Source organism: Panthera tigris, chromosome B4 (assembly GCF_018350195.1).
Source record: "Panthera tigris isolate Pti1 chromosome B4, P.tigris_Pti1_mat1.1, whole genome shotgun sequence".
NCBI lineage: Eukaryota > Metazoa > Chordata > Mammalia > Carnivora > Felidae > Panthera > Panthera tigris.
In genome coordinates this window covers 74,056,838-74,345,195 of record NC_056666.1, presented here as the reverse complement: position 1 = coordinate 74,345,195, position 288,358 = coordinate 74,056,838, and the positions used below count along the sequence as shown (strand labels likewise).

The 288,358-nt window shown below is 43.2% G+C and overlaps 7 protein-coding genes and 1 pseudogene across 29 annotated transcripts; 5 read left to right on the top strand and 3 right to left on the bottom strand.

The window, feature by feature from the left end:
* The first annotated feature begins 36,103 nt into the window (after nt 1–36,103).
* LOC102956879 (olfactory receptor 10AD1-like) lies at nt 36,104–37,138 on the top strand. The gene has a single exon (XM_007073067.3). It carries the CDS (start codon nt 36,110–36,112, stop codon nt 37,064–37,066), a length of 957 nt encoding a protein of 318 aa, XP_007073129.1. The 5' UTR covers nt 36,104–36,109; the 3' UTR covers nt 37,067–37,138.
* Nucleotides 37,139–57,514: 20,376 nt separating this feature from the next.
* On the top strand, nt 57,515–60,511 carry LOC102956590 (olfactory receptor 10AD1). Its single transcript, XM_015539843.2, has 2 exons — nt 57,515–57,629; nt 59,470–60,511. The coding sequence occupies exons 1-2, from the start codon at nt 57,625–57,627 to the stop codon at nt 60,431–60,433; spliced, it is 969 nt and encodes a 322-aa protein (XP_015395329.2). The 5' UTR covers nt 57,515–57,624; the 3' UTR covers nt 60,434–60,511.
* Nucleotides 60,512–76,547: 16,036 nt separating this feature from the next.
* CCDC184 (coiled-coil domain containing 184) lies at nt 76,548–78,881 on the bottom strand. Its single transcript, XM_007072948.3, has one exon. It carries the CDS (start codon nt 78,367–78,369, stop codon nt 77,782–77,784), a length of 588 nt encoding a protein of 195 aa, XP_007073010.1. The 5' UTR covers nt 78,370–78,881; the 3' UTR covers nt 76,548–77,781.
* Nucleotides 78,882–81,777: 2,896 nt separating this feature from the next.
* ASB8 (ankyrin repeat and SOCS box containing 8) lies at nt 81,778–114,157 on the top strand. 10 transcript variants are annotated; one of them, XM_042992184.1, is made up of 4 exons: nt 81,778–81,905; nt 108,759–108,918; nt 110,394–110,498; nt 112,337–114,157. In XM_042992184.1, exons 2-4 carry the CDS (start codon nt 108,790–108,792, stop codon nt 112,967–112,969), a joined length of 867 nt encoding a protein of 288 aa, XP_042848118.1. In that variant the 5' UTR covers nt 81,778–81,905; nt 108,759–108,789; the 3' UTR covers nt 112,970–114,157. The 10 variants fall into 10 exon arrangements, with proteins under 10 accessions (XP_042848118.1, XP_042848117.1, XP_042848123.1 ...); XM_042992183.1 differs by having other exon boundaries at nt 108,755–108,918; XM_042992185.1 differs by having other exon boundaries at nt 81,783–81,867; nt 108,755–108,918.
* Nucleotides 93,470–105,841, bottom strand: LOC122240526 (annotated as a pseudogene).
* Nucleotides 114,158–115,362: 1,205 nt separating the features above from the next.
* On the bottom strand, nt 115,363–160,321 carry PFKM (phosphofructokinase, muscle). Of its 7 annotated transcripts, none has more exons than XM_015539474.2 (25): nt 159,101–159,468; nt 158,214–158,304; nt 157,444–157,566; nt 135,615–135,707; nt 129,367–129,440; nt 128,446–128,523; nt 126,631–126,820; nt 126,254–126,419; nt 125,455–125,499; nt 124,921–125,029; nt 124,713–124,808; nt 124,386–124,478; nt 123,645–123,770; nt 122,427–122,491; nt 121,866–121,935; nt 120,965–121,114; nt 120,474–120,544; nt 120,028–120,115; nt 119,801–119,953; nt 119,150–119,314; nt 118,032–118,093; nt 117,691–117,802; nt 116,305–116,404; nt 116,118–116,223; nt 115,363–115,893 (listed from the first exon to the last, which is right to left on the bottom strand). In XM_015539474.2, exons 2-25 carry the CDS (start codon nt 158,293–158,295, stop codon nt 115,749–115,751), a joined length of 2,562 nt encoding a protein of 853 aa, XP_015394960.1. In that variant the 5' UTR covers nt 158,296–158,304; nt 159,101–159,468; the 3' UTR covers nt 115,363–115,748. The 7 variants fall into 7 exon arrangements, with proteins under 7 accessions (XP_015394960.1, XP_042848110.1, XP_042848111.1 ...); XM_042992176.1 differs by having other exon boundaries at nt 159,111–159,468; XM_042992177.1 differs by having other exon boundaries at nt 159,326–159,468.
* SENP1 (SUMO specific peptidase 1) lies at nt 159,407–236,040 on the top strand. 8 transcript variants are annotated; one of them, XR_006219921.1, is made up of 28 exons: nt 159,407–159,620; nt 163,358–163,405; nt 164,851–164,981; nt 166,927–167,011; nt 167,863–167,904; nt 172,421–172,580; nt 176,696–176,867; nt 183,582–183,685; nt 183,768–184,054; nt 185,559–185,613; nt 189,894–189,932; nt 190,797–190,881; nt 191,117–191,272; nt 192,350–192,481; nt 205,064–205,267; nt 206,096–206,175; nt 207,111–207,195; nt 207,713–207,808; nt 208,753–211,450; nt 214,767–214,894; nt 215,388–215,565; nt 215,839–215,902; nt 220,332–220,468; nt 222,767–222,896; nt 228,870–228,976; nt 229,415–229,961; nt 231,906–231,972; nt 233,348–236,040. XR_006219921.1 is itself a non-coding variant. In XM_042992181.1 (19 exons), the coding sequence occupies exons 1-19, from the start codon at nt 159,407–159,409 to the stop codon at nt 208,813–208,815; spliced, it is 2,238 nt and encodes a 745-aa protein (XP_042848115.1). In that variant the 3' UTR covers nt 208,816–211,589. The 8 variants fall into 8 exon arrangements, 2 of the variants coding, with proteins under 2 accessions (XP_042848115.1, XP_042848116.1); XR_006219923.1 differs by lacking the exons at nt 159,407–159,620; nt 231,906–231,972; nt 233,348–236,040 and adding an exon at nt 159,657–160,256; XR_006219925.1 differs by lacking the exons at nt 159,407–159,620; nt 231,906–231,972; nt 233,348–236,040 and adding an exon at nt 159,658–160,201.
* A 15,620-nt stretch (nt 236,041–251,660) lies between these two features.
* Nucleotides 251,661–282,813, top strand: COL2A1 (collagen type II alpha 1 chain). The gene is given in 55 exon segments (XM_042992175.1): nt 251,661–251,875; nt 256,004–256,210; nt 257,633–257,649; nt 258,084–258,116; nt 258,223–258,255; nt 258,354–258,407; nt 258,573–258,651; nt 258,654–258,673; nt 259,887–259,964; nt 260,610–260,654; nt 260,758–260,811; nt 261,243–261,296; nt 262,062–262,115; nt 262,535–262,588; nt 262,707–262,760; nt 263,058–263,102; nt 263,647–263,700; nt 266,352–266,396; nt 266,835–266,888; nt 268,368–268,466; nt 268,776–268,820; nt 268,914–269,012; nt 269,202–269,255; nt 269,606–269,713; nt 270,108–270,161; nt 270,243–270,341; nt 270,498–270,551; nt 270,988–271,086; nt 271,477–271,530; nt 271,910–271,963; nt 272,300–272,353; nt 272,567–272,620; nt 272,820–272,864; nt 273,049–273,147; nt 273,343–273,450; nt 273,771–273,824; nt 274,064–274,117; nt 274,497–274,550; nt 274,900–274,953; nt 275,251–275,358; nt 275,948–276,001; nt 276,495–276,548; nt 277,287–277,448; nt 277,638–277,745; nt 277,986–278,093; nt 278,421–278,474; nt 278,649–278,756; nt 278,945–278,998; nt 279,156–279,263; nt 279,542–279,595; nt 280,000–280,107; nt 280,461–280,749; nt 281,185–281,372; nt 281,569–281,811; nt 282,271–282,813. Coding segments are annotated over 55 exon segments (4,461 nt in total). The 5' UTR covers nt 251,661–251,790; the 3' UTR covers nt 282,418–282,813.
* Nucleotides 282,814–288,358: the final 5,545 nt, after the last annotated feature.

The following is a 288,358-nucleotide window of genomic DNA, read 5'->3' as shown; positions in this document are numbered from 1 at the left end:
CAACACCAGTGAATGTGGCTGTTCTCCAGTGTCCACTGGGACCTTTGCCTGTGGGGAGGCCACACAGCCTCTACCAAATGTCCTCCCAGCAGGGGAACCACCTCTTCCTGTGTGGCCTGAGGGCCCCTCAGACTTCACTGTCTGCTCCTGGGGATTTGTCCTTCCCACCAGAGCTCTGCCAGTTATTGAGCTGTAGAGTTTCAGACCCTGCACTCCCCTGTTTATAAAGTCTTAATGGAATTTAAACCCCCTACTTTTTCCTTTCTCTCTTTTTTGTTCAGTCCTTTGTGGCTGTTTTCACTCTTTCTCTTTCTTTCCAGCTGCTTTTGGTGGGGGAGTGCTTTTCCTGTACTCACCCCCCGCTGTCTCTGTCCTCTCTCTGCAAGTAAAAACAGCTCCCTACCCTCTGCAGCTTCTGTCTCTCCCAGTTAACCCCTCCACACTGGGTACCTGCCAAGTTCTGTGGCTCAAATTGTGCAGATTGTTGTGTTAATCCTCAAATCAAGATGTACAAGATGGTTTGGTGTTGATCTAGCTGCATTTCAGGGACAATAGAGGCAAAAACAACTTTCATGCTGCTCCACCATCTTGGCCCCTCCCCTCTCATTGGGCAAAATCATCTAACACAAAGCCAATTTTATAATAAAGTGTTGAATATATCATGTAATTTATTGCATACTACACTGAAAGTGAAAAATAATGGTTGTCTGGGTATAGAATGGTTGTAAGTGTATTAGTTGTTTACCCTCATGATTGTATGGGTGACTAGGAGCTGCAGTTCACTGTCACACAAGAGTGTATCTTGCTACATATTGCTAGCCTGGGAAAGGATCAAAATTCAAAGTATGATTTCTAGAGAGACAGAGCATGAGCATGGGAGGGGCAGAGACAGAGAGAGACATGGAATCCAAAGCAGGCTCCAGGCTCCAAGCTGTCAGCAAAGAACCCACGGGCTCGAACTCATGAACCACAAGATTATTATGTGAGCCCAAGTCAGATTCTTAACCAACTGAGCCACCCAGGTGCCCCTTCACACCATTCTTAAGTCAAAAAATCCTAAATTGAACCATTTAAGTCAGGGACCACCTGTAAATATATTTTTCACAAAAACTAAAACAGAAATTGCCAGCTGACCTGCAGAACAAGAACTGTTAAAAGAAGTTCTTTAAGAGGCAGGGGTATAATTCCGGAAAGATACTTGTATCCACAAAAATATGTTTGGAAATTATGAAGAGAAAAGTAAATATACACTTTTTCTGGTTTTTAATTATTTTATAAAATAATTTACTGTCTAAAGCAAAAATAGTAGCAATGTACTATGGGTTTAGAACATATGTAAAATTAAAATACAGGACAATAGCACAAAGAATAGGAAATTGGAATTAGGAGTAGATTGCTATAAGGCATGCATGAAGTGGCATAATACTATTTGAAGGTGGACTGTAAATAACTAAATGTGCCTATTAAAAATCAAAATGTGGGGCATCTGGGTGACTCAGTTGGTTGAGTACAAGACTCTTGAGTTCAGCTCAGGTCATAATCCCAGTGTCATGGAATTGAGCCCCACCTCAGGCTCCACACTGAGCCTGCTTAAGATTCTCTGTCTCTGTCTCTGTCTCTCTTTCTTCCCCTCTCCCCAACTCATGCACTCTCTATCTTTCTCTCAAAAAGGAAACTAAAATAAAAATTATAAGGCAATCACTAAAAAAATTTTGTTGTAAATGATAAGCCAATGGTGAAAATATAGAATTATAAAAAATATTCAATTAATCTATAATGAACAGAAAAAAAGGTAAAAATGTAAAGGTAATTAGTGATATGGTAGGTAGATTTTGATTCAATCATATCATTAATTAGGTGAAAATGGCCCAAATATACCTGTAGAAAGACAGATTGTTGGATGTAAAAGGATATATCATACAAACATTAATCAAAGACAGATGGAATAATATTATAATCAAATAAAGATCAATAAAAGGACAATTCACTAAAAGGACATAATAATCCTAAATGTGTATGTACCTAAGAAGTAGGTTTCAGAATACATAAAGCAAAAATGATAAAACTAGAAGGAGAAAAGGACAAAGAGCTAGAATTGGAGAGATCTCAGTAATCAATTCAACAAGTAGATACTACAAAACATAACAGACCTGAGAGTGAAGCCTGGGAAGATGGCAGAGTAGGATCCTAAACTCATCTCATCCCATGGACACACCTAGATAATAGCCACATCAGTGTAAATAATCCAGAAAATGGACCAAAGACTGGCATAACATACTTTCCACAATTAATTGTAGTGAGGAGACCACAGAAAAAACTGTAAGAAAGCATAGTCCTAGTCAATCAGGAACCAAATTAAATGAGACTACCCACAAATGGGAAGGACACCACAAGAATGGAGAAACGAGAAGAACAAACCCTACACTAGACACCCCAGACATGGGGGCCTGTACTGGGATGACAAGTCCCCATAACATTTGATTTTGAAAAGCAGATGGACTTAACTTCATGAATTTTTACCTTCAGTGGGACTTAACACTGGGAACTTTAAAAATCAGTAGACTTGGGGGCTCCTGTGTAGCTCAGTCAGTTGAGAGTCCAACTATTGAATTTGGCTCCAGTCATGATTCCAGGGTCATGGAATCAAGCCCCACATCAGGCTTCATGCTGAGCATGGGATCCTGCTTGAGATTCTCTCCCTTTCTCTCTCTTTCTCCTCTCTTTACCTCTGCCCCTCTCCCCTGCTCACTTGCTCTCACACTCTCTATGAAAGAAAGAAAGAAAGAAAGAAAAGAAAGAAAGAAAGAAAAAGAAGAAATTATAAAAATCAGGAGACTTGCCTCTGAGAGAGCTGGAAGGCAATAAGAAACAGCCCCCACACTTAATGAGATACAAAAACAAACTACCCCACTGAGATACAGCATAGAAGCAACATTTTGAAAAGCATCTGGGGTATACAGGAAAGACATTTACTTAATTTTTTCAAAACATTCACTAAAGGGGCAGTGATATTTAGGAGACTTCTCCAAGAACAAAAGAGCTGGCAGGCATCATTTCTTTCTCCCATCTCATAGTCTAGATACCCAGTCACCTGTGGGAACCAGCATGAACACCTCATACCCCATTCCCAAGTTCTCCTGTGGATTTGTCCCACTCAACCCACCCCACATGATAGGAGTCCCTCCAAAGTGATGCTTGATATATCTATTCTGCAAGCAGCCCCCACAGTGACCAGAACCACTCCAAAGTGACTCTTGCACTGTGGAGAGGGGAAGATAACCACATACACTGGTTCAAATGCAGCCCCAGCAGTGGGCTAGGGGCAAACATCTGATCTGACTTCCAGCCCTGCCCACCAACAAAAACCTCATAGGAGACAGCACAAATAGAGAGCCCTATGGCTCAGGGTTACTGCAAAAACCAATAGACACACTGGGGCCAGACATCTGGTCTAGCTGCAGGTCCAGGCCACCAATCAAAGTCTCTCAAAGGACAGTGCAAGTAGAGCACCCTGCAGTTCAGTGGGGATGCAATTCTGGTAAATGGGCTGAGGGTAGGCTTCTGGTTTGACCCAACTACAAGCTTTGGGTGGCCCCAGATTGTCCCCTTAATAGTGTAGGGACCAAACACTGCCCACAACAGGCAAAGATGGCCATTACAACTCTGAAGGTGAACTTGGCTCAACCATAACAGTAGGGTGCATGCAACACACATAGGAGACACTCCTGAACTGCCAGGTTCTGGTGAACAGGGAAATTTTGCTACAGGGTACTACAGGACCTCTTCTTCAAAAGGCCTCCACCTTCAAGATCAGAAGACATAGCTGACTTTCCTAGTAGAAACAAACACAGAGAGTTAGAAAAAATGAGAAGACAGAGGAATATGTACCAAATGAAAGTAGAGAACAAAGTCACAGCAAAAGAGCTAGATGAAACAGACATAAGCAATATGCTGGAGAGAATTCAAAATAATAGTCATAAAGATACTGGACTTGAGAAAATGGTGGAAGATCTCAATGAAACCTTCAACAAAAAGATAGAAAATATAAAAAGAACCAATTAGAGGTGAAGAACTCAATAACTGAAGTTACAAATACACTAAGGGAATAAATAGTTGATTAGAGGAAGCAGAAGAATAGATATGCAAGCTGGAAGACAACCAAGCTGAACAGGAAAAAGGAAAAACAATAAAAATGAGAATAGGTTAAGGGAACTCAGTGACATCATCAAATGTAATAGCATTTGCATCATATGGATCCCAGAAGAAGAAGAGAAAGGGGGAAGAGAATTTATTTGAAGAAATAATAGCTGAAAACTTCCTGTATCTGGGGAAGGAAATAAACATACAAATCTAGGAGGCACAGAGAAGCCCTAATAAAGTGAACCAAAGGAGGTCCACACCAAAACACATAATAATTAAAATGGCAGGAAATAGAAATGAGGAGAAAGTTTTAAAAGCAGCCAGAGAAAATAGTTAAGAGTATCTGCTGATTTTTCAGCAGAAACTTTGCATGTCAGAAGGGAGTGGCATGAAATACTCGAAGTTCTGATAGGAAAAAACCTGCAACCAAGAATACTCTATCCAGGAAGGATATCATTCAGAACAGAATGAGAAATCAAGAGTTTCCACGTAAATAAAAGTTAAAGGAATTAAACACCACTGAACCAGCCTTACAAGAAACATTAAAGGCAATTCTTTGAGTGGACAGAAAAGACCACAATTAGGAGTAGGAAAATTAGGAAAGGAAAAAATTTCAGACACATACAAGCATAAAAACGTAGTAGATTAATCCCTTATAAAACTAGTACAGAGGTCGGGGCTCCTGGGTGGCTCAGTTGGTTGAGTGTCTGACGTCAGCTCAGGTCATGATCTCAGTTTGTGAGTTCGAGCCCTGCGTCGGGCTCTGTGCTGACAGCTCAGAGCCTGGAGCCTGCTTCGATTCTGTGTCTCCCTCTCTCTCTGCCCCTCCGCTGCTCACACTCTGTCTCACTCTCTCTCAAAAATAAACATTAAAAATTTTAAAAAAACAGTACAGAGGTTAAAGAACAAAAGCAGTAAAATCATTATATCTATAAATATCAGCCAAGGTTTTCACAAAATAAAAGGATGTAAAGTATGACAAAATATACATTAAACATAAGGAGGGTAAAATTTAGTGCTTTTAGAGTGGATACCTACTTAAGCGAATATCAACCTAATATAGACTGCTATATGCATAGGATGTTATATATAAACCTAATGGTAACCACAAATCAAAAACTGTAATATGTATGCAAAAAATAAAGAGTAAGAAATCCAAGCATATCACTAAAGAAAGCCATCAAACCGTAAGGGAAGAGAACAAGAGAAGAAAGGAACAGAGAACTACAAAAACAACTGTAAAGCAAGTAACAAAATGGCAATAAGTACATACCTATCAATAATTACTTTGAATGTAAATGGAATGAATACTCCAATCAAAAGACATTTGGTGACTGAATGAATAAAAAAGCAAGACCCTTCTATATTCTGCCTACAAGAGACTCATTTCAGATGTAAAGACACATGCAAATTGAAAGTAAAGGGATAGAAAACATTTATTATGCAAATGGAAGCAAAAAGCTGAGGTAGCAATACTTATATTGGACAAAATAGGCTTTAAAGCAGTCTATAACGAGAAACAAAGAAGGATACTATATAATCATAAATGGCACAATCCAACAAGGATAACAATTGTAAATATATATGCACCCAACATGGAAGTACCCAAATACATAAAGCAACTACTAACAAACATAAAGGGAGAAATCAATAGTGATACAATCATAGTGGGGGCTTCAACACCCCACTTCAATAGATAGATAATTCAGACAGAAAATCAACAAAGTTACAGTGGCTTTGAATGATGCATTGGACCAGATGGATCTAACAGATATATTCAGAATATTCCATCTAAAAACAGAATACACATTCTTTCAAGTGCACACAGAATATTGTCCAAAATAGACCATGTGTTAGGCCACAAAACAAGTCTCAACAAATTCAAAAAGATTGAATTTGGTGCCTGGGTGGCTCAGTCGATTAAGCATCCAACTTCAGCTCCGTTCATGATCTCACAGCTTGTGAGTTATAGCACACACAGCTGTGTGTGCCAACAGCTCAGAGCCTGGAGCCTACTTTGGATTCTGTGTCCCTCTCTTGCTCTTCCCCTCCCCCGCTCATTTTCATTCTCTCTCTCTCTCTCAAGAATAAATATTTTTTAAAAAACTAAAAAAAATTAAAAAAAAAAGAAGATTGAGATCATGTCATGCATCTTTTCTGACCACAATAATATGAAACTAGAAATCAACCACAAGAAAAATTTTGAAAAAAAAATACATGCAGGTTAAGCAACATGCTGCTGAACATTGAATGTGTCAGGCAAGAAATCAAAGAGGAAATAAAAAGATTCATGGAGGCGAATGACAATGAAAACACAGTGGTCCAAAATCTTTGGGATGCAGCAAAAGCTGTTCTAAGAGGAGATCCATTTTGAATTATTTTTTTAAAGATGTAAGATCTATACGTAGACTCTGGGCAATAAATAAGGAATTTTAAAGAATTGAAATTATTCAAGTTATGTTATCTGATCATAACAAAATTATATTTTAAACCAATAACAGGGGTGCCTGAGTGGCTCAGTCAATTGAGTGTCTGACTCTTGATTTTGGCTCAGGTCATGATCCCAGGGTTGTGGGATTGAGTCCCGCATCTGGCTCTGTGCTGAGCATGGAGCCCGCTTAAGATTGTCTCTGTCTCTGCCCCTCTCCCCTGCTCACACATGCTCACTCTCTCTCTAAAAAGAAAAAAAGAAAGAGCAGAAATATATCCAGAAAATCCCCAAATATCTAAACATTTTTAAACACAATTCTAGATAATCCCTGAGTTGTAGAAGAGATCACCAGACAGAAACTTTTAAATTGAACAAAAATTTAAAATCAACATATCAAAATTTGTGAGATATAAGCAGTGCTTAATGTGAGTCAAGCGATGCTTTTAGGTAAAGTTATAACAATAAATGTTTATATTAGAAAAGAAGAAAGGTCTAACTTAGTACTCCAAACTTTCATCTTAAGAAACTGGAAAAGATAGGGTGCCTAGGTGGCTTAGTCGGCTAAGTGTCCAACTTCAGCTCAGGTCATGATCTCATGGCCTGTGAGTTCAAGCCTGGCATAGGGAGGGCTCTGTGCTGACAGCTCAGAGCCTGGAGCCTGCTTCAGATTCTGTGTCTCCCTCTCTCTCTGCCCCTCCCCTCCTTGCTCTCTCTCTCTCAAAAATAATAAACATTAAAAAAAATTAACTCAAAAGAAACTGGAAAAGAAGAGAAAATTAAATTCAAAGCAAGCAGAAGAAAGAAAAATAAGGATGATGAAGGAATAATCTAATGAAATTGAAAATAAAAACAGAATAAAATCAATGAAATAAAAACCTGGTTCTTTCAAAATATCAACAAAATTAATAAGTCTCTAGTCAGACAAAGAAAAACAAAGAAGACACAAATTTCCAATATTAGGAATGAAATAGGAAATTTGACTATGGATGCTACAATATTTCCTGCAAAATATGCTACAAAAATTAAAAGGACAATAAAAGGGTTGATTTCTGTGGTATTGAGGATAATTTGATAGTTATCTAGTTCTGTTTGTGGGGCCAGGCAAGTCTAGGGTCCTCCTACTCTGCCACTGTCTTTCTCTCCCACACTACCCAAAGCAATCTACACATTTAATACAATCTCTGTCAAAATGCCAACATCACTTTTCACAGAGCTAGGACAAATATTCTAAAATTTTTATGAAACCACAAGACCATGAATAGCCAAAGCCACCTTGAAAAAGAAAAGCAAAGCTGGCAGTATCAAAATTCCAGACTTCAAGTTATATTACAAAGCTGTAGTAATCAAAACAGTATGGTACTGGTACAAAAATAGACACATAGATCCATGGAACAGAATAGAAAACCCAGAAATGTCAATTAATCTTTGACAAAGCAGGAAAGATTATCCAATGGGAGAAAAAACAGTCTTTTCAACAAATGGTGTTGGGAAAACTGGATAGCAACAAGCAAAAGAATGAAACTGACCACTTTCTTATGCCATACACAAAAATAAATTCAAAATGGATGAAATATCTAAATGTGAAATCTGAAACCATAAAAATTCTAGAAGAGAACACAAGCAGTAACTTTGACATTGACCATAGCATTTATTTCCAGATATGTCTCCTGAGACAAGGGGGAAAAAAAGTAAAAAATAAACTATTGGGACTTGATCAAAATAAAAAGCTTCTGGGGGCACCTGGGTTGCTCAGTCAGTTATGCGTCTGAATTCGGCTCAGGTCAAGGTCTCATGGTTTGTGAGTTCGAGCCCTGCTTTGGGCTCTGTGTTGACAGCCTGGAGCCTGCTTCAGATTCTGTCTCTCTCTCTCTCTCTCTCTCTCTCTCTCTCTCTCTCTCTCTCTCTCTTTTTACCCCTGCCTCTCTCTGTCTCTCTCTCTCAAAAATAAACATTAAATTTCTTTTTAAAAAAAGCTTCTGGACATTGAAGAAAAACAGTTGACAAAACTATAACACAATGTATCAGGATTGGAGAAGATATTTGTAAATGACATATCTGATGAAGGATTAGTATCCAAAATATATAGAGAACTTTAAAAAGTCAACACTCAAAAAATGAATTAAAAAATAAGCAGAAGACATAAATAGACATTTTTCCAAAGAAGACATACAGATGGCTAACAGACACATGAAAAGGTGCTCAACATCACTCATCATCAGGGAAATGCAAATCAAATCACACTGAGATATCACCTCACACCTGTCAGAATGGCTAACATCAAGAACACAAGAAACAACAGGTGTTGGCAAGGATGTGGAGAAGGGGGAACCCTCTTGCACTGTTGGCAAGAATGCAGATTGGTGCAGCCACTCTAAAAAACATTTTGGAATTTTCTCACAAATTAAAAATAGAACTGCTGTATGATCCAGCAAAAGCACTACTATGTATTCACCCAAAGAAAACAAAAATGCTAATTTAAAGGGATACATGCACTCCAATGTTTACAATAGTGAAAATATGGAAACAGCCCAAGCATCCATCGACTGATGAATGGATAAAGAAGAGGTGATTGTATACATATATAGGTGTATATATACATACGCATGTATATATATACATACACACATGTACAATGGAATATTAGCCATAAAAAATAAGGAAATCTTGGCATTTGCAATGACATGGATGAAGCTAGAGAGATAATGCTAAGTGAAATAAGTCAGAGAAAGACAAATACCATATTATTTCACTCATATGTGGAATTTAAGAAACAAAACAAATGAGCAAAGGCAGGAAAAAGAAACCAAGAAACAGACTCCTAGCTATAGAGAACAAACATGGTTACCAGAAGAAAGGTGGGTGAGAGTATGAGTTAAATAGGTGATGGGGATTAAGGAATGCACTTGTGACAAACACCAGGTGTTGTATGGAAGTGCTGAATCACTATATTGTATACCTGAAACTAATATTACACTATATGTTAACTAGCTAATTTAAATAAAAACTTAAACATTTAAATTTAAATTTTAAAAAAGGATAATAAGGAAATATTACAATTTTACGCTCACAAATTCAACTTAAATGAAATAGACAAATCCCTTGGGAAACAGAAACTACCTAATATTACTGAAAAAGAAATCAATAACATGAAGTTATATATATTACATTAATTCATAGCTGAAAATATTCCACCAAAAAAACATGGGGCCTAGAGGTGGTTACTGATGAATTCTACCAAATATTTAAGGGGAAAAATAATGCCAATTCTTCACAAACTCTTCCAGAAAATTGAAAATAAAGGAATTATTTTCAACTTTTTTGAGGCCAGAATATCAAAATGAGACAAAGACTTTACAAAAAAAGAAAACTACAGACCAATACCCCTTGTTAACATAAATGGAAAAATCTTTAAGAAAAAATATTAGCAAATAGAATCCAGCATTATATAATAAAGACAGTACATCACAACTAAAGTTATCCCAGGAATACAGATTGGTTCAACACCCATCAATCAAAAAATTAATGAAATTCACCATGTAATGGATTTTAGAAATAAAACTATATATGGTTTTAACAGATGAGAAAAGGCATTTGACAAAATTCAACACCTATTCACTATAAAACCTCTTAGCAACTATGAGTAGAAGGGAACTTTTCCAAACTGATAAAGAACATCTGAAAATAAAAATTTTTAACCCAAAATGGTGAAAGACTAATTCTTTTCACACTAAGAGTAAGAAAAGTCATAAATAACTGCTATTGCCACTCTTATTCAACATCATACAGAAAGTTCTAGAAAGTGAAATAATACTAAAGAAAAAAGGCATAAAAAGAAAAAAAATAGAGGAGGGAGGGTACAGATTTTGTTAGCTCTACAGATTAGAATGCAATCAATGTAAACTGTGTATTCACAAATGACATGGTTGTTGACAGAAAATCTCAAAGAATCTGCAAAATAAGTGAGTTTAGTAAGATCGATACAAAACAATTGTATCTCTATATACTAGCTATGAATAACTAAGATTGAAACTTAAAAATTTCCTTCTATAATAGCACCAAAAGACATGACATACTAAATTACATATAGGACCTTTATGATAAAAACTATAAAATGCTGAGGAAAGAAGTAAAAGAAAACAAAAATGGAAAGATATATTGTGTTCAGGGGTGCTTGGGTGGCTCAGTCAGTTAAATGTCTGACTTCGGCTCAGGTCATGATCTCCATGGTTTGTGGGTTCAAGTCCTGCATCGGGGTCTGTGCTGACAGCTCAGAGCCTGGAGCCTGCTTCAGATTCTGTGTGTCCCTCTCTCTCTGCCCCTCCCCGGCTTGTGCTCTCTGTCTCACTGTCTCTCTCAAAAATAAAAAATAAAAAAACATTAAAAACTTTTTAAAATATATATATATTGTGTTCAGAATTAGAAACTAAACATTGTTATGATGCCATTTCTCCCAAGATTGATCTATAGATTTAATATAATCTCAAAAAACTAGAAGAATTTTTGTAGAAATCGGAAATCTGTTTCTAAAATGTACATGGAAATGCAAAGGAACTAAAGTATCCAAAACAACTTTGAAAAGAACCCAGCAAGTTATTTTGTGAGTACGGAAAACTGATTCTAAAGTTTACATGGAAAGACAAAAAACACAGAACAGCCAACACAATTTGGATGAGAAGAACAAAGTTGGAGGACTGACAAAACCCAACTTTAAGACTTAATATACATCTATATTAATCAAGACAGTGTACTATTGGCAAAAGACAAATAGATCAATGGAACATGATGGAGATCCACAGAAATATAGTCAATTGATAGTGAAAGGTGCAAAAGCAACTCAATTGAGAAAGGATGGTCTTTTCAAAAAAATGGTAGTGAAAAAACTGGACATACACATCCAAAAAAAAAATCTACATACATATCTTACATCTTTCACAAAAATTAATTCAAAATGGATCATGACCTGAATGAAAAATGCCAAACAATTAAACTCCTAGAAAATAACAGAGGAGAAAACCTATGTGAACTTGGGCTTGACAATGACTTTTTAGATACAACACCAACATTATAATGAATGAAATTAAAAATGATAAATTGGATTTCATTAAAATTAAAAATTTTTGCTATGCAAAACGCAATAGCCAGAGAATGAAACAAGCCACATACAGGGAGAAAATGTTAGCAAAACACGTGTCTGATAAAGACTGGTATTTAAAATATACAAAGAACTCTTAAACCTCAACTGTAAAAAAAATAACCTGATTTTAAAATATAGGCAAAAGATCTGAGCAGATACTTCATCAGAGAAGAGATACAGATGACAAGAAGTAAGCAAATGAAAGATGCTCAATATCATATGTCATTAGGGCACTACAAATTAAAACAATGAGATACCACTACACACCCATTAAAACAGCTAAAATCCAGAACACTGATAACACTAAACGTTGGGAAGATATCGAGCAACAGGAACTCTAAATTCATTGCTAGTGGGAATGCAAAATGATTTGAAAGACAGTATGGCAATTTCTAACAAAACTAAACATACTCTTTATTTTATTTCCAAGATTTTATTTAAATTCAGGTTAGTTAACATACAGTGTAGTATTGGTTACAGGAGTGGAACTTAGCAATTTATTACTTACATATAACACCCAATGCTCATCACAAGTGCCCTCCTTAATGTCCATCACCCATTTACCCCATCCCTTCACTCACCTCCCTTCCAGCAATTCTCAGTTTGTTCCCTGTAGTTGAGAGTTTCTTATGGTTTGCCTCCCTCTGTTTTTATCTTATTTTATTTTTCCTTTCCTTCCCCTATGTTCACCTGTTTTGTTTCTTAGATTCCATATATGAGTGAAATCATAAAGTATTTGTCTTTCTCTGACTTATTTCACTTAGTATAATACACTCTACTTCTGTCTGCATCGTTGCAAATGGCAAAATTTCATTTTTTAAATGGTTGAGTAGCATTCCTTTGTATATATATACCTTATCTTCTTTATGATTCATCAGTCAATGGACATTTGGGCTTTTACCATAATTTTCCTGTTGTTGATAGTGCTGCTATAAATATTGGGGTGCATGTGCCCCTTTGAATCAGTATTTTTGTATCCTTTGGATAAATACCTAGTAGTGCAATTGCTGGATCCTAGGGTAGTTCTATCTTTAACTTTCTGAGGAACCTACACACTATTTTCCAGAGTAGCCGCACCAGTTTGCATTCCCACCAACGGTGTAAGACAGTTCCCCTGTCTCTGCATCCTTGCCAACATCTGTTGTGTCCTGTGCTGTTAATTTTAGCCATTCTGACAGGTGTGAGGTGGCATCTCATTGTGGTTTTGAAATATATTTCCCTGATATAAGACCCAGAGCTAATATCATCCTCAGTGGGGACAAACTGAGAGCTTTTCCCCTAAGGTCGGGAACATGACAGGGATGTCCAACTCTCACCACTGTTGTTCAACATAGTACTGGAAGTCCTAGCCTCAGCAATCAGACAACAAAAAGAAATAAAAGGCATGCAAATTGAAAAGGGAGAAGTCAAAGTTTCACTTCACAGATGACATGATACTCTACATGGAAAACCTGAAAGACTCCACCAAAAAATTACTAGAATTAATGCATGAATTCAGCAAAGTCACAGGATATAAAGTCAACGTGAAGAAATTTGCTGCATGTCTATACACCAATAATGAAGCAGCAGAAAGAGAAACCAAGTAATTGATCCCATTTTCAATTGCATCAAAAAGCATGATACCTAAGATTAAACCTAACAAAAGAGGTAAAAGATCTGTACTCTGAATACTATAGAACATTCATGAAAGAAATTGAAGAAGACACGAAGAAATGGAAAACATTCCATGGTCATGGATTGGAAGAACAAATATTGTTAAAATGTCTATATTGCCTAAACCAATCTACATATTCAATGCAATCCCTATTAAAATAACACCAGCATTTTTCACAGAGCTAGAACAAACAATTCTAAAATTGGTATGGAGCCAGAAAAGACCCCAAATAGCCAAGGTAATGTTGAAAAAGAAAAGCAAAGCGGGAGGCATCACAATTCCAGACTTCCAGCTATATAGCAGAGCTGTAATCATTAAGACAGTATGGTACTGGCACAGAAACAGACACAGAGATCAATGGAACAGAATAGAAAATCCAGAATGGACCCACAACTGTTTGGTCAACTCATCTTTGACAAAGCAGGTAAGAATATCCAATGGAAAAAAATCCATTTATCCAATGGAGAAACAACATTTGTTATTGTTCCACCAACAAATGGTGTTGGGAAAACTGGACAGTGACATGCAGAAGAATGAAACCAGACCACTTTCTTACACCATACACACACAAAAAATCAAAATGGATGAAAGATCTAAATGTGAGACAGGAAACCATTAAAATCCTGGAGAGAACACAGGCAGCAACCTCTTTGACCTCAGCTGTAGCAATTTCTTACTAGATATGTCTCCGGGGGTAGGGGAAACAAAAGCAAAAATGAACTGTTGGGTCTTTATCAAGATAAAAAGCTTCTGCACAGCAAAGGAAACAATCAACAAAACTAAAAGGCAACCTACAGAATGAGAGAAGATATTTGCAGATTACATATCGGATAAATGGCTAATATCCAAAATCTATAAAGAACTTACCTAATTCAACCCCCAAAAACAAATAATCCAGTTAAGAAATGGGCAGAAGACACTTCTCCAAAGAAGGCATACAAATGGCTAACAGCCACATGAAAAAATCCTCAACATCACTCATAAACATACTCTTTCCATATGATCCAGCAATTGCACTCCTTGGTACTTACCCAAATGAGAGGTAAACCGTAGACAAATGTTTATAGCAGCTTTATTCAAAATTGCTGAAACTTAGAAGCAAGATGTCCTTCAACAGGTGACTATGTTAACAAACTGTGGTACATCCATACAATGGAATATTACTCAATGATAAAAATAAATGAACTATCAAGACACAAAAAGACATGGAAGATTCTTAAATGCATATTAGTAAGTGAAATAAGGCAATCTGAAAAGGGTGTGTACTGTATGATTCCAACTATATGATATTCTGGAAAAAGCAAAACTATGGAGACAATTTTTTTTAAAAATCAGTTTTTGTTTGTTTTGCCAAGAGTCCAGGGGGAAAGAGGGAGGCATGAATAGGTGGAACACAGGTGTTTCACAGGATAGTGAAGCTATACTGTATGACACTGTGATGGTAAATACATGCCATTATACATTTTTTAAAACCCATAGAATGTACACACACACAGTGAATCGTAATATAAACAATGGATTTTAGTTAACATATAAATATTGGCTTATCAGTAGTAACAAAATGGACCACACTAATGCAAAGTGTTCATAACAGAGGAAGTTGGGTGGGTGGGGTAAGATCTTGGAGTGTATATAGGTATTATTTGTATTTTATGTTAATTTTTCTGTAAACCTAAAGCTGCTCTTTTTTAAAAAAATTTTTTTAATGTTTATTCATCCTTGAGGGGGGGGGGGACAAGCACAAGTGGGGGAGGGGCAGAGAGAGAGGGAGACAGAATCTGTAGCAGGTTCCAGGCTCTGAGCTGTCAGCCCAGAGCCTGACACAGGGCTCAAACTCACGAACTGTGAGATCATGACCTGAGCCGAAGCCGGACACTTAACCGACTGGCCACCCAGGCGCCTCCTAAAGCTGCTCTTAAAAGCAGAGTCTAGGGGCACCTCAGTGGCTCAGTTGGTTGAGCGACCAACTTTAGCTCAGGTCATGATCTCATGGTTTGTGAGTCTGAGCCCCGCATCAGACTTATTGCTGTCAGTGCAGAGCCTGCTTTGGATCTTCTGCCTTCCTCTGTCTCTGTCCCTCCTCCACTCATGCTTGCTCTCTCTCTCTCTCTCTTTCAAAAATAAATAAACCTTTAAAAAAAATTAATAAAAATTAAAAAAAAAATAAAAGCGGAGTCTATTTGGGGCTCCTGGGTGGCTCAGTTGGTTGAGTATCTGACCCTATATTTTGACTCAAGTCATGATCTCACAGTTGTGAGATCAAGCTCTGATTTGGGCCTTGTGTCAGGCTCAGAGCCTGCTTAAGATTCTCTCTCCCTCTCCCTTTGCCCCTCCTATGCTCATGCATGTGTGGACTCTCTAAATAAATAAATAAATAAATAAATAAATAAATAAACAATAGAGTCAATTAATTTAAAAGAACAACAACAACAAAGTTGGAGGACTCACATAACCTGATTTCAGGATTTACTATAAAGCTGCAATAACAAAGACTATGTGGTGTTGGAAAAAGGATAGACCTATAAATCTGTGGAATGGAATCGATTTTTGAAATAGATCCTTGTATACATGGCCAAATTATTTTCAACAAGGTGCAAAGTTAATTCAATAAAGAAACGATATTTTTAAGAAATGGCACTGAGAAAATTGAACACACATATGCAAAACAAACTTCAACCCATAACATGCACTTCATGAAAAAATTAACTCAAAATGGGTCATAGACCTAAATGTATCATGTAAAATAATCAAACTTCAAGAAGAAAACATAGACAAAAATCCTTATGACCTTGGCTTTGGCAGTTTCCTTAACTATGAAACTAAAAGCATAAACCATAAAAGAAAAAAAATTGACAAATTAGACTTCATCAAAATTTAAAACTTTTGCACTTTGAAAGTTACTATTAAGAGAATGAAAAAAAAAACAAGCACAGACTTGGAGAAAACATTTACAAAGCGCTTATCTGAGATACTATCTGTATCCAAAATACATCAATAATGCTCAAAACTAAATAATAAGAAAACAACCCAACTTTTTAAATGTGCAAAATAATTGATAGATATTTAACCAGAGAAAATATATGGGTGGAAAATAAGCACAAGAAAAATGCTCATCGTTATTAGTCACTATGGAAATGCAAATAAAAATCACAATTTGATCACACTACACATTTATTAGAATTATAGAGTAAAATAAAAATCTTAAAATACCTAGTGCTGACAAATAATGCAAGTAGAACTCTCATATATTTCTCATATATTTCTGGTGGGAATGTAAAATGGTACAACCTCTTGTAAAACAATTTTTCAGTGTCTCATAAATTGAAACACTTAATATACCACCTAGAAATCTCACTCCTAGGTTGCTACTCAGGGGCATTGAAAACTTAACATAGACACAAAAACAGATATTTATACGAGCTTTATTTATAATCACAAAAACTGACATTCTGAGTGGTAATGAATACCTTCAAATGGTAAATGGGTAAACAAACTGTGCTACATCTGTACAGTGAAATACTCAGAAATAAAAAGGAGCAAACTATTGATATGCACAACATGGATGAATCTCAAATACATTATGCTCAATACAGGAAGGCAGACTCAAAAGACTACGTACTATATAATTCAATTTTAATTACATTCTGGAGAGGACAAAACTATAGGTACAGAAAACAGTTCAGTGACTGTTGGGGGTTGATGGAAGAGTTGACTAAATTAACTACATAGGGCCATGAGGGAGTTTTTTGAAATGATAGATGATGGAATCTGGGGACATGTGTCCTGAGTGCAGTGATGATTACATGACTATATGACTATATGACTATATGAATATATATATATATATATATATATATATATATATATATATACATATCAAATATAACTGTACCAAAAAGGGTAAATTTTACTGAATATAAACTATATATCAATATATAAGAAGATTTGGAGAAGGATTTCCATTTCTCAACCACCTTTCCATCCCTTCCCACATACACAACTATAAAATCCTAACAATGATATATAAAATATGTTTTAAATCCTATCAAATTATTGCTGAGCCTTCAAGAAAATAAGGAAAACAGTGGGCAAAAACAGAAAAAACTGAAAATCAGAATGACAGTAACACCATGTTTTGGGGGGAATATTTGAAGATCTCAATACATAAGAGGCTTCAGAAGACTATACTGGAACAAGAGACAAACCCTTGGCTCTACATAATGTAGGAAGTTGGAAATGAAATCATGTCTCAAGCTGTCTCCTCAAAGGCCTACACACTTAGTAAAAGAATGCTCAAGAAAATAATCTTCCCGTTGGCAAAGGAAAGCAACATGGATATCTGTCTATATTAGTTCTGGGGTGGGGGGGAATCTCCCTTGAAAATTTGACCACAAACATTTGCTAATTTACACTTTGTGCATGGTGGAACACAGAATAATAATTCTAAGCCAAATAATTATAAGATGGTTCTGAGTTAGTATCTTTCTGGAGCACTTGACAGAAGCAAACATAAATCCTCTCATAAAATAGACTGCACAGGATTTCCATATGTGAAATCCAGCTAAACATGAACTGATGGTCCAAAATTACAAAGCAACTACTCTGAGCAACAGTTAACAGAAACAAAAAATATCACACTGGACACCTCAGTATTTTCAGATAATGGAATTTTTGGCTTAATAATATAATGTAAGTATGCTTAAGATGTTCAAAGAAATAAAATCTGAGGTTGGAAACATGAGAAAGGAACAAGATACTATCAGTGAAGGCAGATATATTGGAATAAACAAATAAGATATATAAGTCAAAACATTTTTTGAAATAAAAAACTTAGACATTTAAATAGTACCTTACACATAATAGAAGAAATAATTAGAACACTTATTAGCTATGGAACTGAAGAATTACCCAGGGGGCGGCTGGGTGGCTTAGTCGCTTAAGCAACCAACTCTTGATTTCAGCTCAGGCCATGATCTCATAGTTTGTGGGATTGAGCCCTGTGTCTGGCTCTTTGCTGACAGCATGGAGCCTGCTTGAGATTCTCTCTCCCTCTCTCTCTGCTCCTCTCCCACTCTCTCTCTCAAAATAAATAAATATTAAACAAAATTTTGGAAGGACAACAAATCTCAAATAGGATAGATAAAAAAGATAAGGGCATCTTGGTGGCTCAGTCAGTTAAGCATCTGACTCTAGATTTTGGCTCAAGTCATGATCTCACATCGTTTGCTCTGAGCACTGAGTATGAAGCCTGCTTAAAATTCTCTCTCTCCTTCTCCCTCTGACCCTCCCCTGTTACATACTCTCTCTCCCTCTTTCAAAATAATAATAGTAAAAAAAGATAGTGAAATTTCAAAATACCAAACACAAAGAAAAAGTCTTAAGAATAGCCAGAGGGAAAAGATACTATTGACAAAGAAGAGATATTAGGCCAAAGGAAGACTTTAGTTGCAAAAATAGAAACCAAAGTGGCTGCAATCTGGCTAGTCAAGGATAATGATAGCTACCTAAAACTGAATCTCTCCACAAATACTTCAAAAGCAATGTAGGTCAAAAAGAAGAAATAAAATTCAACAAAAGACATGCCTCACCACAATTAGAAGACAGAGGGTGCTACAAACTTCAAACCAGTATAAGTAGAAAAGCGTACACCAAATCCAAGCAGATCTACTCTTCATACTCTCTTGGTAAGCTTTAGAGAGTAAGGGCCATTCAGGAAAAAGGATGGAAGAAAGAAGAGGGGAATGAGTAAAGTGCCTAAGATTTACCTAAAATCACTTCCACAAAAAGAAAGTCTACCCAACATTAGAAAAGACTGAAAAGGAGTTCTGGGGTTCTAGAAAATGTAGTTGGGAGGCCCCACCCTCTTTAAAATGCCTGTAATGGCTGCTTCCTGGAAGGTGGTATCATGTGGAATCTCTTAGCTTCAGTATCTGGTACTCCAGGAAGGGAGTATTTCAAGCCAGATAGAATTACATATTTATTTTCTCATTATCAGCCCTGTAGTCTCTGGCTGAGCTCACAGCAGAGATTGAAATGTTGCTCTTATAGCTTCAGCCCTGTGCAATTGCTAAGCCCAACTGAACAAGGCAAGGAAGGAAATTATAACCTCTCCTCCACTAGGAGAGGTATGCAGAATTAGTCTTGTTGATATGGACCCACTCTTTCCTGTGCTGCTTGTAAATTTTGGGTCTTGTTTGAATTCTCATTCTAAGAAAGCAACTGTAAGAAAAAAGCCTATGAGACAAACAGGAAATTTTGAAGATGACTGGATAACTTATTCAGTTCAGGAACTATCCTGAATAAACATTTTTCCAAAGAAAACTTACTATCCATTTCATTTCCTGGGGTCCTATGTTGGATTACATCTTCCTGAATCCCTTGGGTTGGAGTGTCAGAGTGGTAGGTAGGTAGGTTCTACCTTTGGGGATGAGGGTTCTTTGTCTGGCATAAGGGAGCAGGAACCATGAAGATAACCTGACCCTTAGTTCTTCCAAATAGCAATCTTGGGTGGGGAAAAGATTCTTCCTAGAAAAAAATGAAGCTAACTCAAAAATTCCAGGGCCCTTTGCCAATGGACAGGTCTCCCTGAGGATCCTAGGACTGGTCTAATCTGCTTAAACTCCTGAGACCTGGTCAGACTAAGGCAGACTGAAAGAATAGATTGTTCATCTGTTAGTTTCCTGTCAGTGACCAGTAAGAAGTAGCCTCTACCTAATGTTGAGAGCCTATTGGATATCCTGGTAAACCTGTGAGGGGGTGGGGTGAGAGAGACATCATGGAGAGTACTATAGAGTCAGAGGGAGTAGAGACTCAGGAACTCACACTATAAATGAGCAGCTGGCTTACAACTGAATTCACTGCATCCTCACTCTGGGCCTGATATCAGTACAGCCAATGTCCTCACCTGCAGATGCTGAAGCCCATGGAGAAGGTCAGTGAATATGTTCAATTCTCCCATGCTGAAAGTTGACATCCTCTCTTGGTATCATCAGAGATGAACACTCACTGGCTCCCTCAGCAATCACCTGTGTTCAGATCAGATCACACCAGGGCTCTACACACAATGACCATTGATGACATTACAGATCTTGACTCAGTTTACCTCTGCCTTGCTCTGTTTCTTCTTTAGATGTCTAGCTGTATCTCTGCTTGCCTAACTCTCTCCAGTTAGTTGCTTCTTTCTCTGTGTCCTCCATGTTTCTGTCAGGCTCTGAGTCTTCCCACCTGCCCTTCTGGCTCTGGCTGAGGGGCAGATGACTTGGATGAGCAGTTTGGTCTGGTTTTGAGGTGACCTGTATACAAGGCAGATAGAACCCAGAGCCCAGACTAATTATTCTCAGAGTCACCTGGTTGAAGTGAGAGGATTCTAAACCCCTAGATTGGGGGATTGGTTCCACATCATCCACGGACGTATGCCATTATGCTTATGTGAGCCTTTCAGTCTGTTTCCTATTTGGCTTTTCATCTTTCTGGGGATTTTTTTCTCTCATTTTCTAGCTCTTTCTTCACTATGTCCTTCCCCTCCTTTTCTCTAGATCCCCCCTTTCACCATTTTTCCATCCTCTTTCAGCATGAATTGAAGAAAGGCACCATCCCAGAAGCCAGAAAATTTATTTTGGTTTTAATACTTTATTTATAAGTGGCCTTGATCCACAGAGGTGTGAGGACAGTAAAAGACCACATAATTTAAAAAAAAAAATTTAATTAATGTTTTTTATTTATTTTTGAGAGAAAGAGAGAGAGAGAGAGAGAGAGAGAGACAGAGTGTGAGCAGGGGAAGGGCAGAGAGAGAGGGAGACACAGAATCTGAAGCAGGCTCCAGGTTCCAAGCTGACAGCACAGAGCCCAATGCGGGGCTCGAACTCACACCCCGTGAGATCATGCATGACCTGGGCCAAAGTCGATGCTTAACTGACTGAGCCACCCAGGCGCCCTTAAAAGACCACATAACTAGTCTTGCCTCTATCCCCATCTAGCTACTTGGTAAGTCAGCTTGTTTGTTCTTTCCTGAAACTCCATTTCCCCATCTTAAAGTCCTGTTAGTGGCACTTTTTAAGAGCACAAAATTCCTCACTGGTTGTTGTGAGGAGCAAATGAGAGAATCTAAACCATGGAGAATCACAGAAATGGGAGGGATTGTTGCAATTACATTTTTCACAATCTATTCTTGTTTCCTTTTATTTGTAACTTTCACTTTATTTCCTTATTTGACTTTACACTGTTTTCTGCTCATCTACTTTATTTTCTTCTATCTGCCTCATGATTTATTTTTCTTCCTCCCTTCTCATTTGTGTTTTTCTACCAATCCATTTGCCTGCATAGTTTTCCTGTATATCTGTGCATTTTTCTTTCCTGTACCTTTGAGAAAAGATGGGTTAGGATTCTTAAAGAAGTTTGCAAATATGTTACAAAATAAGGTAAATAACATGAAGATTCAGTTTTTCTCATTTCCTCTAAGATCTACAGAATAAATAAAATTACAAGGAAGTAAGCCAAGGAGCCAGAGATGGGACAGGAGTTTAATCTGCTATCCAAAAGAATTTCCTGATTTGGAAAAGTGATTTTTTTTAAACCATAGTTGCTACCTAGAAATTTTCCATGGCAGTGGATTATTGGTTCAAGGCCTTAAAAGATCTCTTCTGACATATAGGTGCAAATAAGAAAAGGTGGGAGAAAAGTAAAGGAGAAGGTAATGAACATGTACTAAGCAATTACTGTTTGTAGGTCACTTTAAGTGTATTATTTCCATTATCAATTAATCTTTACACTATTTGACAAGCCAGAGATGATATCCCAAAATACTATTAGTAAGTGATTAAAGCTGAGATGTAAGTACTGATTTATCTAATTCCAAACCCTAAGCTTTTTCTACACGTCTACCATATATATGTGAGTTTCACATGTAGATGTTGGATCTCAAAAAGTGATTATTTCACTTCTTAATACCATCTATATAATTGACCAACTAACTCTAGTTCTTTCCAAGACTTTTTCATATGTGACTATCTCATGTCCCTATCTTTGTGTTTCTGGTTATTTTTACAATCAGTACAATTTTTCAAGACAACATAAATGACACATAGTCCACATTAACCATGACTGCTAATACTGCTGAAAAGAGCCAGTCTAATGCTCAGTTTTGCCTTCATCAATCACAAAGTCCTTCGGTATCATTTCCTACAAATCCATCTTGTACAAATAGCCAAACTCTTAATATTTAAGGATTAATCATTCTATGTATGGATTAATTTGTCACCTTTTCATTTTGTTTTCCCTCTACGTTTTAGGGTATTTGGAGTCAGGAGGAGGTTTTGGGAGTTATTTAGGGACTTTTTTCCACAAATTATTTAAATCCCCTTCTAAGAGGAGGGAAATGTCAGGAGGAGGAATGTATTCTTGGCTTTATTTGATTTTTGCTTTGTATATAGCTTAGATTGTTATTCTGGAGGGGAAACTCTGAACAACTATTAAGTATTTTAGCAGAAAGGATAAGTTGATTGAGATCCATCGAGAATTAAGAAAATCAATTGAAATAAAGGTCTCAAATAAGGTTATCTGTGCTGTCTCTCACTCATGTGAATGCCAGAGAAATTTCATTGTAAATAGAGCTTGTTCTTCTGTCTTGCGCATAGTTGTAAAGATCTGTTATGCCAAGCAAGGGCCCTCTCACTGTCAGTCCATCATTAGATGTGAAGTGTAGTTCAGAGTCTCTCAATTTCAGAAATATGGAGACTTTGCAGTGGATCCAAGTATTAGAGGGCAGAGAAAGGGAAAGAAACTACATTTACCTTGGAAAATGTCTAGATAACATAATAGAAAATATTATTGTAATTTAACAAATTTGTTAAGGTTGTCTATCACATAGTAAAGAAAAGTTTCAACATAAATCTCAATTTTTTCTGAGGCTAGGATAACATAAATTGTTCCATAATAGATGTAGGTTAGACATATCCAGGCATTTGATAGCAGTACCCCTTTTAATTACCACTAAAAAAGTCCCAAAAGCTATTTAGTTATTAATTCTACCATAGCCCAAAGAGAGAAAACTAAGTATCCTAAAACCAATTCTCCTGTGAGCCTAATGGTTAATTTTCACAATGATAGGTTAACATTTATTAAATTTGTAACATCTTATATGTAATTAAATGACTTCAGATATTTTCTATTTTTGCATTTGTTTAGGGGTCTGTCTTTATTTTTCTTAATTTTAACATCTAAGGAAATCATCTCAGAGTATGGTCATCTGAGGTCAATATGCCTAAGAATTAAATTTGTTGGACTTTGGTTAATTACACCATGAATCTAACCCTTCTAAATCCTTTGAGAAGTATATTTGTAGACATCTCAAGATTCTTTCAGCCAAAGCCATTCCCACTTTATTTTCATAATTCCAGTGGAATGGAAGCATCATGAGGACAATGATTTTGATCACTTTTTCAAGTGTCTAAAACAGGGCCTGGCCCATAAGAGGCTCTTAATAAATATTGGTTGAGTGAATGAATAAATTAAGTATTAAGTTGAATTATCCCTTTTTAATATTTTCAATAAACTTTAATTACATACATATGTAATTATTAAACTAGTACTACACAATGTTCAGTTTAAGAGGAGTATTTAAACACTAAGAGTAAGAAGATGTAATGGGTAAATGAGAAGTGTGTTATCTTTGGTGTACTTGATAACAGCTAAATCATAGAATAATAACATCACTTTCTACCTTGAAAATGTGTGTAAAGAAATATATAAAAGTAAAGGAATGCTGAGTTTTAAATAAATGGAAAGTAGAGAAAAGCGTTAAACAATAAATATTTTATAGTTCTATCATCTATAAGCAGCCATTCAACATTTTGGTGAACTTCCTTCCAATCTTTTATCAATACAAAGCAAATTTCTTTTTAATTAATGTAGTGAGAATACCAAATATACTGACTTGTATCTTGCTTTTTGTTTTGCTTAAATTTATAATGTAAGTATTTCAACATTATTACACAGAGTTCATAAACATAATTTTAACGACTGCATATTTCTTTAATTTTCAATGATATAACCATTCCTCTACTGTAGCTTTTTTTTTTGCTATTATAAATAGTGATAATTTATAATTTTGTATATAAAGCTTTTTCTCAACTGGTAATTAATTTCTTGGAGTCAGTTTTTAAAATAGTTGAATCTATTCACATTTAGCAAACTTATATAGCACAATGTGCCAGGCACTATTCCAAAAAGTTCACAAGTATTGATTCATTTAATCCTCATAATCCAATAAAGTAGGTACTATCAGTATTATTCTCATCTTAGAAAGGAAGAAACTGAGGCATGTTAATTTAAGTCGCCTCAGTTTACACAGTTGGTAAGTGGAGAAGCCAGGATTTAAATCCAGATGTTTGGACTCCAAGGTCTGTATTTTTAAAGGGACCTTACATTAAAAGGAATTAACATTCTTAAAGTTTTTGGTACCTATTGCCAAACTGCTTTCCAACCAAGAATGGAGCACAATTTCACCAGCACTGATGTTATAATTAAAATTCTTTAATTTATGGATCAGAAATGGTATCTGATTGTTTTAAAACTATTGTTTGATTACTAATAAGTTTGAATGCTTTAGGATGGTTTTTCCACTTCTGAGTTATGAGTTCTTATTCTTTTATTTTTCTCTTTTTTCTCTTTCTCTAGACTTATCATGATGCTTTATTCTTTTTATCTCTTGACATTAGGTGTTTTGGATGGACTTTTTACATAATAAATTTAATATATTGTTGCCCCTTGTATTTGCGTTCTTTTTGAATCAGTTATTTGTTAAAAATACATAAGGTAGTTTTTTGTTGTTGTTGTTGTTGTACCAAAGTTTCCCATTTGATGTAAAAATCTATCAAGTCTATCTTTCTCTTCATGATTTCTTGTATGACTGAGAGAAAGACCTCAAGCACAAATTCCTTAAGTGGTCAAATAGACATTGCAATGGCATGACAATGGCGTGTCTTGGGACTGACCTTCCAGTCCCACTAGCCTGGAACAGAGACCAGCACTAAACTCCAATGAGTTGATGATGAGAACAGGCACAGTGCAGCAAGGCCTTCTGATTGTTCTTCTCTGGGAAGCAGAATCTAGATTTTTATGTGAGGTATTCTTTACAGAAGACTGTAGTTTAATAAAACACATCTCTGTAGGCCAGAGGGGTGTTGATTTATCACCTCTGGTTCAGAAGTTCTCCTTCATTCAAAATTCAATACTATTTTCTTCCAGTTTTCCTGTGAGTTTTTGAAATATATGCAAAATTTTATACAATTGTAATTAGGTTGTGGTGTGAAGTGTCTAGTTGCTTTCTTAAACTAAAGCATTAATTTATATTTCTTTTCTCTTGTCCTCAAGTTTCTCTTTCTCTTTTGGAAAGCAGAAGAATCGATGAAATAATGAAATATTAAATGTTATGATGGTGATTTCTCTAACTGTAAAAGAATAATTGTTACTTTTTTCTGTATGATGGACTTATATTGAATACTCTCATTTCCTGACTAATAGAATATAATATGTTCGTTGGAAATTAAGGCAGAAGGGTCCATATATAAATTAGAATTTAAAACTCCTTGAAATGTTCAAAAGAAAGCTAAATAGAAAGGGAGAAGCACACAAAGTAATGCAACATTTTCAAAGAGGATTAAAATAATATAATCATATATTAAATATTGCAAATTTGGTAAATATGAATTTAAAACAGATTTCAGTTAGTGGGTTACATAATTAGAAAGTGATCAACAAAATTACACTGTTTAAATATTCATTTCCTTGTTCAAAAATCATTAATCAAAAGTTTACTCTATGTTGGAGAACAGGTAGATACTTTTGTTCCACAACTATCACCTTGTAGTTATGTTTTCCCTCACTATTTTGGCCCTGAAGTTGATTCTATGTTAATGAATACAAACATTTAAATTGGAATTATACCAACACCAAATCCATATAAATTCTTGATATGAAATTACTCTTAATAATTCTATTAACCCAAATTAATTCCTTAACCAACTTTCTAGTATAGTACTTAAGATATTTCCAATTTCTGTCAATACTAAATCATTTTCACCCAAACTAATTCCTTTATGTTTAATATACCAACACAGTTCTGTTATCAGCCTTCGTACAAATCAAGTTTACATAATAGCTTCTGCTACCGTGGGTTTTCTTTTGTGGACATATTTTTTCCTCTTCCATTTTCCCAGGTCAAAATTTGTAGATCTAAATCTTAGCATATCCAGTTTTACCTATGTTCAGTTTTATTTTTGTATGGATTATTTCTATCAATTATATTTAGTGTTTATTTCTTAGCTAATCCATTATATAGTTGTTAAATATTTTAGTATTGGTCTCTTCCTGAGAATTGATCTAATTTAATTTAATTCTTCTGATTATTTTGGGGGCCTTGTTTAAACTTGATACAGCACTTGTGGCTCAAAGAGCAAATAGTGTTGCGTCATGACAGATGGTAGCTACACCTGTGATAAACATAGCGCAGCATGTAGAGGTGTTGAATCACTATGTTGTATACCTGAAACTAATGTAACATCGTGTGTCAACTATACTCAAAAAGAAAAAGAGCAAATAATGGAATTTTAAAAAGCTACTTCTAAAAAAATTAAGCTATTTGCAGTAAAAGAAAGCTGGGGGGAATGATAGGCTATTGGGGAAAGCTTTGTTGAGGAGGTGGCATATGATCTGTGTCACAAAAAAATAAGAAAGAATTCACCAGGTGCCAATAGAGGTAAAGGGCATTACACACCAAACAACCAGCATGTGTGAAAGCATGGAGGCAAGTAGGAGTGGAGTGTGTACATAGTAGGCACCAAGTGATGAGTGAATGAACAGATGGGTGGGTTTGTGTACGGTAAATAGTAACTGGAGTGTAGGGTGCATAAAGGGGGTGGAGGAGGTTAAAATGAGAGAATGAAAGGCTAATTGGATATGGAGATGAGTGAGGAAGAAGCAGAAGAGGTCACCCAGTCTCCTACTTAAATGAGTGGATGTGTCATGATGCTGTTAAACAAGAAAGCAAACAGAAGGAAGTGAAGGCTCCAGTCCACTCTTTGCTTTTGGACCATTTTGAGCTGAAACAAGACCCGATGCACTGGAATCTGTCCTATTTCCAAAGACCACCAAAAAGATTTTTTATCACTCCTTAGTCACTATGATGCTTTCAACTCCCTCATTAAAATCAGTAAAGTATTCCTTTTCTCTAATTTTTTTTAATATATGAAATTTATTGTCAAATTGGTTTCCATACAACACCCAGTGCTCATCCCAAAAGGTGCCCTCCTCAATACCCATCACCCACCCTCCCCTCCCTCCCACCCCCCATCAACCCTCAGATTGTTCTCAGTTTTTAACAGTCTCTTATGCTTTGGCTCTCTCCCACTCTAACCTCTTTTTTTTTTTTTTCCTTCCCCTCCCCCATGGGTTTCTGTGAAGTTTCTCAGGATCCACATAAGAGTGAAACCCTATGGTATCTGTCTTTCTCTGTATGGCTTATTTCACTTAGCATCACACTCTCCAGTTCCATCCACGTTGCTACAAAAGGCCATATTTCATTCTTTCTCATTGCCACGTAGTATTCCATTGTGTATATAAACCACAATTTCTTTATCCATTCACCAGTTGATGGACATTTAGGCTCTTTCCATACTGATGCATAGGGGCACTTGTACCCCAATGTTTATAGCAGCACTCCTTTTCTCTAATTTAATACTCTTGTTGCACTTACCTTCATTCCTATAGCTCTGTCTTGTGAGAGGTGGAGAACATTTGGTTGCATATTTGAAGAGGGATATTTCCCAGATTGTTTTTTCTTAACATCTTAAATGTCTCTTTTCAGTGTTCTTCTGATTCAGTCCCCTCCTTAGCATATAATTGTTTGTTTCAGGGATGATCTGATCAGCCCATCAGCCAAAGGCATTATACACATTGAATTTTTAAAAATGCAAAATGTGCTTATTTAGTTCTTATTATACTTTCCTCCGTGTCTCCAATCAATTTTTTCTTTAGTTGTTTCTTTTCTTATTTCTGGAAACTTTAAAGGTAATAAAGAAATAAGGATAGCATGGCATGGTAAAAGGTCTCATGAATATTCAGCTTGATGGAAAAGGTTAATAAATGTATTCAAACTTCAAAGGGACTTTCCCCCCACTCACAATAAGTTGTTCTTTACCATGATTAAATTCAAAGAATGAGGAATGTAACTACAAGGAAAGGAGGGTTATAACATATGTGTGTGTGTGTGTATTCCTGAATAAATGAGGCATTCATTAATGGTATAACCTGAAAGAGGTAGTAACACCTCTGCCTGAGGCACCTTGGTGTGGTGGAAAAGGTATTCTAAGGACTTTAAAGCCGTAGTTTCCCATTGCTTTCATTTAATAGCTATATAATCTTGAGCAAATTACTTTAGCTCTCTGAGCCTCAGTTTCCTGATCTGTAAATGGAGGTAGCATCTACTTCACAGGATTTTTGTAAGAGTTAAATGGGATAATATATGTGAATGTGCTTTTGTAAACTATAAATTACTATAAATGAGTAAAGTTTTATCTGAATAGACATTCATTTGGAATGATTTGAGAGGTTATATATGAGGGATTATGTAAACTTTTAGGGGCACCATCTTTTCCAGAGAGGATTCCAACATCAGATGTTCTTCCTGGGCTAGCTCATCCTCGGAGTCCACGAGAGACTGGTTTTTTTTACCTGTTGCAGTGATCTGGTGACAAAAAGGCCATTTCCACCTCATAGAGTGAGGTAAGACACAATTTCCAAAAGATTGTCCCATTTTATGTATGTATCATAATATATGTAACCAGTGCCTGAGGGGTATTTATTTGTAGAGTGAAGATGAACAGTGGGGTCAAAGTGTTTCCTGTAACATTATTCCCTCCTGATGGGAGAAATTTAGGTAGAAATTCTGGCCTCCCTATAAGTTGAGGCAGAAACATAGAGAGGAGAAATTCACCCCAATCCTAGAAATATCTTCTACAAATAATGATAATTTTGCCCTTTCCTTTTTTCATTCCAGTGGTGTACTAGAGCCAGTTAGTACCAGCTCTCAAGGGTCAATTATTAAATTTTCAGGAATTTTAAGAACTTGTTAAACAGAGCTATTATAAACAAATTATATAAACTTAAAACCAAATAAATTATATTAAAAAACAAAGGTAATACTAAAATTCATCACTTCCTAAGTTTTTTCATTTATATTTTACTAATATCTATGTTCTCAAGGTTATTTACATCTATTGTATCTATATGATTGTAAAAATTATATGATAGTAACCTAAGGTGTATCCATTCCTAAAACATGTTTAGTGGTTTCAATCATTTCTAGCTGGAAATAGGTCATGGTGGGAGGATTTACACTTTGGAAATTGGCAAATGCTATAGATCAGAGCCCCTCCCAGAGCCATCTGTTAAACACTTACCAACACCCCACTCCTTTAATTCATTTGTCATATGTTTTGGCTGGTACTTGTAGGGCATTCAAACCCCTGTAGGTTTGGGGGTAGTTGACAGTGAAGCTTTGGAATCAGACTTCCCAGATTTGAGTCCATGCTTCACTATTTACTGTGTGATGTTGGGCAAATTACTGATCCTTTCTGTGAAGTTAGAAGAAAGATTACCTACCCCATGCATGATTTTGAAGTTAGAGCACTTATTACCTAAAATGCATGTAGAACAAACAATACCTAACACATAATATGCATAATTATTTAAATTTAGATAAATTTTTTATTTCAAGTTTTTATTTAAATTCTAGTTAGTTAACATATATGGTAAAATTGGTTTCAGATGTAGAATTTAGTATTTCATCACTTACATATAACACCCAAGTGCTCATCACAAGTGCCCTTTTTAAATTATGCCATGAAGCCTCTTTCTAGTCCTATTTTACTAAGGATTTTTAAAGTCAGGTATCGCTGCTGAATTTTATCAAATGTTTTTACATCTCATTGACTAGACACTTTTGATCTTTGACATATTAATATGGTGAGTTTTATTAGTAGAATTCTTCATATAAGAAAAAGCTTAAATCCCTGGAATAAATTTCAGTTAGTCATGGTGCACTGTTCTTTGAACACACTAGTGAATTCCATTTGCTAATAATTTGTTTTGCCTATTTCCTTATTAATATAAATTATCTTGGTCAAAATTTTCTTTTGTGTACTTTTTAGGTTTTGGTATCAGTGGTTTTATGACTTTCTAAAAGTAATCAGGAAGCTTTTATTTTTTCTGTTCTTGTAAACAGATTTGGTAGCCTTCAAAAATATCTGATTGCTGCAATATTAGAAAGAACTCACCTAAGGAACTATCAGAGCCTGGCACTATTTTGTCATAGCTCTTTGTCTTCTCTATTTTAATAATTCTCAAATTTGGCTGCACATTGGACTTACTGGGGAACTTTTAAAAATATTGATGACTGAGCCCTCTCAATACATTCTGTTTTAATTGGTCTGATATGCAGCTAGGGCATGGGGACATTTTATTTATTTATTTTAATTCCAGCATCATTAACATACAGCATTACATTAGTTTAAGGTGTATAATATAGTGATTCAAAAATTCTATACATTACTCAGTTCTCATCATGATAGTGTATTCTTAATCTCCTTCACCTAATTCACTCATTCACCCATCTACGTCCTCTCTGGTAACCATCACTTTGTTCTCTATATTAAGAGTCTGCTTTTTTGTTTGTCTCTTTTTTCTTTGTTTTGTTTCTTCAATTCCACATATGAGTGAAACCATAGGTATTTGTCTTTGACTGACTGACTTATTTCACTTAGCATTATACCCTCTAGATCCATCTATGTTGTTGCAAATGGCAATATTTCATTCTTTATATGGCTGAATAATATTAATTGTATATATATGCCACATATATACACATCTATACCACATATTTTTTTAAAGTTTAATTTTAATTCCAGTATAGTTAACATACAGTGTTATATTAGTCTTATGTGTACAATATAGTGATTCAACAACTCTGTACATTACTTGGTGCTCATCATGATAAGTGTGCTCTTTAATCCCCATCACCTAATCCACCCATCCCTCCACCCACCTCCCATCTGGTAACCATCAGTTCATTCTCTATAGTTAAGAGTCTGTTTCCTGTCTTCTCTCTCTCTCTCTCTCTTTCCCTTTGTTCATTTGTTTTGTTTTTAAATTCCATATATGAGTGAAATCATTGGTATTTGTCTTTCTGTGACTTATTTCACTTAGCATAATACATTCTACATCCCTCCACATTGTTGCAAATGGCAAGATTTCATTCTTTTTGATTGCTGAGTAAATATGCCTCTGTGTGTGTGTGTGTGTGTGTGTGTGTGTGTGTATCCCACATCTTCATTTTTTAAATTATTTTTAAAGTTTATTTATTTGAGAGACAAAGAGAGCATGAGTGGGGTAGGAGCAGAGATAGAGGGAGAGAGAGAATCCAAGCAGGCTTTGCACTGTCAGTTCAGAGCCCAATGTGGGGCTTGAACTCACAAACCATGAGATCATGACTTGAGCCAAAATCAAGAGTTGGATGCTCAACCACCTGAGCCACCCAGGTACCCCCACATCTTCTTTATCCATTCATCAGTTGATGGCGATTTGGTCTCTTTCCATAATTTGACTAGTGTTGATAATGCTGCTGTAAACATAGGGGTGCATGTGCCCCTTTGAATCTGTATTTTTGTATCCTTTAGGTAAATACCTAGTAGTGCAATTGCTAGGTCATAAGACAATACTATTTTTAATTTTTTGAAGAGCCTCCATACTATTTCCAGAGTGGTTGCACCAGTTTGCATTCCCACCAATAGTGCAAGAGGGATCCTTTTTCTCCACAACCTTGTCAACACTTGTTACTTCTTGTGTTTTTGATTTTAGCCATTCTGACAGGTGTGAGGTGATATCTCAGTGTGATTTTGAATTGCATTTCCTTGATGATGAATGATGTTGAGCATCTTTTCATGTGTCTGTTGGCCATCTGTATGTCTTCTTTGGAGAAATGTCTGTTCATGTCTTTTGCCATGGGAACATTTAAAAACTCTTCAAGTTGGGGCACCTGGGTAGCTCTGTCAGTTAATCGTCCCAACTCTTGATTTCGGCTCAGGTCATGATCTCACAGTTCGTGAGTTTGAGCCCTGCATCGGGCTCTGAGCTGACAGTGTAGAGCCTGCTTGGGATTCTCTCTCTGCCCCGCCCCCCCACCCCCACCCCGTGCACTCTCTCTCTCAAAAAATAAATAAATAAACTAAAAAACAAAACCAAACCAAAAAACCCCACAAAAATCTTATAAAAACTCAAGTGACTATCATGTGAAGCTAAGGTTTAGAACAACTGCATTTCATTCCTTTCACTCAGAATATTAGCTTATCTTGATTTCTATCTTTTCTTTAATGAGTTTTAGTGATTTATATTTACCTGGAAAATTATCTTTTCCTCCAGTACATATTTCCCCCTCTGGTCTTCCTTAAGTTAATTTTGTTTATCTGCTTCTAACCTCTACATCAATTTTATCTTTTCTTCTTTCGTTTATGTTTATTCCTTTTTGTTAAATAATGAAACTGTTTCAGGCTATTAACTTTCTCTAACAAAAATCTGTGTATAGTACTTATTAATATATGCTACTTTTATTATCAGTACCTTTTAGATAATCTGTAATTACTCTTTGATTTCCTTCTTTGATCTAAGGATTGTTTTCAAAGGGCTTTTTTTCCCTCCATTTTCAAGTAGCTGGGGTTATTTTCATAATCATGTCTAGTTTTATTATTGTCACAGAACCACTTCTGAATTACTTGGCCAATGCTTCTAAAACATCTGCTTGATATTTTTAAAAATTTTCATTATTGAAGTTCATCTGCTTTATATTAATTGAACATGTGTAATGCCAGGCACTTAAAAAAGGAAAAGCAACTGATTAAATGAGTTTAATAAAAAGAAAAAGAAGTGGCACCAGCTGCCCTTCCATCCAGGCAAATTGGTCTCCTAGTTTTGGCCTTGTTGGGAAGGAAGTCCTTGAGAAGGAAGTCCTTGAGACTTGATGCACCAGAATCCCAGATGTGTACTCAGGACTGAGGCCTTCTTCATTGCTTCCCTTACACACCCTTGTTTATCAGAAGCAAGTCTACAGTAAAGTCATTACATTAAGCAGGATCAGCAAACATTTTCTGTAAAGGGCCAAATAGTGAAATATTTTAGGCTTTGTGTGTTGGGTTACTAATATTGCACGAAACATATTTATAATAAAAAGTATTCATTGTTTGTCTGAAGAACACATTTAATGAATCATTTTACATTTTTATTTGCTAAATCCAACAACTGTATTTACAGGCTATCTGGTCTCTGGCAACTACTCAGCCCTGCCATTGTAGTGTGAAAACAATTATAAACAATGCATAAGTAAATGGGAGTGGCTGTGTTCCAATTAAACTTTGTTTATAAAAATAGGCAGTGGCCTATATTTAGCTTGGGGGCCATAATTTGTCCTGCCCTACATTAACCTGGTAGTTTTCAATGTTTAATGTGCATCAGACTCCCATGGAGGTCTTGTATTTTAAATACTGGTTTCTGGACCCCATCCCTGAGTTTGATTCAGTGGCTGAGGTAAGGCCCAACTGTTTGCATTTCTATCAAGTTCTCAGTTAATGCTGCTGGGGGTGATGGTCTTTGGAGCACACTTTGAGTACCACTGCATTATAAGAAATGCCTGTTGCCTTTTTATTCCTAAAATCCACTCAGAGGAACATAGGCCTATTTATTGTTATTTGTTCAAAAATTTCACCAATGTTGTAAGACAAAAAATTTAAGTGCTACAATTTAAATATTCTCAAGGCCAGATCATCCTGATCAGCAATGCTTCCCTAGCACATACGGTACCTTTGGGCTAATTATAAAAAGTCACTCTCTGTCAGGCAAGAACTAGAGGAAAAGGCACCACTTCTCTTGAACTCACACCTCACCAGGGTGCACAGCTTGATAAATTGAGCACAGGCTAGATTACATAGGCTGGATTTCAGCATTCACTCTTCCCTTCAGGAGCCTTTGTGCAGTGCACAAATGGGACAATGCTCCTGCAGCCTTGCTAATCAGAAGAGTGTTATTTACAATTTATTTATCAAAGAAACACATTTGAAATGTAAAATTTCCAGTAAGAGTTTACTAATTTTCTTGAAGTAAAACAAAAACAAAAACCTCAGCAAACAATATTCTCTTTTATCCACTTGGATTTGACAGACTTTTTTCAGCTTTAATGAGGTCTAATTGACAAAATTATAAGATATTTAAAGCATACAATGGGATGATACACAATATTGGTAAGCAAAATCCCATAAACAAGCTGACCAGCCACTGTGCTCTTTTTCTCCCTCAAGAGAAGAAAATAAACACAATTTTAAGAAATCCCCTCTATACAGAAATTTAAGAATATTAATGCCCAGTGTTAGCATAGTGAACATAGTCTGCACTCTTTGGGATCTTTGGAATTCATTTAAGGTTTCTTTGTACTCTAATATAACAACAGTATTTTACAAATGTTTCATGACCTTTCAAAAAGATACATTCCCTGTATGGAGGCAAGAGAGTTTGAAATATATTTGCTTATAAATGTATGCTTTTTTGTTAATATTATGCATATATTATATGGATTCTCTATATTCTCACTTATCCCCTTGATCTAATGACTTAGGATATAGTATAATACCCATTAGGTCAGGGAGAAAGGTCTCATTAATGATTTTATATCCATGGCACTTAGCACAATATGTGAAACATAGTAGACATTCACTTATCAAATGAATAAATTATTTGGGGCTGCAAAATGGGTTGGAATGCAATTGTTCCCAACTGCCCATTCAAACAAAAGATGAATGTTTATCCTTTATACTTTCTCCCTATTGGAATCCTCCAACCTGGAATCAGTGCTGCATTTCTTCCTGAAGCTATACTTCTCACCAACTTAAGTTTTGAAGGCAGGTTCTACTCAGACCTTATGTTGATCTTAAAAGCTTTTAAAATATAAACACACAAAACAAAATGATTGAAAAAGCATAAACTAAAATATTGATGTAGTTTCTCTCTAGGTGGTTGTTTTTATTTACTTAATTTTGCTTTTTTTTTGGTATTTTCTAGATGTTCTATAATGAACAGGCATTGCTTTTGTAGTTAAGAGCAGAAAGAAAATGTGCGATTAGAAATATCACTCATTTTTTTTCTCTGATATTTCTACTCTCTGGTTCAAGTTCTACTTATTGACAGCATACAGAAATAGAAAATTCACTCCTCTAGATGGAGATCCCATTAATATTTAAATGGACGTCTCAGATTTCTTGAGTCTTCTTTAAAGTTTCCTTCAAAGCTTTGTCACGTGGTTCCCAGATCTTTCACCATCTTGTTTGTCTCATGAACATAGCCCCATGGATATGGGTAGTCCCAGTGGATAACCATTTAAAATAGAGGTCCAAGAACTGGATACGATATTTTCAGATGCAGCCTGATTCACACAAGGTACAACAGAATCTCCCTCGGTTCATAATATGGTTCCACTAGTACAGCCTACAATAGCACTAGCATTTTCAGTGCCCATGACAATATTGACTCACATAGAATGTACTAAAATTTCTGTCTTTTTCATTCCTTTGTCCCCTTTGTCTTTATACAACTAGGTAGCATCCACACATAGCTGGCTCACCTGTGCTTTTCCTGTCCTCCCTCCTCAAGCAGGCCGCAGATGGTGGACCTAAGGAATGGGAGCACAGTGACAGAGTTTATCCTCGTGGGCTTCGAGCAGAGCTCCTCTTCCACTCGGGCATTGCTCTTTGCCCTCTTCCTAGCCCTCTACAGCCTTGCCATGGCCATGAATGGCCTCATCATCTTCATCACCTGGACAGACCCCAGACTCAACAGCCCCATGTACTTCTTCCTTGGCCATCTGTCCTTCCTGGATGTCTGCTTCATCACCACCACCATCCCACAGATGCTAATCCACCTGGTGGTCAAGAACCACACTGTCTCCTTTGCCTCCTGCTTGACCCAGATGTACCTGGTTTTTGGTGTAGGTGTGGCCGAGTGCATCCTCTTGGCTTTTATGGCCTATGACCGTTACGTTGCTATCTGCCACCCACTCAGCTATGCACACATCATGAGCCGGCAGGTCTGTGTGAGGCTGGTGAGTACTGCCTGGTTCTTTGGGCTAATCAATGGCATTCTGCTTGATTATATGACATTTCGTGGTCCATTCTGTAGAGACAACCACATAGAAAACTTCTTCTGTGAGGCCCCCATAGTGATTGCCCTCTCTTGTGGAGACCCCCAGTTTAGCCTGAAAATGATCTTTGCCGATGCCATCGTGGTGCTGCTCAGCCCCATGGTGCTCATTGTTATCTCCTACGCCCGCATCCTGGCCTCCATCCTTGGCAGAACCTCCTCCTCAGGTCGGGGGAAGACCTTCTCTACTTGTGCCTCCCATCTGACTGTGGTCATCTTTTTCTATACCTCAGCCATGTTCTCTTACATGAATCCTCGCAGCACACACGGCCCTGACAAAGACAAGCCTTTCTCCCTTCTCTACACCATCATCACCCCCATGTGCAACCCCATCATCTATAGTTTTCGAAACAAGGAAATGAAGGGGGCCATGGTGAGGGCCCTTGGGAGGACCAGCCTGGCCCAGGCAGAATCTATCTAGTGGGAAGACTCCTGGAAGAGAGGTCTCCCCCCGCCCACCCAAGTCTTGACAATTGGGCAACTCTCCAATGCTGAGAGCCTCCAGGAAAGAGCATTCATAGCTTTCTTTCTACTAGCATCAGCCCTGGAAGATCCTGTTGATGTCTAATGCTCATCTGTCTGATTTCACTTCCAGTATAGATTTATCTTTCCAAATTTCTCTTACTGATACATGTTCATGATTGGAGGGGCGAGTAAAATGAAATGGAAAAGTTTATTCCAAATTTGGGGGAAAGGGAGTAAGCTCTTCAAGAGAAAGACAGTAAGAGGATGACCATTCCATTCTTTGGAGCATTTCTTTCTAGGGCAAAGGCAATTAGCAGGAGCCCCAGCTTTGGGAAAAGAACAGACTGAGAGCCATGAGGGAAACAAAGGGATGTATAGAAGTTTGGGAAAAAGCAATGGATGGGAGAAATGTGTTAAGGGGTATGTAATATTATCCCTATATGGTGGCTACAAAATTCTCCAAGAAAGTTCCCAGAAAAAGTAAGAACTGATGAATAGGATTGTATTACTCCTCCAAGGAAACAAGAGGAGGAGCTATATGCCAAATACATGTGAATTATTAATGGAGAGGTGGGAGGGCAGAGGCAAGAACAGGAAGTCTGAGGGGTGCATCCACATCCCCAGATTGTAAACTGGGAGTGGGAGCTATAGAATGAAATCTTGTAGGGTCAGGGAAGCTTCCAGTGACATCTGCATTTTATAAGAATATAAAAAGAGCACTTTAAGTTATTTGTGTATTTGTTCACTTTCGCTGGAAAAATTTTGTGCCCTGCCTGGACGCATGTTTTTCAATTTAAATATTTCCCTTTTGTTCTTGAAGATTTCTTCCTCTCTCTTGTTTTACTTATAATACACTACATTTCCAAGACTCTGCTCACACCTCTATCTCTTTCTTCCCTGCCCCTATTCAGTTACCTAAAGTCTAGAGCAGGAGTTCTCAGCAGGGATAATTACCTCCCCCAGGAGGTATTTGGCAATATCTGAAGACATTTTTTGGTTGTCATAACAGGAGGAGGGTGTGTGCAACTGGCACCTAGTATGTAGGGGTCGGGGGTGCTGCTGAACATCCTACAATACACAGAACAACCCCCATAATAAAGAATTATGCAACCCAAGAAATCAATAATGCTGAGGTTGAGTAACCCTGGTCAGGAGATAAAGTATTAAAAGGACAGAATGAGGAAGATGATGAGAGGAATTGATATGGGAAAAAAAGAGGCAGGAGGAAACCAAGAATTTAGGATGCAGAATTTTGTCTACAAAGACACTTCTGGTTTACCATGGGCAGGATTTCTGCTGGCACTGCCACAGCAACAATCTATATAAGTAGATGTGATAAAACCTGCTCTAAAACCTCTGTGTTTATCCCTATCTGAGTCTACCCTTACTCCTCTACTTATCTCAAATTATAGGACTTTTCCTACTCAATCACATCCTTCTGCCTGCCACTAGCATGGACTCCTACTTAAATTCTGCCCATTTCCTCTGTTACTTCCATTCAAACTTCATCCATCCATCAGTGATCTTTCTCTTGTTCCCACCAATCTCACATTCTTGCCTAGCTCAATCCTATCATTCATTGCCTTTGCTCATTTGCATTATGATTCCTGCAAATGCCATTCAGTGCAACCCGTGAAAACCATGTGCCCTCTAATAGGAATACTTCCTAGAATGTCAACATTTTTCTCATTCACCTTATCAATCTCCCTCTTTCATCAATGTGTATATTTCCCCCACCCATATGCTCCTCTCATATAAAGGATCCACTCTTCCTTTTATGTATGATGGATATTTTCTTTTCCCCTATAGAACTAAATACATACCTTCTCCCTCTTATCTGTGTCCTGGCAGACAGACCTTTGTTTGCTGCCTCAATGGGTTTCGTTGCCTTCTACATCCTGTTGGGCTCAACTAATAAGAGTTACTTAGCAGGATAGAGGAAGTCAGGAGAATTAGTGAGTGAGGCTCTTTATTCTTCTGCTTCTTCCCTGATGTCCCAGAATTACTGTCAGGTGTCCTTCTCCAAAATCTCCCTTTCCTGTTCCCATAAGGTGGTACCTGCTTTCTGCTCTTGAGAGCCTGGGATGCTTCAACATCCCTTTCTGATTCCCCTAATCCTATTCACATCCTGGTAAGCCCCATCATTAGTCCTATTTAAGTATGCCAACCATTTCCTCCCAGAACACTGACTAACAAGTACCAGGCACATATTAGCAACCGTGAATTGAAAATTTTTTCAAAATAGGCCATATACTAGTCAATAAAGCATATCTCAAAACATTTTAGATATGGAATCATACAGATCAAGTTCTCTGACCATGATACAGTTACGTTAGAAATCAGTATCAAAAAGATAACTAGAAGGAAGCCCATATGGTTAGAAATTAAGAAACACAACTCTAATTAACCTACATACCAAAGAATGAAGTATAAGTCTAGTCCAACGTGGAAAGAATAAAAAGCTTGGAAGTTGCTGCTCCCACACTCACCAATAAAAAAGGGTAAACAAACTGAAAGTCACAAGACTTCTTAGATCTATCAGAGAATTGAAGTCACAGAAAAAACCACCACCCCAAAAACTAGGAGACAAGGGAACACAGAAAGTTACAGCTTTCTGGGAGTAGAAGCTGCATCTTGAGCCTGGTCAGAACATTAAAGGAAAATGAACTATTACTAGAGACTGAGCATAGGCTAGCTTCAGAGATAAAAACTACTGAGGTCCTGCCCTCAGAGGAGCTCTCGTAGTTTCATGAGTTTTACTTCCAGCAGCCCCATCGGTTTCTCATGATGAACATCAGGAAATAAACCCCCTGTGCTTCAGCAAGAGGAAGGGAAAAGTTAGCATTTTGAAATAAACCCAGAGAGCACTGTTCTCCCTAACAGCCTGCCCTCAAGGAAAACTATTTTGTGAGAACCTAACAAATCTGGGGGAGGATCCAAGAAAAAAAAGGAAAACTGAGAGGGACCTATGAAGGTTACAGCCCAGGGACAAAGGCTCACTAGGAGACTGAGACCTAATCATAAGACTATGGAATTCTTCCACTCCCCTGTACCTTGCTACCACATCAATAAGGCTGGAGAATTTCAAGGAGTACAGCTGAAAGAGCTGAATCCTCAGACCTTATTTATGAAGGAGTCTCTGGGGAAACAAAAAAACAGCAAATGAGACAAAAACGAGGACACGAGGACATTTTAACCTCTGACACCACAACTACAGCAAACAGTAAACACTGCCTAATGCCTAACACAAAACTTCCCACTAAAGGCCTATTTACCTCAGTTCCTTTTACCCAATACCTCATGTCCAGCTTTCAACAAAAGAATTGATGATAATAAAAATTAGACAATTTTACAAATCCAAAACTTGTAATGAAACTATTTACAATTTTGTGGGATGTACCTAGAGCAATACTTCCTTCTATTAGGAAAAAAAATAAGTGTTAAAAAGTAATAAATTAAGCTACCAACTTAATCACAGAATAATAGATTATGCAAGGAACATAGAAGTAATAAAAATGTATCATATAATTAATTCAAACAAATCTAAAGATTGATTAAATTGATAGAATAAATTAATAATTTCATAACTGGGGTGCCTGGGTGGCTCAGTCGGTTAAGCGTCCGACTTCAGCTCAGGTCACGATCTCGCAGTCCGTGAGTTCGAGCCCCGCGTCGGGCTCTGGGCTGATGGCTCAGAGCCTGGAGCCTGCTTCGGATTCTGTGTCTCCCTCTCTCTCTGCCCCTCCCCCATTCATGCTCTGTCTCTCTCTGTCTCAAAAATAAATAAACGTTAAAAAAAAAAATTAAAAAAAAAAATAATTTCATAACTGTGGCATGACTGATCAAAAATAAACAGACTTAAACAATACTAAGAATTAAAGGGGCACATAACTGCAGACTTTGCAGAATGAATTATAAGAGGCCTTCTGTTTCTGATATTGGTGGACCATGTAATTTGGACCAACTGTCTCACTAAAAACAGCAAAAGCTGGACATATATTTTAAACTATCCACTTGAAGGCACTAAAGCACTAAAAAAGCAGTGAAGAATTTGGGGGCTGACATCCAGGAACATTCAATCTGCATTTAAGCATGTTTAGAAACAACCAATAAAAGGATTAGTAAAGTGAGTGATATGTCATAAAGAAGATGAAAGAAAGAATAGATAGAGCAAATACATATTTGAAGAGAAAATAGCTGAAATTTTTCCAAAACTGGAAAAGACATCAATCTACAGATTAAAGAGGTCCTAAATACATCAAAAATACATTATTTATAAAAAGAAATACACACATGAGCACACCATTATAACTTCTGAAAATGAGAGGCAAAGAGAAAAACTTAACAGCTACCTGAATAAAAAGACAGATTCCCTTCAAAAGAACCACAATTAGATTGACAGCTGTCTTCTTAACAATGAAAGTCAAAATATAAAATTTATTTTATATAAAACTGCATTATGGCAGGCTAGAGAAGGGCTGGAAGTCTAAGATAACACTCCAGCTAGCTGGAAAAGAACATACATCCACATTGTGAACTGCCTGTGGCGGCCATGTGGCAAGGAACTATGGGTAGCCTCTAGGAGTTTATAGCACTGTCTGACTGACACCAGCAAGGAGATAGGTACCTCAGTAGTACAACTGCAAAGAAATGGATTTTGCCGACAAACAGTGAGCTTGGGAGAGGACCCTAAGCCTCAGATGAAATCACAACCTGGTGGCTCCTTAATTTCAGCCTGGTGCAACCCTGAGCAGAATACCCAGCTAACCATACCCAGACTCCTGACCCAAGGAAATTGTAAGATAATAAAATTGTGTTACCTTAAGTCCTTGAATTTGTGGTAATATGCTACGTAGCAATTGAAAACTAACACAAGTTTTTAAAATTCTACTATAATATGGAAAAATTTATGACATTAAATCTGCTTCAATAAATAGAAAAGTTCTAGAAAAGATACTATTTTCCAGAAATGACTAAGGGAGAAATAGAAAACATGCACACATTTGTAATCATACAGTAAATCAGTAGTTTAAGATTATTTCCACAAAATTGAAGATGACATAAAGAAATGGAAAGACTTTCCATGCTCATGGATTGCAAGAAAAAATATTGTTAAAATGTGCATACTACCCAAAGCAATCTACACATTTAATGCAATCCCTATCAAAATACCAACAGCATTTTTCACAGAACTAGAACAAAAAATCATAAAATGTATATGGAACCACAAGAGATCCTGAATAGCCAAAACAATCTTGAAAAAAAAAAACAAATCTGGAGGTATCACAATTCTAGACTTCAAGTTACACTACAAAGCAGTAATAATCAAAACACTGGAACTGGCACAAAACTGGAGACATAGATCAATAGAACAGATAGAAAATCTAGAAATAAACCCATAATTATATGGGCAACTAATCTTTGACAAAGTAGGAACGAATATCCAATGGGGAAAAAACTCTTGAACAAATGGTGTTGGGAAAACTGGACAGCTACATGTAAAAGAATGAAACTGGGCCACTTTTTCCTCACCATACACAAAAATAAATTCAAAATGGATTAAAGATCTAAATGTGAGACCTGAAACCATAAAAATTATGAAGAGAGCACAGACAGTCATTTCTCTGACATCAGCTATAAAAACATTTTTCCAGATATGTTTTCTGAGGCAAGAGAAATAAAAGCAAAAATAAACTATTTGGATTACATCAAAATAAAAAGCTTCTGCACAGTGAAGGAAACAATTGACAAAACTAAAAGGCACCCTACGGAATGGAAGCAGATATATGCAAATGACATAACCAATAAAGGGTTAGTAATAAAATATACAAAGAACTTATAAAACTCAACAACCCCAAAATGAATAATCCAATTAAAAATGGACAGAACACATGAATAAACATTTTTTCCAAGGAAGACATCCCGATGGGCAACAGACACATGAAAAGATGTTCAACATCACTCATCATCAGGGAAATGCAAATCAAAACTACAATGAGATACCACCCCACACCTGTCAGAATGGGTAACATAAAAAACACAAGAAACTGCAGGTATTGGCAAGGATGTGGAGAAAAAGAAACTCTCTTGCACTGTTGGTGGGAATGCAAACTGAAGCCATTATGGAAAACAGTTTGGAGTTTCCCCAAAAAGTTAAAAAAGAGAACTCCCCTACAATCTAGTAATCTCACTACTGGGTATTTACTCAAAAAAGTACAAAAACACTAATTCATAGGGATAATGCATTGTAGGGAGGATAGATGTAGGGATAATACATGTTTATAGTAGCATTATTTACAATAGCCAAATTATGGGAGCATCCCAAGTGTCCATCAATAGATGAATGGATAAAGAAGATGTGATATATACACAATAGAATATTATTCTGCCATAAAAGAATGAAACCTTGCCACTTGCAACAATATGGATGGAGCTAGAGAGGTTAATGCTAAGTGAAATAAGTGAGTCAGTCAGAGAAAGACAAATACCATATGATTTCACCCATAGGTGGAATTTAAGAAACAAAAAATGAGCAAAGATTTAAAAAAAAAAAAAAAGGAGAGGCAGATCAAGAAACAGACTCTTCGCTATAGAGAACAAACTAATGGTTACCAGAGGGGAGGTGGGGAGGGATGGGTAAAATAGGCAATGGGGATTAAGGAGTGCACTTCTCATAATGAGCACTGGGTGATGTATCACTATATGGTACTATACGGTACCATCAGTATATGGTACAACTGAAACTAATATAAAACTGTATGTTAACTACCCTGGAATTTAAAATTAAAAAATGTATTTCTATAATATTTCTATAAATAAAGAACCAGACATAGGATTTTAAAGCAAATACTATCAATCAAGGAAAGTTAATCTAATTTTATATAACTGGAAAAAGAGGAAAACACCTCAACTTTTTATTTTTTTTAATATGAAATTTATTGTCAAACTGGTTTCCATACAACACCCAGTGCTCATCCCAACAGGTGCCCTCCTCAATACCCATCACCCACCCTCCCCTCCCTCCCACCCCCCCCCCCCCCATCAACCCTCAGTTTGTTCTCAGTTTTTAAGAGTCTCTTATGTTTTGGCTCCCTCCCTCTCTAACCTTTTTTTTTTTCCTTCCCCTCCCCCATGGTCTTCTGTTAAGTTTCTCAGGATCCACATAAGAGTGAAAACATATGGTATCTGTCTTTCTCTGTATGACTTATTTCACTTAGCATAACACTCTCCATTTCCATCCATGTTGCTACATAGTATTCTTTCTCATTGCCACGTACTATTCCATTGTGTATATAAACCACAATTTCTTTATCCATTCATCAGTTGATGGACATTTAGGCTCTTTCCATAATTTGGGTCTTGTTGAAAGTGCTGCTATAAACATGGGGGTACAAGTGCCCCTATGCATCAGTACTCCTGTATCCCTTGGGTAAATTCCTAGCAGTGCTACTGCTGGGTCATAGGGTAGGTCTATTTTTAATTTTTTGAGGAACCTCCACAATGTTTTCCAGAGCAGCTGCACCAGTTTGCATTCCCACCAACAGTGCAAGAGGGTTCCCGTTTCTCCACATCCTCGCCAGCATCTATAGTCTCCTGAGTTTTCATTTTAGCCACTCTGACTGGCGTGCACCTCAACTTTTTAAATGATAACTTTGATACCAAAACTTGATGAAGACAAAATAAGCTAATCTCACTCTCAAACATTGTTGGCAAAATTCTCAAATAAAACTGTCTCCTACAATGTATTAAAAATATAATACCTTATATAATGAACAAAATTGGGTTTATTCCAGTAATTCAGAGTTGATTTCACATCAGAAAATGAATTATGTAAATCACTACGTTAACAGACAAGTGAATACCTCATGATTATCTCAGTAGATGCAGGAAATGCATCTATTTTGCATTTATACCTGTTTATAACTTAAAAAACAATACTTCTCAGCAGACCAGGAATAGAAATGAACTTCCTTAAGCTATTAAAGTGATTATACACCAAACTGAACAGCAAACATTCTCCTCTAACAGTGAAACATTAAAATTACCTTCAGATCATAAAGAGGGCTAGGTAACCATTATCCCTACTTTTATTCAAGATTATATTGAAGATCCTAGAAAGTACAATAAAACAAGGGAAATAGGTAATTGATATAAGAACTAGAAATGAAAAGGCAAAATTGACTTCATTTACAATGATATAGGATTGTCTTCACAGAAAAACTAAAAGAATGCATAAATAATATATTAAAATTGATATAATTTAACACAGTTACTGGATACAAAATCAATGTACAAAAACTGAATTGCATTTCTATATACCAACAAATTAGAAAATTAAAATTTTAAGATATGATTTTAAATACTATCCAAAATATAAAATATATAGGAATAACTCTAATGAAAAAGGGTAATCCATCATGGAAAGATGCATATAAATTTATGGAATGTCATTAGAGAAAATCTAAATAAATGGAAATATATACAGACTTACCTCACATAGCATCAATAGAGTTAACAACTCTTTGCCCTAATGGCTCTTGAAATTATACCACTTTTGGACATCTCTTTTTTAGGTTTACAAGTGACCCTTGAACACCAGGGGCCTGAACTGTGCAAGTCCACTTACACATGGATTTTTTATGGTACATTACTGTAAGTGTATTTCCTCTTCCTAAAACGATTTTCATTTTTACATTTTCTTTAGCTTACTTTATTGTGTGAATACAACATATAATACATATAACATACAAAATGTGTCTTAATCAATTGTAGATGTTATTCATAAGGCTTCCAGTCAATAGTAGGCTATTAGTTGTTAAGTTTTTGGAGGAATTAAAGTTTTATACAGATTTTTGACCACACATGGGGTGGTGCCCCTAACCCCTATGTTGTTCCAGGGTCAACTACAATTATTTTTTCACCCAAATTTGAATTGCATATCATGTTTGGGTTGGAATTCTGTCTTTAAAATGTTGTGAACCAGAAGTTATAGGGAAGTGAGGACACCAATAAGGTTCCTTCTTACAGTATCAATTAATGGTATAGAAATAGCTATAGGGGCGCCTGGGTGGCTCAGTCGGTTAAGCGTCCGCCTTCAGCTCAGGTCATGATCTCGCGGTTTGTGGGTTCAAGCCCCACGTCAGGCTCTGTGCTGACAGCTCAGAGCCTGGAGCCTGATTCAGATTCTGTGTCTCCCTCTCTCTCTGCCCCTCCCCTGCTCACCCTCTCTCTCTGCCTTTCAATAATAAATAAACGTTAAAAACATTTTTTTAAAGAAATAGCTATAAAGAACTTGACAAGTTGGCTTTTTTTTTTTTTTTTAGGAGTTTTTGAATTGGTGTCTGAACAATGTCAGACATCTTGTACTGCAAAGGTCAATATCCTGAAGCTTAGCTTTTGTGACTTATGCTTGAAAATCGTGTCTTCCTCCAAACTGAATTATGTTTCCCAAATGCCCCAATTACATTAGATCTTGTAAGACCTAGACTTGGAGACCACTTGGTTGGTGGTGAGTGGAGACCATCCCACACATTTAGAATGAGTCAGGACGCAAGCATCATAAACTTTAACTTTATAGGACTCCAGGCTCTCCAGGGGTAGAAAGAAGAGCATTAGAGGATTGAGGGGATATGAGGATGACTGAAGTTCTTTGAGTTATGCTGAATCTAATTCAGTACTAGGCAGGCAGGGTTTGGGAAGAACAGTGGGTAGATCAGGGGGAAGAAGTTATTCCAGGGGCGCCTGGGTGACTCAGTTGGTTGAGCGTCCAACCCTTGATTTCGGCTCAAGTCATGATTCCAGGGTCATGGGATCAAGCCCTGTGTTGGGCTCCATACTGAGCATGAAGCCTGCTTAAGACTCTCTATCTCTCCCTCTGCCCCTCTCCCCAATTTGTGTGCGTGCACTCTCTCTCTCTCTCTCTCTAAAATAAAAAAAAAAAAGCTAAAAAGAAGGTCATTCCAGATTTGAAGAATGGAAGTGTGATAATGAAGAGGTAGAGGATGGCAGTTAGAAGGGAGGCATGTTATCAAGGAGAGCTTGTGGCTGTTTGTTTAGCACCCTATTGGCAGCATTTAACAAGGTAACTGGAGCAGAGTGGGTACTCAGCCAGTGTTTGTTGTTGTGTTGAATGTAGTGTAATCGTATGAAAGTGAATATTTAATTGGGGGCACAAGTCATCAGAAACCCTAACTAGAAAATTAATGCAAAATAAAATTGGTAGATAAGAGTTAGAGGGCTCCCAGATTTAAAGCTGAAAACACAGGGATAATGATATTTGCTAGGCCCCTTATCTATCAAGTTACCTGGTAAATGGACCAGAACTTCCCTGGGAAAACCTGAGACTAGTCTAGACTTTCCAGGCCACCTGCCATGGACATAGCCTCACGAGGGAGTCTTGGATGGGACTGGTTTGAGACTATCCCTGGGGATCCAGTTAGAATGGTAACACTTCAGGAAGAGATAGTTGGCCTTATTACAGTTGGCTCCCAGCAGTAACCAGTTAGAAGCTCACATCTATGTGCATATGTGCATGCATGCACACCTTGCACATGTGCATTCACAGAAGGATGTCATACTCCCTGTCCTATAAACAAGCAGCTGGTTTGCAGCAAAATTCACGGTACCCTCACTCTATGCCTGTGGATCCCTCTTCTGGGGCTGAGATCAGCAGAGCCAATGTCATCACCCTCATGTACCAAAGCCCGTGGAGAAGGTCAGTAAATGTACTCACTTCCGCAATGAAAGTTGAGCCTGACTTGGTTGGCATCTATCAGAGATGAATACCCCCTGACTCCCTCAGTGACCACCTGTGTTCAGATCACACCAGGCTCTTCACACAGTGGCCATGAAGGAGAGGCCACTCCATTAACCTCCACCTTGTCTATTTCTCGCTTTCTAGATGCCTAGCTCTGTCTCCACTTTTCTAATTCTCTCCAGCTACTCTTTTCTTGGGATTTCCCTCTGAGTCCCCACCAGGCTCTCAGAGTCTGCCCACCAGCCCTCATGGCTTTGACTGAGGGGCTTATGGCTTGGATGTTTCTGGTGGGGCCAGTCTGGTTTGCAAAGACCAGTCTCTAATTGCTGCAGAGAGAAAGACAATCCAGAAGGTCAATCTTGTACTCCTAGAACTTAAGGAAGCAGAATCCAAGTACCTGGCTATTTAGTTTTGATTCCACATGACCAGGGAGCCATGACTAGCTTGCCTGGTCAGTCTCTCAGTCTCTTTTTCCACATTTGGCTTTGGCTTTGGCTTTCTCTCTCTCTCTCTCTCTCTCTCTCTCTCTCTCTCTCTCTCTCTCTCTCTCTCTCTTTGTGCTGAGATTTGGGTTCTTAGTTCTCTGTCTCTTGATGTGCTTCTTTATCCCTCCCCTAAAGGTCCACCTATTCATCACTTTTCCACACATACACCATCTTGTCACATGTGCACATTCTTTCCTATTTCACTCTTCTCTATTTCAGTCTCTCTAATTCTTTCTTTGGCTTTAACATTTTTCCTCCTTTTTTGTTTGGTGTGGGTAAGATCTCTCTGCTATACCAGAGATATCCTAGGATATCCTAGTATCCTCCCAGAGGATTACTTTTTCTCCTTTCCTTTTTCAGTCTTCCTCTTTATGCTTGTGCATGTCAGTGTTTTCTGTTTATCTGGCACTTTTCTTTATTGTTCCCTGGAGAAAGAGAGGCTGAGAAGTGACTCAATGATGATCCTTTCCTAGAGATTGTGATACAGAGCTTGGGGTTGATATTTTTTGCAATGTTTCTGGGAGAAGATTAAGAGAAAATGGGACTAAAATATATTAGGGGGAAAAAAACTTAGTTAGATGGAAAGACCCTCCTGACAGGGAGAAGTAGGAACCATTAGGATGGATGAGATCCTTCCCTTTCTCTGAGTTTCTGCAAGTGGGAAACTGGACAGATCTTTACAATATTCCTTCCACATGTGAAGTGAAACCACAAGGAGATGAAGAGGAAACAGAGATCACAACTAATTTTTATTTATTATCTAATCTGTGCCACCCATTAACTATACATTATTTTAGTTAATCCTTATTTTATAGGAGAAAAAACTTGTGACTCAGCTGGCCAACTCCACATTATAGTAAGTGACAATGCCAAGGCTGAATTTCAGGTATGCTTGCCTCCAAAGTCCCTGTACTTTACCCCATTAGCCTCTTTGCTTCCTTATAAAGTGATAAGATCAGGTTCTAGATGTAGTTTTTGAATCTCTAAATATATAACTATTCACCTTTTAAAATCATCCATTTCTCAGTCCAGGAATCTTTCTGTGCTTCAGCTTTATATTCTTCTATTCTATTGGTACACATCCCCCCTCCCCATCTCTCATTACCTCTAATTTTTTCTCTCTTTCTTCTCTATGCCATTTAGAGTCACTCCCGTTTTTTTCAGGCATTTTAAATAGTAAAATAGCTCAGATTAACTAATGCCACAGAACAGCTGAAGTTATCCAATCTGCTGATGTTGAGTAATTCTTGATTACTAAGTTCTCCTCTTCAATTTCTTACTCATCCCTCTTTGGACATATACACAGGCCATCAACATTCAGAGGAATATCATTATGAATACCTTTGCATATCATTTTCTCTCTTTTTCCCTTTGCTTTTTTGGTTGTTTTACTCTTTAACATTCCATACTGAAAGTGACTGACAAGGGAGAGGAGCAACAAGTCTAGTCTGGTTTCACTATAGCTTCTAATGGAATAGGAAGTTCACATTAGGGCTCAGATAGAGAATGGATAAGCACAATCAATGGATGATCATGTCTTACGAGAAGGAGGGAAGCAAAATACGGAGTTAGAACTTGAGCTATGATGAAACTGATGTTATTTTTGGTATTTCCATTATTTATGGTATCTCCCACTAGTGCAGATCAATAAGGTCTTCTGGGAGAGTGTGTGGCCTACATTTACCTTTTGGACATCACAGGAATCTAGCCCATAATAGGCATCTGGCATGCCCAGCATTGGCACATTTATAATATTTGGCCCTGGCCAGGTCATCATCAGGGGACTGCAGGTGCTTCAGGGGCCTTAGTTTCAGAGAGATATGGAGAGATTGAAGTGAATCCAGGAGCAAAGAGGTAGCTGAAGCAAAAAGAATGCAGAAGACTAAGAGAGACACAATGAGAGATTTTAGAACATTTCTACAATTTAACTCAATTGGATAAATCTTTCTTGTAAGCCAATTATTGAAAATGCACATGGAGGAGCAAAGAGACTACTCCGTGTCCATCTCACTTAGGAAAATGGAGATGGGAATGAGCTTAAAATAGAAAAGAGGGGAAATGGTAGATCTATAGAAACACTTCTGAAGTGATTTAGTAAGACATTGAGATGGGTCGTCTTTCCTTAAAAATCATTTACATCTGTCCTCCAGATATCTTTTCAACCATGGTTCCATATGCTTTTGTCTATAAAACTTTGTTAGATACCACATGGCACAACCTGTCATCTTCCAATTTTATTCTTAAATTCCTCAAAGTTCATGTGGATGTGTTAGCAAAACTCATGAGGGTCCAAAGCTTTTTTAAATCTTTAAAAATACCACAATTACAGGGCATTCTGAATAATGCATAAAATCAGAAGGAAAAACAATTATTTTTTTCTGACAATGTAAGGATTTGGTAAAGGTCTGGACTGTCTTTCTAAGATGGGGCTACTGCAATAGGTCTCAGAATAAGGCCTGATGGGTGACAGCTTTTGTCTTACAAGGTCTTTCTAGTTTCACTTTTTTTGGCTCCTGGTGAAGAGTCTCACTGTAGGTTACTATCTTTCTAAAATTTTATCTTTTATTTTATTTTATTTTATTTTATTTTATTTTATTTTATTTTATTTTATTTTAGAAAGCAAGGGAGAGGGACAGAGGGAGAGAGAGACACACACACACACACACACACACACACAGAGAGAGAGAGAGAGAGAGAGAGAGAGAGAGAGAGAATGAGAGAGAATCTTAAGCAGGCTCCACACTCAGCTCAGAGCCTGACATGGGGCCAAATCCCACAACCACAACCCTTGGATCATGACCTAATCTGAAATCAAGAGTCAGACACTTCACCAACTGAGCCACCCAGGCACCCCTGTCTTTTTAATAATTCTGATGTGAGATACAATCCAGCTAGATACAAAATACTTGGTTCTCTTCCTTCACAGATAGGTCTGCAACTTGTACATTTTTCCTGATCTCTGGTTATGGATGACCCCACTCTCACTAACAAGGAGCTCTGTAGATCCTGGTTGCCCTTCTCTTTTAGCAGAGTTAATTCAAGGGCCCTTATAACTTTCTAGAGGTTTTCATCATGCCTGTATTTTTAAATAATCAATGGTCCTTCTTTTGTTTTTTAAAATCTCATTCTTAGTTAACAAAGAGAAATTGATTATTCACTTTAGGGTGAACTGTGCATTCTCTGGGCTGGAATCAGGAGAGTGGATGCCTTTACCTTCTTCCTGAAGGCTGCCTGTTTATCTAGTCTTATTTAATTATGAGAGTTTTTCAGCCTGTCTCTTAGTTCTCAGCCTTGAGAAGCAGTGAAAATCTCCACTCAATTCTCAAATAAGCCCCAATTCGTTAAATGTTTTATTTTATATATTTAATTTCAAAATTATTGAGTATCAGCCATTATGGAATTTGATGCCTCCAATCTACCCATTCATTGTCAAACTGGGTACAGGAATTTCTATTTTCCTTAATAAATATTGAGGAGAAACTGGTTTTCATCACTGAATCTATCCTTTATATCACAATAATCACGTATCTACTAATAATTCAATTTACTAAAAGAACATCTTTTTTAGGGCCACTTTTTGCCTCCTTGAGTCTTCCTCAAAGTTTATGTATAATTTCAATTTATATCTAAACTGAAGATTTTCTGGACTTAATCCATGTTCACACCTATATTGGCCATTTTTTCTTTTATAAAAATGCCCTTTTCCAAGAACAGCCTCTGAATCTGTCCATCATTAGCAGATATTTTTTCCTGAGCCTTTTCTTATTACACTTTTCTTATTATACACTTTTCCCCTGAGCATTTCATTATTTTACTACTGTTGAGATCCTGCAGTATTTTAAAAAATTTTTTTAAATGTTATTTTTGAGAGGGAGAGACAGAGACAGAGTGCAAGTAGGGGAGGGGCAGAGAGACAGGGAGACACAGAATCCCAAGCAAGCTCCAGGCTCTGAGCTGTCAGCACAGGGCCTGACATGGGGTCAAACCAACAAACCATGAGATCATGACCTGAGCCAAAGTTGGATGCTTAACCAACTGAGCCACCCGGGTGCCCTGAGATTCTGCAATATTTTATTAAAGCCCTATTAGAGCTCTTAACCATATCATATTATAGTTCATTTGTAAAAATATCTCTACCCCCAACTGTACTGCATGCTTTGCCAGAACGTAATGCTTAGAAATACATTTTTAGGGGCTCCTGGGTGGCTCCGTCGGTTGAGCGTCTGACTTCGGCCCAGGTCATGATCCCACACTTCGTGGGTTTGAGCCTCGCGTCGGGCTCTGTGCTGACCGGCTCAGAGCTTGGAGCCTGCTTCAGATGCTGTGTCTCCCTCTCTCTCTGCCCCTCCCTCATTCTGTCTCTCAGTCTCCCAAAAATAAATAAACGTTAAAAAATTAAAAAAAAAAAAAGAAAAAGAAATACATTTTTAATTTGTGGATTCAGTTTTTAAGAGGCTTCAAGGCATTTTGAGGATTACTGACATTTAAAAATGTAAATGTCTCAATATTTTTTAGTTATCCAGTGACCTAGAAAAGGAAACATTAGTTTTGTGGAGCACTTTCCCTACTGCAAATACTGTTCTATGGGATTTACATATATATACATACACACACATTTTTGATTGAATTAATAAATCTCCTCTTAATCTTCAGAACAACCATACAATTATGTATTTTACAGACTTAAAAAATGGATTTAAAGGAATTTATTTCCCAAGTTGATGCCACCGGGGGCGCCTGGTGGCTCAGTCCAACTTCGGCTCAGGTCATGATCTCATGGCTTGTGGGTTCGAACCCTGCATCGGGTTCTGTGCTGACAGCTCCCTCTCTCTCAAAAAATAAATAAACGTTAAAAAAATAATTTTAAAAAAATTAAAAAAAATAAAGTTGATGCCACTGGCAACATTAAATAATGCAGAAAGTTGGAACTCAGATGTTCATTTATTCTATTTTTCAGCAAATATAGCTATGTGCTAGGCAGTTTCCAGGAGATAAAGATGTAAAATCCCTATGATTAAGGAGCTTGTAATAGATGGAAAATGTTGTAGCATGTGATGAGTGTTTCCCCTAGCAGATGTAGGAGTGAGTGCCACTTCAGATGGGCTGACCTGGGCAAGAGTAATTGAAGGCTTCACTATGGATGCAGGACTTGATGTTGGTCTTATAAAAGCAAGATTTTGCCGAATAGAGAAAATGTCTGAAGAATGAATTCCAGAAAGAGGGAATCGCATACACAGAGACTTGGAGGCCTATGGTATTGTGGAGGATGTGAGTTGTAGCTGGACTTTAGGGTGTCTGTAGGAGAGTAGGAGAAGATAAAGAATATTGGCACTTAATATAATATGGAGGTTAGAAAGACAAGAGTGAAAGGTGACTTTGTGGTTTCTGATTTAGGTTACTTAGGGTTCAAATAATACAATTAACTGAGGAAGAAGGATAGGAGGAGGAGCCATGGATCCTGCTGGGGGCACTGATAATTATGTAGGCTGGTGTCTGTCCTTTGCCTTGGTACTGGACCGGTCTAAAACAGACCTGACATACTAGAACTTTCAGTGAAATATTCTCAAAAAACCTACAGAGCAAGAAACTATACCCCTTAACCAGTAATATCATTGTTTAAAAGCCCTTGTTGGACAGAAAGTTCATCTAGCTACCATTTCTGCTTGTCCTAACCTTGAAGGAAATGGAAAACCACTGGTCATCATAGAGGTTTTTCCCAGGATGAACTTCCTCAAGGGCATTGAAGCTCCTTTTTTTTTTTTTTAATTCTGCTACCTCCTCCTACTTCTCCAAATACAAACAAACAAAACAACAACAATAACAAAAAAACAAACATTGATACTGTCTCTAGATAAGACCTGGTTGTTCATATGGCCAGAAATACTGCCTCCATGGTGATTTAGAATTTCATTTTCTGAACTTATATCATAAATATGCTATTTAATTACTCATCTTATTGTACCCTCCTCCCCATCCCAACCCTGTTCTTAGACCTGTTTATTCTTCTTTTAATTATGATAGTAAGATGGGAATATAGGTCTGGAGGATAGAAACCAGGAGACTTCTCACTACTTTTAGCACTGTAGGCCTTAGGACACTAAGTGGCCCAGGCAAAGAAAGCTTACCATGTGGTCCTCCTCAAACATGAGAGCTAGGAGCCCTCTAACATAAGGATTGGGAGCCAAAGCCCAAGCTAGTAATAAACTGTTTTCCTGGACGACTTCTTTGAGACCTCTTGGGAATAACTATGATCTCAAGAGGCTACCAGTGGTAGAGCTGGGTGCTCAACCATGTCTCAATCACACTCCATAGAGATATTTTTGAGGAAACAAACAATTCAGCAAGATGAAAGAATACTTTGATTTTCAGTCTAAAGAAGAGAAGTCTATGGGAACTTAGTGACTTCAAATCTCTAAATGACAAGTTTTTTACCCTTTGTGGTTTCCAGTTGCCTTTGACACGTTGATTAAGCTATGAACTCTCCAAGAAAAATGATCTCGTGCACACGTTTTCCTACAACATTTCAGAGATGCGCGGACACTCTGAAATATACCTACTGATTCCCCAGAGCTCCATGAACTCCTTGATAAATATATCTATCATAAAATTTTTCTGCTCAGAAAAATAATGCTTTTTAGGTGTAGACTAGAGTAGTGGGAAAATGTCTCATTATAATGTAAGATTTTGATTCCTGTCATATTTACTGAAGAGAATCAGGACACTATTGAATACATTCAACAGTTAGCCACAATGTTTCTGTTGCTTGGTCATGAAATTATGTATTTAATCCAAAAAGCAAGGGATTAGGGTATGCAGAAGACAAACCAGGTTTCAAGCTATTTAAGATTTGAAATTACTAGAGGCACATTTTATTTACAGCAGAACTGAAAGAGAATAGCCAAGCCTCACAGAGGCTGAGGCTTTCTGAGAATCTACATGATTTAAACAGGGCTGGTGAATTTGTTTACAACTTAACTGAACTAATCTCATTCTTAAAACAAACATACTCTACAGAATAAACAATACAGTGCTGTATTGTATTATATTTTCTTTCCTGTGGTCGTAGCATGCTAGGAAAGCAACAGGAGCATTGTGGCTAACTGTTGAATGTATTCAATAGTGTCCTGATTCTCTTCAGTAAATATGACATGAATCAAAATCTTACATTATAATGAGACATTTTCCCACCAGTCTAGTCTACAATAGCACACTTTGTTCATTGTGCTCCTGTGGTCATGGAATGTAGACTTCTCTCCCTTAACTCACCAGCACTATACTTTGAGCATTCAACATATGTGTATCAGCACAACTCTGCTCTCTCAGGATCTTCTCAGACATCATCGTGACTCATAGTTTCTTTTCGTTATAACCAAGGCTGTATCACATTTCCTGGTTTAAATTTTATTTCCATATATGTGATTATATTACTAACAATAATCATTAGGGACTTTGAGGGGTTCATTAAATAACACTGCTCTTCCCAACTGAGTCTGAATCATCTGAGAAATAAGACAAGTCTGAGATGGAAGCTAAAACATCATTTTTATTAATAACAAAGCAGACATTTGAGCATTTGGACTTCCTAATCCAGAAGCACAGAGTCAGACAGATAAAATTTCCTCTGTATTGGCAAGACTGTACAACCATAGAGTCTCCCCAAACAGGGTTAGAGCCTACCCTGGAGAAGGCCATTCATTCCCAAGGGGAAGGTGAGAGGAAAGGGATAGACAACACATGCTCCATTTCTCCTTCTAAAGTCACCAATCCAGTAAGCCACCCCCTATGGTATGGTGTAAATGAAGAAGAGAAAGGTCAGGAGTGTTATGCTATCACAATTTCACCCATGTGGAAGGAAATATCAGGAATATGGAAGAAGTTAATCCCTGCCCTACCCTACTCACGATAGTATCTAGCATTGTAACCATTAAGTCTATGGTTAACTATAGGGTGTGAAATATTGAAACAGTCCTACCTTCACCTTCATATTGGCTACTCCTCCAACACAAATCACTGCTCTATTGAGAGGCTCTTAGAACTTTTGAACAGTTCTATTTTGCTTGCAGATGGGTTCTAAAATGAATCAGAACAGTAAGTTAATCAATTCTGAAGCCACTCTAGACCCACAGTTGATAATGTATTCCCTATTCCTTTCTCCCTGCCAAATGATGTTCATCTACATTGTCCATCATAACTTAACAGAGGGTCTTCAATGAGATTAAATTATATCATTAAACTATAATACTAAGTCAGAGGTTCAAATGTCGTGACATGTGTGGACTATTTTATAAACTATTATTAATTTAAATGAGATTTCAGACCCTTGACTCTTTAAACAAGAAATTCAAGGCATCACCGGTGGTTATTTATCTTATATCTGTATACTTGGCATAAGAAAATCCCATGATCCTCTTCTAGTTTAACAAAGCAATCTCACAAGTATATGTGCCTTTCTGAAAACAGAGAGTTATCAGTTTAAATATTACCATGGCCATAATTAAGGTCACCAATAAAAATGATATTTTAGAAGTTCAAGGTTAGGTTTACAGCACATAGCAACAATTTCTTATATCCAGTCTCAGAAAATTCTTTGGTCAGAAATAACTTCAAGGACATGTTTTAAAATAATATGAGATTATCAGCAGCTAAAGGAGAATGCATGTTTTCTTATTTTCTTGCTGGTATTTCTTTAAGTAACAATTAAGAGAGCATGTGATTTTCAAGTCAAAGTGCAAAGATTCAGCTAGCACTGAGACAAAATTAAAAATCCTGAGAAGCAGGGTGTCTGGGTGGCTTAGTTAAGCATCCAACTCTTGATTTCAGCTCAGGTCATGACCCCAGGTTCATGAGATCAAGCCCTGTTTTGGGCTCTGCACTGAGCTAGGAGCCTGCTCAGGATTCTCCCTCTCTCTCTCTCTCTCTCTGCCTCTTCCCCCTCTTCCTCTCTCAACATAAATAAATACACATTTTTTAAAAAATCCTGAGAAGGTCAAAACATACACTATGAAAAAATCGGAGCAAATAGGGTTATTAACAAATGGAATATGTGACAGTTGAAGTGCAGTACACACGTAACTTAATATTATTATTTAAGTAAACATCACCTATGGTGTGAATATCAAAGAACTAACAAGGTCTTTACCACAACTTCTCTTCCAGAGTGGCCCATCAGGTCAGACCATCCTCCCTGGACCAGTTCTTCAAATACAATGAGATTTTCTCTATTATTTGCTGCAGTGATTCAGTGACAAACATCACCACCAGCCAAGCAACAGAATGAGGTGGGATATGATTTTCAAATTATTATCCTGTTTATTTATACCAATGCTTGATTCATTAACCCTGGTTGTTAACAGGGCACTAGATGCCAGGTATCACAGAGTATTCTTTCTGGGACTGTGAACCACAAATTAGAATTTATACTCCTATAGATCCTAGTGCTTTCTTAGGTTGAACTTCAGTTTCTTCTTGGACAAGTCCCAGGCTTGTCTGGAGCATAGCTCACTGACTTCTCTTGCCCAGATTCTGACTTCAGCCCCAATATGTCCACTGGGTCCGTGATTCCAAGCCATATCTTGGATTAAACATTGCTCTCTGACCTCCCTGCCTTTTCTGGGGCCTGAAGAGGAGAATATATAGGTACAAGTTCTAGAGGGGCATTCCAAAGTACAGATGATGGGAATGGCCCACTGCCTGACCTATCAGGAAATCACCTACCGAGAATACAAAGCTAAAAGGAGTGGCAGTAATTGGGTACATCTCTTCTAAAATTAAGATAGGCAACTTGAGATATGGAGAAAAAAATAAAGATATGGAGAAGAGAAGGGAGTCCACCCAGAGGTAGCTAAATGGCAAACACCCACACCAAATATGAGAAAGGGAGAGGGGGAAGAAAGAGTGAGAAGTAGAAGTGGAAAAGGGAGAGCAAAAGACTAACACAGGGGGTAGAGTGAGAGTGTATAGAAAAAGGAGTGGGAGAAAAGAAAATGAAGAGTAGTTGGCAGAACTTAAGGTTAAAAAGGAATATACTAACCAACTATAAGCATCTGAAAGTGGAAGGGATCTGATATCCTAACTCAAAGACAAGATGAAAAGTACAAGAGAGATTTAATATGAACATAATGACTTCCTAAAGTTTACAATAATGAGAAAAGAACATGAGTTTCTGAATTCTCATTCTCTGATGATAGAAAAAGAACAAGACTTATCCCAGAAGCCAAGGGACAAATCAAGATTTTCTGAAGGTCCATTCCAAAAAGGCTGAATTTGTGCCCTGCTCATAGTTTCCCTTGTCTCACAGTGATGGTTGCATACTTTCCACCCAATGGTGCAGAGCCCTAAGTTTCAACCCCAGTAGGAAAACTGTCTCCTATGAGGAAAGCACACAATAAAGAGTTCACAAGTATGCCCCATCTCCAGCATGCACAGCATGGGTGTTTGATGCAATAGTGGCAACCACTAGGAGAAGGAGTCTGGAAAGAGGATGGATGACTGGTAATCATGGCTGTTTCCAGAGGTATCCAAATTATTATCAGCTAAGGGACAATGCCAAAGGCTAGAATGTTATTGTTTTCTCTGAAACTTCAGTCATTTATCATTTTAAATATATACACTAAGACTAAGCATTTTTTTCTTCTAGAAAAATATGTCTTTAAACATTTCCCAAGTGCTTCCTAAATATGATCTTCTATAAGCTAATAGCCACAGTGTCTTCCTTCAAATACTCCATTCTTCAATTTCTTAAACCATTCCTCAGTTAGCCTGGGTTCCAAGCCCTACTGAGTTTTGCACCTTTGAATACATTTTTGTTAGTGGCTAATCCTTCAACATTTGGAGCCCTGTATAAGATGCAGTATTTCACTTGAGGCCTGACCAAACCAGAGTAAAGTATAACCATCACTTCCTCAATTTTTGATATTACAATTCCGTGTATGCAGCCTATAGTGACCTTGATATCTTCACTGCCCCATAACATGGCCACTTACATATTTTACTAAAGTTCTAAAATGTTTACTGCCGCTCGTTATTCCTTTATAGCTGGGTTTCTGGGCCCAAGTGAGTACCTTGCATTCCCCTACAACTATCTCACCTGTGCTTTTCCTGTCCTCCCTCCTCAAGCAGGCCGCAGATGGTGGACCTAAGGAATGGGAGCACAGTGACAGAGTTTATCCTCGTGGGCTTCGAGCAGAGCTCCTCTTCCACTCGGGCATTGCTCTTTGCCCTCTTCCTAGCCCTCTACAGCCTTGCCATGGCCATGAATGGCCTCATCATCTTCATCACCTGGACAGACCCCAGACTCAACAGCCCCATGTACTTCTTCCTTGGCCATCTGTCCTTCCTGGATGTCTGCTTCATCACCACCACCATCCCACAGATGCTAATCCACCTGGTGGTCAAGAACCACACTGTCTCCTTTGTCTCTTGCTTGACCCAGATGTACCTGGTCTTCTGTGTGGGTGTAGCCGAGTGCATCCTCTTGGCTTTTATGGCCTATGACCGTTACGTTGCTATCTGCCACCCACTCAATTACGCCCAAATCATGAGCCAGCATGTCTGTGTGAGGCTGGTGAGTACTGCCTGGTTCTTTGGGCTGATCAATGGCATCTTTCTTGAGTATATGTCATTCCGGAATCCCTTCTGCAGAGACAACCACATAGAAAACTTCTTCTGTGAGGCCCCCATAGTGATTGCCCTCTCTTGTGGAGACCCCCAGTTTAGCCTGAAAATGATCTTTGCCGATGCCATCGTGGTGCTGCTCAGCCCCATGGTGCTCATTGTTATCTCCTACGCCCGCATCCTGGCCTCCATCCTTGGCAGAACCTCCTCCTCAGGTCGGGGGAAGACCTTCTCTACTTGTGCCTCCCATCTGACTGTGGTCATCTTTTTCTATACCTCAGCCATGTTCTCTTACATGAATCCTCGCAGCACACACGGCCCTGACAAAGACAAGCCTTTCTCCCTTCTCTACACCATCATCACCCCCATGTGCAACCCCATCATCTATAGTTTTCGAAACAAGGAAATGAAGGGGGCCATGGTGAGGGCCCTTGGGAGGACCAGCCTGGCCCAGGCAGAATCTATCTAGTGGGAAGACTCCTGGAAGAGAGGTCTCCCCCCGCCCACCCAAGTCTTGACAATTGGGCAACTCTCCAATGCTGAGAGCCTCCAGGAAAGAGCATTCATAGCTTTCTTTCTACTAGCATCAGCCCTGGAAGATCCTGTTGATGTCTAATGCTCATCTGTCTGATTTCACTTCAAGCATTGTTTTCTCTTAGGCCTTCCTGAGGATAATTTAAGACTTTCATGTTTTTCTTCTATGTTGTCACATCTTTTAAAGGCATAAGTGCACTTAACTCCATTTAATTTTATTCGTACAGTACTTTTACATACTATTCCTAGCCTGAGTTTTGCATACACATTTAGGAGCAAACTTTTCTCTTTCAACTTATCATTGTAGTGTTCTTTTCTTTCTCACATTCCACTCTCATATCCTGAATCCACCCTCATCCACCCCACTCCTACATAAGAAAAAATAGGGGAAGAAGTTAAGAAAAAGGGAATTAGGGAGCAGTGTTGACATTAAGAAAAGTCAGAGAAAAGAAGAAAAAGAAAAACGAAGGATGATAAGCCTGAACCCCATCTTCTTAGCTTCCATTAGCCCATAAGGGAGAACTTTTATGATGGCTTTAAGTGGCTACCATAACACTGCATTCAACTTATGTTTATGCTTGTGGGTTGTTGAGGAAATGCAGGTGAGATAGACCAATCTGTCAAATCCCTTCTAAATCTTCTAGTTTCCTTAAGTAACATGACTGTTTGATATTTCCCTTATGATCCAAGTGGTCAATGCCTCTTCCAAGCTTCTCAGACTATTAGTTTCCTTCCCTGGTATATACTCCAAATTAACTCCCCTCTCCCTACTGCCTTCCTTTTTCCCAACCATCTTTCATTTCATTGCACCTTACTTCCCACCTTAAATAGACATATTTCATTCCCTGTACTTTAAGTAACACCTCTCCACACTATCTCTACCATTGCAGAAGTCTTTCCATTTGCAACCCTAACCCCTCTCACTTCTTCTAGCTTTTCTCCTTAACCAAATTTAGCGTCCCTTGAGAGAGCATTATATTCTTAACCACTCTTTTTTTTTTTTTTTAAATTGCATCTTTCTCATGCCCCTTTCTTAATAATAGGAAAGGGAACAGGTCTGTTATTTTCTGGTGCCACTTCCATAAGATGAATTCACCTCAGTTAGGATTCCCTCAAATAGATGTACTACCCTTTCCATATTATACAAATCACACTACCTTCTGCAATGACTTAAAGCAGTAGCTTCACTCCACAAAATTCTAATCTTTTGAGTCCAAATTGGTGAATCTCTAGATATCAGAGGACATGTGAGAAGCACTTCTTAGTCAGCAAGGAGGAAGAAATGAAACACCACTATAATTGAGAAGAAACAATAAACACAGAACAAAAAAATTTCCATTATCGAAGAGAAATTACACCAGGCAAAGTTAAACAGGAAAGAAAGACTTTATTTAAGACTACTGCAATAGGAGGGGAAGCTGGGTGGCTGCTAGTTGAGCGTCTGACTTCCGCTCGGGTCATGATCTCAGTTTGTGGGTTCAGGCCCCGCATCAGGCTCGCTGCTATCAGTGCAGAGGCCCGCTTCAGATCCTCTGTCTCCTTCTCTCTCTCCCCTTCCCCCTGCTCTCACTCTCTCTTAAAAATAAATAAACATAAAAAAATAATAAAAGACTATTGCAATAGGAGGTTGAACTCAACTCTACTAAAACAAGTGGCTGGAGAGTTCTTAAGAGCTGCAGTAGGGCTACCTGTGTGTGGTGACTGGTTTTACTCAAAGGAAAAGTAAGTTTACAGGTTGTAGTTTTGCAATTTGGAGCAAGATGCCCATTGATGTTGGGCTCCTACCCTCCCATAGAGACTAGGAAATAGGAATGCCATCTTCCTGAGGGTTGCATTTTAAAGGAATGGCTCCCACAAACAATAAGAGACTCTTAACTACAGAGAACAAACTGAGGCTTAATGGGGCAGGGAATGGGTGATGGCATTGAGGAAGGCACTTGTTGGGATGAGCACTGGGTGTAGCGTGTAAGTGATGAAGCACGGGAATCTACTCCAGAAGCCATGAACACACTGTATACACTGTATATTAGCTAGCTTGACAACAAATTATATTAAAAATAAAAATAAAATAAAATAAAAAATAAAATAAAGTAAAGTAAAATAAAATAAAATAAAATAAAATAAAATAAAATAAAATAAAATAAAATAAAATAAAATAAAATAAAATAAAAAAGGGATGGCTCCCAGGTCATTGAGAAAGACCTTCCCTGGGTCTGGAAACTAGCAAAAGGCTTTAAAGGAGATTCATATACATTTCAAAAGGGGCACAGAAAGATTGGCAATTACAAGTTTTCTAAAATAAATGCTCTGAGAAAAGGGGCCAGGGGCCTATACTTAAGATGAAACCTGTCTAAAGTTGTCAAGCAGAAAGGGAAAGGATAGGGCCTTCATGGTCACCATGGAGAACAAAAGAAGTGCTTATTCTTCCCCCTAGGATCTCAGCTTCTTCTCCAAGTTTGAGAATTCCTGTCTCAAAGAGGCTTTAAGAGAAACAAACAAAAAGTAAGAAAGGAAAAGAAGAGGGTGCTTTTTGCAAAGTTTCCAAGAAATTTCTTGGCTTTACATTTGCCCAACACTGTTGTACGCTGACATTGTAACAAGACACAGTTCTGGCTTTTAAGCTCAAAGTTTAATAGGGCAATATAATATAATATATTAATGGTAATATAAAGAACAAACGTTATGAGGGGCCTATACAAAGTATGTTGGGAGGGCAGATAATAACAGCAGCTTACATTTATCAAGCACTTATGTTCTAACAGCTCTACATTTGATCTTCACAATACCCTGGAAGTACATTACCTCCATTTTAAGAGGCAAAACTGGGGCTCATAGAGGTTAATTTGTTCAAAATCACACATTTCAAATGGCATTTCTAAGTGGGCAGCAGTTCCAGAGCCCACATTTAGCGTAAGGATGTAACTGAATAACTGTCCCAAAGAATGGAGCAGGCTGTATACTGAGGAGATGGCATTAGAACTAAGCCTTAAAGAATAAGCAGTGAATTGTAAAGTGGGGTGGGGTGGGGCGGGGAGGCTAGAAGCTGGGGTTGAGTAACTCCAGGTATAACGAACTGCCTGATTCCTTGTTGAAATGCTTTCAACGTGGAAGGTGGAGGGTGAGTATGGCCAGGAATGTTGTAAAATCGGGATGAGCGACCTAAACTGTCTTCTCAAGGGCGAGCACTTTCTCATTCAAGGACCTGGGCTCTGGGAGGCCGGGGCACCAACGGACCTTGCAGGGGCAGGGGCGCGGAGGCAGCGCTCCAACGCCAGAGAAGCCGACGCCTTGGTGGTGTCTCCTGCTTCAGCCTCTGCCCTGGTTCCTGAGCCCGGGAGGCACACGAAAAGCCCCCAGCGACTGCGAAAACGCACGTAAATGCAACAACCAGAAATCACTCCGAAATGACCGTCTCGTCCCAGCCCCCTCACTATCCGTATGCAAAACCACTTGTCGCGGGGGGATGCACGACAAGCCTCTAAGGTTACCACAGTTCAGCCCAGGCCCTGAAAACGTGGGGAGGGAACCCAGGAATTCTAGCTCTGGTTCCAGCTCTTCCAGCCTTCAGGATCCCTCCTAAAACCGACGCCATATTTCCCAATCTAGCATGCCCAAACTACCCATGAGGCTTTGGGCCCTGACCCGATTGCGGAGGGTAAAGAAGATGGGCGTGGTCAGCACTAAACAAACAAACAAACAAAACAAACCTGCGGCCAATCACCCTTCCCCAACTTCTCGGATCACCGTTATGGCAGCCAATGAGCGTCTTCTTGGCCGCGCTGGGGCGGGATTGCGCTAACCTGAAGACCTCCCGGGAACACGAGCTATTCTGGGAGACTAGGCAGCAGCCGCGCCCCGCGGTAGCTGCGTCTCTTGGGTTTGGAATACCCTCCCAGCTGAGTGGAAATGCTGAAAGGCCGCTCCCCTTTGGTGGAGGATGGGTTGCGCTGGGATGGGATGGGATGGGGGCGGAGCAAGGCTGGAGGCTGGGCTGAGCATAGATCTTTGCCTATCACGTCGAGTCCTCCTACCTCCTAGCCTAGTCCACCGATCTGTAGCTTCGATATTTTCAGGTGATAGTGAATAATTGTTGGGCTCCTCCTCCCTTCTAGACAACGCCGGTGTCTTCGAAACTTCTTTACCTCCCTTTGCAGTTACTCCAGGAAGCCTTCCTTGACTCCTTCCCCTTTCTGGATTCATTGGACTTTATTTGGGTTCCCTTCATAACCAATGCATTTTCCTAACACTGTTCTCTTACTTCTTTACTTCTCTGTCTTCCCCACTGATATTCATTTATGCGTCCTTAGCATAGTACCTGGAGGTGTTGTAGCGCTATTTTCTCAACGTAGCAGAATCCTGATGTTTTAAACCAAAATAGCAAAACTCTTCTAGTAGGAGTGGAGAGGGAGTGTCCAGAGCCTTGAACCCCCCAAGGAAGCCCCTGAGGCATTCATCATTAGTGACTTAAGCTAAATATTCACTTTAATATCTAGAAATATGGCTTACCCAGGACATGAAAATTAAACATGTCTAGATCCTCTATAGGGAACTCTTAAAGTCTTATCTTTTTGGACTTCCAATTTGATTGCACGTTTGTTTTTATTTTCTAGTCTACAGGCCTAGATATCTCTTTGCCTCTGCAGATCAATTCCTGGCCCTCTTTACCCAGCTCTGGGCTTGGGAGGCTGACCTGCATGGAACCAGGTCAACAGATCCCCTGACCCCTGGCTTTCTATTGGGTTCAGCCAATGAGTAGTATAGGCAGAAGATTAGAGGGAAGTAGGAATGTGAGGTTAGGCTATTTAATCCTCTGGCTCTTTCCCTGTGGCATTGTGGCAAGCTCACTTGAGTCCCTTTAGGTAAGATCTCAGCTCTTGTCATTGTAGCCTTCTCTACTTATCTATTTCTAAGTTGTGGAACTGCATCTCCCATTACCTCTTCAGGCTTAGCCCCTCTAATACCAGATTTGGGGTACTGTAGCTCCTTTGCAATTTCCCTACAACCTACCCACACCGTTATAAATAAACCTTTATGAAATTCCCCAAACTATCCTAATTTGAATATGCCATCTGGTTTCTGGAGATACCTAATATAAGACCATTCTCTTTTACAGAAGTAATGAAACCAGTTTTTTTCAAATGGAAACATTTGGGAGGCTGTATGATGTAGTACAAAGAGCATGGGCTTTGAAGTTAGAGAAAGCTGAGTCTCATGTCATTCAATTATTCATTTGTTTGGCAAATATTCCACAGTCCTGTTGGCCATGGGAGATACTTTAGAGGGTGCTATGGCACTCAGCCCATTCTCCAAGAACCCTCTTCTTCTCCCACTGGGGTGAGCCCTAGCAGTCAAGTTAGTACTATGGAACACCACACCCCATTATCACCACAATCAGTTTAGCAAAGCTAGATTGATTAAGTCCTCTTTCCTAGGAATTTGGAATTGGTATGCAGCAGATATACCCACTTTGGGGCTGGAACAGGCAGATACTCAGATATGGAGCCATTGTCTTCTTCCATGTATGTGAAGAAGCAAAGAAAATTGGCAGGTAGGGAGAATAGATTGAAGTCGGAGGACAGAGAGAAGCAAAGATAGAAAACCATATCTTCAGAGAAAGAGCCTGAGATAATGGTTGCCCTGGTTTCGTCAACCTTGGAGGGCCAATTGCATTTTTGCTCTTGGGTTTTGGAGATAACCTGGCGTCTTTATAATAAACTTTTTTCCCTCAAAATTATTATAGATAGGTTTACATTTCTTGCAACCAAAAAAGTTCTAAGATATCTACCTCATGTGGTTATGGGGATTAAATGAGATGAGGTATTTCAAACATCTAAAATCAGTGCCTCCAAAAATGTATATAGCACCCCATGTGTTCTGAGCATCAATGGTATCAATTCTTTGTATTTCTTTTTTGGAATAACAAGCCTATTTTGCTGTCAGTATTTTTACAAGTTTTTCCTCATTTCGGCTTTTTCTTCTCTAAGTGCTATTCTGTTCATGGTTTAGTGCTGATAAATTTGTGTTTGTGTTTTCCTGTGTTTTGTTTTGAAGTTTTTGTTCCTTGAAGGATTGAGTTCATCATACTCCTCAGTTCATGATACACCATCATTGTGCCTGCAGGGAAAAACCCTCTTGTTTTATGTCTTTATTTCTTTATTCCATCTTTACATTCTATCTCCACTCCCATTCTTCCCCAACAATAGGCAATTTTCTGATGTGTTTAGTGTGTATATTTCTGTTTAAATGTGTTCTTAGAAAATAGTTATTATTTGGTAGGCATGTATTTTTAAATGTATTCCAAAGCTACTGAGTTATAGGTCTCATTCTGTGTCTTACGTTTTTCACTAAGCACTGTTTTTCATCTCCATCCATCTTGCCATATGCTAACATTTAATCTGTTCTTTCACACTGATGCCATGGTGTGCATTTGCCATGTTGTACTTCTCCACTACTCCAGTGATGAACACCCACATTGCCCCCAGCTCCACTTCACTACAAATAACTCTGCAATGAACATCCTCTTATTAGCCCCCTTCTGAACTTGTAAAGAATTTGTTTTATGTTACTTAAGAGAGAGATTACAGGGTTATAGGGTATGAATCTATTTAATGTGTCCAAGTAATGCCAGCTTGCTTTCCAGAAGTGGTGAAACCAATCTTGTAGCAGATTTCCACATCCCTGACATCTGTAACTCTCTAGATTTCTAATTTTTGCTGGTGTGATAGGTGTAAACTAATATATTATTGTTGGTTCAATGTGCTTTTGATTATTGATAGTTTTGATCAAATTTCTATACGCATATTAGCTTTTTCCTATTTTTTAAATTGCCTATTGATATGTTTTGCACCTTTTTTTTTCTATCTGGTTGCTGTTCATTTGTAGGAGATCCATATCTATTCTAGGCTATTATATCCTTGTCAGTTTTAGACAAAGCAAATAGTTTCTTATTCTGCCATCTACCTATTAGCTTTGTCCATGTTGGCCTTTGTAGAACATAAATCTTTATTTTGTAATCAAATCCCCCAGTTTTTGCCTTATAGTTTGTGCATTTGAAAGTATTGAAATATATGGACTACTCTCTTACTTATGCCTACTCTCTGCCTGACATCTCTAAATCTGAGTTCATTGGCAAGGTCCCTGTGATCATTCATTCCAGTCCTCTTCATTGGACTCCAAAGCAATTGTACTGACTAAATTTTATTCTTAAGAGAACGCCATCTTCTTTGAGCCTTTTCCCCCTATAGAGTTGCAGGCTATAAAAATCATACCTTCTAGTTACTTGAAGTCAGGCTTCCAGTAGCCCTGGACTACCTCTTACCTTACTTCCTTGGCTATCAGGAAGAACCAAAATGCAATAGTTATTTTCAATATTTTCCTCACCCTCATTTCACCAATCAATTCCATCTTTGTGGGTCAGAATCTGACCCGGAATCATCTTTCCTCTGCCATCTTCTTCCTTCTGAAGGATTCTATTACATTAAATCAACTTCCCCTCACTTCTGGAACTTCTTTGTGCCAGTTTCATAATTTGTTCCTGGCATCTATAATCCAGTTCATCTGTTTTGGTGGAATCTAGCACATTTTTACAATAATATTGCTTCTTTTCCTCTCCTTTACCTTCACCTAAATAATTCATTTCCTGTTTCCACTCTCAAGGATATAAAATCCCATAAGACTGTCTTCATGATGTAAAGTGCTACTCTTTTATCATTTTCTTTGTTTTTTATTGTATTCCTCCGCTTACTTTCTTATGTCTCTTTCCTTCTTCCATTCCCTACACTTTTTCTTCCTCTTTTCCTTTCTGAATTTTATAAATACTAAGAGCAGGGGCTGACTTTCTGTAGATCACAGCAAAGAAGCTGCTTATGTTCCCACATATATGTGGTGTGTATCACATGACTGCCAGTTCCTTTCCAGCTGCACATCAGATCCCAATTGTTTATTTGGAACAATGTACCGCACCTTTTCTCACTGCCGTGTCCCAGACATGAGTCCCACCCTACCAAGTTTCTTTATATCTGTGAGAATTTATTTTTCTTATTGTACGAAATCTCAAGTTCTATTTGTATATTACCTGTACTTTGTGCACTGGTGTAGAGGCCATAAGTATTTTTCCCCAACCTCTTTCTACTTACTTTTTCCAGAGAAGTATGAGATGCCAGCTCAGCTACTGCTTTTCTTCCAATGTTGTACTTGATGTCCTCTGTAGTATAAATTTTTGTGGGTTTTCTCAGCATTTCTTTACTTTTGTCCTCTCCATTTTACCTTGTTTCCCCCACCCCTTGGCCCCCATCACACACATACACACCATTTCCATTTTAAAATTGAAGTACCCTTAATTCAGTTGACAATGCTCAAAGAAAACAGATTTTCCCTTCAATATTCTGAGAAGTACTCTCTCCCAATTCGAGAGCACACAATTCCCTTATCATTAGACTATGAGAAACTTAAGGGCAGAGACCATGACTTCTTAGAGTCTGCCCCAGTGCCTACCACCTTCCATGATACATAGTAGGCAGTTGGTAAATACTTGTTGGCAAATTGACTCAGTCATGGTTTCCTTCTTGGGTGTCTTTTTTCCTTCATGCTTATAAGAATTATTCACCTGCTCTAAAGGAATGTTGACTTGCCCTTTTTATTATTGAAGCTGAACCACCAGTTAGTATATTATAACTACTAATAGCAGAGATGGGGCACCTGGGTGGCTCAGTCAGTTGAGAATCCTACTTCAGCTTAGGTCATGATCTTGTGGTTCATGGGTTTGAGCCTGCTTCAGATTCTTTGTCTCCATCTCTCTCTGTCCCTCCCCCACCTCAAAAAACAAATAAACATTAAAAAAGAATTACTTGTAGCAGAGAAAGGTACAGTACCATTTAATGGGTTAAAAAAACAACACTGATCTATATAATTTAGACAGAGTTCTGGTTCTGATATTGTCATTATGCAACCTTGGGTATGTCATCTCATCTATTTCTTTAGTTATATGCAATGGCATCATATATTCACTGCAGGAGACTACACTTTTTTATAACGTGCTTGGAGTAGAATAAAGTAAATTTCTCTCATCCAGGCACTAAATGGGAGAGAAACTATTTTTCTCAAAATAAGAGAAAGAATTTGCTTGTTACTCTGGAGCAGGCAGGAGGAAGAAGAGAGTAAAGGAAGGATAGGGTAGAGGAGCCTGTGAAAGGCATAAACTCCTCAATGGGAACTCTCCTTGTGATCACTTCTCCCTCATCTTTTTTTATTCAAGTCTACAGTAAAAAATTTTCAGTGCCTAGTAAGGTTATATTTGTTATTGAAACCAGTGAAAGGGCTGTTTTATGTGTCCCAGAGCTGATAAGAAGTCAAACTGAGGCAGCTTGCATGGACTCGGGATTGTGGATGCAGAAAGAAGCAAAAGCAAAATAAACCATAAGACGCTACAGGCATGTATGGAATCCTGTGGAATTCCCAGATTTTGGCATTTGAATTTGGACCAAATTTAATCAGATCTCTAAGGGACATAGCAGTCTCTTCAGACATCTGAGTTATACATAAAATGGTTATATTGGGGTGCCTGGGTGGCTCAGTCGGTTGATCATCCAACCCTTGATTTTGGCTCAGGTCATGATCCCAGCGTCATGGGAATGAGCCCCACGTTGGGCTCCATGCTAAGCATGGACTTAAGACTCTCTCTTTCTCTCTCTCTCACCCTCTCTCTCCCTCCACCCCTCTCCCCTGCTCATGTTTGTGCTCTCTCTCTCTTTCTCTAAAATAAAATAAAAATAACACATAAATAAATAAAATGGCTATATGATCATCACTAAGATTTCTTTCAGCAGTAACACTTTTGAAGATTCTAAGAGATGGGGACATTTTTTTTATTACCAGTTCTAAAATTCTGTATTTTTTTAATTCTATATTTAAGGCTCAAACATTTATTTCTGATTATAAGGAAGTTCCCATGCTACTGATCTCATCAATTCCAAATATACTTCCCACTCCCCCATTTTAACACTTCTGAAATGGGATGTGTCTCATAATCAGTAATCAATGTCAGCTTACAATTACTGTTGGCCAAGCAGCAGTCATGACATTGTTGTCATTGCCTACACATGCCTGGGCCTAGTTGTTATTCTAGGTGGTATGACTGGAAATCTACAACCCCTTGATGTTTCAGTTAATTGACCATTCAAGGACCATTTGAAGGAATATTAGTTCTGGTTGTTGTCTGAAAATATTCCTTGAACATTTTCTGGCAAGATGAAAAAGTTCCAGCTTTAAAACTTGCAGAATAGATTTTTTTGGCCTGGAATAAATTGCCAGAGACAATAGGGAAGCTCTCTTTTTAAGAAATGCTGCTTCGCTAACACTCAAAATGACCCAGAGAATATAATGTTTGGAAAAATAACAGACATCAACAACCTTGAGTCAAAAGTGATTCAGAAGTGTCAGACTCAATATGAAGAAATTATAAGAATTCCATAATGACTTTAAATTATATTTGTGTGCTTTGGAGTGATACAAAAAAAAAAAAAAAAAACGATCTCTTTCTAAATAAGTCTTTCTAAATAAACTTTTTTTTTTAATTTTTTTTTTTAACGTTTATTTATTTTTGAGACAGAGAGAGAGAGAGCATGAATGGGGGAGGGTCAGAGAGAGAGGGAGACACAGAATCGGAAGCAGGCTCCAGGCTCTGAGCTGTCAGCACAGAGCCCAATGCGGGGCTTGAACTCACGGACGGTGAGATCATGACCTGAGCCGAAGTCGGACGCTTAACCGACCAAGCCACCCAGGCGCCCCTAAATAAACTTTTTAAACAGAATAAAATTTTTAAATAAAATTGATAAAGCATAGTGAATGTTTAATTGGCAGTGTTTTTTTTCTTTCTTAATGGCACCTAAAATAATTATGTGTCACAATTGATGATGCCTTAAAGTCAATAACATATGGTAAATACTTAAGAGAATATAAAAATTAGAAAGAAGTTCCGGCCCTCAAGATATTCATAATCTGGAAGGGGGAATAACAAGCACATAAATAACAGAAGTGAGTAAATAAACAATAGAAGTAAGGAAAATATAATAATTATCCCCAAAAGAAGTACCAACAGAAAGATTTGGATATTCATGGGGTGCCTGGGTGGCTCAGTCAGTTAAGCTTCTGACTTCAACTCAGGTCATGATCTCATGGTTTGTGGGTTCAAGCCCTGAGTCCAGCTCTGTTCTGACAGCTTGGAGCCTGGAGCCTGCTTGGGATTCTGTGTCTCCCTTTCTCTCTGCTCCCCTGCTCATGCTCTGTCTGCCTCTGTCTCTCAAAAAAAAATAATAAACATTTTTAAAAGTTTAAAATAAAAGATTTAGATATTTAAAGGAGGAAGAGATCACATTAGGAAAGACTCCATGAAGGAAGTAGCATTTGAGAAGGACCTCAAAAAACTGGTAGGATTCCAACTGGCAGAGACAGAATGGAGCAGGAAGAGTAAAGAGAATGAGCAAAGAATCAGATGTGGGAAAGTGGGAATTTCTGGGGAATGGTAAATAACTTATTTTGACTACAGGTTTGTTTAACCTTTTCGTTTTATAGGTCTCTTTAAGAATTGGATGAAAGCAATGAATTGAATTCCTAGAAATAAAAGCACAAATTAATAATCAAAAAGTTTTACATACCCCTTCTGGGGACTTAACCATTTGCAGGTAGCATAAGAGAGAGAAGAGGGAAAGGCAGCCTTCCCAGACCCCATGAGAAGCTGGTACAGGTGACCAAGGCTGCAGAAATCCCTTTTCTAGAGGAGAGATTTGCATCTGACTGCACTTGGGAAGAATGACTAAGAGAAATGGAATCAAGGGCCAGGAGGGACTCGTCCAGTCTACTCATCCAAAGATTAAAAGAACTGGGATACCCTTGGGAATCATTTCTAGCTGACTGGATGATACAGACTTCCAAAGATGGAATGTTGGCTAGAAAGCGTACCTGGGAAATAAATGTATGGGTTAAAAAAAAGTATGCCAGGGTCTTATCCAAGGGGACCTTGACTCCCTACAACCACTGGATTTTATACTTAATTCAGGAAGTAATAGGGACATGATGTAGATTTCTGAGGAGGATAAATATTCAGAGCTGTGGTTTAGGAAGACTTACCTTCAGGATTATAGGTATGTGAGAGGCCAGGGGAGACCAGTTAGGAGTTTATTGCAGTTGGTTTTTATATTGTTCAAATACATTCTATTTATTCAGCTTCCCCTGCCACCCACTATTTGGCAAAGAGCCAGGCCTTTAGTAAGCATTTAGTAGGCCTTGCTGAATTGAAAGCCATAAATTCAGAGGGTCTCCTTGTAATGTCCCTATTCCTCGCCAGGTGGCACCATGACAGCATTATTTACAGAGCCGACTTCCTTCCACAAGCACAGTGCTTCCAAGCAGAAAGGCTGTGCTTCTGTGAGGGAATTTACCTTCTGGGGACAATCTAGAAGTTGGGGGGAAGTGGTAGTTGGGATAAAAGATTCAAGAATACTCCTTTTGTACTTCTATATAATTTCTTACTGTCACAGAGTATTTTGGCTGAATTTCTATCCCTAGGCATGTACCTGTGGAAAGGTGCCTAGGAAAACCTGCCTTTGCAAAGATGCAGTTTTCTGTCTTGTGAGAAGTATAAAATTGAGTATATAGGGGAAAGAACTGTTTCTTAGTTCTGGGAAAACTTCTAAGTGAGCCATTTCATTACACATATCAAGCAGAGACCATAGTCTGTGGTAACACATAAAAATGCATATTTATGTTGGAGGCCATTTTGCATCTCTTATAAAAATAAGTATTGGGGTGCCTCGGTGGCTCAGTCAATTGAGCATCCAAGTTGATTTCAGCTCAGGTCATGCTCTCCCAGTTCGTGGGATCGAGTCCAGCATCAGGTTTTGCACTGACAGTGCAGAGCCTGCTTGGGATTCCCTCTCTCCCTGTCTCTCTGCCCCTCCTCCGCTCACATGCCCGTGCTCTCTCGTGCTTGCTCTCTCTTAAAACAAATCAACACTTAAAAATAACAATAATTATTTCTCTAGAACAGAATTTAGTTGTACCAGGCTCAAGTTGTACCTTATTTCTATGAAGTTGTAGGTCTTTTCATTTTGAGATTAAGAACTAACTCTGAGAGGGGCGCCTGGGTGGCTCAGTCGGTTAAGCGTCCGACTTCAGCTCAGGTCATGATCTCACGGTCCGTGAGTTCAAGTCCCGCGTCAGGCTCTGGGCTGATGGCTCAGAGCCTGGAGCCTGCTTCAGATTCTGTGTCTCCCTCTCTCTCTGCCCCTCCCCCGTTCATGCTGTGTCTCTGTCTCAAAAATAAATAAACGTTAAAAAAAAAAAAAAAAAGAACTAACTCTGAGAGATTTCCCTTAGAAATCAATATCCGAAGCAACAGAGTTATGGTGAGTTACATGCAGTGCCATGTTAGGCCCCGACATAAAGTGCAGCACAAAGCTTTGGGAGGACAGGGTGCATCTCCTCACCTTTACACATCAGCAGTGCTCTGGCAAACTCCCAAGTATGAGAAGACTTGGAAATAATGGGAGACAGGATTCTTAGCACATTTTAATGTGTGTTGATATAATTTGAACTTGTTGCATAGGTGGTGAATAATCAGATTTATGTGAAGATTTCAATTCAAAGTAGGAAATACTCTGGAGGTCCCAGGAGGCAAAGGTGCAATACAGTACCAGTTCGGCAGGGTAATTTCTTCTTTGGTATTTTTCAAGTTAAAAAGCCTCATTATTCTTTAGCTCAGTGATTCTTTTTTACTTAATTCCTACCTTTAAGAATTACATTGAAACAACAGATATCTCTAAGGAATATTGATACTTACAGAATTTTGCATTCAATTTCAAGAAGCTGTGTCCCAGCGAAGTTCAACAGGGACCCTGTCCATGAGTCCCAGGTTAGGAATCTCACCTGAATCTCACTCATCAGGAGCTTCCCAAAGGAGAAATGCAAGAGGAGGATAGGGAATAGGGAGAAATAAGATGATGGGAGAACAACTGTGCTGCCCCCCTAGGAGATGCTGGTGCAGGTGACTTTAAAAAGCTGAAGGACTGTTTTTTTCTGGGGGAGATTTTAATCTGGACTTGGGAGGAATAGCTGGAGAACTTTTAGGAGGCCCAGGGCTAAGGGACTTATGACATGTTTAGGACAGTGGGCATAGGAAGGAGAACTGAAATGGAGCCAAACGGTAAAGAGCTCAACCAGACCTATAGAGCCTAATGGGCTAAACTGCTTGTGATTCCTGTCAGACTCTGCAGAATCTGAGCCACAGGACACAGGAAAGAGGCACAAGAATGAAGCCATGGTGGGGAATACCCGGGAGCATTGGCTCCTTCCTCTCAAGAAGCAGGTCCAGAAGGCCATCTTCTCAGTGCCATCATTATGTTATCGTCCACTAGACTCTGATGAGAGCCACTAACCAAAACTTGGACTTCCATTTCTTATTCTGAGAAGATGAAAAGAGACCAAACCTAATGCTATTTCCTTTTCAGGACTCTGAGACTCTTGACTGGGGAAATAAGGGGCCTGAAGATCTAAATAACAGAGCAATTAACACAGCAGTTCCAATTTAGGGTTCTTTAAGTCAGAAGACCTGGGTTTAAGTCCTCGTTCTTAAAGCCAGCTAAGCTAAGCCAAGCACTAGCTGTGTGACCTTGAGAAAGTCTTGGCGTCTGTTTCTGAAACTGTTAAGTGAGAATAAAAATAGTGCTTACTTCTTGTTGGAGATAAAAGTGAACAGTGTCTGGCACACTGTAAATGCTCAATAAGTGACAGATGTTATTGTTATTGGTGTTGAATGCTGGAACTATAACAGGAAACTATCTCCCAGCCTTTGGGGATAGTTCCCCACAAATATGCTTCAGCTACCCTCTCTAGGGCCCCAGCACACGATCCCCAACCACTGAACAACCCACAGCTTCCTCTGGTTATCCTATGTATACAGGGCTGGCCCCGAAAATCTTTTTGGCCCGTAACTGCATGACATTTATGATGAGGCCCATATCACCTCAGGAATCTCATCATACGCCTTTATATGATTCTCCTGAAAGTTAAAGAGTTCATTAGACAGGGAAGGATTATATAAAAAGAGAGCTTCTAGCACCTTCTCAAGGTAGTTTTGTTTTCCCAGAGGAGCCAGTCACTACCATCCCCATCCCAAGAAAACTATAAAAAAAACTAACATTTGCACAAGAATTTCTACAGGTCTAACAACTTCTTGTCCCCATTTTACACACGCAGAAATTAAGTCTCAAGCAGTAAACCAAGTCTCAAACAGTCATTCAGTGTTGGAACTGAAATTCAAACCCAGATCTGTGATTCCAGTGCTCTTTCAACCTCTCCACAGCAACCAGTAGCAAGAACACACACACACACACACACACACACACACACACACCATGCACACCACACACACACACACACAGAGCATTCCAACTCATTCTTCTCCCAAATTTGTTTGGGACAGACTTGGGAAATTCCATTGCCCAAGGGAGCAGACTATAGCTGATGTCAGTCTAAGCTCCACGGGGAATACCTTACCAGCGGTCTCCACTAGAGGCCTGAGGCAGTTATTTGTGGTTTCTTTTGTGATGTGTCACTCTACTCCCAGAGATCCCGGGCAATCCCTCCCAAACAATACCCACAATACCCCATCCCTAACCCTCCCATGGAACAGGTGTCATGCCTGCCATTCCAGGACTCAGATTTGGAAGTCATCTCCCAGGGACCAGGTGCTTCACTGAAAAGAAGTCACTTGCACACCTGGAGTTCAGCTACTAAAAACTGCTGTTAGTTTGGGAGTCTCAACACATACCCTCTCCTTCTCCCCTGTCCAGCTTGAGTTCAAAGTCCAGGATGGAAGGGAAAGTAGGTTGAGTTGGCAGTGCGTGTCCTGACCAGTGCAGGGTCAGTCAACTCCTTGGAACCGGAGGTAAGGAGAGAGGAGGGAAGGCATGGCTTGTGCAGTCCCAACTAAGCCCTGGTCCATGTAACGGGCCCAGAAGCCCCACCCTGACATCCCCCTAGTACCAGTCAGCAAAGAGGGGAGATGACGCCTCTTTATTAAGGTTAACACCAAGGAAAGCATTGAGAAGGAATACACAGTGGAGGAGAAAGGGCACACAAAGTCACTACTCAAGGAGGTGGAAGGGAGGCACATCAGTTAAGAACCTCAGGACAGCCACATGCTCCATGCCCTGGTTGTGAGGGAAAAGAGGAAAGGAGAGGGGAAAGCGCCATGATAGCCTGGGGCTCACAGAAGGGTCTGAAGCCCCCTGAACCTAACACCAGAGCCACAAGCCCTGCCCCTCAGGGCTCACACACTACTGCACAAGTCGACATACGTAACACACACAAGACATTATGGAGGCAACACCGAGAGGCAGTGGGCAGGGACAAATTGACAGGAAAAGGAACTGAAGTTAAGCAGGTGTAGCCAGGAGAGAGACAGTTTTTGGCTGCAGCCTCCAAGAGTCCCTCAAACGTCCCCTAAATCTGGGCTGCTGCTGAGCACCCCCAAGTCTCTGCCTGTGTACTGGGCTCTTTGTTCTCTAAGCCCCAGTGAGTGGATAAAGCAATCCCAGATGAAGTCAGTGACAAGGCAGGATCCGCTCTGCATGCAAAAATCCTAGAGGTTGAGCTATTATGTCTTCATGCACATTCATAGCCAGCTCCTCCCAGCCCAGGGGCCCTTGGAACCCCATTCACTTAGATTCCTAGGGCTGCAGTTCCCTCCTCAAGCTTCCTTTACCAATCAGCAGCCGCAGAGATCTGTGAGGGGGAGAGGCTTCTGCAGAGCGCTGAATATCTTGGATTTCAGCAGAAGGGTAAATTTTCTGTTGCCAGAACAGAATACCCTCAATTCCTTAGTTTCTAGGTAAATCGTTAAGAGATTATTTGCCATAGTCCTAGATAAGTCCTTTTTCAGAATAGAAAAAGCAGAATTTTATTTACACAATTCAGGGGTTCTCCTGTTGGCCGGGGAGGGGGAATGGGCAGGGTAGGGGGTGGAAGGGAGTCCAGAGATGGGCGCTTCCTCTCCCGGAACCTCACCTTTCCGCAGTTTGCTACGTCTCCCTCGGTTGGGCAGAAGGGATTCTTGACGCTCCCAAAGTCCTTCACCCTATAAATCCTTCCTCGAGGGAGTCTCTCTGCCTGACCCACATGAGCAGCGGTCGGAGTGAAGCATGCTGCACCGCACCGTTCAGTCCCCTCGCGTCATGCACTCGGAAACCCAAAGCCAGCCCGGGAAAGTAGTGCCCCCTCGGAGTCCCCTCACAGAGAGGCCTCGCCCTCCAGCTGCAGCAGGGTAATGTCGGGCAGATCGAGGGGCTCCACAAGTGGCCCGTCCCCCCCAAGGAGACCAGCACAGGGGCTCTCGGGGCGCTCACAGTGACTAGTGGGTGTGGCGGAGCTGGGCATCTCCTTCTCCTCTTCTTCATCGTCGTCCTCGTCCTCAGGATCGCGACCCAGCAAACCGCTGTCCCCGATCCCAGGCGAAGGGGTCTCCGGCTCTTGGCGGGCACCCGGGAAGCTCCCCTTGCCGCCGACCACGCCCAGACCGCCCTGGCGGGGCGCCGTGGTCATAATCTGGCACATGGAGACGATGGCCCGCTGGTTGGCGCACACGTCGTCCGAGAGCACCTGGATGTGCGAGGCCTGCTCGTCCAGGGCCCCCCGCATGGCCCTCACGTCCTCAAACAGGGCCTGCAGCTGGGCCTTCAGGTGCTCCATCAGTTCCTTCATGCCGCCGTTGTACTCCCCGGAGATCACGTCCCCCACGGCCGGCACGGTGGACACCTCCAGAGGTGCCGGCATGTCGCCGCCGTCCTTGGTCATGATCTCCAGCAGACCGTCCTCCATTGAATGGCAGAAGCGGGCGGTGGCGGCTCTGGGTCCGGTCCAGCCCGGCCTCCGGGGTTGGGGGGTGAGGTGGGGGAGAGGGACGGGGAAGGGGGAGAGGTCCCCGGAGGGGCGGGGAGGAACCGAGGGCAGAGGAGGCTCCCGAGAGGGCAGGGAGCCGACGTGAGGAGACGAGTCCCGGGCGGAGGGCGCGGGCAGGATCGGGGGAGGCCGGAAAGAGCCGGCGGGACGAGGACCCGGCGAGAGTCCCGGGCCGGCGACTCTCCGGCTTGCCCCGGGGCGAAAGCGCCCAGAGCTGCCTCGCCTCCCGAACTGCGCCCGTGTCAGCGCCGCTCTCCCGGCGCCACGAGCTGCGAGGACCCGCGGGTTCTCTGGGTCACAGAAGCGCTCGCGGAGGGGCCCGGGCGGAGGCCAGCAGCGGGTACCGCTCGGGAATACCCCCGGCCATTAACGGGCAGCGCCCGCGAGTGTGCTTGGAGTGGCAGGGGCGGGTCTCCCGGCCTCGCCGCGGATGCTCCCCTGTTTCCAAGGCGACGCACGGCACGTAAATGACGTGTGTCTCCATGGCAACCAGGAAGTAGGGAAGAAAAGGAAGGATGGTTGCGAAGCTGCAGTGGGGCTCGGGAGTCGGAAACGGCGGGTGGGGCAGGAGGGGAGGGGACGCCGCAGTGGCCTCCGCTGAGTGGAGAGAGCGTGTGGCTGCGATGTTTAATCGGGAAGCATGAGAGAGCAGTTTGCTGCATGAAACCCCAGGTCGGGGAGACATCGTCCCTCCCCCCGTCTGGGTGCTAGACCCTGAGCGCGACCGCCTTGGAAGGATTTTCACCCACCCGCAATCCTTTCTCAGAGGACGGCGCCAGAGCCGGGTCCTGCTTCTGTGTCCTCCAGCCGTCCGCAGGAGAGCAGAGAGGGTGGAGAGGCCGACGCTGGTCCCAGACTGGAACTGGGGCGCCGCGGCGCCCCGGCGGTGCAGAGGGTGGGGAGGGCACTACGCAGGGTGTCTGTCGCCTTTCCCTCCGGCTCCTGCAGTGAATCAGCCCTCGCCTCGTGGTTAGCACAGAAGCTAAGAAAGGGTGGGATTCCCTCCCGTCTGAGATGAGCCCCAACCGTTCCTACGGCACTGGGAGTTTCTCTAGGATGGTGGGGCAAAGTACTTAAGTTTTGAGAACGAAAGCTCCATAAGGGCAGAGATTTTGTGTCTCCGCGCCCTCAACCGCGGAGTCCCCAGCACCGAAAATAGTGCCTGGCACGTAGTAAGTAAATGCTCTCTGTGTATGTTGAACGAATATTTTAACAAGAACCACCATGTCCCCGTTCCCTCATCCAGAACTCCGCAACCCACACAGAGTTGAGTTTAGGAGACCTGAATTCAATTTTGTTTCTGCCATTTAATTCAGAAGCCTTGGATAAATAATTTTCCTGATCTGTTAGGGCATTGAACTGGGTAGTCTAGATTATTCCTAACTCCGAATAACATTCTGCATCAGCTCACAGGTAAAAGGGTAAACTTTTGGCTGTGTGTGGAAGGGATGGGTAAGGACATGGGGGGATGGGTGTGAAGGCAGTTTCCCCTCCGCAGGCCCAGTGGCCACGTACAGACACACACTGAGTGTCTCAACCTTTGTGACAACTCCTTTCCCTATTGGAGAGATGGAGTGGGGAAGGGGGGTGGGTAAGAAAGAAAATTTGAATTTAATATATTTACAGATGACTTGAGATTGAGAAGCAAAAGCACCTGGTCAGCAGCATACTAACGAGTAAATGACCCTATTAATTTGGAGACGCCAAGTGGCCGGAAACTAAAAATGAATTTCATGAGAAGACATAAATCTAAGGAGGAGAAACAAACTGTATCACTTCAAGATGGGGAAGAGCTAGGTACAGCTGAGTGTTTTGCACACTAGTAGTTCAGCCTTAGCAAATGTGTTACCTTTGGGTTTCCCTGGTAAGGAAGAGTGGGGCTGACCCAAAGAAACTTTCCCAGTGCTAAAGAACCGTTTGGCTTATGCCTCTTTCACTATTAAAATAGAAATAAGTGGGGGAATAGCCTAAAAGTAGAATATTTAACCTAAGGCATTGCCGATATAATCAAGTACTTAACAGCCTTTAGAAATTTGTTTTCCCAAAACAACTTTATGAACAAATCAAAACCCCTACGGTGTGATATTTCCTAAAATAAATGATGCAGTCCTATTTGCTTGCTCATTCCTTTCTCCATTCCCCAAACTTGTGGCTCTCTCACCTTGGTTATTACTTCTGCCTCCACCCTGTTCCCCACGGGTTATTCCTAAAGCTTAGGAGACGACAGAAATATTTGGCTTTCCTAAGCACAGCCAAAGTGGACTAGTATTTACCAGAAAAAAAAGACTTTTACCAGAAAAACTATAGGAAAACTAGAAACAGAGACAACATACACACACACACACACACACACACACACACACACACAGAGCTGAGCTTCTACAGCATAAGCTTCTAATCATAAGATAGCAAGCATATTCTCAGGGCATACAGGTTCAACCCCACTGTTCATCCTTTCCTGGAGAGTTCTGCTATAGCCAGAAAAGACATGAATTGCAGGTTTTTTGCCAGGGTCTGTGACTTCACATTCTTGATCAGCACTTCACGTGGTTGATTTCATCTTGCCAGCTTTCTCACCTTTCAGGCGGGTCCCTGCCTTCTACCTATAAAGAGTAACCCTGTCCCTAGTATAGGGCCTCCCATCTTAGCTTTAATCTTACATTAAACATAGTCCCCATATAGTGAGAGCTGGGTTATGTCATCATACAGGGCTTTTTGCCACTATTGTTGAGGATACCATGTATGTTAAGGCTTTCAAGCATAAGATTACATCATGCTGCCCAGAGATGTTAGCATGAAGTCTGCTGAGAGTACAGGGGGTCTGAGCCTAGAGGGAGGGGAAATTATTGGAGAAGCACAAAAGAACATGGGAGACAGGTGCAGAGATCAAGGGGTGTGACTGATCCAGTCAAGTTCCAGGTCAGACATTTGAGAGCCAAGGGTAGGCGGGAAGTTGGGGAGTGGACTAGTAGCAGGACTTGAAAATGTAAGGAGGAGACAATCGGTGCATCAGATTCAGAACCAGATCATTTTAGGAATTGTGTGTAAAAATGGGACTAGGGAAAATGGGAGAAGGGTCTAGCCTCTGAAAAATAAGAGCGACAGATGCAGAGAGTGAAGGAACCTCAGTCAACTGGCCGGGTTTCAGGGCTGGGACCTCTGGACACCAGTGCCCTAGGGTTTGTTGAGTGGGTCCATTCCCATGCAAAAGAGGGCTGAATGGGTACTCTGGCCATGTCATTAGAATATTCACACATATCATGTATGCCACATAGCAAAAAATAATAATAATAATAATAACCCCTGTCTTTCTCTTACCTTCCAGAAACCACCTTAGTTGTTCTATTCCTTCATCCCAGTCTCATGAGCCAGTGGAGTGAAGAGATTCCATGGAGCATAGATACAGGTCTCCATCAGGTACACCTAGTTCCAAACATCACAGCCTCACTAGAATGGTAATTGTCAGTAGTCTCTGCCATTTTCCTCTAACTGGCGTCCAGTCTATTTCCAGTTTCTCTTTTATATAGCTGGTATACTTTTTGCACTATAACTCCAACAGCCATGATGAAGATGCTCACTTGACCCAGATCTAGAGTGATGATCAAAATCAAAGTAGAACTGACTGCTATACCTTAGGTCCACGATCCCAGACAGTACTCCCCAGATGTAAGTCTTACGGCATTGAGTTGCCTTATGGCATCTCAGCATGATGTCACATTCAAAAGAAACACATCCAATAGCCAAAAAGAATTAAAAAGCAATTTATATTAATCTCTGGGACTTTATTATAGTTTTTTATTCTTTATTTATTATTTATTATAGTTTATTATAGTCTCTGGGAAAACTCTAAAGGAATTTGCATTCCCAGCACAGAGCAAAAGATCTTCAACTTTTCTTCCCTCCTTCTCTATTCATCTTGTACATCGTGACATAGCTGTAGCTGCCATCCCCTCTCCTTTCTCTGCAGACACCCCCAAACTTTCTCTCAAGCCTGGCCTTTGTTTTCTCATTCCCCTGCTTACTTCACTTCTTGGATGTATTCTTTTTCTCTTCTGCAGGAAGGAACTCCTGGTCCTTGTTTCAGCTCCTTTGATTTTGTTCTCCATTCTGCACCATTCTCAGTGACAGGGGTCTCCTTCCTAGGGGGCAAGAAAGACTGAGAACACCCATTGTTGTGAGTTTGGTCTCTCACCAAACTCTGCCTGGTGTTACAGACAGTCTGTTTTTCTCATTTCCTTTACTCTTGTACAGAGAAATGGGCATGGTACTTTGCAAGGACTTTGAGCTAGTATGAGCCTCCAGCTTGGAGAGGGTGTCCAACCGTCCACACTCTCAAGAACTCTGTTGTCACAGACATGACCATGAGGTTAGACACACACACACACACACACACACACACACACACACACACGCACCTATGCACCCACACCCTCTCTTAAGTCTGAGCAAGACTTCCAGTGGCGTGCTCTATGCCCTTTAACTATTTTTAGGAGTCTTAAAAAGACCATTCCCCCTACATTTCTTTCTCTTCCATATCAGCTTTACTCAAAGCAAGAATTCCAGGGGACCTTCCAACTTCTTATGCAGTCCGAATTTCCACTACAAATAACCCGTCATTCCAATTAAACTTGTTGTGCTGGTGTTCACCCTGTCTCCCCTTTCTGCATTACCCACTGCAACAGCTTCTTTGTGGCAACACCAGCAGAGGCTTATTTCTTCTCTCAGTGTATTATGTCCAATCATTTATCATGTGCCACTCTGGCAGGACTAGTTCCAGTCCAAGTGTTGCTGGGTAGTTGGCCACAGACTGGCATTCGGGGCTCTGGGGCCACCCATGATGCCTGGTACAGGGCCTCATGCACCCTCCATCATTTCCATGTGTTTTCTGCACCCAGAAAGTTGCCAACAGCTCAGGGACTGGTTTGGCCCCAAGTCAGAATCCTCAACAGGCACTGATGATGCTTTACCACCCGAGAACACTCATAATTTTTGGTGCCATAGGACAATTTTGCTTTACAAATTGCCTCTCCCAGAGTATCGGTCCGATTTGGAGGAAACTCTAAGCATCTGGGCAGGGTGTGGACTCTGGTATGTCTGCCCTTCCATTTAAAGGAATGTATAGAAATATAGTGTTCCTCTATACTGACTTATGCAGACTTCCCAGCCTCTTCCCGCCTGTTGTATCCTGAGAAAGTCTGTAGTATTCTATTGTAGACAACTCATACAAAATGTTGTGGTCTCACTCTTACTGTTACATCTAGTTATGCTCTCTCTCCATACCTCTCAGAGACCCTAAAATGGTATCAGAGGTAGCTTTACCACTTCCTTTTTGCTACGAGGTAGTATCCCAAGGATAAGCAAAGCATTGCCAACTGCATTCTAGCAGTGACTGTGAGGGTGCACTATGCTTCCATTCCATTGCACACATGTGGGGACCACACTACTATTCGTGATGGTGTCACACACTGGGTCCCCAAAAGGTGACCCACATCCTCAAAGTACTGCAACAGTGCGGGATCTTAGATGGAAGTAAAGAGAAGGGTCCTCTCCCCACCTTTTCCACCCAGCCCCTCAAGCCACTGTTTTAAAAAGTCCCACGTGAAAACAACTCCATCTTCTATGGTCAACCATAAGTTTCACGGTTTACAGGCCCAATGCCTGCTTTGTTTTCTTTAAGGTGCAAGGATCCCCTTCACTCCAGAACTCTCTAGTCCTTTCATTTTGCTTTACTTTGCTCCATAGCAGTTAACATCCATCATACTGTATTTTACCTGTTTGTTTTTTTATTGCCTTTCCACGAGGGAGTGAGCTCCATTGGGGCAGAGGTTTGGCTTTGTTCGCTGTGATATCTCCGACACCTAGAATAGTGCCTGGCACGTGTGCTGAGCTCAAGAAATACTTGTCAAATAGATTAATGACTGAAGGCTGAATCCACATCCAAGAAAAGAAACATCTCCCTTAAGGACATGTAGCCCGCAGAGCTCCAACTCTGGCTTATCTTCGAGAGCAGCATCGTTTTTTGTTTGTTTGTTTGTTTGTTTGTTTTGGTTTCAACCATTTACTTTCATGATTTGTAGCTTATGTTCACACAATTAAATGGCCCTGTTAGTGACTTATTTCTTTGAACAAAGATACTTATTATCAGATACATAGAAGTAGCCACTTCTTGCAAAACAAGCGTTTGTGGCTTTGAAATGAGAATTATCACCTGCCTACCCACTTGAACCCCCAGTGGTATATTCCACCACTCTCTCCATCTCTCAAAAATAATGAGGCCAAGTTTTGGTCAGAACTCAAGGTCGGAGGACTGCATGCTCTCCCCTCTCCTCAATGTTGTTTGAGAATGGGGTGATGCCAAGCAGTGTATCCCCATCCTGTATGTCAAGGAGAGCTCCTGATTTATACTCTTAATCTACTGGAGACAGGCTCCAAAAAAGTACCAAGCTACTGGTTATAAGATTGATAGCTAACTGAGAGAGATGTTATAAACAGAAGGGTTGCTGTGCTTTAAAAACTAGTGTTTCTCTTCTGTTCGAGTTCCTGAATTGGTAGACTAGTAACGTAGGGTAATGTTAGCCCAGGATACTTTTTACTGTAATAAAATGTAAGCCTTTTTCCCCCTTGTTTGTGCCTGCTCTACTTCTAAAACCAAATCAAACCAACACAAAAATTCTCCACATTGATCAAATACATAACAAAGGAGATCTAAGGATCAGTCTTTCTAGAACAGTAAAACCAAAGTAAAATGAAACATCACACATGGATCAGAAAAACAATATTCCAGAAATTGAGGTTAGTCTCTAAAACAACCCAAGGAGAACAATTTCAATAAGATTTTGCTTTTCTCAACAATGTTGTCTAAGTCTCTAAGAAGCAGAGGGAAATTTTATGTGAGTTCACTGGTGATTGCCAGAATGAATGCACTAAGCTGGGGCTTAGTTTCCCTTAAAGTACAATCCTGAGTTACATATCTGTTCTCCTATCTATCCCAGTTCATCCATCACTGTATCACACAACTGCTCCCAGTTGCTTCTTATGTTACTAAAAATCAGTTCCCTCCTACCAATGGCACTAGTGGTTTTTGCTTCTCTGCAAAATAATGAGTACCATTCAAGACACCTGCAGGTGTGATAACTAATAAACTGCCCACAATTTCACATGATTAGAACATTGAAATTGCTGATGTTTAATTGTAATGAGGTCTGTGAGACCCCTAAGTCTCCTCTACTTCATACTTGTGGACTTTTATTAGTGTTTAGGAGGACATTCTCGTCATTGGAAAGAGTGCTTATCGAGAAAGGTTCTTTGGAGTGGAGCACGAGGTGATGCCAGGGTGTAATTTGAATTTAAAGTCTAACGGAGGAAAGGAAATAATCAACAGAGATGTGAGAGAGAGGGAAAGGCTAGAAAGAAGTTCTCAGTAAATTTTTAACTCTGAAACAAACTAGCACAGAGAATAGATAGCAGCATCACTCCCTGATCCACTGTGCGGGCAAGACACAGGATGAGGCATTTAAGTCAGATTTTTTAAAGGGCCGCTTTCTTTTTTTCACGTTTCAAGTTTTTATATAAATTCTAGTTAGTTAACATATAATGTAATATTAGTTTCAGGAGTAGAATTTAGCGATTCACCACTTGCATTAATACCCAGTGTTCCTCACAACAAGTGCCCTCCTTGAAACCGACCACCCATTTAGCATCCCCTGCCCACCCCCCCCTTCAGCAACCTTCAGTTTGTTCTCTGTAGTTAAGAGCCTCTTATGGTTTGTCTCCCTCTCTTTTTTTTCCTTCTCCTATGCTCATCTGTTTCATTTTTTAAATTCCACATATGAGTGAAATCATATGGTATTTGTCTTTCTCTGACTGACTTATTTCACTTGACATAATACACTGGGTCCATCCACATTGTTGCAAATGGAAAGATTTCATTCTTTGTGATGGCTGAATAATATTCCATTATATTCCACACACACACACACACACACACACACACACACACACACACACACATCTTCTTTATCCATTCATCAATCCATATACATTTGGGTTCTTTCCATAATTTTGCTATTGTTGATAATGCTGTTATAAACATTGGGGTGCATGCGCCCTGTTGAATCAGTATTTTTGTATCCTTTGGGTAATACCTAGTAGTGCAGTTGCTGGGTCATAGGGTAGTTCTATTTTAGTTTTTTGAGAAAGCTCCATACTGTTTTCCAGAGTGGCTGCACTAGTTTGCATTCCCACCAACAGTATAAGAGGTTCCTCTTTCTCTGCATCCTTGCCAACATCTGTTGTTTCCTGTGCTAATTTCAGCAATTCTGACAGATGTGAGGTGGTATCTCATTGTGGTTTCAATTTGTATTTCTCTTATGGCCAGCGATGTTGAGTATCTTTTCATGTGTCTTTTAGCCATCTGTATATCTTTGGGAAAATGTCTATTTATGTTTTCTGCCCATTTCTTAACTGGATTATTTGGGGGGGGGTGTTGGTGTGGAGTTTGAAAAGTTCTTTATAGATTTTGGATACTAATTCTTTATCATATATGTCATTTGCAAATGTCTTCTCCCATTCCATAGGTTGCCTTTTCGTTTTTTTTATTGTTTCCTTCACTGTGAAGATGCTTTTTATCTTGAGGAAGCCCCAATAGTTCATTGTGTTTTTGTTTCCTTTGCCTCCAGAGACTTGTCTAGTAGGAAGTTGCTACAGCCAGTGTCAGAAAAGTTGCTGCCTTTTTCTCCTCTAGGATTTTTATGGTTTTCTGTCTCATGTTTAGTTCTTTCATCCATTTTGAATTTATTTTTCTGTATGGTATAAGAAAGTGCCCCAGTTTCATTCTTTTGCATGTTGCTGTCCAGTTTTCCCAACACCATTTGTTGAAGAGACTGTCTTTTTTCCATTGGATATTCTTTCCTGCTTGATCAAAGATTAGTTGGCCATATAGTTGTAGGTCCATTTCTGGATTTTCTATTCTGTTCTATTGATCTATATGTCTATTTTTGTGCCAGTACTGTCTTGGTGACTATAGCTTTGTAATATAACTTGAAGTCCAGAATTGTGATGCTTCCAGCTTTGTTTTTTTCTTTTTCAAGAGTGCTTTGGCTATTCAGGGTCTTTTGTGGTTCCATATAAATTTTAGGATTGTTTGTTCTATCTCTGTGAAAAGTGCTGGTGGTATTTTGATAGAGATTGCATTAAACATGTAGATTCTATGAGGCCAAGCATTACCTTGATTCCAATATCAGACAAAGACCCTAGTGAAAAGGAGAATTACAAGCCAATATACCTGATGAACATGGATGCAAAAATTCTGAACAAATTCTAGCAAATCGAATCCAACAGTACTTTAAAAGAATTCACCACGATCTAGTGGTATTTATTCCTGGGCTGCAAGAGTGGTTCAATATTTGCAAATCAGTCAACATCATATACCACATTAATAAAATAGAGGACAAGAATGATATGGTCCTCTCAATAGATGCAGAAAAAGCATTTGACAAAGCACAGCTCCCATTCTTGATTTAAAAAGAAAAAAAAAAAACCAACCCTCAACAAAGTAGGGATAGAGGGAACATACCTCAACATCATAAAAAGCCACATCCAAAAGACCCACAGCTAATATCATTCTCAATGGGGAAAAACTGAGAGCTTTTCCTCTATGGTCAGGAACAAGACAGGGATGTCCAATCTCACCATTGTTATTTAACATAGTGCTGGAAGTCCTAGCCTCAAAAATCGGACAACAAAAAGAAATAAAAGGCATCCAGATTGGCAAGGAATAAGTCAAATTTCACTCTTTGAAGATGACACAATACATTATATGGAAAACCTGAAAGACTCCACCAAAAAATTGTTGAACTGATACATGAATTTAGTAAAGTCTCAGGGTACACAAATCAATGTACAGAAGTCTGTTGCATTTCTATACACCAATAGTGAAACAGCAGAAAGAGAAATCAAGGAATCGATCCCATTTGCAATTGTACCAAAAACTGCAAGATACCTAAGAATAAACCTAACCAAAGAAGTAAAAGATCTGTACTCCGAAAACTATAGGACACTTGTGAAAGAAATTGAAGATGACACAGAGAAATGGAAAAACATTTCATGCTCATGGAATGGAACAACAAATATCGTTAAAATGTCTATACTACCTAAAGGGCTTCTTGAGAGTGATGGATATCTGAGACGAAGGAGCCTGAATCTCTTGGAGGACCTGAAAACTGGGCGAGTCTTACTTGTCTATCTTGGAAAGAAATAGATTTATATATGTTTGAGTCCAGCTCTGTGATATTTTGGCACCCTACTGCCTGCATTTTAACCACAAATCCAAAGTGAAAGAGCCATGAAGTGATTGTGTGTTTTTCAAAATAGGAAGACTACCGGAAGCTACACAGGTACTTCTCTAATCCATTTCCTCCTCCCCATTTCTATAAGCAACACCACCCTTCAGGCTCTTGCTATCTGATGTCCAGAAGGTTGTATAGCTCCTCAATCTCAGCCTTGCCTCTGCCACTTCCCTTCCCTCTCTTCCCCACAGCAGTTAGAAAAATCTGCCTAAAATTCAGATTTGAGCCTGTTCGCAGACCAGCTTAAATGTTCCAAAGGCTTCCCATAGCTTCCGACCTCATTTTTTTTCACCACTTTATGCCCCATTGTTTACCTTCTAGATGCACAAATCTGCTTGTAGTTCCCATATCCCGGCACACTTTCGTGCTGCCATACCTTTATTCATACTGTTCTCCATGTTTAATGCCTTCCTTGACTTTTTTCCCCTTTAGTTTTGGACCTTAATCAGTTGTGAAATATAACACAAATATATACAAGTAAATAAACATATCTGTACAATTTAATGAACAAAGGTAATAGATGTATAATCACTATCTAAGAAACAGATATTGGAATCATCTCCCCTCCCCTCCCCAAAGCCCCCATTGCCATGCTGGAGTCAAGACTGTCTCCTTCCTACGGATGCCCACTATCTTTATTGTCATGATAATAATTTTTCACTTTTCTACATAGTTTGTCACATATTTATACAACCCTAAACAAGATAGTGTGATTTTGCCTGTTTTTGAATTTTATATGATGGAATCACAATGAATTTGTTCTCTTGAACTTTATATGAATGGACTCACACAATTTATTGTTTTATGTCCGGCTTATTTTCCTCTTTTTCACAATATTAAATTTGTGAAAGTCATCAGTTTTGGGGGGGGGTACCTGTGCTTCATTCGTTTTCATTGTTTTACTGTATTCCATTATATGAACATACTGCAATGCATAAATATTTGTATTCTGTTGTGTTCTACCATTGATAGTTCAGTTGTTTTCAAGTTTAAGACTATTACTACAATACTGCTATAAATATTCTAGTACATGTCTCATGGTACATATAACAAGTTTTTCTAAAATAGAAGTTTTTCTAAAGTTTATACATATGGATGGACTTGCTGATCATAGAATATGCTTATATTCAGCTCTACTGGAAAATATCAAATTGCTTTCGAACATGGTTGTCATAATTTACACTCCACCAACACAGTAAGAGTTCTCATTACCCCATATTTTCTCCAACCCTTGGTGTGTCAGACTTTTAATTATTACCTTCTCTCTGATATAATCCCAGGTGCCTAGAACAGTACCTGGCTCATAGTAAGCATGCATTACATATTTGTTGAATGAATCAATATTTCTTAATTTCCAAACATGAGACTTTTCTAATTGTCTTTTTTGTTATTAATAGCTTAAATTAATTGTAGTTGAAGAATACTTCCTATACAATATGAACCTTCCAAAATTTGTTGAAATTTGCCTAATAGAGAAATTTTTATTTATAATCATACATACATCATGAAAGAATATGTGTTTTGCATTTGCTGGATGCAAGTTTTAGATATATACATTAGTACAAAATTAAAGAGATTTATAAAGTGTTTATAAAAATTTTCTATATCCTAAGTTATTTTGCTACTTATATTACAAGTTACTAAAAAGGGGTTATTATAATCTTCCACTATATTTCTGAATTTACCTTCTGATAACTGATAATTTTTTCTTTATATATTCTGATGCTATGTTATAAGTGTAATCTAAATTTTTTAATTGCCATAATTTCCTAGTGAATTGAATCATTTTCATTATTAGGTGGTTTTCTTGTTCACTAATAATGTTTTTTGCCTTAAAGTCAATTTTGACTGACATTAATAAGAGTTGCACCCGCTTTCTTTTGAATGGGGTGCATGATGTATCCTTTTCCATTCATCTACTTTCAACCTGTTTCCTTAAGTTTTTTGTTTGTTTGTTTGTTTGTTTGTTTGTTTTGAGAGAGGGAGCACAAGCAGGTAAGGGGCAGAGAGAGGGAGAAAGAGATTCCCAAGTAGGCTCCATGCTGTCAGCAGAGCCCCACATGGGGCTTGATCTCACGAACCATGAGATCATAATCTGAGCTGAAATCAAGAATCAGATGCTCAGCTGACCGAGCCACCCTGATACCCCAATGTTTCCGTAAGTTTTAGGTATTTTTCTGGTAGGTAGAATATAATCAGATTTTGTTTTGTTTTGCTTTTTATCCATTTTGACAGCCTTTGTCTTTTATCTAAAGCATTTGGTCTAATTATATTTAATATCAATACAATTAATATTTGGTTTAAACTATATTTGTAGACTTATCTATTTCTAATGTCTATTAGATCTTACTTCCTATATTTTGAAACTCTTTATTAAGTGATGATTGTTATGTTCTTTTGCTAAACTTACCACTTTACCATTATGAAATGGCTTTTCTTTATTCCTGGTAATATCCATTGCTCTAATATTTACTTAATCTCTATTAATAAAGCCATTTTAGCTTTTTAAATTAGTATTTGCCTGGCATATCTTTTCCATTTTTTTCTTTTGTCATATGTATGCCTTTATGTTTAGAATATACTTAGGTCTTACTTTTTATCTAAACTGACCATCTCTACCCTTTAATTAGGATATTTAGACTACTTACATTTACTACAATTATGTTAAGATTGGTTTTCAATCTCTCATCTTGCTGTTTGTTTTCTGTTTGCCCCATCTGTTCTTTGTTTCTTTCTTCTTATTTCCATTCCAGTGTTTACATTACTTGAATTTTAAAATGATTCCTTTTTACCTTCAATACTGACTTAATAACTCTCTCTTTTCTTTCTCTTTTTCTCTTTTGCTTTGCTGTTAGTATTGCTTTAGAACAATTCTTTCCAATAGAATTTTCTGTGATGATGGAATTGTTCCATATTTTCACTGTTCAGTATGGTAACTACTAGCCACACGTAGATACTGAACTGTTCTACTGTGAACTACTAGCCACATGTAGATATTGAACACTTCAAGTGTGGCTAGTGTGACTAAGGAACTAAATTTTTAATTCTATCAAATTTTAATTTTAATAGCCACATGTGGCAAGTAGCTACTGTATTAGACAGTGGAGCCACAGAGTTTATAATATAAGCCTGCACTTTATTACAGTCAACCTTGAAATAGTGTTAAGCACCTCACAACATATTTTCATTTCCTCCTTTATATCCTGTGTTTTTGCTGTTATATCTATTACTTGTACATATGCTAAAATATCAGGTACATTTTTATTATTTTTACATTAGTCACATCTTTCCAAGAGACTAATACGTGGGAAATATTTTTTATATTTTATTTTATATTTCATCTTCTGTCTGTTTAAAATGCTCTTTATTTTATGTTTGTTTTTGAAAGATATTTTTGCTGAATAAAAACTTCTGGGTTGGCCTTGTCCTCTGCCTTGCATAGCTTTTATAAGAAATATGCTGGCATTATTTTCTTTGTTCTTCTGTAGCAGAATGGCAAACTTTTCTGTAAAGGGCCAGATAGTAAATCTTTTAAGCTTTGCAAACCATAAAAGCCTTTCAGACCACTGCAACTACTCAACTCTGCCATTGTAGCACAAAGCAGCCATAGCAAATACATAAATGAGTGTGTGGGGCTGTGTTCCAAATAAACTTTACTTACAGAAACAAGAGATGGGCCAGATTTGTCCCACGGGCCATAATTTGCCAACCCTTGCTCTATATGTAATACGTCTTTTTTATCTGCCTGCTTTTAGAAATTTTTTCCTTACCCTTGGTTGTTAGCAGTTTGATTAATATGTACCTTGGCATGTTTTGTTTAAGTTCATTCTACCTGGATTTCATGCGCTTTCAAATTTGGAAATTTTTTAGCCTTTAAGTTTTATTTAAATATAATTTTAGCCCCCAACTCCTGAAACTTCAGTGGCATATATATTAAACTGCTTGATACATCTCAGAGATCACTTTTGCTCTGACCCTTTCTTTTTCAGCCTTTTTTCTCTCTGTATTTCATTTTAAATAGTTTCTATTTCTGTGTCTTCAAGTTCTCTAATCTTTTCCTCTGTAGTCTATAATTTGCCATATTCCTCCTGTAAAATTAAACAACTTTTATTTATTTTTTAAAAATGTCTTTAGGGGCACCTGGGTGGCTCAGTTGGTTAAGCATCCGAGTTCAGCTCAGGTCACGATCTCGCAGTTCATGGGTTTGAGCCCCACATAGGGCTCTGTGCTGACAGCTCAGAGCCTGGAGCCTGTTTCAGATTCTGTGTCTCCCTCTCTCTCTGACCCTCCCCCGTTCATGCTCTGTCTCTCTCTGTCTCAAAAATAAATAAACATTAAAAAATGTCTTTAATATTTATTTAGTTTTGAGAGAGAGAGCAAGACAGAGACAAAGTGTGAGTGGGGGAGGGGCAGAGAGAGATTGAGAGAGCCACAGAATCCAAAGCAGGCTCCAGGCTCTGAGCTGTCAGCACAGAGCCTGATGCGGGGCTCAAACCCACAAACCGTGAGATTGTGACCTGAGCCGAAGTCAGACTCTTAACCGACCGAGCCACCCAGATGCCCAAAATTTAAAAAATTTTAAATTTGATAATTATGATTTTGTTCAATATTACATTTGAAAATTTGCGTCACATTATCACGGTATTACTTGACTCACAGTAACATTTTACATATTTAAATTCAATACAACCATGAAATAAAACTATTTACTTAAACAGTATAATTCTCCTTTCATAGAAGTGGCTTTGTGTAACAAGTTTGATTTCAAACTGTCATTACCATTCTGCTCTTTGGCCCCCAATGTCCAGAGACAGGCACATTTCAACTCATTTCTGTAACGAATATTTTGTAACCAGCTCCCGAAGTTTGCCATTTCCTTTACCCTTGTAGAAATTCTTTAAAATGCATTAAACAAGGATACTATTTTTTGTCTGGTTAGATGGAATCCATAAGTGGACCCACTTTCTGGCATGTCCGCTATCAATTTCTCTGAAAACAAGGCCTTCAAAGCAGTGCCCAAACCCTGAGTCGGACTATTTCCCTACAGTTGACCTTTAAGCCAACAAACACAATCCATAATGTTTGAAACATTTCTAGAAGGCAGCCTAAAGTCGCCTTTAGTTAGCTTGCTCCTTTTTCTATTCTAAGCAAAAAAAAAAAAAAAAAAAAAGAATTTGTATAAGAATGCAAAAGAATGTATTTAACTTTATGAAATATTTCTAAGAATATCTACTGAATCTTAAATCTCGTTTCCACTGAACAGGTGAAAATTTGGGTGCTCAGAGAATGGTAGCACTTGAGATAAAGGCCTTAATTCGTTTATGTAGAGAACGTACTAGTTCTTGAAATTTCCATCAAAACCACTGGTGAAATTCTATAATGTGCATCCCTATTTCTTTTCCAAACAGGTATATTGTGAGGTCTGCCTTACACTCAGATGCACATCAATGCTTGCAGGCAATCCAGATATAAGTTTATTAAATGCCCCCGCCCCTTTCTTTTACATGGAGCCCATCTGTGAAAAATGTTCTCTTCACATTTCCCTTGGCCAGAAGCTAAAATATTTAAAAGTATTAAACAATTTTCTTCATAAATGATGATACTCCTTAACTTCCAAGTGTCTGATCCCTTATAACTGTAATTCTGTAATGCTCAGAATTAAGAACAATCTAATTTTCAGTATCAGGGCACTATATGTCATCAGCTTCACAGGAGTTGTCTGAGGAATCATGAGGTTCGGCCCACGGAAGATGTCTGCGATCCATCACTCAAAGATTCATCCATAGCTCTAAGTCATTCAGCTTGTTATTCTTCAGTAAGATTATTGCCTTCTTCAGAATACCTATGGCTTACAGATTTAATTTGAACACTCAATTTTTAACTTATTTGATTTTACATTTTTATTACTTCTTACACTGAACTTATTTGCGTTCTCCTATACTGTACATAAAATGTTTCATGATACCAATATTAGTATTAACAGTAAAATTACAGAATGATGTTTAGGATTCTTCACAGTTTGTTTTGTTATTAGGATATATTCCAGCAAGGAAGGACAAAGTCTTGCATTCAAAGGTCATTTGAAAGAAATCTTTTTTTGTGTGTGTGTGTGTGTTACCAATCACACCCTTAGGTTTACTTAATTTGTTTTCAGTTTCAGGGATTGCCCTTTTTTCCCCCTCTTTTTGACTTAATTTACTTTTTGAATATGTAAAATAATTACATGATTCTAAAGTCAAAACTATATCAAAAGGTTTACTCAGAGGAGTCTCTCTTCTAATCCTACCCCTGATCCTAGTTCCCCATCTCCACCCACCTATAAGTAACCATTGTTATTCATTTCTGGATTATTCTTTAATGTCTAATTTTATATAAGAAGTAGCTATGACAAACATGGATGGAACTGGAGAGTGTTATGCTAAGTGAAATAAGCCATACAGAGAAAGACAGATACCATATGTGTTCACTCTTATGTGGATCCTGAGAAACTTAACAGGAACCCATGGGGGAGGGGAAGGAAAAAAAAAAAAAGAGGTTAGAGTGGGAGAGACCCAAAGCATAAGAGATTCTTAAAAACTGAGAACAAACTGAGGGCTGATGGGGGTGGGAGGGAGGGGAGGGTGGGTGATGGGTATTGAGGAGGGCACCTGTTGGGATGAGCACTGGGTGTTGTATGGAAACCAATTTGACAATAAATTTCATATATTAAAAAAAAAAGTAGCTACGACATATACTGCTCTTCACCTTGCCTCACATAATGTATTGTGATGATCATTTCATAGCAATGCAAAGAAATATTCCATAGTCTGTATGACTATGTCTACTATGTACTATAATTTATTTAACTATTCAGTTCCTCTCTCTTAATGGCATTTGGGATATTTATAGTCTTTTGCCATTAAAAATAATGCCACAGTGAATAACCTTGTGCATGTATCATTCCAAATTTGTACAGATGTACTTTTAGAATAGATTCCTAGAAAATGTGCTTGCTGGGTTAAAGGGTGAATGCATCTATTTGTAATTTTGCTAGATAGTACCAAATTCCCTTCCTTGAGGGCTAAATCATTCTACACTTTCAACAGTGGCATATCAGTATGTCTCTTTCCCCTGTCCTTTGGCAACAGTGTGTTCTCAAACTTTTGGATTAGCGCCAACACGGTAAGAAATGCTACCTCAGTGTAATGCAATTTGCTTTTCTTTTTTTGAATGAGTGGAGTATGTTTTACTACTTTAAGGGACACTTGCATGAATTTGTTAGCTATGTTTATGTCTTAGTATCTATGTGTATGTGGAAAATACATGATTTATGTCTTTTTATTTCTAGGAGTTCTTTATATGTTAGATTAACTTTTTCCCGTGGCTTAAGTTGCAAATATTTTGTCCAGTGAAACCTTTGTCTTTGGCCTTACATGTGGTATTTGAGCCATGCAATTTTTAAAAAATATTTATGTAACAGAATTTATGTCTTTTATTGATTCCAGATTTTGAGACCCAGAAATGCTTTCCTACTCATGTTTTCTTCTATTATTTTTAAGGTTTCCATTTTTGTTTTGTTTGGTTAACTAATCCATGTGGAGTTTATCTTACTGTGCAGTATAAGCTATGAATCCAATTTTACCTATGTCCAAATGGTACCTGGATGTCTCAGCAGCATTTATTACAAAGTCCATTTCTTCATTGTTTTGCAATATCTTTATTGTATATTACATTCCTTTATTACTGGATTTCTATTATGTTTCAGTAGTGTATCTTTCTATTCATGTACCAGTTCTACACTTTTAGTTATGAACGCTTCATTGTATTTCAAACGTCTGGTAGGACTGGCCCCTCCTCATTGCTCTTCTTTTCAGGGCTTTTTCCTGGAGAGTTTTGTTTATACAAAGATAAACTTGTTTATTAAAAAAGTTTCATATGAACTTCAGAATTGATTTATCTAACTAAAAGAAAACTTGTTAGAATTTTTATTGGAATTATATTAAATTTGCCAATTAAGGTATGTCTTTCATTTGTTAAAGTCTACTTTTGTGTTTGGGGGGAGTATTATAAAGTTTCCCTCACTGGTTTTTACATATTTCTTATTAACTTTATTCCTAGGAATCTTATAATTATGGCTGCTATTGCAAATGGGATGGGGAAGTTCTCTTCTACGTTATTGTCTCTCTCTCTCTCTCTCTCTTTTTGAGTTTATTTATTTACTTTGAGAAAGAGAGAAAGCTGGGAGGGGCAGAGAGAAGGAGAGAAAGAATCTCCCAAGCAGGCTCCATACTGCCAGCGTAAAGCCTGATGTGGGGCTCGAACACCGCACAAACCGCGAGATCAGGACCTGAGCTGAAATCTAGTCTGGCGCTTAACCCACTGAGCCACCCAGGTGCCCCACTTCTACGTTATTTTCTACTGGTTCTTCCCTGTATGTATGATGCCTACCAATTTCTGTAAATTGCTCATTTATCCTGCTACCTTACTGGATCATCTTTTTATTTACAGTAGTTCTCCCATTGCTTCGCTTTCATTTTCTAGACACACCGTCATATTATCTGCAATTCTCATACATCTAATTGTTTTCTCTGTATCAGTGCTGTGGCAAACACCTCCAACCCCATGTTAGATGTTATAGTAACCGTGGACATCCTTGTTTTGTTTCAAACATGAGCAGAAATGCCTCCTGTGTTTTCCCATAAAAATAATAAGATGCTAGTAAGCAAGATGCCTTATGATATTAGGAAAAAACTCTTTTATTCCTCTTTTCAAAATTAGTTTTATTAGAAATATATCTTGAATTTTCTCATATATTTTTCCAGAATCTATGGAGATAATCACAAGACCTTTCTTTTTATATATAATAATATTAATAAATGTATTAGTGTATTTTTTAACATTGAAACATTTTTGCATTCCTAAAACAATTTCCACTTGGTCATGACATATTGCGCTGTTTGATTCCATTTGCCAATATTTTATTTAGGATTTTTGCATTGATTGGTCTGTAGCTTTTTTTTTTTTTTTTTTTTTTTTTTTTTTTTTTGGTCTGTAGCTTTATATTTTGTATAACCTTTATCAGATTTTGGTTTCAATGTTATATTTACTTCATTAAAGAATTTTTGAAGTGGTCCTTTTACTGTTCTTTGGAATGGGTTTGGGATTATACTTCTTTAAAGAATCCTATTTGAAACATCTTGGATACTTTTTAAGGAGATTTTTAAAAAATATTCTATCCAGTATTTCAATTGTTTTCAGCAGATGGCTGAATCAATTCCTTCTTTTTCCGGGAGAAAAAAAAAAGTCCACCTTTCTTTACCTTACTTACCCCTAATCCTTTAAGGCTCTGTTCAGTTATAATCTTCTCTAAAAAGTCTTCTCTGAGCCCTCCAGGTTGTGCTAAATTGTCCCTTTTCTGGGCTTCTATTGGGTGGCATTTATTCTTGCATAGCCGCATAATACTGAAACAATTCATTAATATTATCATTATCTTCCATTAGTCAAAAGTTTCTTGTGGCAGGAATCCTGTATTGCCTCCATTTAAAAAAATTTTTTTAATGTTTATTTAATTTTGAGAAAGAGACCGAGTGGGGGAGGGGCAGAGAGAGGGAGACATAGAATCCTAAGCAGGCTCCAGGCTCTGAGCTGTCAGCACAAAGCCTGACGTGGGGCTCAAAGTTGCAAACCGCGAGATCATGACCTGAGTTGAAGTCCAATGCTTAACTGAGTGAGCCACCCAGGCTCCCCTTGCCTCCACTTTTTAATTTCCAGTGTCTAGTGCCAAACACACTGCCTGAAAGTTAGTAGGAGCCTTAATAAATATTTCATGAACTGATCTTTGATCAGATTCCCCCCCCCAACACACACACACACACACACACACACACACACACACACACACACACACCTGTTTCCTCTCAAGTTCCTACCTTTGTTAATGGCTTCTCAATTCACCTAGGAGCATACAGAAAAAATCTAAGAATCACTATTGGCAAACTGTACCCTCTCATCTTCAGCTTGTAGTCAATCACTAAGCCTATTAATTCTAACCTAAAGTATTTCAAATTCACTCTTCTCCCTTTATATGGCCACCACTCTAGTCCAAGTCCCCATCACTTCTTGCCTAGATCACTTAATTGCTATTTTTCCTATTTTAGTCTTTACTCTGACCTTTCTATAATCCATTCTTCATCAGAAACTCAAAGTGATCCTTTAAATACATAGACATGATTATGTCACTTGCATAAAACCTATCAATAGCTTCCTATTCTTTTGGGATAAAGTTTAGAATCCTTAACATGTCCACCAAGACCCTTCCTGATTTGGAGCATCTGTTCCTTTTTGGCCTCAACTTGTGCCCTTGGTCTCCTTATCATTCTGGCTTCTTATTCTTCTTCCAATTTCGTAAGCTTTTTTGCTCTCACAGTCTTTGAATACTCTTGTCCTTTTGCTGCAGTGCCCACTCCCTTCACCTCTGATCCATAGCTTTTATCTGGTTATATCCATTCATTTTCCAAGTCTGTGCTCAGGGATGTTTTCCTTTACCTCCCAGTGTTATAGAGGCTCTCTGTTGAATGACCATATTACCCTCCGTACTTTCCCTTTATAGAACGTTGTCTAGGCATTTGGGTGATTCTTTATCTAATGTCTATTTCTGACACTAACTATAGTTTCCCTGGAGGCAGGGACCACGTTGATCTTATATTCAATTGTATCTTAAGAATCTATAATAAGGAACAGCACATTAATAGAATTTAATAAGTATTTATTGAATGAATGGTTGAATGATGCATGAAGGAACACAGAACTACTTGCTGAACGCTGAGCAAGAAGCCTGAAGGAACAAATTCTCTATTTCTCCTCTAGGGGGAGACCTACTCCTACTAGAAATAGCATAGACCTCAAGAGAGCACAAAATCATGAAGTTAACAGTTAGTAAGCTTCCTAAATCCCTGAAATTGATTCAGAGAATTCAATAATTCCTGGCTAGTAGAACTCTCCAGATCAGTCTGGACCACCCAGTGGTACCATAAGAGTGAGCATTTCCTGTGTTAATTTCCCTTCCTTGAACGATCTTAAAATCTCTCCTGCTAGTTGTCTATTCCAGTCTTGGTTTGCTAGGTGATTTAGCTGTAACTGATCACATTCTTGGGAAAATAGTATCTAGGTATATCTAATTTATATATTATCATTAACATTGTTATTTGTATTTTTACTTCATTCCCCCCTTCCAAATCCCTCAAGCGTTCTTTCTCTGTGAAGTCTCAAAATGTCTTAAAATTATTCTGATAGTGTAAAATATTGGTAACCTATAAGGCCAAAGTAATTTTCAAAAAGTAGTTATTTGTAAATTTCCCTGAGCCTTTGGGGAAAGTTAAAGGGAAAAAATAAAAGAACAGTGTGAATATTGGGAGCCTGTCTGCCTCTGAGCAGATTCTGAAAGAAGTCCTTGTTTAATCCTGATGACATGTCTTGGGAGACTACCCCTGCTGCACATTAATTCGGTTCTTTTCTCTGCTGAACTACTTTCTCTTGGACAAGGTTTAAGTGTATAAAAAGCTTCAGGAGGCTTATATTTCTCTGAACTTTTTTTTTTTCCTTTGCTCTATTTCCAAAGTTCCTTTTCAAATTTCCCTTTAAATGTAACTTCTGACATCTTTCTCGGGATCAAGGACCAGTACGTAGAGGCATTCTACTATTCCTGTCTTTGGGAGGTCAGTTCACTTTAGTTCAATCCTGTTTACATTTATCCAATACCTACTGTGTGCTGTGGGGAAGGGAGCAGTGAGTGCAGGAAATCTAGATCTGTGCCTTAGAGGCGTTTATGGTGCAACTGGGAGGACTAGACAAATACAAAATATTACAAAGATGACATAGATAAGAACCAACATTTAGATAGCTTACCAAACCACTTTTCACAAATGTGATCTAAGTTTTGTGAAATTAACTCTTGGGGTAAGTGTTGTCCTGTCCAGATGAGTAAACTGAGATTTAGGTAATGTAACTTGCTTAGACAAGCAAAGTAACTGGAACTACTGTCAGAACTGGAAACGTAGTCCCTATGGCATTTGCAGATTATGATGTCTCTAAAATAAGAGATATGCAATAAACAATAGCTCTAAAAACTGAAGAAATTCAAAGTAAAGAGAAAAACACTATTATATTAATGAAGCAACACTATTTTTCCTAACTAGTCTGACACTTAGATCTTACTTTTTCTTACCCTACTTTGTTAATTTTGACTGATCCCTTCTCTCTCCTTGGCTCTTAGGATATCACAAACTTCTTTTTGGTTCTCCTCCTCTTCCCCACCCCCTCCCCCACTTTGGTGACAAAAGCTCATTTGAAGAAATTACTTCTTACTCAAGTCGCCTTTCTCTAGGAAGGGTGTCAGGAAAACTTTGCATCAACATTAGCTGAGTGGCCCCTGAAGAAAGATGAGTCCTTTTCAGACAGAAGAGGAAGAGGTAAGTTCTGGCCAGAAGCCAGAAAACTGTTGTGAAAGGCTTTGGGTTACCACTTACAGAGTCTGCAAGACAGAATTCCTCTCCCCCAGCACACTGTCACTCTAGAGGATAGCACTCAAAGTCAGGAAAACGTTTGGAGCCAGCAGGTGAAGAGAGGAGTTTTTCACTCCAAGAAAAGGAGTTGCACAAAAGCCTGTGCCTGTTAGGTAGCCGCCAAACTCAAAAAGTAAGACACCCAGATCTGTAACCTGGGACACTTCAATGGGACCTACCCAGATACCGGACACTAATACATGTTGAACAGCAATGGCATCAATCGTTACAAGCAAAACAGCATTATCAAATTTCTAGTTACGTTTATGCCAAGGTCTGAAAATAGGAACACTAGTTGTACTGTCAATCAACACCATCTAATGAACACTTCTTGAGAGCAGGACTGGAATTAGCAGGGAAGAGAAGAAAAAATAATGACCTAAAAGTCGTATGAGAGACACACAACACATTTAAAACAAGCAAAAAACAACTCATTTGTAATCAAAGCATGAAGATCACAAATAACAAACTAAAATGTATAGAGATGGAGCTGGAATGTTGAATGCAAAATTCACGGATGTGATCAAAATGCCATTTTGGTTTTTGGCTTTTACCATCTTTTAAAGATATGGGGAAAGGATAATCATCCCCTGCAATTTTCCCTGAATGGAAAATTGGGCAGATTCCCTGACTTTTTGGTTCATTCTTTGATAACTGAAAATCCTTTAAGTAAGTCACTTTAAGTCAAGAAAGAGTCTTGATTTGGTATTTAGAATGTTTCCAGTCCAAGATGGCAATCAAATACTTCAGTCTTCATTCTAAGCACTAGTTTAAGACTTCTCCTCCCCCTTCCCCCACGTAAGGCTTCTTGTGGCTGGTGGCTGCCTGCCTTCAGCTTTCTCCTTAACTTACCTCCCCCCCACCCCCTAGCTAGCTGCTGTTTGACTTGCTGTGTAAAAGTGGGAAGCAAGACAGCTCAGGGATATGACAGATCTGTACTACCTGGGCCAGGCAGATGATTTAAGTTGAGATTTTCCTGTAGGGTACTTTAAAGGTTCTTTGCAGATTGCTCTCATCAGAGACCTCTCACTCCAGTCTTTTTGGCCTAAATAGATGCAGATGGTTGCCTCTGACATCCTCTGTGTATTCTAGGATTCCTATGTTTGTTCACCTCTAACTTCTGGTCACGGGGTCTCTCCACACCTCTAGACAACCCTTTTTGAATAAACCAAAGGCAACACCATGCTGACTGTCTTCTATATGGCCCATATCTGGTCTTGGAAACATTCACACATTCGTCACTGCTATCGAATCTGGGAGTGCTGCAGATCCCCCTGCAGCCACCTCCGCTTTGTGGCTACTGCCTTTAAATTGTAGGCAAAAGCTGGTGCAGGCCACTGTGTTTCACAACTGTGGGAAACAGTTGCCAAGCTCTCTGGTCCCACAGAAATCCCTCTCTGGGCTGGAGGACAAGGATGCAGCACCAGCACTATGTCTCCCTCTGGGTGGGAAGGGAGTGGGAACAAACTGAAGAAGCAAATTGTTCCTCAAGCAGAAACAAATTGTTGCTCAAGAAACATCTTCACAGACCCTTCCCCTCTACTATTCTTTTGATCTCACTCTGAAGTAGAACTGTTCTTCACCATTGACTTTGCACGTGAAAACTTTATTGAAATTATTATCCTGAATTGCAACTGACTGTTTGCAAATCTATATCCAAGCCCTGAAAATAAGGGAATGTGTTTCTCCATCACTGTCTTCCCTGCACTGTGAGCCCTGAGCCTGGAACAACATAGGTGCCGGCAAATGTTTGATAAATGTATGAATGAATGGACCTGAAACTTCCTTTGGTTGTGCAGTGGATTCTCAGAAACATTATGAAATAATCTGCATAGATGGCCTATGCGAGTCTCCCTGGGAGACAAATAATTCTATATTTATAAGATGTTGGGAGTTTCGCAGAGTTTATACACCTCAAAATTTACCAATGAAGAAATTTTGAGAAATGAGACAACACAGGGAAAAATTCATATTTTTCAAGGAAGAAATGGATAAATAAACATGAGATAGTTCAATTTTTAGAAAACTTATGGGATGTCAAATCAAAACTTCCCCCCAAACTGTGAGAAGTGTGGATATTATCTGAATAGTTTAACTAAAAACCCTAAAGCTGAACAAAACAACAAGGAAAAAAATGATTTAAAATAGTTGGCAAAATGTTACTGTGTTAAATATAGATGACGGATAGGAGTTCATCATACTATTCTCTCCAGTTTTTTCAGTATGCTTGAACATTATATAATACCAATGACATTTAAAAATTGGAAGCTTGGAAACAGCAATGTCTTTACCTTGCTTTAGAAAGGAGGCAACAGAAGAAGTAAAAATGGGATGGAAACTATGTAGACTTTGGCATCCTATAATTAAGACTTCAAAGGTCCCATTAATATAGTAGTATTATGATAGTCATAAAACTGTACTCGTTTGATGAAAGTAAAAAATTTTGGAAGCAGGAACTTTTGCTTAGGAATTAAATAGATTCGGAATTATAGAAATGGAAGGATATTCAGAAATGATTTCAGCCAATGCTCTCACAATGAGAAAACAGATGCCCAATGAAATGGAATGAAATAACTATCAGTCTCAGAGCCAGGACAAAAGCTAGACCTTCTGTACTCTGGGTACAGGATGTACTCCACCATCCTGGGTAGTATATGACATTGAACAAAAGCAGCCTGCAGTCAACATTCCCTCAATAGGTCAGTTGTCTGAAGCTCATTCTCCACTTAGAGAAAGCTATGGATGGTGCCAAACAGAGCATCACTTTACTGGATCTAGAGACAGGGAGACTTAGCACACCTGGGCCCACTGCATGATGCAGTGGAATTTATTACACATCTGACTCTCACCTCATTAATTCCCCAGCTAAGTAGGATTCAAGGGGATTTGGGGGAGAATATACCATTGGGGTATTAATGTGAGTCACACAGTTCTAGACATAGGGATGGGAGTTTGAGAGGTACTAACTGAACCGAGGTTAGGTTTGACAACACATGTAGTGGCTTGATTTTTCTATGATCTTCCCTGCTGGTAGCCAGGAAGGGCTGAGGTTCACAGGATGAACTTCCCCATTTGTGATTAGCACCAACACAGGTATCTCTTGCCCTTGTGTTTGGAGATTTAACAGTCTCTAGAGCCCTAATACAAATTTCTGGTTTAGAAGCAATGGGCACAGAATCAAACTGTTTCCATTCACTGAATTTGATCAAATGCTTTAGAGCAGCTTGCAGGGGAGGGGGGAGGGGTCTAGCCTCCTTCAAGCTTTCCTAAGTAAATCTAGGAATTAAAAGCAATGTAGTTAATATGTAGCTACAGCTTCAAGTCAACTCCCCAGAACCCCTCCCAATCAGAGAGCTACCGCTAAACCCTTCTTCCATAGAGCTGTCAATGACCAAAGCAGCCTTTAATCCCGACCAAAGCAGCCCTTTCTTTAATCTAGAGTATAGAATTGGTGGCTTACAAGGCTGAATGTTGCCTGTTTTCAAAATGATTTTTTTTTTTTTTAATGTTGCCAATATTTGCAACTTGGCGGATTCACTTGTTTAAAAAAACTGGGTATCAGCTTCTTTGGAAAAATTGAACAACCTCACCACAGCAGAGTGGCAGAAGGTGGGGGACACATTCCTGCATGGCAAAAATCTTTTGAGTTTGGAACGCAGGGGAGGCTCACTTCTCAGACAAGGCATGAGATTCTCCAGTTCACCATCCCCTCATTGATGTTCATGAACTGTGTGGGCCCTGCTTTCTTCTCAAACTGGTTGATGCTGCTGCTTAGAAAAAGCTTTGGGGAGTAGGTGTTGGGGTGTTCTTGGTTAAACAGGCAGGCAGGTAGATCACAGCACTTAAAGTCAGCCTGTGCAGGCTGCTTCACTCTACCTGCACCACTACGTGCTGCTGGCTTCCAATGTTTATGCTTTTGCTTGGGAAGGACATCACTGAGACGCTGCAGCATCTCCCTGGCTGGGAAGGGTTACTGTCAGCGGGTACATCGTTTTCAATCTTCGACATTTGGACTACTACGCCTCTTAGGCGGTTGTTTATCTTCGGTATAGTTCTCTTTGAGGAAGGGTGGACACTATCCAGGAGGTTTCAGAAAGCACACGTTTCCAAGATTTTGAATAATGATGGAAGTCTCTTTTATTTTCCAAAGACACTTCTTACTAACAGTTTAGTCTCCTAAGCAACCGAACCAATGTAGCAAGGTTAGAAATGAGGTGCCCAGGCCCGATCTCAGCTGGAGACCGTGGGAGGCAGCGGAAAGCACGAAAGGACCCACTACAGGTCTGGTCCACAAAGGGGCGGCCCCACAGACTCGGCCCAATAGCCAGGGGCGGTGAGCTTTTTGCCTAGAGCTGCGGACCCAAGACCCCGGGCAATGGCCGACAGCGCTACATTGCGCCGGCGCACAAACCCTCCAGCAGGGAAAGAAAATAATCCGTTAACTATGCCTGGGTAGGACGGAGGCTGCCTCACGACTCTGCGCAGGCGCCCCCCGCCTGCAGCCATTGGCCGGTGCGCAGGTGCCCCAATCGCTCTTCACATCCTGTAAACAGAGGCCAGCTGGAGACGCCAACTTCTGTTTCCGGGTCACACCTTGACAGCGGCTTTCACCGCCCAGCTCTGCCCCGAGGTTCGGTGAGTGCGTCCCTCGCTGCGGGCCTGCCTGCAGCCAGGTTCCCTAACCCGTGGCACTACGCCCAGTAACTCCTCCGTTCCCCGCTCGGGTTTCGTTAGCCCTCGCGGCAGAGACAGGTTCCCGGCCTTGGGGAAATCAGGGAGCGGGTTGGTTAACCTCCGGGGCTCCACCGGTGTAGGTTGCGCGACCTTCTTTCACCCCTCGTTCCGGGAGACCTGCCGGGGTTGCTGAGATCTTTTCGGATCCCATGCGCAAAGTGACACCACACGTCCTCGCATTTCGTGTCCTTGCCCTTCGGCCCTTTGCCTCGGCAACAAGTAGCGGCCGCGAGCTCTCCCCCTCAGCAGGTGTGGTGGGGTTGGGGGCGCCTCTGACTAGGCTGAGGGTCTCTCAGCTCGGGCGGAAGCTGAGGCGTCACTAGCACCAGAGCTGTTGAATGTCGCCTGTCTTCCACTGTGCTTCTAACATCGCAGTAGAATACCTCTTGGTGTCTTCTTTGGATCCGAAGTGAAAGAAAATGTGGGAGAGAGGACTCTTAGTTCCAGCAGAGGAAAGGGGCCACTTGGGGTCAAACCGCGCACGGGCTGCTGTTGGAAGATAGGTCAAGTTTACATCGCCTTGACCCTTCCCGACAGTGCATATCGTCAGTGTGCCCCGAAGTTTCACTCTTTACCGGGAACTTCGATGCAGCAGCAGCAGACCACTGGTCATACCCTGACTTAGGAGTTCTTAGCCTAGAGTCCCAAGAACGCCTCGAAAATGATTGCAGGGTTTAGTTTCTTCAGATCATCCATTGCCCAGAAACGGTTAACAGAGCAAGTCCAGTCTAAGCCTTCCACTTTAGATGCTCTGTCTTCTGACCCCTTTCTTGGGATCTCTAGTTCAAATGCACGGCTGCTTTTTTTCTCCTTTCGCCTTGCAACAAAGAAGTGTAAGATACACGCCCTTGTTTCCGAGTTTAGTGGCTGTTAGATTAAAATTATGTCAAGTCTAAATTATCTAGAAAGTTTCAGAGAGACATATAAACAGGTGTACATGTAAGCTTATTCATTCATAATAACATAGGGGAGAAGAATGCCTGATATGAATTATTGATACCTATGAATTGAATATTTTAACTTGCATTCTATTAATTAATACTGTATACAGTTTAAACAGATAAATAGTAAAATAGAAACTATTCAAGTATAAGGAGATACTTCATTACAAAAAGCAAAAATTACATAATTTGAAGTGACCAAAGTCATTTTAGGTTTTTTCCCCTTAGTCTAAGTCATATACATAACATTTTTGATTATGCAAGTCTTGAATTTTTAAGGATCTAAAGTAATAATTTTTACATTAACTCAACAAATATTTATTGAGAAACTGCCATGTGCCAGGAGCTATTATATTTGGGGCACCTGGGTGGCCCAATTGATTGAGCGTCCGACCTCAGCTCAGGTCATGATCTTGCAGTGCACCAGTTCGAGCCCCACGTTGGGCTGTGTGCTGACAGCTCAGAGCCTGGAGCTTGCTTCAGATTCTGTATCTCCCTCTCTCTGCCCCTCCCCTTCTTGCTCTCTCTCTCTCTCAAAAATAAACAAACATTAAAAAAATTTAAAAAAAAAAGAAAATAACACTATATTTACCCCCAAGGAGCTTATAGTTTAATAGGAAACCTTATTCCTAAGAAGTTACACCTAGAGAGCTGATGCTGCATAGTATATTTTCTCTACAGTTTTTGATATATGCCTTTTCATGGAAATGCTCCACCTTGTTTGTTGTAATTTTAAATGTTTCCCAACTAGTATATGGCTCTTATATAGCCAAAACTTCTATCAGTTAAATTTAAGTACATTGCATTATGTTCTTTTCCATGCTAAAACCCTCTGTCATATTGTGGTTTGAACATATATTTGCCCAAATCTATTTCTCAGTTGTCATGAATGGCCAATTATTAAAATTTTTAATTCATTTTGCACTCTTAAATCTGCTTGTTTTCCTGTAGCTACAAACATACGTCATTGGTGTGAACTTTGATTTTTTTTCTTATATACATGACTAATTATACTTTTGAGTTTTTTGTTTTAGAATACCACTTCAAATATTTCCCACTTTTTTCTTTGCTGAAGACATTTTAAACTGTTTCACAGATGTCTTGCCATTGTTAACATAGATGTATTTGTTCCATAACCTTTTCCCTCTCTTCTCACAGGTATCGATCACTTCTTAGCCTTTAGTCAATCAACCGGTATTTATTAAATACCTACTTTTGTGAGCCTCTGTGGCTGGCCTTACATAAACAATAATATAGAAGACAGAGACCACGCCTTCTAATTGATTACAATTTAGACGAGAAACAATATAAACATAACTATACTGCAGGGCCAACTGTAACAAGTAAGCTAAAGGTGATGCTGATCGTAAAGACCACAAAGTCCAGAGGAGGAAAAGAATGTTTTGTGGCATCTTCTGCCTTTAAAAAATATCTTCTTCCTTGCCTGGTCTTGTTTGTAAGCTACACAGAGCTCCATAAGGGTCTTGGGGCCTCTTGAGGAAATCTTGTTCCAGACTATTCAGAGAGTAGAATTGAGGTGCTGAGTGTCAAAACATTTTCGTCCAGGTTTACCCAGCTCCCTGAGCGACTATTATAATCTATTTCTCTGTGATTAAGAAAAAATATTAATTCATCATTGACCTCTTTGAAATCTACTTTTACTATTGGGAGGGACTCAGAGAACTAATCCCAGAGACAGGTATGCTCAGTGATATTGTGTATGCCTAAAACTTCTTTGTTTCAGGCAGTTTGGAGCATGTGAACATACTCTGAGCCTTGATGAGTTCCAGTATGTGGTATATTATGCAGAGCATTCAGAGCAAATACTCTCTCTCAGAGCGCTTAATCCGAACAATCGCTGCCATTCGTTCCTTCCCACATGATAATGTAGAGGACCTCATCAGAGGGGTGAGTGTGCTGTATTGATGGAGAGTACTTTGGGAGGTGAAGCGGGAAGGTTCCTGGGGAATCGTGATAGATTACAGATTTGCAGCATTGACTCAGAGCAAGATGACAAGGAGTTTTTACAGTCCTCATACATGTATTAACTTGACGATGCAAATACAGTTTCCTTGTGTTTTGCTTCTCTTTCCTTCTCCCTTTCACTTTGTGCATCTGATATTTTTCTTCAGGAAATATGTTCTGGATGACCCTAGTCTCACGTTCTTTGTAAAATCTCTGTCTGGATATGATGCATGTGGGATCCAGCAAGCTCAAAGTCTCCTACACGTGTTCTACTAAGGGAGGAAGGAGATGAGCAAAGCAGAAGCAGTTTTCAAATCCTTGTGGTTTATAATAATCACATAGAGAGATATCACCTGCCGTCTATCTTAACAACAGCTACCACTTTTAATTCTGTAAGGAATGTCAACCTTTAAATGCAGGGTAATTTTTGACTTAAGAAAGCATCTTAACATCTTTAACCACTGCCATTCAGCGATTGTTATACAACTAGTATCCTAGTTGTATCCTAGTATCCTAGACAGTCTTTGAGATCTTTTCCTGAGTATTATTCCTGCTGAAGAGAAGCTACAGGGTAATTTTTTGATCACTAGAAAATGCATCCAGATGGTTGCTTTTGTACATTTCTTTTCAACAACAGTGGAATCCTTATTTACCGCCTGGAGCTCTGTAGCTGCTTCGGGGTTGTGTGGTGCAGCTTTGAGAAGGAATAGTCATACAGCGTTAACTTGTTCTCAGCAAAAGTGGTACCAGAGGATTCAGCAGTAGGAAGTTTGTCACGTTCTAATTCTAGCTCTGCTGCTGAGTCATTCGGCGACTTTGGTCTGACTGTGAGATCCCCATCTCCTTTCATCACATTTGAAAAGAGCCATACCTCCGGAGGCTAGGTGGCAGAGAATGCCCATACTCAGAGGCTACTTTGAAGATGTTTATAAACAAAAAGATAACGTTAAGATGACCTTACTATTAGTGATGGTCATCCGTTGAATGACAAAGAGGGTGCCAGGTCTCCTGGTTTCAGTCTGACCGACTCACTTTCTGGACTTTTGTAGAACATGGCGGCTGTAGAAAGTGGATGGGTTTTCCAGCTTTCCTGAGTGGTGAGAAGTTTCCCATTGCTTTTGCACATAAGGTTATGTCCTCAGTGATGCCTAGATGGCCATCTGGCAAGTTACCTTGTGGAAAAACTTAGTAAGTTGATCTAGGGAATTGATAGCTTCTTTCTTTCATCTTCAGTGTGTTCCCTCGGTTTGGATATTAGCATTATATTATTTTAATATGTAGTAGAAACCGGGACTAGTAGTATGTTTCCACTACAGTCAGAGCTAGAGCCGTCTTCCACCCTGGACTCAGTTCTGAGTCTCATCCTACTCAGTGAGCCAGAGCTGAGCACACTGACTGAAGTTTCCTTGTGCCCGTAGGGAGCAGATGTGAACTGTACCCATGGCACACTGAAGCCACTGCACTGCGCCTGCATGGTGTCAGATGCTGACTGTGTGGAGTTACTCCTGGAAAAAGGAGCTGAGGTAATGTTTTTAACACTGTCGCGTTAATGAGCCACTACAACTTGAGCTTCACGTTTTCTTAAAATTTCTGTCTCTTCTCCCGTCCCTTCCCACCTTCTAGCCCGTGGTAACATTGGCATAGCCAATATCAAAGCAGAATGTAATGGTAAATATCTACATAGCGATCCAAAGGATTTCATCCTTTGCCTTTCTTTCTTAAGTTGTCCCGGGCTCCAGGAAGAGGGAGTTTTATCTCCCTTTTTCTCTCAGCCTTCTTTCTGGAGTTGTTTGCATTTCCATTCAGTGCTCTCACGGCCTGTTGACTGTCCAGGAGCTCTAAGTACCGAGGCCCCTGGAGTGATTAAATCTAAACCATTTGACACCTGCTACCAGACATGCACTTCTAATACCACTGTTTCTGGGGGATAGATGTCATTAGGTAACCCATTCCTCAGGATTGGGCTACTTGTGCTAGTTCTGCCCACTAATTATTTTCTGTTTATTGTATCCTGTTCCTGTCTTCTTTCTGACGTATCTTAAGATAAGAAACCTAGATTAATTTATATCGGCATCAGCAAGAAGCAGCATGGTATAATGAAAGGTTAAAAGAATAGACTCTGGAGCCGGACTTCATGGATTTGAATCCCAGCTCTATCACTTCCAGCTGTGGGACTTTGAACAAGTTACTTAAGTTTTCTTTGCCTCGGTTTCTCCATCCGCAAAACGGGGGTGACAATGGTATCTTCTTCATAAGGTTGTGAAGTGTTTAGTTTACTGGCATGTAGTAATTGCTAAGTAAGTGTTTGTTAAGTAAATAAATAAGCAGTTTTGACTGTTTGTAAGCAATCTGGAAGTTGCACGTGCTGAGGCGCCAATTGGAATCAGACATGCCGCGAAGCTGGTGTGCAGACCCCAAACATATTGGTCAGTAAGCCTAAGGGGCCAGCCGCAGCACCATCCACCCAGCCATGTTGTTCTCTACTTGTCATTATCTGTTACATAACTCTTGTGAGTGACCCTGAAAATGAAAGCCAGTGATTTAATGTCATGATGAAAACTATCCCCGGGGGCGTGGAAAGTTTTTAGCTAAATAGAAAGTTGAACTGAGTTAAATATATCAGCTTATTTTTATTGCATTTTATGGGGGAAGATAATATGTTAGTCTTAAGTTTGGGTTTTGAAGTCTTTATTATAGGGAATGTTGATTTGTAGCAAGTCAGCTGCTTTTGCAGTATTGCAAGGTTGTGCTCTTCTCTTCACATGCCTTTATTGAGGTTCTCTTATGACTGCACGGCATAGTTTTGCAAGGGGCTGATCGGATTAACAATTTGAGCTTCTCGGTGTGGTTAAAGAACGCGGCAAAGCTATATGGGTGGAGTTTGGCCTCATTATTTTTCAATCTGGTTGCCATCAGCCACAGGTTAGAGTGAGTTGGGATAAGTAAAATAATTCAAAACCTTTACTCTGGCTCATGTGTTGAAACTACTTTCCAATAAGTATCTCCCAGAGTAGTTACAAGGATTTAGACTTCATCTTCTCTTTCTTTACCCTTTACCCCATGGTAGAGATCCTAGTGAATAGTAAAGAATGTAGCAGAAAAACCCTAAATAATGCAGGCCAGCTGATCAGTGCACATAATAGAGTGCTGGTTGTTTTGAGACCGCTCTCTTCCTATTTGCTCCGAAGCTCCTGACATCTCTCCGTCTCGATCACCAAGACTCCCTGGGAATTGCTTGTTGATTCTCATATTCAGAACATGACAGAGCACAGGTAGTGGATAGACACATGCAAGCTTCTTTGCCCACCCATCTTCCTCTCGGTAGTCTAGCTACTGTCATATAGTTCCTCCGTCTTTACAGGTGAATGCCCTGGATGGTTACAACCGAACAGCCCTCCACTATGCAGCTGAGAAAGATGAGGCTTGTGTGGAGGTCCTCTTGGAGTATGGCGCAAACCCCAACGCGCTGGATGGCAACCGAGATACCCCACTTCACTGGGCAGCCTTTAAGAACAATGCTGAGTGTGTGCGGGCCCTCCTGGAGAGTGGGGCTTCTGTCAATGCCCTGGATTATAACAACGATACCCCGCTCAGCTGGGCTGCCATGAAGGGAAATCTGGAGAGCGTCAGCATCCTTCTTGATTACGGAGCGGAAGTCAGAGTCATCAACCTAAAAGGCCAGACGCCCATCTCCCGCCTGGTGGCTCTATTAGTCAGGGGACTTGGAACAGAGAAAGAAGACTCTTGCTTTGAGCTTCTCCACAGAGCTGTTGGACACTTTGAATTAAGGAAGAATGGCACCATGCCACGGGAAGTGGCCAGAGACCAGCAGCTGTGTGAAAAACTGACTGTTCTGTGCTCAGCCCCGGGAACTCTAAAAACACTGTCTCGCTATGCTGTGCGCCGGAGTTTGGGCCTCCAGTATCTGCCAGATGCAGTGAAGGGCCTTCCACTGCCAGCCTCTCTGAAGGAATACCTCTTACTTGTGGAATAGGCTGGAGAAGTTGTTTGCACCATCAGGCAGGCAACTCTGGGTGAGATTTTTCCCTGTGGTACTGTCTCTTTGTCTTGGAAAACAGGAAAAGCAGTTGTTCCTGTTGTGTGGTTTATATTTAGAGGCAACATGTCACAACAGTCACCTCCACACCACCTCCCCTCCCCAAACCAAGCAACCAAACAAACAAACAAAAAATCCCTCACTTTTGTTTTCTCTTTATTGCTTACTTGGCTTTTTATATTGCACCCTGCAAGCGAAGAGGTCTCCCCCTACCCCCCTCCCCCCTTTAGGGAAAAAGTCAACAATGCAACTGAATTCTCTAGGAAGATGAAGAGTATTTAAAGAGTGTGTGTTTAGTTTTCCTTTGGGAACATGATTAACATTTCAGAAGAATCCCTCTAGAAACATTTTAACTGGTCAGTGAAGAAGTCTAAGAAAAGTCCAGCTAACAAATGTGGCCCAAAGGTGAAGATACTGAAAGCTCAAATGGTGTGCAGATTCACAGTTGGGCTGGATGATATTCCTAGAGTGCCACGTCATGGAGCATTCAGAAGGGACTGGCCCCCTGTCTCACCATCAAAGGAAACAGCGGTCTTGGCCTCTTTTCCATGGGTGTGCCTGAGGGTTCCAGTAGTTCAGCAGTGTTATTTCAGAACTAACATTTTCTTACTGCTTTCCACATAGAAGAGGTAGCAGGTTCTGAGCAGTCCTAAGAACTTTTCTAACGCAGTTCTTTCTCTTGGTGAACGCCAGTTTGCTCCAATGGGCTTATTAGCAGGTGCTCTTGCACCTTAGATGAAGGTGTTTACCCTAGCAGGGAAGGAGATGGGCTGGGCTGCCTTTTCCCATGGGTCGTCTTCATTTCCCTTTAGGGAATTCACGCTCCTGAGGGTTCAGAATTATTTTCCTTTCAGTTGTTTTGGCAACTTTGCTTTTTACGGACCTATACAAGACATTGGGGGAGGCCAGCGAGTGGGGGAAGAGCATTATAAGAGCTGCTTTCAAGCTGACCCACCTACTCAAAAAGGAACTGTTTTAGTGAACCATACTTAGTCAACGATACTCTTCCTTTTCATGTTCCTAAACTAGATCAAGTAGTTATTATCTTGGATGACCCAGATGCAAATTTGAAAAACTTTTTAAGCTGATCGGGAACTACAAATAAAAATGACTGCAATCTGCTGACACAGCTAATTTGAAAAAACATGTCTGCTTTTGCCCTTTTGCCATTGGTGGTTTGTTTTTTTTTTATTTTTTTTTGGGGGGTTTTTTTTTTTTTTTTTGCTCACTTAAAAAAGAAATAAACACTTCTAAAAGCAAGTTTGGCAGTTTCTACTGTTCCTGCTTTTCTCCACATCGTTTAATCACCCGGAGCCCCGTTGTCCGAAACTTTGAAATGGGCTGTCACCACCTCCCTCATAAGCTGTTTTGAGGATGCAGTGATACCAGGGCTTAATATTTACTGTTAATTTTTCTTCCCCTTAATGAACTGCACAAAGAGCATTTGGCTGCCTTAAGTCTGGACTCCTGACAAGCCTTCTCAGTTGCTGTTCAGAACTGTTTTCAGGGTGTAAAGGTAATACTTTGGATAGCCAGCAAAAGTGACATATTAGAGATCATCATTCCTCCACGGCCGGTAAAACCTTGAACCTCTTCCTGCTTCATCAGGCAGGTGAGGAAACTAGGTTGGGAGGAGTATGCACGCTTGTGCTGAGAGTCAGGATCTGGTTATTGGAGGCTAAGCTTAAACTTGGCATCAACAGGTGCCATCCTGTCAATTTGGGTAAAATCTGCGGTCTCGCTCCTGAAGACCAACTACATTACATGGTTACTTGGCTGATGAGGAAGAAGCTATTGTTATGGAATAGAAAACAAATGGAGCTGAATGAGAACTGACCGCTTTCTCAAGCAGTATTTCAGCCAGCCCACCAAACCGGGTCCAGGAGTGGGGGTCTCTTTCCCAGGCCTTCAAAATGTGCATGTCTCCCCACAAATGGGGTCTGCGTTTCATCTAGGAAGGAATAACAGGGGAAGAGTTGAGAAGGAAGAACCCTGAGTTGTCAGAAGAGAAGTAGAGATCATGGAATGGCTGGAAAAACCCCTAGGTAATGGGTATATGATCACGAGGTGAAACACAACTTCATGCTTAAAGGAGACTGGCAGGGCACCTTATGGCTACAGAGGATGCAGGAGGGACTAGTGTGCGATAGGGGGTAAGGACCAGTATATGATGTTCTAGGACCGTATGTGCAGAGCCAAGAGATGGAGAGGAGTACATGGGGTGATCATACGGGATGCATTTTCCCACATGTCTGTCTGAGCAGGGTCTGGTGCTTTGGGTTGACAGTGTGACATTCCACTTACAAAAGTGACAACAGGAGAACCAAAAGCACAGTGACCAGTTGGCCTTTATTAGTGTTACTGCAGTCAGAGTAGTAGAGGAACCAAGACTTTGTTATCACAAGAAATAAATAGAGCTTATTTTTAGGAAGATTCTAACCGAGTAGGTGAAATCTAGCAGTAGCACTAGAGGAGCCCAGTCTTGTGTGACAGATGAAGCTGGGGTAGAAGTGATGATAAATTCTACCTCAAAGGACCTTCTACGCACTGCCCACTGCCTCAGCTCCCTGGCCAGAGCTGGTCATGGCTACAGGTGCAGATTAAAAGGAAACCTAATGAAAAATGGGCTAAAACACTTGAGAATGCATGGACTTGGATCTATCAGGGGGTGAGCTGACCATGATCAGACAATCCATTACCCTCACTCCAAAGAGGGTTAGATAGAAGCTTCTCCAGATCGCTTCCGGCTGATGTGCTCCAGGTGGGCGTGCTCTGAGGTGTCCAAGTCAATCTCATACTTGGCTAGGATTTTGAGGATGGGCCTCAGCTTCAGCCACCACTGCTCCTTGGGGATGCGGTGGCTACAGAGGAATGAGACAGATGATTTAATCTTTCAGCACCCCAACTGATTTCTATCAAAAGCTTATAGGAAGAAGTTGAGCAGAAGAGGCTGGATTTTAGGACATGGCCTAAGATCCAAAATGGGTACGAGTCCAGGTGTTACTCCTAAGATAAAAGGATCGAAGACAGCGAACAGGTTGGGAAGAGCAGATCCTGAAACTACCGGGGAAGTAGATGTACTCACTCAAAATCCGTCTGCTCCTTCAGCTCAGTCACCGGTTGAAAGACCAGAGCCCTCTTACGCATCCCCAGAACACAGCCTGAGTCTGGTGTATTGGCGAAGATCCTCCCTGCAATACAGGATGGTCAGTAGGCTTCTATAATGGGGAACCGGCCACTATGGGGGGGTCTTACCCTCTTACCCCACCTACCATTACGGTAACTCTCTTTGATTTTCCCAGACATCCAGTTCATAGCCTTGGCACCCATCTTAGTGGCAAAATTCCTGTCAAACGGAGTTGGGCTTCCACCCTGGAAAAAGAATCATAAAAATTACAGAGGGAAGGACTCTAATGAAGTGGCAGAGATACCTGAATACACACAGAAAAAAGGAAAGAACAGGCCCCAGGTTTGCAGCTGGAAACAGGAATCCAGAAGTCTAACCATGAAGGAAATCCTGAGACAGCGCTGAGAACAGAGTGAGCTGGCACAGCTTATTTGGCCATTTACCAGGGGTAAGAGTAACTAATTAGATATGGGGGGACCTGGTCTCACAGCTGCCCGATCCTGTTCATTCACTTCCAGTCTGATTGGCCAGTCGCCTCCTTGCCCCTCTTCAGCCTAGCAGCTTTTGTCAGTCACCATCATCGACAGAAGTGTTCCTTGTGAACCAACATAGATGTCCTTGGTAGCACCTCAGAATAATAAAACATCATGCAGATTTTCTCTGAACTAAGTGAAAGGAGGTGGGAAAGTGGGGAATAGATCGCCATGCTTTATCCAGTTAGACCCCATTCCTGCAGGGGCTAATAAGCTCATTCAAGTTGAGGATACTGGGAATTCATAGGTAGGTAGACAACGGTCAAAGGTCCATATTTAAGCAGAATCAGCTGGGGACATTTGGGATGGGGAGGCCTAAGACCACCAGTACCGTCTGTGAGCGAGGCCTGCCGTAGGTGGGGATTGAATGTGGATAGCAGAAGGGAATTCGTTTCCCCCGGAAACCCCGGTTAGTGCAGACAGAGCCCAACACCAGCAAGGTGGCTGTACTTCTTGCACAGGAAGGCAGCATGGCATGCTGGGAAGAGCACTGGAGTGCATTCTGGCTCTCACCCAAGCTTGATGAGCGGCCCTAAAAAAGTTGTTTCTCCCGTCTGGGCCTCATTTTCTTCATCTGAATTAGTGGTTCTCAACTGGAGATGATTTTGCCCCCCAGGGGACATTTGGCAAAAGTCTGGAGACATTTTGTATTTGTTACAACTTAGGAGGGAGGTGCTACTGGCATCTAGTGGGTAGAGTCCAGGGATGTTGCTAAAGCATCCCGCAATGGCACAGAACAGCCACCCGCAACAAAGATTTATCCAGCCCCAAATGACAATGGTGCCAGTGCTGAGAAGCCCTGCCCCAGGAGGGATCACATAACCTCAAAGGCCATTTCCAGGGTAATGCTGTTTCGATTCTGTGACAGTAAAAACTGCAGGCTCGTGCTCTGTGGTGGCACCGACAGCCTCCAGCAGATTGGGGACCAGTGGGAGACCCAATGGCTATCGGGGATTGTGGCCGTCTGGTGAAGGGTATGACTGGGGTGTCTTCCCGACCTGCTGCATGTGCCCAAGCACATTCTTCCTGCTGTCAAATATGCCCTTCCCCTCCTCAGAGTACAGGTTGAAGATGAAGTCCGTGGTATAGTTCTCATTGCACTTCTCATTCCTGCCAAGTAGAGACCAAAAGCCTGTGACTTTGGTTGTCTCCCCATCCCTCCCAACCCTTTTCTGCTTCAGTAGGCTTTGTTCTTCCCTTTTCTGTCTCCTCCCATGGCTCCAGTTCTCTCACTGTGTCCCCAAATTCCTCAGGGCATCCCAACCATGGATTCATTCTGTGGGCTAGAGCCAAAGCCTAACTGTTCTCTTCGCTTAGGAACACACCATGGATGAGGTACCTTAACACCAAGCCCCTTTTCACAGTGGTTTTCATCTTATGCACCAGATGTTCAACATTTGCCTGAAAATAAGAGAGTAAATCTTAAGCCTTGCCAGGAGTGGATAAGGCCGGGCAAGTGCACAGATCTCTTGTTCCCCACCAGGCCTCTCCAGATGGGGAGAGAAACTGGAAGAGAGCTGTTTACAATCTGTGCCTAGTCCCTGTGAGAAGTTCAGTGCACGCTGCAATGTGAACAAAGACTCCAAACGAGCCAGGCAGAACTGGGAGAGGGTGAGTTAAGGACAGCCATGGTAACTGCCGGTCTTCACCTTTCCACCTGCTCCCAGTGTCCCCTTCCAGGGGATTCCGCTTCCCTTCCCTCAGAGGGCCGAGTGGGGGGCCCACTGCTCTCAGTGTTGGCCTTTGAATGGGTTGCTTGTCGGTGCAGCAGTGATTCGCTTGGGAGGAACCAGTTCCTTCATCTGGGCTTTGAGCTGGGGGTGAAGGAGGAAGACTCCCACCTTCCATTCCCAGCAGGGACTTGAGTTCTTGCTTGAGGGAGTTCCCTCAGCCTGCTGCCCCTGCACTTTGTGGCTCTTCTTCCCTCCAGTGAACTGAAATCTTGGAAAACTAGGATCATACGGCCCCTCTGAGAAAAAGGAATCGGAGCGCCCTACCCCAAGCCCGGAAGGGACAGGAATGAGAAGAGTCTGCTTTGGTAGCAAGGGAGCCCAGGGCGGGTGGCATGATCAGTAGAGACACCACCGACTTTCTCTGTTAGTTAAACCACCTACTCACAAGTTTAGAAAAGTCTTTTAACCTCTCTAAATCTTTCTTGTCCGTAACACGGAGATAATAATAGCTCCCTTGCACGTGTGTTTTGAAGACAAAATGCAAAAACACGTTGAGAAGGGCTTAGCAACGTGGGGCCTTCGAAACGAATGCTCCAGAAACAGCAGCTGTGGTCACGCGTGCGAGGTTACACTGGAGATGCCCTCTTGCTGCTCTTTCTAGTTTCCTCGCAGGGCCCCAGAGACCAAGCAGCTATCCTCATCTTGAGCTCTCACAGCTCAAGATGCTGTGGGGACAGACTAGGGCAGGGGAGAGCTGCATAACAGGCTCTGAGTGACCATCTACCTGCAGGTCCCGAATGGTGAAGGGCTCCTCAAAAATGTAGGCAGCATCGGCCCCAGCTGCCAGTCCTGCCATGGTGGCCAGGTAGCCACAGTAGCCACCCATCGTTTCGATGATAAACACCCGACGCTTGGTGCCTGCCGCTGACTGCTTGATGCGGTCACAGGTCTGCAAAGACAGCGGGGTCTCAGTTAGAAAGACAGAGTCCGGGGTCTGATCCTTGTCACTTCTCTGGCCCTTGCCATAAACCGGCCCCGGCACGCCACCCTCCCCGGCTCAGCCAGGCCCCTACGCCTCATCAAGTTCTTGCCTTAGGGGGCGGCCGGCACACCTGCCAACTGCCCTGTGGAACTCGCCTCCTGGGAAGGAAGCTGTACTTACCCTTTGTGTCGTTCAGGGCAGGGAAATTAGGCTATCTGACCTCAGGACGGAAAAAAACATTTGGGACGCAGAGTACTGATGCGTTGGAGGCTGACAGGTGAGAATGAACACCGTAGCGTGGAGAAATAAAGTGCGTAAGGGCCTGGGCTCGAAGAGGCACCGTTCGAACACTGTCACTTGGTTAGTACAAAAACAGTAGCTCACTCTCCAGCACACGTGGTCCAGGGATTACAGAGCTGGCCAGAGGCCTGGGAAGCGGGGGCGGGCTCTCACCGTGCAGATAGTATTGAGTGCTGTGTCAGCCCCCACGCTGAAGTCCGAGCCGGGGACGTTGTTGGAGACCGTCGCGGGGATGACCACAAACGGGATGCACAGCTCGTCAAACAGCTTCCTGCCCTCCATCAGTTCCAGGCCCCCTGTGTAAGCCTGAGAAGGAGGGTGGCAACCATGAGGGGAGAGGGAAAAGTGGGGAGGAGGGGAACAAACGGGAGGGCACTCACCTCAAAGCCCCCAATGATGACAAGGCCCTGAATGTTAAACTTAGTGATGTTGGCACTGATCTGCTCAAAGCTCTTCTTGGGTAGAGTCCTAGTTGATTGGGATGAGGCAGGATGGGCGATGAGGTGATGGAATTTGGAGAATTAAGCAAAGTTGAGGGAGAAAAAAGCTAGAATTAGAATGTGCTTTATGTATAACTTCTTGACCTGTGCCCCCTTCCCTGCCCCCCCTCATGGCTGTGTGAGGACACATCCTGGGGCTTAAAACTGCTAGAGCTGCTAAGAGATGTCTAGATATGCAGGCCTTCCCTCACTGAGGCAACTGTGAGCTTGGGGACAGAAGATGCAGACTACAGCAGTGTAGACGCTGACCTAATGAACTGACACCCACATTCCAAGGGACATCTTTAGGGGTGACTAGGAGGAGGTGCTTCCAAAATGCCACTTACCTTTTAGTCCCAAGTTTGGAACCACCTTGGCCAGTCCAGCCCCCAACATAGCTCCAGCCAGCTTCCTCGATCTGCAGGAAAAGATCACACAGGTCTGCCCTGTGGACTGAATGCTACTTCCTGAGTTCTGATCCCACCCCGACACCCACCCTGGCTGGAAGAGGAACACCACGCATCGGCTTTTCCCCACTTCAGTGAACTTCCTCTGGTCTTATTGCCCATTCACAAATAGTAAGCACCTACTTATGCCAGGCACTGCACTGAGCTTTGGGACAGAGAATTAAACAAGGTGTGTTGCCTGTAAAGGGTTCATTTCAGTGGCTCCTGCCTATTCATACTGCCCTAAGATTAAGCATCTACTTCTGCTCAAACCCTGAGAGGAAAGAAAGGTAGAGAGAGAGAGAGGAGGGGCCAGGAGAAAGAAAAAGACCGACAGGTCACCCGTGCTACGTGCCTCAGAGTACGTGCCCTCCTCCTTTTAGTCCCCGTACCTGACCCTTGGCCAGGCCCTCGAAGCCATCATGTACAACCAGCACCCGGTTGCCCTGGATGAGGCCAATCCTCACGGTGGAACGGACGGCAGCGTTCATGCCTGCGGCTGGGGCCCCCACGTTCATCACGGCCACTGTGTGTATGCTACTCTGGGGAGAAAAAGTGGAGAGGGAGCAGGGCGAAGAGGGGGACAGGTCAGTAAGGGAAGCTGAACCCTGTGTCCCTCATGGTCCTAGGGTCAGGACATGTGCCTCTGGACAATATACCCCCTCTCCAGGAATGCCAGCACAGCCTGTTCCCTCATCCTGTGGAAGCAAATTCTTTATCACAAATCAATAAGGAAAACCGCTGTCCCTGCCCACAGATAGCATTACATAACGAATGAGGCCTTCCAGAGCAGCATTTCCCAAAGTGTGATATTTGGACCGCCTGATCTAGGGAGCCTGTTAAACCAACCTATTCCTGGCCATGACCCAGAGCTAAATCCTCTCTGAGGGAAGGATCCAGCAATCTGCACGTTAAATAAGCAGCCCAGATGATTCTGATAGACACTCAGTACCGAGAACCACTACTTCAGGGGAAGAAGTGGCTGAAGTACATTCATATGATCATTCCCAGGTCTGCCCAAAGGATTAACCCGTAAATCTCTTTCCCAGTCCTTGCACGCTACCTCGTTGATCCTAAATTGGATGTGGGCCTTGGGGCAGAGACGTCCGGGGCACATTAAGAACATGGGGCTAGTATCTGGGGGGGCTAAGAGAAAATTTCTTAGTAGGGTCAGGGACTCGGCACTGGAGATTTTAGTGGGGCGAAGAAGCTGGCCAGGCTCTAGGTTATACGAGTGGAGGTGGCACTTCACGGAGGGAGACTGAGAGACAGAGTCAAAGGGAGAGAACTCACCGGTCCCTTAGAGACTGGGGGTCTGACATGAGCCAGAAGCTTGTACACTTCCCAGTTGTTCATGAAGCTCCTGGAAAAAGTACAGGTGGGGTGGGGGGTCTTCAGGCCGCTCCTCACGGCCAGGAGCCAAGGGGATCTAAAGTTCTGTTCCCAGTGTGAAGTCCAGCTGGGCAAACCTCAAAGGACATAACTGGGACCTGGCAGGAACTGGGCAGGGGCTGAAAAAGGGCCAGTAACCGATCAAACCCTCCCTGAGGACTCTTCTCCCAGGCACTGCACTCAGCACGACACGCTGTCCCTTGGCTAGAGAAACTGAAAACCTGGCTGGAACCCACACAAAAACCACCAGATTACAGCAGGCCAATCCCAGGAAGAGCATCCCTGGGACAAACTGTGCCTCCTGGTCACCTCACAACCAGCTCTCTCAGGAAGGAACTGTCACAAAGACAGTAAGAACAGGGAGGGGCAGAAGCTCTTATATTGGGTTTTAAACCATGTCCGTTTTTTGCTCCATTCCAATATCTGATTTCTGTAGCTAGTGAGCTTCCGGTCATTCCTCACCGGCCTCTCAGCTTCATGGCTTCATCAAATTTCCTGTCGTTCATGGCCTTGGTCACATCTTTGGTCTGAAGGAGGAGCACAGCAAGAGTCATGACTACAGGGCAGGGTTCTACACAGCTGGATTCCTAGCCCGTGGTAACGCTCTGTCTCCACTCTTATGCCTGGATCCTACCCACCACACCTCCCACCTTTGCTATGCTCCCCAAACATTCACAGAAAGCAGCATCTTTGTTTTTCCTTAATTTTCGGAGAAATGAGCAGCCAAAGGAAGGAGCTGATTCAATGCTCTACTTATTCGAATATTTTTCAGAGTAGAGGAGTGCTCACAGATAAAATAGCATCTTCCTCCATTCCGCAACCTGAAAGTAGCCTCTAAACTGAGTGTATGAAGAAGACCCTACGGATCCCAGTTAGGAAGAAAAGCTGATCCCTGCCGTGTGTCTCCCAGCTACTGATTCTGCTCTGTGAGCCCGTGCTTTAGCTTTTGGGATACATAGTTCCAAGCAAGGCTGGAGCCTGTCTAGGCTGTAGGTTTCTGGGACTCCCAGTTTGAGGGAGAAGCAAGCCAGGAAATGGGGAGCCAGCCCTGAGCATGCAGGCCAGTCCTAAGAATCAGCCAGACACCTCAGCCCCAGACACACTGCTCTGTGGTATCACAGGAGTGATTCCTTTGTAATAAGAGCCATTTCCTGAGCACCCGGTATTTTCCAGATACTGCATCAGACCTTCTACAAAGCTTCCCTCCACTCCTTATAGTAGCCCTCAGGGTGAGTGTTAGGAACCTCACGTTGTTTCAGAGAAACATGTTCAAGGTAGAAATCATAGAAACATACGAGCTAGCCAGCCAGACCATAATACTATTCCCTGCTTTTAATAACGTTTGGAGACATACTCCGTTTCTTTTCCAACAAAGACATGGCAAAAGCATCCGAGGCTGGATATTGTGCGACGTTGGGTCTCACTACTTGGTAAGATGTAGCGTCTCCCACGTTTCTTAGGAACATTTAACAGATGGGGACACTGAGGCTTAGAGAGGGGACAGCTCCTATGCAAAGCCTACTGTGCCCTTTCCTCATTTGACTCTTAACTACACCATGCTGCCTTCCCATCTCCAACAGGAGTTCCAGTGCCCTTCGAAGTTGGTCTCTTTCCCTCTAAGCTCTAGCTCAAAGACAGGGGCTTGGGCTGTTAGGACGGGGAGCTGAGGTCGGTACTTACCATTTGGACACACTCCATGAGGGGCAGGCGCACAGCCTGGTTCCCAGAGAGGCTCACCACACAGGCTGGGGTGTCTGGAGTCCCTTCCAAAAGTGCCATCACTGCCTCCACACCCATCCTGCTGCCCTGCAGGAACCCAGGGAGCAAAGACAGTCTGGTTCAGGCCTCCCCATCTGGACTGGGCCTGGAGAGCCAGGGCACCTGAGGCCCTTCCAGATCACAGGGTTGAACTGCACATTTAAGGACTACAGCTAAGAGCTTATGGGGCTTTATCTCCCTACCCAGATTTCATCTAAAGCTTGATTCTTCATCCTCTTACCATTAGAATTCTATTTGGTTCCAGAGAAGCATGTCCATTGTAGTAATCAAGGAGATTACTGAGGCTTAATATTCCCTTCTTATTGATAAAACAAGGGAGAGTATTGCCTCTCTCTTCTAACAAAAGTAGGATGAGAGGGTTCAACCTGAGTGTCTAAGGTTAGATCTTAATAATTTTACTAATGATCAAAGCTGAGATATTAGTCCTCACTATTTGGAGAGCATATAATTTCCCATCATTTTTTGCAACAGAAGAGAACTCGGGTGGATGGGAATGAGTCAAGGGCCACTGCAGTCCAGAAGCTGGAGGGAGGCGGCATGGCCAATGGTGTAAGCCCCTGTCCTGGGAAGTGGGATTCTGCAGGGGAAGGACAGCAAGTCCTGGGTTCTAAGACGCAAGGGCCACAGAACCCCATGACTTACCAGGATCCGGTCAAAGGCTGATGGTGTCCCACCCCGCTGCACATGCCCCAAGACAGTGACCCGGGTGTCATATCCCAGACGCTTCACCACCAGCTGAGGAGACCAAAAGAGGGACAGAGAGATACAGAGTCAAAGAGAAAAAACAAGCAGAGGCTTAGATAAACCACGATGGCTTAGCCTCTTATCTTATATCTTATCTTCCTGGGAAACCAGGGGGCAGGAAACCTGGGGAGAGATGTACAGAAGGACTAAGGGGAGAGTCAGAAGTCACTGGGGAAGGGGGTGGGGGGTGGTGTCCAAGGCCTCTCTGGTTTCATTCATACTAACATTCTTGATGTCTTCTGAGGTTATGGGTTTCCCAGTCTTGTCGATGGCACCCTCAGCCACAATGATGATGTTGAGACGAGAACCACGGGTCCTTGTCTGGTCAAGAACAAAGAGGAAAGAGGTCAGTGGGATGAAACCGATGGAGGGGAAGTGCATCATCAGTGAAACAGGCGAGTGGTTTTTCAAGGGCAAAATAAAGTGCCAGTACCTCGCTGAGCCGGCGACAAAGATGTTCTTCCCAGTCGTCATCCGGTGGACACTCAGGAATAAAAACCCAGTCAGCCCCACAGGAGAGAGAGGTGACAAGGGCCAGGTATCTGAGATGAGAGGCAGAAGCGTCACACTAAGAGCCACGCTCCACAGACTGCCTGACCCGTACCTGGCAGGTCTGCCTGTTCCCATAGGTGGTGAAATGTGTGAGGATCTGTGCTTTCATGCTTGGGGTGAGGGTAAGAGCGCCACTGAGACAGCCTCTCAGTGAAGTTTTGTCCCTGAAGGGCACCTTCTCTTCGTGCTCACCTGCCACGGTGGCTTCTAATCTCAGAGCGGTGTCTGTCCTGTGCACGGGCACACAGGCACACCCTTCCACGCATGGGTACGGGGGTGGGGAAAGGGGGCCATAACCGAGACAAGCATGGACACCTCTGAATCTGCTATCCCTGGGAGACCTCTTTGGACTCTCTGGGGAAGAGAAGGCTACTGCTGGCTCCACAAAACAGATGAGTGGAGACGGGGATCTTACCCACAGTGCCGGCCCATCACTTCTAGCACAAACGTCCTCTGGTGGCTGCAAGAGACAGACACAGAACCTTTACAGTCCCAGTGTCCTGATGGTCCCAAGCCGCCACCCACATGTAGGCCACAAAACCTCCCTGGGAGACGCATTTATATTGTCAGACCTCCCAGCAGGTTTCTGGAGACACCAGGAAGACCCAGACCTAGGTCTAGGATGGCTACAGGCTGACTAAAACATAGCAGTAAAAGGTGTCAGTACTGTGGCTCTGTTCCAGGGAGCAATGGGGTCCAGGAAAGGAAAGAGAAAATAGGAAAAGAAGTGAAGAAGTGAGGACTCGACCAGCATCAGCCTGGAATCCCCTAGGATGACCCTGGCAAACTGTTACCTTCCGCCTCCCATTCTCCCACACTGCCTCCCCAGGCCGCCTACTGAGCAGCGGCAGTGACGGCCTCTACAGTCTACACTATAGCTGAAAGGGTGGCTAAGGTTTGGAGCTCCCTGGATTTGTCTCATGTTGGACACTGATCATTTGGGAGACCCTACAGGTATCAAAGCCCTCAGAGCTACAATGTGGACAGTGGGCAAGACAGTGACAAGGGGCAAACATACGGCCTGTAGACAACAGTGCAATTTCAGGGCTTTAGGGATGCTTCTTCATTAAAGACAGTGTTCCCACCCCAGAAAACGGGTCGTTGGGGGTCTAGAGCCCAAGGGCATTAATCTTCTCTAGACGCCCTAGCCCTGTAGCCTGCCCCAGCTGCGATCCTCCTCCACTGCCCCACCTGCCCCCCGCAAGTCCCCTAACCTCTGAGCAGTGGTGGTGATGGCGTCCACAATCTCTATGATCCGGTGCAGGGCGGAATCAGTGCCAATGGTCATATCAGTGCCACAAAAGTCATTGTCAATTGAGCCCACCAAACCCACGATATTCAGATAGCTGGACTTCGTAGCCTCCTCCGCTGTGATCTTACCTGGCAATGAGAAGCAAACCAGGAGCCACCTTGACATGCCTAAAGAGCAGATGACTGGAGAGAGAAGGAACTGCAGCCAATGGGAAGCATAAGCAATGGCAGAGAAAGGAGGGCAAAGACCTCCCTTTTGTGTCTGGGTGATGATTTCCTCCAATGGGAGGAGAGGGGTGTGTGTGCATGCGCACAAACAATACTTATGACAATGTCTCACCCGCTTTCTGGAGGTCACTCAGTAAGTCACTCCACTCAGAACGGAAGGTGTCAGCCCCAGTGAGGCTGCCATCACCCCCGATGACACACAGATTAGTAATCCCACGCTTCACCAGGTTGTGGGCAGCGCGGAGTCGTCCCTCTCGTTCACGGAAGTCCTTGCACCGGGCACTTCCAATGACTGTGCCTCCCTGTGGGGAAGAAGTAGAAGTCAGCTCTCCAGATGACACAGCCAAATTTGAGCTCAACATGCTAAGATTTCCCCTATTCCAACATTGTGATGAGCTGTCATAACTACCTGGCTTTCTAGGAAGTGCCCTAACATCCTTAAGAGTCATTTGTCCTTTCTAGGGGCATCTGGGTGGCTCAGTTGGTTAAGTGTCCGACTCTTGATTTCAGCTCAGGTCACAATCTTGCAGTTCGTGGGATTGAGCCTTGCCTCGGGCTCTGCGCTGACAGTGCAGAGCCTGCTAGGGATTCTGTCTCTCCCTCGCTCTTTGCCCCTTCCCCACTCACAACTCTCTCTCAAAATAAATAAGCTTTAAAAAAAAAAGTCATTTGTTCTTTCTAAAGGAAAGGGAAATAATTCTGGCTGAGCTATCATAGGGTCATTCCTATATTCTGCTACACCTCTTAGAAGACTGCTAAGGTTAACCCATTTCATTGAAGGCTTTGTCATCAAAGTGATTATCCTCAAGGAGAGCAAAGGAATACATACATGCTGTTGGCTTTTGGACAATCTCCGTCTTTCACATGTTCTTAGAAATGTAAGATGTAGCACTGACTTTAGTCTTTGGAAATTCTCCCCAGTGGCCTGACTTTATTGGATTGTGTCCACACTATAATTAGCAGTTCATCCCAACGTGCTTGGTCATCCCAATGTGCTTTCCCTCTTGAACTCACTGATTTCTAATTGTAACCAGGCCCTGCCAATCCTTTCCCCTTCACTCCTCAGGATCTATGGTGCTCGGGGAAGGAGACACAATATCCACATATTCACAGGAAAAGTAGTTCTGAGTATAGAAAGCCTTAAATCCCCAGGGACTTATAGATGCCCCAAGAGAGGTAAGTATACTTAGGATTTTCACAAATCGTACAAGCTTCTGGCATTCATGCCTTTGGGAGTACTGATAGAGAATTCTGACTCATTTTCAGACCACTTAACAGCAGGCACCATCGCCTATAAAAAATCTTCGCTAAGTACTGCATATTGTATTTCTTCCCATGGACTTTTAGAGGACTGCGGTAAAGAATGGGGGTACAAATGTAATTTGTGGATTTTTCAGTAAATCAGAAAATAGGTATATAATGACTTACGGAAAGTAGCACAAAGGGTTATGGATACAATCCGCATAATCTTAAGGTATTTTTGGAAACTCTAAAAGGCTGTGCTGGTTCCTTCCTCCCTTAAACAGTGTGGTTTCAAGTGACCTTCTCACCATCACATGAGGACCAGCAGATTTCAGCTCTACTTCTGGCTCTGGCTCCAGGCCTCTGGGAAGGTTATTTTCCTGGCCAGACCCTCCCTGTGACTCCAGAGCAACTCCTGCTTACGTGCCAGTTCCTTAAGTCTTGCCTGTGACCTTTCCATAAAGAGCAAACTGTCCTGTGACCGCACCCCCACCCCCATGCCACCCTAGGAAACCAGGGTGATGTTTTCAAATGCAAAGAGTAAAGGGCAGTCGTGGCACCTCTCTCGTCACAGAACCCTTCACGTCGAGCCACATGGGGGGAACTTGAGCAACCATGAGGCCAAACCAGAGTGGGGTGGGACAAGGACAGGACAAATAAGGAACAGGAGTCCTCTGGAACATACCAGCTGAAGCATCATCGAAACACTCTCCCAGGTGGCTTCCCTGATGTTATCTCCACCATCCACCAGGCCTTGATAACCCTGTGGAGCAGATTACACCCATTCAGCTTCTGCTAAGCCAGTTTTCCCTAAACCCCCACGATTAGGACAGGATCTCTGGGAAGCAGTTCTCTGAGAATCAAGTCATCTCCTCCCATTACTGATCCCTGGATGCCCATGACACTGTCATATTTAACACAGTCCCAGGAAGAAGACATCAACCTTTCAATACCCTCTTCTATTTCCCTGCAATCTCAAAAGGTCAGGATGTCCTTCCTAATATTTCATCCTAATTCTTTTTGCTTCTGGTTTATCCCATGTCCTCCAATCTGCTTTCCCGGGGAACTAAATAGCAGATAGTTTTCATAACAGTAGAGGGAAAAGAGAAGGGTGGTGGAAGAAGGGCAGGAGAGAAATGGGACTTGAAAAGATACAATTTAGGAGAAGGCAGATAAACCTTACAGGGAAAAGAGTGGGCAAAGAATGAGAGGGAAGGGAGAGAAGGAAGAGGAGTTAGAACCTCAGAAGGTACAGCAAACTGCAGAAATCTGATGAGACTTTGTTCTTTCCAAAGGCTCTGTCTCAGGACATACTAAATTTTCTCTGAAATACTCATTTCAGCTTCTCTCTTTGTTTTGGTGGAGGTAAGGGGAAGAGAGAGTGACTTCTTCCTTTAAATTGAACGGGCAACATGAGGACCCCATCTGTAGATCCCTATATCCTACCATCATTACTGGAGACTGGAGTCGGGGAGAGACACTCTTAGAGACAAGGAGCTGAGATAGGTCAGGCATAGCATGTAACTGGGAGGTGAGGAAACAGGAAGTAGGGAGGGGGGAGCATAAAACAGAGAAAGAATGATGGAGAACAAAGTAGAAAACCAACCTCATGGACAAAGAACACACGGGCACCAGTAAAGATACCAACTCGAACCACAGCCCTGACAGCAGCATTCATACCTGAAAGGAGGGAAGCAAGACGACAGGAAGAGGTTACTCCTGAGAAAAGCAGCCTGGACTACAAGATATCTCAGTCCTTCTCTTAGGCTTTTCTCTGAATCTAGAATCCTCTTCTCCTCCAAGTCTTCTGGCCTCCCCCGCAACACTAAATTATCGTGTTCAGTGTTAATGTAGCTCCATATACCTCCAATTCATCTCCCTTCCCTCCCCAATCCCATCTTTCTTAAGACCTTTCCCTGCCAGGGCAATCCGGGGAATAATAATCTTGAATGCTTACAGTAGGGTTAGACACCGCTAAATGCCTGTCAAACCTCATCTCATTTAATCCTCTCCACAACCCTGAAGTTACCTCCATTTTACAGATTTGGAAACTGAAGTTCAAAGAGGTCAAGGTCACAGAGCCCAGTCTCTCCACTGGGAGACAATCAGGACTAAAATTAATTAGGACTAAAACAGAGAGGAGAGCCTTTCCCCTCTCTCCCATGTTAAGTATTCTCCCTTTCTGGTAGCTACTCAGTGACGAGAACTGTCTTTTCTGAGAGTACTGTGGAGGAACCACCCTGCACAGCACACAACACAAGGGGGAAGCTATAATGGCCTCTGTATTAGAAACAATGCTACTGATAATTGTGCTGAGCAGAGCTTCCCCAGTGAGACATGGAACACATACCTGGGTCTTGATCCCGGTAACCCCATCCTGCCCTGTCATGTGAGAAGGGGCTCATGGTGATGCTCAGGGAATCTCAGAGCCCTGATAGATCAATTTCTTGTGAACCATTTTAGCCACCTGCCCTCAGATACCCCAGAACATTTTTTTGTTTCAATCTACAATCTATTCCTAGGGTCCTTAACCCTGCCTGGAGAAATATCATGTGCCAGTGAGCACTAGAGAAACCAGTAATTAGAAAAATCTGCTAAAATCCATCATGAACTACTGTAAATTCCAAAGCTACCTGGAGCAGAATAGAACCAACAAAACCAAAATGTCTATTTTGGAGGGTTTTTTTCTGCAGGCTGACGAAAGTTGGTGTTAGATGACTATAAGCACCAAATCAAATTGAAGGCCCATTCACTCACTGAGCAAATATTGACTAAATACCTACCATACTCCAGGCACTATCTAGGCACTAGGGAAACAGCAGTTGAATGATACAGTCTAGGGATGCAAAGATACAGGAGACGGTAATGGTCCTCAAGACTTGTGAAGAATATAACATGGTTACAATATGGATCCCTATGAAGGAGATTTGTACAAAGCGCAGTGGGGACAAGGAGAAGGAGCATCCAAGCTGCCAGAAAGGAAGTCAGAACAGGTTATACAGAAAAGACAACATTTGACCTGAGACCTAAAGGACAATTTCCTTATAAATCTTTTATGTCAGGTGGACACTTTGGGGGACAGTGCTCTAGGCAGGAAAATAGCACAAATAAAGGTGAGGGTCAAGAAACAACCTTAGGTAACTGGGTATTACAAAGGATAAAACTAAGACAGGAAGTGGTGAGCAGTGAAGCTTCAAAGGTAAGCAGGCACCTGTATGCCACGTGAGGAAGCCTGGCTCTTATTCTGTAGGCCAGGATTTGATTGGGGATCCATGGGTGATGGTTTCAGGAAATCCATGAACCCATGAAACTGTATGAAAAGTTTTCTGGGCACGGGAATTTCCTTTGGGAGAAGGTCCACAGCTGTCATTTGATTCTTAAGGAGGTCTTTGGCCTAAAAAACAAAAGTTGCAAATGATGGAGACTCTCTGAAGAATTTTGAGAGTGGAGAGACATGACGCTATCTGTATATCAGAAAAGATCACTGGTGGCAATGTGGAGGACGCTGGGATAAGATGGCTCTCTGGCAGCCTAGACAAAATGAGGGCCTAGACTGAGAGAGTGGCATTTGGGACAAAACAGAGACACTGGACAGGAGGCAATGGGGAAAGAGAAGCACAGCACTGTGGTTAGATTTCAAGGTGTTGGAGAAGAAGATGGAAAGGCCCCATGACTGACAGGCAAAGAGTAAGACCGAGGTGCAATTAACTAAGCAGAGGTAAGTTTCGATTCAGGCAGGTAGGGGTGTGGATGATACATTCGTATTTGGAAATGTTGAGCTTGAAGTTCTTGTGGGACACCCATGTGGACTTGGGAGAGATGGTCTCACAAGAATATGTAGAATTAGAATGGGAAAGGCAAGGAATGGAACGCTGAGGAAAACCAACGCTGAGGGAATGGGCAGGGGATGATGGGTTCCATGAAGGAAACTAAGGAGCAGCAAGAAAGGCAAAAGGAAACCCAGGTCTTAGCCATGTCTTGGAAGCCAAAGGGAACAGTTTCGAGAAGTTGTAACACTGCCAAATGCTTCCAATAATCAATCTAAGATAAGAACGGGAAGGTTGGGCTTGCCAAAAGAGGTCACTGGTGAGCACTGCTGTCAAAGCCCACTTCCGCCATCACTAAGGCAAAGTCTCATAAGTCTAGAAGTCTAGGTTCACATCCTCAAACTGAAGGAATCAAAATGGAAAACTCTGTGATGGGAGCAGGCTTCTCAGAAGCTTTAGGAAAAGCCTGCGTGTATGAAAAGAACAAAGTCAGGGTCAATGCAAAGCCATCAGTGCCTTAGTAAGGATAAATCAGTAGGTCAGAACAGAAATGAAACTATTGTTGATTTATTTTCTAGACTTTCACAATGCCTGTGGGCTTGTCTATTGGATACCTACAGTTCTGGAGTATGAATTTGTAATCTTAAGAAATAAGGAAAAAACACTCTACTGAAATTTATAGGTTGGAATGCTGTTTCCTACTCCTAAGCTGAGTAAGGGTAGGGAGAAAAGATTTAAGAAAAACAAATGACTTAAAAGGTTTTAAGTACAAAGTAAACAATAGATGTCAGGTAGGAAATATCCAAATCTATTGGACAGAAGAAAAATCCCACAAGAAAAGAAGATTCTTTCTCTTCTCTCATCCCTTTTTACCTTCTTATCTCAGTCTTGTCAACCTCCAGAGGTCATCCTGCCTCTAAGCTGGACAACTGTTTTCCTAGAAATCAAGTTTTAGGACCCTAATTGTCCCCTATACCTGCATTTCAAACCCCCCAGTTCCCTAGAATTCACCGACCAGGATGTATACACATAACTTATGCTAGGGAGTCCCAGTAATTCTTTGGGCTCTCCTACTTAACATCACTGGCCTATTCTGGCCTCAGACCAGTCCTGGCCAGGATCTCCTTAGCTGTACCATGTTGCCCTAAATAACTCTCTATTCGCAGCTGTCTGACTTATTAGAAGCAAGACGAAGGATAAGATTACAGGCACCACCCAGGGGGTATTCTGGGTACAGCCAGGAGGGGCTCTGGAGAACATCAGAAGCACATACTTTGGAGTTTCTAATTACAGCCTGTAGGCAAGAGGCTTTGGGGAGAACTATGGGTAATGAGTCTCTATGACATGAGATAGAAAAAACTAATAAATGACTTGGTCACTATCTTTTTGAAAGCAGATGTTAGAAAGTTTCTACCTTAATTGAACTTTGAATAGGAAAAAAAAATCCTTTAATTCCAACATGAAAAATAAATGTTAGATCTGAATTACACTTCTGACAAATATGTAATTAATATTATGAATCCTAGAATAGCAATCCAGAGAGGTAATAGAATCCCTGTTCCTGTAATCCTTTAAAAACAGGATAAACATGTATTTGGAATGGACTGCCCATCTGAAGGCAGAGGGCTAGAGCGATGACTGAGATCCTTTCCAGCAGAATAAGCCAATGTTGTGTGGGCAAATGTGGTATGGTTTAGCAGAGCTGGGGCCATTCCTGGACTGGAATTTGTATCTACTCAGCCCAGTTTCTGAGCTCAGGGTGTCTGAAATCTGGCCTCTCTTCTGCTTTAAGAGGTTATTGGCTTTGCTAAGCTCAGGGAATGACAGAGCTGTGGCCTCTGTGGATTTTATAGAACCCAACCTTCACTTTCCCATGTGGCCCACAGCCTCTGGGTTAAAAGTCATTTCTGTGCCCTCTCCCTCGGAGAACTGAAGATCATTAAACCTATCACTGGGCAGGCCGCTACTTTATTTGAGCTGCTCCTTTAGCTGAGACCTCTCAACTCTACTTTGAGTTTTCTGCTTTGCTTCCCTGCCTCCCTTAGTTTCTTCCTGTACCACCTGCTCACATGCACCTGTGATGTTATGTGGCCTCGCAGTGGGATATTTCCCTGGGTACACTGTGCCTGTCACAAGATCCCCTAGGCCTTGGTCCAGCTGGCCCTCCAGAAATCAGCTTATGCTAGCGCCTGCCTCCAAGAATGATCTTCCCTTAAAGCAGGTGATGGTCCCTCTAAAATAAGAGGGTTTCTGTGCTCAGGATCAGAAGCTGAAAGGGCTCTGCTGCTCTTAGACCCAAGTTAAATCCTAGCTCTCTCTCTCTCCCTCTGTCTCTTTTTTTTTTTCCTCTTTCCCTCTCCAGAGAGCCCTTCTTTTTCATAAATTCTTAACTTTGTATGCCTCACTTGGATTTTTAGCAGGCTCTTCTTGCTTCACTTAATCCAATTTCACAGGCCACCCTACCAAGGTTTTAGGATCAACACTCAAGAGTTTATGGAGCATGGGATTCTTTCCAGGAGAGAGCAGAGAAGCAATAGAAAAGCGAGGTCAGCCTCAAGTAGGGCTCTGCATTCCTAATCTGGCCACTCTTCCTGAACTCAGACCTCTGTGCCCCTCTTCCTAAGTGTCCTCATTCTGGCATTCTCATGTTCATAATACATATCACAATTACAATTAAATATACATTAGATAAAAAATATACTTAAAGCCTAGATTTACTAACATATAATGAGGATCATAAGAACAATGTGTAACTTTTTCATTGATGTATCCTTAGTGCCTGCCATCCTGCTTGAAATGCAGGTGCTCAATAACATCCTTTGCATTTAACTAAGGATACGTTTATATAGCACCTACTTTGTACACCAGACACTGTGGAATGAAGAATTCATTCAATGAAGAGTTCAGTCTCTTGAAATCTACCTTCTCTGTGAACTCTTCCCTGGTTAATCCAACCAAAGCCTATCTGTTCATTATAGAAGTGGGTTCTACTTGGTTAGGCACACTTGATTCTTGTTATTTATAAGCCTTACATAAGAATTCCAGTAATGTATGCTATCTTTTCTCCTAAAACTATAAGTTTCCAAAGGAAATTAACTTCTTCACAACATACAAGGCAGGGCTCTAAGCAAAGTGGGTGATTAACACAAAGTTTAGGAAGCCTACAGAGAGTGGTGCAGAGTGAAGGGGAGACTGGCTGAAATCTCTTTCCTTCTCTATTTTTCTCAGCACAGTCTCCATGTCCTGGTATCCCTCTCAAAGAGATTCTGAAGGTAGATTTCAACGTATTATAAATTACAATATACAAGATCATCAGGAGAAAAAAAAATCACACATTCCCTATCTCCCACTTCGTTTTTCCATATACCTGATTTCCCTGACTTCCAGGCTTCTGGGACTCAACCCAGAAAGGGGTTCTCTCTGGCTTTGCTTTCTGCCCCCGCCCCCACCTCGCCCCATGGGTCTGTACCGATTAACTGCTGCTATTCCTGCTTATGCAAGGGACAAAGGAATGGAAGAAGAGGAAAGGCCAGAGAAAACTAAGCATGAAGCAGAACTGTGCCCAGTAGAAGGAAATGTGCTGTAGGAGTGTGGTGCCGGACCCTGGTTGGTGCAGAAACTCTACGTACCTCAGAGGTAACACCTGAAGATCTAGCTAGGGCCCACCAAATACCAATTTCTGCATCTCCCCCTTTCCCCACCTACATTTTCTATGTATTTGAAGTGAATCCACCTACTGCTTTCTCAGCAAGTTTATCTCTTTAGTCTCTTTCTTCCTAGTGATGCTTGAGAAAACACCAGTCTTTTAGGTACCAAAGGAACAAAATGGTCCCAAATCTTCAGAGAAACTTGGAAAGAAGTTTTATGAAGATTTGAGTAAATTAAAGTAGAGGAAATAATATCCAGAAGCACTTGGGGACTTAGACCTGACAGAGATTCTCGGGAAAGCCCAGGATTCCAGTGTGAATCTACAGCAGGAGGACATTAAGGACAGTTCTATTCTACAGGCTAAGGGAGTTAAGAAACTCAAAAGGGCCTACCAGCCATGGTTTTTTTGTCCCTCCCCAAGCAGGGCCTTCCTCCTTACCTTGGGCATCTCCACCAGAGGTTAACACGGCGATGGCTTTGCCAATCCCCAGGGTTTTGGCTGCATGGTGCTCTTCATGGGTCATGATCCACTCTAGAATTGAAGAGCACGATCAGTTAAGACACAGGTGGATTGAGGTGCTCAGGAAATGGCTCTGTTAGACTGGCTAGAGCCACCTCAGTCAGGCTCTCCTACTATACTAAGTCTGAGCTTTGCAGCCTGGATGTTTTGGACTTCTTCCAGAAGAGAGCCACGCCCCCACAAACTGACAAGCTGAAATGTCACAGTAATCAAACCCAAGACTGCAAAGGTCCTGGCTAATCCCTCCCACCTGAATTGGAGTCTATTTGGAGAACAAGCTAAGGTCAAGGGGAAGGGCAGTTGACTGAACAGAAATGAGAAAAGAAGGAGGAAAGTTAAGGTGGCCTCAAGGATTCCTCCTTTTAATGAAGGGAAGGGCTGCTGCAGACGGTAGGAATCGGCTGAGGTTTGGGGCACTGATGAGAACCAGCCAAGTGGAAGCAGAAAAGTGAGGGAAGGCAGGGTTATGGTGAAGATTAGGGTTTCGTTTTATGGAATTGGGCTAAGCTGGAACTGGGGTTTGAGGTTTTACATGCACATTTGAGCCTGCACAAAACGATGGTTCAGGCTCAGGAATGGTTAAAGACATTCCATGCCTTCTCCCATCGCTCTCAGGCTTCCTGCCTCCTGAGCCTCTCTTGACTCATCTTCAGGCCTTGCCCTTCACACTACATGCTATCAAATGGGAAGAACAACACAGAATCATAGCCAGATATACATAGATTATGTACACACGCCATGTGAACACCTTCGTATTTTTGTCTTTAGGGCTTATCTCTCTCAAAGGAACACACAAGACATACTTTTGTGTCTATAAAATGTCAAAGGAGTCATCACTCTACCAGTTATCCAGGTTAAAATCTAATTTTTAAATTGATCTCCTCCTTACTCTGAGAGTCAAAAGTTACCAAGTTCTATTCTTCTCCCTTACTATCTTCCCTTATCCTCCCTTATTTGCGATCCTCAGCGCCTCTCTCCACCTGAATTGCCTACTACAATAGCTGGTCTCCGTTTGTGTTTCCCTTCTCCACTCTACAAGAGACATAGAATAAACCTCCATGGGTAGGTCATAGGACCCTGAGGATGCATTCATTTGAACTGGGCCAAATCACTTGAACCGGGGCTGATGACCTTTATGCACAGCTCATGTTTCTGCTGTGAATCTGAGGAAATCAGGGTAGCCACTGATAAAGACACAGGTCACATAAACACACAAATCTGCATACATACCAATAAAGTACATGCAATGAGACACTCGTGAAGACATACAAACATAAACATATATAGCGTTATTATGGGACACAGATTCACAGACATACTACATATAATCCATTCTGATGGATGAAGTCCAAATTCTTGAGTTGGCATTCAAAGCTTCCATGATCTAGCCCTTGCCAAAGCTTGAACCTTTGTTCCCATGAATTTTCTGTCCCATCATCACCTGAACATTACTTTGCTCCTTCCCATTTGTGTACCTGGGCACACTGCATCCCTCATCCAGAAGGCCACCTTGGCCCTTTCACAGATATCCCATTCCATCATTTAAGGCCAGGCCTAGCTGCAACCCTATGAATATTAAGACTATTAACTCTTCCTGATTACCATAGGAGGGATTCTTTGTGGACCTCCTCTAATCACATATTGTCTGGTATTAGATCATTCATTTAGCACTTAATTACTACTTTATATGGTATTTAAATTGCTTCTTATATATTGACAATAAGGTTGGACTGGATCAGGAGTCAACAAACTACAGAGCACAGGCCAAATCCAGCCCTTTTTTGGTTTTGTATGGCAGCAAACAAAGAAAGGTTTTTACATTTTTATTTTTCTTTAAGAAACTTTTTTTTAGAGAGAGAGACAGAGAGAGAGAATATCTCATACAGGCTCCACATTCAGCAAGGAGTCTGATGCAGGGCTTGATCCTACAACCCTGGGATCATGACCTGAGCCAAAATGAAGAGTCAGATGCTCAACTGACTAAGCCACCCAGGTGCCCCAGATTTTTACATTTTTAAATGGTTTAAAAAACCATTTCAGGACATGTGAAAATTACATGAAATTCAAATTTCAGTGTCCATACCATTCTCATTCTTTCACACATTATCCTATGGCTGCTTCTGTGCTACAACAGAGTAGATTATAGTGACAGAGACCAGATAGCCTGCAAAGACTAAAATATTTACTATCTGGCTTTTTACAGAAAGTTTGCAGACCCCTGGATAGATGACTGCTACGAGCCACTTTCCCTAACTAGACTGAACAATCCTCCAGGGAGGGATCACGTTCATTTTTTTAAAACTTTCCCACAGCTTAACCAAAGCCTGGTGAAGTCCATGCACATAACAGTTCAATAAATCCTTGTTGAAGGCATTAGTGAACTGACGGAACAATACAAGACGCACATAGACCTATGAAAGCTTTTATTTAGTACACTTGGATACAGACAGCTCCATATTCTATTTCTAATGCATAGAGATACAAATAGGACTTAAGAAAGCATATAGTGACAGTGAAAGGAATGTAATAAACATATGGATACAGACACTCTCCTATTAACTGGAGTGTTCATGTCCAAATTTCTGCTGTTCTCAAGAAAAAAAAAAAAAAAGACTAAGTAACTGGTGCAAATAAGAAGGCAAACATTTGGAAACGAAAGAACAAAACATGAGTATGCTGATCCCATTTTCCTTGAGTTTTTTCTTCTCATTCACTCTGGGAGCTCATCACTGACAAAACCACACAGGGATCTGCCACCCATGGAGTTTCCAGTGAGGGAGAGAATTCACCATTAACAAGGGGGAAGGTTAGGAGTGCTGACCTGCAAAAAAGAACCTTCTCCTGTATCTCTAAACCAGTTATAAGAGGCACAGGACACAGAAATGCACGCAGATTCATATATAAGCAACCTTTAGAGATCCACAGTGACACACACATAGAAACACACAGACATAAAACCTAAATATAAAATCACATGTGTGAAGATAAGCAGGAGGGAGGGATAAATACAGGGAGGCAACATCCTAGGTGCACTGATTTGAACTGGCAGAGTGCCTAGGGTAGGAGTGAGGCAGCCAGGGGTAACGAGGTCCGAGCACCACCCACCCATCCCTGATTCCCAGGGGCGGGGGCTGTGCGTGCTAGCGGAGGGAAATGAACCGAAGGGCTAGGATTCTTCACGGCTCCCCTACCCATCCCCCCTCTTCGCTCCAGCTTCTGATGCCATACCACCTCTTCTTTTCCCGTCCGCTCCTTCCAGTTCTCCCCAGCGCCTCCTCCCAGCACGGTCATCCCCACCTCGCTCTCGGCTTTCCCCCGCGGTCTTTACTCAAGGGCCCCTCTTGCCTTTTAGTCTTAGCTCTCCTCCGCCACGGCTTCCTTGCAGACTGTCCTTGGGGAAGGGGGAGGGGAGCTTGGAGAACGCGGGGAGGAGCCAGGTGGAGGCAACAAGGGAGGGGAAAGAGGAGAGGCTTCCCAACCTCCACTAGCTGATGCTGGCCCGGAGGCTCCGCCTCCTCCTGCTCCTCTTTCTCTACCCCTCCCTCCTCCTCCCAAGGACAGCTCAGATATGGCATCAGCTTCTCCTCACTCCCCAGAAGGTTCTTGGGTCCCCATCTCTGTCTCGGGAGCCATCAGCTCCTGTACATAGTGGGAATCAGAAATTATTTAGTTGCCTCTCATGTTGTCTGCCGAGACAACTGTTTCCTAGCCAGACTGAGACTCCTTGCATTCAAACATCCTCAACAACTAATAATAAACCTCCCCCTCTGGCCTTATGCATTATCTCACACCTCTGTCACTCTTTGAACAAGCATTCGTGGAAAGTCTTTGCGCCAGGTTTTGTATTAGGTGCTGAGGATGAAAAGATAAATGAAATAGAGTCCCTGCCCTGGAGGAACATTGAACACCGGTATTTTCTGTAGAGGGACGCCAAAAACTCCTTTTATATTTATGTACCTTTCTCTGAGAAAATACAGGGCTACAAAGCAAACAGTGTCCGTGGAGGCAACATGGGGCAAGAACTCCCAGAGCTAAGGGTGCATCCTTTCCTCAGATCCTCTTTACTCTTTCCACTTCACCCAGGTCTTTGTTGCAATGCCTCTCCACAGGCATCTCTCCTCTCCTGACTTCCTATGCCCTCCCTCTTGCTTACTTTTTTTCTGCCCCTGCATATTCTGGCTGCAAACAATAAGAATAAAGATAAAACCACTGGAATACACAAAAGTAACTTTTGTGATGTAAATGTTACCATCCAAAGACAGCCTAAAGAATGGAAGAAAATATCTGCAAATCATATATGTGATAACAGATGGATAGGTATCCAGAATATATAAATAACTCTTGCCACTCAATAATAAAAAAAGATAATAACCTTGGGGCACCTGGATGGCTTAGTCGGGTTGAGAATCTGACTCTTGATTTTGGCTCAGGTCATGATCTCACAGTTCATGAGTCTGAGCCCCCCCTCACTGATGGTGAGGAGCTTGCTTGGAATTCCCTCTCTCTCTCTCTCTCTTTCTCTCTCTCTGCCCCTCCTGCATGCACACACTCTTTCTGTCTCTCAAAATAAATAAACAAAAAAATTTTTAAAAGATAATAACCCAATTCAGAAATGGGCAAAAGGTCTGAACAGATACCTGACCGGTAAAGATACACAGATGGCAAATAATCATATAAAATGATGCCCAGCATCGTATGTCATCCGGGAACTGCAAATTAAAACAGAGACGTACTACTACATATTGTTAGACTGGCTAACATCAAAAAAATTAATAATAAACCTGATAGTACCAAAAGCTGACAAGAATGTGGAGCACCAGGAACTCTTATTTTTTGTTGGTGGGAATGCAAAATGGTACAGTCACTTTAAAAGACAATTTGGCAGTTCCTTACAAAGCTAAATAGAGCCTTACTGTATGATCCAGCAATCACATTTCTCTAAGTATTTACCCAAATGAGTTGAAAACTACATCCACACAAAAACCTGCACACAAATGTTCATAAGAGCTTATTCATAGTTGCCCAAAACTGGAAGTAACCAAAATGTCCCTCAAAAGGTGAATGGATAAACTGTGATGTATCAATTCAATGGAATAGTATTCAGCAAGAAAAAGAAATGACCTATGAAGCCAAGAAAAGATATAGAGGAAACTTAAATACATATTGCTTAGTCAAAGAAACCTGTCTGAAAAGGTTACATACTATATGTTTCCAACTAAGTAACATTCTTGCAAAGGTAAAACTAGAGAGAGAGTAAAAATATCAATGGTTTTCAAGGGCTTAGAGTAGAGAGGGAATGATAAATATGTAGAGCACAGGGGGTTTTTAGGCCAGTAAACCTATTCTGTATGATGCTATAATGCTGGATACATGACATGGCATATTTGTCAAAACTCATAGAACTTCACAACACCAAGAGTGAACTTTAACATAAACTATGGACTCTAATCAATAATAATGTATCAATATTGGCTCATCAACTGTAACAAATGTACCTCACTAAGTAGTAATAATAAATGGAAACTGACCACAGGAGAGGAAACTCTGTGTGCAAACTGCTCAACTTTCTGTAAGACTAAAACTTCTGTAACAAACAAAGTCTACCAATTTAAAAAACATATTCTGTTCAGTGAAATATCTAATAAAATTGTAATATTAAAAAACAAAAAATGGGCAAGGGTTTAGACATTTTTCTAAATAAAATATACAAATAACCAATAAACATATGAAAAGATGTTCAACATCGCTAATCACTAGGGAAATGCAAATCAAAACCACAATGAAATTCCACTTCACATCTATTAGGATGACTATTTTTAAAAAAGGAAAATAACAAGTATTGGAGAGGATGTGGAGAAAGTGGAACTCTTGTGTCTTGCAGGTACAAGTGTAAAGTGATGTCACTATGGAAAACAGCTTTCCAGTTCCTCATATTAAACAGAGTTACTATATGACCCAGCAATTACACTCCTAGGTATATACCCAAGGAAAATGAGCACATATGCACACACACACACACACGCACACACACACAGGCACACACACACATGCACACACACACAAATGTGTACACCAGTGGTCATGGCAGCATTATTCATAATAGGCAAAAAGTGGAAACAGGCCAAATGTCTCCAGTGATGAATGAATACATAAAATGTGGCATATCCATATAATAGAATATTACTTGCCAATAAAAAGAATGAAGTACGGATACCCTGCAACCATAAAAACATTATGCTGAGTAAAAGAAGCTAACACAAAAGACCTCATAGTATATGATACCATTCATATGAAATAGGCAAATTTATAGAAACAGGAAGCAGATTAGCAGTTGCCTAGCACTATGGGGAAATGAGGAGTGACTGCTGATGAACACGAGATGTCTTTTGCATGTGATGGAAATGTCCTAAACTTAAAGTGACTGCAAAACTCTATGAACATAGTATATACCATTGAATTGTACGCTTTCATTTTAATGAAGTTGAGCTTATCAATTGTAGTTGGCCCTTGAGTCATGTGGCCCCTATGCAATCAAAAATCTGTGTATAAATTTTGAATCCCAAAAAAACTTAATTGCAGTTCACCCTTGAACAACATGGGTTAGAACTGCATGGGTCTACTTGCGCATAGTTAATAGTTACTACTGTTAGTAGTTAACTTTTGGGGGAGTCAAAAGTTATACGCAGATTTTCAACTGCATAAGGGGTTGGTGTCCTTAAGCCCTGTGTTGTTCAAGAGTCAACTGTACTAATAGCCTACTGTTGACTGGAAGCCTTACCAATAATGTAAATAGTTGATTAATACATATTTTGTATATTATACGTATTATACTGTATTCTTATAATAACGTGGGCTAGAGAAAAGATTATTAAGGAAGTCATAAGAAAAATACATTTATAGTACTGTACTGTAAAAAAAAACACAAACCTGTGTATAAGTAAGTGGATTCACACATTTCAAACCTGTGTTGGTCAAGGGTCAACTGAATTTCCTTCATGAATAATGTCTTCGGTATTGTATGTTAAAAGTCATCACCATACCCAAGGTCACCTAGGTTTTGTCCTATGTTATCTTCCAGTAGTTGTATATTTTTTCATTTTATATTTAAGTCTATGATCCATTTGTAATTAGTTTTTGTAAAGGGCATAAAGTCTGTGTCTAGATTCACTTTTTTGCACATGGATGTCCAGTTGTTCCATCATCTTTTGTTGAAGAGACTATCTTTGCTCAATTGTACTGCCTTGACTCCTATGTGAAAGATCAATTGATTATATTCATGAGGGTCTATTTTTGGGCCCTCTATTCTGTTCCACTGATCTAGTTGTCAATACTTTGACCAATATCACAATGTCTTGATTAGCTTCACAGTAAATCTTGAAGGTGGGTAGGGTCTGTCCTCCAACTTTGTTCTTCTCATTCAATATCATGTTGGCTATTCTGGGTCTTTTGTCTCTTCATATAAAGTTCAGAATCAGTATGTTGATACCCATAAAATTACTTGCTGGAATTTTGATTGGGATTGCATTTAATCTATATATTAAGTTGGGAAGAACTGACATCTAGACAATATTGAGTTTTCCTATCTGTGAACATGGAATATTTCTCTATTCAGTTCTTCTTTTATTTCATTCACCAGAGTTTCTAAAATTTTCCTCATAAAGATAATGTATATATTTTGTTAGCTTTATCCCTAAGTATTTCATTTTGGGAGTGCTAATGTAAATGGTAGTGTGTTTTTAACTTCAAATTCCATTTTTTCATTGTTAGTATACAGGAAAACAATTGACTTTTGCATATTAACCTCCATCCTATAACCTTCCTATAATCACTGATTAGTTCCAGGAGTTTTTGTTAATTCTTTGAGATTTCCTGTGCAAACAATCATATCACCCGTGAACAAAGACAGTTTTATGTCTTCCTTCTCAATCAGTACACTTTTTATTAGCTTTTCTTGACTTGTTGCATTAGCTAAGACTTCTAGTACAACGTTGAAAAGGAGTAATGAGAGGAAACATCTTTGCCTTGTACCTTATCTTAGTGGGAAAGCTTCAAGTTTCTCAATATTAAGTATGATGTTAACTTTAAGTTTCCACTGATATTCGTTATCAAGTTGAGACAGTTCTCCTATAATCCTAGTTTACTGAAAATTTTTATTATGAATGGGTGTTGGATTTTGTCATATGCTATTTTTGTATTTATTGATATGATCATGTGATTTTTCTATTTTGATCTGTTTATGTGATGAATTATAGTAATTAATTTTGAAGTGTTGAACCAGCCTTGAATACCTGTGATAAATTACTCTTGATCATGGTATATAATTCTTTTTATACTTTTTTGGATTCAATTTGCTAATTAATTGATTTTCAAATGTTAAACCAGATCAAATGGCTCTTGATCATGGTATATAATTCTTTTTATACTTTATTGAATTCAATTTGATAATATTTTATTGAGGATTTTTACATCTATGTTCATAAGAGATGTTGATCTGTAGTCTTCTTTTCTTTTAATATCTTTGTCTGGTTTGGGTATTATGGTAATGCTGACCTCGTCGAATAAGTTAAATGTATTCCCTCTGCTTCTATCTTCTGAAAGAGATTATAGAAAACTGGCAAAATTTCTTCCTTAAATGTTTTATAGAATGCACCAGGAATCTATCTGGGCCTGGTGCTTTTTTGAAAAGTTATTTATTAGTTCAATTTCTTTAACAGATTTATGCCTATTTGGGTCATCTGTTTCTTCTTGTGTGAGATTTGGCACATTGTATCTTTCAAGGAATTGGTCTATTTCATTTAGGTTATCAAATTTGTGGGCACAGAGTTGTTCATAATATTCTTTTGTTGTCCTTTTAATTTCCCTGGAATCTGTAGTGATGTCCCTCTTTTATTTCTGATAGTAGTAATTTGTGTCCTCTCTTTTTTCCCCTTAGCCTGTTTAAGTCTTACTGATTTTATTGATGTTTTCAAAGACCCAGCTTATGGTTTCATTGATTTTTTATTTTCAATTTTATTGATTTCTGCTCTAATTCTTATTATCTCTTTTTTTCTGCTTACTTTGGATTTAATTTGGTCTTCTCTTATAGTTTCCCAAGTTGGAAACTTCAGTAATTGCTTTTAGACCTTTTTTTCTTATATATGCACTCAATACTATAAATTTCCCTTTAAGCACTGCTCCCACTACATCCAACAGATTTTGGTAAGTTGTGTTTTAATTTTCATTTTGTTCAAAATATTTTCAAATTTTTCTTGAGATTTCTTCTTTAATCTATGTGTTATTTATGTGTTGTTTAGTCCCCATGTATTCAGGATTTCCAGTTTTCTATTATTGGTTTCTAGTTTGATTCCATTATGGTCTGAAAACAAACATTGTAGAATTTCTGTTCTTTCAGTTAAGGTATGTTTTATGGCCCAGAATGTGGTCTATCTTGGTGAATGTTCCATGTGAGCTTGAGAAAAATGTGTATTCTGCTGCTGTTGGATGAACTGTTGATGTCATTTATATCCATTTGATAGATGGTGTTGTTAAGTTCAACTATGTCTTTACCTATTCCCTGTCTGCTGAATCTGTCCCTTTCAGAAAGAAGAGTGTTGAAGTCTCCAATTCTGATAGTGGATCTATTTCTCCTTTCACTTCTATCAGCTTTTGCCTCAAGTAGTTTAATGCTGTGTTGTTAGGTGCATATACATTAAGAAGTTATATCTTATTGGAGAATTGACCCCTTTATCATTATGCAATGCCCTTCTTTATATTTGATAACTTTTTTTACTTTGAAGTCTGCTCTGTCTGAAATTAATAGAGCTATTGCTCCTTTTTAAAACTAGCGTTTGCATGATATATTTTTCTCCCTCTACCTTTAATCTATGTGTATCTTTATATTTATGGTGGTTTTCTTATAGTTAACACATAGTTGGGGCATGTTTTCGATTAACTCTGACAATACATTAATTGATGCATTTAGACCATTGACACTCAAAGTGATTATTGACATAGTTGGGTCAATATCTACCACATTCATTTCTGTTTTCTATTTATTGCCCTTGTTCTTTGTTCCTATTTTTGTCTTCTACTCTTTTTCTGCCTTTTGTGGTTTTAACTGAGCAGTCTATATCATTCCATTCTCCTTTATTAGCATATCAGTAATGCTTTTTTACTTTTTCAGTGGCTGCCCTAGAGTTTGCAATATTTATGTACAACTAAACTAAGTCCACTTTCAAATAGCACTATACCACTTCACGAGTGGTATGAATACCTAAAATAACAAAATAATCCTAATTCCTTTCTCCTATCCCTTGTACCATTGCTGTCATTCATTTCAGTTATATATAAATATACATAAGCATATACAGTTGACCTTTGAGTAACACTGGTTTAAATTGTGCAGGTCCACTTATATGCAGATTTTTTACAGTACCATAAATGGATTTTTTATTCCTTATGATTTGCTTTTTTTTCTTATGATTTTCTTAATAACACTATCTTTTCCCTAGCTCACTTTATTGTGAGAATATAATATATATAACATACAAAATATGTTAATTGACCATTTATGTTATTAGTAAGACTTCCAGTCAACAGTAGGCTATTAGTAGTTAAGTTTTGGGGCAATAAAAAGTTATACATAGATTTTCAACTGTGCCCTTAACCCCCAAATTAGCAACAAATTCCCTCAATTAGTCTGAGAAAGTCTATTTCTTCACTTTTAAACAAGAGTTTTGCAGGGTACAGAATTCTGGTTCTGATTTATTCTCTCTACATTTCAAATGTTTCACTTCACTCTCTTCCTGGTTTCATAGTTTCTGAGAAGAGGTCAGATGTAATTCTTATCTTTGCTCTTCTATAGGTAAGGTGTTTTTTTTCTTTGGCTTCTGGTACTTTTTCTTTATCTTTGATTTTCTGTAATTTGAAAATAATATACCTAGGTGTAGGAGCTTGACTTTATTTATTTATTTATTTATTTATTTATTTATTTATTTATTTTGCATATTGCTGAGCTTCCTGGATCTGTGGTTTGATGTCTGACATTAATTTGGAGAAATTATCAATCATTATTGATTCAAATATTTCTTCTGTTCCTTTCTCTCTTTCTTTTCTCCCTCTGGTATTCTGATTATGTGTATGTTACATCTGTTGTAGTTGTACCACAGTCATTGGGTATTCTGTTATATGTTCTTCAGTCTTCATTCTCTCTCTCTCTCTCTCTCTCTCTCTCTTTTGGTTTTTGAGAATTGTATTGATATATCCTCTAGTTCAGAGACTCTCCTCAGCCATGTTCAGTTTACCAATACAAAAGGCATTCTTCATTTCTGTTATAGTGTTTTTTTTTTTTTTAATTTCTGGCATTTGGGAGGGGGTGGTTTTTCTTAGGATTTCCATCTGTCTGCTTACATTACTTCTCTGTTTTGCATGCTATTTTATTCATTACGGTCCTTAGTACATTAGTCATAGGTTTTTAAAATTCCTAGTCTGCTAATGCCAACATCCCTGCCATGTTTGGTTTTGATGTTTGCTCTGTCTTTTCAAATTGTGTTTTTTGCCTTTTTATATGCCTGTAATTTTTTCTTGATAGCCAGACATGATGTAATGGGTAAAAAGAAGTGCTGTAAATAGGCCTTTAGTAATGTGGTGGTAAGATGTGGTGAGGAAAGGAAGCATTCTATAGTCTTATGATTACATTTCAGCTTATGCCTCTAGACTGTGAACTTCACAAGCATTTCTCAGGTTTTTCTCCCTTTAGGTGGGACAGGATGGCTAGAATGGGCTAGAGTTGGGTATTTCTCCTCCTCAGGTCAGTTAGGCCCTGGTTAACTAGTTTCCTCTGAAGGCAGGGCTTGTTAACAGGAAAAGAATGCTCTCATGTATTTCAAATGTTTCCTTTTCTCCTCGCCCTGTTGGAAGCTCCAGGGGATTTTTCTGATATTGCTGTGAGAATCTAATTGAGCTCCTGAAAGTAAATCTCACAATATTATGGGGACTCCCTTTGACTGGGTCCCCCTGTAGTTTTTAACTCTCGGAATTCTACACTGAGCCTCCAACAACTTGTTACCCCATCACTGGTTCCGAGAAGACTTCCGCTCATGGGTCTCTGCTCTAGGAACCTGTGATTAACTCTACTTGTCTATCTGTCTCTCCAACTTTGGGGCTAGCAGTTTCCTATGAATCCAAGAAGAACTGTTAATATTTCAGTCTTTTTACTTTTACTTATTACTTATTGATGTGGTGATGACTTCCAAGCTACTTACATGAGGAATGAGAAGTTGGAATTCCAAAGTCCAAATTATATACTTTAAGTAGGTGAATTTTAAGATATGTGGACTATATCTCAATAAAGATGTCAAAGTTTTGGGAAAGGAAAAGCTGGAAAAGTTCCCCCTACATTCTGGAGTTTCTAACTTTAACATAAAGATTGAAATTTGAGAAGAAATCCATTCCTGCATCCTTCTACCAAATACCAACTCTTTACTTATTTGTTTGCTTGTTTTTTAATTGTTTATTTGTTTTTGGGGGGAGAGACAGAGAGACAGAGAATAAGCAGGAGAGAGGCAGAGAGAGAAGGAGACACATAATCCGAAGCAGGCTCCAGGCTCTGAGCTGTCAGGACAGAATCTAATGCAGGGCTCAAGCTCATGAACCATGAGATGATGACCTGAGCCAAAGTCAGATGCTCAACTGACTGAGCCACCTAGGCACCTTTCAACTCTTTTTTTAAAAAAATATTTTATTATTAGGGGTGCCTGGGTGGCTCAGTCGGTCCAGCGTCCGACTTCGGCTCAGGTCATGATCTCGTGGTCTGTGAGTTTGAGCCCCGCTTCGGGCTCTGTGCTGACAGCTCAGAGCCTGGAGCCTGCTTCAGATTCTGTGTCTCCCTCTCTCTCCGCCCCTCCCCCTCTCATGCTCTGTCTTTCTCTCTGTCAAAAATAAATAAACATTAAAAAAATAAAAAAACCCTTTATTTTTAAGTAATTTCTATATCCAATGTGGGGCTCAAACTTACAACCCCAAGATCAAGAGTCACATGCTCTACCAACTGAGCCAGCCAAGTGCCCCTACCCAAAACCAACTCTTAAGTCTTCATTGAAAGTGTTCTTAATGAATTACTGTATTAATTAGTCTACCTTAACTAGGTGAAAGCAAGGAAATGTCACTGTTACTTATAGTCTTATCCCAAGACACTTGATCCTTTAGACTCCTTTTTCTGTCCAGGGATCAATCATGCCCAGGAGTTTCTGGAAAACTATGTAAGCACAAATCAAGGAAATACTATCTCAAAAGGCACGTAGGGAACTTTCAGGTCAGTTGGGGGAGGGAGTGCCAGAACAGAAGCATTTTCTCAGAAGTACTTAGGCCTTGCTTATGGACATCTTAGTGCAATCTCCAAACTTGAAGATGTTATTTTCTGAGAATTATGCTAGTAAAAACCAACACAAAATAGAGATAGCTAATGGGAAAAACAGATATTGAGAAGTAGCTATAAATGTCTTCCACTTTTAAAAATGACTTTAATTAATTAATTAAGAGTGTGTGCAAGCAGAGGAGGGGCATAGAGGGCAAGAGAGAATCCCAAGCAGGCTCCACACTGTCAGCTCATAGCTAGAATCAAGAACCATCCAGGTGCCCCTATAGAAATGTCTTCCTAATAAGAATCTTGAGAAATCCCTATTCATTATTAATTCATACATTCAACAAACATTTATTGAGGACTCATTATATGCTAGCCACTGTGCCAGGTAATGAGTTATAATAAACTCTTACGAGTTTAAATCTGGAGGGACTATCAAAGGTTCACAGGAAGTTTAAATTTCACTGGACCTGGGATATAATTAAAGAAATAAATAATCCAACTAATAATTATAATGTATCAAATCCTTATGACATGAATATATTAGTTGAGGGTAAATGAATTAAGAGAAAATAGAAACTGGATAGTAAGAATTCGGCACTGTTTATTTGTACTGCTCCTGAGTAAAACACTAAGGGATACAAATATTCCAGCATTAGAGAGATGGATGAGATAATGAAACAGTGATTAGCTCTTTAAAAATAGATTTTCTTATCAGGAGACTATAGATGCTGGAGAGGATGTGGAGAAACCGGAACCCTCTTGCACTGTTGGTGGGAATGCAAATTGGTGCAGCCACTCTGGAAAACAGTGTGGAGGTTCCTCAGAAAATTAAAAATAGACCTACCCTATGACCCAGCAATAGCACTGCTAGGAATTTACCCAAGGGATACAGGAGCACTGATGCATAGGGGCACTTGTACCCCCAATGTTTATCGCAGCACTCTCAACAATAGCCAAATTATGGAAAGAGCCTAAATGTCCATCAACTGATGAATGGATAAAGAAACTGTGGTTTATATACACAATGGAGTACTACGTGGCAATGAGAAAGAATGAAATATGGCCTTTTGTAGCAACGTGGATGGAACTGGAGAGTGTGATGCTAAGTGAAATAAGCCATACAGAGAAAGACAGATACCATATGTTTTCACTCTTATGTGGATCCTGAGAAACTTAACAGAAACCCATTGGGGAGAGGAAGGAAAAAAACAAAAGAGGTTAGAGTGGGAGAGAGCCAAAGCATAAGAGACTCTTAAAAACTGAGAACAAACTGAGGGTTGATGGGGGGTGGGAGGGAGGGGAGGGTGGGTGATGGGTATTGTGGAGGGCACCTTTTGGGATGAGCACTGGGTGTTGTATGGAAACCAATTTGACAATAAATTTCATATATTGAAAAAATAAAAAATAAAATAAAATAAAAATAGATTTTCTTTAATTTTAATCCTAAATTCCAAGACCATACGTTTCACTTTTACCTACTTTTCTGTTTATCAACCAACTTTTAAATTTCAAATATAGTTTCTAAGGAATGTGAACAACTTGTAAAGGGTATTTTAGCTGGCTATGGTTGATCTATCTTACATATCAAAATTTGGATACATAATTTTATGGTAGATTGATGATGGGAGAGAATTTTGAATCTGGGCAGTTGTAGGAAATATGACATATGTCCAACCCTCATCCCTCTAATGGGGGAGGCTGAGAAGCATCCCTCAGAACAGGTACATGAAGCCTACAGGTAAACACAGTATGGTGGCTAAGGAAGAGGGGGTTGAGGAAGAGGTCTAAACATTGCCATACAAACTAGGGTGCCTAAGAAAAGTGTCAGGAGTAAATTGCACAGCTTATTAGAGTTTAGGACCAGGAATTACAAGAGCAAAGCAGCAAGTTAGATAGACAAAAAAGAGATGAGACCAACAAATTCTCCAGGCAAACAAACTAAGCCAGCTGCTGAATTTGAACTCATTCCAAGATTACTTTCATTGCTGGTGTGGTTTAATGGGGCTGAAGAAGGATACCCTGGACTCTTCCTCTAAAGAAGAAAGCTGAAATGTCCTCGGTTTGTACTGGGGCCCTCTGATAGGCTTCTCAAGGGGGCCTATGCCTGTTCTAATGATTTACATAACTAGGGGACTGGTGGAAATCTAGAACTTTGTCCAAACTATAATCAGCTTTATTCAGTTGTTGAGGTTGGTAGATAAAATTCAGAATTTAGAGGACTTGGCAGACAATGAGGGGGAAAAAAAGGACTGAACCCAAAAGAAGGTCAGCTGGACTGAGAAGCCCATGTGCTTAAAATCCACTATTTCTTCTTTCTTGTACTATCTGGTGGTGGTCTACCTGTTTTCAGCATGTCAGGAAAAGCTAATATGCATATAGAAATGCCAAATGATATCTCACCTCATATGTCATGCCTTGGTAACAAACAATGAAAGGCATATTCTTTGTATTAATTTTCAGAGAACAGGAAGGTATTTAGAAGGTCCTCTTGGACTTCACAGAACTCTCCAGATACCAGTTAGCTACTGAGATGTTGGCATGAAGTCTAGGCAGAGAGTAGGTGCAAAAATTATAGTTACTATAAAAGAAGGCATTCTGGAGGAGAGAAGTGTCCAAATATGTTTAAAGACAATTATGCAACACCTAGATAGGAAGGGCACTTCAATAAACCAGCTGAAGTATTCTAAAGTATGTGGTTCATATGCCCTGACCATTAGCTCTGCTAAGTAGTGGGTAGGTAAATGAAGATATAGAAAGCTTTGGACAGTACCCTCCAAACCAGTATAAAGCTAGACATTATTACCAGAGAGTTGAGTAGATCATGAAGACAGAACATCTCTTTGACAATGATTACCTAACGCTGGCACAGATTGGGGGGGGGGGCAATAAAGAGGATGATGTATGCCATACTCATGAGCCCATTCATTGCCACAAGGATGGTGTCATGACTATGGAATGGGTACAGATCTACATTTAGACCACTGTGATGAGATGATGAAGATGATGTTAAGGATGCTAGTAATGGTGTACCAGGACATTTGGGAATGAGAAGTAGGTATGGCAGTTGTCCAGGTATGACTCTAACCCAGAAGAATAAGAAATAGCATTACTCTAGGTTTCACACATTCAGTCAGCAAATACTGAGCACCTATTACATGATAGGCACTGTTCTAGACTCAAGGGGATCCAGGATGGAAAAAAAAAAAAAAAAAAGATCTGTCCTCATGGAGCTTACATTCTAGTGAGGAAAACAGATAATAAACAAATTAATCAAGTAGTGATAAGTGCTTTGAAGAAAAATAAAGCAGAGCAAAGAAGCAGAGTGACAGGGGCACCTGGGTGGCTCTGTCAGTTGGTTTTGGCTCAGGTCATGATCTCGTGGTTTGTGAGTTCGAGCCCTGTGTTGGGCTCTGTGCTGGCAATGTGGAGCCTGCTTGGGATTCTCTCTCTCTCTGTCTCCCTCTCTGCCAATTCCCTGCTGTACACCTGCTCCCTCTTAAATAAGTAAACTTAAAAAAAAGAAGAAGCAGAGTGACAAAGGTGCTATGTTACATAGGGTGGACTGGAAAAACCTTGCTGAGATGACTACAAAACTCCTAGATCTCATCTAGTAATTATCTGTTTCCTTCCACCAGAATGGAAAACTCCTTAAGGAGAGACCCTGGGCATAGACAGTAAACCACTGTCTGCACTGAAGAGTCATCTTTGGCTCTGGCTGGGAGAGGATGACTCCTGGAGACAGAGCAGCCGCCACCAGCCACTGATACTAATGTTTCTGATGTAGGGCACTGGTTTAAGACAATGCCAGTCTAGCAGATTCAGCATCATCTGGATATTTGTCAGAAATGCAAATTCTTGGGGCTGACCTGGAACCTACTGAATCAAAAACTCTAGGGGTGGGGTCTCAGCAATGTGGTTTAACAAACCCTCCAGGTATTCTGATGCACGATAAAGTTTGAGAACAATTGTTCCAAGTGTGGAGGTCTGAGAACACCATCACTTGAAAAATGAACTTACATGCCAAAAAGGCTTGAATAGGTCCTATGAAGTCATTTTCACCAACTACTATCAAATTCTTGGGAAAGCTAGCTCAGGAAAGAAGTCACAGGTGTCCAGATGACCCCTACTATAGGCTGAAGGCACTAACTTCAAGCCTTGATTAAGGCAGAGGAAAATAAACTCTTCAGCTAAGATATGTAGCCTCAAGCTTAGACCAGATAAACTTTTTCTTTCCTTAAAGAGGTAAGCTTTGGGGGGGGGGCAGTATCAGAACAGAGAAGACAAATAATAATTACATAAGACAATCCTGGGAGTCTTCCACTTCAGATCTACTAATACCTCATCAAGCATGTGAAAGGGTTAGATGTTTTAGTAAGCACTATATTCCAAGGAATATATATTTAGTTCTTAAATCTATTTATCTGGGTTGACTTGAGAGGCAGTTTGATAGGGGACCACCCAGAGTAGGGTGGCCTAAGAGGATGCATGAGATTTTCTCTATTAATCAATAAAAGATGGGGGGAAAAAAGTGTTCCACAGGTCTAATGGTATCCTTGCATATTTGGCTGAAAGAAGAGAATTTGTATGGCTATTTTCTTACTTAATGATCTTCCCAATTCAGTTTACATTTGAAGAGCCCTGAGAGTTTCAGCTTCATGAAAACTTAAGTTCTCTGCAGCTGGTCCTAGAAGGTTGGGACCAGATCAATGTTGAATGGCAACTAGTTGAGACTAAGATGATCTTTATAGAGGCAGAACCCCCACTGATTTTCCTTCAACAAGGGTACAGGTTCTTGGGTCACTTATAACATGGCATCTGTATATGGAGAATCTTGTGTCTGATGCAGAAAACAGTATAACCTGCTTGGAAGAAACTTTGGCTATGGTGACATCTTTACGTATCAGTTGCATTCACAGTGTTGGAGAAACTTTGCATCCTGGTCTGCATAAACCAGGGCGTGAGCGGGTTTGACGGTCTCACTGTTAAAAGAACAGAATGGTGGGGGGAACCTGGGCAATGCTGGTGACAGATAGCCTAACTAAAGTGAGGAATCTGGTAGTAGGGTCTTACCCTTCCAAGGAGAAGTGGTAACACAGGGGCAGATGGGTGTAACACAACTATCTTGGCATGCTCCCTCATTTGCAGCCCGATACGTAATCATCTCAGGAGTCACAGGTTACTAAGGCCGGCTGTCCATCAGTGAACAGGAGTGGTATATGCAGAGGAGAGGGTCTAGGTCTAGTGGGCAGCTGGATCCGCTGGACCAGAGTCTGGCCCACAAAGCTACCTGCTGCCCATGAGCCATTCTGCTGGAGATGATGGTCTTACACTCTCGGCTCCCCGGGAATTCTAACCACCATTCTTTGTAAAGGTTAGGGCCTAGGTGAGTCACTCCTTTGCTGTGCCCCAGTGTGGGAACCAATGGCTTCCCTATGTTAGGAACTGACCCGCTAAAGGCCAGAAACACACACACACACACACACACACACACACACACAGCCTGCCTCATCATAGTACAGGCAGAGCTGTCTATTCTAATGTGCAGGGATTTGGAGAAAATAGTAACTGCAGCTGCTTCCCTGCCAAGTGTGAGATTAGAAACAAAATGTGTTCCATTTTTCTTCAGGATTAGAGCTCAGCATGTCCACATATAGCTTCACTTGGGGCAAGAAGCTGACCATCCTAGAAGGAGTCCCTATGCATTCTTCAGGCTGGCAGCGGCAGCAGCAGCAGCAGCAGAGGGACGCCAGGCCAGGTTTTGGGGGTGTTTTGGCATCAGTAGCTCTGGGCTCACCTCTGCCAACCATGCTATTTGATGGCATGATTTCCTCACTCATGCCCTACGTGAGGAATGGAGCAAGGCAGTGACATTTCCCATCCCACCAGATCCGGTGACCACTCTTGCCCCCTCCAATTCATCTTCAACCCAGGGGCCAGACCTGTCACTCTTCAGTGATTTGACCTAGAAGGCATAGCATGATTTGGCTCTTATACTATCCTTATAGTTCACTCTCCAGCTACTCTTCCCTCACCCAAGTTCTACTGGTCTTCTCTATTCCTCTAATGAGCCAAACTCCTTCTCAACTCAGATTCTACTGTCCTCTTTCCCAAAAAGCTTTTCTACCCCCTCTTCCTGGCTAAGTCACACTCATCTTTCAGGACTTCCTTAGAAAAGGTGTTTCCAACCTCTCAGGCCAGGTTAGGTGCCCTGTTTTTACATCCTGTGATATTATTGTTTTCCATGGTACTAGGACCATTCGAATAATCCCGCTGTGTGTGATTATGTGATTACTTCTTACTCCCACAAGACTAAAACTTCATGCAAGTAGGCAACGTACTTGTTTTGTTTGCTGCTTTATTCCCAGTGCCAACTATAGTGCCGGACATAGTATGCGCTCGACCAATTTTCTTGGAAGGAATAAAAAGAAGGAGGGAAGTAGAGAAGGAGGAAGAAAAGGAGGAAGGGAAGAAGGAAGGAAGGAAACAAAGGGAAGCAGGCAGGGAGAGAGGCAGATAAGGAGGAACAGAGGTCCCAATATTGATTCTTCATCTCCAGTGGGAAAGCTGGAAGGATTCACTGTAGCTCTTACCTGGGGTCTCAGTGCTTAAAGGCAGAAGTTAACATCAGAATTTTTTTCCATGGGATAATGCTGAGTTCAAACCACAGAAGCAGGTCCAAATGAGCCATCAGAGCTAAGGGGGTCTGAAGCGAGTATTAGGTATAGAGCAAAATGAGAATGAGAAAAGTAGGGAAGATAAGGGAATAAGAAATAATCTATACAAATTCAAGGAACTGTAGGACAAGGCCACCAGCTGGGCTTATTTCTTATACCTAACAGCTGTTTATGGATGGGCAAAGCAAGTCTGATTAAAGGGACACAGACCCCACATCGTTGTCATATATAGATACATATTACTCCAAAGTCTTCATAAGTTGATATTCTTGTGTATAAACCATTTTCTTGTGAGTATGGTTAACTCTAGGTTCACTTATGAGACTGAATTAAGCTATAGTTTATGCATTTCAAAGCTTAGGACTGGCTCTTGGACCATAGTGCCCTGCCTACATGGTGCCCTGCTAGAGTTCAGTGAAGCTCTGCCTAAGCAGTCAGTTGGTCCCTCCCTTCCCTACATCTCTGTGGCATCCTCTTTTGAAATTCAACATTTTGAACCAAAGGTATCCAGCCCTTCACTTACTTACTTCACTTACTCACTCACTCATTTCGAACCAAAGGTATCAAGCACTTCACTTACTCACTTACTCAAAACTATCAAGCTCTTCACTTAACTCCCTTCTTGATCAGAGGCTCCTGGGGGAAAGGGAAAATGCTAGTTTGTGTTCACAGCTATTGAGCCTAGAATAATGACTTTGAATAGCAACTGCTCAAAAGATTATTGGATAAATGCTGCAATATATTTCACAGGTGCTGAGAGTAATTATTCCAATGAATTTAAGTTCTTGAGGAAGATCACTTTAGACTTGAATTTCTTCCTGAAATAGAAGGAGTTGGACTAAATAATCTGGACTAAATAATCTGTCAAACCGTAAACTATTAGAAAAATGACAAGGTTATGTCTTATATGTATAATTTGTACAATGTCTCTATCATTTCTAGTCTATTTTGGGGCACATGTGGGAATGCAATGTTTGCAGTGAACTGACTCCAATATAGATGTATTTCATTTGAGAGGAAACCTAGGGATGTGTTTCCAATGTTTCATATAAATTGTGAGTTACACACTATTTCAAATATACAACAGTGGGGCTCCTGGGTGGCTCAGTCGGTTGAGCGTCCAACTTCGGCTCAGGTCATGATCTCGCGGTCCGTGAGTTTGAGCCCCGCGTCGGGCTCTGTGCTGACGGCTCGGAGCCTGAAGCCTGTTTCAGATTCTGTATCTCCCTCTCTCTGACCCTCCCCCATTCATGCTCTGTCTCTCTCTGTCTCAAAAATAAAGGTTAAAAAAAAAATTAAAATATACAACAGAAATTTGTTACTAAATGGATTCCCAAGGTGAGTATTTTTTACAATATTTGGAATCACTTTGCAATATAATAACTCCTTTATATAATCCATTGAGTTTCACATTTTTACATATCCAGGTTGCTAATAATAGTATAAACTAGATTAGTGCCTTACAGTTATGAGCCAGTTGAATTACTATTGACTAAATTAAGGTGTTCTTCATAGAGAGAACTGTCCCTCTTTCTAGTTTCCCAGATGATCTCCTACTTTCTCTATGTCCCCTACACACACACACACACACACACACACACTTTCTCCCTTGTGTCTTAATTCATATTTCAAATTTGGTAGTTGTATCCTAATTTATAATGTATGCATAAACTTCATTTTCCAACACTCCTTTCCACCTCTCCCCACCCCCTTGTTTAACTACATGCCTCACCAGTTTTCAAAATAGGTATGCCTTCCACAGTGTCTGGATCATCCGTAGCATGTAGATACTTCATGTTGTCTATCTCAGGTGGTGGCTTTTGTATGAGCATGCTGGAAGTTGAAGCTTCTCCCCCTGAAAAGCAGTATCTCTAGGTTACTTGAGGTTATTCTAAAGGTGGGATTCAGGGAAGGAAGTGCTACTTATTCTCCTTTTCTCTGTAACTCTCAGCTGTCCAGGGCCTTTTTTCCATAATTCAGTGAAAAATTAGAGAAGTGATGACTTTTCTCAATATTATCTTACCTTAAAAAGGTTCTACTCCTTTGACATAAATGAGAGAAAAGCAGAACATATCTCTAGATACTTTGAGACTGAGATGTAATAGAAAACCATTTTTCTTTGGGACTCTATCTTATAGGTTTTAGAGTATCAATGACAATTGTAACCAGAACTCCCACAGATTAGCCCAGAAAGGTTAAAATAATTCACAAAGGACAGAGAAATCAACTACCAGGTCATGTGTTATAAATTTTGTTCTTCCTTAACTCCCAAGTCCTCCTTACCTGCCTGGGCCTATTTCCACATATCAGACCAAAATCTCAGCTGATACTTGTGCAAGGAAGAGACATGACTCAGTGACAAATATTTTACTATAGTGGGGATGGAATAAAGTCAGTTGACCCCTAAAGCCTACATTTAGACTAGTAAGTTTTACATCCTGTATAGAAATTCCTGCAAGAGAACCCATTTGTCACTGGTGTATAATCAGGAGACAACGGTACCTGTGCTCTGAGGAGTCCTGACTAACCCGCGAGATTGAATCACACACATGAAAAATTTCAGATGAAATTCCTCCTTATGCATGGCTGTCTCCTAGAAATAGAGACGGAGTTTAATCCATATGAACAGATCTATGGAATGATTTAAGATGGACAAAACTGATATGGATCAGGTATGCCCAATACTACATGACAATATGTAGTATCAGCATATGAAGTGATGCAAATAATCTACTTTTATGTATTTGACAGGGCAAGATCTGAATTCAGCAAGCATCTCCTTTTTTCCAGAGTAGGTAAGAGGCTGGGGCCTACAGAGACTCCTGTTCTTTTAATAAAGTCTGAGCTCAGACTTCTGAGGTCTAGAGGGTCTACTCAGAAGCATTTCTCCAAGACTTCTAGACAGGGCCTGAGTCCAGAGGCCAAGTTGAAGGACTTTGTAAAAAGTCTGAATGAATAAACATACTTCTTCCAATTATTTTTTTTTTAAAGTAGAGCACAGATTATATGTTAATCCATTCAGTCACAGGAGCAACACCAGGGCCATTTAGTTCTTCAGAGGGCAGACTCCTGGATCCTTTTCTATTTTTACTCGGAAAAGTAGGTCTTTGGTGGACCGCCAATAGCTTTCCTCACACCTCTCCCTATGTTTCAAACTCTTCCAGAGGTCTGTAAAGTGCCACAAGTTTCCAGAATCTAATTTAAACTAATCCCAAACTGGTTTTTTTTTTTTTTCTTCTCCCGAATGGCCAATCAAGCATGATGTAGTGCAAAGACTACAGGCCTACAAATTAAGAAACGTGTTTCCTAGTCCCAGATCTCCCATGCACTTTATAACTTTGGGAAATGACTTCACTTCCCTGAAACCGTTAGATTAAGATATTTCCTACAAGCACTAACTTTCCGTGATTCTCAATGAAACACGGTATAGAGCTCGAGTTAGCTCTCAGGTCCACATCCGTCAAAGTGGCCACAAGTTTCCTCCGATTGACGGCCACAGCAAAAAGCTGCCATGGAAACCTGAGCGAGAGCAAAAATCGCCAAGCGGAACCAGAAGACGGCGTGCAAGGGGATCGAGGGAACAGGAAAAAGCGAAGGACGACGGGCACACTAACAGTAATCCGAGAACGAGAACGGGAACGAGAAAAAAATCCCAAACTAAAAGGGGAACAGGGAAATTATGACTTCAGCCTTAGATGGTCCCCGGGCTTCTCAGGCCTGGCCACACTGCGCAGGCGTCCCCCGAGTCCTCAACTCTGCTCTTTGACCTCCCGCCCCACCCCCGCCCCTCCACAGCCACCGGACGGCTCTTCCGGTGTTGTGGAGGCTGTTCCGGTTCGCGGCGGTTCCCGGGTTTTGCGTTCCGCGCCCGGCCGGAAACCCCTTCGCATAGCAGCCGGTTCCGGTTCGGTGAGTGGCGGCGGGAAGCTGGGGGAGGGGTGAGGATGGAGGGAGCCTGGGCCGGGAGGCAGTGCCGGTCCGGGCCCAGCGGCCTGGGTTGGGCTGGGCGGAAGCTGGGAGGGCTGTGGGGACGGCGCTTTTTCCTCTGCCCCGCCCCCTGGGACCACCTCCCCTCCCCCCGGCTATCCACCGGCCGGGATGTGGCCGGCGGCCGTTAGTTAGGCTTCCCGAGGCCGTTCCTTCAGGCCTCTTTCTCCCGGGCCGGCGAGAGGCCGTCTCCCTTGTCGTTACCACAGGCCCCATCTCGGCGCCCAGCCCTCCTGGGGGCAAAAAGGCCGGTTGGGATTTCGGGGCTTTCCCGCCCGAGCAGGGTCTTCTCTCACGGGAAAGCTGTTTTTCACCGGGAAGCTCAGCTTTCTGTTACACCTGCTTCACCTCCCGCCTTCCTTGAGACCTGAGTGATATTTCTCGACTACTTCTGCGTCTCACGTAAACATTTCTCCAACTCTTTTACTCTGTGGTATCTCCCTGAGACGTGATATCGCTAGTGTGCCACCACCAGAAAGAAACGTCTGGACCCTCCTGCCCAGGTTATGAAAACCCCCTTAACTGCCACGGTTTGCTTACCTGGCTCATCGCCTCCTGGTAATTCCCTTGAACCGTCTCTTTCTTGGTGTGCCCTAACGTGGTCTCTCTGGATATATGCCCGGCTTCTCTTCAGTTTGTTGATTTCTGTTTATCGGTGCCTTTGCAGTATTTTCACTTATCTCGTTGGCAATAACTTACTCCTTTATCACTTTCAAGTCAGCCTTGTTGAGGTCATTTCACTTCACGTTTGGTACACTTATTTGGGGGGGGTGCTTATAAAATTTATATAAAGCCTTATATAGGCTACCACTTACTTTACTTCGCGTCTTTGTTCTAATTGGATATTCTGAATGGAGTGGATCACACCATCTCCTCAGTCTTTGTGGAGCTAGTTGGTGTCACGGGCTCCTGTTGAAAGGTAGATTCCACAGAATTTGGAATTACAGTTACAGTGAAACCTTCCTCGTCTCTTAAGCATGATCCCTGAATCTTCTTCCAATTTAGCGATCCCTTTTTCCCCTTTAGTCCCAGTCTGGAAGCCTCATTTCATTTTTCTCTTGAGAAGTCTCTTTCATTCCCCCCCCCCCCCATTCCAATTCATCCCGACTGCAGACATGGTCTTCATGTCACCCATCTGATGAGTTAAGTCTAGAGGGAGCAAATGGATTAAAAAACAGGTTCTGCCACTTCAGGCCAAGGTGATGTAACTCGACTACTGCTTTGAAAGTCTTTTCTTTACCTGACTCCCACGCCTCCTACCAATTGCACTGGCTTTATTTTCTTGCTATGAGGATCTTTTTATGGATCTGTTTTCCCCCCAGTTGACAGTGTTTCAGCAGCAGGGACCATTTCTTACTCATCTTTGTATTCCTAATACCTTGTATGTAATTGGTGCAGAGTAAATGTTTGTGTATGAAAGGAATTGAATACTCAGTGTTTTAAGGCGTTACAGTGTTGAGGTGTTAGAGTCTAACTGGGAGAGATGGCATGTGAAAATACGAGAAACACAAGCAAATACGTGGTGTATACTACGAACTGTATCATATACATATCCAGAGTTCAGACTAGAATGATTCACTTGGTCGTTTCCATATTTCCATTCCCTTCTCATATCATAAATTATTCTAACCCCATTTGGTCCTGGATAAAGCTAATCGCCTCTCCTCAAGTAAATACTTTCTAGTAACTTCATTGTGGCTCTAAACATTCTCTTTTACAGTCACCTGTTTGCATGTAAGCTTATACATGTTTTGCCATACTTGTTACATTTTGTTACTGTCAGGACTTCGCCATCTTTTTTTTCTTTCAGATTTCCTATTGTTTTGTGTTCAGCTATTGACGTCACCTGAATAGCTGTAATAGCTTATATTCTTTTAGTAAATTAAATGAACAATGTGAACTAGGAAATATTGTTTGAATACTTTTTTAAAAAGTTTATTTTTGAGAGAGAGAGAGAGAGAGAGCACGTGAGCTGAAAAGGGGCAGAGAGAGAGAGGGAGAGAGAGAATCCCAAGCAGGCTTCGCACTTTCAGCGTAGAGCCTCACAAACCGTGAGACCATGACCTGAGCCGAGATCAGGAGTCTGACACTTAACCGACTGAGCCACCCAGGCACCCCGGAATACTTTTCTTAAAAGGCAGAAAAATCTTAGGGTTACAAGAGTTTGGTGGCATTAACGTTTCCAGATCCAGCATTTCATGTTGCATCTTGGAGTAAGATATCCCTACTTCTAACGTAAAGGCAAATGGCAAAGAGAAAGTAACATAAGCACACTGAAGAAGCTGATGCATTTGTGTTACAATGTAAATGTGGGGCTTTAATTATTAATGTGGAACCCAGGGGATTCTGCTTTATTTAAAAAGGAAGAAGAGGAAAGAATACCTGGAAAATTTCCAGATAGAAGCCTTTTGTTACGTTGAGCATTTGGAAATATATTTGAAGCCTGAATATAAGGCTTAAATTCTTTGGGAACCCTCCCCAGCAAGACTGGGTAATCAGATGATTGCTCTGCTTAGCCTGTAGCTATGCCAAGAAAAGCTCAAGCAGGCTTCCTTTGTGCCTGCATTTCATTATTGTGACCGTAAGGAATACCTGTTATCATCATCTAGCCCTTAGTAGATTGAAGCCCTGATATTGCTAAAGTTGATGAAGTTGATTGATAAGGTTGATGACAAACTAAAGTTGATGATATGCTCAATCTTTTTAAAATATGGTGGGGCGTCTGGGTGGCTCAGTTGGTTAAGCGACTGACTCTTGATTTCAGCTCAGGTCATCTCAGAGTCCTGGGATCGAGCCCTGCCTTGGGCTCTGCTGGGCATGGAGGCTGCTCTGGATTCTTTCTGTCTCCCTGCCCCTCTCCTGCTTTTGCATGCATGCATGTGGACTCTTTCTCAAAAAAATAAATAAACTTTAAAAATTTGGTAATGAGATTATGACGGTAATAAGTGTGACTGCTACCATCCCTAGTCTCCTCTTCAATCTGCCAAGAAGCATGGGTGCCAAGGACATGTTTATTAACCTAGTTCCACACAGTTAGGCTTTTAACTTCCTTTTTCTGGGAAAATTGGGTACATCAGAGGAGAAGATTTCATGTAGGTAAAGGGGCTTTGGTTTGTAGCAGTTTAATTAATGATGGGAGAGAGAGTACTTTAGTACAATTGGGAAATATTCCTTGATTGTTCTTAGAGTGTCAGTAGCTTTATGTTTGGCCACTGAGTAAAACTTCTAGAAAAGAAGTCTAATAGGACCACCACAAGATCTATCACTTTTTAATTAAGTGGTTTAGCATGAGGTAATAAAGGAACGGTTTGTGAAGAATTTCCAGGTTGTAATTTCAGTTCAGTCACTAACTTTATGACCATATATATACAAATCAATCTTTAAGGTTTGGCACTCCCAATTTGCTTCTTGCTGTAATGTTCTGTCATTCTGTGGGTAGTCTGTAATTGCTGTCTAATACAGCTCAGGTTCTGGAAATGTTTCAAATTGCCTCCGGTTAGTTTTAGTGTCTGTTTTCTCTATCAAGTCATCTCTTCTTACCATTTTATATTTTTCTTTCCTAAGAACACAAATGTCACTTTGAATGGCTTCCTATTCTACAATTGTATGAAAGAGGTGTTCCAGAATGTCACATTTCCGTTTTCTGTCTTCTTTTATAGAACTTTGTATCTTTGCTAAAGTCAGTGATGTGAAAAGACCTGACATGGGTAAGTCTAACTCTGAAGTAGTAATTGAGTCTTTTAGTTACTCTGATTAGTTAGGTTGGAATGAAAAAATGTTGTTGTTTTGTTTTGTTTTTAACATTTTCAGTATTTGCATCTTTGTGCTTAGTGATAATCTTAAGAGAGATCTCAACTTAATTATGTAATACTGTAATACTAGACAATACTCTTGGTTGAGACATTGTTTATAGCATCATTTGGAACCATTTTCTCATTCATTGTATTGAAAAAGCCAAATACACACTAGCAAACATTTACTATGTGCCAGGCCCTGTTCTGAGTACTCAAAATATATTAATTCATTTAATTTTTTACAACTGTCTTACAAGGGTGTTTAATATCAACAAGGAAAGTGAGACACAGAAGTTAAGAAACAACTATAACTGGCAGAGCCAGAATATAAACTCAGGCAGCCTGGTTTCAGAGTCCCTGTTCTTTTGTACTATGTTATACCACCATCTATGTGATAAATAATTTGATTAGGGTAAATTTTAAAATTTCACTTAGCTGGTAACATTGAGAATTCACTATGAATGCAACATTTTGCATTATTCATAGTTCTTCATGTCTAGAAAGGGGATCCATACAAGGTCAGGACTAGTAGCCAATTAGGAATAGGTTGAACAGTCTATACAGTTAGATCTTACATATCTTATAACATCTCACGTGCTCCTTTTAGATTCACATTAGTCTTCTCTCTTGTTTCTGTTTTTTCCTTTTGCTTAGTCTACCGTCTCTCTTACCTGGTCATTTGTTTCCCTTTTCTCTAATTGCTGATGTCAGTGTAAGTTACTGAATTCTGTCACTCTCATTTGCTTCTATTCTCTTACATTAACAAAGGTCTCAAAGATGGTTATAAAGCAAGGTTCTGCCACAGTATTATAGTAATTGAGCTGATATCTGTCAAGAGCCATATGTATACATTATACTTTTTGCAGAAAAGACAGTTCAGGTGGATTCATTTTTAAGCACTTTTTGAGTTAGACAAAGGAAATAAACAGTTATTAACTGTTTTTGAGTGTTTGTTTTTGAATGATGAGTTTTTTTCCCTGTGTGTGTGTGTGTGTGTGTTTTAAGTAATTACTTCTTTTCTAGTTAAAACATTCAACATTTCTTTAGGGGAAATTTAATTTTTTAAAGAAACTTCGAATTAAATGTGGTTTGTTTTTTTTTTTTAAATACTTGTATAGGTTTTGAACTGTTTGGCAGATGATCTCAGTCAATTCCAAATGAGCCAATTTCTGCACATGGGCCTCTTTTTGACAATGACATTTTGAGATTGCTGGCCAATGGTTAGTTATGAAAGAGGTTTTATTTGACTATAGAGCTGTTCTTTGGAAATCATTTTTATTAGGTGAAAAGATTTGTTCATAGGAAAGTAGTTATTGAAGAATTCTATGACTTGAACTAATTTTGGATTCTTTTCGCAGATGATATTGCTGATAGGATGAGGATGGATGCTGGAGAAGTAACGTTAGTGAACCACAACTCCATATTCAAAACCCATCTCCTGGGACAAACAGGTTTTCCAGAGGACCAGCTTTCACTTTCTGACCATCAGGTTAGGAATAATTTTCTTCCCTTATTTAATGAATTATTTTGGTTTCAGTTTTCATCTAATGTAATTTAAATGCCATACTCAAAAGGACGAATGTATATATAAACTTTTTAGAATTGGTATTTCTGGTGTTCTGAATTTTGTTTGATATATTAAAGTTAAAACAAGAACCAGGCTATGTATGAGTTCTTTGAGAACTGTTTATTTTAGAAAACATTTTATTCCTATGCATATTATAATCACGAAAACACAGGTCAGTGTTCTTTTAAACTAGTGTCTTAAAATTGTTGGGATTAAATGGGCAATTTGTAAATATTCAGAGGCTCTGAGATTTCCCAGTGCTATAAAAAGTGTAGTTTCTCAAAGGACCAGAAACAACAGCATCCCGTGGGAGCTTGTTAGAAATACGGAATCTCAGGCTTCACCACAGACCTCCTCAGTCAGAATCTACAGTTTTAAAACTTTTTATCTGATAAAGAGAAATACCATGTGATCCAGTAATTCCTCTACTGGGTATTTACCCAAAGAAAATGAAAACACTAAATTAAAAAGATATATGCACCCCTGTGTTTATTGCAACGTTATTTATAATAGCCAAAATATGGAAGCAACCTAAATGTCCATTGATAGATGAATGGTATACATATACAAATGGAATATTATATAGCATTTAAAAAGGATGAGATCTTGCCATTTGTAATAGCACGGATAGACCTAGAGAATATTATGCTAAGTGAAATAAGACTGAGAAAGACAAATATGATTTAGCTCATATGTGGAATCTAAAAAACAAAACAAATAAATGAATAAACAAATAACAGAATAAGATTTATAAATACAGAGAACAAACTGATGGTTGTAGAGAGGGGAGTGGAGCAAAATGGGTGATGGTAAGTGGGAGATAGAGGCTTCCAGTTATGGAATGAATAAGTCACAGAAATAAAAGGCACAGCATAGGGAATATAGCGTGACAGATGGTAGCTAGATTTGTGGTGAGTATAGCATAACACATAGAAAAGTTGGATAATTGTGTACACCTGGAACTAAAATGAATACTTTTTTTTAAAAAGGAAAAAAATCTTCAGCTGGTTTATTTGCACATTAAGGTTTGAGTAATAAAGCAGTTTTTTTTTTAAATTTTTTTTTTTTTTAATGTTTATTTATTTTTGAGACAGAGAGAGACAGAGCATGAACGGGGGAGAGTCAGAGAGAGGGAGACACAGAATCTGAAATGGGCTCCAAGCTCTGAGCTGCCAGCACAGAGCCCGACGCGGGGCTCGAACTCACGGACCGCGAGATCGTGACCTGAGCCGAAGTCGGCCGCTTAACCAACTGAGCCACCCAGGCGCCCCTAAAGCAGTTTTTCTCAGTAGGAAAGCCATTACTAATATGGATGAGACAATTCTTTGCTGTGTGAATCTCTTCCAAGCATAGCAGAATGTTTAGCATTCTTGACACTTGGGCACTAAATGCCTGTAGTATCTGCCCCCAATAATCATTTTTAATAATTTAACTGAATATATATCCACACATTTCCAGATTGGTACTGGGGTGCAGTACCCACCCCCGATTAAGAACTTCTGTATGAAGTTATCAAAAGATTCCAAACAGGTACATTTTGTCACCCCCTTTGATAACTGATACAGCTGGCTTGCAGAACAGGATATACCACATACATATTTACCTTCTAGTGAACATCCTTTGCATTAAGTTGTGTAGCAGATACTTTGCCCATTTTTCCCCTTGAAGCCTCAGTAGTTCCATCAGATTGTTTGTGTATTTTTCTTTCTTATTAGTACGTAGTACATTTATAGTATATAAAAATACAATTATATTGAATTCTGAAATATGTCATAATCTTGTTTAATGGTACATTTTTCCTAGTATAAATTTTTATCCCATTTTATTGTAAAAATATGATTTACGAAAAATCTTTTGCTTTGTTTAGATATTACCTTCCAGGGAAGGAAATTTGGACCGATCTTATACATGTTCTACAAGAAGTGCAGCTTATAATCCAAATTATTATTCAGGTATGACGCATTGCTTGGAGTCAAGGCATTTATACCATTCAGATTTCTTCCTAGCAAATTGTTTGTGTTTACTATCTCTAAAGTGAAAACATTGTCAAGAGCAAAATTGTATTTTCTCCCATAAAACATCACTGTGTGTGTGAATGGGGAAGGAGCATTGCTATAATACTTTACTGACCTGGTCTCAAACCACATATTTTTAATGAAAAAGTTTTTTTTTAATCCATTTCCTTACTTGTTCATTATGTCATTGTGAAAAGCAGTACAGCTTTGGTTTTGGCTTTTTTTTTTTTTTTAATATGCATATATGATGTAAAGGATATTTGTTTTGGGTGGATTTAAAGCACAGAGCTAGCCTATTTATTTTGCTTGAAATCATGAATCGTAAAAAATTATTTCTACACAAGCTTGTCCCTCCATCAGGGCAGGAAATGTTAACTACATGTTTCTGTCTAGCACCTGCCACAGCCATGCTTGCATATTCAAGGGCTTGCCTATTCAGCTTGTGATCCATGACAGAAGTCAGCATTCTCTAGGCTATTCCTAGTCCTTGGCCTGCCTGACTTTCCATCTGCCCCCTTCCTAATGTTAGGACTTACAGTTATCTTCTGGCTCTGTCTTGGGGAAACTAAGAGGTTTTTGTTGGTTAGCTTCCTGGCACTACAACCCAGGAAGATGATGGTGGTCTTCCCATGTCTTTTCACTACTAATTCTTCAATCTCCTCACCTTACCGCAAATATGGGAATACTAGTAATACCATTGAACCTGCCCTAATGGGATTTTTATAAGGATAAATTGAGATTATAAATATGAAATGCAAATAATAATTATTGTTATTTGGCTTCCTCAGGATTCTTTGTCAGCAAGATGAGATCTCCTCCCCTAAAAAGACGTTAGTATGATGATCTTTTTAGATTTATATTATATTTAAATGTCATTTAGGTGGGTGGTACTTTACCCTGGGCTCTGGATTTCCTCTCCTGGTACGGGAAATGGTCTCCACATAGTGTGTGCATAATTTGTATGGAAAAATCAGTTAACTGGCTCAGAAAGTAACTCTGCCATCATTATTATTGGAAAGGCCTTTCTGATGAGCAGAGAGCCTGAAATCTGGTTGGACAGCTCATTCTAGGGGAAGGACAGTTGAGTAGATAATGAAATGAGATCATTAATGAAATGAGATCATTAGTATTTCAATTTGAACTGTGTTTGCTTATAATTTCATATGTTGATTTTCCATTGGGTAGAATATTTACTTGTAGTTTAAAATAATTGCTTAATAATAAACAGTTACATAAAATTATACTCAAAATCTGCTGACCATAACAACTCAACTCTGGCCTTTTCTAATTTTTATCTGTGTACATGCTTGGTATACATCGTATGATTCAATACATGTAATCTTTTTTAGCCCATATATTTTTATTTTTACTTTTCCATCTGTTTACATGTTATTCTTTGTATCTACCTTTTTATGCTCATTTCTAATAATCCATGGGACTGATATGCACATTCACAATACTTTATGTACATTTCTAAAATCCAAAAAGCTCTGAAAACCAAAAATTATTTTCTTAATTCATTTGGTATCAAAAGTGACCTGACCTGAATTAATTCCTTGGCAAAACCTACATGAATTGACCTGAAGCTGTTTGTGTCTTTTATTTATCTATAAATATGAGTATTTATTTCACTGCAGATATATCACCACACATTTCACTGCAGATCCATCAATATGTTTGATTACAGGGTGCAGCTTCAGATTATACCTTGAAGTGCTACCATAGTATATACCAGGATATCTCTCTAAAATTCCAAAAATTTTAAATTCACAAATGCAGTGGGACCCGAGGGGCTATGAGTTAGGATAATGGGCCCATGCAATCATTTGCTTCATTATTTTCCCTATAGTTTAGGTCCCCTTCACACTTACTGTTTTTAGCTATTGTAAATAATATGACTTAAAAACATCTGTATGTATAGCTTTTTTTTTTCTTTTTAAAAAAAAAAATTTCTAATATTCATTTATTTTTGAGAGACAGAGCATGAGCAGGGGACGGGCAGAGAGAGAGAGAGAGAGACAGAATCTGAAACAGGCTCCAGGCTCAGAGCTGTCAGTGCAGGGCCCAATGTGGGGCTCAAACCCGTGAACCATGAGATCATAACCTGAGCCAAAGTTGGAAGCTTAACCGACTGAGCCACCCAGGCACCCCTGTATAGCCTTTTTTCTTCTAAATTTCATTAGACCCTTAATATTCACAAAGGATATATCTGAGATTATCTCAAATCCTCATGTTCTTGACTGTGGTGATATTTGGCCAGATTCTTGGCTTTGTACTCAGTGACATGATTCTTGAGAGTTAGATTTTTCCTGTTTGTCCTCATACCATAAATTGATCCTCGTATCAAAATCTTACACTGAAGTTTTTCTCTGTCGCTTGAAGGCCATTTTTTTTTAGGAAAAGCAAAAAAATAACTTCATAACAGTTACTGTATATGTGATGAATAACAAATAACAACAGCCATGTTGAAATGGGGATGCTGAACTATTAGATTCATTCTCTAAATTAAAGCGTGAAGCAGAGGATTCAGATTTGTGCCTACCAAATTTCATCTAATCCCTGACCAAGCAAAGGTATGGCATGTCACAGACCTCCAGGGTTGCTCTCTGACCATCAGAATTTTTAATCTGTGAAGGCTAAGAGTTACATACTTTTTTCTTGTAATAAAACGTTCAAATCAAACGTACTTTTTATTGTGTACTTTTCCTAATTTCGTTCTCCTGCCACACCCATTCCAATTGATTTTAAATCCTGCAGAATTTTGTCTCTACTACCTCTTTTGTATGTATTCTTTTCCGATAATCCCCACATTAATTTCTGTGGTCAGTCACCATGAGCTTCACTGCTTGATTGGGCTAGATGTGGGTATCCCATTTACTGCTTTAGTCTTTTCATTCTGACTCTCTCAGCCTTTCATTCTGACTCTATTCTCTTTTCCATCAAGGTGAAAAAGAACATGGGAAAGCCCCAAAACTTTAGAATCTAGGGTCTGGAGCTTACCATTTACTGCTTTACTGGCTCTGCCTCTCTATATCAAGCTTTTAAAAAATCTGCTTCTTATTCCACTCAAGATTAACCTATTTAAAAACATTGATTTAAAAAAATCATTTTTAGAAAGCAGAGAAAATGTAAATCTTTCCGTTAATAACTTAATGTTGCTCAGACTTCAAGAGCTCTTGATTTTATTAAGAACACAATTTATTGTGCTTAATTATTAAGAACACAAAAGAAAATTAAAACATTTTAAACCCTAAACAAAGAAAAGTAGATAAAGATAAAAAGAAATGATTTTGCTCAAGCTTAGAGTCATTATCAATGTCTTATCTTTGGAAAATATGTTAAATTAGGTTGCCACACTGGCATTTAGTAGATAATTTAAAGCATCCTGCTATTTATAACTAAATAAACCTGAAAGTTAACAAGAACAACTGATGATGGTTACTTTCATAGTAGTGATTGCTTGATCTACATTTTTTAAAATATAAGAGTTTATTCCATTATGTTCATAAAATATTGCCTTGTCCTTGTAGAAAATTTGTAGAGAAAGTAGAAAAATACCTATCATTCTGTTATTGGAACACAACTAAAATTAAATTTTTGGTGTATTTCCTTATAGTTTTGTGTGTGTGTGTGCACATAATAAGTAATCTTAATTGTGGCATTTGCAATCTGATCTCTTAATGATGACAGAATACCAGGCTAAACCAACACCAAAAAAAGAGTGTCTGCAGCCCTATGTTGGTCCCTCTCTATCGCTGCTTGATTACATCAGCAATACTGGACTATTCATTGCTTTCATCGAGTGGGGATAGAACCACCTTGTTCTGGTTAAACAGACTGCCTGATCCTGTGCTTTCCCCTTGCATTTGAAAGCCGAAGCCTTTGTCAAATGCCATTGAGGAGGCTACTCTGGCTTCTCCTTGGTCTCAAATTTCACACTTGTCAGGGTAATTTTGCATTTTTTGGTAGACTTATTCCTTAAGTAGACATCTCTAGGCAAATCATTCCCTAATCATATTGTAGCAAAACGTGTGAGAGACAGATTTCTACTGTTATTACTTTGCATTTAAAGATAAAAATGTTCTGGCCTTTAATAATACTCATTTTTATTAGTCTTATGTTTCTCTCCTTAAAGTAACAGTGATAGATGCTATGCATAGATACTGATTACAAAGGTAAAAGGTTATAATTCATTTTGAAAGTAAATATAATTTTAGATTAGGTTCATCCACTGGTGAATCAACTGGTACTAACACCACCCTTGACCACTGCTGTTTTTCCTGTCTTATTCATCCTAAATCCCAATATTCCTGATCCTAAAAAAACAAAACAAAACAAAACAAAACTTATTTTTGTCACCTGGTCTATTTTTTGGATACAGTATCAAGAGCTACATTAAATATTTGAAATAACATAATATTGTGCAGAATTCTGTGGTATTTCGCTTTGAAAGGTCTTCAAAATGATGTCCACATTAGGTAAAAATTCAAGAAGTAGACAATTATCATTCTCAATTTTCCGCTGGTGTTCCTCAGAGTTCCATAACCTAATATCTGAAGTTATTTTGAAGGTGCTGTTTTAAATTGTCTGATCCTGCTGATAGGGAGAGGTGGGTTTAGAAATTATTCTAGTCCTAGGTGAAATTTCAAGAAACTTTTCTTACCCCAGCCTATAAGCCACAAGTCAGAAGATCCAAATATAATTCTTAGTCTGATTGCAATATCAAGCATTGGAGGGAGTATTGATATGTCTGATGATTATGACATTAAGTGACTGAAGATAATCATACCAGAACCAGATGCATATGATGGGTCATTCCTGCCATAAGCCAGCCAGAATAAGCAGCAATGAAGTTATCTCTGCTCTTAGAGAGAGCCCCTGAGTCGTGAACATGGTAATTAAAAACAAAGTGACACCAGCTGCTTATTAAGCAATAACTGTTGTTCATTTGAATTACAATTCTCCTTGGCCCTCCACCTGCTTTCTTACTGGTCTGGCCTACCTTCTTTCAGGCCCAGGCCTGGGAGTGCTTGCAAGATATAGTTGGGGTAAAATGTTGACTTTTGGTGGACACCACGGAGTCACATTGATGCAGATAAGGCACATGGCTGTGGCAGGATTCAGCTCCTTCATCAATTTTCAGGTTAGTATGGCTGAATCAATTATAGTTTGTAGAAGTTCCCTTACTGCAGACTTTACTGGCAGTTGAGACTGGGATCTTTCTTCCATGAGACACATGGTGCTATGCCACATTACTTTGGAATACAATGTTGGACATGGTTGCAGTCATATGGAAAACTACTACTGTCGGTATTTGTCTAATTATTCAAACTTTTATTCTTTTAGACAACCCTTCCTCAGACAGTTTTCTTGGCTCAGGAGATTTAAGAACCTTTGGCCAGAGTGCAAATGGCCAGTGGAGAAATTCCACTCCAGCATCAGGTTCAACTTTACAAAAATCAAGAAACAGCCGAAGTCTTTACCTCGAAACCCGAAAGACCTCAAGGTAGGTATTCTGGCTGCTTAGGTCACAAATCTTTCCTCCGGTATAAGAGAAAATGGCCATAAGATAGTTGTTAACATTGGCATTTTAAAGGTGTAACACCATTTCTGAACTTTAAACCATGAAAATATGGACAAATGCATTTTAAACTTTCAACTTTTAATTGGTGCTGAATTTTGGTGACATCCAAAGCTTCTCATTAGAGGAGAGTTTTGAGGGAAATCTTGGTGCATATGAATGAGTATTTATTTTGGGATTAATATGGCTATTATGAATCTTAACGTGGAAGTCGTTCAATTTCTACGACTTCAGTAGCAAAGAAATCAGCGCATTTTTATAGGCTTTCACATGAGCAGAGACCTGGCTCAAACCAAAGAAACTCTGCACCCCATGGCCTCAGGGCTTTATCCTTTCAGCCCAATTTCATAGGCACTACCTTTTCCCTCACTAAGCTTATAAAGGTTTCCCTCAAGAACTTTATTAGTAAGATATTTCTTTTTTAAAATAGTATTTATGCTCTTAAATTTTACTCTAGTGATGGATTTTAGGAATATGGTATCATTTAATTTCCTGCTTAGTTAAAGCTAAGCTTGCTGGCATTGATAGAAACCAACGAGATGGCTTTTATTTTATGATTATCAGCACGTGGACTCTGGAAACATGTGTCAGTACTCCCAGGGATAGTCTTCTCCACTCCTTATTTTTTTTAATTACACAAGAATTCATTAATGCATTCACATTGTAAAAATTAAAACATTGCCAAAAAAGCTGAAGATCCCTTGGCCACTCCTCACAATTTTATTCCCCTCCCCTTGGTGTATTTCCATCCACACCTTTCCCTATGTGTGTTTCTCTTTTGCTCTTATATAGCGTGAGATATATGCATGTGTACTATGAAATGTATAATGTTATTTTGTCTTCATTAAAGATTTTCTATATGCATCATTTGGCAAGTTGCTTTTTTTACTCAGTAAGGCTATACTGTTATTTTTAAAAATAACGTTATTATAGAAACAAGTACATGTGCTTTTTGAAAAATCAGAAAATACAGATAGGTAAAAATAAAAAATAAAAACATCATGTTTCCACCAGTTAAAGATCACCTCTGTAATATCTTAGTATATTTCCTTCCAGATGTTTTGCTCTGCATTTATACACATTTTTTCAAACATGAATTCATACTGTGCATACTTTTATAATAATCTGATTTTTAAGTCAATCACATCTTCTTTTCCATTCAGTAAATTTGTCTTGTACACTAAACTGTATTTAAATTTTCCTAGTTGACCCAAAATATCCTTTATGGCTTCTTTGTCCAAACCAGTATATAATCTAGGATTGCATCTGGTGGTTATTGCCTTTAATTCTCTTACAATCTAGAAAACCCCTTTTTTTCTTATGACATGACTTTTATACATAGTGTTCCACCCTTTGGATTTGACAGGTTTCTTCTTCATAGTATTATTTTGTCATTTATCCTCTGTATTTTTTTGTAAACTAGATTTTTGTCTTCAATAAAAACTAGTGATGTGTTACATCACATTAGAAAACCTCTAAATCTGGTTCTCCTATCATTAGTGATTCTGGAGTAGAGAGGTAACAGTCTGATCCTTTAGTACAGTTAGGTATTCCCCCTTGTGACTAGAATATAACTGATGTAAATGATGTTACTTTGGTGTTCTATCAATGACCAGTTTCGTATCAGCCTAATAGTTATTCACATCAATTGATAATTGTTATCTGATAATTTTTTTAAATTGAGGTATATTTGACATATCACATTATATTAGTTTCAGGTATATAAACATAATGATTCAGTATTCGTATGTATTGCAAAATGATCACCATAGTAAGTCTACTTAACATCTATCACCATACATAGTTACAAAATTATTTTTTCCTGTGATAAGAACTTTTAAGACCTCTCAACAACTTTTAAATATGTAATATGGTATTAATTATAGTCATCATGCTGTACATTACATCCCCAGAACTTACTTAGAACTTGGAAATTTGTATCTTTTGACCTTCTTTGGCCTGATAATAATTTTATTAGAGTTAATGAAATAATACTTTTCCAGTGTTATCATTTCTTCTACACTTATTGTCACTCTGCTGTGAAGGAGAGCTTTTTTTTCTCAGTAGATAGGGTTGTTTGGTTACCTTAAGATACATCTACTGGGAAGGCAGGATATACGATTAGATCTTCTTTTCCATTACCAATTTTCAAAGTGAGGTTTTTTGTTTTTTTTTTTTAATAGCCACTTCATGTGGTTCAGAGGAATTTTTCTTTTCTTTTTTAGTGTCATTACAGATTCAGTGTGTTTCAATCTACCACCATCATTATTCTTGTAATGTTCACATTCTCACAGCTTTATCCAGTGGGAGTTCTTTCAAGCTTACTGCTGTGTCTGGCCCAACCTCATTAATTGTTGGAAGCATCCTTGCTCTCTGGCATTGCAAGATGTTCTCCCACTGTTTTTTTCTTTAGAAAATAAATCTTTTGCATTAAACACACACACACTCTAGGAAGCATCAATAAAAAAGACATTGTGAAGAATTCATTATATCTTCACCAAGCCAGTTATACTTGCCTTTCTTTTTGTAGCTGCATCCACCCATCCTAAGGAAATAAGCCTATTCCCAAAATTCTGAGTCCTTGTTCCTTTCCCCACTCTAACACACATAGAAACCATTATAATTTGAAGAGTTAGAGGCAGAGCATGTAAGTGCTTTTTTTTTTTTTTAAGTTTTTAATTCCAGTTAACGTACAGTATTATGTTAGTTTCAGGTGTACAATGTAGTGATTCAGCATTTCCATACAACATCCCGTGCTCATCAGAAGTGTATTCCTTGATCTCCATTACCTATTTCACCCATCCTTCCACCACCTCCCCTATGATAACCATCTGTTTGTTCTGTATAATTAAGAAGCCGTTTCTTGATTTGTCTCTTTTTTTTTTTTTTCCCTTTGAGAGAGCATGTAAGTGCTTTTTGATTTTCTTTAGACTAGTCTGATTTCATTTGGATCCAGACTAATTGTACTGATTTAAAGAGTTGTTTTCATTGAATTCAGCTTAGTCAGCTGTGTATTCTGCATCCTCAGCAAAAAAAAAAGAAAAAGAAAAAGAAAGAAAATTCAGTATGCTAAGAGCAAGTACCTTATACTTACTGGGTAATAATAGATGAAAAAGACCACATAGAAAGAACTTTAAATTATTAATCAAGTCTTAGAGATAAGACTGAGCTTTAAGTTCACAAAAGCACTTTTCCTGCCAGTGTTTTCCTTTATTTGGGGGTACAAACAGTTTAAAGAAACAAAAAAATTCTCCTTCAGAGGAGGTAAATAGGCCAGAAGGAGAATTGGCAGAGAGCGATGCAGCCTAAAAGAAAGCCTTCTGGTTGTTTTTAATGAAGGATGGGAGCCCTCTGTTGGCTTTTTAGGAAATTTTAAAATTCAGTTTAGATTTTTTTTTTTTTTAACATTTATTCATTTTTGAGACAGAGCACAAGCAGGAGAGGGGCAGAGAGAGAGGGAGACACAGAATCTGAAGCACGTTCCAGGCTCTGAGCTGTCAGCACAGAGCCCGACGCAGGGCTCGAACTCACGAACTGTGAGATCATGACCTGAGCTGAAGTCAGGGGCTCAACCGACTGAGCCACCCAGGAGCCCCTAAAATTCAGTTTAAAAGCTTCTTTGAGAGGCTTTAGCTTTATCCATCTTTGCATAAATAATTCCCCACAAAGGGCTTGAGGGAGGGGGTTGCAGCAAGTAAATAGAAAGTGTAAGATACATAGACCCCAAGTTTACTGAAGAAGTCTGACCTGATATACTTTTTGTCATACTGCACAGGTCTTTGGTTCCTGACCAAAGGAACTATAAAGTTAAGAAATGCAATTTTAGATGTTTGGTAATTATGTAGTATGGTAATCTAGGACTTCTTAAGTTGCAGAACCTGGTGCAGCAACCCATGCATCATTTCTTGTATATGTCCCTCAAATGGTACATCCATTATTCTACCTGTTGGTGTTTTGTTTTTGGTATTTCTTGAAAGTGAAAATCACTAGGTTGGATTTTCTTGCTGTTTTTTTCTTATGAACTTTTTTTTTTTTTTTAGTGGATTATCAAACACTTTTACAGGAAAGTCAAATCATCACTGCCATGTGTCTGCATACGAAAAATCTTTTCCTATTAAGCCTGTCCCAAGTCCATCTTGGAGTGGTTCATGTCGCCGAAACCTCTTGAGCCCCAAGAAAACTCAGAGGCGACATGTTAGTACAGCAGAAGAGGTAAGGAAAACCTGCGACAAACACTGCTAAAGGTTAGAATCTTTCCCTGTATTCAACCGTTTGTTCCTCTGATTCAGACATTTACTAACCATCTGTTCACTTAGTCCTTTCTCTGCTTTTTGTTTCTTAATTTAGATTTTAGGAGGACTTCATTATTTTTCTTATCATCTTCTCTATTCCTGTTGGGCAGCAGACTTACTTTTCAGTATTTTCTAAACGAGTTCTCATATATCAAACTATCTCTGTTTTTTTTGGGGGGGCCCTTCCTCAACTCTTGTTTCATATGGCAAACTGTTAATCTTGCTGGGTTTGATGAAATACCTGCCTTTATTTCTTATTAGGACAATTTCCCCTTAGTGTAAGAAGAAAATCAAGAAGCCAGCTAAATAATTTACAACCCTTCATTGAGTAAGAAGATCTTTGAGATCATAGATGTTCCCCCCAAAAAAGATGTTTTGTTGACACTTTGGTTGTTATATGCATTCAGTAAGCCTAAAGGAGAAATTCAATTCTGTAAATATAATATAGCATATAATTTATGTGGTAGGAAATGTGCTTGTACCTGTTAAGTTAAATACTATGCATCTAGTCAGCTTTGGACTGCTTGCTATTGAAGATACAAATAAATAACAATACCTTACATTTATATTGCATATAGAGTTTCCAGTATGCTTTCCACATGTATTACTATGTTGAATCATTTTAATCCTGTGAAATAGGTAGAGATGATATGCACATTTTACATATTAGGAGAGTAAAGGTGAGAGGTCACACAGTAAATAGCCAGCCTACAACCCAGGTCTTTTGGAGTCTAGTCTGGTATGCATTGTATTATACAACCCAGCGGTATGGCTCCAGCCCATTGGAGCTTACAGACTGGAGAGTCAAGAATATAGCACTATGTGCTAAATAACTAGATAATTTGTTAATGATGATTGTTTAAGTGGCAGAACTTGATTATTTGTGACATGGTTAGTAAAAATGCATTTTTTTTGGTTTTAAGTTTGTATTGAATCTAAAATATTCAAGCAGAGGGTGGCAGAACTAGTAAGTCATATTTAGTAGGTAAAGGATAGATAAGAAACTGGCAGCAGTTGCCTTTGGTGATAAGAGCTGAGCAATAGTAGAGATTTATTTTTCACTTTTGTACTATTGAATTTAGCACCATGTATGTATTAGTTATTACATACATAAATCATATTTTTTTAATTACTGGGGCTGTGCTTCTGCTGGATCCTAGGCAGCCTATGGGGTACAGAGAGACTTGTGGGGGAGGAGACAGCAGCAGCATGGCAGCTGGATACTGGCCTCCCAACTCTCCCCTGCCCCATGTGGCTGCTGCTGAGATCACTAGGATCCTTAAGACTATGTGCGTTCATTGTAATCCCACTAGCTAACCAGTCCTTTGGACCACTCAGCCCCTCCTCCTTTCACCTCTGCCTTCAGCCTGAGGACTTGGGCTAAGTGAATAATTTTATCCTTCCAACCAACCCTCTAGGCCAATGTCCAGGGTGGGCCATTGGAGGACATGAAGGTGGAGTTTCTCTTCCTTCTACAGTGTCAAGAAGATGCCAAAGATTGAATTTATTCTGTGAAACGAGATGCAGAAAATTTTGCCTCATTTGTTTTTTAGGTCTATATTCTGATATGAAAATCAAGTCACTTGTAGTACAGGAATATGGGATTGCCCATATAATACGAGTAAGATAAAATATTGGACCAAATTTTATTAAACTATCAACAGATTATTCAGATATTTAGTCTTGGATAGTACTAGATAATCTGGATTAAAATATAATTCTTTTTCTTCCCTTGGGAATAAAGAATTTACTGATAGGAGCTTACAAACTGAAGGAAAAATTATTTTCCATGGAAATGTTGGGATCTCCAAGGGAGATACAGTTTCTTATGTTAAGGAAGGAAAATTAGATATTAATCTTACTGCTGGATTTATTTATCACCTTCAGGAATATAAAGTCATTTATAAAATTAACATGATGTTAACCACTGCATTGTTCAGCCTTACAATAGAAGTTTAAAAAGAATACATAAAGAAGAATTTGGAAATATGTAAGTGATGGCTAGACCACCACTTGGCTGAAGGCTGATTCAGGGATATCATTAAAGAACGGTACTAATAGGGTAACCACTAGCCATATGCACTACTTAAATTAATTCAGATTAAGTTATAATTTATATATGTAATATAAATAAATAAATAAATGTATAAATATAAATTAAAATTTACTTTCTCAGTCATACCAGCCACATTTCAAGTACTCATTAGCCACACATTGCTAGTGGCTACCATACTGGACAGTGTAGAGTATTTCCATTTTAACTGAGAGTTCTGTTAACATTGTTTAGAGGAAATGAATTTCTGTTTGGGAAAGAGAAAATACTAGGGACAATAAAAATGTAAAATGTTAAAAACACATGTAGTTTCTTTTCACTGATATGTTGCTTCCAGACATCCTTCTCTGCACATACTGAGCAACATTTTAAGATGTCGGGCTTTCTTAATAGACAGCACTGATGGTTTTATTCATAAGAAAACCCAAAACCTTTTACAATACTGGTTTTTTTTTAAGCTTTTTAAAAAATGTTTATTTATTTTTTGAGAGAGAGAAGGGAAGGGGTAGAGAGAGAGGGAGATTGAATCCCAAGCAGGCTCTGTGCTTTCAGATGTGGGCTCAAACCCACAAATCCTGAGATCATGACCTGAGCTGAAATCAAGAGTCGGATGCTTAACCGACTGAGCCACCCAGGCGCCCCTACAATTTTGTTATAACCAAGAATTTTGGACTTAAAAACAGAAGGTTGTTGAATTATGTACCTTTGATAGTTGAGGTTTATATAGTATAAAGCTTTTACTTTAAACAGAATCAAAATTGGAGTATTTATGAAGTTTTTTGAGTAATTTGTAACAAAAAGTTATACCAGTTTCCTACAATTTATTTTGTGTTCTCTGTTAAATTTTTATAATCTTACAGACAGTTCAGGTTTATGATGGAGCCTCTTACAGACGCATTTAAGTACAAGAATCTGGCACATATTTTAAAAATAGAATCCAACACCTTAATTACCTTTATACTGTTTGAAACTTTCCTTGGTCCTTTATTAGGTTTAACACATAACATTATCCAGCTTCTTTTATTTTAACATGTTACCAATTATTACTTCCTTTCATCTTAATTTAATAATTTGCTTACTCAGTAGAAATAGTTCAATAAGTAATATACAAAGAAGGATGTTTTCTTTTACTTTATTTGTAATACCAGATGCTCCAAAAAAGAATTGTGTTTGAAGCTTCAAATGACTTACCTTTTTGGATTTTCTTTTGGAAAAGTCAAATATTACATATATGTTCTTTTGAGAGTTGCATGGACTATCTTTTCTTTGCCTGAAATGGTTCTAAATAGAAGATAAATTCTTGTGACCTCTAAATTAACATTTAGAGGCTTAAAGAGACCTTAGATAATTGTTTGGAATATAGAACATCTATTCCTGCTCATTTTATGTTGTCTAATAACTGTGAGGTTGTTCAGGCTTAGACAGAAGCTTTTCTTTGAAGATACATGTACTGGGGAAAATGATTTGTGGGTGAGTTATGTGTGTTTAATAGACTTTTAAAAATCAGTTCTTACATTAAACTGAGGGTTACTGGAGGGGTTATAGGAGGAGGGATGGGCTAAATGGGTAAGGGGCATTAAGGAATCTACTCCTGAAATCATTGTTTCACTATATGCTAACTAATTTGGATGTAAATTTTAAAAAATAAAAAATAAAAAAAAAAAAGAATGAAGACTAATTAAAAAAAAATCAGTTCTTACATTGAATTAATCTAGGTGAGTCACTTAATGGCACTTTGTTTCTTCATGTTTTATTTATAAGGATAAAAACTTATTCCAAGAAACCATTTGCTATGTGTTGGGAGGGAAGAGAGAAGCATTTTTAATTTTATAGGGTTGAAGTCAGTTTATGAAGGTTGAAGGGTACCACAAACAAAGATCTTTTCTATTTCACTGTTCTCAGTGTGCTCTTGAAGTCTTCATGGGATGGGGATGTTTCTTTACACCTTGGTGTGCAAAGTAACCTCTTAAACCAGTTTATCTGCTTTATTCTCCTTCCTATGATGTGATAATGCAGTCAAAGCTTTTTAAAATCTAGTTTAGTAAGGAGGTGGAAATGAACTAAAATGACTGGTTAATTAAGAGTTATGGAAAAAAAAAAAAAAAAAAAAGAGTTATGGGTGCCTGGGTGGCTCAGTTGGTAGAGTGTCCAAGTTTGGCACATTGGGCTCTGCACTGACAGTACGTAGCCTGCTTGAGATTCTCTCTCTCCCTCTGTCTCTCTCTCTGCCCCTCCTCACATGCATGTGCTCTCTTGCTCTCTCTCAAAATAAATAAACTTTAAAAATAATTTAGGGGCACCTGGGTGGCTCAGTCGGTAAAGCGTCCGACTTCAGCTCAGGTCATGATCTTGCCGTTTGTGAGTTCGAACCCCGCGTCAGGCTCTGGGCTGACAGCTCGGAGCCTGGAGCCTGCTTCGGATTCTGTGTCTCCTTCTCTCTCTGCCCCTCCCCCACTTGTGCTCTGTCTCTATCAAAAATAAATAAATGTAAAAATAATTTTTTAAAAAAGTGTTAATTTCCATTACCCAGGTGGTATTATTCTTCTGATTTCCCTTCATGCCCTCCATTTTACCACTCCTGAAAACGTGTTAACCCCATTGTATTGTGGATTATGAATTCGCTTATTTGGTATAGTGGGAAAGTGGAGTCAAAATTTACATTGGGAGGTATTGAAAAATTTCAGTCATGAAAGTGCCACATAACACAGCTTTCCTGTGTATAGATCACTATGTAGTTGGTTGTCAATCTCTTACAACCTAAATAATTGCAATGATGCTTCATTCTTCAGACTGTCTACTTAAAGAACCTTTATGATAGCAAATTTAGGTTTTAATAAAAAAAGACATTTATTTTAATTACAGTTTTTAAATTTATCTCTCAGATACTCATGGCCTCCCCAGTAGAATAGCTAAAAACTACAGATTTGGTAATTGATATTAATGTATACCTGTTAATGGTCTTTCTCTACATTATAATTTTTGTGCTGTCACTGAAGTGCCTGTCCAATACTGCAGACAATCTCTTCACAAACACTAGAAAAGAGTATGTCATCATCTTAAATACAGTATTAATGTATAAAGGATAAAATAATGGAGTTTATTTTCTTCATATAGAAAATTGCAATTTGTTTTTCCTCCGGGTCTATTTTTCCACCAAATGCTCAACTAATTCTACTTATTTTCTTATTACCCATCTATTCAAATTTTCTCATTACTCATCTATTCAAATTTAAGGATAGCTCTTTTTCATAAGGAGTATTTATTTACTCATGCCTCATAGTTCAAGGTGAATCTTGTTAGAACAGTAACATTATAGTGACAATGTAATTGAAATTTACTATGTAGGAAACTGTGATCAAGAAGAGAAAACTTAGTGTCTGTTTGCCTTTGCATAGATAATTGCTTAATTCATTCTATTTTTAGCAAAATGCTTCTGCGCATATTGAAATGTCACAGTGCAGGATGCTGCTAGCCTTGCCACAAAGTATTAAAGTTATTTTTTGAAGATTGGTGGTTATATTAAACTGTATATAAGATTTTTTTTAAGTACCAGAGTATATTATTTAGTGAATGCTTCCCATTGTTTCTCTGGATCAGTATAGAATAGATGCTTTACTATAGTTACAAGTCCTTATGTAATCTGGTTCTCTGCTGAGTGACCTCATTTCTTACTGCTCTTCTGATTCACGCTGACCTTACTTTTCCTTGAACACATCAGGCACATACCTGTTTCAGGGCATTTGTATTTGCTATTCCTCTACCTGGAATAGTCTTTTATAAATTTCTATGACTTACCTCTTCCCTTGATTTAGGTTTCTATTGAAATATCACCTTTTTAGAAGGGCCTTACCTGTTGCTGCTATTTCCCCTCCATCACTTTCTATTTCCTTGTCTTTATTTTTTCATTTTCATTTTCCATAATTTTTGATTAGTCTCGCTTGCCAGTCCCTTTAACTGTAATATAAACTCCACAAGGACAGAAATATTACTTTATTCAGTGCAGTATCTCTAGTGAGTGGTGCTTAGTAGGTATTCAAGTCAATACACGAGTGAATGAATATTATGGAGTATGTGCTTTTCCCTAAACTTATTATTGGGGTTTAGGAAAAAAGAGTAAATATTTGAGATAAAAACCATCTTTGGAAAATTGGACAGGATAGAAAACAGCAAGGTATCCCACTCTGATCTTGACTATTCTAGTTGCTTCCTTGTGACTTTTTTAGTAGATGTCAGGAATCATGGGGTTTCTTGGAATCCTAATTGAGAAGTCCTCAAATGTTTTGTTTCTGGGACTGTCTCAGTTGACTCAAAAGTGATTGCCTATTGGCCTTCTGGTTTCATATCCTATAGTTTCTCTGCACTATTATTTACATATATGTCCCATAATTTTCCAAAATATAATATCTGGTATTTATTTCATTTAATTCCTGTTATAATTTTCTAGATATCCCTAATGATAATTCTTAATTATCTTGAAGGACTCTGCCTTAACTTTGGCAGAGCTTCTGGGAGTCTAGATGCTGCTTTGAGAAAAAAGTTGCCTTATTGGATGTTTAAAATTTCTTCTTTTTTTTTCTCTAGACAGTCCAAGAAGAAGAAAGAGAGATTTACAGACAGCTACTACAGATGGTTACAGGGAAACAGTTTTCTGTAGCCAAACCCACCACACATTTTCCTTTACACCTGTGAGTCACAGAAACATATATCAAATGAATTTAATTCTGTACTTTGTTATTTGATATTAAAACTATATTCTCCTCTTGCTAGGTCCCGATGTCTTAGTTCTAATAAGAGTACTTTGAAAGACCCACTGTTTAAAAATGGAAGTTCTTGTGCAGCTCAGATTATTGGCTCTGATACTTCATCATCTGGATCTGCCAGCATTTTAACTACCCAGGAACAAGTGTCCCACAGTGTGTATTCCTTATCGTCTTATGCCCCAGATGTTGTTGCATTTGGATCCAAAGATTCTGATACTCTCCATCAACCCCAACATCACCACTCTCTTCTACATCAGCCAGACAACTTACCAGCTTCAAATACACAATCGGAAGGTAACAATGGTTTCGTATATTTTCCGTAATAATAACCAGTTAACTGTTTATGGGCTCTATGGGAATTGCAAGGTTGTAATGTGCATGTAATTTAATTAACATATAAGATACTTTAAATATATATAATTCAGTTAGCTGTACCACAAATAAACTAAACCTATAAATAATTTACTTTTTTCTTACATGAAGATGCAAATGATTTCATATAATATTTTACTTAAAAGGATTAACTTCCTGAGCAGCGTCTAGAGTCAGAGTATAATCATCCCAATTACTTCAATACTTTCTCTGTTTCTAGTACTTTGTGATGAACATTAAGTACTCTGAAGTTCTAAGTTTTGGAACATCAATTAAGTATTGAAGTAAAATTTCTTAACCAGGTAATACTTAGTAGAAAAACCTGCATAGTAGGTTTATGCATTTTAGAAGGGTCATCAGCAAATTTTGGAAACAAAAAGTTTTCTACTTAACTTTTAGCTAACCAAAATATCCAGACACTTAGCACTCCAGTTAATTAAGGTTTTCTATGATAATTTTCTTTGTTTGCTTAGTTTCCCCTTTCTTTAGGTGTGTGTTATATGTGTTTATGATAGTATGTATTTAGGTATATAACTTAAAACGAGTTTAAGGTTAAGTGATTAGACATTAGGGATCTTTTGATAGATCAAACTCTAAGGCTCTTTCCTCCTTCCTTAGGTTTTTTTTTTTTGTTTTGTTTTGTTTTAAGATATTACTCACTTTCTTAAAATTTTCACTTGGGGATTAAAATTGTTAGTGGCATCACTATATAGCTATACATATTCATGAAAACCTTTATAAAATTTTGTGAGATGATTTACTGGGAACTACCATTAAAAAAAGCCTTTAACCTCAAAAACATAACATTGTATGACAAATGCTTAGCTACAACTAAACTGAAACAAATATGCTGTAGTACATTGAATGTTTCATTACTTTCCTTGTACCATTTAATAAATATCCTAAATGAGGTGTCATTTAGAAGGACATGATTCCTGCCTTTATCAATAACACAAAATAAATGATAGAATTTGTACTTTTTTAGACCCTGCTACTTCTGTAGCTTTTTCTCTTTCTGCCTCTGCCTCCCCCTCCCCCCTCTCCTCTTTCACCTTATTCAGTCTCATGGTAGTTCATGAACTAAAGACTTTTGAGAAGTTGTGGCTTATTCTTTTTCCCCAGGAACAGAAAGAAGCAGCATAGGAATCAAGTACAGCCCAGGAGTAGATGATGAAGGGCATATATACTTGTATTTTTGGAGCGACTTCTTTCTTTGTGAGGCAGGCTCTTCCCTAAGCCCTATTTCTGGCTCAGTGAAAGTGGACCCGCCTCCTTTTGTCTTCCATCTTACCTTTGTCCTTGCGCTGCATTATTTTTATGAAAACAGAATACACTGAAGTATGGGAGCTTAAACTATAGACACCTGGAGTGTATAACTGGGTAGAATTTTTTAAATAATAATATGCTGTTGTGTTTCTTTTTTTAGGATCAGACTCTGTGATTTTACTCAAAGTGAAAGATTCCCAGACTGCAACTCCCAGGTAAACTATGGAAAAAAAGACATTCTTGATATATTGTTTTCTTTTCCCTCTCTTTAATCACAATTTCTTCACTAAGAGTTGCATAACATAAAAGTAAAACTGCCTCAATTCAGATTTCTCGCCTGTGTTATTTGAATTATTTCAATGACTTTTTAATTAGTTGTCTTCTTCCGTCCTCCTTGTTGTGCTTCATTCCATCTTCTGCCATATTCTCTAATCCATTCTTTGCCTGTTCTTTTCCATCTTCCATTCTACATCCAGAGTGGTCTTTCTACAATGCATATCTGATCATTCATTAAACTCCCTCAGGAGTGGCTATCAGACATAAAATCATGCCCAAACTCCTTAGTATGGTATACGAAGCATTTCCTCCACATGCCGTACTTCCTATCACACATTCTTTCCTTTAACAAGTACGAATTGATAACCTACTGTGTGCTGTGTCCTAATATAGACATTGGGGATAATAGCAGTGACCAAAATGAAATCCCTGCACTCAAGGGGCTTACATTCTAGTTGTAAGGGGTGTAAAGAAAGAGGTGGGGGACAAATTATGAACAAATAAATAAATATGTATGTCTGATAGTGATAAATGCTGTGAAGAAAAATAAAGCAGGGCAATATATAGACTGGGGTTGGGGGGCACTGTTTATTTGGGCGGTCATGGCAAGGCTGAGAAATGACATTTGAAGAGAGACATGACAGAGGTGAGAGAAGGAGCCATATGGGAAGATGGGAGTCTTTCATGTGTTAATTACACACACATCAGTAGTGTGTGATATGTGCTTTCTTACCTGCATAGTCATTGTTCCATCTGCCTTGTATGTAACCCTACCTCAACTTGTCTATCTAAAGAAGCAGGAGTCTCTTTCTTAGCTTTTAAGTCTCAATTCAAGTCTAATTTTCTATATGATACTTGACTTCTATATGGAACTTCTTGCTCTGTAATTCAGTAGGTTACTACTTAGATTGCAGTTTCTTTGCCATTAGCAGTTCAGTTGCTGGAATGAAAATAGTATCCATTTTCCATTGAGAAAATTAGGAATAATGATGTTTCTTTCTCATCTCAGTTTCTGTACTTCTTTGCAACTCTCCTGTGTGTCCTAAATTTTAGATATTTTTAAAAAATTCTGTTATAATTTTTCAAGGAGACTTTACAGTTTGGATTCCTTATTCTTTATGTGTGGGTTTTGTTTTATTTTGTTTTGTTTTTATTTTGAGTCAGACCTGGGTTCTGATCTTGTCCAGGCATCACATCACATAACTTTAGACAAGTTACTGTTCTAAACCTAGTTTCCTTATCAATAAAAATGCCAGTGTTAATACGTTATGGTTTATTGAATTGCTGTGAAGGTTAACATACAGAAAAATACTTACAATGAAAGTGTTTCAGGGTGCCTCAGTTAGTTGAGTGTCCAGCTCTTGATTTCAGCCCAGGTCATGATCCCAGGGCTGTGATATTGTGCCCTGTATCCAGCTCCTCACTGATACGGAGCCTGCTTGAGATTCATATTCTCTCCCTCTCTCCCTCTCTGCCTCTCTCCCTCCCTCCCTCTCTGCCTCTCTCCCTCCCTCCCTCTCTGCCTCTCTCCCTCCCTCCCCCCTCCCTCCCTCCCTCCCTCCCCCCTCCCCCCCCTCCTCCCCCCCCTCCTCCCCTCCCTCTCCCTCTCCCTCTCCCTCTCCCTCTCCCTCTCCCCCTCTTTCCCCCTCTCTCACCCCCACCCCTTCCCTGCTTGCTCACTTGCTCTCTCAAATAAAATAAAAGTCGTTTAATGCGTAGTACACAAAAGTAGGTATTCTTTATTGGGAAAAAGTCGATCTCATGTAGAGAATGCTTTTAATTCTTCAGTAGTTCTTTACTCTGTGTGCCTTTCCTTTATGGAGGATTTCTATTAGTGATGCCTGAAGAATGAGAGGGAGGGAGAAATGATCTGTTGGATAAGGCCGATTGAATAATGCTGTTTATTGCAGTTGGAGCCCGCTTTCCCAAGTCTTGGCCAATGGGCTCTTTATTCTTAATCTCCCACCACTGCCTGTCCATTAAATTCTAGCAGTGAAGATCTGCCCTTATTTCCTAGAATATAGCATGCTGTTTCCTGTTTTTGTGCCATTGTACATGCTGATCCTAACCCCTGGAATTTCCTCTCTTTCCTTGTCCACTTGTTAATCTCGTTTTGCTTTTCAAAATCTGACTCAGGTGTTATTTTTTTCTCAGGACATTACTCTGACTTCTCCAGATAGTATTAGTCTTTTCCTCTGGTACTTTTATCCCTATATCTTATTTATTACTAATACTTTTGCATTTATCATCTAGTGTGGATCATAATGCCTGGCACATGATGGATACTTAGTAAATAAATCTTTGTTAAACAAATGAATTTCCTAGAAATCCTAAAAGGCTCTCTTGCATAGCCCAAGAACTCATCATCTTCATGTTGGTTTAAGACTTTGGTTTATTGAAAGGTATGTTACAATAGTAGAAATCACAGTCTTTGGAATTGGACACAGTTTCTAATCCTGACTCTTCCAAGACAGATGATCCTTCTGAACTTCCCATTTCCTCTTCTATACACATGAGTAATAATTCCTTATTCTATATTGAGGTTTAACTAAAAGAGAATTATCATGAGGCTTAACTAATATAAAACAGCTAGAGCAGAACTTCACACAGAGTACTAAGTAGGTGCTCATAAGTAGTTGTAGTTATTTTTACTGTATGCTTCAATCATAATGAGAAATAATATATAATCTCTTTGAAAAGCAAGAAGATTTTGTTTTTTCCCCCTGCATTTTACTTTCCTAATCCATCAAATACCTACGTCCACTGAAGAGAAATACTTTTCCCTTACATTATTCACGTATTCAATAAACACTGAGTACTTGCTGTGTGCCAGGCACAATTCTTGGTGCAGAGGATACAGGAGTAAATAGAAAAAACAAAAATTCCTATCCTCATTAAGCTTATGTTCTAATAAAGGAAGCAGACAAATTTCAATAGCAAGATCTACTACTATGAAATTCTGGGCAATTCCTGTCACTTTATGTTGTGCAGTCAATGTGTTTTCATGTTCATTTGTTTTTAGTATCACATACTAAGCCCCTCACAGTGCTACCACTGATCTTTGTGGCTTTCTATCTTGGTTGTTACATCAGTATCCACTGTGCCAAAGGCATAGGCCGCTTCTCCTATGTTTTCCCCTTATTAACCTCAGTGACAGTGGGGAGGCAGTAGAACAGCATATTCATTGCCAAACCCTAGCCTGAGGATGGTTGGGAATACTAATTCTCAAAAGGTAGTCTGGGGAGCAAGGGATACCTTCTGAGTCCTTGTTCTTGCCTTCACTAGGACAGACTGTAGCAATTCAAGAACTGAAAGGGATTCTAACCTCCATGTTTTACAAATTTGAAGCTAAGGACCATGGAAATGAAGTGACTTGTTCAAAGTCACACAGTGAATCCGGGTCCACTCCAGGAGATCCAGGTCTCTTAACTCCCAATTTCATGCTCTGTGCACTTCTTCTACTTGTATCTGAAAGTTTTTTTTGGAAAAGTGTTCACTCTTCTGTTTGTTTCTGTGAGAGATCACAGTTAGGGATTGGCAAGGAGATGAGGATGTGTGAGAAGAGCAAGGGGCTCTGGAAGAGGGACATGCCTGTGACTATGCTAACTAAGCATTATTCATTTGGGTTGTCAGCAAGAGCCGTGTGGAATAGAATTGGTCTCTCATCTTTGGAGTGGAGCTGTATATTGCTAATTCTCCACTTTGGTTCATTGGCTAACTAACCGTCTGATACAGACTATTCTGTCGGTGGGGATTTTCAGTATCCATTATGACTTGGTTGAATATATTTTGATTCAAGTAGACTGACAGGAAGAAGTCCAAGATCCCATAAGGTTTGACTAAATCATTAATAAATCTGTCAATCTATACCATTTTGGAAGAGTAACGTTCTAGCTTAATATATTATCTTGACAAGTGATGTACTCTTTCCCGTTGGGTTGGTCTCATAAGGAGCAAGGTGTAAGTAAGGACCTGTGTTACAGTTAATTTCTCTGCTGAACTTTGGGCCACCTTTTTAACTACTATGTATGTGAGTGACTCATAGCTGTATTCCTTTAGTTCCCAGTTACAATTATTTTATGTAATTTATGACCTTTGCTTTGTTGTATACATATAAAGCATTCTTTTAAATTATTTCAATGACTGATTTTCTTGGTGAAAATATTTGAATTTTCTTATGAGCCTCCTGTTCATTTGCCATTTTTTTCCCCCACCATAGTCCTGCATTTTTCCAGGCAGAGCTGTGGATCAAAGAATTGTAAGTTATTGTTTTTGGCATCATTTTTCTTTCTCAGTCTCTTCCTTCTCAGAAGAAGTCAATTAGCCAATCACCCTACCTATTTTTAGTCAGTAAAAATTCCCTATTTATATCTATTTATAAAACAGCTTTTAAGTTGTTGGGTTTTTAAAATTCTCTTGGGGTTGGGGCATTTCTATGCTCAGGTTTATTAAATATATAACAATTGCTGAAGCTAAATTGAATTGGAAAACTATTTCGATATTAAGTATTACATGGAAAGGAAAATAAGTGCCCTTATTTTTACATTGGTAGAACTAATTTATTGAATAATTCACATTTCTGGAGTTTGAAAAATCACTAAAAGTTTTTAGTTTCCAGTTTTAATAACTCTAAGGTATTCAGATCCCTGGACTTGTTCACTGTTTTTAGAGAAAAAAATAAATCCATATTTTTTCTTTTGGATCATAAGTACAGTATTTGAATTAAAACCTCAATAGTATCTTGTATTATTTGCTCCTTTGGGATTCAATCACATTTTTGGATTTCTAGAATGAAGCTTCAGTCTCTCCATAATCTTAGAGATTATGTTAATCTCTAAATTTTAATGTTAAAAAAAAAGTACTACACATTTACACATAGCCACAAATATCACCTGTTCACATTTAGCAACAAACTAATAATTTCATCATTTGATTAAAAATAGTATGATAATTTCAATAACACCATGTGGTTTCACTCTGTCTTAAATAGCGATAAGGTTAGTGTAGGCACTTTAGACTTTCTATATGGAGGTTTTATGTTTAGTGCTCATTGTTCATCAGTAACATGCATGATGCTAAGACAGTGGTCTGCATTTGTGTCACATTCCTTTTCATTTCCTAGAACTAGTGTTTATGATTCTCGAGCACGGGAGAGATTGCGCCAGATTGAAGAGCAGAAAGCACTAGCATTGCAGCTTCAAAACCAGGTAAAAAACAAAATTGGGGATAAGATTGTAAATAAATAGCACATCCAAGTTGCAACTAATTTAGAAGATTACCTGGATTTGGGATCAAAGTTGTAATTGTGAGCTGCTATGATAGCATAGCACTTATATTGTGTGATTAGTCTATGTGCTTGGTCTCTCCAGATGGTTCTACTCAATGTATGTAGACAAATAGTAGTTTTATTTATCCCACTTATTCTAAAGTTCTGTTTTGCAGAGACTGCAGGAACAGGAACATTCAGTACATGATTCAGTAGAACTGCATCTTCGTGTACCTCTTGAAAAGGAGATCCCTGTCACGATCACCCAAGAAACAGAAAAGAAAGGTCATAAATTAACTGATAGTGAAGATGAATTTCCTGAAATCACAGAGGTAAATTACGTACTATGGATTCTTGTGCTAACAAGCGTGTTTAGAAAAGATACTTAGAATGAATTTCAAACATAGAAATAATAGAATACCTGGCATTTAAAGTATCCATTGTATTGCATACTCCTGCTTTCATTTGTATTACTAATCTTGGCTTTATTTTTAAAGGATTATTGAAAATTGAAGAAAGAGTTGTGAGTGGTTTTTCATGACTTCAGTGAAAAAACGTTTAATAAATTTGTGTTTTATGTACATTTTTACTTTTAATGTATATGTACGGTAGTTTGACATCAGATAGTAAGTTGAGGCTTACTATTTTTTTAAGTAATAAAAAATCAGTTAAATATATTAAAGTCTGTACACTTTTTTAATATTTATTTTTGAGAGTGCATGTGTGCATGCACAAGCTTAGGAGGGTCAGAGATAGATGGGGACAGAGGATCTGAAGTGGGCTTTGTGCTGACAGCAGAGAACCCAATGCAAGACTCAGACTCACAAACCGTGAGATCATTACTAAGGCTAGGTTGGATGCTTAACTGACTGAGCCACCCAGGCACCCCAAAGTCTTTGTACATTTTAAGATAATCTGTTCCTTGACTCATTCTTCTGTTTGAAAAACTATCATATAGTTAGTAAGTATAACACATGTATTATAGTGTGCTGGATTCCATAATTTACATTTTAAAAACCCAAATTTTTCTAGAAAAATGTCTGAAACACACTACCTGTATCCCCTGCTACCTTTTGGGAAAGAGTCTATTTGTTAAGAAATTGTGTGGGCCAAAGATATGAAGTATAATTAGGTCTTCTTGTAGACTTAGAAAATTTGATAGCAGAAGGTTATTTCAGACTTTAGGAATAAAAGGAAGAAAGGTCTGAAATGTTGTGCTGCAATGAGAAGGGGGGACAGGATGGAATGAAAGGAGATAACCCAGGAGATTACTGGAAAGAACAGAAACCAAAATGTTAGAAGTGAACAGTTGATTACTGATATAGTCTGGGGTTATATGGGGTTTGGTGAGAGATCTAGTGTGTCTATAGCCATGTACACTTCATCTCTGGTACCTCTTGGTTCCCTAGGAAATGGAGAAGGAAATAAAAAATGTATTTCGTAATGGGAACCAAGATGAAGTTCTGAGTGAAGCATTCCGCTTGACCATTACACGCAAAGATATTCAAACTCTAAACCATCTGAACTGGCTCAATGATGAGGTAATCTCGCACCTGTTTTTATATTCAAATAGTAAGCATTAAGTGGAAACTAAGTCAAGGTGTTACCTCACTGTTTCTTGAAATGTGGTCCTCAGATGACCTGTGTAGAATCAGCTCTCTTAGGGTTTCTCCATTCTCCTGAATAAGTATGAGACAGTGTGGTGGAGATACTCATTTTAAGCAAATACCCCAGTTTATTTTTTATGTACCTTCAAGTCTGAGAGCTGCTGATTTACCATTTTATGTTTAGACAGTTTAGACACTGAGGGAAAGGACATTCATTCTCACTCTCTTTAAGGCACCTACCCAGTAGTTCATCTATCGAGCAAATATTTAATAGTGGACTGTGTTGTAGCATGAAGGAGTTCTTTGGGATTTCCGTTAGGGATTCCATTTCTACTTCCTTTTTTATCTCTACTTGTTCTAGATCACTTAGGATATGAGAGATAAGCTTTCTCAAGTAGCCTACATTTATAAGTAGCCTACATTTATTACATATATGATATATATATTTTGGAAGTGCTTATTTTTGAGAGCGAGAGTGCGCATGTGTGTGCAAGTGGGAGAGGGGCAGAAGGAGAGGTACACAGAGGAACTGAAGCAGGCTCTGTGCTGACAAAAGAGAGCCCAATGCCAGGCTCAAACTCACAAACCGTGAGATCATGACCTGAGCCAAAGTTGGATGCTTAACTGACTGAGCCACCCAGACACCCCCGTGATATTTTTTAAACTGACATTGAAAAAGCTGTATTATTAAATATTTGATGTACTGGGTTGAAAGAAAGGAAAGAAAGCTATGGCTCTCAGCTTCTGCTAATAATTTTAAGTAGATTAATTATACTACAGTCTTTAAACAATCTTAAACTTGTAGGAGCCTATTTTATTTCAGAGCGATATTTTCGTGGCAAAAGAAGAGAACTGGGTTGGGTTTTTTCCCTGAGTAGCTTCTTCCTTTCTTAGGCCCAGAAGAAACATCCTTGCCTGATATATTGAGTATACTCAAAACTTCACAGCTGTGGGAGATTTTTAGAAACTCAGTATAGTATGCACTAGCTATTCTAGATACCTAAAGTTTTGTCTTGTATGCTTACAGTCTTCCAAATAATAATATTGGCTAACATCTTTTGAGCATTTACCTCATGCTAGGCACTATTATTGTAAGTGTTTTATGTGTTCTATTCATATAACAGTCGCCACAAACCTTGGAGAGGTATATACTGTAGTTTAACTGTCTCTGTTTTATAGATGAAGAAACAAAGCCTGGAAAGATTAAGAAACTTCTAAAGTTATATGGCTAGTAAGTAGCAGAGCCAGGATTTAGACCCAAGCGTTGGGTCTTATCTGTTATACTATACTGCCTCAAAATCTTAAATTGGATCCTGTCTTAGGATTAGATGTATTGAATGTGAGAGCCATATGCCATGCCCAGCATGTTGATTTTCCTTAGGGCCAGCTGGACTAGCCCCATTCTTTTTGCCAAAGGTCAGTTTCTAAAATACAAATTTCAGAAGTTCGTCACTCCCTGAATAAATCTTTGAACAAAAATGTTAAGGAATATATGGTTTGATATTGTCTTGCTTTAGGGGAAACCACCCTTGCTCAGAATAGTGATACTAGAACATTGGATCAAATAACAGAAAGAAAAAAAAAAAGAGTTCACCAAATCAAAGGGCAAAATAGAAATCAAGGACAGTCAAAAGTATCCACCAATTAAATGTTTTTGATTTTAAGACATTAATCTGTGGTTTCTTGCCATTTTTTGCCTACTACTGCTAAATGGGAAGGGGTCAGTTATTCTATTTGGCTTGTAGCTCATTTGTTGTAAATTACGCAAAACCTCCTAGAGGGCAGCAATGAGTGGGATATGAGCTGAGTCCTTGCTATTTACTGTGGCCGTTACCTCAGTGAGATACCTTACAGAAGCGGCATTCATCAGGACATATTTTCCATTCCCTCGGCCCATCAAAGGTTTGGTTTCTAGCAAGCAAAGTTAATGGAAATTACATTATGTAGGAGAGTCGAGGAGAAGGAGAGATTCCTTGTCTACTTTATCTCTACTACACCTACCCATAACTTGTGTAGGGAGTGCTTGCTAGAATTATGTTAACCTTGAAAGCAGGTACCAGTTCACATGTCTGTGATGATGATAACTATTTTGTGGGTTTTTTTTAATTTATTTTTTTATTTTTTTATTTTTTTTTTAAATTTTTTTTTTTCAACGTTTTTTATTTATTTTTGGGACAGAGAGAGACAGAGCATGAACGGGGGAGGGTCAGAGAGAGGGGGAGACACAGAATCGGAAACAGGCTCCAGGCTCCGAGCCATCAGCCCAGAGCCTGACGCGGGGCTTGAACTCACGGACCGTGAGATCGTGACCTGGCTGAAGTCGGACGCTTAACCGACTGCGCCACCCAGGCACCCCGATGATAACTATTTTGAAATGCACCATTGTCAAAGTACTGTATTTTTCAGGCTTTTAAGGTTACTGTTCTTGAGAAGTTAACATTCTGATGAGGAAATAGTAGATATCCTTAAGTATTCATGTTCATTTAAAAATAAGTTATTCTGTTTCTCAGTTGTGAGTTCTCAGTTTTCTTTTGCAAGTAATTTGTCCTCTCTCCAATCCTATTCTTCCCTCAAATATATATTTTCATTATAACCATTTCTCTTCTTTCTGTATTTCCTATCACTTTTATAGGCTACTTTAAATATTTCTCCAAAATAAGGTAACTGATATAATATTCTTACCATTTTATAGACAAGGAATATAAGATCCTAGAAGTAAAGGGGATCAGATTTAGTTTAATAAGGAAAATAAAACCTAGAAGTCCTGTATTTAGAATATGTACAGAAAGCCATTAGGCTACCCTTTCTCTTATCTCTTTACTAAAAGAAGAGTTGGCTACATTACCTGTTCATAAAATAACAGCTTTCAAACATATTTTCATGAGTGGATTTATGTATAGATGAATAGTTAAATTCTGTATAGCTTCAGAGGACTAATGATTGACAGGATTGACATTTTAACTCACTATAAGAAAATGAAACTTCTCAAAAATGGAATGTGGGAACTGGCTGCCTTTGTAAAGAATACAAAAGGAGGCTGGAAGGCTGATAACACCAGGGACATTATAGATGGGGATTTCTATACTGGGTCTGGCAATTAGTTTTGAATAGAAATATCTAAAGAAAGGAGGTCAGGGTTAAGAAGAGGTGGAATTAGTTGCAAAACTAGATTAAAAATCACAATCAAGAAACAAAGGAAATGTTTTAAAAATATTTGTTTACTTTTAATATAATTTATTGTCAAGTTGACTAAATAGTATATACAGTATGCTCTTGGTTTTGAGGGTAGATTCCCGTGATTCATCGCTTACATACAACACCCAGTGCTCATACCAACAAGTGGCTTCCTCAATGCCCATCACCCATTTTCCCCTCTTCCCTGTCCCCACCCCCAATCAAGCTTCAGTTTGTTCTCTGTATTTGTCTCTTATGGTTTGCCTCCCTCCCTCTCTGTTTGTAACTATTTTTTTCTCCTTCCCCCATGGTCTTCTGTTAAGTTTCTCAAGTTCCACATATGAGTGAAAACATATGATATCTTTATTTTAGAGAGATTGAGAAAGAGAGAGAGCGTGAAGAGGGGAGGGGCAGATAGAGAGGGAGACATCGAATCCGAAGCAGGCTCCGGGCTCCACACTGTCAGCACAGACCCCAGTGTGGGGCTCAGACTCAAGAACCATGAGATCATGACCTGAGCCAAAGTCAAATGCTTAACTGACTGAGCCACCCAGGTGCCCCAGAAAGGAAATATTTTTAAATGGATGCCAGCACTAGAAATTATTTGTTGATTCCTGGCGATTGATTTAGGTAACTTCTGTGATTCAGTGGCTTGATGTTTGTGCTTTATAGCCTGATGATTCTACTTCTTAGAGGGCTTAAGCATTGTTTTATAAGTCTTCAGATAAATTTAGAAATACATGGAAATTATGTAGGCATACAAGTAAATGGATCTGACTTCTGCTTCTGGTCATGATAAAATAAAATGGATGAGGTTTACCCTTTCAGTTTAGCTAGAAAACTGAACAGAACATGAGACAACAATTTTCAGATGGTGGATAACAAGATCCCTGAGAGAAGGAAAATGAAAGGGATGAGCTAATGATTTCCCCACCTCACTAGGGTGGTATGTTGAGGGTAGAGAGCTGGAAGAAACTGGAAGTATCTGACAGTCTTGCCAAGTGGAGGAGACAATTCAGACATCAGGGAGGTGAAAGTCGCTAAGGTTTGTGAGGTACAATACTGAAGGGAGGGTGGCTGCACAAAGAGAAAGTCCCAGAGACATGCAGAGGCCCCACTTAAATCTTTGACTGAGCATTGATCTGTACGTATATAGAAAGAAAATACCAGAGGCTAGGGAAAGAACATCAGAAAAAAAGGAATCAGAACAAACCTCAAAGCTAACACAGGTGCTTAGAGTAGTTCGTATTCCAACCAGTTAGAGTGGAAAGGTCATGAGGCATTGAATAGAGCCTCAAAAGGATATTACCTCAGGAGTTGGGCCAAACTGGCCCTAGAATAGAGGCTACTCTGGACCTGTGGTAGCAAAGTTTAATTTAAGTCTTGAAAACTTGAAAATGAGTTGAATGACTTACCTGTATCACAGAACAAAAGCCCAACAATATTTAAAGAAATACAGGGGCGCCTGGGTGGCTCAGTCGGTTAAGCGTCCGACTTCAACTCAGGTCACGGTCTCGCGGTCCGTGAGTTCAAGCCCCGCGTCGGGCTCTGGGCTGGCTGATGGCTCAGAGCCTGGAGCCTGCTTCCGATTCTGTGTCTCCCTCTCTCTCTGCCCCTCCCCCGTTCATGCTCTGTCTCTCTCTGTCTCAAAAATAAATAAACGTTAAAAAAAAATTTTTTTAATAAAAAAGAAATACAAACATATTCTGGTAACAACAAAACCTAGTGACATGAAATCACAATATCCATCATCCAATCAGATGTTACCAGGCATATAAGGTAGAGGGAAAATGCAACTTAGAACAAAGGAAAAAACAGTTACTAGAAATACCCAGAAATGACAAAAATGATAGAACTAGCTTACGTTGGCAGGATATTAAAGGGGATATTATAAATACATTCCATATGGTTAGGAATTTAGAGGAAAATTAACATTATGGTGAGAAAAATGGAAGATGTAAAAGAAGATTTCAGTTGAACTTAACAGGGATGAAAAATACAGTATCTGAAATAGAGAATGTATGAGGTAAGATTAATAGTAGATTGGACCCTACAGAAGAAAAAAGTAGTGAATTACAATATATGGCAACAGGAACAATCCAAGTGAAACAAAAGGCTGAAGAAAGATGAGTATCAATGAGCTGTGGAGCAATATTAAGCAGTCTGAGCATGTAATTAGAATCTCAGAAGGAAAGATGGGTGTAAGTGTTATCAGAAAAATGTTTGAAGATACAGTGGTAGATTTTCCAACTTTGGAAACTTAAACACTGGCAGATTCAAGAAATTCAGCATACCCCAAGTAGAAGAGACACCACACCAAAAAGTATAATAATCAAGTTGCTGAAAACCAGTGGTAAAGAAAAACATAATAAAAGCAGCCAGAGGAAAATAGATACATTATATACTAAAGGAATATATAATGTGTTTCCAACAGAAGTAAGTGTAGGCCAGAAGACAGTGTAGCTACCTTTTTCAGATACTGAAGGAAAGGGGTGCCTGGGTGGCTCAGTCAGTTAAGCGTCTGACTCTTGATTTCTGCTCAGGTCATGACCTCATAGTTTGTGGGTTTGAGCCCCACATTGGGGCTCTACACTGTCAGTGCTTGGGATTCTCTCTCTCTCTGCCCCGCCCCCATCTCAAAAAATAAACTTAAAAAATTTTTAAGAAAAAGGTACTGAAGGGAAAAGAAAACTTGTCAACTTACATTCCGTACCCAGCAAATACATCTTTCAAAAAACAAGGGTGTACTTTTTTCAGACAAATGCCGAGAGAATGCATCACTAACAGACCTGTCTTATAAGAAATATTAAAGGGTATTCTTCAGGCAAAAGGAAACTATGAGGTAGAAATTTGAATCTATACAAAGGAATGAAGAGCAGTGAAAATGTCCTCATTTTTTAATACCTCTGTAAGACAATTGACTAGTGAAAGCAGAAATAAGACAATGTATTGTGGGATTTGGAATATAAGATATGACAGTCATAACACAAAAGAGGGGGGAAGTGAAAGTACATACTAGCATAAGATTTTTACACAGTATGTGAAGTGGTATAGTGTTATATGAAGATAGATTGTCATAAGTTAAAGACCTATATTAAAAATCCTAGAGCAACCACTGAAAAACAAAAATAAAAAACAAAGAGGTATAGTTAATAAGCAAATAATGAAGATAAAATGGAATAAAAATACGCAATCCAATGGAAGCCAGGAAAAGAAGAAAAAAGATATGAAGAACAGACCCAGCAATATCAATAATCATATTAAATGTAAATGGTCTAAGCCAGCACACCCAATAGAAATATAATGTGAGCCACATATGTAATTAAACATTTTTTTTAATGTTTATTTTTGAGAGAGAGAGAATGAGCAGGGGAGGGGCAGAGAGAGGGAAACACAGAGTTTGAAGCAGGCTTCAGGCTCTGAGCTGTCAGCACAGAGCCCGACACGGGGCTCAAACTCATGAACCATGAGATCATGACCTGAGCTGAAGTTGGATGCTTAACCGACCGCGCTATCTAGGTGCCCCTTAAATTTTCCAGTAGTCACATTGAAAAAAGTAAAAAGAAACAGGTAAAATTAATTTTAATAGTATATTTTACTTAACGTGATGTATGCAAAATGTGTCATTTTAGTGTATAGTAAATATTAAAATATTATTCAAGAGATATTTTTACCTCCCCTTTAAAATTTGTACATGGGGGGCCTGGGTGGCTCTGTCATTTGAACGTCAGACTCTCGATTTCAGCTCAGGTCATGATTCCAGGGTTGTGGGATCGAGCCCCACACCCAGCTCCGCTCTGAGTGTGGAGCATCCTTAAGATTGTCTCTCTCTCCATCTGTCCTTCTCCCCTGCTTGCATGCAAGTGTGCTGTCTCTGTTAAAAAAAAAAAAAAAAAAAGCAGAACTGTCACAAGAAAGAAACCCATTTTGTTTTATTATTTATTTCAAATCCCTGTTTTTGCTTTTTTAAAATTTTTTTAGTAATCTCTACACGTAACATGGGGCTCAACTCACAACCCTGAGATCAAGAGTTGTGTGCTCTTCCCACTGAGCCAACCAGGTGCCCCAAGAAACCCATTTTAAATGTGAAGACACAGACAGTTAAAAGTAAAAGGATGCAAGTACTAGTCAAGAGAAAGATGAAATATAACTGTATTAATATCATATCAAGTAGAATTCAGAGCAAGGAATATTACCAGTGACAGACATTTCAAAAGGAGTAGGTTCTTCAAGAGTACTTAACCTAGATATGTATACACCTAGTAACAGAACTTCAAAATATGTGAAGCAAAACTGATAGAACTGAAAGGAGAAATAGATAAATCTTTAATTACTGTTGGAGACTTTCGCATCTCTCTCAACAATCAATAGAAGAAGTAGAAAATCATTAAGGATATAAAAAGCCAGAGTAGGGGCACCTGGGTAGCTCAGTCAGTTGAGCATCCGACTCTTGGCTTCAGCTCAGGTCATGATCTCGCAGCTTCATGGATGCAAGCCCCACATTGGACTCTGTGCTAACAGCACAGAGCCTGCTTGGAATTCTCTCTCCCTTTCTCTCTGCCCCTCCTCCACTCAGGCTGTGTCTGTCTCTCTCAAAATAAATAAATAAACTTAAAAAACAAAAAAAAGCCAGAGTAGGTACCCAAATGCTTGTGGGCAGGAAACACTTCCTTCTCTACACAGCACTAAATATGCCCTATTCCGTGTGGAGAGACAGGATGATGCTCTCCGGTCTCTTTATTTTCCCTCCAGGACCCTGTTCTTCCTATCATCCCTTACTATTAATTTACATGGATGAATTAGGAAAAGAGCAAGCAGACATGTCTTTCCTTATTAATTATTGTCAATTATTTCCAAAGTGCAAAATCATTAGACTGTTGGAATTTTGTATTTCTGACTTCTTTCCAGCTAGGGAAACACCATAAGGAAAAGACTCATAGCATTTATGGGGAGTGAGGGAGTACAGGTGAATTAAGGTAGAATCTATGTAGCAGACTGACTACACTGATGACAAACCTAACTAGCCAGGCAGACTAATTACCTATTTTGTAAGTCTCATCTCTGAAAGGAAAGAAATGTCTTTCAACTATCCTGTATCACAATAGCCTTGTGCATAGAGAAGTTAGTCTTACTTGATTGATAGTAGGGAAGTAAGAAGTAAGACATAATAAGTGATATACTAAGATCATCTGACTTTTATTGCAGAATCAGCATCTGAAATCAGAGCACATAACTCTGCCTAGCATTCTGACTTTTGTAACAAAAGTGGAAATGGAGAATTAGTAGTGATCACAGCTTCCTGATTGTTTCCAAGAAGCTGTTAAATTTAAGTGATGCTCAGTAAAGAGAGCAAAACATTTAATGTAAAACATTAAGCCCAACTAGTCAAGCCTAGTACAGGGAATAGGTTTTCCTTAGGGAATAAAAAGTGATTCCACTAGGCAAAATGAGATAAATTAGTTAGGTGAATATGATGTGTCTACCGTATGCTCTGTACTCTTACATGTAGAATAGTGATCAGATTGGAAATTTCAGTGTTTCTAACATGACTTACTGGTAGGTTCCACATCATTATAGTTATCTCTTAAAGGCGTTTCTTAATAGAACTAGTCCTTTTGATAAACCAGGGATTTATGCAGGGTCATAGGGAGAATAGTAATTGCAGTTATCACAACTCCATAAAAATAGATGTTGTCTGTGTTTGTCTAAAACTTTGGCAGTAATTCTAATAAATAATTTGTTACTTGAATTTGCATGTGAGAAAAATCCTGGGTATGTGTTCACAGTGAGGGATGCAATACACAGAGCTTACCTGAAGTTTGCCTTCTGTATTAATTAGGTTAGATCTTAGGGGCAAATGACCTGACTCATAAGTGCTGCTGCTTGTCTTATCTCTGTGGTTTGTGGTTGACAAGGATAGATTTAATTTAACCATCAGAATAGGGAGGTCAAGTTGAAAACGTAGAAAAGTAAAACAGGGAAAATGGCTCCCCCCAAACTTGCCTTGGTCTCTGCTTAGGAGCACTGCTAAGCCCAGGACTTTCAGAACATTTCTAAGCCAGTTAGAAAGGTTTAATGTGTAGAATTGGGAAGGGTTAAAAGTTAAGATAGTATTGTTATTGAGATGTTTTACTTCTAAATGGATGAGAAAACAATAGTTTAGCTGGTTTACTGGGTGAGAAGGAAGATACAAATAGCAGTGGTCATTTATGTCATTGTGGTAACATACAGGAAAAATATTGAGTCCTTAGTCTGAAAACATTGTAGGCTTCTTTTTTTAAAAGAGAAGCTTTTCCAGCTTCAGCCTGGCAGCTCTTCAAATAAAATCACAAAGGAACAAGACACTATAAACAACAGTCCCACCCCTCAAAAAGCACTGCATAGACAAGCAGGCGCTCATGGCCAAGGCTGTGAAGGCAGGAGGAGGGGCAGCCCCTTAGTCACTGGAGCTGCAGCGGGCATACAGACAAGTGTGGGCCCCAAAAAGAGTGACAAGTGGACCAACACTGGCAGTTGTCCCCACATACTGGTATATTGGCAAGACAAACACAGCACAGGGCTGATTTACTACTTTTAGCCCCCTTATTTCAAGGGGAATTCAAGATCTTCTGGCACTAAGAGAGTCTTGTGTGCAAAAAAGCTCTCACTATAGGAGGGGAGAGACCCTTGTCTTCACAAAACACAAGCAAATGCTCTATCACTGCTTCTCTTTCATCTTAAACACTGTGATCCCTTCTCTCATTTCTTTTTCCTTCATCTTCAGCCCTCCTCTGTGAGATGACACGTAGGATTCTTTTTGTTCTCTAACTCCCAGCTTGTTTTTTTTGGTATGATTGTGTCTTGGCTGACCTATGGCAATTTTCCTCATTTGGACAGAGTAATAGCTGAAAAACTGAGGAAACTTGGATCTTCGTTCTGCCTCAGATGTCAGATTATACATCCTCAGTTAATGGGAAGGAACATTGAGGCCACCAAGCTCCCTCCTACTGGGATACAGGGGAAGTGAAAAAGAGCCCAGATCACTCCTTAGAGCTAATTAACAAGCTGACTTTGGAGGAGGTCCTTTCCCTCACAGTGGACAGACCTTGGTTGGAGGCAGAACTGAAGCGATGGAAGAGGGATTCTCAACGGAATTAGACAATGTGGTATCCTGATCATTAGGTCTCTTTTCTTCTTAAGTTGGGTTGGCCTTCAGCTTTATAGTCCATGCTTTTACAATTAAAACATAAAAATAAAAAACCTAACAATCCAGGCTGTGTAAGTCTAATTTCATTGGTTTCTAGAACTCCTTCCTCCTAGGAAAATCATGGGTAGCATGATACTCATTTATGTCATCCTTTTTTACTTCAGGGTAATGATCCCAAAGGTGATGCTCCTCTGATAGACACCTAAGGGAGATACCTCTTCATGGCTTTCATGTGCTTGGGCCTCCTTATCTCTGCCTGATTCTTTCCATCTCCTGCTCGAGTCCTTATTGCCTTTTAGAGTACATGACTTGTCTGCACCATGGAAAATTTGGCTTACAGTGAATGGCAGTCATCTGCCTATTCATTTCACCCCTTGGATTGAAGGGTTTAGCCTCGTAACATGGCTAATGCTGTGGGATGAGTAGAATACCAGAGGAATCAATCCTTTCTTGCTGATTTTTTTCTCACTAGAGAATGTAGTTTATAGCCTAGAAATCTGTGCCTGTTGGACAAGTCTTCCTGCATTCCTGGCTGCCTTTCAGAGGCCTAGAATCATCGTTAGCACCATTATCCTTGGGGGCAGAATTAGATTGAAAGCCTCCATTTGAGAAATCTGTGATCCTAATTATGTTTTGATTCATTATCATTATTTAAAATAACTGAGCTCCTGTTATCTATTGGGCATCACACTAGGCAGAGGATTAGCCACAACCCAAGTCCTCTGGACCTGTTGGGCCTGTTGCTCAGACTTCAGAGATGCAGGCAGAACAGTGTCTGTCTTCAGTCCTAGTCTTCCCTCCCACCCCCACCCTCAGAGCTCTGCTTCAAGGCGAGTGTGGTTTCCCTGCAACTGCCTAGGCGTCCTCTTCTATAGGCCCTTTCTCTAGTCTAGACCATGTTTTGGTGTGTTCCTGGCAGTGTTCCCTGCTGCCTACCCAGTATGTAGTTGCCTACTGTTGGGCAGTAGCTCACTGCTCTGGCATCCTAGTGTGTAAATATTTGTCAAAGGACAGGGGCGTTTTCCCATTCCCCAAAAAGCATTCTGAAAAATGTGCCTGTTTTCTTAGTCATATTTCCAAGCTGTGGATCAGTTAGCCCATTCATTCCTTGCAGTTGACAGACACTGGCCTGGCCTTAGCTGGCCACATAAAGTCGGTATGCAGTAACTTCCGGCACGGTAACTTTCAGGCTTGAGTACCACGGTGTCTTGGACCTACAGGAACCATAGTGGACACGGTCAATATTAGAGAATACGTTGTTTCATTAACAGAAAGTATCACGTATCTTCCATAACGTGAATTAAATTTCTTTCGCTCATACTTGATACTGGAGGCATAAATAGAGTCAACAAAAATGAGAAAGCTAACCATATAGATTCTGGAGGAGAACTTTACTCTTCATGTTTGTGACTGGGCTTTCAGGTCTCATGTAATGTAGGTTTTTATACAACATCCGTGTCTGCCTCTGTAAAGGTACAGTGCTGAGCTGTCAGTTTAGAGGTGTTTTTCCCAGTGCGGTTGATGGTTTATCCTGTCACTCAATTCTACTTGAGACCAAAGCAGTTTGCCTCTGCAAGATGGCTTATTAGGCTGGAAAGGCAGTCTTTAGCCATGGAACAGTTTTCTGTCTGTGCAAAATTACGTGACCCACATGTAAGGATTGAACTGTTGGTCTTAGCTATTATACTAGACTGTGAGCTCAGGATTTCTTTAAGTTGTTCACCCAGCCTCAGTAGATTAAAGTAATTACTAATGTGTCTTATCAAAATGTTTGGCTCCTTCCTTTCCTTTTCTCTTAAGTCTTGCCTTCTAGCACCCCTTCCTCCTCACTCTTGTTTTTTGACCTAATCCTCAGTCTTCTACAGATCTGACCAGCATGCTCTCATATGGATCCTACAACCCATAATGTGTGTGTGTGTGTGTGTGTGTGTGTGTGTGTGTGTGTGTGTGTTCACTTTTTCTGTTTTCACTGTTTACAAGTACCTCAACCCTCCAGAATTTGATCTAGGGGCATGAGGCTGTTGGGTGTTGAAGTCTTAATTGATTAGGAAACAATAATATATGCTGTGCAATACAGCAACTGCTTTTCCTTCATAAAATACAACTGTTTTGAAAGGACTGAATATCTATTTTAATACATAAATTTCTTCCCATAGATCATCAATTTCTACATGAATATGTTGATGGAGCGAAGTAAAGAGAAGGGATTACCAAGTGTGCATGCATTTAATACCTTTTTTTTCACTAAGTTAAAAACGGCTGGTTATCAGGCAGTGAAACGTTGGACAAAGAAAGTGGATGTGTTTTCTGTTGACATTCTTTTGGTGCCCATTCACCTGGGAGTGCACTGGTGTCTTGCTGTGAGTACCTCTCCTTTAATCAAATTTAAAAGAAATCTACATAATTATAGAATATACAGAGTAGTGAGTAGTAATTCTACATTTTCACTGGATGATTGTGAGAAAGAATAGTATTTAGTTGGCTGAAAATTGGATAGATCAATGAACTTCCTGTCAAGAGTGGGAGATACTTAGACTTTGAAGAAAGTTGTGGAATTTCCTTTTCTGGAAATATTTAAAAGGGAGTTGTAAGTCTATAAACAGCCTCAAGGCAAGGCATGGGGAGAAAAAGTGACTTTTTATGATGCTGCCAACTCAGATTCTGTGACTATTGTTTTCTGCCTAATCATGATTTGCATACTTGGTAATTTAATACTTTTTATGACCCTGAGAACATGAATACATTAGCTTAATATATTAACAAAAATATAAAAGTTATTTCACAATCTATTTTGAATTACATTTTAAAAGCATAAAGCCAAAGAGAAATTCTGTACATAAAGAACAAAACCCCAAATCTTTTACCATCTTTCTGACACTGTGTGGAAATGATTTTATTCATCTTACAGTCTCTGAAGAGCATGTGTGTCTTCACTGTTGTCTGCATTGCAGATGAAGAACCTACATACGAGAAAAAGATTTCAGGGCCACTAATGAGGTCACCATAGTTCCATGTAAATAATCCCCTTCTTCTTTCCTCACAGCTTAAGCATGGTATAATGCAGAGTATCAGTTAAACTTGTTGTGATTTCACAAGAAATCTGGCAAAAGGCTCTAAATTCCAGGGAAGGGAAAAGCTGAGAAACTACTTTTCTTCATTTTATAAACACGCAGATTTTTTATTCCCAGGTTGTGGACTTTCGAAAGAAGAATATTACCTATTACGACTCTATGGGTGGGATAAACAATGAAGCCTGCAGGATCCTCCTGTAAGTAGGGAGTTGAGGACAAAAGAGTTTGGTGTCAGGGCATATGTTGTGTTTTTCCAGCTGTTGAACTCAGTTCTTTTGTTACCGTCAATGGAGTGATTAATAAAGAAAATTTTCATATTAGGAATGGATATTTTATGTCTGAGTAAGTCAAGTTTTATAGTAATATATGATACCCCAAATATATGGGACAACTATTGTCCCAGTGCACTAAAAATAATGAGTGAGTCAATATGTATATATAGATATAGAAACTACTTAGAAATCATCTAATCCACCCTCCTAATTTTTCAGATGAAGAAATCAAGACTCACAGAGGTGACTTTGATATGCTCAGGTCCTACTAGTTAGTGGCTCAACTGGGAACCAGAATGCAAATCTCTTTATACCCTTTATCTGTTTCTCTCTCCAAAATGCCTATTCCTCACTGTACCACTGTACCACTCTGGTGGCCAGGAGGAGGTAGGTTCCAGAATGAACAGTTTGCACTTAAGAAGAGTGCTGTATACGAGGTATGCACTCATCAAGTTGTGATTTGGATTGAATTTTCACACAGGAGAGTCAAAATTAAAATAGTGAATAAATGTCTTGATATTGCTAGAGAAATCTTCTTCCACGAGACTGAGTTCTAAAGGACCATATAAACCAGGGAAAAGAATCAAAACTCATTCCTCAGGATGAGTAGCAGGTAGCAGGAACCTGGGTGTCAGAGGCAGAGGTCATGTTTCTCTTGGGTTGCCAGGGTGGGCATGAATTATGGGGAGTTGCAGGGGAAGTTTAGGAGTCCAGAGATTCCCTGCCCAGCATTGCATTATATACTGTTTTCCCCAGAAGTGCAAACAAAACCCTTCTTAAGGATTGTTAGCCCCATTCTTAAGGTGGCAGCTGTCCTCAGTGTTCCCACAGCTCATCTCATTCTCTCCCAATGCCTTTAGCCAATACCTAAAGCAAGAAAGCATTGACAAGAAAAGGAAAGAGTTTGACACCAATGGCTGGCAGCTCTTCAGCAAGAAAAGCCAGGTACATTTCATCTTGATAAAGTAGAAATCCTGGGAAGGCAAGGTTTTACTGCTTGATTCCCAGGGACCTTCTATCTTAGTGTCTAGCCTGACTTCAGCTTGGTTGTTTGGTTCCTCAGGGAAGATAGAGTAAGTTCTGTGGGAAAACTGGTAATGTGTTTCTCATGCAGAACTAGGTTTTCTAAATGCCCAGCTATTTTGCTGAGCTTTTCACTCCTGTGGGAAATGTTTGCTGATTGGCCGTTGTGGGAGGGACTAGTCTTTACATCCTTGGGTGTCATGGAAGTCTAAGAGAGTCTCCTGTGTTATTAATAGGAAGATTAATATTAATATGAAGACCTGACTGAGATGCTATATTTTTTCCTCTGAGCTTCTGTTGTTCTGGGTGGTGGACTTAGGGTCATCTCTTCAAAATTCAGGGAAACCTATAACATTTGTATTCTTTGGTTCTTATTTATAATCTAATTAGAAGGAAAGAAGTTTGGAACAATGTTACCTTTTTGTTTTTGATCTTTCAGGAAATTCCACAGCAGATGAATGGAAGTGATTGTGGCATGTTTGCCTGTAAATATGCTGACTGCATTACCAAAGACAGACCAATCAACTTCACACAGGTGAGCTGAGCCTTCAGGAAGGAGCCCTGTGACCACCCTGTCTCCAGGCTGCCCGATAGATGTATTTTCATCCACTTGCTCTGCTTATGGGACTCTGTCTGTGGCTCATAACACTGGTGGTTACTGCCTGTACCACATCACAAGAAAAAGGATAGGGATAGGCTACATCCTGGGTTATCTTACATCACGTATCGTAGTCAAGGAATCCTGGTCATTAGCAGATTCTTCTTCTCTCTCTCCCTCACCTACCTCAATTCCTGTAGGAAACAGAGAACTGGGACCAGAGCACGTTTTCTTCATTTTCTCTTTATTTAGTTAGCAGTCAGGTTTTGGAACAGGCCACACCTTGAACTCCTAGTGTATTTGTCATGTTGCCTTCCTCCTCTCTGCCCCTCACCTGATACACCTGATCATTCTTCTCTTAGTTTGTGATTGTTTATTTCTGTCCATGTGGTCCTTCAGAGACCAGAGTGGATTGAGACTAGAGATTATGGTTTATTCTGTGTCCTTCACTTCACATTAATGGTTTTACCAGACTTTTCCACCATAGCCCTTGAGTGGAGCTGATTCTTGCAGTTCTATAACTCTTCCCCTAAAAAGTGAATTTTTGATTTTTGGGCCTTAGACTCCTATCTTCTTCAGGGTTCAACATAGAGTACTTGATAGACACCATTCTCAAAATTCTTAGAGAAGTTCAGGTATAGCCTGGGGACTTCTAGCAATGCCCAATAAAATTTGTAAGGCCACAACAATGGAAAAGAGCAATAGAGATAGCAGTAGAAAACAATAGAAGAAAATTACATGTAATCAAGAATTGAGCAATTTGAAAGACCAGAAATGCAACTGAGGCTCTTTTAGTTGTAAATCTTGAGAAGGGAAGAAAGGAGTATTGGGTCTGGGTAAAAACAATGAAAAAAATTAAGTGTATCTCTGTGTCCCTACAGCAACACATGCCATACTTCCGGAAGCGGATGGTCTGGGAGATTCTCCACCGAAAGCTCTTGTGAAGACTGTCTCAGTTAGCCGACATTGACCTTGCGGGGGACCAGCTCTTTGTTGTCTATAGCCAGAGACCTTGGAGACAGCTGCTCCCAACCCTCTGTTCTTGTAAAGCCCTTGATCCTGGACCAGGCCCTGGCGAGATGCATTCACAAGCACATCTGCCTTTCCTTTTGTATCTCAGATACTATTTTTGCAAAGAAACTTTGGTGCTGTGAAAGGGGTGAGGGACATCCCTAAGCTGAAGAGAGAGACTGCTTTTCACTTCTTCAGTTCTGCCATCTTGTTTTCAAAGGGCTCCAGCCTCACTCAGTCCCTAATTTGGGGGCTGAGAGAAGCTTGGACAGATTCTTGGTTTCATATAAACTCTTGTTAGGCCTTACTAAGAGGTAGGAAAGGGCATGGGCAAAAAGGTAGGGATGAAAACCACCAGCATATACACGCACACATACATACACACAGGATTTTCAAGATGTGTTGTCAGGAAAGTGACTGTAAACTGGACTTTGGGTCACATGCATAAGTCCCTCCTCCAGGATTTTCCCTATTTATATGCCTCTTTGTGAAATCCGTCTGCTTCTGTACAAGGCTATTTTATCATCTGTAGCTTCCTCCCATCCTGAGGCACAGCACATGAGCCCTGGGTGGACCCCAAAGTCCCAGGCAGTCCTTTCCTTAAAGCAGGGGTTTGCATGTGCTCACAACACATGATATGGGGAAGACCCACCCAGGGAGCGGTTTAGTGGAGCAACAAAGGCACCACTTTTACTGCCGCCTACTTCTGACCAAGAAGAAGGACCTCAGTCTTTAGCATAAAATTCCAGCATTGGATGAATGCAGGTCTAGTTTGGTCTGTGGCTAGTTAGTTTAAATATGTTTCTAACCACAGAGAATTTTATATATATATATATATATATATATATATATATATATATATATATATATATTTCACAGGGATACGTGTTTTTTTAAAAGGCTGAATGTGTTCACCACTTTAGCCTGTAGATTTATTTCCATTTTCCAAATTTAGCTCTAGCACGCACAGAGCCCAGCCCCTATGTGTAGGGTGTTTGTGGACTTCCTAACAATATTTTGAGGCCTGAATGAACTTTGGCTTAGGGGTAGAGGTTACAGAGGGAGGCAAGATTTTCAACTGGAAAACGGGTGGAATTTGGACTGATCGACTTGAGACTAAAAAAACCGCTATTCCTTTTGTTCTTTCTAGCATCTCCCCCACCCACCGAGCGCTCCTCAGGCTAGATAGTGAAACGATCCAATGCCAGTGTCATTTTGTACTTCAGTTCCAAAATAGGAACGTTTTATACTTTTTTCTGTATTGTAATAGGTAGTTTTGTATGAAATATTTTCTCTTCTTCCCTTGTACCCCATCCTTTCCAACATTGTGCTTTCTCTCTGGGCTTATTTGAAAATTTTACTCTGTTTTATACCAAGCTTGTTTAGTACATTTTTCTATGTTTTACCACAGGTTACAATTTGAAAAGAAAACTATTTTTTTTAAATATTCCATTGTTAACTGAATGTTACTGTTTCCACTCCAGCAACTAGATGTCCTACCTTTTTCATAACTGCCTGCATTTTTGGGGAAGACCACCTTTTCTTTCTTTCCTTCTTTCTTTCTTTCTTTCTTTCTTTCTTTCTTTCTTTCTTTCTTTCTTTCTTTCTTGTGTTTTTCTATAGGAAATAAATAGCTTTCTATTTATGAGTTGCTGAGACCTTTCACATTCTCTGTTAGAAAGCTATGGCATGCAGGCTCATTGTAGGACTCCTGTACATGGATTCTTGGTACTTAATGTATTTCAGTGGCAACTTGAAAGGTGGCAATATGGTATAGATTCTGATTATGAATCAGAAGACCTGAGTTTTTTCAGGTGCTCTTGCTACTGTCTGGGGGACTCAGAACAAGATAGTTCTCTGTATTTATTGTTTGTCCATTTAGATAACATCTGTCTTACCTTCCTCACAGACTTTTTGTACAGACCAAAGCAACAAATATTTATTGCCATGTATAACAGAAAATGAAACATGCAACAAAAGCACTTTGAAAAATATATAAGGAATTGTTGAGCCTGTGTGAACGTGGACCCCCTTTCTGGTCAATACATTTTTGTACAAGGGGAAGTTAGTGATCCTGAGACCACCCTACATGGGTGGACCAAGCTGAGACATAGGTTGTAGCCCAGGGTGGCTCAATGGGAACCACCCATTTGACTATATTTGGGTCTATATTTGACTTCTATGGTGGGCTATTTTTCCAGAGAGCTAGCCACAAGATCAGGACTAGCATCTGGAAACTTAATTTCTCCTTTATTTAAGGGTGGGCTTTGATGACCAGGGAGGGGAAAAAAAGAGGTTCTTGCATTACATGGCTAAGGGCATGCTACCAATATCTTATTTAAATTGCTTTAAACTAAAGCCTATCGCTTTCCTTTTCTCCTATCTTCCATTCTTCTCTGTGCTCAGTGCTCGTAATGACCTACCTCCCCTTAAAAAGGAACACTCGAGAGATGATGAACTCTATCTAGATATAGAGCCTTCAACAGAAACCACAGTCCCAACAATCACTCCTGGACCCTGTACAGAGAAAATCAGAACATTTGAGAATACATGGCCCAAGGCATGGAGGTTAGTTCTGTCCCATTTTTTTGCCTGGGACCCATCGTTGCTCCTGGGAGTCCTGTTTGGGGTTGAATGTAAGAGTTCTTTTCCCTCTTCCTCTCCATCATGGAGACTGTGTATAAATGTGTAAATTGACTTCTCTATATATGAGATGCTTCATACTTGTGTGTGGTATCAAATTTTCTTTAGTCCCTCTAATTGAGTAATTGTGCCAGCATCTTCTCCCCACTGTCCCTAGCAATGTTAGCCCCAAGTTTTAGTGTCCTGGGGCAGACACAGGTAGCCTGAAAAAGTACTGCCAGCAACCCCATCCCATATTCTGTCCATCACCACCTGGGTTCACATGGCTTATAAAAGGCCTAGAGGAGAAGGAGAGGGTTCACTTAAGAGCACCAGTGTTTTTAATGTTTCGGCTTCTGGTCATTCTCCCTTGCCATCCCTCCAGCTCTCAAATATGTCTTCAGAGTAAGAGAGACAGATAACTGACACTTAGACTTTGTCTTCTCCCTTGCTCCACCTGGATGGGCCAGGGCAAGGTAGAATATAGAGTCTCAGGCCCTGTTGGTGATTCAAACAGGCTATATGCTGAGCCCCTGGAGAAGTTGCCATGTTTCCCTGCCCAGGAGGAACCTGCCCATAGCTTCAAATTTATCCTAAAATTTTGGAGGGGACAAATAAGGCTGAGCCAGCATCTTTCCTTATAGCCCAGGGCCTATTTCACCTGTGCTGAGTCCTAACACTAACTATCTATTAAAGAGCCCATCTAGTAAGACTACCATTCCCAGCTTTGGAGATGAGGAGAGACCTAAGGGTATGTGGGGTCATGCTGGTCATCCACTCATGAATCCCCTGTAGAATATAAAAGAGAAACTAGAAGACTTTGAGCCAGAAAATAAACCTTAAGATAACGTTAGTGCAGGCTGCCTCTTTGGTCTGTTGGGGATAGGGTAGGGATAATTCCAATTATGAGTGGTTGGACCAAATATCTAGAGTCTTGTCAAAGTCTAAGATTCTGAAACATTGAGGGCCATAATCCTGCTTGGAATAGAATTCAGTCAAGGTAAAGATTCAAAGTTTAAGGCCAGTATGAATATGGCTTCGTCATAATAATAAGGCCCAGGTCAGAGTGTCATCCTAATGCAACAGATCATAGCTGTTGCCTTTTCTCCATTCTCAGCTGACGAGTAGCCATCAACTGCTTGACTCCTGGAGAATGTCCTTCCCCCTCTGCAGAACCGGAGTGTCCAGAAGGGAAAGTTTGAGAAAGAGAGATACATGGAGCCCAGGGTCTTCAATCCGCTGGACACCCTTCATTCAGTTTACTCCTGTGTTCCTTTCACAAGTACCTGTAGAGCACACACAGACCCAAATCCCCATCTGCCTGAAGCCTTCCCTGACTGCATTATCTTAAAATCTCTTACTAGACCGCTGCAGCCCTTATAATCAGAAAATGATATAATTCCACATGGTATTTGTATTGTATTATTTAAAAAAAATTTTTTTTAATGTTTATTTTTGGTTGAGAGGAAGAGCATGCATGAGTGGGGGAGGGACAGAGAGAGAGGGAGACACAGGATCTGAAGCAGGCTCTAGGCTCTGAGCTGTCAGCACAGAGCCCGATGTGGGGTTCAAACTCACGGACTGCGAGATCATGACCTGAGCTGGAGTCGGACACTGAGCCCTCTGAGCCACCCAGGCACCCCTGTAGTCTGTCTTTTACATCAGGAATGGTCTGAGACCCATTGCCACAGAGGGCAGGTGAATGATTTGGTGCCTTTTCTTCAAGCCAAGAGTGCAAGCTGCTTCTCTGGCTGGCCAGGGAGGAATGGGGGTAATTGCATTAAACACTGACTCAGAAAGACAGCATTTTGAGGATCAGAGAAGGAGGGCTGCCTATGGCAGCCTGCAGTGGGGCTGCACCTCCTTTGTGGTTCCAAACAGGTCATCTTTGGTCCAACACCTAAAGCCCCACTCGGTCCTTGCACATCTTCCTTGGCAGGTTAGCCTGCCCTTGTGGGGTCATAGTCTCTGTCCCAAGGGGCTAATCAAAGTGTTTTTTTTCTAACCACACATCTTTCTGGTTTTCTCCATCTTTTTTATTTCCAGTGATGTACATCCCTTGTAGATTGAGACTGTGAGTCCCTGTCTTTCTGCCTTGCCCTTTAAATGGAGCATTTTACGTGCTGCCTGTCTGTGTCTTGTTTGTTAGCCAGAGCTAAGTTCCTGGAGGGCGTTTGCCTCATCTGATACTCTGGGGAACCCCTTACACTGGGTCTTTAATAAGCATGTGTTTAAATCACTGGACTCGGGAGCCCTGGAGGGTGGTGTGAAGATTTGGTTTGACCAAGGAAATAAAAGCCACCTGTCCTCAAAGGCCATAGAGTCTAACTAGTTTGGAGGCTAGGCAGACACCAAACAGTGGACCTCATCAAGAAGGCCGACTCGTAGGCACACAGTCCACTTTGAAGCTGGCTGTGGATGATGGAAGGACAGAGGTGGAGATAAGTTAGGGATGGTGTTGCATTTATCTACTTACATGTGACTCTCTCCCTACTTCTTAAAGGTTGATTTATTTAGAATAAATTCTGTGGATTTTGCTTTCTTGCTTTGACTGGAAACTCCCTGGTAAAGAAGGACTTGATGGTGTTTGTCTCTCTAAGACTGTCTCTCTGTCTCTTTGACTGTTTATTCTGTCTCTGTGTCTGTGTCTCCTGATCCAAGTGGGACCAGTGATTGGATCCTCAATGTGGTCTGGATTCCTGAGTCCACCCCTTAACCAGGAGTCTGAATACTGTTCATTCATTCATTTCATTCCACATACCTGGAATTGAAGCCTGGAACGCAAATAACATGCAAATCCGTGGCTCTCCGGCACTTTTTAAAACCAGACCTGTCTGTGGAGCTGGCCAGAGAGCCCTCCTGAGCCAAACACACCAGTCAGGACTTCCAACCCACTCTGCTAACAGCATCCCTTGTCTCCTTTCCCCTCTCCTGCACCCCTTCTTCCTCACAATCCAAAAGAAGTGCTCTACCTGTAAAGTTCACACTCCAGAGAATAAAACATAAGGAAGCACCAGCTTCTGAAAAATCTTCCACTATGTTGATAAAATGGTTTTATGTGTGTGAGTTAGAATGAGTCTCTTATAGCCTCCAGGATATTCTTGAGTTCTGATATTTTTCTAGGCATGGTTAAGATTTTTTGGCCATTTGAAAATGGTTGGAGCGAGGAGGGAAGCCTTCAAGCCATTCTTACTTTCTGATTCCTGAATGTGGTTAAAGGTAGCTGATAATTGCCTGGATCTGCATGTCCATCACCAAACAGGGAGAAGACTCCTTCAAAGTGGAACCTGGATCAGATCATGAGTCAGAGTCAACCTCTGTCCCCAGCTGCTCCTGGGATGCCTGGCGTGGCCTTGCACTGCAGAAAGTTACAAAGGGCCTGGGGAGAAGGTGGGGAGGCTTGTTCTGTTCCTTAAGGAATTCATGTTCCAGACACTCTTCTGAACTCCAGGGAAACTGTTTTGCTTCCTTGTGTACCTGTGTCCCACTTCCCATCAGCCTATCACCGGTCAGTGATCTCTGTCTACCATGGCCTACGAGGCCCTACACTGTGGCCCCACCACCCCTCCAACAGCCTCCCCCACCCCTCAGCTCAGGGTCACTGGTCTCGGCCACACAGGCCTCCTTGGTGTTTAACAAACCAAACTTGCTTCCACCTCACAGAGGTTCTACTTCCTGCTTCCTGTGTCTGGAGGGCTTTTCCCCAGATAGACTCCCTTGCTTCCTACAGACTCTGGTGCACTGTCAACCCCACACCTCAATTCTCACACTCCCTGGCTCCATTGCTTTCATTCCTTCTCCGTAGCATTTCCGATATGACTCTATTATTTACTCATTTGTTCTGTCTGTCCCTCACTAAAATCCTATTCATTCTGTGTCCCAGGTGCCTCGAACAGTGGAAGGAGAGGATTGTTGAAGGAGTGAAGGAATTACTCAGCGTCCCTTCCATTTTGACAGCCTCTTCTCCAAACCTTGGGTCTGGTTTACTGTAAAAGCCGGGGTCTCTGGCTTCAAATGCATTATCCACCTAGCAGAACTATCTCCTTCCAATAACATTAACAGTAAGAATAAGCATTTATTGAGGCCTTTTGTGCCAAACACCTTATATACATTACCTCATTTAATCCTGACAAGTGCATGACATAGGTGCTGTTACTATCCCCATTTCTCAGATGAGAAACCACAGAGCGTAGGGGTTGGCTAAGTTAGCCCAAAGTCTCAGAGTGACAGTGATAGGAAGAGGGACTCCAAGCCAAGAACATATGTCCCCAAATCCCTTAGAAAGCCCCATGAGGTGCTGCTTCCACACAGCCAGCACTGTTGCATCTTAACAGGGCAAGCACCTGACGTGGACATCATGGGAGCTCTATCAATGTGAAACCAAAGAAGAAAACTTTGGTGAGGTCTCCAAAGGCTAACCCTCCCTCTTTTGTCTCCTGAGAGGGATTGAGGTCCTTGCCTCTTCACCTTAGATTGGAGGGTCAAGCGGCATGGTGGGGTCCTTCTGCCTTTGGGTTCATTTCCTCTCGGCTTCTCCAGAAAGAGGTACCGAGGAATTCCCTTCACGCCTCCTACCACAACCCGTTCTCCCACTGCCTTTCTTTTGCCTCCCACTCTCATCCCCAATTCTGGGTTGCCCACATTAGCACGTTTTCCTTGGAGGCCTCTGGTCCTAACCTAGAAGGGGGAAGGGCTGAAGATGGGAGGGTGATGAGGAGGGAGACACCAAGCAGGTGGAGCTCATCCCCACAGGGGCCCAGGAATCAAGGGTGTGTGCGTGGGGACATCTGGAGACATTTCTGGTGTTCCACAGTGTTCCATTTTGTCTTTTCGCTTGTTTCTGTGTCTCATGCTCTGTCCCCTCAGTATGGAGTTTCCTCAGCTATTCCAACTGGTTTGAGAATCTCAGGAATGTGTAGCCCTGTGCCCTCCTGCTCCCCACCCCCACCTCCGTACACAGAGCCCCTGTAGAGGTGGAACTTAGTTCAAACTAGAGGCCGGCCGAGTGGGGGAGGGTCCTCCTCTTTTACTGGAGAAGAAAGACAACACACCCTTCCTCCCACCCTCTCTCTGATTTCTTCCCCAAAATCAGTCTGCCACTTGCAGCTCCCTCTCACACAGACTGGCCTTTCCCACCCTCACCCCTCACTGGGGGCCTCTGTTGATGGTAATTACTCCTAATTGTTTTCTCTTGGCTCACGAGGCCTTCCTTGCCTGCCCTGAGCCAACAGTTCTGTGTCTGCTCAGAAAATGGGCTCAACTCAGACCAGAGGCAAGCCTCTTTGGGTCTCAAAACCCAGACTTTAGATCTAATACAGAGGGTAGCTTTGACCATGGGTGAGCTGTAAGGAAGGCTGCTGCTTGGACTCTCTCAAGTCAGATTGCAACAAGAAATACTGATCAGACTTCAGGAGCACATTCCAGCAGCAAGGCTCCTGGAGAAGCTCTAAGCCTTTCCTTCCATGAGGATCTTAGTAGCAGAGAGCTTGGGCCTGGCCTGGGGGACTGGACTCCTGAATGGGGTCTCTGAGCCCTGCCTCTGTGGCCTTGGTGGTATGGAGCTGCCTATCTTACCATCCAAGGCCTTTCTCCACCGGAAGACCAGCCTCCGGCCCCATACATCATCCTATGCCAGTGAGGTGAGCAGGCCTTTTGCCAGAGCTTGAGACGAGACCATCACAGTCACACACATGTAAGCATGGAGGCTTTGTATTGCTCCCTCCTGGTGCCCCCAGCTTCTGGATCAATACTATGGTAACTGGTGTAGGGAGGAAGATGAGGGTGAGAGAGGGGGACTGGGGATGGTGGGGGTAGACACGCACACACTGTCCCTTTTTCCCTCTGCAGGGCTGCTGACCCTGATTCATTCTACCTCCAGAGGAAGATCCTTAGTGATCCAGGGCTCTTTAGAATCCTATATAGCCCCTGGAAAATTATTTTGGGGTGTTAGCCAGAGAGAAGAGAGGACATAGAAGTGTTTAATTAATTAATTAATTCAAAAATAACTAAGTGCCTACTCTATGCCAGATCCCTGTGTTAGGTGCTGGAAATGTCCTCAGTCTCCCAGTCCAAGCACATAACACTTTGCTCTGGTCCCAGCCTAAAACATTTTGTCCCCAGGCCCTGTTCCTGGCACCACCACCATCAGCCTGAGCCTCCTCTCTCTGTGCATTCCACGCCTCCCTGACTCACTGCTACTTTGCTCAGCTGCAGAGCACATTTTCTAGTGAGCAGAGAAGCCTCTGCAAGAAGGGGCCTGAGGAATAGACATGAGGATGCCAGTTTCACTCAACCCCAGACCTCCAGGGGCATCTCAAAGTCCTGCTATAAAGGGTCTGAGCTCAGAGATTTCCTTTAGATTCTGGAGTAAGATGGTTACACCGTCTAGACCTGGGTCTCTCCTTCCTTCTTTCCCATGATTGGACCAAGGAATCAAATTAGGTTTGTTACTTTTTTAAAGTAAACTCTGTGCCCAATGTGGAGCTTGAATTCACAACCCCAAGATCAAGAGTCACATGCTCTACTGACTGAGCCAGCCAGGCACCCCAAATCAGGTTTTTATCAGAATGTCTACTTGGATCTGAGAGTGTCTTTTTATTCATCCATCCATCCATCTACCCATCCGCTTATCTATCTTCTGTTCATTCAACCATTCACTCATCTATTTTTTTAGGACCTACCCTGTGACAGGAACTGGGAAGAGAGGGATGAATATGGTATGGTTGTTGGTCTATTTTTTGGTCCCCAGGGTATCCCTCTCAGTCTCAGCTACTGCCTCAGAAGCTAGATCTCTCTTCTCCCCTCACATGGGGGACCAGACTCCAGCTGAGGAGGTCTCACGATAGGTAACTAGGAGTCCTGAACCAGTGGCCACTGGTAATCAGGGCCAGTCAGGGGAGTGGGGGCCAGGCTAGTGGTTGGAGGAATGAGGAGGCACTTGGCCAGGCCACTGAGCCCATCACTGTGGTTTGGCTCCTTTGGTGAAAAAATAGCCAGTTTGGACAAGTGTCTGCCTGTGTCCTGAGCTCTGGGTTGCTCCCAGACAGGAGTTGCTCCATTAAACAAACCACAGCCAAGGGCAACAGGGGCCCAGAGAGGACTAGAAGGGGGAGTGGGAACATGGGGCTCAGGACAGGACTTGAGCCAAGCCTGTCCATCCCAGGCATAATGGTGCAAGTGAGGCCTGCTTGGTGGGTTGGAGGTATGCGTGTGCATCATGAGAGCTGCAGGTGAGTCTGGAGAGAGAAGCCAAACCCAGACTCACAAAGAGAAGACAGCTACAAAGGTAAATAGGGTCAGCAATCTAGAATCTGTTTTAGGACAAGAGTTGAAGATTCTTCACCCCAAAGCACCCAGATAGGTACAGAAGGTTATGACGGCACCAGAGGGTGTGTGTGTGGTGTGTATACTCTAGTCACATATGAGTTTGGGTCTTTATTATTTATTTTTTCTATGTCTTCCACTTCATTCTAAAATCAGAAGGACTCTGAGTGGTTTCGGCTTCTCTGGGCCTCTCCTCCCTTTCCCATGTGTGGCTGAGGGCGAGTTAATGGGACCTGTACACACAGAGGCTCACACAGCCTTGAAGACAGAGGCCCATTCATACCAGGACACTGCGGCACCTCTCTCCCAGGCTGGCCTGCGGTCCTGCTCCTGTGGTACCAACACGCACAAGTGAGAGACGTGCGCCTTTGCACATGCAACCTTGCTCTCAAGCACGCACATACAAAGCCACACTCAGGCTCTGTTAACCCTTCACTTCCATGTGCAGGGCCTCTGGGCTCTTAGTATGGGATCTGGCTTTGCCTTTCTCAATCCCTTTACGCAGCCCAAGTCCCATCTGAGTTCATCCTTGAACAACCTCGTCAGGATCCCAGGGAATCCACCATGGGCTTGCAAAGCCTCCCAGTGCCCAAGACGGGGAGTGAACACAATCTCAGAGACAAGATGGAGGCATTTCCCTCAAAATCAAGGACTATTACAGTCTGGGTTCAAATCACTGCAAGCTGTGGGGCCTCAGACAAATTATTTAACCCCTCTGGGTGTCAGTTTCTGAACTGATATGAGTACAGGAAAACTTGAGGTCCACAGATAAGCCTACTAAAATTATATGCAAAACATGTAGAATTCTACATTTTGCTAGAAAGAGGCTTCAGAAGTTTAGCCAGCTTCTCATAAATCCCTTGAACACCTCAAAGCTTAAGAACCAGTAAACTTATTTATTTTATCTTATTTTACTTCATTTTATTATTTTTTTTCATCATGACACATATACTCTTAATCCCCATCCCCTATTTCACCCATCCCCTCACCAACGTCTCCTCTGGTAACCATCAGTTTGTTCTCTATAGTTAAGAGTCCATTTCTTGGTTTGTCTCTCTCTCTTTTTTTTCTTTGCTCGTTTGTTTTGTTTCTTAAATTCCACATATGAGTGAAATCATATGGAATTTGTCTTTCTCTGACTTATTTCACTCTCTAGCTCTATCCATATTGTTGCAAACAGGAAGATTTGAAAAAAGATTTCATTCTTTTTGATGGCTGAGTGATATTCCATTAGGTATGTATGTATACACACACACACACACACACACACACACACACACGTACACATATACACATACATTTCTTTATCCATTCATCAGTCAATGGACACTTGACCTGCTTCCATAGTTTGGCTATTGTAAATAATGCTGCAATAAACATAGGGGTGCTTTGAATTAGCGTTTTTGTATTTTGGGGATAAATACCCGGTAGTGTGATTAATGGATCAATTATAGGGCAGCTCTATTTTTAATTTTTTGAGAAACTTCCATACTATTTTCCACAGTGGCTGCACTAGTTTGCATTCCCACCAACAGTGCAAGAGGAACCAGTGAACTTTTGGAACTTTCCAGAACTCTCTAGGAGTTGAGTGCTTGTAAGTGATACAAACATGGCCATTGAAAGTCCTCTCAATCATCTAAGGTCAGTGTCAAACCCACCCTGTACTACTTAGTGCCTGAAGTTTTCTCACATGACTCCCACTCCTATACCCCCACCTTGGGGAACTACACACCTTATATCTATGAAGAGCCCAGGTCAGGCTCAACTGAGGGTCTCCCATCTGATGGACTTGGGATGGGGTCAGACTGGGGTCATACTGGAGGGTCAAGCCCAGCAGGGTTTAGGAGGAAAGAAAGAATGGTGATAGATATTAGAAATAATAATCATGATTCTGATGTGTATTGAGTGCTTAACATGTGCTAAGCATTGTGTAACCAACCAATGAAGTGAATAATATCATTATTCCCATTTTATAGATGAGGAAATGAGTTCAGTCAAAATTGTCAATTGCTCAGGATCCCTCCACCAGTAAGTGGTAGAAGCTAACACTGACAGCAAGTCCGTTTGACTCCAAAGTCTTAAAAAGAGAAGGAGTGAGAGGGCATTGAGGGGACAGCCCCATCCCTGGTGACATTTCAGGTGAATTGAGTACCTCAGTGCAGCATTTGGGGCACAAAGCTGCATCAGAAATCTCCTCTGGGGAGAAAGGACCAGAGCCAGAAGTCTGCCTGAGCCAGTCCTTGGGGGTATGAGGACAGCAAGCAGGCTGGGCTGAAGGCACTGGCTCTTGAGGGCTTTCACCAGGTCTCAAAGACCTCTTTGTTCAGTGCTCCGACTTCTACAAAGAACTCTCCAACCCAGAGTCCTCTGGAACCTTGGCCTGGTCCACCAGCATACAAGGGTCTCCAGTCCCACTCTCCCTCTGCCAGAGAACAGCTAGCCCCCATGAAGCCATGGGGTCTCTAAAAGGGTGGGTGGCTGAGGAACCAGGGCCAGACAGCTAGGGACAGGGAGTGGGCAGGAGGGACTAGGTCAGGGAGAATGAGAGTGGGGGGGCTGCCTGCTGGCTGCTCCCCAAACAAACACATTTTCTCCTTTTGAGGCAGAGATTCAAAGAGTTACCAGCTGTTTATTTTTACATTGCTTAAAAGAGTTTTGCAAATTCCTACCAATTGCTGTTGAAGAGCTCAGAATTTCCCCCAACCACTTGATACAGTTCCCCAACCTCTTTCCACAATCCTTCCCATTGCCCCCTCAGCCTCTGCAATATCAAAATGAGCAGGGGAAGGGGCATCTGGCTGGCTTAGAAGGTAGAGTATGTACACTTTGATCTCGGGGTCATGAGCTGAAGCTTCACGTTGGGCATAGAGCTTATTATAAAAAAGGAAAAAAAAGAACAGGAAAAGTAGGAAAATATGAGAGTTGAACTCTTAGTGGATGTCCTTGCACTTAATTCCAGCCCCTCATCCCCAGACTGGAGTCTAGAAGGAACTAGAGAACACAGGAAGGAGCCCTAGTCCCAAGGAGCTCTGGAGGATGCCATAGATCCCCTAGGGAGCAAGGAATCTCCAACTCCTTTCCTAGCCCCGCTGCTGGACCCTCCTAACACCCTCCTCTGCCATTCTTGTCACTCTTTTTGCCTTGGCCCTTCTGGATTTGGGCTCCACCTCCTTCCTGAGGGTGAGGATGGTGGTCTTTGTTGCGTTTCCCCAACCCCAGAAGAATATGACTTATAGCTCTACCAGAGCCTCCATTTCTGTGACTTTGTTTGCTTGTCCTCCTTTGCAAGGGACAGTATGAGGCTGTTCTCAGAGAGCTTTTGTTTCTCCCCACTCATGGAACACCTCCTGCAGGTGCCCTGGTCTCTGCTTGCAGTCACTTCCTGCTCCAACACAGGCATCTTCCCAGCCTCATAGCCTGGCCCAATTTCACAGCCAATTCCAGAGACTTCCTGTCTTTGCAGAGCAGTGTGACCTAGGGGCCTCAGGGACTGAGATGGTTCAAATGTGGGCTAGAAACTACTTAGGACACCAGTAGGGAGTGGGGACACCAAATAAAAAATTAGTCACTTAATTTCCAATGTTTGACTTATTTTAAAGTCTAGAAGTAATCATCATGATAAAAGTCACAACTTTGTTGGACTTCTTTACATTTACTTTACCATTAGAATTGCTTCTATTTTGAATACCAATCCTTTCAAAGCCGGCACTTGTAATGGTTTTAATCTAGCTCCAAGGGCTCTGTGTTGTCTCTAAGCAAGAGAAAAAAAGCATCCTGGAAAAGTCAGCCCTCTGTGTCCCCAAAAAGGGGGGTGGAGGGATGGTGGGGTACCACAGAAAAAGGGCAGAGGATTGGGGCCGAGGGCCTTAGGTTCAACCCCAGAACCGTCATTTGCTACTTGAGGCTTACCCTCTCTAACTTCCATTTTCTCCTGTCTAGATGGGCACAAAGTTATCCCACTGTCTACTTCAGGGTATTATAATGAAGGTCAGATGGGATTGCAGATGTCAGAGCACATTGAAAATAGTCACAACATCAACATTAATCATCATTAGAGCAAAGAGTGGAGGTAAGATCCTGGAGAGACACCCCAAAGCTTTATAGTGGCATTTTGCCCACTTCTTGGCCTCTAAGCCAGCCCAAAGATATCCAGGGAAGGAGACCCCAGGCCTCCTCTCTAATTCTGGCCTCACAACTTTGTGAGAATGGTCTCTGTATTGCTGATAAGCACCTTTTGGTTACCTGAACAACATGTACATTGAACAACAGTGGTTTACGTTTAACCAAGGCCCATTTCCAAAAGGCTTCCTTTGCTAATGACAAACAGGTCTCTCCAGTCTCCAGGGGAAGTGAACCCATTTGAGGGATCCCTGACCAGGTAGGTCTTCGTGGTCCCTGTGCTGTTGATGGGGACCGTCACATCCAGGTTCGCTGTCTTCCTTCTGGCCAGGGCAGAATGTGGCCTTGTGTGCAGTTTCTATCCCAGCAGGCGCACAGGCACAACCCACCGGTTGAAACTCGGCCCTCCCTGGACAGCCCTCAAGCACTGCATTTTTTTTCAGTTGCTCTCACCAACCCCACAAATGAAATTATCTTCCCTGCTTGTGCCCTTTGGCTGTTTCTGTTTCAGGGAACCGTGGGCTCAATAAGCTCCACTGTTCTACCCAGCTGGCCAAACAGCCTCGTCTCTGTTTTCCTGGCCAGACCCTGGGGCCTGGAGTCCTGCCTCCGGGAATTCCAGAATTCGAGAATGTTAGAGCTGGAAGAAACCTCAGCCCTCACCCAGTCCTGCCCTAACCGCTGTACAGATGGGGAAACTGAGGCCCAGGGAGGGAGGGGAAGGCTTTAGGAGCTCAGAGCCTCAGCGTTTCCTGTCAGCCTAGCTCATGCAGGCAGCAGCCATAGCCACCATCCCTGGCCTGCTGGCCTGCCTGCCATGGAGAGCTCAGACTCTCCCAGGTAGCCCGCCCCATTGCTGGAACAATAGGAATGTTCTTCCTAATGTCGGGCTAAAATTGGCCTCCTACCTCCGTTTAACACTCACCTATCTGTGCAACCTCCATGGAGATACGACTAACCTGGACAGAACAACTGGAAGTCAATTCACCATCAAAGGGAATGGAATAGACTGTCGGGGACCATTCTTGGGCAGCCCCTGCCTACAGGACTGGAGAGAAGGCCCAGCGTCTGGATCAGAGGGACCCGGGTTCAGTTTCGCTCTGTTGTTTCAGAGTTGTGTGATGATGGTGTGTTACTTAACCTGTTTAAGCTTCAGTCCCTTGTCTGTAAAAACAGGAATAATGGTAGCTGCCATCTCGAAAGGCTGCTGTGAGGATGCTGTGGGATGAAGTGGAGAGTGATTTGGCATGGAGCTGGTGTGTGGTCAGAATACAGCCGCTGTGGGTTTCATTGATGCTGTTGTAAGAGCACAGGCTCTAGATTCACATTGCCTTCATTTGAATCCCAGCTCCTTCACTTACTATGTAACTTACTTGACTTTGGACAAGTTACTTAACCTCTCTGGGCCACATATTCTGCATCAGTTTGGATATTTTTGGTTGTAAGTTACAAAAAAAATGGACGGGAGGGAGGGAGGAAAGAATCCAGCTCAATTTTCTTAATAATGGACTTTATTAATTCACATGACAATCCTAAAGTCATGAGAGTTTCAGGAATAGTTTGATCACGACTTCTGCTTATTCTCTATGATTCCTCTGGCTTTGCCTTCCTGATATGTTGGTTCATCCTCAGTATGGTTCACCCATGATCCTAAGATGGCTGCAGACAATTCTAGGCCTCCCACCTGTACATATCACAGTCTAGCATAAAACAGAAAGAGAGGTCTTTTCTTCCCTCATTATTAAGTCAAGTTCTAGTCTACACTTCACTTGGATCAACCTGAAGGTGTTCCTCTGGCATGCGCTATGGGGTTACCCTGATTGGCTCAGATCTATTGGGGCCTACCCTCAGACCTGGGGTCAACCCTGCCTAGCCTGCAAGTCTGCTACACAGTGTGGGTGGGATATGATGATGGCTGCATGGAGAGGCAACCACCATGCATTTGTAAGGACTAAATGCAATAATGCATGCAAAGCTTTTAGAGCAGTTGTCTGACACCCAGTAAGTGTTAACCGTTTGTCATTAACTATTAATGTTATTCATATCCTGAGCACATTCCATCAGTCACTTTTCAAAGGCACTGCTGAGGGCCAGTTTGGGGGACTGTTCCAATTGTGTCACCAAGCCCTCTCCTTTCTGTTTTTTTTTTTTTTTAACATTTATTTATTTTTGAGAGAGGCAGAGATGGAGTGTGAGCAGGGGAGAGGCAAAGAGAGACAGAGACACAGAATCTGAAGCAGGCTCCTGGCTCTGAGCTGTCAGTACAGAACCCGATGCGGGGCTCGAACTCACAGACCGCGAGATCATGACCTGAGCCGAAGTCAGATGCTTCACCAACTGAGCCACCCAGCCTCCCCAAGCCCACTCCTTTCTACCTCACAGCAGCCATGTTGCTGCAGCCCTCCTCCCTGTTTCTTTCTCTCTTGGGCCCCTCCTCAGCCTCAAGCCATTGGGAATGCTTTAGGCCCTGCAGTGCCGACAGCCTGCTCTTGATCATGGCTTCTATAACTCCCTAACCCTCTCCTAGCTCCAGGGTACAGCTGTGCTGCCCAGCTCTTTGTCCCATAAGTAGGGTTTCCTTTATAGTCTCTCCACATCTTAATTTGTCCCTCCAAAAGTTGCTTTAAAGCATCCTGGACCCTAGCTCCATTCTCCCCTTTGATCTGTGTCATTCAAAAAACACCAGCTCCAAAATACAGGGGAAAGATAATACATCATCCTCTGCTGGCTCCATAAATTATCCCAGGAGAGATCAACTTTCTCCTCTGGACAAAAGTTTAAGGGTGTCCTTAGTGGCATGTGTTCTACCAACCTGAGTCTAGGCAGATTAAACCCAAGTCTTGGTGATGCAAAAATGCAGGAGATTTCTTACAGGAAAGAACTTCACATTCATGGTTAGTATTAGAATCTATTATTTTCAGATGACTGATGCCGTGAGCTTCTCTTTGACCTTCTTGCTACAGCAGAGAGAGCATGAGTGGTGCTGGTTACCAAGACTCTGGTCAACACTAGCCCCTTGCCAGAGCCTGGAGAAATGTGTCTGGATCCCTTCTTGTCTTACTGGTGCCATACAACTTAGTCCATTTGGTATCTTTCCATGGATCTGCCCAATGGCCCTGGGGGGGGGGGGGTGGCTTATATAGTTTACAGGTAAGAGTGCCAGGCTGGATGACTTTACATAGTTTGTATAAGATCACCTAGCTAGGGGTGTCTGGGTGGCTCAGTCGGTGAAGCATCTGACTCTTGATTTTGGCTCAGGCCATGATCTCACGGTGGTGAGATAGAGCCCCGAGTTGGGCTCTGTGCTGGGCATGGAGCCTGCCTTGGATTCTCTCTCTCCTTCTGCCCCTCCCCCCCTCAAAAAAAAATCACCCAGCTAAAAAGTGAGAGAACTGGGACTTGAATCCAGGCCTCCTGAATGCAGTGCCAGTGTTCTCTCACTGCTGCAGATCCACGTCTTGCCTTTGGACTGGTCCTTGGGAAGGAATGCCTTGAGAAACTGGAGTCAGGCCTGTGTCTTCGTGCACACCCCAGCCTGAACCAGAGCAGGGGCTGGCCAGTGCAAATGATCAGGGAAGGGCCCTAGAGCCAGCTCTGACCCTGCCTGGCCTCTTCTCCCAGCAGGGGAACACAGTGGGGGGATCCCAGGAATTAGACCAAATCCTTAGCTCCATCTGTAAACATGGCTGCAGTCTCTTTCAGATTCCTTGAGCTCCATTCACATCTTGCTGGGTGAATCTCTCTCTGTTTTTGGCTTCAGTCTCCTCCCTATGTCTCTCCTCTCCATCGGACTTTGATTTTCCTCTCTCCTGGCCTGTTAGTCTCTTGATATCCAGTGTATCTTGGCTGGCCTTTATCTCTTGTTGATGTCACCTTTCTTCCTCTCCCTCAGTTCCTCCTCCTGAACTTCCGGGTCAAGCAGGCAAGGGGGGGCTCCAGGAGAGGGGCTGCTGAGCTGCCTCTCCTCCCTCTCTCTCCCCCACCAGTGCCCTCCCCTGGCAGCTGCCCTGCACACTTCTCTTGGGCCCTGGCTCCTCATCACCATAGCCAGGTCTTCCTTGATGTGTGGGGCTGAGACAAGGCACAGGGAGGCCGTTAGAGCCACTTCTCTGGATACAAAAGCCTCTTTCTCCCCCTCAGAGATGAGGTTTCCAGGCAGGTTATTTTTATAGCAGGGCTCAGGCAGGATCCTTCAGAGAAAATAAACAAAGTCCCACACACCAGTCCTTCACACCCCTCAGTCCCTTCCCTGGAGAGGGGTCTGGCCTGGCTGTGCCCGCACAGGGACACCCACCGCCTCAGAGGGGCTACAGGGGCTGCTGCCTGGCTGGGAGAGGCTGGGAGGTCCAGCTGGGGAAGGAGCACTTGGGAGGGAGACAGACAAAGGTCCTCTGCAGCTGGCCCCAAGGGGTCCGGGAGGAGAGGGCTGAACTCCTGGGGACCCCATCTCACAATGTGGGAAGGGGTCTCCATTCCATATCTGCAGAGGAGAATTAAATTCAAATTCAGATTTAACCCAAATTTTCTAAATGCCTACCAGGCACCGTGCTTGGAAGTTTCAAACACATTTCACTTATTCCTCATGGTGGAATCCAGTAGAATTCAGATGGACAAATTGCCATTTTGTACCCACTGCTATATGCCCTGTTTTAGGTGCTTGAAAGACAAGAATAAACGAGACACGTAAGGGGCTATTCTCATAAAGCTTTCCAACTGGTGGGGGTCTAGATTCCTCAGTACAAAAACTTGAGGTAGGTAGTATTATACTCATTTTGCAGGTGAGAAAACTGAGGCTCAGTGAGATGAATGACTCATCCAAGGGAAGCTTGGGCCTCAGAAGTCAAGGTCATCAGGGATCAGCAATCTCTAGGGGACAGGTTTCAGCTAAGAGGATGTAAAGGACAAACAGCCTGAGCAGGGATAAGGGAACAAGGGACAAATCCACATCCAGCCTTCCTGGGGTCCCTGGTCCCCATCATTCCAGATCTAGGGTAGGGCACACGAGGTTCCTAATCCTTGAAGGTAGGCAGGCAGGCAGTGATGCCTCGTCTAACAGAGCCCCAGAAAGGAAGGCCTTTCATAACTAGGTTCCCTGGAGTCCCCTCAAAGCTCCTTTATGAGGCAGCCTCAGGTTGAAAGGACTTCATAAATCATGTGCATTCCCCGTTTGGCGACAAAAATACCCAGCCCCTGCATGTCCCTGCCCAGCGGAGGCAAACAGAACCCACTGAAGCAAAGTGCGAGTCCACACAGGCAGCCACTGTCCTCGCCTCCCTCAACAGAGTCTGTCCCAGGACTCAGGCTCCTCTCCCTCTCTGGACACAGAATTCCAGATACCAACCATTCACACTACCCTTCAGGAGGAGTGAGCTTCCTTCCACGTGCTTCCTCAGCCCCACTGTTCCTTCAGCCTTTTCATGACTAATAGTGGAAGGAAGGAATGTGTTCAGAAGTTCCAAGTATCAGTAGGTAGAGCTCTAGAGCATTCTTGAAGAGCCAGAGGAGGCCCAAATAACACGTTCTGGTATCTATACTTCGTCGTCTTTAAAATGGAGCTAATAATCCTTGTGTTGTTGTCTTACCAAGAGCTTATACGCAGGCAGTGTTTAGCACGGTGCCTGCCACATGGTGAGTGCTCAAGGAGTCCGAACCACTGTTGGCCCTCCTCCCCGGGAAAAGCTAAGTATTCACTCATTCATTCAGTTTATTGAGTGCCTGTATGTGCTGGGCACTGGGGCTCAGGGTCTCCTGATGCCCAGCCTCCAGCCTCCGGGGGTTCACAGAGTGGAGGCTGTTCAGACAGACCTTACCCTCGGGACTCCCAGGATCAGGCAGGGACGAGTATGGGGCATCCCCTTTAAAATCCACCGGTTTACTTCCCACCGCTTTCCCTGGTTGCAGTTTGTTGTTTTCATTCTGCTAGGGGCTGACCTCAGCATGGTTTAATGGCCTCGCCTCCTGTGGCCCCTCTCAACTGACACCTGGAATGCCACTCTGCGCCGCCTGGGCCTCGCTGTCGCTGCTAATGAGGTTTCCTAACAAAGCCCTGCCTCGCTGGAGTCTGCTCAGAGGGACTTCTGGACTGCAGCCTGGGGACCCGGGCTCTGTGGGAGGAAGGGGATGTGGCGAGGGGGGAGGGCTGAGGGAACACACATTTCTTTCAGAGAAGGCCGAGGACCGGGTGGGGGAGGGAAGGCCCGCAGCTCCTCTAGGCCTGTGGCCACTGGCCGGTCACTGGGGCACTGATGCTAAACCCCAGGCTCTGGGGCCGTCTCTGTAGTCAACCAGAGCAAGGGCTGAAGGGGACAGGACCAGGGGTAGGGCCTGGGCCTCCGGGGCCACACTTAGCACAGTGCCCTGCACAAGGGGGCCCTGGCTCAGTGTGTGCTGGTGGCCTCTCTCTAGCCTGCAAGATGGCCTTGTGTGTGCCCAGCCGTTGTCCTCTCTGTCCCCTCCCATCTGCCCCAGGAAAGCTTCATGTGCCACCGCTGCCGGTCTTGGCTGCCCCTGGGAAGATTCTAGTGTGAGGCCAAACTTGAAGGAAGAAGAGGTAGCTCCACAATGAGCCCTCAAGACCAAAGAGGACTCACCCAGAGAAGAGAAGGCGGTGAGATGGTCCAGGAATAGATGCTTTTCAAGGCTGTGGAGGACCTTCAGACCTGGGAGAGGGAACACTGCTCTCGGGCTCCGCGGAGCCTCTGATCAAGAGAAGTATGTAGAAAACACATCACAGGACATCCACCATCAGTCGACAAATACCTATCAAACACCTACTCCCTGTAAATGACTGCCAAAAGGCTGCTCTTGGTCAGAACTAAACTCCAAGTTCAAGGAAGGGCAGCCACCACAGGGTACTTATTGCTGCTGTGTATCTGGTGCTGTGCCAAGGGCAGCATCTCATTCAGCTTTCCCAAAAACCTGGGAGGAGGGAGGTGTTGCTGTCATCACCCGTCATTACAGATGAAACAACTGAGGACCAGAGAGGGCAAGTAATTGGCTCAAGGACACACAGCTGGTAAGCAATAGTGCTAGAGTCACAACTCCAAGCCTGGCCCTGAGCGTTGTGCTAGACCATCAGTCTGCCTGTTGGGAGGAGGAGATTCAGAGGACTGGGAGGAGGTTGAGGAAGCATAGGGCAGGTTGGAGGTGAGTGGACAATGTACATCAGCAGAGCAGCTGGAGCAGAGGGATCGCCAAAGGGGGGACACCAGATTTCCAGGCAGTGAGTACATGGGCCTGTGGCATAAACGGAAAGATGGATTGAGAAGGGCCTGAAGTGCCAGGCTGAGGAGTCGGCCTCTATCCTGTAGGTAATGGAGAGTTATGGAGGGCTCTTGAGTAGTTTGAATTATGGGAGTAGTATTTGAGGATAGCGAGGCCGGCCAGGTGCAGACCTGTATGGGACGGACGGAACTGCATTCGAGGGAGCTGTGACATGTCCCTGGAGCTATATACAGCCCCTCTCCCTGGCCAGTTCAGGGCAGGACCATCCTGCTGAGATCAAAACCGTGTCTGTCAGACCGCCATGTCCAGGAAACTTCAGATGAGGGCTGAGAGCAAGTGTGCAGCATTCCCAGAACTATTTGTCAGATCTGAGGACCACCTAGACTTATTATTCATTTAATAGCTTCCTTAAATCAACTCTCTCACTCTCTTTTGCTTTACTCAAGGTTACTTGAACTGAAAACTCTGTATCATGGGATTGACATTCTACCTTTCCCTCCAATCACATTGAAAGAAATACATTTAAAAATAAATATGTAACCATTAAAATGAAAAATGTTTATCCAAGTTCCATCTAAAGTCACCCCAGGGACCTCTGCATTTAGGAAATATCGCCTTGGTGACCCTCCCCTCGCTCCTTCCCCGGTTGAAATGACCTCACTCAAAGATTTCACATTTGGAAAAAGCAAGTCAGAAATCACTCAGAGCCAGGGGAGGGGAGGAGGTTGGGCACCAGGGGGCCTCTGCACACCAGTCCCAGTGGGGCGTGAGATGGAGGGGATGGGGCAGCTGAGGGAGCTGCCTGGGGAGTGAATGAGGCCTTGTTTCCCGCAGTGGCAGTTAGGCGGTGTGCAGAGACCGGGCCGCAAATGTAAAGTTTCCAATAACTTTTGTGGATGGTTTTCCAATAAACATGTATGCCATCTGTCTGGACCAGGAGATGTGCAGTCCCAGGTGCCTGGCGACGGGGCTGGGTGGGGGGCTGCTCTCTGCAACGTCAGGCCTCTGAACCCCTCCCACCGTGTCCCCCCTCCCCAACCCCGACTGGTCCCCTTGTTCTTTCTTTTCGCTGAGATTAGAATAGCTTGCATTTGCTGAGAGCTGAGTGTGAATTCTCTTCACATTTTATCTTACTTAATCCCCACAATCGCTTTATAAGGTAGGTGCTAGCATCGTGCCACTTTCGTAGGTCAGGAAACATGGCAGCACATCAGCCCAGGAGCCCTTTGGACCCAGGTCCGTGTGACCCCAAAGCCCGTGATCTCAGCCACCTGCACCCTATTTCCACTGCATCGCTCTTCCTCAGCCTCATCAGCGCACCGCCCTCCCTCTCCTCTGCGTCTCTGGTCAGAGCCAGTCTCAGCCAGAAACAGCACGAGAGAAGCCCCTCTCACAACTGGCACCACTCATGAATACAGCGGGCTGGTCTGCAGGTCAGTTGAGCTTTCTGACATGGGATTGACCAATCTAATCTCAGAGACCTTTTTAGCCATTGAAAGTTACTTAATTTATTGGCTCTGGCTTCAGATGAACAGAATAAATAAACGTCAGCTGAAAAGGAAATGGTTTCTGTGGTCTTTCTCTGAATTTGGTCCATCAAAGCCAAGTTCCAACTCTGGTTGGAAGCATGCTCTCAAAAGCATCTTCCAATGGTGTCCTTTCTTTGTTTAGTTGACTTATCACAGGGCTATACGAATTGATAATATGTCTTTTTCTTTTTTCTTTTTTTTTGTAGATGCTCAATGGGCTTGTTGGGTCTATCCAAAGACAGAACATTATAGGAGAGGAAAATATCTCAAGAAGTAAGTTTCTCAGATGTCAAGAGACAGAAATGGTGGCCTTGAAGCATTCCAGCTACAGCCCTAGAAAATACTCAAGGCATCGTGGCTTATAATGAATCAATCAGCATGTTGCATTAGCTCTGCTAGCACAGGCCAAACAGATTTCAATCCTCTATTTCTTGGGTCAAGCTTTTTGTAGGGTCCAGTTGATCTGTCAATGTATATAATCTTCACAAACTCCCAATGTGGAAGCAGTCGGCTGGTACTTATAACCCATGAAAAAGAGTCTGATCCTCTGTGCAGAAAAAAGTCCATCAAGGATAGGGGTGCCTGGGTGTCTCAGTCAGTTAGGCATCTGACTTTAGCTCAGGTCATGATCTTGTGGTCTGTGAGTTCAAGCCCCACATCAGGCTCTGTGCTGATAGCTCAGAGCCTGGAACCTGCTTTGGATTCTGTATCTCCCTCTCTCTGCCCTTCACCCCCTCACACTCTGTCTCTCACTCTCTCTCAAAAATAAATAAACATTAAAATTTTTTTTAAAAAAGAGTATATACACCTTTGAGGTACCTGGGGGGCTCAGTCAGTTAAGTGTCTGACTCTTGATCTCAGCTCAGGTCATGATCTCACAGTTCATGGGTTTGAGCCCCACATCAGGCTGACAGCATGGAGCCTACTTGGGATTCTCTCTCTCTGTCCCTCTCCTGTTCATGCTTGCTCACTCTCTCTCTCTCTCTCTCAAATAAACTTTAAAAAAGATTAAGAGATTTGCTATTTAAAAACAAAAAGATTAGTCACAGCCTAGATCAGTCAGTGCATATACATGTTGTCAAAATCTCAGAAATAGCAGAAGTAAAAACAATGAATCACCAAAGTAGTAATTAGTAGAAATTTACTGTGCACACCAAAAAGACAGTTTGAGAGCAGAGAATGATAGAATCAAACAGTGGAATGAGGCTCTGGGGTATATTGTTGTAAAGCAGCTTATATAGCAAGAAAGCAGGACTGCTAATTCTTCACGGTGATTGGTTATAGTATTAGAATTTCTTCCTTTTCTTTTCTTTTCTTTCCTCTTTCTTCTTCTTCTTCTTCTTCTTCTTCTTCTTCTTCTTCTTCTTCTTCCAATATTAGAATCTTCTTAACTGACAGGGAATTGGCCAGTGGTTATCTCATACCAACCTTGGGAAACAGTTCTTTGCCTAGGATTTCCAGAGGCACAAGCAAGAAATAATCCAAGTCAGGTTAGTTCTGCAAAATAAGTTACATTCAACTTTGTTGGTACAAGTAAATTGGTTTTGTCTGCTCAGGGAATTTTCAAGATTGGTCTCTATTTTTTTATTTTAACAGTGTGTACTCAAACACTGCCTTATGACCTCTCTTATTTTATGTTTGCATGCAGATTATAAGCTCCCTGAGGGCAGAGACCACAGACTGGGAAAGTCCTTCTCCTTCCAAGATGGAGCTTAAGACAGGCAGGGCCGGCCGGCAGATGAGGGGGGCAGCGCTCAGGCTCCCTGCATGCCATGTCCACACCTTAACGCTCTGATCCAGCATCTGACAGCGTTGCTGGGCTCCTGGGCTTGGAGCACCATGTTTGTTTTACTTTAACACAAGAGAGAGAGAAGACAAAACGATAGGCAGCTAGGGGATCTCAATAGCTGCCCAGCCCAAGCACCAGCCGCCATTGGATGGGGAAGACCGACCAGGAGTGAAGCCTGAGAGTGGGTCTGGTTGCTCCCCTCGCCTCAACTGGGAAGGTTGCTCAGAGGAGAGAAGTGCGGCCCTAGACTCTGAAGGGTGTCATCCTCACCGGAGGACAGAGGGCGCCTGTTCCAGCAGCCCCTTTGGGGCTGGCATTCCTCTTCAGGCCCCAGCACCTATGGTCATTTTTCTTCCTGATTTATGTTTCCTGTGGAAAGTCTGAAGAAAAACCGTGGAGCATCTTTTGAGTTTGCCTTTGGAAGGGAGAAAATATGCTCCTTCTCTGCTGGGCAAACATCACAAACATTGGTGCTTTCACAATTCAAACACAAGCTGGTTTTCAAAGCCTCCCCGCCTGGCGGCCCGTGGAGCTGTCGCTGTCAGAGGGAGGACGGGCTGCAGCCACCTGGGTTGGGGAGGTTTGCTTTGGGAGCGGAGCTTGGAATTTGTGAATTTTCTACTCCAAGCACATCCAAACGGTGCAGCCACAGTCCCCTTCTGCACAACCTCGTTCAGGCAACCGGGGCTCCATCTGCCTGGGCTGGGGTGGAGAGCCAAGGGCCTCGGATGACTCCCTGCCCCACCCCCACCCCCAAGCCTGTGGCGGGGCAGGGGGAGGCTTAGCGGGAGGACAAAGATGAACAAAGATGCCCTCAGGGACTCTGGTCCTGCTCTCAGGGCGATGCTGAGCACAGAGGGTGGAGGTGAGAGTGAAGGGGACACGCTTCTGCATCCACACATTTTCCGGCCTCCCAAACACGAATCAGGGCAGAAGTTGTTCCTATAAAGCGGAATTGTGAGAGGCAGCTGCAGACTGTGGGCTGTCTGGCTCTTTCCATTAGTCTGTAACAAGGGTCTCCTTCCTTCCTCCAACCCTTCCTCCCTCTTTCCTCCCCCTCCTCCTTCCTTCTTTCCCTTCCTTCCTTCCTTCCTTCCTTCCTTCCTTCCTTCACAAGAGAATAATATAATAACTGCCAAGCACCCATCAATAGCTTTAACAATTATCAACTCATGGCTAATCTTATTTCATCTGTAACTACACCTACCCCAGCCACTCCCTGAACTCCCACTGGAATGTTTTGAAGCAGATTCCAGGTATCATTTTATCCATAGATATCTGTACTTTTTTTTTTTTTTAAGTATTGGACTCTTAGGAACACCAAGGACCCACCCTTCTCTCCCACCACTTAGAAAAATGCTCCCCCCAGGCTTACCTATAAATATTGCAAATCACTGCAGGGGTCCAGGGAACCTCTGAGGCACATCTGAAGACCTTAAATTGAAAACCTCAGGTATATAGGATAATTTCTACCTCCAAAGGAGAACCTTCCTTTTGATAGCTTGGAACTATTAGCTGGTCCATCAAAGGAGATTTGCTCTCTTATGTTATTTGCAATATTTACTGAGTGCATGGACCAGAGCCGGGTTAGAAAAGGGGCCCAAAGCAGGGCAGCTGCCAGTGAGGCGCGTAGGGTCTGGTTGGGGAGGAGCTCTTGGGCTGAGAGAGCAGGAGCTGAGGGGGCACTCGGAGGGAGGGAGGGAGGGAGGGAGGGTGAGAGGGAGGAAGGTTCTGCATAATCTCTCCTGGGGATTTGTTTATTGGCCCGCATTAGTTTAGTCTTTTAGTGGCTGTTAATGTGTTTGTCTAGGGTCTGTTGTAATGTCTCTAAGATAAAGACCAGCTCAATTTACACTCCACCAGCAATTGCTGGGTTTGAGGTTTGAGGAGCCTGTGGGGGAAGTCACTCAGTGATCAAAGCCCTACTTCAAGGTGTCCCCAAGCTCCTAAACTTGGAAGGGAAGCCCCGTTTCCCCGAGAACATCGGCAGAGTGCACAGAAAAACAGGGGGTTCCCTCCGGGCCAGACAAATAGATTTTTAAAATGAGGAATAGAACTTCTTTGTTCTTTTTGTTTTTCTTTAGAGAGGAAGTGTGGGAGCAAAACCATTTTAGATGTGGGGAGGCTGTGGAGAAAGCCTAGAAGTTTTCTGATGTTATCCAACCCTTTTGCTATTCCTCCACCCCTACCCCATCCCAGTCCAGTGTCCACAAGCCCAGGGACCTATAGTCAAGTCCAAGTGGCACAGAAAGAAAAAGAGAGGGCCTGGTGCTGGCGCATGGGTACCTAGGCCAATGAGGCACCAGAGGAAGAGCTGGGACAGGCACAAACAAAACTTGGAATTTATTACATAGAGAGGTGGCATTTCACCCAGTGAGGAGAGAAAGACTTCTCAATAAATATCCTGGGGAGACATTGGGGGAAAAAATAGAGTCAGATTCATACTTCACACCTTTAAAGGAAATGAGTTGCCTGTAGATATAAAGCTTAAATGTAAAAATCAAGGGTACCTGGGTGGCTCAGTCAGTTGAATGACTGACTCTTGATTTCGATTCAGGTCATGATCTCAGGGTTATGAGATCGAGCCCCTCAAGCCCCGCACCAGGCTCCACGTGGAGCCCACTTAAGATTATCTCTCCTCCACTGCCCCTCCCCTGCTTGCGTGTGCGTGCTCTCTCTCCAAAAAAAAAAAAAAATGGGTGCCTGGGTGGCTCAGTTGGATGTGTCTGATTTCGGTTCAGGTCATGATCTCACAGTTTGTGGGTTCAAGCCCCATGTCAGGCTCTGTGCTGACAGCTCAGAGCCTGGAACCTACTTCGGATTCTATGTCTCCCCCTCTCTCTGCCCCTCCCCTGCTCGCACTCTGTCTCTCTCTCAAAAATAGATAAACGTTAAAAAAGTAAAAATCAAACTCTAAAAGAGAATTTTGAAATCTATGAATGAAACCAGAAATCATAAAATAATGATAAACTTAATGATAAAAATAAAAAGGTTTGCCTGGCAAACAAAATCACCACAGGCAAAGTCAAAAGACAAAATGCCAAACCACAAAGAAGTACTTGCTATTCTTACCCTGGACAAGGTCTAATGATCTGTACAAAGAGTGTGCACAAATCAGATACTACACAAAATACAAAACACAATAGAAAAGTGGGCTAAGTATATGGAAAAAAAAGAGCTCCTAGAAAATAAAAACAAAATAAAGCCCAGTCTTAATAAGAGAAATACAAATCAAAACCACACTCAGACACCATTCTTCACTTTTCAGATAGGAAAAGGCCTGAAGGGTTAGTCACCATACAGGTGGCTGTTGTGAGATTTCTCCTTAGTAAACCATGGCAGGAGTGGCTGGAAAAGGTTTGGTCAAATGGGCACTCATACCCTGCTGAAGGGAATGGCATGTGCAATGTAGAAGGGAACTTAGTAATACCTGTCAGATCAGGTTCCATGTTCAGCGCAGAGCCCAACGCAGGGCTTGATCCCACAACCCTGGGATTATGACCTGAACCAAAATCAAGAGTTAGACGTTCAACTGACTGAGCCACCCAGGCGCCCCTACCTGTCAAACTTTTTAACACACATCAATTTTGACCCAGCAATTCTGCTTCTAGGAAATTATCCTACAGATAAATGTGTGTATGTGCAAAGTGACATATATACCAATATTACTGCAGCATTTCTTCAGCAAAAGACTGGAAAGAGCTCAAATGTCCATCAAAAGGGGACTAGTTAAACAGATTGTAGTACGCCATACAATGGAATAGTAAAGCATCATTAAAACAATGAGAACATATTTAATGGGTTGGTTTGGAATCGTCTCCAAGATACAAAAAAACCGAAGTCCTGTGTGAAGACCAGTATATGGAGTACGTTCCCATTTGCGCTAAGAGAGGGGAGGAATGACTTTTTACCATTTGTAACAGGAGTGGGAGATTTTATGTACAGATGTTTGGGTATGCTTGGAATATCTCTGGACAGGTACCTGAGGACAGGTCAAGTTGGTCCCCTCTGGAAGGGGAAGTAAGTGGCTGGGAGGAGACTTTACCTTCTATACCTTTGATATTTTGAATCATGAGAATGAATTACCTATTAAAAATAATATTAAAATTATGATTTTTTTTCTTAAAAAAAAAAAAGAATAATGATGCAAAAAAGGGAGAGAAGAAAGACCAAGTGTACTTTCCTTTCTTTGTAGCTGAAGCAAAGCTGACCCAACTTGGTTCCCAGCAAGGTGGCTTTCCTTTCTCCTTTTTGGGCTCTTCCAGCAGCCATGCTCACAGACACTTTAGGAAATGGGTTGTCTGTAACATCTCATCACCGAACCACACTTTCCATACTTTGGGGTTTTCAGGTCTTCCCGTTGAGTGGGGCACTGCTGACCCTATAGGTAGGGGACATGAATCCCAAGCAGCACTGATTCTGGGCAGGGAACATGTACTCTTTCTGAGAAAACTATGTGCATTACATACCTCTGCAATGCAGAACCCTGGAGGGAAAAAAAAGGCTTAACCCCAGCCAAAAAGGGGGAGAGAGAAAGAGAGATTGAGAGGGAAAGGGGAGAGCAGGAAAGGGAAGGAGAGAACAAAGAGAAGCAACTGGATGTCCATCAACATGGTGCCGCCATACCGAGCAATGCTCCACGTCACGCAGCCATTACACAGAAAGAAGAGGTGATCCTTGGTGCTCAGTTGTTATTTATTGTTCATTCTCCATGTCCCACGGCTGTGCTCTATGCCAGGAGCATGGGGTGAGTAAAAGAACCACAGATGTGGTAAAGCTTGATCAAAGAAACAAAACTCTTGAAGAATGTCATCAGCCTGGGTTTGGAAAGAATGGAAGGGGCTTCCTCGCTTGGAAAGTAGTACAGGTGAGAGAGAGTTGGGCTGGGGAACTAGTCCACATCTTGGAATGTGTCCCCATATCTCTTATTATCTTACTGCAGTAACAATAGCTTGACACAGCCATCAACAGCAATCCTGTATTTAGAGAATGATTTTGCAGCTTCTTGAACTTGTAAATATTGTTTCTCTGGTTGGACAATAACCTTATAAGGGTGTCATTATTCTACCAATTCAGCTCCCTGCCCACTAGAACTCTCCACTTATTTGGAGAGATAGGATTTGCACTTGAAGTGAACATAAAAGAAGGAAGTTCACAGATTTGGAAGACCCAAGTTCTCCTTTGGCCTTTGGTCAAAACTAGTGTCATCTTGAGCAACCCTTCCTGCCAGGGCCAGGCCTCAAGTCAGACACTCACCTCGGGTATAAACTTGAAGGGGCACCAAAAAACTCAGTAGTTAAGGTAGAGAGGATTTTAAGGCACTGTTTTCAAAAATTAATGCAAAAAAAATCCATAATGAACAAAATACCAAAGTTTTCAATAGATATGGAATCAGTATTACTGATTTCTCCTTTAGCCTCAGGCTCCAATATGCTCAGAGCACTGCTTCCTGGGCCCCATTTCCCCCATCTGTGAGTCAAGAGTGTTGGACTCTTTGGCCTCCAAGGAGCCTGCAGGGCCCTGATGCTTTATGGCATGGTGATGAAGTGCCATTGAAGAATTAGCAAGCACTTAGCCAAGTGCTAATTGTATAGCCCAGACATCATTGTAGGTGAGTGACACCAAGTCTTCAGAGAGACAACAGGACAGCAATAGAGTTAAGAAAGCTGGAAGAGATAACATTTGGCCAACTTTCTCTCTTTCCCCTGGGCACAACCTTGTCTAGGCAACCATGGAGGGGAGAAAAATCCTCTCCCTGCCTCCTTCCTAATCTTCCCCAGGAAATAGGCTCATATCCAGCCAGAGCACAGAGAGAGCCTCATTCATTCATATGTGGCTTGTGGTCTAGGGACCTGCTGGCTAACAAAGCTTTCTAAGGATATCTGGATATCTGGAAGATGCTTGGTAACCTACAGGTGAAGGTGGACTTGGAGGTGGAGAGAAAGCAGAGAGGCATTTGCTCTGGTTGTCCTTGGAAACTCTCAGTGCTGGCCTTGGTTCCTCCCTTGCTCCAAGATGGGTGAAAATCATGGCTGGCTCTCTCATTGTCTTCCTAAAGACACCCTTGTATTCACCGACTCTCCTAAGGTCAGCATGCAATGCATGAGAAGAACTATGGATTCAGAGCTTAAGAAATTCTATGGATATGTCAAGACAAATGAGCCAAAAGTCACATAGTTGGGGATCTCATTTACAAAGTGAATCATTTGCATCTCCATATCACCTGAGTCAAGGAAGATGTTCCTCAGTGAGACTCTGGAAATCAACACCCCACGCTGGGGCTGCAGCTCCATCCCTTGGGACAGTCTTGCTGCTGGTGGGACCCAATTTCTTCAGACCCCGATTTCAGACGTGCTTTCCCTGAAACTTCACCCTCTGGGAGATGAAGACTCATCTCTGCAAATGTCATTCATCACTAGAAAGTGGCTGGGGCCTCTCAGGTCTTGTTCAGATCAACAGGATGAGAGTCTGGCTGTTCAGGAAAACCCACCTTTTCTCTTTTGGCCCCAGTGACCCTTGGGCACTTGCTGAGCAGCAGTAAGGGACAGCTGAAGACAAGTTGCATTGGAAAAACCAGCCGCCTCCACCCTGAGTGGGAATAATAGCTCCCTTCATGGGGCTGCTCTGGGATGCCAGGGTATCCAGGCCCCAGAGTGAGGAAGTGAATCAGCCCTTCCCAGCCTTCAGTGACCCGGCTGGCTCAATACCCTTTGGTACTGTGGCATTTGGACGTGTTTTGTCAAAAACTAATGAACATTTCACTTAGGCGCTGGAAACAAACATAAACCCCAGCCAGTTCTTACACTTGCTGAGAATGAATAACTCCCTTTGGCTTCCCAGGCAGCTGGGCCCAACAAGTGAATTTAGAGGCTAAGGCTGAGTCGCTGGCCCTCACATGGACTCATCCATCAGAGTGTGACCCAGGCTGGCTGCCTGGCCCCAGAGTAGCCGTTCTCAACTTCGTGTGCACGCTGGGATCACCTGGGGGCTTAAACAACACGGGTGCCTGGGTTTCACCCCCCACAAATACTGGTTTAATTTGTCTGGGGTGCAGTCACAACACGGGGAGTTTTAAAAGCTTCCTGATATGTAAGTGATTCTAATATGCAGTCAAGTTGGGAAGCAGTGCCCTAGCCCAGTGCTTCTCAAACTTGATGTACAAACAGATGACCTCAGGATCTTATTCAAAGGAAGGTTCTGATTCAGTAGGGCTGGGGCCCGAAATTCTGTATTTCTGACATGTTCCCAAGTGATGTGATGTTTCTGGTCTGCAGGACACATTTTGAATAGCAAGGACATGATGCATGGTCCAGTATGATAACTACTGGCCACATATGGCCATTTAATTAAAGTTTTAAAAATTAAAATTAAATAAACTTAAAAATTCAGTTCCTCAATTGCATTAGCCACACTTCAAGTGCTCAAGCACCACACGTGGCTAGTGGCTACCATACTGAACAGCACAGACACTGAATGTTACCATCATCACAGAAAGTTCTATCAGGTAGCTCTGTCTTGAAGGATCTCTGTGTCTCTGACACCCCATTCGAGGGGCCAACTCTTGAAATGTGATTGAAGCTCTCTTGAGGGCAGGGACTAGAACACATTTCTTTTGTTCTCCGTGCAGAGTGTGCATGCTCTGGACCTGTAGTAAGTGCTCAGTTAATGCTTGCTCGGGTTAGAGCACTAACGCCTTTGTCCATGGACTACCACCATATAAACACTGGTTGATTAACTGATGTCTACTTGGGCACCAATTACATTCTTGTAGATTTGCAACCAGGACAACTCAGCATGGCAGAGATGAATCACCAGGTTGCACTGGAAATGCTCCCCTACCTCTGGCTGGCCCATGAATCAGGCAAGAAAACGCAGGGCCCCAGGTGATCCCTGTCAGAGCATCTGTCATCATTAGTCATTATAACCCAGAAGATGGGCTGAGATGCACCCACCTTCCACCCAATTCAGAGATGACAAATCTGGACATGCTCTCTCTCTCTCTCTCTCTCCCACACACTCTCTCTCTCTCTCTCTCTCTCTCTGCCTTTCCCCCTGGGTCTTGGGGAAATGGAAATGTCTGGAGACATCCTGCTTTCTATTTCTCTATTTCTGGGTAACCCCTCTCCCTCTTCTTGGGCAGCCAGCATGGACCCAGGAGACAAGTGGGGCTGGGAGAGAGGTGCTGAGTCCCAGGGGGAGAGGAGCTTCTGGGTGGGAAAACTTTCATCCAGTTGATCTCTTATTTTAGCTTATTTCAGATTCCATTGATAGGTCCTTGATAGTAAAAACTAAATTCTGCTAGGATTAGGGTCAAGGGGACAGGGAAACAGACTAGAGCTGGTGCCTCTCATCACAAAACCACATGCAGCTACCCTACTTTACAGATGAAGCCTCTGAGGCCCAGAGAATAAAGCAATTAGATCAAGATCACACAGCAAATTAAATGCACAGGCCAGTGCAAAATTTAGAGTTCCTAAGTCCAAGGTCAGTGTTCTTTTCACCGCTTCATGCCCAAGAGATTTGCAAGAATGTACATGCCGTTCAAGAGAAGAAATAGAATATTGCATAAATTTGTGTCTCTAAGACGATACATAACATAGGTGTTTTTGAAATGTTTGCTGGAAAAGATGGTAAATGAAATTGCTTTTTTCCTGCTTTCTCACTCCCACTCGTCACATCCTACTGCTGGATTCACCTTGCACACACTCCTTCTGGGATGACTAACCCCCTCCGCTGCCCCCACATATCTCAGCGTTAAAGCAACATCTTTAATGAGTAACTCATCATGCATAAAGAGGTTGTGATGAGCACTGCAACCACAGAGAATGTTTCCAAGCTGGTAGAGAAGGGCAGCTCCGTTTGTGAGCCTACGGATACACCCCCCTGCACATTCGCAAGCTGTGCAGCCCAAGGCACCAAAGTGGTAAAAAGTCAGCTCTTAATAAACATATCCTCCAGCGTTTCTCAAATCTCCTTTCTTTCTCCCTACCCTGGCACCGATCATGTTACTTACCAGTTCTCAGGCTAGACAACTATCCCAGGGTTATCACCATTCAGTGTTATCTCCACTGAGAATCTGTGCTAGACAAAAGGAATCCCTGCCCTTTAGTTTAATTCCAAGAACAAATACACCAGACTGGACAGACACTCACAGGCATTAATATTAGGGGACTCTAACATCTGCTAAGCGCTGTCATTTAAAAGACTTCTGGTAGGTGCTCACCAAGAATAAACACAGTCACTGAATTCACAAGGAGAATGTTAAGTATTTACAACCCTTATAGAAGAGTGATGTGACCTCCACTGACATTTGCTAAATCACACTCCTCAGCCCACGGGCTCCTGGGCACTTTGCCTGCAATTGTGACCCTCTGCCACCAGGTGGATATTCGGTTGTATCTGTGGACAGTTTGAATAACCTGGCGCATGCGGTTTTCTATTTAAATATACCTTCCCTGACCAAATAGAACCCTCTGTAAATGCAGTTAAGTATAAAGATTACAAAGAATCAGAATACATAATTTAAATTTTTTTTAATGTTTATTTCTGAGATGGGGAGACACACACACACACACAATGCAAGTGGGAGAAGGGCAGAGAGAGAGGGAGACACAGAATCCCAAGCAGGCTCCAGGCTCTGAGCTGTCAGCACAGAGCCCGAGGCGGGGCTCGAACTCACAAACCGCAAGATCGTGACCTGAGCTGAAGTCAGACGCTTAACTGAGCCACCCAGGTGCCCCAGGAAAATATAGAAACAAAGCTCCATAATTCTAAGCAAGATTTAAAGACATAGGAACACCGAGATAGGATGAGGCATCTTTTTCACTCATTTTGAATCGTTCTCCCTCCCTGGAAAATGTCACACTGTCCCTGTCCTGACCCGAGAAGAACTAACTTCTCCCTCTCTTTGAGTTAGGTCCTCTCAAGCTCCTCATCCAACCGGATCAAAAAGCCTTGCAGGTGGTTTCCCCCAAATCTTATCTTTCGACAGTCAAATCAAACTTGTCTTCTTGTTTAACCTGATAACGGTGGAGGTCAGCTGCTATTTTCGTCTTCCCAGCCTTCATGACAACGTGACAAGGTCCCGGTCTCCTTCTTAGGGAAAAGCTGCGCCCGAGTATCAAATCCACATATTCCCGGTGCCAAGGATGCTTTTCAGGTAATACTGAAAGTTTGTGCACCCAGAGCTTGTGTTACGGATTTTAAGATAATTACAACGTCTTCAGCTGAAAACCTCAAACTGCAGGATGTTCGTTGATCAGCCTCGACGCCGTTAGTTGTAATCCGAACTCGTGGAGACATAACCGGTAAGACAAAAAATGTTAATGCGACTTGATTAAACACAGAGAAGTGGTATTGTTTCTGTATGGGGTGACGAGACAGAGGGGATGAGGGTCAGTAACTAGGGCAGTGGCCAAGGAAAGCGGTGCTGAGGATGAGAAACACGACTCTGAGCCTCCTCTGTAAAGCACTCCACATCTGTTACTTGATTTGTCCTCACCACGAGCCCATGAGCACATTGCTGTTATCCTGGTTTTATAGATGAGATTCAGAGAAGCTGCGTGATTCGCCCAAGGGGGCAAAGCTAGGAAGTGCACTTGCCGTGTTGAACTTGAGCGGGTCGAAGGGCGACCCTCGTTTCTTTTTATGTGTACCCAAGAAAACAGTAAGGATAGATGTGTTTCTAGGTACTGCGAGGGTGACACTAGACTGATGTCCTGGCGGGCTGGCACAGGTGACAACCGGATGCCCATGGGATTCTTTACTCTCGCTTGATTGCGTGGGAAGGAAATGCTCGGACAACCAGCGGAGGACTCCAGGGCGGGGTCCCTATGGGACAAGGAGCAAACCCCGTTGTGGGGGCCTCGCTGGTCACAGAGCTAAGCTGCCAGAGGAAGAAACTTATCATTGGGGGTGAAGGTGGGGGTGGAAGAAGGCAGATCTCTGGAGCTCAGAAGGAGATTACTAACGCCGGTGTAGCACAGGTGTGACCAAGCTGTCCTCATTGCCCAAGGCTGTGTCAAGAGCAAGTCTCAGTTAAAGGCCAGGACAGAGTGCTTCCGTACAGGGCATGGCCATCACACCTCATCACAACATATTACCATGTATTTACCTCTTAGTTTGGCTTTTTATGTGAGTATCTCCTGGGGGGGGGGGTAATCTCCTTGAGGATAGGATCCATATTAAATAGATCTTTCTTTGTGTCCCCCACACCATTTACCAAGTGCCTAGGGCATAGCTGGTGCTTAGCACAGTGGAGCTGAAGACACAGGAAGGGGAGGGGACCGGAAGGAGGACAGGGTTGGGGGGGGCAGTCAAGAAGGACTCCAAGGCTCTGAGGGAGGGGTTTCAAGGGCAGCGGGTGGGTGTCAGCCGAGGAGCTGGCCTGCAGGCTAGAGCCAGTGCGGGGCGTGAGGACAGAATGGTGCTCCGGCTGCCCCTGGACAGGTGCCTCAGGCAGGGCAGACAAGGCGCCCTCGTTGGGTTTGCGGTGTGGAGAAGGGCAGTACACACTGTCCTTCTCCCTCCAGAGGTTGTTTTTGGCAGGGGAACCCACTAGAAGCTTGCCACAAGTTCCCTTGAGCTTTTCAGGGACTTCCTGGAGGGCAGCACCCCCCCCCCCCACCGGGGCAGAATAAACGTGGCTTCCAGGCGCCTGGCTTTCTCTGAAGGGTGCGCGCCCCACTAGGCCCAGAGGCATCCCTGTCTAGCTCCTCGCTTTCCGTGCCACTTCCCACCCAGGAAGAGTTCATGGGTGAGTGGCCCCGGAGAGGCAGGGCTGAGGCGCTTGTTGGGAAAGGGGTCCGACGTCAGCCTCCACTCGTCTCCTGCTCTGCCCTGACGCCGTCTCCACGGAGCTCAGGCTCTTCCTCGCGCTGACCCCATTTCCCCTCAGAAATAGAACACAGGGAAAGTGACCTCCCCCCTACCACAGAAGGAGCCGGCCTTTGAGAGTTAACATGCTCACACCCCCAGCAGCAGGCCTTTCAAAGTCGTGCCCCCTCTACAACCTTCTGTCCATCCCTCTCCCTCAGCTCCTGTCCCCCAGCCCTGGACTCGGGCCCCCACCCTGCCATGCCTGCAGATGCAGGGCACGTGGGATCCCCACCGTGCAGACCACACCACTCCATCAGCCCGGGGGGGGTCTGGGGGGGGCACAACTCACTAGCCATCACCTCCAGTCCTTAGACGGGCACTTCTCCAGCTTTAATGGGCATCTGAGTTATCTGGCAATCTCGGGAAAATGCCAGTTCTGATTTAGTAGGTTCTGTTTTTCTAACAAGGCCCCAGGGTAGGTTGGGGATGCTTGTCCACGGACCACACTGCCAGTCACAAAGATTTAGAACACTCAACTCTGTTTCGGCACCTATGGAGACCCGCTGTGTGTACGTTATGGCCCCTGGTCTCCAGGACGTATGAGAAGAGAGTCGCGTAGGCTTTCTCTACATGCGTGAAGAATAGACGAGGGAATGAACGAACGACTCAGGGCACAACCCCAAGGTACTGGCGATATGTAAGTGAGGAGTGCGAGGGAGGGAGAGAGATGGGAGACAGAAGTCACCCACTTTCACTTGTCTGGCAGGTTTGGGGCCCCTCCAGGGGTGCCCCTGGAGCCACAGAGCTGTGTCATTGCTGGACGAGTGCCCAGAGCAAAGGCTCTCTGGCTCTGGGAGACGGCGGTGGCTGGACGACCTTCCGACGCAGAACCGACTGCCTCACTCACAGCCTCTGCTGGGAGTGCTCAGACATCTCTGCATTGAGTCATTTGTGTTTTTCCCTGCACCCCAGCACCACCAAGGACTGATGAGAGAGACACACGTTCCTTAGAAGCCAGAACACCATGCACTTTAAGAAAACGCAAGACTTGGTATGAAAGGCTTATGTAAAGGAAGGAAGGAAGGAAGGAAGGAAGGAAGGAAGGAAGGAAGAAGGAAGGGAAATGGGAAGATCATCTCTGTATTTCTTCAAAAAGTAAACCTTAGGGGCGCCTGGGTGGCTCAGTCAGTTGAGCGGCTGACTTTGGCTCAGGTCATGATTTCGCAGTCCGTGGGTTCGAGCCCCGCGTTGGGCTCTGTGCTGACAGCTCAGAGCCTGGAGCCTGTTTCAGATTCTGTGTCTCCCTCTCTCTGACCCTCCCCTGTTCATGCTCTGTCTCTCTCTGCCTCAAAAATAAATAAACGTTAAAAAAAAAATTTAAAAAAAAAGTAAACCTTAAAAAAAAAAAAACAACCCCAGACATCTTTCTCTCTTTTTCCGCAAAAGGCCTATCTCGTGCGAGACAAGTTGAAGTGGGAGAGCGAAGTAAGAGAGGCAGGTCTGAGGCAGACTCAGTGACAAATAGCGGCATTCATGGAGTCCTCTGTGTCTGGCCTTGATTTCATCCGGACGGCTATGTCTTATTCCCGGTGGCCCCCAAGGCTGACTCCACGCTGCTCTGGGAGCCTTGCCATGTCTTCTGCTTCATTGCCTGTTTGCCTTCTTATAGGAGCCAACCCGTGCCCTTCCTATGCCTCTGCATTTTCAAAACCCTACCTGTCCCAGAGGCCAACTTCTCCCAGGAAGCCTTCCCCCAGCGTTGCTCTCTGCTATTCTTTCTGTCCTTCCCTCTCTCTCTCTTTGTGTGGTTTCTTTTCTTTTCCTTTTTTTTTTTTTTAGGAGGGTACCTTCCTTCCAGCATTTCTCAAATTCCTTTTTTCTCTTGTTTCCTTTACGAGAATTCAAAGGCAGTCTCTTCACCCTCTCTATCTCCCCGTTTCGTACAGAAGCGCTAAGCTGGAGTCACACGGGGCTGAGACAGGACGGAGGACACTGAGTGGGATTCTTGATGTTGTTTGCATTTGAAGACACATAGTAACACATTTATGCTCCTATGAGATGGAATGTACACCACGAATCTGGAAACCCTATCCTGGATAGTCCTGATTCTGTTACTCTGCCCCCAAAATGCCAAAGGAAAACATAAACACATCTTGAAAGGACGTCTGAACTGAGCCCAACCGACAGAAGCTGAATGTCACTGAACGAGGCGGACCCGCCAGCCCTCCACCACGGCTGGCCGGCCGTCTGGGTGAAGTGCGGCTAGAGGCTGAGTGAAGTGTGCCCCTTCACCACCTGCCATATTTGGGGTGGGTTTACCTCTTTGGAATGCGAGTCCTTCCTCACTTTATCACTATTTTTAAATGGAATTTGTGCAGAGGGAGAGAAAGACCCTTTCTTTCCAGTCTACCTACAAATATCTTTCCCAGTGAGTCTGTGTCTACGGAAGTCTAAATTTAATATGCCCATAAAAAGGAAAAAATAGTTGAACAGTTAGTTTGTCTACACCATACATAAATGACTGGCTTCATCCATCTGTCTCACCACATCGATCTGAGCTGGGGCAGATGCACTGATCGTGTCTGTTTGATCGCCAAATGTTCTACCTGCTATCAGGCGTGCTATTCTCAAAGGTGTAAGTGGATGACGAGGCCACGTGGGACCTTTGTCCTCAGCCATCCATGCTTTTCTTCCACCCAGTGGGGGAACCAGCAGCTCTTTGATACAATTCTGCAGTTCAAGGCACCGCGGCGCTTCCACATCTATGTTGCACTGCTAGGACAGGAGATTTTTTTTACATTAAGTGAACAAACATTTATTTTCATTATGTTTCACGGAGACCTTTCTAAAATGTAATGCGTAGCTCCCTGCCTCCTCAAAGAGACCATATTAAACTCAAAGGAACATTTTCCTGGACATTGAAGTTCATCACTGTGAACCACAGCACTGCGGCAGATGCCATGAAGCTGGATACCCCCTGGTGCCATTGAGGACCATGGAGCATTTGACCCCAGCCCTCTTGGCCCCAGGCTACCATGTTCTTTATTCACTGGGTCAACTTCATATTGCGTTTTCTACCTTCTTTTCTTGTCCCTTCTTGCTGTTCTTATTGTGCTTTCGTCCCACAACTGTTTTGCTATTTTACCTCTATCTTTCTGCATCTAATTGGTGAGGTCAGATGACATTACCTGTGAATGCAATATCTAAACCATGATCAACACACCCAGGGCAAGAGGGGCTGTACTATGCATAAAATGCATATGCTTTCAGTCTGTGACGTGAATTATGGCTGCTCAGGTTTCCGAGTGGTGCTTCATCCCCTGCTCACCGGTTTATTTCCTCTTCTTTTTAGCTTCTTGGCTATGTTCTGGATAGTGAGATTGCTGGGTAAGTAATCTCCAAATCCATGATTTTTTTTTTCTCTTTTTGCCACATACAGGTTCAGTCTTAGTCTGAGTCACAAATTAGAGGTTTTGAAATGGTAGTTGTTTGGATTCACGAATGGGTAAAATATTAATATTGGTGTTTAGTTGGCTTTAGAATTTAAATAATTTCCGTAATTTATTTTGGCTTTGTTGATTTAAATTTTAAATTTTATTTTGCTTTGCTCAATTCTCTTCTCTGATGAAAAAAAAAAATCCGCCCCCCCCTCCCTCCTCCACCACAGCAAGTGGAGAACGAAACTGTATTCACAGATGAACCATGATTACTGGGAAGAATCCAGAGTTCTTATATGTAGAAAGAGTTCACTAGCAAAGATGAATCACAGCGACAGGATGAAATCAAGAGCAACTTAGCTCAGAAGTATGCGGCACTTTGCCGCTGGTCAAACTAGATCACTTTGAAATAGGCTTTAATTTTTTCATATACTTTAGTGTTTTCCCCAAAACTTTGTTTTCGGTTGAACTTTTATGGCCATTTCTATTTGAGGTCAGTTGTATGTAGGTCTAGCTTGATAGCTGCCTATGTATTGCTTGCATCACAAAAGAAATCATATTTTGCAACTAAATGCACTAGTCCACAGGGGGTGCACCTAAGGCATCGCTCTTGTCCCAAGGGGCTCCCAGGCTTGTTGCTAAGATAAGACCAGTTAATACAAGGGTTAAAAAAAAAATGAGGGGCGCCTGGGTGGCTAGGTTGGTTAAGCGTCTGACTTCGGCTCAGGTCATGATCTCACAGTCTGTGAGTTCAAGCCCCGCGTCGGGCTCTGTGCTGACCGCTCAGAGCCTGGAGCCTGTTTCAGATTCTGTGTCTCCCTCTCTCTCTGCCCCTCCCCTGTTCATGCTCTGTCTCTCTCTGTCTCAAAAATAAATAAACGTTTAGAAAAAAAAAATGAAAACCACACAGAAAACATATGTATCTTACAGTGTAACTGTGGATACGGGCTACAAGTGCCAGAGGGATTCAGAAAGGCAGGGAGACATTGTGTTCTAGAGATATCCGAGAAGGCTTCTCAGAGGGGCTCTCACCCAGGGGGTCTTGGGATTTGGTCATCCTACCTTGCCGGTGGAAGATGGGACCCATGGCCCCAAGGAGGGCACTGGGACACTGTAGGCCTTAGAGCAGCTTTCTCTGGGCAGAGGCTGGGACCGAGGAAAGGCTCAGAGCTTAATGCAACCTCCTTGAACAGGAGGTGAGGAAGAGAGCGAAGGAAGGCCCCTGGCGGGTAGAGGAGTTGGAACCAGTGGTTCAGTCCCTCACCCACCTCCATCCGGACTGCACGAAAATGTGGAGCCATCTCTTTAAACAGTGACAGTTCTTTCTCTCTCTGGCCAGCACACATGCACACAAGTCCTGCACTCTTGGAATTCGGGGCTCTACTCGGGGAAGCTTCATAGCATGGGGGAGTGGAGAGAGGGAAGGGAAGCCCAGAACTCCCTGTGTAGCTTCTTCCAAGTGCCCTCAACCTCCAGAAGGAAAGCACAGCAAAAACCCCACCGCCGAGGGGGTGAGATCCGGGCAAGTCAGACCCCCAAGTCCAAGTTTCACGAAAGTTTGTATTTTTCCTAAAGTTGTTTGAGAGACCTGACAGTCCTCGGGGACAGAAAACCATCTCGTCAAGAGGAAGGTCTGTTTGGGGTCCTTGCCTCTCTAATATCAATGGAGTGAGTCACCAGGAGCCAAGAGAAGAGCATGGCTGAGCCCTGAGAAGGAGGCAGCATCCGGCCAAGATGCCCCAAGGGAGCTCACCGGGGAAGGTGAAGTGAGGTGGGAAGCAGCAAGAGGGCCAGGGGGCCAACTAGGAAATTCTGGCTTCTCCCCTGGCTCACAGAACTCGGTCCAGCTGGAGCAGCCGCCTCACTCCCTGGACCGGGCTGCAGCAGTGACCAATGTCCCTGGCCAGAACTGCTCAACCCCGGGCGGCAGTGCCCACTCCCCCCCGGGGCCCTCTCCAGGCCCCCGGCCAGGAAGAGCAGACACCACGTCTGAGCCTGGAACTAGACAGTCCCCCACCTCGGCAGCACGCACGGTTTAGTCTGGGCTCCCTCCGTCCTCTGTAGCTGCTCAAGCCCCCTTCCCAGGGCCTGCCCCCGCCCCCACACCTTCACACAGGTCTCCCTCTGTGCTGTAACACACCGGCCCCTTTCCTGGCGATTGGCTCCGGCCAACTTCTGCCAAGGCTCCAGAGGAGGCTCTTTCTTCGCAGAGCTGGGTGGGGGAGGGGCTGGGGCCTGTCGTTCCGAATCTCCAGGTGGGAGCCCCGGGGCCAGGTACTCCGGGAAGCGGCCAGAAGGCTAGAAGATAGGCCGGGGCACCTCCCCAAACTTGGCCTTGCTTGCCAGTTTCCAAGAGTTGGATTCCGGATACCATCGCGAGCTCCCCCTGCGCCCTCCTCCCCTCCCCCTGCCCTAGGTCCCAACGCGGAGACCCGCTAACTCTCCCCCGCTGCTCCTTTCTACCGCTTTCCCTCCTCCCTCCCAAGTCTTTTCCGTCCACGGTCTAGGGCTCGCGGCCTGCGCCTCTGCAAACACCCCCCGCCCCTCCAATCTGGGCAGAACTCCGAGGGGAGGGGCCGGAGGCCCCCCTTCCCGCCTGTGGTCGGAGGGGGCAGCGCCGCAGCCCTGGGTTGGGGGGAGGACAGCAGCCGTCTCTGCGCCCCGCCCGATCAGGCCACTCGGCACACTAGGGGTGGGGGGCGGGAAGCAGGGCTAGCGGAGAGGGGGGTCCGGCCCAGGCAGGTGCGGGCTCTGGCTGGGCCCAGGCCGGCTCCGGGGGCGGGGTCTCAGGTTACAGCCCGGCGGGGGGCCGGGGGCGGCCCGCGGTTTGGGCGAGTTCGCCAGCCTCGAGAGGGGCCGGACGCATATAACGGGCTCCGCGGAGGCGAGAAGACGCAGAGCGCTGTTGGGCTGCCGGGTCTCCTGCCTCCTCCTCCTGCTCCGAAGGCCTCCTGCATGAGGGCGCGGTAGAGACCCGGACCCACGCCGTGCTCCTGCCGCCTCGCTGCGCTCCGCTCGGGCCGGCTCCGCCAGGCCCCGCGGTGAGCCATGATCCGCCTCGGGGCTCCCCAGACGCTGGTGCTGCTGACGCTGCTCGTCGCCGCTGTCCTTCGGTGTCACGGCCAGGATGTCCGTAAGTCGCCCGGTCCCTGCCTGCCACCCTTCTGTGCCGTCCCTTCGCACCCTCCCCCGGCCCTCTCCCTCTCTGGAGCCGGCGGGTCCAGGCTAGAGTGGCTCCAGGGGTCATAGCGCGCCGAGACTTGGGCGCATGATGCGCAGGGGCTCACCTAGCGGAGTTCTGCAAGTCAGGGGCTCTGTTGGAGCGTCGGCTGGTGCAGGTCGCAGTTGGAGGCATTTGCAGGTCTCTACGTTGCGCAGGAATTTGAAACGTGCAAAGTGTCGGGTCGAGATGTTTGCGCATAGATTTAAGCGCGCTCTTTTCCACCAGCTTTGATAATTAAGCAGGCGCACACCCACCCATCTCACCTCCCCGAAGCACTCGGAGTGCAGCAAAACAGGTCGTGGCCCATCGATCTTAGGAGAAGTTGGAAAGGGCTCTTACGAAGGGACGAGCAAGCGCCAAAGGGTTGACCTCGCAGCCGCGTCCAGGGGTTGGTGGCTGGAGGGTTCAAAGGGGAGTTAGACAAAGGAGATGCTCTGAATCTGGTGGGCTGAAATCGGAGGCCACAAAAGAGAGGCTTCCGAGAGGCGCTCTGAGATCTCAGCGCCTCTCGCAGTTTCCTCCCCCTCCCGGCTGGCGCAGGAGCAAGGTGCAGCCCTCGTTCTCATCTCGACTTTGGCCGTGCCTCTTACGGGTACAGAAACTCCCCGTAGGAGAGGCCATCTGAAAGGCGATAACATTCCAACCAGACCGTGCTTTTTTCAAACGCCCCAGAAAATAGCGCCCCCTCCCCGCCGTCTTCCCCTCCAAACCCCGGAGGTACTACAATGAGTTACTCTTCTAAATTTCTGGAACTCACCAGGCTAGGCTGTGTGTGTGTGTGTGTGTGTGTGTGTGTGTGTGTGTGTGTGTGTAGCAGAGGAAGGGGGCACAGTTGGTCAATTGCTATAACAATTTCAGCCGAATATAGTTAGAGATGGCAGTTTTACGGTCTAGTCCAAAGGCGGTTCGGATCTCACCTTTCCATCGTCTCCTTTGGTAAAATCCCACTGTCTGGGATTATATTCAGGACAAACGAAGCCTGGAAAGTGTATTAGGTAGAGAGGATTTTTTTTTTTTTCCCCACGTGTTTGGGCACGTTTCCGATGGCTGGGATTCCAGTTCTGTCTTTGTATGTTACAGATTGTAAATCAATCGCAGAGGAAACTGTTTGGGGAGGCGGGATGGAGGTGGGGGGGGGATCAAAATCCCTCTGCCGACGAGGCTCTATTTGGTGTCTCCTGCCACCAGGCTGTCTCCAGAGACGGTTTGGAGGGCTCTGGGCCCAGGAGGACTTTCCGTTCATTAGAGTGGCTGACCCAGGCGGGGGCAGGACTGGAGCCCGCGGCGCAGTCGCAGCGAGCCCGGGGCAGGAGATTCTGGCCGGGTCGTCGCGTGCTGCGCTAACCTGGCGGCGCGCACCCGGGCACTTGTTGGGATACGGTGTGTCCATAAGTGTTTCCGGCTCGGACTGGCTATATTTTTGTCCTCAATTTCCCTGTACACCCACAAAGCTGTCTTCTTGACTGACCTCTGCTTAGTGCACAGTGAAATTAGCTAAGTGAGTTTAAAATAATTCCCAAATTCTCCGTCTGTTATTAGAGGCGCTCACTTAAATGGCAGAGCGCTCTCACCGCCGCAACTTTCCCGGGAGTGAGTGAATTCCACAGTTTCTTGGGCCTAAACCTTCCAGTCGCTCCTGCTCCTCCTCCTCCTCCTCCTCCTCCTCCTCCTCCTCCTCCTCCTCCCCGGGGTCGGGGGGGCGGGGGAGTGCATCGGGGCGGTTGACTTCGCTCCCAGGCGCATCCGAGCCTCGTAACCCCCTCCCCTGGGTCGGTGGACCCAAAGAAGTGATGTGGGGAAAGGCACAGTCTGCGTGGACGTCAGGAATGTCAGAAACCTAGAGCTCGGGCACGCCCCTCCTCCCCATCTGTCCACGACTTTGAGAAACTTATTGGAGGCGGCGTCTTTGACCCACATCTGCATTTCACAGCCCTCGCCTGCGAAAGTGCCCCTCGGCTGAGGGGAGAGACCTCAATCCTCCTTTGTGAGGCTTGTTTGCGTTGGGAGATTGGCAGCGATGGCTTCCAGATGGGGCTGAAATGCTGCCCGTATTTATTTAAACTGGTTCCTTGCGGAGACCTGTGAATCGGGCTCTGTGTGCGCTCGAGAAAAGCCCCATTCATGAGAGGCGAGGTCCGGTGGGTTCCCCCGGACTCCCTGACCCCCCTCTCCACAATGCCCCCCTGTGCCCGCCCGCCGCCACCTCCCGGGCTCCAGCCCTGCGCAAAGCGGCGGCGAAGCAAAAACAGTTCCCCGAAAGAGGTAACTTTTTAATTGGCCTGCCACAAAGGAGCACTTATACCGCGCTGCGGTAATGAGGGGAACCGGATCAGGCGCGCCGGGATGCTATCGGCAGCGGTTTCGAACAGCAATTATGGTGGTGCTGGGCTCCTCCGTCCACACCTAGGGGATCCGGTTACGGGGCTGGCTCCTTTCTGGGGCAGTCATTTAATCCCACTTTTCACCCTCCCAGTGTCTGTGGGCGAGCCGCGTCCAGAGCTGCTGCCAGAAGTCACCCAGCGGCTCTCACATCCCGCGCTGCCTGGCCCCGCCCCCGCGCATCCCGGGGCCGCCCTTCCTAGAGAAATCTGACCCGCATTCGGGTGCACCCCCTTCTCCCAGCGTTTTCTTTTTTCACCCTGGGCCCTCTTGGGTGAAGGTGGGCTTTTCCTCGGTCCAGACGGGAGACCATTAACCTCTGCTCCTTCTCCTTCCCCACCGCCTGATTTCTACCGTTCCAGCTATTTTAGCCGTGGGCGTGTCCCCGCAACTTCTGTGTTTACCCTGGGATCCCCCTACTCTGGCCGGGATTATCTTGCCTAAAGGCTGAGCGGATTTCTTCTGGTGGCAAGAGAAAAAAAAAAAAGGAAGGTTTATCTTTAGGTTTTCAGAGTCTCCTTAAAGAGCAGGAGGCAGGCCCATTTCTTTCTCCGCCCACCTGGTTTGTGGCGCTTTCCTATTATTCATCCCCTGCAGCTGCCTTCGCTTTGGGGATTTTGATGAGAAAAACAGCGCTGGGCGCTCCCTAGCACGTGGTGCGGGCTCTTCAGCCCCTGGCGCTCTCGGGAGCGCTCTTGTCAGCACAGGTTTCGTTTGCAGGGTGAGTTCCAGACGGCAGGGCGCTGGTGGAGAGGGACTAGTCCGTGCCTTTCTCGGTCTTCATTCTTGGAGGAGGCCAGGCCGGGACTGGCTAATCTTAGCCCAGGCCAGGCATTCAAAGCCCCCAGCGCCCTCCCCGCCCCCCCCACATTGAGGTTTGTCTTCTGATGAAGGTAGGCTCTCTCCAGGGAGGGCTACAGCTGGAGGTCAGCAGAGGGGAGCCCCTACGCCCTTCTTGTCTCCCAAGGCATTTTGTTAGCCTGCTGGGGGTCCCAAGGGCATTTTTTGAATGGGCCCCTATCCTCCTCCCCAAATTGGCCCGAATTCTAATATGATTTAAGTCGTGGGACATGATCCTATTTCTAACCGCTCCTCCTTTAACCCCCACCCCGTATATCCGCTTTTGGAATCTGGTTGTTTATAGATTCTAATTCTTGTGGGTTGAATTTTCTACATGCCTCCTGCATTGTAGCTGTCAGTCCTTTTTAGCAAATCCCGTAGTTCCTAGAGGAAGGCAGAAAAAAGGCCTCTGTTCCTGTGCTGGGGGGGGGGGTCTCTCCATTTTCCCCTCTCCTCTGGACAGTTCCTGAGTTCCCACTCGGAGTCCCCGCCCCCCCAACACCCTTGGGTCTGCCCCAGGCATTCGGAAGAGAATATGGTACAGTAGCAGCCCTCGCCCACCTTCACTGCTGGGGCAGGGTTTTCACTGGTCAATGGATAGCACAGTGCAAGGTGCACAATAAACATATGTTGACTGCACAAAAGATTGAATGATGTCTTAGAAAAATGATTTCCAAGTTCTCTACTTTTGGATGGCCGGAGCCCATCATTCTTCGAATGATGTCAAGTTGACTGCAACCTCTTTCTCTTTTTCTCTTCTGGCTCCCCACCCCCTCCTTCCCTTCACTCTCTGCTTCCCCTGCCCCGCCCTTGGTGCAGAGAAGGCTGGCAGCTGTGTGCAGGACGGGCAGAGGTATAATGATAAGGATGTGTGGAAGCCCGAGCCCTGCCGGATCTGTGTCTGTGACACTGGGACTGTCCTCTGCGACGACATAATCTGTGAAGACATGAAAGACTGCCTCAGCCCTGAGACCCCCTTCGGAGAGTGCTGCCCCATCTGCTCAACTGACCTCGCCACTGCCAGTGGTCGTAATTTATTTATTTCCTCTTCCACATAAATAAATTACTTGCAGGTGCAGCAAACCTCCCATGGATGCTGGTCATCTCTGCGTGGCAGAGGGGCTGGTTATCCATGGGACCCCGGCAGCTGAAGCTGAAAGGAAAGGCCACTTCTTGCCTGTGGGTTGAAAGTGAATGAGCCTGGGACACTAGAGGGGTCCCTCCTCACCTAAAACCTCCAAAAAAGTACGCTTCCAAGATACGGAAGGACAGATGTGGTTCCACAAAAGGATCCTCTCTGGAATCCTCTCTGATCACTAGAGCTGCAATGGAGAGCCCATATCCTGTGGGCCGAACCCCAGATTAATTCCCCAGATTAATTAGTTACCCACACCTTGTCTTCTCTGTAGACGACCACTAATGGTCTTCAGTGGGGAGACAGGGCGGGCTCCCTCTTTGAAATCTGGAACGTTGGTGGCAGTTGCCTTTTGTTGTCTTTACCTCTCTTGGAGTTAACTGCCAATTACGAAGCGAATTAATAGGAGAAGGAGGGGCTGGGCTCTGAGAGATGGCGCTGGGCTGGAGCCCTGCAGGCGTGCGCTCTGGTGGGTTTACTCACTCCCAGCCAGAACCAGTGCTGGTGGACCACATGTGTGCACGTGACCCCTCCCCAGCACTTGAACATACGCCCCATCTCCCTGCGGGGGAAAGGGGGTGGTGGGGACGGGCACATGCCTAGGTCTCTTGGGTGGCCCTCACTGTCCCCTTCCTACTCAAACAGAGAAGAAAGTTGAAAGGGAAGCAAGGAGTTGCCCTTCCTTAACACCTTCACCAACACTGGCAAGCTGCTTTTATGGTCTAGATTTCCCAATCATTTCTGAGGCCCCAGTGGGGGAAGTGGTGAGGGCCTCACTGCTTTGAAGGGGGAAGGGATCATTGATTTGTGGGGGTGGGGGGTGCTGGCTTCGATGCTGTCTATAACTCCTCTGCCCTGCTGTGTTTTTGTGCTCGCTTCAAGGAGACCCCGCTTGAACGTAAGACCCTTCTACCTCCCTAACCCTTCTTCCGGGAGGGCTTGGGCTGTGGGAAGGGCTTCCTGCCCTGTGAGGAGAGAAGAGACTGGACCTTCTGCCAGCTTCTGGTGTTTCCTTTCTTGGTGCTCATGAGATCTTGAGCTGCTCATTTTCTCTTCATACGCCCTGCTCCATTCTTTTGCATGCTGACTGCTTTCTTAATAACAAAGTCTGGGTCCTCTCCATTCCTCGTGGGACCTCCAGCAACCCCAGGACCCCAGTGACCCTAACATCCCAACAGAGGGACAGGAAGGTGCCTCCTTCCCGGGTTGCATCCTTGTCTTTGTTTAATCCATTAGAGAGTGTTTGAGCACAAGAACTTGTGCTAACCCATCTCACAAATCTTTCATTCTTCTCTATTCTTTCCCACTTGCAGGGCAACCAGGACCAAAGGTAAGGGTTTTTTTTTTTTTCCTTTTTTTTTTTTTTTTTTAAGTTTATTTGAGAGAGAGACAGAGAGACAGTGTGAGAGGGGGAGGGGCAGAGAGAGAGAGGGAGGCACAGAATCTGAAGCAGGCCCCAGGCTCAGAGCTGTTCGATGCAGGGCTCGAACTCACGAGCCTAGCGGGGAGATCGTGACCTAAGGTGAAGTCGGAGACTGAACCGACTGAGCTACCCAGGTGCCCCTCTTTTCCTTTTTTTGTCTCTGTTTTTGCTTTCTTCAGGAGCAATGTTGTGCTCACCCAGCCTGTGATTTTGTAGGCAGCAGGCAGAGCTCTGTGTTATGGGGCGGGGGGACCTCAATGCTCAGGCTGCAGGGCAGGGTTTCGTGCTGGGGGCTTTAGTGGGCTTGTGGGGCTCCGTCCTCACAATGTGTCGTGTTTCAGGGACAGAAAGGAGAACCCGGAGACATTAAGGATGTAAGTACACATTGTCCTCACGTCGGTTGCCTCCACTGCTCCGAGGGGGTCGGCTCCTTGGGCTCCCTCTAACTTGCCATCCTCTGGGTCTCTGTCTCTCTCACAGATTGTAGGACCCAAAGGACCTCCTGGGCCTCAGGTAAGAAAGGGAGAAATCCCTTCTCCCACCTCTTCCTCAAGTCACTGTTCTGCAGGCCCCTGGCCATGCTGTCATCTCATCATTCCCTTCACCTTCAGGGACCTGCAGGTGAACAAGGACCCAGAGGGGATCGTGGCGACAAAGGTGAAAAAGTGAGTAGAGAAAAGCTGCCCGATTCCTGTGGAACCCCCAGATCCTCCGGGCATCCCCTCTGCCCCCTCCCATGTGCATGACCACCTCCTCGGGGGCAGCCGTGGCCAGGGCGGTTCTTGTGTAAATCCTGCTTCACACGGGTGCCCTTCTCTCTTTCTGCCAAGGGTGCCCCTGGACCGCGTGGCAGAGACGGAGAGCCTGGGACCCCTGGAAATCCCGGCCCCCCTGGTCCTCCTGGCCCCCCTGGCCCCCTGGCCTTGGTGGAGTAAGTATCCTTATGTCCCCTTCCTTCAGCTGCCCCTCCAGAAAAATGTGGCTTCTAAATTGCTACTCCCGCTTACCTGGCTGGCTCCCAGGCCGGCCAGCAGTGTGTGCACAGCCTGCCCGTGGGCTTCTCCCCGGGCCTGTAATTTAGCGGAATCACATATTAGGCATCAGACTGTGGCGCTAAGGGATGACTTTTTTCACTCACTGGGTTTCTGCAAAGAAAGTCTTCAGTTACCTGGCTCCCAGGCGTCTGTACTGTGCGGTCGATTCTTGGGCATGGGTGTGGGGCCGGGGGAGAGGATGACTGGGCACTTGTAGTTCCCTGGAAGAAGAGAGACCACTGTCCTTGGAAGACATTTAATCGTGGCCCTTGCCAAGTACATTCCAAGGGACTATTCATTCTCATGAAAGAGCCCCACTGACTGAAGGTGTGTGGCTCCAGTCATTTTTGGAATGAAGCCAGTCAACGAACTGTGTTATTGTCCAGTTTTTGCAGGTTTGCCGTTTTGATGTTTGCTGCGTTTCAAATTCTTGAGTGGCTCGCAGATGCCTGCTACCTTCCTTGCTGAAAAATTTTAAGGTTGTGGGTTTTAGTCTTTGGCTGGACGATAAAGACCTGGAAATTTTTTTTTCTGAAACCCTGTGAAGCGATGTTTGAGTTACATTTCTCAACGTAGGTTAAACAGCCTATTTACCATTTTAGAATTTATTTTTTTTTAACGTTTATTTATTTTTGAGACAGAGAGAGACAGAGCATGAATGGGGGAGGGTCAGAGAGAGAGGGAGACACAGAATCTGAAACAGGCTCCAGGCTCTGAGCTGTCAGCACAGAGCCCGACGCGGGGCTCGAACTCACGGACCGCGAGATCGTGACCTGAGCCGACGTTGGCCGCTTAACCGACTGAGCCACCCAGGCGCCCCCCATTTTAGAATTTAAAGTGTAATCCTGTAAAATGAAATGCAAGTCACGGATGCTTCTCCAAATAGCACTGCATCTTCCAGGGAAATGAGTGTGCTGCTGTCATCTAATAACACATTTCCACACCGGTTTTTCAGGAATCGTTGGTAATTCTATCCGATGCTAGGTTAGTTTCCAACAATTAGAGTTTATCTGAAGTTAAGGTTTGTTTTTTTTTTTTTTTTCGATACCGATTTACAGCGGAACTACATGGAGCCTGTCGGGCTCCTAATGTGGTTGGGTTTATTTGCAGAACTTTGCTGCCCAGATGGCCGGAGGATTTGATGAGAAGGCTGGTGGTGCCCAGATGGGAGTGATGCAAGGGCCAATGGTAAGACAAGACGCCAGTTTTTTGGGTTTGGTTTTTTTGGCAGCCAAAATGGCAGGCGGTGGCCCTTAGCAGAGTCAGAGAAGCTGACAACCTCACTTTACAGATAATTGCGTAGAGCAGCTCTTCTCCACCGGTTATGTAACCTCCCATGCGGTTAGCGCAACGCATTTGGTTTTTAATGGTGACGGATGCCGGTTTCAATGATGCGCTGGAGTGACCAAGAAGAATGAGGATGGAGAGACACATATAGGCTGGTCTGTTGCAAGGCTGGTTGCTACTGCTCTTGGACTGAGAACTGAAGAACGCAGACAGCAGCCACTGTTCTCCAGCATCCACAAGGCTTCCAGCAGGAAATCTCGGCCCTGCGGCTTGGACTTGGCACATGCTAAATGAAACTCAGACTTTAGTAAACATGGCTGCGGGCCAGGAGAGAGCAAGGCCAGCTTCTCTATCCAAATGGTGCCTATAAATAAATAGATTGTTGTGCGGGGAGCGGGAAATGAGAGGGAGCAGCCACTGGATGCCCCCTCCCCACGGGGTAACTTTGTGTCCTTTGTCTGGGCCCTCGGCTGGGAGGAGGTGGCCCGCGGGAGGCCGCTGGCGAGGCAATTCCGCTGAGCTTCCTCCTTTTCTGTTCCGATGCAGGGCCCCATGGGACCTCGAGGGCCTCCAGGCCCTGCTGGTGCTCCCGTAAGTACTGGGTCTTTCCTGATGGTGGTGGCCGCGCGGATGCTTTCAAGCTCTCGGGTGGCAGTTTGTAGGGCTAACCTGGTGTCCTCCTGTTACTTTTTAGGGACCTCAAGGATTTCAAGGCAACCCTGGAGAACCTGGGGAACCCGGTGTCTCTGTGAGTGCCAGCGCCGGGCCCTGTCCTCCCCCTGGGGAGCCTCCAGTGATGGACCACCCAGCTCCCGTCACTGTCACCTCCCTGGCTCTGCCCAGAGCTTTCCCAGGGGAGGGCCCCGAGGAAATCTAGATGCCACTTCTTAGCTCTGTGGGATCTCTGACAGAGAGCCACGGCGGGCGAGGACCATCAGGAGCTCTGTCACAACAGTCCCCTTTCTGGGCCGCCCCTGGCCTGTGCTGCCTGCTGCCTTCCAGTACAGTCGGCCCTGCACACTCACTCTCTCTCAGCACAGAGTGGGAAGACCCCTGCACCCCATCTTTCTTCCTTATGGGGGGAACTAGATTCCAGAGGCTACAGTCCCGAAGTTTTGTCTACCGATCAGGTATCGTCCCGCTCCGGCCATCTCTTAGACTCCCTCACTTTGTTTGTAGGGTCCCATGGGTCCCCGCGGTCCTCCTGGCCCCCCTGGAAAGCCTGGCGATGATGTGAGTACACCTGACCAGTCAAATGAGTGGATGCCTCCTTTGGGAGGGTCTGGAGGGGGTGTATGTGCTGGGGCAGAAGCGCCCTTGGCTTGGTCCGGGGGAAAGTGTCCTTAGGGGCAGAACTGGTCAGTCGGAGTCTCAGACCCTGTCTACTGTCTACATTCCCACTTGCGAGTGCCCGGGGACTGCTTGGGACCCACTGGGGAGGGAAATAATTAAAACATCATTAGCTCCACGAAGGGAAATTGAGAAACAAGAGAAGGGAAAGGGAAAACACAGAGGGACAGATGTAGAGAAGGAAAAACAAAGGAAGACACTCAACAGCCCAGCATTATCTTACTTGTAAATGAGTTAGGAAAAGCGCAGCCTGAGTCAGGATGTCTGCAAAGGATGCAAACGAAGTGAAGGGAGTTGGCTCTCGAACTATTCTTATGAATCGCATTAGACAGCAAAAAGTCTCTCAGGGTAAGGCAGTGCTGGCCCTATGGGCAGAGCCTAGGAGGGGAGAGAGAAAAGCCCCCCGGGGCAGCTGGGGGCTGGGGGGGACGGAGAAGCTTGCCCAGCTGTCTGAAAGAATGCATGGTGACCCAGGAGGGGCATTCAAAGTGTGGAATCTGAAGGAGGTGGTGGGGGCGGGGCGGGGCGGGCAGGGAGTAAGCAGGTAGGCAAAGGCATAGAAAACTAAGAGGAGAGAGGTGATCTGGATCGTGCCAACTGTGCTACCTTGTCTTCTGGAGAAGCTGAAATACATCTCTCTCCCTTCAGGGTGAAGCCGGAAAGCCTGGAAAATCTGGTGAAAGAGGCCCTCCTGGCCCTCAGGTAAAGCCCTCCCCACCTTTCCCAGCCCCGAACCTCGTTGTGAGTCTCCCTCCTTTGCAGCCAAGGCAGTGGCCTCGCACCCAGCTCATCCAGTTGGGTTAGCGCACTTCTAAAGCAGAATTCCAGCAGCCCCTACGTACATCAGACCTTCGTGCTGATGTTTAGGATCCTGACACAGGCCCACGGGGTGGGGATGGCTAGGCAGCTGTTGTATACACCCGTTTTCCCATAAGATGGGGGAAGCACGGCGAGGGGGGCTCTGGGATCTACTGAAAGAACTGTCCAAGTGCTGGGCTTCTGACCACCCCCCCTCCCGCCCCGGCCTGAGGGAGCTGGCTCTGGAGACTCTCTGCAGTGCGGGTCTGCCTCTCCTGGGCCCTTCCGCACTGTGCCTTCAACGTCTCCTCTTTGGACTGCAGGGTGCTCGCGGCTTCCCGGGAACCCCAGGCCTTCCTGGCGTCAAGGGTCACAGAGTAAGTATCACAGACGCGGGGGTTGGGAGGAAGGAATTGCCCTGGGGAGAGAAAAATCATTTGGGGGGCACGAATCTTCTTCCAGAAGTGTGATCGAACGTTTTCTCCTGTCCCCTAGGGCTACCCAGGTCTAGATGGTGCTAAGGGAGAAGCTGGTGCTCCAGGTGTGAAGGTAAGGACCAAGAAGCACGTGGGGACAATGGAGGAGCCTTTCTTTCCGGTCAAGGAGATGCTATTGAGTCCGTGGAGTTAGGATGTCAGAACGGCTTTGGTTGGGAACACCCAGTCCTACATCCTGATGGAGGAGCAGGAGGCCTGGAGAGCTCGGGGAATTGTCCCTCGCAGAACTGAACTTTGGGGGGGGGGGTCTCGGTGGTAGCTGAGTTGACCAGAGATTTCAGCTTCCTCCTTGGGAGTTTTCTGGGGGCAGTGGGGTCCTGCTCACTGACACTGTGCATCTTTTTTCCAGGGTGAGAGTGGTTCACCGGGTGAGAATGGTTCCCCGGGCCCAATGGTGAGTGTGAATATCACCCCCTGGGGAGGCCCTCGGGACGCTCTTCAGACGTCTCCTAAAGCCTAGTAGATGACTCTGCTATGGACACCACTGCTCCCTGTGTGCAGAGGAGATACTCGGTTTTGTAGATTTGATCTGGTTACGATCAGATCCAAAAGCTAAATTTATCAGCTAGATGATTTGTTCAAGGTGTCACCAGTGTTTCCTTGAAATAGCCCGTGAACACACTTAGGATATACTTCAGTTTTTTAAAATTCTGTTTATTCTCCACGTTTTGAGGGGGGTGTTCGTCTATTGCACAAAGCAAGGCACGCCTGTGACCAGACTCCCGACAGTAACGACAGGAGCGTGTGTGTGGTCTGCTGGGCAGAAGAACTTTGATGTGATATGAAAAGTTCTAGATGGGTCGGGAAGGCAGGATCAGGGGCGTCCACACCTTTGCCTCCCGGGCACACGCACGCTCCCCACTCCGGTGTCTGGGAAGGACTTGTGGAGCGTCGTTAAGCCGACTCATGCGTGTGTTGGCCTGGTGTGTGTGTTCCAGGGTCCCCGAGGCCTGCCTGGTGAGAGAGGACGGACTGGCCCCGCTGGGGCTGCGGTGAGTAATGACAAGGCCAAAGGCCACCTTTTGGCCGGCCCTTTAGAGATTACAAGGCACTTTCGTGGGTGGCTGTTTTGCTTGACCCTCAAAATGACCCCGTGAGGCGCAGAGAGCATTGTCACCCCGTGAGGATTATCTCTGAGTAACCCTGCTGCAAATCCCCAGGCCGAGTCTGCACCGTTGAAGGACAGCGAAGGGAGGGTTGGTTGGTGAGGGCAGGATTCTCTCTTAACCAGGCTGGATGGTGCAGGTAATCCCTTTCGCAGGGCCCCCCCACCCCCCACGCCCCCGGTCAATCCAGTTTGAACTTATGGACAGACTTACGATGCTGTGCTACTCTCTGTTCTTTCTGGCTTTTGAGATGATGCCCTATTAAAGCATAACAGTCTAGCATCAACTAGGCACATGGGGTCTTTATACTTGACATTGCTGCTGCCGCTGGTGATACTGTGATAGATAATCCCAGTGGCCACCCTGCAACAGGCACTTCCTTGGGTTAATACCTTACATGCTTTGTCTCACCGAATCTCCCCTCATATCCTGTGAAGTAGATTCCGTTCTTCTCCCCATTTTAGGGAAGGAGAAACCGAGGCACAGAAAGGTTGCATAGCTTAAGACCCTGCTCGGCAGCCTCCGCCTCTGGTGGCCTCTTGTTGACGTGGGAAGTGAAGGGCACAGGGATTTGCAGGGGATTTGCGGCGGGCGGCGGAGGGCGCAGGTGTTTATTTCTGATCCCTCAGCAATGGAGAGCCCTTGTAGGCGCTTGGTCAGGCGAGTGATGTGATGAAAGCTGTGTTTAAGAAAGATTATGCTTTCGGTTGAGCTCATACCCCAGCCACCCAGGCTCCGAGGCCCCTCCTCACAGGCCATTGCAGGGCTGGCCAAAGTAAATCAGCTTCACTCACTCTGCTGCCTCCTGCATAATGTATCGGTTTGGCAGAAATTTCCCTCCAGAGCAGATCAGTGAGATACAGGCAGCCCCGACCCCCGTTTGTCCCCCGGAGCTGCTGAGGTGCCTTGTCCCAGGGTCACTTTGTGTGAGGGGATTAGAGAGTGCTGGGGCTGCCAAGAAACACTGCTATTTTTGCAGACTATTAGGACCTGGCCTGTGGCTCTTTGGCCGGGCCCGGAGCTGTGGTGGCCGCACCCTGTCAGGGGCAGAGACGAGCCGCATCCCTGTTCTTCCTCCTTCCCGAGCACAGCAGGCCTTGCTCCTTGCTCCTCCCCGCTGGTTCCTGTCCCCGCAGTAGTCAGGCTGGCAGGCTGCGTATAGGCTTTGGCATAGAAAGTTGACAACGTCACGCAGTTCCAAGTGCAGGCCTGGTGTCAAGGCTGGGCCCGGGACGGGGCTGGGCTGGCCTCTGCCTGCTGTGGTCACGTGCCCCCTTGGGCCAGACTGTGCCCTCTCCCAGCTCTGCTGCAGGGAGAGCCACCGACGCCAGCACAGGCCTCGCGGGTCATGCTGGGCCCCAGGCCTCTCCTCTGGCCAACCCCCGGAGGGAAGGTGCTCCATAGCTTCCCGAAGCAGCCGGCCTGGCCCAGAATGGGCCGTGGCCAACGCTGAGGCTTTATGTTCCCTCTGACATTTTTTTTCTGTCAAGTCTCCTCTTGCGTTCTTGTTTAATGCCAGTCTGGAGCATCTCAGTCAGGAGAAATGGATCATAGCCAGGAAGAAGATTTGAGTCTTATTTAAAATATGAGCTCCCCGCCAAAGCATCCTTCTTCAGCACCCTAGAAGAGGCAGAGGCAGGCAGGCGGGGCCCAGCTTGGGAAAGGTCGCCTTCTGGCCTGCTCCAGTCCCCTGCCAAGGACCAGGCGCCGGGCCTAGCCTAATGGTTCCTAGAGTTTGGGTAAAAGTTCCCTGGGCCCTGAGGGGCCTTGAGAGAGAAAGGCGGGGGGGTGGGGGTGGGGGGGGGTGGAGAATGTGCTCACCACAAACCTGGGGGGAAAACCCTCAAAATTAGTCCTAGAGAGCGACCTGGCGGCCCTGTCTTTCTGTGTAAAGGACTCTCAGGGGCAAGAGCTCAGACGTGGTCCTCAGGCTGTGCCCAGGGCTCTGTCCCTATCGCAGAACACGGCTTCTTCCTGGGCCAGCGGCAGCATCTGGGTTTCCTTAGAAATAGGTTGTGTAGAGTGGGTGGGGAGAGGGCGGAGCCCAGAGGCATCCCGGACCTAACCAAGGGGAGGCCTTAACCAAGCCTCAACCAAGGAGGATAACCAAGCTCCTGGAAGTGTTTCCCCCTGGGAGCAGGTGGGAGGAATTGTGTGAGGTTTGCTGCTTGGCTGTTTCATTGTCCTTTGGCCTGATTCACTGAGTCTTTAAATGATAACTTGGCCTTGATGTTGGGGATATTTGGGGTCTAAATGGAAGTTTAAGAAATGATGGAATAGCTAGGAGAGCACCCAAGCTGTGTTTAAGCTCAGAATTTGCCCACTGCTGCCCCCAACACGGAGGGGTTCTGGGGCTGCTCCTCCCTTGGGGGCTGCCCTGCACCCATCCCTGGCCAGCCCCCCACTCAGCCCTGAGGCCCCTGGGGCCCAGCGCCGCCCACATTTTCTGTGGGGGGGCGGGCACTGTGGGCGGGGAGGGCCTGGTCTGTTGGTCAGGCACCTCTCACCATGGCCGCTTCTTCCCCCCCTGCTTATAGGGTGCCCGGGGCAACGACGGTCAACCAGGCCCTGCTGGGCCTCCGGTAAGTGCCTGTCATCTGTGGTAGGTTTAGCCGAGTCCCTTTCAGCAGCCCAGTGGGGTTGGCAGTGCTGGAGCTTCTTGGGCAAAGGGAGAGGAATCCGTATCACCCTAGCCTGTCGATAACAAGCTTTGAAGCAACGGTTCATTTTTCTCAGCCATCCTCTTGGCATTTTTTTGAGGAGGGATAGATAGGGAGGTAAAAGAATCATCTGCTTCTCACCATGTCTGTAGTTAGAAACCGGCTTTGCCTCGTGAAGCCAGGCTCAGGCAGAGGGGGTGGTTTTCGCCCAGGGACTTTGGGCCACGATGGATGTAGTGCAAAATCAGTACAAAGGTGGGAAGGAGTGTGAGGTGTGGGGGTGGCTCGCAACCCCTTTGGGGGTTGCAGCAACACTGCCCGGAAACAGCATTCCCCTCTCCCCCTCCTTCCTTCCTCCAGGGTCCCGTGGGTCCTGCTGGCGGTCCTGGCTTCCCTGGTGCTCCCGGTGCCAAGGTACGTGCCCTGCGGGTGGAGTCGGGAGCCGCCCCCTCCCCACCCCATCACCCTCACCGACTGCCCCCTGGACCGTCCCCACTTCCCTTCTGAGGAGTGTGTCCCACCCCCGCCCACTGCTGCTCTCCGCGGAGGCAAGGACGAGCCAGGCGGTTCAGTCACCAGATGGAAGGGAAAGTAAGATATAAGGATAAGAAGCTGGAGGTGCGGTTACAGCGTCAGACCGGGGAAGGGAGGAAAAGATGGGGAGACACCGGAGATCTGGGAGGGAGCAGAAGACCAGGAACTGGAGGACGGCAAACTCTAGACCCGGAAGAGAGCTGGAGGAAGTGGGCAAGGAGATAGCTCCAAGCTTCCCTCTCGCCCCTACCCCACCGGGGGCCTGGCTCTTCCAGGCAGTGTGAACAGAGTTCTTCCAAGGATTAATAGGGGCCAGTGGGAGGCCAGCCAGTTCAGGGAAAGGCCCCTGTGGCCCAAGAAGGATTCCAGTGCGCACGTTCCCTGGGAATTCTCTCCCGGGGCAGCCGGGAGATGAATAAGGAGCCTCCATGTGGTCACTGGCATCAGGTTGCCTTTCCCCTCCTGGGGGTTTCCATGGCAACCAGACAGTGTCTGAGGCCCTGGGAGCTGGGTGAAGGAGACCCATTGTGAAGAGGGACAGCGGAAGGTGAGGGGGCCTGACCTTCAGAAAATAATAATTACAAGAGTGGAGCAAGAATGTTCTGAGAAGAAACCTGAGGAGGCTCTGCCCCGCCTCCAGGTCAGCAGTCCTCCCCAGAGGACTCGGCCGGCCAGAGAGCCCGGATCGCAGCCAGTTGTAACTTTCAGGAAAAAAATGAAAGTAAAAGCAGAGGCCATTTTGGGGGGTTGCGGGACCTGCCAGAGGCCGAGGAGGACTGGACCGTGGTCAGAGCAGGGGCAAGTGGAGTGGGGCGCTCGTCCCGGCTTGCTTGCGTCCTGGCTTCCTGGCTGGCTTCAGACAGGCCTGGGCCGGAGCCTGGGGGTGGCGGTGTTCACACATTGGCCAGAAGCAAGTGGAGTGGTGCCCTGAGTCCAGATGTCCAAGGGCCTCCCTTTCCCCGGTGAAGGAATAGGTGGAGAGTGGGGGAGGTAAAGGCTGCCCGCCTCAGTGGCCCGTCTACCAGCTTACGCCCCTCAGCGTGGGCAGGACCCCCCAGCACTGGCCTTCCTGAGGCCCGATGCCATAGCACGGAGGTGTGCATTTGCTGTGGGGGGTTAAGGTGTGGAGGGGAGACGGAGAGCGGAGGAGGTGTGGGGGGAAGGCATCGGGTTGGCGAGCTCACTCCGGGGGGGGTGCGTGTGGGACCACGTGGGGAACACGCTCGTGCACGCACACAGTGGGTGCGGTGTGTGCAACTCCGCTTTCTGTCCCTGAGCTGTTGCTGGCCGGGGAGAGGTCTTTGCCCCCCACCCGCCCCGTGGCGTCTCCTCACTCCACCCCTCTCCGTCTCTATCCAGGGTGAAGCTGGCCCCACTGGTGCTCGAGGCCCCGAAGGCGCTCAAGGTCCTCGCGGTGAACCTGGTACTCCTGGGTCCCCTGGACCAGCCGGTGCCTCTGTAAGTACAGCTTCCCTTTGGCCTGAAGTCTGTGGCCTGGGTGCTCTTGACTCTGTTTACCTCTGAGAGACGTGGAGCCCATTTGGAGCCCCACCAATCAAACCTTCATCTAGGCCCAGCACCTGCTCCCTGATCTCTAGGGGCAGGTCTCCTTCCAACCCCATCCTGTCCCAGAAACCCCCAGCAGGACCATGTCTGGGACGGCCAGCTGCTGGCCCAGCCCCTGGGCCTGTGGTCTGGGAGGGCAGGGAGGTAGCTGGGGTTTATTCTTTGCTACTTACTTCATAATGACCCCATCTCTTTCCTCAGGGTAACCCTGGAACTGATGGAATTCCTGGAGCCAAAGGATCTGCTGTGAGTGTTGCCCTTGGATTTGGCTCCTCCAGGTGGGGTCAGTCCCTCCTTGCCCCCTCTCCTGATGCCCCTCTCTTCTACTCATGCTGACAGGGTGCTCCGGGCATCGCTGGTGCTCCCGGCTTCCCTGGGCCCCGTGGTCCACCTGGCCCTCAAGGTGCAACTGGTCCGCTGGGCCCGAAAGGTCAGACGGTAAGACCCAGAGTGAACCCCAAGTCCCATCGATACCATCGGGGTCAAACCCCGCCATCCCTCCTTCCTGCACTCACACCAGTGTCCTTTGTTGGGGGCTGGGGGGGGCATGCCTTTAAGGGTTTCTGGAGATGGGGGCAGGGTCCATGGAGAGAACCCAGCGTGACAACCTGCCTCTGTCTTCTCAAGGGTGAGCCTGGTATTGCTGGCTTCAAAGGCGAACAAGGCCCCAAGGGAGAGCCTGTGAGTATCTGCCCACCAGCTCTTGGGCCCAAGGCCATCCCCCCGCCCACTGCCCTACTCCTCCATAGCCCTGTCCCCTAATCTGGGACCCCTCAGGCTGTGTCTGGGGAGGGGGACATATCGGGGTTGAGAAGCTGATGCAGCTTCAGCTCCCATCTTTGACCCTTACACCCTCTCTCTTCCCACTGGGCCACTTCTGCTCTTCCTGGGCTGACCCTCTACGGCCCCTCTTCCCCAAATCCCCTAGCCCTGAAATAATGGCCAAGGTCACTTCCACCACATGCCACGTCAGTGATTGACCCGGGGTCAGGTGAAGACTCACCCTGTTTCTCTTTTGTGCTGCTTCTCAGGGCCCTGCTGGCCCCCAAGGAGCCCCTGGTCCTGCTGGTGAGGAAGGCAAGAGAGGTGCCCGTGGAGAGCCTGGTGGTGCTGGGCCCGTTGGTCCCCCTGGAGAAAGAGTAAGTGGGCTCTTACTCTAGAGGTAAGGGGACTCCTAGTCCCCACTTTCTGTGGGTGTGACCTGAACGTGGAAGTGGAGTCTTGGTGGTTCTGTGTTCTTGTCCAGTCCTGTGGCCTGAGTATCAGATTCCTCTCTTCTCCACTCAATGCCACGGGGACAGGGAGCCCTTCTTATTTGTACCCCATGCCCCAGGAGGGCATGAAATGGTTTGAGCTACTCCCCAGATCAGGCCCAAGAAGTTACTCTCTCGGAATCTTGCCGGCCATAGCTACAGCCCCACAGAAACTGTGGGTTGGTGGGACTGATCCCCCGAAGCCTGGCTGGGCTCCCTGGAGTCACCGTTGGGTCAGGGGCCATTGTCACTCACCACCTGCCCTCCCACTTCTTCCTAGGGTGCTCCTGGCAACCGTGGCTTCCCAGGTCAAGATGGTCTGGCAGGTCCAAAGGTGAGTGGGGGAAGAAGGGCTTGGGGTCCCTGCATGGCTGGTCAAATGGCCTGCTGATGACTGCTGCCTCCCCTTGTGTAGGGAGCCCCTGGAGAGCGAGGGCCCAGCGGCCTTGCTGGCCCCAAGGGTGCCAACGGCGATCCTGGCCGTCCCGGAGAGCCTGGCCTTCCTGGAGCCCGGGTAAGTAGCCCAGCCGCCTTTGTCCTTGACTTCCGACTGTGATCGGGAGTCCTCGTGCCCTTCCCCACCTGCTCCCTCCAGCCCTGTGCTGAGGATCGGGAGGACCTGGGGCCTGCCCCGACGCCCGCCCACCCTCTGTCTCTCTCCTCAACGAAGGGTCTCACTGGACGCCCCGGTGATGCCGGTCCTCAAGGCAAAGTTGGTCCTTCTGTAAGTCTACCATTTGGAGTTGTTGGGAGAGGTTGAGGGGATATCCTTGAGGAGGCAGGTAGGAAGACAGACAGGAGTCTGGGTGGGGGGCAGCCCGTGAATTTTGAGAACAGGGGAGGGGTGCAGATGGTAGGTACCAGGGCCGGGTGTGGAGCTCTGGAAGTGCCACCCCGTTGTGCATTCGGGCCTTTCCTCGGGGGAAGACGAAGCCTGGTGCACACCGTGAGAGGCAAAACTTCTAATTTAAGCAGCACCTTGTTGCTGACGGGGGCCCACATGTGCGGTGAGGGCTGCTGGTCGAAACCTTGCTCAATCCCTGTGCTGTGCGTCTGGTCGTTGCCTTGCCCTGTGCCTGCCACATAGTAGGCACTTAGTAGGTGGATGGACGGATGTGGGAAGAGCGTCTACATTCTGAGAACGGTGTCCTCTCTTTCAGGGAGCCCCTGGTGAAGATGGTCGTCCTGGACCTCCAGGTCCTCAGGGTGCTCGTGGGCAGCCTGGTGTCATGGGTTTCCCCGGCCCCAAAGGTGCCAATGTAAGTAATAACCCGCCCTTCCATTTCCTTCCACATGGTGCCACCTACCTCCTTGCCCCCTGTGGAAAGGACTGGCTCCTAAAGAGAGTTAACCAAGGGCAGGTCTGAGTGGGATCCTGGGTGCCATGAGCAGCTGGGGCCTCCATGTCCCACAGGAGTGCATGTGATCTGGGGAAACCCGGGGCTCTTTAGAGCTTCGGGACATCTCAGCCGTGACATTGTTCCATGGGCAGTGCTGCCACACCCTCTGAGCGTAAGAGAAGGTGCTGATTCTCAGCTTGAGCTTTTCCTGTCCATCAGGCTGTGGCCCCAAGTCCCAGGCTCCCCCACCTGCTCTACCCCCCGCCCCCCCAAAACCCTCCCTTCATGGTCCTGCACTCTTTCCTCCAGGGCGAACCTGGCAAGGCTGGTGAGAAGGGACTTCCTGGTGCCCCTGGACTGAGAGTAAGTACCCCGTCTCACTACCCATGCATTGGTGCTGGCTGGACACCCTCAAGGGGAGAGGAATCCCGTGGCATGCTCCTGGGGTCCCTAGTTAGCAGCGTGGAGTCCTGTGGCTGAGAAGTCCATGCTTCTCTAGGGCCTTTGGGAGTCCACACAGGATGACTTCTAGTTGCTATTGGTCAGTAGCCGGGAGATGGGGAAGGCTCCCATGCTGAGCAAGACTGGGAAAAGGAGGGGCTCAGGAAAGGAAGCGGGGAGAAATGGAGTTCAGGTTGGGGGATCATGGAAACTCAGGGCCACCGACTGTGCCTGCCCAGTACTGGGGTCCACAGAACTGAAGAGCGTGTGTCAGGACCTCACCCTTTTCCCTTCCCTCTAGGGTCTTCCTGGCAAAGATGGTGAGACCGGTGCTGCGGGGCCCCCCGGACCCGCTGTAAGTACCTGCCTGGCCTCTCTAGGTGGCCCTGTGGGCACGGGGGCGGTGGCGTGGAGGCCGAGGCACCTCAGGCCCGCTCAACATTGAAACTAACAGTTTGGGTGTGGGCTCATGCGGGACACCAGACCCACTCAGCCAAGGCAGTGTGGACCCCACCCCTGTTTCAGGAGTGCAGGTCATTGGTGGGAGAATAGCGAGGCACACACTCCTGCAACCTTGTTGGGCGGTGCAGGGGGGTGTCTGGCCTGTCCTCCTGCTGGCCACCCCGGTGCCCTGTGTCCGAGGCTCTTAGATTCTCCGGAGCGCTCGGGTCACGTTTGTTTCCTTCTGCAGGGACCTGCCGGTGAACGAGGCGAGCAGGGTGCCCCTGGGCCATCTGGGTTCCAGGTAGGTGGCCGGACTGGGCCCCCTTTTCAGTCCTTTCCAAGCCCGGGGTTCTGCGGGCGGTAGTAGGCACTGCGGGTGGAGGGCCCGCCCCTCTCATGGGGGCCAGGGGGGTGAGGCTTCCCTACAGTCCTGGCTCTTGCCTTGTGCTGGGCCTCCCTGGAGGGCGGGAGGAGTAAACTTACTCTCTTGCTAACGCATGTCACTGCCTTCTAGGGACTTCCTGGCCCTCCCGGTCCCCCAGGTGAAGGTGGAAAGCCAGGTGACCAGGTGAGTGTGGGGCTCTTTGAACCTGCAAACTATTTAGATGGGAAGGTCTCTTCTGCTCTGCAGGAGGGCACAAGGAGCCCCACGAGGCCGGGAGTGTCCGGGCCACATCCCAGCTCAGCCTCCAGAGGGAGGGATGCTCCTCCCTGGCTGCAGGACATCAAATCTCCCCCTCTTTCACACGTCTTTGTTTGTTCTCCAGGGTGTTCCTGGTGAAGCTGGAGCCCCCGGCCTCGTGGGTCCCAGGGTAAGCATTGGCTGTTTCCGGTGGTCCCCTCAGACCTGCTCTTTCCCTGTGCATTTCTGCCAGCCTGGCCCTGCAGAGCCGCGCCCGGGTCCCGGGGCCCCACTCTGCTTGCTGCCCCCCTGCCTTTCCCTGGGCCTCTGCCCCATCACTCTCACTTGACTGCCCCATGGTGTCTCTGCCACAGGGTGAACGAGGTTTCCCAGGTGAACGTGGCTCTCCCGGTGCCCAGGGCCTCCAGGGTCCCCGCGGCCTCCCTGGCACTCCTGGCACGGACGGCCCCAAAGTAAGTGAGGCTGTTGGGGTTGTCTGGGTCAGCCTAGGAGGCCCTGCTGGGGGAGGGGAGGGGGGATGGGGACAGGAGAAGGGAAGATGGAAGACAAGACAGAAAGGAGGCCTGGCAGGGGAGGAAGGGGGGCTTGGGCGCTGGGGTCCTGGGCAGGTGCTGCCCACCACAGATGCCTCTACCCCCACCCCACAGGGCGCATCTGGCCCAGCCGGCCCCCCTGGGGCTCAGGGCCCTCCAGGTCTGCAGGGGATGCCCGGTGAGAGGGGAGCAGCTGGCATCGCTGGGCCCAAGGGAGACAGGGTGAGTACCAGGCCGACTGTGCCTCCCCCAAAGCCGTGCTTCCCTGTGCCACACTCACCCCCTCCCCACAGCACCTGGGCGGGGGGGTCCCTAGTTAATCCTCTTGAGGAACTTGGAGACCTCCCCCCACCCACCCTCCCCAGGCACTATTTGTCTTTTAGTGACCCCCTCTCCCAACCCTTCCCTCCATCCCACGCCTCTCACCCTGAACCCATAGCCAATCCTGCTGGGCCAGGAGCTGAGCTGTACCTGCAGCCTCAGCCAGGGTGACACGGAGCCGGAGCCCCCTCCTGAGGTGGCCAATCTTCTCTATCCCACAGGGTGACGTTGGTGAGAAAGGCCCTGAGGGAGCCCCTGGGAAGGACGGTGGACGAGTAAGTGAATGCTGGCTGCAGGCACCCTGGGGGCCCCGTGGGTCTCCAGCCCTGCGCTCTGGGCACAGAAGCGCAGTGTGTGAGCACAGCCCCTGTCCTATCTCAGTTGTGCAGGCTGGGCAGCTTTGGGACTCTCCTGACAAGGCTGGGGCCACGGGTGTGAGGTCCCCAGACTCCCTACTGGGCTCCAAGTCCCTGGTCAACTCTTCCTCCCTCACCTTTGTGTCCTTTCTCCCTAGGGCCTGACTGGTCCCATTGGCCCCCCTGGCCCTGCCGGTGCCAATGGTGAGAAGGTGAGTCACAGCTCTCTTCGCTCATGGCTCCCCTCCCCTATCACACCTGCGCATCTCCTGCCAAAGACTGCCGTCTCTTCTCCTCACTCAACAGCTAGCACCCTCCTGCCCACTAGTAGCTGCAAGGAGTGAGGGGTGGGAGTCTTCTTAAAAGCAGAGTCAGAGGCTGTGCACCCCGTCCAGCGGAGCTGTTGCAGGGAGGGAGGGGGCCGGTAAACCAGCATTCAGCAGAGGCCCCAGGAAGTACCTCTCGGACTGAAGCTACAAGGAGAAAACAGGCCATCTGCTGCAGGGCTCCCTGGATGCACTTTGCTCTTTAAGGTCCCCACTCTGACCCCCACCCCTTACCTGTGGCTCTCGTCTCTCCTCCCCACCCTAGGGAGAAATTGGACCTCCTGGTCCTGCGGGAACTGCTGGTGCTCGTGGCGCCCCGGTGAGTATCTGCCCCTGTGCCCAGGCCCCTGGGAGCAAGAGAAGCCGCCCTGCCTCTCAGCCTGGCCCTTTGGGTCTGGGGGAGGAAGCAGAGATGAGAATGGAGAGAGAAGGCCTCATCTCCATGATGCGGTCGAGGTGGAGGGCCTTCGGGTCACCAGATCCTCTGACCAAGAGAGGTCTTCTGAAGTGGGTCCCTTGTATTTAGGACAGAGCTTCCTGGAAGCTGTCTGCGTGTCCTGTCTCTGGGCTTTCTATGCAAGGGCTGGGCCACAAGGGCCTGGGTTATAGGAGAGGACAGAAGCAGGTAGGCGTAGGGCCTTACCTCTCCTGGGCCCTCTCTCCCACAGGGTGAACGTGGAGAGACCGGCCCCCCCGGGCCCGCTGGATTCGCAGGACCTCCCGTGAGTGTCCCTGTCCACCCTCCTGCCCACCCCTCTGCTCAGGCCAGCTCTACACCTGAGGGCACCTTCTAGCCTGTGGGGGAGGGAGGGAGGGACAGAATGTAAAGAAGAGGGAAATGGCCTCTTCCGTCTTTCCTTGAACCTCCATGCTGATCTCACAGTCCCATCTTAGAGCAGCTCGCTCACTCGCTCATTTACTGACCCACCCACTCACCCAGAGCTCTGGCCCTTTTGGAAGAACGTGGAGTAAGTATCTGACTTGCCTTTAACTCATCTGCTTCCTCCTCCTCGGGACAGGGTGCTGATGGCCAGCCAGGTGCCAAGGGCGAGCAAGGAGAGGCTGGCCAGAAAGGTGATGCTGGTGCCCCGGGTCCTCAGGGCCCCTCTGGAGCTCCTGGACCTCAGGTGGGTAGCAGTGAGCTCCCCCAGGAGCTGTTCCCATGGGATAGGGATGTTGGGGTGCAGGATGAGGGGCCTGGACAGGAGGCCTGGGTGTCACCCCAAGCTGAAGCCCCTCTACCTGGCAGATGTTAGAGCCTGCTGCTGCTGCTGCCCCAGCCCCAGAAGGGAGCAGCTGTGGGGAGGAATCTGTACTTGGGGATAGAGGTTCAAAAGGAGTTAACTGGCTTATGTCGTCTAGGGTGTGGGGGCCAGGAGATGACACAGAGTGCAGGCTAAGGATAGATGACCAGGGACGATGCAGCCAGGCTCCTGGGGAGGGAAGGGGGAGACCTCCAACCAGCTCTGCAGATGCCTGCCAGGCCTCCCCCCCTCCCACCCCGAGGTCTCCTAGAGCACGAGTCTCTCTTGGAGGGGGTGGCAGGCCCACCTGTGATGCCTTCTCCAGGCTGGCATTTTAGTGACAAGAAAGCTACATCTTGGAAAACTAACCCCTTGGGAGTCGGCTCTTGGGGGTCAGACAGGCCCTATACCCAGAAGCCCACAGCTCTCCTCCGGGTGACCGGGCCTCACTGTCTCTCTCCTTCCTTCCCAGGGTCCTACTGGTGTGACTGGTCCTAAAGGAGCCCGAGGTGCTCAAGGTCCCCCGGTGAGTGAGGTCCCCGTTCCCACCAGGTGGGGTGGAGGGTGCCTTGGGGGCGGCAGCTGCTGTCACGAAGAAGGCCTGGCCAGATGCTCCCACGGTGGTGCTCTGGGATTTACTCACCCGCTTCTTTCTTAGCCTTGCTTCTGCCCCCAGCCTGAGCCCATCCCACAGCCATGTGGGAGAACGGGTGCCCCTCTCTGCTGGTGTGCGGTGATCCGGGGAGGTCTGTGGTCCTGGGCAGGCCCCCTACTCAGCTCCCAAAGCACTGGCTGTCCCAGCTGAATGCACCTCCTCACCCCACCCCTACAGGAGCTGGAGGCAGAGAAGCTGCAGCTTCCTGATCCAATAGCCAGACCCCATGGGGCCCTTTCTCCTTCTCTAGCTCTCCTTGTCCTTTTCCACACCAGCCTCTGAGACACCCCTGTCCATCCCCCAATATGATTCCTGACGCTTCTGAGGGCCTGAGGGATTCAAAGTCTTTCTTCTCATCCCATAGGGAGCCACCGGATTCCCTGGAGCTGCTGGCCGTGTCGGACCCCCAGGCTCCAATGTAAGTGATGCTCCTGGATGGTTCTTACCTTACTCTTGGCATGGGGGGCACAGCAGGGGTTGAAGAGCCTGGCACAGTTCCAGCAGGGCTCCAAAGAGTGCAAGCTGGCCTCCATCCCTTTGTGCCTTTTCCCATTCCTGGGAGTAATTGATCATGGGGACCTGTTCTCGTAAACAGCTGCGAGCAAGGGCTGTGGCCATGGGCAACCTTCCCTGCTGGCTTGGGCTTGGACCCTCAGATTCCTGGCTCAGTGGGCAGGACAGGCTGGCACGATTGCCTCAACACATTTCTTGAGCGCATTCTGTGTTCCCGGCCTGTACAAGTTCTACATTTTGCCCACAGGGAATCTGCCATGGAGGGACGAGAGATGGTGAAAAGTCACCAGTTTACCACCAATCAAGTGCAGGGGGAGTGGGTGCAGAGGTTTAGGGGTCCGAGGAGCCACGTTTGAACTGTTCCTTGAGGGATGGTGGGATTGAGATTTCTAAAAGAAAGGAGGCAGGAAGAAGTCCAAGTAGATCAGAAAAAGCAAATGTGGGGCTGGACAAGCCAGGGCTGGCTGCTCAGAGCTCCCGCTTGGGAAGGAAGGTGGAAGAAGCAGACAGGGGTGGGGGTCAAGCTTCCTTTGTGTGGAGGGAGCCACAGAGGGGAACTGCTATCCCTGGGGCCACAGTGGCTTTGGCAGTCTGGATGGGGCAGGGTGAGATGAGTTCTCATTTCTTGCATTTGCTTTTCTAGGGCAACCCTGGACCCCCTGGTCCCCCTGGTCCTTCTGGAAAAGATGGTCCTAAAGGTGCTCGAGGAGACAGCGGCCCCCCTGGCCGTGCTGGCGACCCTGGCCTCCAAGGTCCTGCCGGGCCCCCTGGCGAGAAGGGAGAGCCTGGAGATGATGGTCCCTCTGTAAGTCCTTCCCAGGCCTGGGCCAGGAAGTCTTCTGAGCTCACAGGGCATGGAGGAGGAGGGGACACCATGGAGGGGCCACTGCCAGGGAAGAGTGCTGGGACCTGTGAATGGCGGCCAGGCTGGGTGTGGATGGCTGGGCCACTCCCTGTCAGAGCTCAAATTCTCACTCTCGCCTTCCCTCTCTAGGGTCCCGATGGTCCTCCAGGTCCCCAAGGTCTGGCTGGTCAAAGGGGCATTGTTGGTCTTCCTGGGCAACGTGGTGAGAGAGGATTCCCCGGCCTGCCTGGCCCATCGGTGAGTGAAGGATGCCCCTTCCTCTGGTGAACTGGGCCCAGCCTGGCTCCGGCTGGTGTTCTTCACTCAGTGCTCTTGGTGGCCTGGTCTCTGCAGAAGCAATACCACCCCCTGAGATTTCCCCCTACTCTGCACCCTCAGCACCGTCTCTCTGTCAGCCCTTTCTTTGGAAGGGCTCAGTATGTCCCAGGACGGGATTCTTAGAGTGCACACTCATCCTCTTTGTCGCTGTCCCTCCAGGGTGAGCCTGGCAAGCAGGGAGCTCCCGGAGCATCTGGCGACCGAGGTCCCCCCGGCCCCGTGGGTCCTCCTGGCCTGACTGGTCCTTCTGGCGAACCTGGACGAGAGGTGAGCAATGGGACACACTGTGTGTGTGGCCCTTCCCAGGGAGAGGCGTGCCGGGCCAGCTAGGCCCAGTCCTGGTGCCCTGGAGGAGGGGATGATGGGATGGGCCCAAGTGCCCAGCTGCGACGGAAGGTCGTGATGGGAGAGAGAGAGGGACACAGAGACTAAGAACTGGTACGTGGGCAGGAAGGCAGAAGGAAGCTTGTTGAGCTTCCAAAGCTTTAGCAGGATGGAAGGGAACAAGCCTGGGGCTCCCGACAGGAGAAGGGAGGAACAGAACGGGAGTCTGGCAGGGGAAGCTCTAATGGCATCTTGTTTCCTCTTGTCCAGGGAAGCCCTGGTGCTGATGGCCCCCCTGGCAGAGATGGTGCGGCTGGAGTCAAGGTGAATATCTCGGTGTCTCTATGAGCAGTGGGACAGGAGAATATTCTGTTGGGCCTACCAGGTCAGCCCCAGGTGGTAGGCTGGAGTCAGAGTCTTGTCTCAGTTTGCAAGGGCCTTTTCTCCATGGATTTTCTGGAACATTCTTCTCTAAGCCTGAGACCTCTCTCCTGACAGGGTGATCGTGGTGAGACTGGTCCCGTGGGTGCTCCTGGAGCCCCTGGGCCCCCTGGCTCTCCTGGCCCCGCTGGCCCAACTGGAAAGCAGGGAGACCGAGGAGAAGCTGTGAGTATCCTTAATTCAGTAAAAGCTGGAAGCGGAGAAGGGTGGCCAAGTGAGCTGGGAGCTCGTCCACTACGTGCCTGACTCCCAGGCCCTGGATGCATCCCTGGGTCCAGGGAGTCTTGGGGCCCAGTCCGGGCCATAGGCAGAGGAGGGTTTTGCTGACAGAGTTCCCACTCTCTCCCTCACAGGGCGCACAAGGCCCCATGGGCCCTGCAGGACCAGCAGGAGCCCGGGGAATCCCAGTGAGTATCTGAGTGCCCTCTGTTGGGTTCCTAACTGGGGCAGGCTTGGAGGTCAGTGGGGACTGTGTGGATCCTGGGACTCCTTGGCTCAGGTGAGGCCAGCAAGAGGCCTCTACCCCGGTCAACCTGACCCAACCTGTGTCTGTCTCATTCCCAGGGTCCTCAAGGTCCCCGAGGTGACAAAGGAGAAGCTGGAGAGGCTGGCGAGAGGGGACTGAAGGGACACCGTGGCTTCACTGGTCTGCAGGGTCTGCCCGGCCCTCCTGTGAGTATTGCTGTCTGTGCACGTCTCCCAGGTGCCTCCCACTGCTCAGAGCTCACCTGAGTGTCCCATGCAGCTAACCCAGCTTGGGATCATCCTAAGAAATATCCAGGACCAAAAGAAAAATTTCCAAGACTTCCTTGGGGTTGGAGGGAGGAGCAAATGGAAAGGATGGGGGAGGGGGGACATGTATCGTATACATATTTAAGAAGGCTTCCCATCCTGGAAGATGGGGCCCTGTCTGTGCTGACCTCTGACTTTTGCTTCTTCCTTCTGCACAGGGTCCTTCTGGAGACCAAGGTGCTTCTGGTCCTGCTGGTCCTTCTGGCCCTAGAGTAAGTGAGATGCAGTGAGTCCTTCCTCGGGGGTGGGGCCAGGTGTGGGCGCTCTGATGGGGAGGGAAGCCTGGGGCTCAGGGGGCCTCGCTCGGAGGTGGAAGGACGACGGGCTGAGGGTGACTGTGGCCAGAAACCCCCTGAGATCACAGGCTGGATGAACATGAGAACAGCTCTTGGCTGTCAGCTGGGCCCACTGGGAATAGGATTCGACAAAGAGGAGCTCAGGATGGCAGAAGAGCTGTGAAGCCATCCTGCTGGTCCCTGGCCCAGCGGAGACAAGTCTGGGCCCTCCAAGAAATGTGAAGCTGCAGGGCTTCCCATCAGGACAGCCACCCGACCAGCCCCCCTTGCCCCCCCCCCACCCCTGCCTTTGCTGACGGCTCCTCTCTCCTGGCCTGCAGGGTCCTCCTGGTCCCATCGGTCCCTCTGGCAAAGATGGTGCTAATGGAATCCCTGGCCCCATTGGACCTCCTGGTCCCCGCGGACGTTCGGGCGAAACTGGCCCGGCTGTAAGTGTCCTGACTCCTTCCCCGCTGTCTGGCCTGTCCCCAGCATCTGGGAGGCTCGGGCTCTCTGGTGCCAAGGGCCTCTTTCAGGGCATCCGCCTGCAGCTAGTGAAGATGGCATCCTGTGTCCTGGGTCTTCCCTGGAGGTTCAGAGGGTCCTGCTTGGTGCTGGGAAACAGGAGAGAGGGGCTGATGAAGAAGTAGGGAAATGCTGTGATTTTTCTTGGTCCTGGGCTGCTGCACCCCTCCCCCACCCAGTGTCTGGAAGAAGACACTAGTATATTCTAGCAAGTGGGGATGTACGCAGGAGGGGCACATCCCCACAATTCCTGGCTGATTTCCGTTTCCTGCTACAGGGTCCTCCTGGAAACCCCGGACCCCCTGGCCCTCCAGGTCCCCCTGGCCCTGGCATCGACATGTCTGCCTTTGCTGGCCTAGGCCAGAGAGAGAAGGGCCCCGACCCCCTGCAGTACATGCGGGCTGACCAGGCAGCTGGCAACCTGAGACAGCACGACGCCGAGGTGGATGCCACGCTCAAGTCCCTCAACAACCAGATTGAGAGCATCCGCAGCCCCGAGGGCTCCCGCAAGAACCCCGCTCGCACCTGCCGGGACCTGAAACTCTGCCACCCTGAATGGAAGAGCGGTGAGTGTGCAGGGCATGGCCCCCATCAGAATGAGGGAGGAGACTGCTCGTAGCACAGGCCAGAGCCAGGCCTGGAAGGTTCTGGTGGATGGTTGCTCCTCCATTTCACAGCAGAGATACCTCAGCCCTGGCTCCCGTCCTGCCATGGCTACTTGGCAGACGTGACTTGAGGGTAGAGTTCCATCCACCAGGCAGGCGCTGCTCCTGCCCTGTTGCTTGCACCCCTGTTTAGCATCAGACTTTCCCGTCCAGGTCTCCTTGCTCCCAGATCCCTGCATCTCCCCTCCCTTTGGCCACACGTGGCCCTCACAGCCTGTGCCTCTCCCCCTTGTGTCCTGGGAAGCCTTTCCGTCTCTCCCAGGCAGGCCTGGCCCTCTCGGGAGTATGTGTGTGCCTGTCTGAGCCCCAATGGGGTACTGCCTCCTCCCCCTGCAGGAGACTACTGGATTGACCCCAACCAGGGCTGCACCTTGGACGCCATGAAGGTTTTCTGCAACATGGAGACTGGCGAGACCTGCGTCTACCCCAACCCGGCGAGTGTTCCCAAGAAGAACTGGTGGAGCAGCAAGAGCAAGGACAAGAAGCACATCTGGTTCGGAGAAACCATCAACGGTGGCTTCCACGTGAGTAGCTGTATGCTCTGGGCCCCAGACGGCTCCTCAGAACCCTTCTCTTCTTTCTCCCTTGAAGTTGGTGGCACCTCGCCCACCACTTTTCTTGGAGGCTTCGGAAGAGGGAAAGAGGAGGAAGAGTATTCTTAACCACGATCCCACTGGACACTGCCTCTGGGCCTCACGCCATCGCTCTCTGCCCTGACAGTTCAGCTATGGAGATGACAACCTGGCTCCCAACACTGCCAACGTCCAGATGACCTTCCTACGCCTGCTGTCCACCGAGGGCTCCCAGAATATCACCTACCACTGCAAGAACAGCATCGCCTACCTGGATGAAGCGGCTGGCAACCTCAAGAAGGCCCTGCTCATCCAGGGCTCCAATGATGTGGAGATCCGGGCTGAGGGCAACAGCAGGTTCACATATACTGTCCTGAAGGATGGCTGCACGGTGAGTCGGGCTGGCTGGAGCAGGCAGAGGGTTGGTCCACAGCAGGTGTCATAGGCCTAAGGTGATAGGATCCTCAAGAGGTGAGCGTGAGGGGTTATGTAGAGAAGGCGTGCGGAGTGCCAGGGGAGGGAAAGGTGCCATTGTTGTATCTTCTTCACTCCCTGGGCTCAGGGGAAAGAAGTCCTACCTGGCACGTCCAGTTACTCTCGTAGGAGTATTCACATGGCGTGTGTGTGAGTCTGCCTTGGGGATGGAGTGAAGAGACGCTCACTGTGGGGGAGGGAGCGGGTGGAGGGGGACTTGCTGGTAAGGACAGAAGCTGGGGTGGAGAGGGCTTCAGCAAGCCAAGGAGAGGTCGGGGGAGCCCTGAGCGTGTTTTACACTTTGTGTTCTGTGATGCTCCTTTTTGGGGTCCTGGGCAGCTGGCATTGGACAGTGTCTTCTCTCTTTCTCCCCTAGAAACACACCGGTAAGTGGGGCAAGACTATGATCGAGTACCGGTCACAGAAGACCTCGCGTCTCCCCATCATTGACATTGCACCCATGGACATAGGAGGGCCTGAGCAGGAATTTGGTGTGGACATAGGGCCTGTCTGCTTCTTGTAAAAACCCGAACCCACAAACAACACAATCCATTGCCAACCCAGAGGACCCAAGTATTTTCCAGTCCCAGTCACTCTAGGGCTCTGCACTGAATGGCTGACCTGACCTGATGTCCATTCATCCCACCCGCTCAACAGTGTGGACTTTTCTCCTCTCTCTTTCTGAGAGACCTGAACTGGGCAGACTGCAAAATAAAATCTCGGTGTTCTATTTATTTATTGTCTTCCTGTAAGACCTTTGGGTCGAGGCAGAGGCAGGAAACTAACTGGTGTGAGTCAAACGCCCCCTGAGTGACTGTCCCCAGCCCAGGCAAGAAGAGCCCCCTTCAGGTGCCGGGCGCAGGAACTGTGTGTGTCCTACACAATGGTGCTATTCTGTGTCAAACACCTCTGTATTTTTTAAAACATCAATTGATATTAAAAACAAAAAAATTATTGGAAAGTACATACCGACTTGTGCTTTGTTCATTTTTCCTTTAGTCTTTGATACTGTAGGCATGACCAAATGGCAGTCCTGAAGGCCTTCTTCTATTGACTTTTCAACCAGGAGGGAAGACTCTAGAGTCACACTGCCTGGTTTAGTGACCTCACACAAACACGCATTTGCCTCTTTTTGTAACCTCTGCACTGCGTGGAATCCAAGAGTAAACTGGGACCGGAGGGCAAGACTTGAGAAGGGAGGCAGAAAACAGGAATGGCCTTGTTCTTGAGTAAACACAAAACACAACTCTAGGGCGTGGGGATGGACAGAGGGGATGGGACAGTGTGTGGGCCACACCTTGCTGGATGAGGGAGATCAGAGATGCTCCCAAGGGAGGGTGGGGAAGAGGCACGGGAGCAAGTCCACAGAGGCCCGTGACGAGTACACACCATCAACCAACCCTGGCGATCTATTTATCTGCATCTTTCTTTAAGACTTTTAGGTCAAGGAGAGGTGGGAGTGTTACACACTCACCCCTACCCCTTATTCTGTTTTCCTGTGCCCTCCTCTGGCCCCTCCTCTCTGCTTGCCAGGCCTACACTTAGAGCTTCCATGGACTTCCTCCCAACACCAGGCTTCTGAATGGATGGCCTCCCATTTCTCCCTGCCATCAGGGGTCCCTTGCTTTCCAGTGACTCAGGGTGGCACAGTGAGGAAACTGTCACCTTCTCTACTAGAGGGGGGCACAGTGGCGGTGATGTGTGAGGTGGACAGGAGACACGAAACCAATCAAAATCAATGACAATAGTATCTGGCAACATAAATTTCAAAAGCTACCCACCACTACTGATAAACCAGAGGAACTGTCCCTCTCTCGGTCCCATTCTCCCATCCCTGCCTGTCCCTTCCTCCAGAGGAAGGTAGACAGCTTTTCTATTAAAGAAACAGAAAAAAAAAAAAAAAGATACATAGGGCATTTCTGTTGGACTACCTGTTTGTATTACTAATATCCAACTTACAGTGTAAACTTTGTTGAATAAAGGGTATCTTATCAGGGCTAGTTCATGACAAACTAAAGGAGTAAAATGAAAACATACTTAAAAATACGTAATTAGAATAGCTATCTCATAATTTAAAACAGCCCTTCCATCTACCAAGAGAGCTAAGGTGGGCAAGGGGAGAGCAGCGGGGTATATGGATGCTTTTGAAGGTGGACAAAGGTGGAATGGAGTCGCAGAGTGTGGCTCTACCCCACAGCCACACTCACCAAGCTCACACTGCTTCCTATCCCACCTCACTTCCCACAGTGGTGTCACAGCTCCTAGTTCTTACTGAAGCAGCTCAGTAGATTGTGACCATCAGCTTGGACCTTTGTAAGAGAAGTCCCATTTGCACCAGGGTATCAAGGTGATCCCTCAAAGCCCATCCACTTCCTGGGTACCTAGTAAAACCTAGAAATAAGAGTTCAGACTTCCTCAAGTCACCTGGATCCTAGGTAAATCACAACAATTTCTGAAATTGGTTCCCCTTCCAGCCAAGTGAAGGAACACAGAGAGAATCTTAAGACTGCTATCGAGGTGATGAAGAATCTTATTTATAATTACTTCTGGGGAAGACTGCAGAGTAGGAGGACCCTAAGCTCACCCCATCCCACAGATACATCTAGAAACCCACATCACTGTAAATAACCCAGAAAATGACCCGAATGCTAGCAGAACAGACTCTCCACAACTAAATGTAGAGAAGAGGCCGCATCAGAGAGGGTAGGAAGGGCCAAGATGTGGTCTAGAGCTAAAGGACCTACAGGACTGTCCAAGGGAGGAAGGGACACCAGAGGCATGAAGAGGGGAGAGAGAAACAGACCCTCACACCAGAAATCCCAGGCATAATATTTGGCTTTGAAAACTGCAGGGACATAACATTGTAGTTCTTACAATCAGCAGGGGCTTATATGTGGAATTTTAAAAATCATCAGGCTCAGCTCTGGGAGAACTGGCATTGCAAGAGGGAAAAAGTCCCCACCCGTAAAGAGACGGCACAACCAACAGTCCTACAGAGATACAGCACAGAAGCAGTAGTTTGAAAGTGCCTGGGGTATATGGACAGAGATTTGTTTGCTAATCTCAGAGCTGTGCTGGAGGAACAGGAATCTTTGGGAGACTTTTCCAGGAACAAAGGAGCTGGCAGGCAGCATTTCCGCCCCCTGCATCCCAGCCCAGAAACAAGGACACCTGCGTTGGGAACCAGTATGACATCAACGCTCTCCACCTAGCTTGCTTACAAAGTGCCCACCCTGGCGTTCTCCTGTGGCTAGCCTTGGCCAGAGTTTTGGGCAAGTACTTCCCTTCCCACAGTGGATGGGTGCAAAACTTACTGGCCATGTGCCCTGCCCCCATGCTCTCCTGTGGACCTGTCCCCTCCAATATGCCCTTGGCTGAAGCCTATCCAAAGTGGTGCCACAAGCCTGGCAGTATGCAAATAGCCCCAAAAGGGGCAAGTGCCACTCCAAAGTGACTCTCACCCTAGGGAGAGGGGAAGATAACTATGCACACCAGTCCTACTGCAGCCCCAACAGTGCACTGGAGGCAGACAGCTGATGTGATTGCAGACCCCACCCACCAACAAAAGCTCCTCAGGAGACAACACAAGGAAAGCACCTGCCTTTTGGTGCTATTGCATCTCTGGCAAATGTCTGGTCTGACTCAACTCAGGCCAAGGTAACCCCGGACTGGCCCACTAACAACACAGGGACCAAACCCTGCCCATAGCAGGCAAAGAAAGCCATTGCAGATGACTGGACTGAAGGCAAAAGTGTCTCAGCCACAACAGTAGGGCTCATGCAAGACACACAGGGGACACCCTGCAGCCCCAGATTCTGGTGGACAGAGGACATTATGCTGCGGGGCACTACAGGGTCTCTTCTTCATATGGCCACTATTTTCAAGAGCAGGAGGCATAGCTGACTTTCCTAACACATGGAAACAGAAAGGCAGACAAAATGAGGGGACAGAGGAATATGTCCCAAATGAAAGAACAGGACAGAATCACAGCAAGACAGCTAAACTAAATGGAGGTAACTAATAGATAATTTAAAGCAATTTAATTTAAATACATGGAGACAATCAAAACACAATGGTCCAAAATCGTTGGAATGTAGCAAAACCTACTCCAGAGGGAAGTTTATAGCAATCCAGAGCTACCTCAAGAAGAAAAATCTCAAATAAACAACATAGCTTTGCATCTTAAAGGAGCTAGAGGCGTACCTGGGTGGCTTAGCCAGTTAAGTGTCCAATTCTTGATTTCAGCTCAGGTCATGATCTCGCAGTTTGTAGGATCGAGAGAGACCTGTGTCAGGCCCTGTGCTGACCAGACAGAGTCTGCTTGGGATTCCCTCTCTCCCTCTCAGACCCTCCCCCATGCATGTGCATTCTTTCTCTCTCAAAATAAACAAACTTAAAAAAAATAAAGGACCTGGAAAAAGAACAACAAAACCCAAAACAGCAAAAGGAAGGAAATAATAAATATTAGAACAGAAATAAATGATATCAAAACTAAAAAAAAAGGAACAGATCAATAAATCCAGGAACTCATTCTTTGAAAAGATCAAAACAACTGATAAACCTCCAGCTAGACTCATCAAAAAGAGAGGGAGGGGAACACTTAATTAAACAAAATCACTAATGAAAGGGGAGAAATAATGATCAACACCACAGAAATACAAACAATTGTAACAGAATATTATGAAAACCTATATGCCAAAAAATTGGACAATGTAGAAGAAATGGATAAATTCCTAGATACATATAACCTACCAAAACTGAAGCAGAAAGAAATAAAAAAACTTGAATACGCTAATTACCAGCAATGAACTGAATCAGTAATCAAAAAATACTCCTAACAAACAAAAGTCCAGGATCAGATGACTTCACAGGTGAATTCTACAAAAACAAACAAACAAACAAACAAAAACAAAACAAAAAAAAAGAAACAAAAAAAACTTAAAAAATATTTAATATTCTTCTCAAACTATTCTAGAAACTAGAATAGGAAGGAAATATTCCAAATTCATTCTATAAGGCTACCATGATACCAAAACCAGCTAAAGACACTGCAAAAAGAGAGAGAGAGAGAGAGAGAGAGAGAGAGAGAGAGAGAGAGTTAGTTAGTTATAGGCCAAGATCTTTCATGAATATAAATGCAAAAATCCTTGACAAAATATTAGCAAACTAAATCCAACAATACATTAAAAAAATCATATGCCACTATCAAGTGGGATTTATTCTCAGGATGCAAGGATGCAAGGGTTGTTCAATATTCACAAATCAATCAATGTGATACAACAATAAGAGAAAGGATAAACCCATATAATCTTTTAAGCTGACGCAGAAAAAGCATTTGAAAGTACAACATCCGTCATGAAAAAAATCCTCTACGGGGAGGAGAGGCCCACATGGTGAAGTAGGGGGATCCTAAGTTCCCTCATCTCTCAAACACAGCAGTGTTGAAACGGCCAAGGGACCTTGAACTCCAAAAGTCCAGGTGGCAAAGTGACAGAGACGCCTCCAGGGACCCACCGGGACAACCTGAAGGGCCATAGTTGTGTGATTGCGAACTGGGAGAGAGAAAACAGGCGGCAGAGGAATGGAGGGGGGGACCCCCTTCTGCGGAGGGACAAAGGGAAGAGAAAGAGAGGCTGGGGAACCGTAGGACTGTATCTGGACAAAAGAAAAAACACGGACGAGGATGGAGCAAGATCCAATCTCTAACTGTGGGGCTTTCTCCGGACTGAGGCCAGCTGCCCGGATCGAGCACCTGGGGAGGAAGGGAGCCAGCCCCAGCACGGTTACTAGTTCAGAGGCACAGTCTGAAGTGGGAGAAAGCAACCCCCTCATTGGAGTGCTGTGGGAAGAAGGTATATGACCGTTCAAAGGACAAGACTGCTTGCGCCTGCCAGCCAGAGCGGCACTTCACTGAAACCAGGGTGTATGGAGTGGGAACCTTAAAGACATCGGGGTTTAAGTCCCAGCTGAGCGCCAGGGAGGCAAGGGAGTCGTCGGAGCAGGACAAACCGCCTCATTCGTGCCCATGGCACAGTGAGGATGACTCGAACAGAGTGGTTTGGGACACCTGGTCCATGGAGGAGAGACTGGCATGTTGCCATTCTTCTCCCCATCACCAACAAGGTGGGGTTTCAGGAAAGGACAGCAGGGCTCACAGTGGAGGTGGGAGCCCCTTACACCAAACCACACCCCTCCATGCCTGGTAACCGCACATCTACACGAGTGGGATTGATGCTGACGAACCAGACAGGCCTCCTCCAGACCAGCGCTGCTGCATTGCCTGATTTAATTCTTGGACAATTCTTTGTGTGTGTGTGTGTGTGTGTGTGTGTGTGTGTGTGTGTGTATACATATACATATATATACACACATACATACACATACACACACACATATGTATATGTGTGTATACATATACACATATATGTATATATGTATACATATACATATATATACACACACAC

Coding starts and splice junctions, on each gene's coding strand:
- LOC102956879 (XM_007073067.3), top strand. CDS start 36,110: ATGGTGGACCTAAGGAATGGGAGCACAGTGACAGAGTTTATCCTCGTG.
- CCDC184 (XM_007072948.3), bottom strand. CDS start 78,369: ATGGAGGACGGTCTGCTGGAGATCATGACCAAGGACGGCGGCGACATG.
- ASB8 (XM_042992184.1), top strand. CDS start 108,790: ATGAGTTCCAGTATGTGGTATATTATGCAGAGCATTCAGAGCAAATAC. Junction 108,919..110,393: donor TAGAGGACCTCATCAGAGGG/GTGAGTGTGCTG, acceptor TTGTGCCCGTAG/GGAGCAGATGTGAACTGTAC. Junction 110,499..112,336: donor TCCTGGAAAAAGGAGCTGAG/GTAATGTTTTTA, acceptor CCGTCTTTACAG/GTGAATGCCCTGGATGGTTA.
- PFKM (XM_015539474.2), bottom strand. CDS start 158,295: ATGCATAAGGAGGAATTTCATCTGAAATTTTTCATGTGTGTGATTCAA. Junction 121,115..121,865: donor CCCCAGTCTCTAAGGGACCG/GTGAGTTCTCTC, acceptor TTTTCTCCCCAG/AGTAGCATACACACAGTGGC. Junction 119,315..119,800: donor CACTCAATACTATCTGCACG/GTGAGAGCCCGC, acceptor CTGTCTTTGCAG/ACCTGTGACCGCATCAAGCA.
- SENP1 (XM_042992181.1), top strand. CDS start 159,407: ATGGTCCCCGGGCTTCTCAGGCCTGGCCACACTGCGCAGGCGTCCCCC. Junction 167,012..167,862: donor TAATCCAAATTATTATTCAG/GTATGACGCATT, acceptor TGGCTTCCTCAG/GATTCTTTGTCAGCAAGATG. Junction 189,933..190,796: donor GAGCTGTGGATCAAAGAATT/GTAAGTTATTGT, acceptor TTCATTTCCTAG/AACTAGTGTTTATGATTCTC.